The sequence below is a fragment of the Lampris incognitus genome, chromosome 16, assembly GCF_029633865.1.
Source record: "Lampris incognitus isolate fLamInc1 chromosome 16, fLamInc1.hap2, whole genome shotgun sequence".
NCBI classification, from domain to species: domain Eukaryota; kingdom Metazoa; phylum Chordata; class Actinopteri; order Lampriformes; family Lampridae; genus Lampris; species Lampris incognitus.
Window position 1 is genome coordinate 38,869,608 of NC_079226.1, and position 237,849 is coordinate 39,107,456.

The 237,849-nt window shown below is 48.0% G+C and overlaps 10 protein-coding genes across 16 annotated transcripts in view; 2 read left to right on the forward strand and 8 right to left on the reverse strand.

Moving 5' to 3' along the window:
- actn1 (actinin, alpha 1) overlaps positions 1 to 18,118 on the reverse strand; it is a 75,652-nt gene extending 57,534 nt beyond the window's left edge. Inside the window, 1 exon segment of the mRNA XM_056295456.1 lies at positions 17,730 to 18,118. Coding sequence (XP_056151431.1) covers positions 17,730 to 17,831 — 102 coding nt within the window. The 5' untranslated portion in view covers positions 17,832 to 18,118.
- Positions 18,119 to 23,520: 5,402 nt separating this feature from the next.
- On the reverse strand, positions 23,521 to 52,373 carry dcaf5 (ddb1 and cul4 associated factor 5). The gene is made up of 9 exons (XM_056295340.1): positions 51,957 to 52,373; positions 48,625 to 48,768; positions 45,933 to 45,969; positions 41,382 to 41,521; positions 38,923 to 39,052; positions 34,334 to 34,547; positions 31,821 to 31,887; positions 29,556 to 29,683; positions 23,521 to 27,068 (listed from the first exon to the last, which is right to left on the reverse strand). Exons 1-9 carry the CDS (start codon positions 52,162 to 52,164, stop codon positions 25,635 to 25,637), a joined length of 2,502 nt encoding a protein of 833 aa, XP_056151315.1. The 5' UTR covers positions 52,165 to 52,373; the 3' UTR covers positions 23,521 to 25,634.
- A 731-nt stretch (positions 52,374 to 53,104) lies between these two features.
- Positions 53,105 to 150,352, reverse strand: pacs2 (phosphofurin acidic cluster sorting protein 2). 2 transcript variants are annotated; one of them, XM_056295339.1, is made up of 24 exons: positions 150,150 to 150,352; positions 94,797 to 94,884; positions 94,255 to 94,344; positions 93,286 to 93,411; positions 87,964 to 88,126; positions 87,503 to 87,576; positions 85,334 to 85,414; positions 82,690 to 82,746; positions 80,122 to 80,273; positions 79,505 to 79,595; positions 72,045 to 72,116; positions 70,864 to 70,988; positions 70,497 to 70,629; positions 69,277 to 69,381; positions 68,161 to 68,267; positions 66,894 to 67,048; positions 66,242 to 66,352; positions 64,775 to 64,883; positions 60,556 to 60,598; positions 60,402 to 60,444; positions 58,878 to 59,013; positions 58,041 to 58,261; positions 56,717 to 56,830; positions 53,105 to 55,704 (listed from the first exon to the last, which is right to left on the reverse strand). In XM_056295339.1, exons 1-24 carry the CDS (start codon positions 150,266 to 150,268, stop codon positions 55,586 to 55,588), a joined length of 2,634 nt encoding a protein of 877 aa, XP_056151314.1. In that variant the 5' UTR covers positions 150,269 to 150,352; the 3' UTR covers positions 53,105 to 55,585. The 2 variants fall into 2 exon arrangements, with proteins under 2 accessions (XP_056151314.1, XP_056151313.1); XM_056295338.1 differs by having other exon boundaries at positions 82,690 to 82,749.
- A 1,088-nt stretch (positions 150,353 to 151,440) lies between these two features.
- On the reverse strand, positions 151,441 to 159,697 carry srsf5a (serine and arginine rich splicing factor 5a). Of its 2 annotated transcripts, XM_056295341.1 has the most exons (8): positions 159,643 to 159,697; positions 159,202 to 159,333; positions 159,015 to 159,085; positions 157,134 to 157,244; positions 155,365 to 155,434; positions 153,750 to 153,823; positions 153,455 to 153,562; positions 151,441 to 152,657 (listed from the first exon to the last, which is right to left on the reverse strand). In XM_056295341.1, exons 2-8 carry the CDS (start codon positions 159,325 to 159,327, stop codon positions 152,426 to 152,428), a joined length of 792 nt encoding a protein of 263 aa, XP_056151316.1. In that variant the 5' UTR covers positions 159,328 to 159,333; positions 159,643 to 159,697; the 3' UTR covers positions 151,441 to 152,425. The 2 variants fall into 2 exon arrangements, with proteins under 2 accessions (XP_056151316.1, XP_056151317.1); XM_056295342.1 differs by lacking the exons at positions 151,441 to 152,657; positions 153,455 to 153,562; positions 153,750 to 153,823 and adding an exon at positions 154,560 to 154,925.
- A 2,712-nt stretch (positions 159,698 to 162,409) lies between these two features.
- Positions 162,410 to 176,435, reverse strand: LOC130125970 (deubiquitinase DESI2). Its single transcript, XM_056295345.1, has 5 exons — positions 176,394 to 176,435; positions 169,005 to 169,077; positions 163,827 to 163,920; positions 163,595 to 163,736; positions 162,410 to 162,678 (listed from the first exon to the last, which is right to left on the reverse strand). Exons 1-5 carry the CDS (start codon positions 176,430 to 176,432, stop codon positions 162,427 to 162,429), a joined length of 600 nt encoding a protein of 199 aa, XP_056151320.1. The 5' UTR covers positions 176,433 to 176,435; the 3' UTR covers positions 162,410 to 162,426.
- A 3,578-nt stretch (positions 176,436 to 180,013) lies between these two features.
- On the reverse strand, positions 180,014 to 184,966 carry synj2bp (synaptojanin 2 binding protein). Its single transcript, XM_056295343.1, has 4 exons — positions 184,818 to 184,966; positions 183,911 to 184,047; positions 181,977 to 182,072; positions 180,014 to 180,232 (listed from the first exon to the last, which is right to left on the reverse strand). Exons 1-4 carry the CDS (start codon positions 184,879 to 184,881, stop codon positions 180,077 to 180,079), a joined length of 453 nt encoding a protein of 150 aa, XP_056151318.1. The 5' UTR covers positions 184,882 to 184,966; the 3' UTR covers positions 180,014 to 180,076.
- A 245-nt stretch (positions 184,967 to 185,211) lies between these two features.
- lgals3a (lectin, galactoside binding soluble 3a) lies at positions 185,212 to 193,388 on the reverse strand. 2 transcript variants are annotated; one of them, XM_056295872.1, is made up of 6 exons: positions 193,194 to 193,388; positions 192,772 to 192,789; positions 191,877 to 192,611; positions 190,387 to 190,475; positions 189,903 to 190,059; positions 185,212 to 186,202 (listed from the first exon to the last, which is right to left on the reverse strand). In XM_056295872.1, the coding sequence occupies exons 2-6, from the start codon at positions 192,784 to 192,786 to the stop codon at positions 186,047 to 186,049; spliced, it is 1,152 nt and encodes a 383-aa protein (XP_056151847.1). In that variant the 5' UTR covers positions 192,787 to 192,789; positions 193,194 to 193,388; the 3' UTR covers positions 185,212 to 186,046. The 2 variants fall into 2 exon arrangements, with proteins under 2 accessions (XP_056151847.1, XP_056151848.1); XM_056295873.1 differs by lacking the exons at positions 185,212 to 186,202; positions 189,903 to 190,059; positions 190,387 to 190,475 and adding an exon at positions 190,952 to 191,361.
- A 1,371-nt stretch (positions 193,389 to 194,759) lies between these two features.
- Positions 194,760 to 211,572, forward strand: gmfb (glia maturation factor, beta). Of its 2 annotated transcripts, XM_056295735.1 has the most exons (8): positions 194,760 to 194,853; positions 199,800 to 199,896; positions 200,593 to 200,642; positions 201,132 to 201,181; positions 202,004 to 202,086; positions 202,382 to 202,455; positions 206,196 to 206,286; positions 206,441 to 211,572. In XM_056295735.1, exons 1-7 carry the CDS (start codon positions 194,851 to 194,853, stop codon positions 206,265 to 206,267), a joined length of 429 nt encoding a protein of 142 aa, XP_056151710.1. In that variant the 5' UTR covers positions 194,760 to 194,850; the 3' UTR covers positions 206,268 to 206,286; positions 206,441 to 211,572. The 2 variants fall into 2 exon arrangements, with proteins under 2 accessions (XP_056151710.1, XP_056151709.1); XM_056295734.1 differs by having other exon boundaries at positions 206,196 to 211,572.
- Positions 211,573 to 212,648: 1,076 nt separating this feature from the next.
- On the forward strand, positions 212,649 to 222,258 carry cnih1 (cornichon family AMPA receptor auxiliary protein 1). The gene is made up of 5 exons (XM_056295662.1): positions 212,649 to 212,890; positions 213,964 to 214,032; positions 217,890 to 218,002; positions 218,395 to 218,538; positions 220,693 to 222,258. Exons 1-5 carry the CDS (start codon positions 212,810 to 212,812, stop codon positions 220,718 to 220,720), a joined length of 435 nt encoding a protein of 144 aa, XP_056151637.1. The 5' UTR covers positions 212,649 to 212,809; the 3' UTR covers positions 220,721 to 222,258.
- A 2,515-nt stretch (positions 222,259 to 224,773) lies between these two features.
- On the reverse strand, positions 224,774 to 232,312 carry cdkn3 (cyclin dependent kinase inhibitor 3). 3 transcript variants are annotated; one of them, XM_056296290.1, is made up of 8 exons: positions 232,223 to 232,312; positions 231,008 to 231,106; positions 229,952 to 230,007; positions 229,769 to 229,813; positions 229,032 to 229,254; positions 228,659 to 228,690; positions 227,875 to 227,978; positions 224,774 to 225,081 (listed from the first exon to the last, which is right to left on the reverse strand). In XM_056296290.1, the coding sequence occupies exons 2-8, from the start codon at positions 231,082 to 231,084 to the stop codon at positions 224,992 to 224,994; spliced, it is 627 nt and encodes a 208-aa protein (XP_056152265.1). In that variant the 5' UTR covers positions 231,085 to 231,106; positions 232,223 to 232,312; the 3' UTR covers positions 224,774 to 224,991. The 3 variants fall into 3 exon arrangements, with proteins under 3 accessions (XP_056152265.1, XP_056152264.1, XP_056152266.1); XM_056296289.1 differs by having other exon boundaries at positions 231,008 to 231,109; positions 232,223 to 232,302; XM_056296291.1 differs by lacking the exon at positions 228,659 to 228,690 and having other exon boundaries at positions 225,049 to 225,081; positions 231,008 to 231,109; positions 232,223 to 232,302.
- Between the last annotated feature and the right edge of the window lie 5,537 nt (positions 232,313 to 237,849).

The following is a 237,849-nucleotide window of genomic DNA, read 5'->3' on the forward strand; positions in this document are numbered from 1 at the left end:
GCAATTTGCATATGAAACCAATCATTGGTCATGGTCGGTTGCGGTCAGTTGAGACTGAAGAGGTCACTTAGATGAGTGATGAAACGTCTCTTTCAATAAATATTATGTCCAGATGAACTGATTCAACTTTCTGTGACAACAATGTAAGATGCATATGGGTACATCAGCTGTTAAGCAGCCTGACTGCCTGTGGAAAGAAGCTATTACTGAGCGGGTGGTGTGTGATTTGATGCTCCAGTAACACTTTTTAGATGGAAGGAGCGAGAACAGAACATGAGCTGAGTGGCTGGTGTCCTTAATGATGTTTTGGGCTTTCTTTTCGCAGTGAGTTATGTAAATATTATGAAATTGTGGTTGTTCCATGCCAATGATTTTTGCTGCTGCCTTTACAGTCATTTGCAGCAGTCTGCAGTCCTGAGCAGTCAGGTTGCCAAACCACACTGTGACACAGCCTGTCAACATACTCTCCATGGTACTGCCATCAAAGTTCAAAAGAGTTTTGGTACTCATACCAAAACTCTTGAGATGCCTCAGAAAATTGTCTCTCCTGTGCCTTCTTCAGATGAAGTTGGTGTTGAGAGACCACCTGAGGGTGTCTGTGATGTGTAAACCAAAAAATCTAAAACTGTCCACAATTTCAACAGATGATGGAAATAGGAATGTGATTTTCTCTGAGCGTTATAAAGTCAATGATGATAACTTTTGTCTTATTGAAATTTAGAGAGAAGTTGTTATTATGGCACCATATGGTTAAATCTTCCACTTCCCTCCTATAGGCCCTCTCCTCCCTATTGCTTATTAGTACAATCATTGTGGTGCCATCTGTGAATTTAATGATGCTGTTGTTGTCATATTTGGCAACACAGTCATGTGTAAACAGACTGCACAGTAGGGGGCTGAGATAGCAGCCCTGAGGCACGCCAGTCCTAAGAACTAATGTGGATGAATAGGTTTTGCCTATTCTCACAGTCTGGGGTCTGCCTGTCAGGAAATCCAATAGCCAATTACAGATAGAGTTACCCAGACCAAGACCTCTGAGTTTCAACACCAGTTTGGATGGTACAATTGTATTAAAAGTAGAGCTGTAACCAATAAACAACATTCTGACAGAGATATTGTTCTTTTCAAACTGTACTAAAGTAGTATGCAGAGCAAGTGAGATAGCATCATCTACAGATCTGTTGGCACAACAGGCAAACTGTAATGGGTCAAGGGTTGCAGCAATGTTACACTTTATGCATGATACAAACAATCTTTCCAGGCACTTCATCATAACAGAGGTCAAAGCAATGGGTCGGTTGCCTACATCAGAGTGCTGATGTAGGCACTGCTTAGAGTTTTCCAGGAAGTAGAGCATGTTTGCAGCAGCCTAGTGGTTAGCTGTTGCCACAAGAGGTGCGATGTATCGGTGTTGTTTTGTGTGGCGAGTAAATGGAATTGACTCGACCTCTCCGTCTCCTCATTCCTGCACTCCCACGTTGAGGTAATCATTAGGACAAGAGAAATGTGTTTTCTTTTGGCATTTTTTCCCCCATTAGATACTGATAGTCGGGGGAGAGAGGGGATGACTTGCAGCAAAGGGCCTGGGCCGGATTTGAACCCAGGCCACTGCGGTAAGGACTCAGCCTTACGTGGTACATGCTCTACCAGGCGAGCCACTGGGGCGCCCCCGAGACATGTGTTTTCTTAGGTCTGGGCACAGTGGTGGTTTCTTAAAACACAGTGGAACCGCACACAACAGCAGGGACAGGTTGAAAATGTCAGTAAAAACCCGAGATAGCTGAGTGTGACATGCCTTGAGGACACGGGAAAGGATGCCGTCTGGGCCAGCAGCTTTATGAAGCTTAACCCTTTTAAAAGTTTTACTCACATTAGCCTCGGTCACCCGCAGATCTACTGTATTGGATGGACACTGTGCTGCCGTCGCTGGGTCCAAGCTGTGAGCTTCAAAGCGGGCATCAAAGTTGTTTAAGTCATCCGGGGGAGAGGCAGAGGTGTTGATAGCCAAGCTGGGTTTAGATTTATAGTCCCTAATCGCCTGCAGCCCCCTCCACATGTGCCACGACTCACAGCCACTGTAGTAATTTTCCAACTTGTCCCTATATGGTCTTTTAGCAGCTTTGATGGCTCTCCTTAAGTCATACCTGGGTTTTTTTTGTAGCATTCCTTATCCCCTGATTTAAAAGCATTGGCATGCTCCCTCAACCTCAGGTGAATGTCACTGTTAATCCAGAGCTTCTGGTTGTGGTAGGAGCAAATAAACTGTACTGGGATACAGTTATCCACACAGAATCTAACATAGCCCGTAACCAATTCAGCATACTCATCCAAACTCGAGGCCGAATCTTTGAAGATTGACCATTCTGCTGATTCAAAACGTCCATGAAATTTGGATTTCTGTTCTGTAGTCCAGCACGGTGCTGTCCTCAAAGTGGGCCGCACGCACGTCATTTTCTGCTTGTAGGCAGGAAGCAAGAGCACAGACAGGTGGTCAGACTTCCCAAAGTGAGGTCGTGGGATAGACCTGTAAACTGCCTTGAGCGTGGAGTAACAGTAGTCAAAGGTATTGGTGCCTCCGGTGGGCCAGGTGACATGTTGGTAAAATTTTGGTAGCAAAGATTTCAGGTACAGTGGTTAAAGTCCCCCCGCTACAGTTGAAATGACCTCAGGGTGCAAGTTCTTCTGCCTGCTAATGGCTCCATACAGTTCGTCCAGCGCCGCTTCAGCAGTAGCTATGTATATAGACCTGTATGTACGTACATACAGGTATGTATGTAGACATGTGGCTATGTATATACGTATGTAGACAGCAGTTAACGACACACAGGGGCGTTCCCTTGGGAGATAGAATGGTCTGCACCTTATTGTTAACGTTCCAACACTGGCGAACAGGACTGAGAGACTATTTCCACACCAGTGCACCATGAATTGTTAAAGAAGCATACACCACCTCCCTTTATCTTGCCAGCAGTCATCATGGAACGGTCCATGCAGTGCACAGAAAAACCCTCCGGTTGTACAGCCCTATCAGGTGTATTAGGGCCCACCCACAACAGGCCTTCAATGCCCTTGGGTGCTTATTCAGCAATGAAGTTCGTTGTCCAGATTGTTGTCGAGGGACTGGACATTAGAAAACTGTATGCTGGCAATCGGGGGCCGGGTAGGACACCATCGTAACCTCACCAGGGCGTCACCTGGCCTCTGGCAGCGCTGTCTGCTGCCATTACCCCGTCGTGGTAACTGTTGTAGGTAAACTCTCTCAGAAAGTCCAGCGGCTTCCAGCTGTCAGGAACTTTTAATCTTGTGTCCAGTAAAGTCTGGCAATCATAGCCAGTTGTGCAAGTGGCGCTTCGTGCAACAAAAGTGACATGTAACACAAAAACGAGCAACAAAGCGAGAGTAGCGCTTAGCGACTCGCCATAGTACGGCGCCATCTTAGATCTCGTCACGTGATTCCAGGCATGCACGCCATACATGCGTATATTATGTGCACATGAAAGCACGCTCGGATTGATTAATAGCATTAGCCTACCGGCTACACCCTTCCCATGTGGTGCTTGAAAATCCCTTGGAGAGATGCAGGCGGACAGGATCCCCTACAAAACCCACCGTCTGTGCAACAGGGGGTCATCCAGTATCCAGACATGTGACTTTAGCCTTCGTAGTTGATTCAAGACTTAGTCTTTAAGAGGGTTTTTTTTTTTTTTTTTGCTGTGTGCTCTCTGCTCCACAGGAAGTGCACCCTGACCCCAAATCCCACGGTGGATGCGGAATTCCCAGAGCTACCTTACTGCGATCTTAACTCCAACAGCCACCATGCTGCAAATATAACCCATTAGCAGCGGCCTACGCAGGATGGATTGACATTCATTGCAGCCGGGAGACTCGAGTGGCGAAAACCAGTCGAACATTCCCTTGTCTCCCAAAATAAATTAACATTCTTTGCACAACCGGCCTCGGAAGACTTTCAAATCAGTGATAACCGAGCGCTTGGTACCCGTCTCTAAACATGTGCCTAAATTTGGAAAACGAGTCTGAGAAAATAAGCGGTGCCAGAATTTGCATCGCGGCCCTGACATTTGGGAGCCTTTAAGATAAGCGGTTGGTAATTACATACATTTGACTTCTCAAACAGCACATAAAAAAAAACACACACACACAAAAAAAACAGCCACAGTACACTGTTTGATGAAGAGGAATAAGCTCTGAAGTCCCTAATACAATACAGAATGCACGGTTTAATGGGGAAACTACAAACATATCGCTCTACGCTAATAACGCAGCACAGAAATCCCTTCCAGGTGAACCAATGAAAGACGAAAAGTTTGGTTGTTGTTGAAACTTCTACCTCTATTTTGCAGGAGAGAGCTGAGGTGACTCTGCAAGTCGACGCTAAACTGCTCCCTTTCTTCCTTTTCAGCTGGCGGAAAGAGACGTCGACCACCGGTAGGAAGCGGGGGCCAAAACTGCAGAGTTATGTAACAAAATCATGCCGGAATGGAAGAATCGAGTGTGAAAGCAGCCGGTTTAAAAACGGTGGACAGACAAGAATCACGTGATTAATATCTGGGCGGAAAATTGGGGACAATCGTGCTGGTAAATTGGTTTTCCAGTTTCTGGGTTGTTATGCGCCGCGGTAGGTAGCCAGTATTGCAGGGGGATCCCCTTCTTTTCTGATAAACCGGTCGTGTTTGAAAAACACACGTCGGCGAGGCCGGTTACAAAGGAAGCTCTACTGCCCCCTTGTCAGTCTGCTCTTGTGGATGCCGTGTGTGCTGTAGCACGCGTACACAGTGTGCACATGGAAACTATTTGTGTCTTTCTCCGTTTTCTCCAAATGTGAGGAATAACAAGTCCAGCCACACAGAATCTGAGAAGGATTCACCTTCCCGGGATGGTGTCAGGTTGTCCAGATAGCAACTGCTAGCGGTGGGTCAGTCGGAGGAAGAACTTCGGGGTGTAAATGTAGTTTCATACCCTCAGAGATGCTGTCCTGATATCATCAATATATGATGAGGTGTTTCATCTACTCATGAAGCTCCGTCCAACTCCCACAACTCCGTCTCACTACTCCCACTACTCTGTCTCACTACTCCCACTACTCCGTCTCACTACTCCCACTACTCCGTCTCACTACTCCGTCTCACTACTCTGTCTCACTACTCTGTCTCACTACTCTGTCCCACTACTCCGTCCCACTACTCTGTCTCACTACTCCCACTACTCCATCTCACTACTCCCACTACTCTGTCCCACTACTCCGTCTCACTACTCCCACTACTCTGTCTCACTACTCCCACTACTCTGTCCCACTACTCTGTCTCACTACTCTGTCTCAGTCGTACTCAACCCCGAGTGACCGCCGAGGATGATGATGACTGTCTACAGCATCGGCTTTAGACAGACACACACACACACAGACAGACGGGCAGGCAGACAGGTGAGCAGACAGACATGCAGGTGGGCATACAGACAGACAGGCAGACAGGCAGGCAGGCAGAAAGACAGACAGGCGGGCAGACAGGCACACAGGCAGAAAGCCAGGCAAACATAGGCAGACACACAAACAGGCCAGCGGGCAGACAGACACACAGACAGACAGGCAGGCAGACACACAGACAGGCAGGCAGGCAGACAGAGAAAATTCCCTCACCACTTGGGTAGCAGACAGGTGTAGCGATGATAGCTCGACTGTCCTGTAGCCAGATATAAGGGCCTGTGAAGCCCATTTTGTTTTTCCCCTTTTCGGTTTAGTTTTAGTTTTATTCAGACTTTTGTCTTTTTACCCATTTCTAATATAGGGACGTTTGTTTGAGCAAAATGGCACGTGGAGTTCTTTCAGTCCGAGCCCACACATAAGAGATGTACAGTAGAACTGACGGAGCATGCCTTCGTAGTGTCTTTTGTGTAAAACAGCCCCTGTACTGACTCATTTGCATATTGTTCTGCCACCTTTTTTCCTTTTTTCCTCCATCCCATACAACAAACCCATAGGTACGCTGTGACATGCACGCCGATGTGCCACAGAGACCTGGAGGAGAGCCTGGCAGAGAGACGGCTGGCCCAGCGACCCATCACATTAAATTCCTAATATGTTCAAAAAACGGAGAAAATTCCCCCAAATCTCCAAATGTTGTGCACTTCCACAACTGAAATCCAGTTTTACATCTTTAATTCCGTTAATTCCGTCCGTGTGTTCTGCATCGCCCTGAAATCAGAGGGCTCTACATGTATTCACGGGTTCAGGTTGCCACTAAAGCGGATGTTCCCGCCTTGTCAAAGCAGCTTTGAGCAAGGCACCAGACCCTTATGCCAAGTTGATAACATCAAATGCAGGAGTCAGGAAAGGGAGGGTGAGGTAGGACAGAGAACTGAGGAATAAATCAACTGGATTATCATTTCTTCACCGGCAGATTCACGCTTCGAGAATGATCGGACACCGGCCAACTGCCTCTCTAACTGCCATGCCGCATAAAACGCCCTGCATAAGGCCAGGAGGATGCTACCCAGGGGCCTTTGGAGGTGGTGGGGGGTGGGGTGTCAGAGGCTGACCCCATCCATCAAGGCGAACGAGGCAGACCCACGACAGCGTGACGGGGGGAGGGGAGCCCTTTAAGATTTATGGTTTAGCTGTAATAACCATGACTGTGACCACACACACAGGGGATATCAGCGCACGTGAGAGTTTGAACTTCAATTAGGGCTCCCCCCCTCCCGTCATGTTACATGGACAGCAGACGTTGCCCTGTGAAATGACTGAGTGACTGACAGATGGAGACAAAACTCAGTTTTTGTCTGACAGGGGACATCACACTGTCAGTTGTTTACTTCCCAAGAGATCTACCGTGGAGTCCGGAATAAAAAATCATCCCAGTTCGGCACGTTATACTTCCTGTTCTCTCAAAGTCCCGCCATAGCAACGACCCATGCGGTGATTGGAAGGGCGTCAGCCTTCCAACTGTTTTTCCCCACCAGCTGCAAGTTTTTCTGGGGGAACGGGACGCATGAGCAGGCTGGTGTTATTTCCCCCAGGTTCATCCACCGCTCTACAGATACCTCACCACCTGTAGAGTCACGAGTTGCAGTGGCGGTACATATTACCCCTATTGGCACCCTGGAGGCAACAGCGGGGTTCAGACCATGAACTGCACCACGGGATGCTAGCATTTTAATCTGCTGCATCAACAAAAGGCCCCCTGAGTGCGCTGGTCACTGAGCAGCATCACCAGTTGGAAGGTCACTGGTTTTGCCCAAGGCCTTTTCAGTGTTCATTGCTTTCCTTGGCTGGTCTGGATAATTCTAACCTGTGACCTGCAGGTCAGAAGATGACTCTAACCCCCAATCTCAGCAACCACATTCATGGACCCACAGACTTAGGCGAGTGTTCCCGATATGTCTGAGGACTCAGGGCCATCCCAGAGTAAAACAAGTTAGTGCACGAGGGCTCACTCGTGGAGTTTTTGAGCCTTAATGAGCATTTACCACAAGCATGCAGTCCTGCAGGATTTGGCTGATGGAATAACCCACAATCCATTGCATTGTCGTGTTTAAAACAGGGACAACAGGGGATACCTCAAAAACATAAACAAATGTAAACTGATGGGGCAAGGAAAGAGCCGGCAAGAAGAAATTGATGTAAATATTCTGAAACACACAATATACATCTCATCATCAGCCGCTTCTCCGGGGTCAGGTTGCGGTGGCAGCAAGCTAAGTAGGGCACTACAGATGTCCCTCTCCCCAGCAATGCCCTCCAGCTCCTCCTAGGGGATCCCAAGGCATTCCCAGGCCAGATTGGACATGTAGTCCCTCCAGCGAGTTCTGGGTCTACCCCAGGGTCTCCTCCCTGTTGGACGTGCCCAGGAGGCGTCCTAATCAGATGCCTAAACCACCTCAACTGGCTCTTTTTGACGCGAAGGAGCAGCAGCTCTACTCCAAGTTCCCTCCGGATGTCTGAGCTCCTCACCCTATCTCTAAGGCTGAGCCCAGATACCCTATGGAGGAAACTAATTTCAACCGCTTGTATCTGCGATCTCACCATTTCGGTCACTACCCAAAGCTCATGACCATAGGTGAGGGCTGGATGAAGATTGACTGGTAAGGGCACTGTAAGGGTAAAGAGTTGGTCCATTGTTCCACAGCCAGGCTGGAATCTGCATTGTTCCTCCTGGATCTGAGGTTTGACAAATGGTCGGAGCCTCCTTTCCAGCACCCTAGAGTATACTTTCCCTGGGAGGCTGAGCAGTGTGATGCCCCGATAATTGGAGCACACCCTATGGTCCCCTTTTTTAAATATGGGAACCACCACCCTAGTCTGCCACTCCATAAGTACTGTCCCGGACCGCCACGCAACACTGAAGAGGCATGTCAGCCAAGACAGCCCAACAATGTCCAGAGCCTTCAGCATCTCAGGGCAAATCTCATCCACACCTGGCGCCTTGCTACCGAGAAGCTCCTTAACTACCTCAGAGACCTCTCCCGGAGATATGGGTGGGGCTTCCCCCAAGTCTCCAGACTCTACCTCCTCCACCACTGAGGACATGTTAGCCAGGTTCAGGAGCTCCTCAAAGTGTTTTTTTCCACCTCCCAACAACATCCCCAGTCCGGGTCAGCAGTTCCCCTCCCCGGCTGAACACAGCTCAAGTCAAGCCCTGCCTCCCCTTCCTGAGTCACCGGATGGTTTGCCAGAACTTCCTTGAGGCCAACTGAAAGTCCTCCTTCATAACCTCGCTGAACTCCTCCCACCTTCAGGTACCTGTCTGCTGCTTAGAGACTGGAAGCTGCAATTATTCAAACGGTAAAGTCAGGCTGTCGGTCACTCATTCACCTCGGGTGTGAAGAATGCAAAATAATACAAAATAAATGCTCTTAATTAAAGCTATGACTGTTGGAAACATTGTAGCTCCCGGCAGCAACAACCCCTTTCTCTTGCTTATACCATTTAGAGCCTTTGCAATGTGCACACTCATGCATTTACACCGGCCACGCAGGTGACATCAATTAAAGCGCATGAGGGTTTAGTACTGAGGGTTTAGGGTGCAGATTGAGATTGAGACTAATTTTGGGGCTTCTGCTCCAGTCCTGGATGCAATGCAAAAGCAAAGAATTAAAATACTCCTTATTCATATGATAAGGATATTGTTAGATATATGTGCTAACCACTGTGTCGCCTCACAGCAAGAAGGTCCTGGGTTCAAGCCCCGGGGTTGTCCAGCCTTCGGGGACCCGGGTCGTCCTCTGTGTGGAGTTTGCATGTTCTCCCCGTGTCTGTGTGGGTTTCCTCCGGGTGCTCCGGTTTCCTCCCGCCGTCCAAAGACGTGCAGGTCAGGTGTATCAGCCGCACTAAATTGTCCCTAGGTGTTAATGTGTGTGTCGGCCCGTGTCGGCCCTGTGATGGACTGGAGGCCTGTCCAGGGTGTCTCCCCGCCTGCCGCCCAATGACTACAGGGGTAGGCTCCAGCATTCCCGCCACCCTGAGAGCAGGATAAGCGGTTTGGATAATGGATGGATGGACGGATATATGCGTGTATGATACCAATGACTCAAACATCGGTGAAGGATGTTGCCCACTTAATAACCCCAGTGACCCACACTTACACCCCGAATCCCTGTAACAACTAGTTTAGGTAGTTTGACCAGAGATGCTGCATAGGAGATGGGCTGACAGATTCGTTAGTGCATCCCGACGCCCTGCAGTAGCTAGCTAGGTTGGTATGTTGTGTCTGAACATGGGGTTTGTGCCTCAGCTTGTCATCTTGACTCAGCTTCTTCCCGGGCGAGGGGGGGTGGGGCCGGCTCTAGGCGACGGACAGCAGTGTGAACCGAAAGGGTTTTGGACCCAAAGCCAGGCAGCAGGGTGGTGGGGCAGCAGCAGGACACGGCCCGGCTGAATATGGCGGAAAGGGACGGTGACACACTTGTGTTTTCATGTGGGGAAGAGAACGGACGCCTCAGCCCGCCGCGTCTTCGCCGGGCCGGAGAAGAGAGGGAGCAGCTGGCCGGAGGGCGGAGGGCGGTGTTGTGTGTATGTGTGTGTGTGTCGGTGCGTGTGGGAGAGTTACACTTTTGACATTCCTAGCTTTGTCAACGCTGCAGCCTGTGACTGTCCTCCTTTTGTTCGGCGAGAGCTGACCATAGACCGAGCAAGGTGCATCATGGGTACAGAGGAATCTGATGACAGGAAGCATTCTGCCAGGTGGCAAGGTGCCTCGTACGCTGTAACCGACATGCTCTCCACCCACCTGCACACCCCCAGCAGAACCCCCCCACCCCACCCCACCCCCTCCATTTTCATTATGCAGTCTAGCAATCCTCTATTCTGGCTAAAAACAAAATGCAACTGCAATTCCCCCGCCCCCCCACCCATTTTTGGGGGATTTTTGGGGTTTTGTTCTCCGTTGGACCTGAATGGTTTACAGTTATACGACCAAGTGCGCTTCACGACCGAGCTCTCGCGCTACGCTCCAACATCCAGGCACGCCAAAGACAACACAGAAACCCTTTTCTTTGTAAGTTCTTGTATCTTAATATATATATATCTCATGGGGGGGGGAGAGGAGGGTCGTCCGGCCTCAGTGAGACAGCAGAGAGGTGTGTGTCGGGGTGTGTCTCTGGACCGTTACCGCCAGTCGCAGCCCCACCTAGCGAAGTGCTGATGAGTCAGAGGTAAGTGATGACAAGTCTGACGACTGATTGGTTTAGTTAGCGCGGCACGTAGATCTGTCCCACACAGGATGGGGCTCCTGCTCGGCTTTAGGAGCCGGGAGGGGTGGGTGGGGTGGGTGGGGTGGGGCTCCGCATCATGATTCACGAGCAGATGTTGACTGGCACGTTGCTGGTGAGCCTCGGACATCTAGATTTATCACGCCGCAAAAAAAAAAAACAGAAATATGCACGGCATGTGTGGGAATGGCGGCGGTCCAAAGACAGAAAGGGGAAAAAAAAATAAAAGCTCTTAATATTTGCTTGTTTATTCGTTTATTTTTAACCTGCTGCAAAGATTTAAACCCTCCCCACCACCCCACCACCCCCCGTTGTGATTGCAGCTTACGGTTAACCGTGCGGAGTTCTGCACGAACGGGAAGACCGGCTGCTTCTCTCTTCCCTGAATCGCCGTTCCTTTCACCGGCGGCGCGAGTCACAAACTTTTACCAACTCCAAACAAAAAAAAAGAGAATAAACGTTTGCAGGGATCTGGTGGCATCAACTCACACCCCGGGGCCCCCCGGCAACGCACAACACGAAAGAATGCTAATGGAAAAAGTAAATGGATCATGAGGCCGGGGGTGGGGGTGGGGGTGGGGGTGTTGTGTGTGTATGTGTGTCAGTCGGTATGATGGAGGCTGAGGTGTGGAGGTTTTGGTGGGGGTGCGGTTTACGGGCAGGGCCCATGGAAGGTACAGTTCATGCCCTTATAAGGACAAGCCGGGGCCGAGTGGCCTCGGCAGTACCTGCAGTCTGCCCGGCGGCTATGGAAACTCAGAGAAGGCTGCCGTGTCTGAAATGTGATGACACGGACGAGCGTGAGATATGGGACAGTAGGACAGTGTGCTTACGTGTGTCAAAGGGACGGACACGAATACCGAGAATAAAAAGGGGGGGTGGGGGGGTCAGGGTTCATCGATAAGGCCTCGACTTTCCTCAGACGATGTGTTTTTGAGCGGCACATCTGGCTCCGTGTGCGGGAGCCACCGGGGTTTCTGGAGAGAGACGCGAAGATCTCCAGATAGGAGGACGCCAGCGCCTTTACACTTCGGGGGGTGGGGGTGGGGTCAGGTTAAGACTTGCACGGGACTGGAAATATTTCAGGCGCTCCTGGACGAGCTGGATTCAGGTGCGTCGCGGAGAGAGAGACCTGCGGAGAAGGAGCTCAACACGGAGTCCTCTGCTCCGTGTTGAGCACCTCCGGGTCTCCCGCGACTGGCTGTGCAGATATGGACACACACTTAACGGGGCTTATGGGGAGGATCTTCCCACTCGTTTGTATGGTGGGTTGTGTGTCTGTTTGTGTAGGTAGAGTCAGGTAGAGGCAGAAGAAGACGTCAGGTAGGAGAAGAAGAGGAGTCGGTGTGCTCTACCTGACTGAGACCTGAGAGTGCACGACTGTTCTCATCCCCCTGAACCCGTCATCCGACCATCGGTTCCCCCCCCCCCCCCCCGAGAGCAGAAGCCCTGATCACTCATGGATACAAGCGAATCAAATATGGCTCCCGCAGGACCTTTAGCTGCGGAAGAGAAAAGCTGCCATGGAGACGGAGACGGAGACGGATGGGTTATCAGTGCTGCGATGTGATCCGCACAACATGGGCTGTATGAACACACAGGGTGGTCTATTCCCCCCCACACTCTTTTCTACCCAACTGTAGCCAGCCATTCGCCCCACTCTCACGAGCCGTCCCCATCTCTGCTCCTCTGCCGATCCGGGGAGGGCTGCACACTACCACACGCCTCCTCCCATACATGTGGAGTCGCCAGCCGCCTCTTTTCACCTGACAGTGAGGAGTTTCACCGGGGGGGACGTAGCGCGTGGGAGAATCACACTATTCCCCCCCAGTTCTTGGGTGGGGGGATGCAAGAAGGGGGTGCCAACCCCCCCCCCTGTCAAACAAAGTGACAAAACAAACACCTCTTTCTAAAAGTGGCCTCCATCCTTCCCCATCTAGTACTGATGTTTAAACGATGTCCGTATCAGAGATCTGCACACCGGCCGCCTGGCTTCCGTCTCCCCCGGGCCACTGAATCCAGACGCTGCGACAGGTTTTTAAACACACGGGGTGGAAGAACGTCTTTCATGGCCGACTGTCCGCCCGCCTACAGGGCAGGGCACCAACCCAACACGATCCTTCATCGTCCTTCACCGATGTTGTATCGGGAGGAAAGCCGAATATCGCGACGCAAAAACGTGTCGTCTACATGAACGACGGTGAGAATCTGTCTCCTAAAATGAGGCCGGGAACAGTTCAGGGAGCTTTAGAGTGAAAGCTGGTGTTGGTTTGGTATCATACGTTACATTTCCCGAACAGCTGAGTGGGCTGAAGCTCAGGTGGGTTGTATTTTTGTGGATGTCAGCTGACATGGTGGGTGTGTATATCGATGCCGTGTAAAGTCTCATGTGATTATCATGATAATACCATGTAAAGTCCCATGTGATTATCATGATAATACCGTGTAAAGTCTCATGTGATTATCATGATAATACCGTGTGAAGTCCCATGTGATTATCATGATAATACCATGTAAAGTCCCATGTGATTATCATGATAATACCGTGTAAAGTTTCATGTGATTATCATGATAATACCGTGTGAAGTCCCATGTGATTATCATGATAATACCATGTAAAGTCCCATGTGATTATCATGATAATACCGTGTAAAGTTTCATGTGATTATCATGATAATACCGTGTGAAGTCCCATGTGATTATCATGATAATACCATGTAAAGTCCCATGTGATTATCATGATAATACCGTGTAAAGTCTCATATGATTATCATGATAATACCGTGTAAAGTCTCATGTGATTATCATGATAATACCGTGTAAAGTCCCATGTGATTGTCATGATAATACCGTGTAAAGTTTCATGTGATTATCATGATAATACCGTGTAAAGTCCCATGTGATTATCAGGATAATACCGTGTAAAGTCCCATGTGATTATCAGGATAATACCGTGTAAAGTCTCATGTGATTATCATGATAATACCGTGTGAAGTCCCATGTGATTGTCATGATAATACCGTGTAAAGTTTCATGTGATTATCATGATAATACCGTGTAAAGTCCCATGTGATTATCAGGATAATACCGTGTAAAGTCCCATGTGAGTATCATGATAATACCGTGTAAAGTCTCATGTGATTATCATGATAATACCGTGTAAAGTCTCATGTGAGTATCATGATAATACCGTGTAAAGTCTCATGTGATTATCATGATAATACCGTGTAAAGTCCCATGTGAGTATCATGAAAATACTGTGTAAAGTCTCATGTGAGTATCATGATAATACCGTGTGAAGTCCCATGTGATTATCATGATAATACCGTGTAAAGTCCCATGTGATTATCATGATAATACCGTGTAAAGGCCCATGTGAGTATCATGATAATACCATGTAAAGTCCCATGTGAGTATCATGATAATACCGTGTAAAGTATCATGTGATCATCATGATAATACCGTGTGAAGTATCATGTGAGTATCATGATAATACCGTGTGAAGTATCATGTGAGTATCATGATAATACCGTGTAAAGGCCCATGTGAGTATCATGATAATACCGTGTAAAGTCTCATGTGATTATCATGATAATACCGTGTGAAGTATCATGTGAGTATCATGATAATACCGTGTAAAGTCTCATGTGATTATCATGACAATACCGTGTGAAGTCCCATGTGATTATCATGATAATACCGTGTGAAGTCCCATGTGATTATCATGATAATACCGTGTAAAGTCTCATGTGAGTATCATGATAACGTGTAAAGTCCCATGTGAGTATCATGATAATACGTGTGAAGTCCCATGTGATTATCATAATACCGTGTAAAGTCCCATGTGATTATCATGATAATACCGTGTAAAGTCCCATGTGATTATCATGATAATACCGTGTAAAGTCTCATGTGATTATCATGATAATACCGTGTAAAGTCTCATGTGATTATCATGATAATACCGTGTAAAGTCCCATGTGATTATCATGATAATACCGTGTAAAGTCCCATGTGATTATCATGATAATACCGTGTGAAGTCCCATGTGATTATCATGATAATACCGTGTAAAGTCCCATGTGATTATCATGATAATACCGTGTAAAGTCTCATGTGATTATCATGATAATACCGTGTAAAGTCTCATGTGATTATCATGATAATACCGTGTAAAGTCCCATGTGATTATCATGATAATACCGTGTAAAGTCCCATGTGATTATCATGATAATACCGTGTAAAGTCCCATGTGAGTATCATGATAATACCGTCTAAAATCTCATGTGATTATCATGATAATACCGTGTAAAGTCTCATGTGATTATCATGATAATACCGTGTGAAGTCCCATGTGATTATCTTGATAATACCGTGTAAAGTCCCATGTGATTATCATGATAATACCGTGTAAAGTCTCATGTGATTATCATGATAATACCGTGTAAAGTCTCATGTGATTATCATGATAATACCGTGTAAAGTCTCATGTGATTATCATGATAATACCGTGTAAAGTCCCATGTGATTATCATGATAATACCGTGTAAAGTCCCATGTGATTATCATGATAATACCGTGTAAAGTTCCATGTGAGTATCATGATAATACCGTGTAAAGTCCCATGTGATTATCATGATAATACCGTGTAAAGTCTCATGTGAGTATCATGATAATACCGTGTAAAGTCTCATGTGATTATCATGATAATACCGTGTAAAGTCTCATGTGATTATCATGATAATACCGTGTAAAGTCCCATGTGAGTATCATGATAATACCGTGTAAAGTCTCATGTGATTATCATCATAATACCGTGTAAAGTCTCATGTGATTATCATGATAATACCGTGTAAAGTCCCATGTGAGTATCATGATAATACCGTGTAAAGTCCCATGTGATTATCATGATAATACCGTGTAAAGTCCCATGTGAGTATCATGATAATACCGTCTAAAATCTCATGTGATTATCATGATAATACCGTGTAAAGTCTCATGTGATTATCATGATAATACCGTGTGAAGTCCCATGTGATTATCTTGATAATACCGTGTAAAGTCCCATGTGATTATCATGATAATACCGTGTAAAGTCCCATGTGATTATCATGATAATACCGTGTAAAGTCTCATGTGATTATCATGATAATACCGTGTAAAGTCTCATGTGATTATCATGATAATACCGTGTAAAGTCCCATGTGATTATCATGATAATACCGTGTAAAGTCCCATGTGATTATCATGATAATACCGTGTAAAGTCCCATGTGATTATCATGATAATACCGTGTAAAGTCTCATGTGATTATCATGATAATACCGTGTAAAGTTCCATGTGAGTATCATGATAATACCGTGTAAAGTCCCATGTGATTATCATGATAATACCGTGTAAAGTCTCATGTGAGTATCATGATAATACCGTGTAAAGTCTCATGTGATTATCATGATAACACGTTCCACATCTCTCAGCACAATGGGCCTGCGGCTAGAGACAAGGTGATGGGGATGTTGAGCAGCACCACACCCCACCATCCTTCTTGAGAAGCTCTACATTCCTACCACCTGATGCGTGTTGTTAGCGCTTACAGACGACGGGCCCGTAGAACCTTCCTCTCCTCTTCCTCTTCCTCTTTCTAACCTACATCAGTGCTGGAGCCCATTCACAGGACCCGGTGTCAGACAGCCTGCTAGGCGGCAGGTAAGGGCCGGAGGCCGGAGATGTGGACTGGGGGGTGTCTCAGCATCTGCTGCTGACCGAGCACCTCGGAGGGTGCGCGCCTTCTAACCCTTCACCCCCCCTCCCTGCCTCCCTCCTCTCTTTTCAACCGGTAGCAATGCAGCCTCGGTGATGACATAATTCAGGAAACTAGCACCCGAGGCTTTCAAAGTAGAATCTACCAAAAAAAAAAAAGAAAAGAAAAAAAAAACTAGGGGAAAAAAACTTTTTCCAACAGCAGCGAGAGGGGCCGAATATTACCATTTTTGGGCAAGCTCGCTCCCATACAAGCCCAGCCCAAACCACAATGCTTACTCAGATTCCAGAGTTTAGTCCCCCCCCTCCTCCCTCCCTCCCTGCCTCCCTCCCTCCCTCCCGCACACACGCACACTTCTCCAAGCAAAGTGTATGAGAGGCAAACGCGGGCAAAAAAGTGCCCCCCACCCCCACCCTCAACCCTACCCCCCCCCTGCCTAAAAATCAACCATTCATTCCCCGGCGCAGACAGACAGCATCTGCCCTAACGCGGGCGTCTGGATGCGCCGGACAGCACCGACGCGCCACGTTAGCGCCCCCGCAGACGGGCAGGTACGGCGCGGTAGGCGACCATCTAATCCCCCGGGGGGACGAGCTGAGCGGCCGCTACGGAGGCTGACATGTCACCCAAGTAGTAGTACGGCCTAATCCACGTCGCAATGTAAAAAAAAAAAAAAAAACCGGAATGACAGGAGGAGGAGGAGGAGGAGGAGGAAGAGGGGGGGAGGGAGGAGGAGGATTTGCAGTGAAGCGCATGGCTGACATCTGTTGCGCTGTAAAAGGTGGGCGTACTGTCGCATTTCAGTTCTCTCTTCCCTTCTCCCTTCCCCTTCCCTTCCTTTCCCCCCCCCCCCCCTGGAAATGACAGGAGGGCCCGCACGCGAGCCGGATGTTTCGCGAGACGTTTGGAAACGGCCGTTTCTCGCCGCTGCCGACGTCTTTTCCCCACACCGCCAAAAGTTACGGGAGGGTCCTGCGAGGCGGACGCGGGCTGCTGGCATCCCGACTCGGCAAACGAAACCTGAACAATAGTCCTGCAACTTGCTGGGAGTGGATGCTAACGGGGGGTGGGGGTGGGGGGTGGGGGGGGGTTTGCCCCCAGCTGCCGTAAAAGAAGTGGGGTGTTATGAAGGACCCGCTGCAGCAGCAGCAGCGGCAGGGGGGGGGCAGCGCCGCAACACGAGCACCTTTACACGCCGGGGAGAGGAGGAAGAGGAGGAAGAGGAGAAGACCGGTCCGGATCTTACCTTCCTTTGCTGCTTCTCCCACGCGGGATCCAACAGGAGGTCCCGGTCCCAGTCATCTTCCTGCTGCATGTAGTCGGTGTCGTCTCCGTCATATTGTTCCATGTTAAGTGTGAGGCGGTGCAGGCGAAGCGCGTCCTCTCGTATTCCCCTCGGGCCCGGCTGAGGTGACGTTCCGGCGATTCGCTACGTTTTTACTCCCCCACGCATGCAAGACGGTATGTAAATGAAACGAACGGTCCACCCCCAGCTTCACCGTGTCTCTCTCTCTCTCTCTCCCTCGCTCTACCTCTCTCTCTCTCTCCCTCGCTCTCTACCTCTCTCCCTCGCTCTCTGACCCTCGCTCTCCACAGCTCTCAGTCGTGCTTCTGTCGGTTTCCGCGGGTCTATTTTCTGTGCCGGGCTACAACTCGGCAGGCTGGAGGAGGAGGAGGAGGAGGAGGAGGAGGAGGAGGAGGCAGGTCTAATGAGCGACGACGGACGCAAAAAAAAAAACCCAAAAAAAACTTTGCTTCAAAAGAATTTAAACCCATAGCAGGCGGAAGAATGTGATTGGACGGATCGGCGTCCCAAGCCCCGCCCCCTCCCCGAGCGCGGATTGGCCCCCTTCGCCGTCAGCCTCCCCCCCCCCCGGCTTAGTGTAGGTTGACTCGCGTACGTCGACCGATCCAAACATCCCCCCCCCCCCCGGAGTTCGACGCTCGGGCGGGTTCGCCCGGCCGCTTGTATCGTCCGCAAGTCTGCGTTTATTCCACCTCTCCGCGGGCCGTTTAGTTTGGGGGGGGGGGGGGCCGAGGCGAACTGAAAGCGAGACTCTTTCTGACAAGTCACCCAAAGAGGATTACGCACTCAGACAGGAGAGACGCGTCTCGGGGGGGGGGGAGGAGGGAGGGAGGGGGGGTGCACGGTTTCCGTCTTCGCCGATCGCAGGTCGTCCCACTCTGCAAACTCCGTGCACGCGAAGGGGTCAGCACGAGGAAGAATGCAATGTGTCTCATTATGAAACCGATTTGGATCTTTCCTGTCCCCCCCCCTCCCTCCCTCCCTCCCCCCCTTCTGGGCACGGCGGAGGAGCGCTTCCTTCCTAGTGTGACCTGACGCACGCCTGCTCCGTACAATAACGCCTATGCGCCACTGCCATTAAAACCCGTCTCCTTTACAAACCGGGCGGGCCGTGACACCCGTCATCCTGCTGCAAAGCGCGGCAGGGTTCATGTCGCTCCCCGGGCGGGAGGGGGCGGGCTGGGGGGCGGGGGGGGTCCGGACTCGTCCCAGGTCGGCTAACTGGGTTATACCGTCTAGCGGTAGCCAGGTCTCTCAGCCTTGTAAGGTAAACTTCTGTCTCTCTCTTTCTTCCCATTCTCTCTCTCTCTCTCTCTCTGTCTCCCACGCACGCACGCGCACGCACGTGTATACGTACGTGCCTGCGCATTATTAGAGAGACACGCCGACACGGGATAGCCCCGAAAGTCAGACTGGAGCGCTCTTCCATATATGGACAAACTTCCAAGGGTGAATGTTTGGGAGAGTGACGTCAGGCGCACGGGGCGGCCTGCCAGCTCGCCGACTGTCCGCCCCCCCCCCCTGTTTCAAGGAGCAGGGGCGCTCGCGCGTTACGCGGAGCGACGGGAAGTCAGCGGTGAGACTTGGACGAGATTTGAATATTAAATAGAGCAGGGCCGGATAGTGTACACCACCCTAACACCGCCCGGCACAGCCCCGGGATACCTTGAGGGAGACGTTGTGAGAACCGTAAGCCCGCTGAGCGGAGCGCAGGTCATGTGGGGGGAGCCAGGTCTCTGGCTTGCTGCCAACTATTCCAGTCACGCCGGGACGGGAATTTCGAGGTGGTGACCGGTTGTTCTTAAAGCTTTAACCAGGTCGCCTTTGGGGTATTGAAGGACTAGCCGTGACAATCCCATTTAGTTGCACTGCGTTCTTGCAGGAGGAAAAGCAGTTCGTGCTCTGTGTAATGTGACATGTAATATACATATATATATATATATATATATATATATACACCACATGGCAGATGGAGAGCCACTAAATTCAATTTGCAGTTGAAAAAAACATTTAAAGTAAGCCTTATTTGTAGAAATATACATAGTAGTGAATTTGGGAGGCAACCACAGGAACTGCCGCGGCCGGGACGCGAACCCGTATCGCGGGAAACATCGCTATCCGCTTGACTAAACGGTAAGAGTCGTTACCGAGCGGCCAACGTATCTACTTACTCATACACGTTACACCACCCCCCCTTCGGGAAAGCGCGTCCGCGCTGACACCAATGTAGCGAATTAGGGGGGCAGCCCGGGAACCGCCACAGCCGGGACGCGAACCCATATTTCCTGCACCGCAAGCGAGAACGTTAACCAGTCGACTAAAGGGTCCGACCTTTTAGTCTAGCGGTTAGCGATGTTTCCCGCGGTGCGGGCGATACGCGTTCGCGTCCCGGCCGCGGCAGTTCCTGTGGTTGCCTCCCGATATATACATATAGATATAGAAAATATATATAGATATAATATAATATATATAGACATAAATATAAATATATATATATATATATATATGGTGAAGATGGGGCCGAGAGCTCGACAGGGGGCGGTCAGGGTATTCTACCAGCAGACATGTAAAGTCAACAGTTTGCTTAAGAGAGCTACGACACCTGAGTGGCAGGTCCTTTCTCATGACAACTGTGGGTTTGCCCCTGCGAGCAGCTTTTACATCTTACTTTGGAGTCGAGTTTCGGGGAGATGAAACGTAATGCTTAGGAGAGTAAACATGAATCCTGCCCAAACACAGTCAATCTAGTTGCAGCCGTACGGCAAGAGGCTAAATTCCGTGTCAACTTAATTTCTGTGAAAAATAACAAAAATAAGAAACGGCGACACAGGGGAAAGGACGGACACCCAGCAAACCAAGACTTCTGTATGGAAGCAGGAATCCATGTTCGCCCTAATTGGATACAAACACAAGCTGCCGAGTTACGCTGCAACTTGTGAAGAGCCAAACCACAAGCACAGCTGACAAAGACAAAAGCCCCTAAGTAACATTTTTGACAAGAAGTGCGTGTGGGCCCTGTGATGGCCTGGCGGCCTGTCCAGGGTATCTCCCCAGCCACCGCTGGGATGGGCTCCAGCATCCCCGTGACCCTGACAGCAGGATAAGCGGTTTGGATAACGGACGGGTGGATATACGAGACAAGTTTCGTACGTTTATCACTCCGTCTGATTTAATATTGATCGCAGAAATTGCAAATTGCTCCTCCGCGGCCAGAGTAGACCGCTTGAAGACGGGGGGCCTACTGTGTAGAGAGATATATATATATCCATCCATTATCCACACCGCTTATCCTGCTCTCAGGGTCGCGGGGATTGCTGGAGCCTTTCCCAGCAGTCATTGGGCAGCAGGCGGGGAGACACCCTGGACAGGCCGCCAGGCCCCATCACAGGGCCCCAACACACACCTAGGGACAATCTAATATGGCCGATTCACCTGACCTACAGGTCTTTGGACTGTGGGAGGAAACCCAAACAGACACGGGGAGAACATGCAAACTCCACACAGAGGACGACCCGGGACGACCCCCAAGGTTGGACTATATATATATATATATATATATATATATATATATATATATATAAAATAGATAAGCTACTTGGACAGGTAAACATTATATACATAGAAAGTCTGTTGGAAGTTGTGTCATGCAGCAGCTTTTGCGACGTCAGCCTTTATGATTAAAGACGTCCGTGACTGCTAAGCTTCTTGCGGCCTGCGTGGTTCCAGCCAGGACCGTCCATTTTCAGTCCGTTACATCTGCGATTAGGGAAAACTATTCAAAGAGAAGCAGCCGATGTGCACCGGTCTGAGGTTTAAGCCTGCGCCGTGTGTACCCGGCCCGGTCAAAACGTCAACAGCGGCCTCGCTGATCCTCCTATTTGAATAGCTGTGCCGGGGGAAGCTGCAGGGTGAAATGAAGGGTGTCCACTTCCTGCAGATAAGTTGCCGCCTCGCGGAGAGCTCACCCAGAACCACAGCAAGTCGGAGATTGTTTTGACACGAGAGCAGCAGAAACGGCTCGATAAACCCAGTAACTACGTGTCTGTTTGCCCTCAGATTACCGCCTCAGCATCAAGCTACTGACATGCTTCTCCCCCCCCCCTCCCCTTGGTTCTTTTTATACATCTACCCGAAAACCACTGGTATGCCAATTGGCAGCATGTGCCCTCATCTAGAAGAGAGGAGCTGTCATACTGGGTGTGGATGGGGAGTAGTAACGTAGACGCCGGTGACGTCATGTGCCCCGTGACGTCATTAGCCTCTTTAACAATCATGCCCCACTGTTGGGGAATGCGAGATCCGCCTTGGGCGAGCGCGGCATCGTTATCGCACGTTAGTTTGAGATCCTTTGCCCATTTGTGGACATATCTCACGAGAGGTTTGTTCTTCTTCTGGGAGACTAAAGAGAGCTAAGGTCTAGTGGATGCCCAGGTAGGGCATTACAAAAGCACTTCCTGTGTACCTGAAATCTTGTGTAAACTCCGGGGAGCGCTCTACCATCTGGGGGGGAGGGGGGGGGAACTGAACACCCACCAAATGACTGTCGAGGTCAAAGTGCAACATCAGTGAATGGGAATTGCAGTAACTAGCTATGCAGGTCTGCACAACACAGAAAGCTAGCCTGAGAGTGTGAGACCGGAGTGAGAATTAGTGCTCGCAGGGGGCGCTGTGGCTTTGTGCTCATCTGTTGCCGGGCAGCTACAGGGTCCTGGATTCAGTTTCGGCCCTTCTGAATGGAGTTCGCATGTTCCAAAAGACTCCCATTCAATGTTCAAAACTGACCACAGGAATAAAAAGGTGTGGGGCGTTCGGGTGGCGTAGCGGTCTATTCCGTTGCCTACCAACACGGGGGTGGCCGGTTCGAATCCCCGTGTTGCCTCCGGCTTGGTCGGGCATCCCTGCTGACACAATTGGCCGTCTCTGTGGGTGGGAAGCTGGATGTGGGTGTGTTCTGGTCGCTGCACTAGCGCCTCCTCTGGTCAGTCAGAGCGCCTGTTTGGGGGGGGAATAGCGTGATCCTCCCACGCGCTACGTCCCCCTGGTGAAACTCCTCACTGTCAGGGGAAAAGAAGCGGCTGGTGACTCACATGTATGGGAGGAGGCATGTGGTAGTCTGCAGCCCTCCCCGGATCGGCAGAGGGGGTGGAGCAGCGACCGGGACGGCTCGGAAGAGTGGGGTAACTGACCAAGTACAACTGGGGAGAGGACCCTGCAATGAACTGGGATCTTGTCCAGGGTGCTACATTATTCTCCGGCCCCGGGTCCATGTCTCTGCACCAGGACGCAGTCCCCCCCAAGGGGAAAGAGGGGGCTCAGTAAGAAGAAACAGGTGGTAGGGCAGGACAGACTTTAAAGTTGGAACACAGCAGATTTCCAAAGGTTCTTCTTGATCCCTGATGTCATGGCATAACTAAGACAGTAGCTACCCATGACTATGAACACAACGGATGCTTTTGCAGTTGATCATTTGTCGAGTTTACGTCAGGCAGGACTTTCCCTGGAAAATCATCGCCTCTAACCCTCCAGCGAAGCAGCCACAAGTGCTAGAAGAGGGCAGACGGGGGCAAGTTTGGACAATAAACCAAGTTGTTGCAGCTAACAAGTACAGAAGGCAGAACAAGATGCTGACTTTCAGCGGAGGAGGGTGAGCTCACCGGGATGTCGCCCGACTCCGGAGCTAAAATACGGAACACTGACGTCACGTCAAAACCCAACTCTTGTTTAGGTTTTTTTTCACTTTTCGACCTTTACTGAACATGTACACACTTATCTCTGGGCTTAGCAAGTTACACAAACCACAGAGCAACAAAACTATTGTGTAATCCAAAGTACACAGGTGTCAATGTGTCAAACCAGGGATATGTTTCTTCGTTCAGTTTTGACAAGTCAACATTTTGGACAGTGATGTTTTTATACAACTCCAGTGATGCAATAGTGCTTTAAAGACACTAATTACACCATTCACATGCTTAATAACTTACCCCCCCCCTTTTCTCCCCAATTGTACCTGGCCAATTACCCCACACTTCCAAGCCGACCCGGTGGCTGCTCCGCCCCCTCTGCCGATCCGGGGAGGGCTGCAGACTACCACATGCCTCCTCCCGTACATGTGGAGTCACCAGCTGCTTCTTTTCCCCTGACAGTGAGGAGTTTCACCAGGGGGGACGTGGCGCATGGGAGGATCACGCTATTCCCCCCCCGAACAGGCGCCCCGACTGACCAGAGGAGGCGCTAGTGCAGCGACCAGGACACATACCCACATCTGACCTCTCACCCGCAGACACGGCCAATTGTGTCTGTAGGGACGCCGGACCAAGCTTGAGGTAACCCGGGGATTCAAACCGATAATCCCCGTGTTGGTAGGCAGCAGAATAGACCGCTACGCCACCCGGATGCCCGATAACTTACATTTTGACAGGCCCGGCAGCTGTTTGTTTATCAAATCTTTTCAGAATGAAAGCACTGAAGTCATGGGGGTTTTATATCTTTGGCTGGGAACGGCTGTTCAGGATCACGGAGAGCCGAATCTACTTCAGTTTCCTTTCACAGGAGAGCTGAAGCTGTGTTGCCGTGGCAACCGTGCATGCGCGGGCATAACAATTTGTGGTGTGGAGGACCACAGTCCTCATTAACAATTATTTCAAGATCCGTGGCTTCAAAAACAAGAATGCATGTCCTAAATAAGCATCGGTCTATATATACCCTGTGCAAATCAGAGCTAATTAGGAAGGAGCGCCGAGGCCCAGCAATAAACAGTAGTTTTTCTATGCTGCTTTAATTGCAAAAGAAAAAACCCAAAGGGGGCACTGGCTTGTAACGGTACCCAGAATCTGGACAAAGACACACAAAATACAACTGTAAAGACAATGAAAACAGAACACCGATGCACATTTTAAACAGATGGCGCTTCCAAGAATCACAATGGAGACAACCGATTCTTCAGGCACACTGAAGCAGTGTCAACTGTGAAAGAAAATAATAAATGAAACAAAAATGAGTCAAATCAGATACTCTACACTCCAACGTTGAGGAAACTAAACCCTGCCAGTCTCACGTCCTCCATTAACACTTTTTCCCTTGGTTTTCGGCTAGAGTGACTCCAAATCCCGTGTAGGAATTTCTGCACCACCCACAGCCTCCGAGCCAAGAATTTACGCATTATGAAAATGAATGACGAGCCAATATACTTTGCCTGCACCAAAGCTAGCTTATTTACCTTTTTTCGCAGACCCCACCAAAAGAAATTATTGTTATCCGTGGCTTGACCTCGATTGATGACAATATCCAATCAATTTGTTCTAAAATAAAAAGTCTCACACGCTGCTCGGATATGTAACTTCCTCTGCAGCTCCGCATTTGAGTGTTTGTGTGTCCAACTGTCTGAAACCCCTTTTTAACCAAGACCCCAAACCAAAAAAAAGCAAAACTGCCAAAGTAATAGAGAACTAACATTCTAAAGCAGAGGTTCACAACAGCTTTGTTGTCTTGGGGGATGAGACACAAAATAAGGAATGGACAACCACTTGATACAAATTAGTACTTTTTTGTTGGTTTAGTATTATGACAATCTAGATAGTAGGTAAGGAGACAACAGTTGAGAGAGAAGCCTCTCAACTGCATTTCTTATCCATTATTAACATCCAAGAACTGCATTTCTTATCCATTTTTTAATTGCTATAAATTTAGTAAATTACAGTCAAACCATTCCCCAAATTTCGTGGGAAACCCCTATAGACATCTCAAAGATCCCCTGGAGACTTCCGAGCCCACTTTTAGAAAACCTGTCCTAACGCAAGTCTCTGAAGAAACAGAAAAACCAAATCGCCAAGTAACACAGAAGTGTCCTCATGTTTTAAACTTCTTCTCTGTGGGTAAGGACACCACTTCCCCCTCTCCCGACCCCATGTGAGTCCGTTTCAGAGCCCCGTGGGCAGGGACCTGCGGAAGCGGTGTCCCCTCCCTCAGGGGCCTGGTGTCTGCCGGTGTGACAGCCGTTTCTCTGATGTACTCTTCGGAGCCATGGTGCTTCTGACTGGCATGCCCACTGTGTGGTGCCACAGTCTGGTGCTGCCCGTTCACTCCTTGGCCAAGCTGGCTCAGGGAGGCACAGTTACTGTCTGGGTCCAGCGAGCTTCTGCCATCCTCTCTGCTGTCGGAGCTCTCTGCTGCAGCAGCCCTAGCTAAAACCCTCTCCCCGGCCCGGGACTCTGTCCTTGGGGTATCAGCTGATGCGGGAGAGGCCGTGGAGTCTCCCCCCTGCTCTACTCTTTCGCTGCCCTCCTCATTCTCCTGGCTCTCCGGGGACATGACTGGGCTGTGACACACAAAATAAGAGGGGCTTAGGCATTTGTCCTCGTCTTTCGGGTTGCTGCCACGGGGTCCGGATTGGACTACATCCTGACCTGATGAGGATGAGGATGAGGAGGGAGAGGAGGGGTCTTCAATGGAGATCTCAGGGTAGCTGCAGGAGTCGACAGCGGAGAACAGTGCCTGCACGGACTCGGGCCGTTCTCCCGCCCGGGAGACCACGTGCATGCGGCGCCTTCTCGCTGTGCCGCGCTTGCCCCCCTGTTGCCCATTATCCTCTGCATCGCTGCTGGAGCTGGAGGTGGATGAGGAGGATGAACTGGAGGCACCGGCGGGGAGTGATGGTGAAGAGGTGGGGCTGGACAGGGTGGAGTTGTCCCTGGGGCTGGGAGAGTGTGGCCGGGGCATGGGGTCAAGCCAGAACTCACTCGAGTCCGAGTCCTCGTTCACCAGGTCCAGCAGGAAGCCCGACTGGTGCCGCAGTTGCTGGGCCCGCCTCCTTGGCCGGCCCTGGCCCTCCCCCCCCACCCCAGCTTGCTCCTCGACTCCTGAGGTGTCAGGTCCAGCCAATGATGAGGAGGACGATGAGTGATCAGAGTCGCTGTTGTGACCAGTGGCTGACGAGGCTCTGCCTCTAGCCCCCCCTTCTCCTCCTCCAGCAGTCGGCGGTATTGGAGCGGTGCGGTTGGAACGCCGCCCTCTGGCATGCAGCTGCAGGATGGCGCCCTCGCTCAGGTCACTGTCAGAATCGGAGCTCCAGCCTTCGATCTCCCGGCGGACCAGTGAGTCGAAGAAGGCCATCATTCGCGGGTCTTCCTGGATGGACTGGCTTACATAGTCGTGGGACAGGCCGCTGCCGCTGTTCAACACTAGGCTGATGTACTCCTCATGGGTGTACAGGCTCCGAGACCTGTCCTCCACCCGGCCCTCCAGGTCTCCCAGGCTGTCAGGCTGCTGGTACGGACTCCATACCTGAGGTGGATGGATGGATGAAGAGAAAAGGGGTACAGAAAAAATGAAGGAGGGGGTAGAAGGGTGTGTAGACAGACAGAAAGGCAAAGTGGTGAGTAACAAATCACTTTCAGAGAAAAACACTCTCTTCTATTACTGGCCCAGAGCACCTGGGCCTGTATCAGCTTTCATTCCATACACCATAACACACAAAAACAAGAGAGAACACTGTTGCTGCGCAGACAAAAAGGAAGGCCAGCTTTTCATGACACCACAGACAATGCTTTTGTCGTTTTTTTAAACTGAAAAAATACACATCTTTTCTCATTCTATTGAGCTGCTGTCATTATTAGTAACTAGCATGAAGCTGTTCTGTGAACTTGGGATTTTCCTGTTTGGAAAATTCAATATTATGTTGCCTCAAATGCATGATGGGACAACTCAAAAATACTTCATTCCTGAAACACATCCTTTTAGAGAAAGAATTTCCAAACAGCTGCAAAACGACTTCAAAACCCTGATGTAAAAAGTCTTTTCAATTGTGGAGGCTTGTTGCCCAGTGGCATTACACTGATTATTCCCTCTGGAACTCAAGAGTATGCCGACTATTTCTAGAATCAACCCTCCGAACCTCCGAACCTCATCTCCGCAGTGTATCCTGGTCGGATTTCTTACTTTATAAATAAGGAAGAAAAGTTAAAAGATGACGGGATATGACTCAACATTTTACTCATCTCTGCATGCTGAGACTGTCCGGTGACGCGTGACCGAGGAAGTCAGAAAGGCGTCGAGACAGCGAGCTGAGCTCTGCTGCGGTCAGGCATACTCATGGGTTCAGCACCCGGGATAAAATGGGAGGGAGTTATCATCAGGCAAGAGGAGGGCGTGTGCTTGGGTGGGATTTCTCTAGCTGCTCAGCGCTGCCTTTGTGCTGCTGACAACACAAACACTGAATGGTATGATCGGGCAAGGTAAGTTCCAGTCTCTCTCTCTCTCTCTCTCTCTCTCTCTCGGGCTTAAGAAAACATTCTGTTTTCTAAGAAACTGAGAGGAATCGACACGTACGGTAAAGAGCTGCAGCAGGACAGGAGGAGAGAGGTCAGTATGATGTAATCCAATTTGCTTTATCAACTTGAATTTTTTGGGACAAATTAACTTTATCATTTATTGAAAACGTTTCCTTTGCCAGTTGGCTTGAACCAACATGATAAAATTTAACCGAGTTTCTTCTGGCAACCCAAAACTCAAAATATCACAACCTAGAAAACTGGGCAGCACAGTGGCCCAGTGGTTAGCGCTGTTGCCTCACAGCAAGAAGGTCCTGGGTTCCAGCCCCGGAGTTGTCCAACTTACGGGGTCGTCCCAGGTCGTCCTCTGTGTGCGAGTTTGCATGTTCTCCCCGGGTGCTCCGGTTTCCCCCACCATCAAAAAGACATGCATGTTAGGGTTAACACTCCTGTCTGTGCCCCTGACTGAGGTATGGCAAGACGAACTGCAGTTGGTCCCCGGGTTCACCGGGTTCACACTGTGTCTGCCATCTTGCCTTCTTCCCATAGTGCATCCTGGTGCCATCTCTTCCCCAGGTAAACGACGCACACGCAACCCGCCGTCCACATGATGTAAAAGAAAATTTGATTCATTGGACCAGGTAGGCCATCTTGTTCCACTGCTCTACGGTCTAGTTCTAACACTCACATGCCCATTGTAGGCACTCTCGGCAGTGGACAGGGGTCAACATGGGCACGCTGCGGCTACGCAGCCCCATACACCGCAAGCTGTGATGCACTGTGTGTTCTGACACCTGTCTACCACAGCCAGCATTAAGTTTTTCAGCAATTTGAGCTACAGTAGCTCTTCTGTGGGATGTACCAAGATAATCCATGTGATTCACTTCACCTGTCAGAGGTTTTAATGTTTCGGCCTATTGGTGTATACCATTATTTTGGAGCATTAACTTTGATGCCTGCTACATTTTATTCAATGCAAAGACTATGTAAGTACCCTATGGACGGTAACTTCAGATACTAATACTTTCTAGGCTTCTATGGAACCATTTTATCCTTTTTGCAGCTAGTGATTACAAAAGAATATCATCTGATCCATGAAGGGAATCTATTAATTTCGAATCATTTTTGTGTCTGCCCCCCTCCAAGAGGAAAAAGGCAGCGTGTTGAGTCACGTATGGCGCGGTTTCCTCGCAGCTGGTCGCTATTCTGCATCTTGCTCGTGGACATGTGGGCAAATGCGGGGGAGACCTTTAAGGTCGGGCCAGTCTGACTCTGATATCCCAGTTTCAAGAAAGTCTCTCAGGACTCTCAACACCTCCCAACCCTACATCACACATTTGTTTTACTCCCCACATAACTCAGACTAGTCTAAATCTCATTTTGGGTTAAAAAAAAAAATAATCTGATCATATTTGGCCCGCATCTAGGTTTACAAAAACCTTGATGTAGTCCAAAATAACAAGGTATGACATTCAGTTGGCAGTGATTATTTATTACTGACCTTGATGACCTTCTCCACGCCGGACGAACAGATCATGTAGGTGTGAGGGTTGAAGCGGACCTGGTTGACGATAGAGCGGTGACCCTTCAGAACCATGAATGCCCCATTCACCACACGACCCGGGCCTCCTGAGGGAACCACAAAACATGGAGGGAAACTAAGATGTCTGACAGGTAGGAAGGACCCTTATGATGGGTTTTCTGCAGATGTTGCCGTTTTCACTTATGGTTTATATGTCCTTGGGGTTACTGCTGCAAAGTCCAGGACAAAATGTCCCTGTGAGGACAATAAAATGCATCTTACATTTGATCCACAATAATACTGGTAAACTTTTGACATAAATTCACTGTGTGTCTGTGATGGGGAGTGTGAGTTCTCCTCCTCTCTACACCTTAACAGAGGAATTTGTTGTTTCACGTTAAACTGTTCCATTCCATCATCCAAACCGCTTAGTCTGCTCTCAGGGTGGCGGGGATGCTGGAGCCTATCCCAGCAGTCATTGTAGGGCAGGCGGGGAGACACCCTGGACAGGCCGTCAGGCCATCACAGGGCCGACACACACACATTCACACCTGTCTTTGGACTGTGGGAGGAAACCGGAGCCCCCGGAGGAAACCCACGCAGACACGGGGAGAACATGCAAACTCCACACAGAGGACGACCCCCGAGGTTGGACTACCCCGGGGCTCGAACCCAGGACCTTCTTGCTGTGAGGCGACTGTGCTAACCAACGTGTCACCGACCGTGCCGCCTACGTTAAACTATGAGAAGATAAAATACACCTCAACTGTTTAATCCCCATAGGGAAAATAAATATTGTGTATTGTGTAACTGTTAAATGTATTTGTGCCTTTTCATCTGAAAACGAGAACGATACCACTCAGAAAGACTGACAAAAATAATTTTACCAAGTGTTTTAAAACACAAAATCTGTGACGGTGACAAAGTTGGTAGTTTTCTTTAATAGGACCAGCAGGTCTTGCTTCTGTATTAGAGGATTTCTTTCTCCATAGAACAACCAAGGACGCCTTTACAAAGGCTGCTTATTGTTTCCTGCACAATGTGCATGAGATTGTAACGGAAAAGTGTGAGCCATCGAAGAATGTACAGCATTTATTTGTGTTAGCCAAACTGTGCCAACATCCATTCCATCCATCCATTATCCAAACCGCTTATCCTGCTCTCAGGGTCGCGGGGATGCTGGAGCCTATCCCAGCAGTCATTGGGCAGCAGGCGGGGAGACACCCTGGACAGACCGCCAGGCCATCACATGGCCAACCTATATAGGGCTGATATATATATATATATATATATATATAAAACTCGACTTGAAAATACATCCTAGGATGCATTGGGACTGGGACACATCATAAGTGATGTTATTATGTTATTATTATTATTTTATGTGTAGAGAAAATTTGTGCCAAAATGCTGATGCTAATGACCAGTGACTACATTAGTATTAATTACTACTACTATATATAAATAACCGTTTGTGCTCCTAAAAACATAATGAGAATGCTTTAGTTATATTTCTGGTAAGAATCAAACCTCTAACCCTCGTAGAGTTTTTACCTAGTTCCACTTGTCCCACTGCAGTTTGTTTTCGTGTGTTGGGGGTAGGGTGGGGAGCAGGGGTGGTAATTTTCAACTCAAAATGAGTAAATTAAGTTTGAAACTCATTAATTTTTTCACACAGGGACTCACCCGGAAATGGGTCTGTAACCCGTAGTTGGCAAAACGCTGATTTACTTTAATCCCCACCCCCTTTCCCCCCAATTGCATCCAGCCAATTACCCCACTCCTCCAAGCCGTCCCAGATGCTGCTCCACCCCCTCTGCAGATCCGCGGACAGCTGCAAACTACCATGTCTCCTCCGATAAATGTGGAGTTGCCGGCCGCTTCTTTTCACCTGACAGTGAGGAGTTTCACCAGGGGGACGTAGCGCGTGGGAGGATCACGCTATTCCCCCCAGTCTCCCCCCCCGAACAGGCGCCCCGACCGACCAGAGGAAGCGCTAGTGCAGCGACCAGGACACATACCCACATCCGGTTTCCCACCCGCAAACGCAGCCAATTGTGTCTGTAGGGACGCCCGACCAAGCCGGGGATTCGAACCGGCAATCCCTGTGTTGGTAGGCAACGGAATAGACCACCACCCTACCCCGACGCCCCCTTGATTTACTTATAAGCATGACGTGCACGTGAACATATGATGACTTCAAGATACTGCTGGTGACAAAGGGGCCGGCTGGATGCAACTTACCCGCCTCTGGATCTTTGGGGATTTTCCACATGTACAGGTTAAAATCGTCCGATCCAGACAAGATGTACTGCAGAGAGGAAGAGAGAGGGAGAGAAAGGGAAGAAGGTGAGAGGAATTCAAACCAAGCTCCACAAATTACACATTTACCCAACTTATCTCTTCACATAAAACACTGGGGGCTTTACTGTTCCCTCAGTACATACAGGAAGAAGGAAAGACAAACCCCAAACCTCACTATTATGGTTCTGAAGCTGAATGAGAAGCGAATCTCCACAGCCATGTTCCAACATCTAGTGGAAAGCCTTGCCAGAAGAGTGGAGGCTGTTATAGCAGCAAGAACTCCCATGTGCTTCAGCCCCACTGCAAGAGGACGCATCGAGTGAAGAACGAGACACCCATGACCTTTCAATGACTAGTCATTCTCCTTAAAATATTTGATAATCTTTTTTCTTTTTTGGTAAGCTACTGTGGTGTACTTCTGGCCTCACACTGCCCAGGGAAAATCCTCCCTCTGCTGTGACTCTTTGAGTTTGTGATAAAACATCCCGGCGCTGAAGCGTGGGTTCAGGTGATGTCATCTATATGTCCAAAACAACCAGTTCAAACCCAGCTAATGACCTTTAAACCTTTTCGTCTCCTCTCTTTTATCTTTCCATCTTTTCAGTTCATCCCGGCTGTGCAGTGAGTTCAGTTCAGGTCAGTGAAAGTAAAATGCCTTGACAACACTGGAAAAAAAAAAAAAACCCACTTCAGATCCCAGTCTAACAGGGGGTGAGAACACAGCAATTGCTGTTTTTTGCAAATGGGGTGAGATGCCTTACATAAGGGCCCTCTTACTGAAGGCAGATACTTTGGGGATTTGAACCAATGACTTTCCGTCTACTAGTCTACCACTTCCACCGTTGTCTGGGGAATATTCATTTCTTCTGAAGCGTTTATGCATTCCACCGACCCCAAGGATAGGGTTCACATAAATAAGCATGTCTGCGCAGTGATGTCACGTCTGAGGAGGACCCGAGAGAGTGCTCTTGGCCTAGTGTGTGTGTGTGTGTGTGTGTGTGTGTGTGTGTGTGCGGGCTGACAGGAAGTCCTAATTCCTCAGCAAGAATCCATATATTCTATTATAATCAAGCTTATTATGTCAATGTTAGTCGAGACGTCTCTGCTTACATTAACAAAGTCAGCCAGAGACTTGGTTGCAGGGTGAAAAGAAAAATCCTTCTTAGCTGCTACCAGAAGATCGTCAAACCTTTGGAATAACTTTTTGCTTTTGGACTGATTCGCGTGAGGCCCCAAAGCTGGCAGACTCCTCGTCTTCTTTCAGATCTCGGTGATATTGCACAACGCATTTAGCTTGGAGAGACGCTCGATCAGCTTAACGCCGGTGCCGGGATGTTTTTATGGCTTCAGAGAGCAAAACTCAAAGCATCGGCACGAGAAGACGGGGTTGACGTGTCGCTGGCAATCCCGGCAACTGACCGTTTGAGCCCATGACAAGCAATCCAAACATCCTACTGTGAACCCATAATGCATTGCACATGTCACGATCGTCTCATTTTGGGACTGACTTCAACCGAAAGGTATTGCTTGGTACAGGAGAATGTGAAGCAAGCCGGACCTAATGCTATGCAACGACTTTTTAGATTTCGGTCTACACTTTTACAGAGTTACATATGTGAAAACAAAGATGTTTTCTAGGACCTGCAGACACTGTTTTCATTATTTCTTCTTCTTAAAAGTAAACCTGTAATCCATAAATGTGTATGCCGTTGACATCTCCTGGCAGCGAGAGGTAATCAAAGCATAAATTCAGACTTGACAATGGGTGTTATTTAATGAACTGATGAAATTATGTAGTTATAACAGTAACTATTATATGTACTGTTAGTGCTAGATATTTCACTCAGGTTGTCCACACATTATTTCCTTGCAGATAGTTAGATAAAACTGCAACACCAAAGATTTTGCATTTTCTATCCATTTAAAACGTGATGATTATGTGGCAGTTCTGTTGGACAACCAATCTATTAAAGTCGAACAGCGCTGCAACATAGCTGGATGCGGGAGGCAGAGAGAAACAGGCCTGTTGACACAGACTTTCATGGACAAGGTGTGGCAGGCACTGTGGCTCATATATGTAGTCAGCTCACCAGTAAATAGTCCGCACCCTGATTTTGGACCAGCGCTAACGCAGGCAGTCTAAACTTCATCAAACTACACTACGACATTGTTCTACAGTTACATTAATCGCCTGATGACAGAAGCATCACCACATCAGCATTATGTTGCAATCATTTTTACTGCTGGTTTTTCCAAAAACGTATGTGTTTGTTGCGGACCGCACCAGCGGACATGGCCAACAGTGTTACACGGAGGCTGGTATTACGTACCCTGACTCCATGGTCCACATGGATAAAATAATATTAACGGAGAAATGTTGTGGTTTTCAGCTTTAATATCAATACTGGCAGTCTTAAATGTATTAGTTATTATTAAGAAATCTGAAGGCCAACCTGGTCCTTGTCCCCAGCGAAGCAGCAACTCTTCATGGTGCAGGAGTTGAAGTAGCCCTGGTTGTCGAACTGGAAACTGGGGAGGCGGGAGTGGAGCTCATACAGGACAGGGGGCAGCCGGCGACGCAAGGCCAGCAGCTGTGTGCCTGTGCTGTTAAACCGGACGCTCATGGCACTCTGCAGGGACATGCTGCCGCCGTAACGCAGCAGGGCGCTGGAGGGACAGGGACACGACCACAAATTAACAAGAACATACCGTAACATGACTCAAACATAGTGTTTTCAAGAGAACGGGTGTATCATACCTAAGCGCTAATGTAAAAAATAAAATTAAAAAAAACAGAAAATATCAACAAATTATCACAAAATTGACAACCCCTTAGACAAAGAACAACAATTATAACATGAGTAACTAGAGCAGTACACTCAGGAGAGTGCAGCGCTCAGCCAGGCGTATGTATCCCCGTACATGCACACAGATAAACAGACACACGGAAAGAAAAACCAGTGCTTTTCCTGCCATTATGAGACTTTTGTGCAGCACCCAAGTTGACTGAAAGGGAAACATGGGGAAAAGAAGTTGTGAATATGCAACTCTCAAGCTAAAAAAAAAAATCTACCAAATAAAAATATTTTGCCTGTCAGTCTGAGGATCCACAGCCTCCTTGGCGGACCCTCGCATGAAAGCAACCAAATCTAATATGAAATGACGGCGATCAGGCTATCATCGTTTCACAGCCCTAAGCAAAAGACTTTACATGTGTTTTCCCATCGTGGTTTTCGTGATATAATATGAATGTAGGCGAATGGCTGCTCTGCTGGTTGACTTTCATTCATAAAACAACGGTAAGAAAACATAGCTCAGCCGTGGGAAATGTTTTATTGTAACTGCGGAGATGATTTCCAGCTGTGACTGTGATCCTATTCCTGAAATTGTATTTTTACAGCTGAGTTTTAACACTAGAGACCATGGCACCTCCGCGTGGTGGCGAGGTGAATAAGGTGAATTATTTCTGGTTCATCCACCACCACCAACCACCGCCATTGGTGCTGTGTCTTCTCAGGGTACCGATGGGAGCTGTAAAATCCACTGCGGTGACCCCTGAGAAACAGGGAATAAGCCGAAAGAAGAAGAAGAAGATGTTTGGTTCATCCGGTGTTGCTCCAGCTCTGCTGTGCTGACATCAGTGAATGATCTGCTGGCTCGCAAAATACGATCGACTTCTCATTTAATTTCGAGACTCCCACCCAAATACGTAACGCTTCGATTTTGACACTTTCACTGCCCAATCGGACTCAACCGTAGACGTGAGTCGCGCATGTACGGGGTTGACTCAGATCAGGCAGCAAAGGAAAGGAGTGTTGGTTGAGCAAGCTGGAGAGTGAATGAGGAGAGGGAGTGGCGATAGTGAGAACAAACGTTCTTCAAAGGTGTTTAATCACCACAACTATGACGGGTTCTTCATCATACAGTCACAACTGTGCATAATAAAAGATTTTGGCTGACTGGTCCAGTAGTTTGTGGGATTAGCTACTGACACACGCACAATTCCCTCCAGGCTACTGCCTGGCAGAGATAACAATCTTGATATTCAAAAGCAGACAAAATACACAAGGCTCATCAGAAAATTGCACAGCGGTGAGTAAAAACTCACATTACATGTTACCATACTTTATAATATTACCTGATATTTAAAAGAATTTAATTTGTCAAAAAACTGAGGGAGACTAGTTGGGTAGGAGTAGCTGGGAAGTAAAGAAAAAAATGTTGGGAGGAACAGTGAAGGTTATTACATGCATGAGGAAATAAACTAAACTAAAAAGAATGCATGTCAAACTTTTACAAAACCGATTATATTGACACAAACTGTACAGAAAGTCACTGTTCAAGCTGTCTAATTGAACAATTACCCTGGGGTTAATGTAGCTGTGGCTGTGGTAGAAAGAACTAAGACAGTCGATTGGTAAAACAAGACATGACCACACCGCCCTCTGGTGGTCATCTCAATAAGTGTCTTGTGTCCATCAAAAAAGCCCATGAGCAGAATAGAATAGAAAAGAATAGAATCTTTATCAATCAGCAGTCATTGGGCGGCAGGTGGGGAGACACTCTGGACAGGCTGCCAGTCCATCACAGGGCCCGCCCACCCACACACACACACACACACACACACACACACACACACCTAGGGACAATTTAGTATAGCCGATTCACCTGACCTACATGTCTTTGGACTGTGGGAGGAAACCGGAGCACCTGGAGAAAACCCACACAGACACAGGGAGAACATGCAAACTCCACACAGAGGACGACCCGGGACGACCCCCAAGGTTGGACTACCCCGGGGCTCGAACCCATGACCTTCTTGCTGTGAGGCGACTGCGCTAACCACTGCACCACCGTGCTGCCTCTTTATCACTGTGAGGAAATTCATTCTTTGTATTTGAGCCATCCTCCTACAATGAGGAGCATTGGGCAGCGCCGGTGCAGCGCCCGGGGACCAACTCCCACAATCTGAGGCCAGAGGTCAGAGGCACTGGCAGGACTACCTGATAGCTAACACCCAACAATGAAAGTCTTTGGATGGATGAGGAAACCGGAATAACTGGAAGAAAGCTGCACGCATACGGGGCAGAATATGTTAACATGAAATGTGCCCAATTCTGAGCAACTCAGGATACTTACAGAACTCCAGCTACCTCAACATTCCCGTTTCAGATCGGTCTGAAAATGAAACATCTATCCATCCATCCATCCATTGTCTTAACTGCTTACCCTGCTCTCAGGGTCGCAGGGATGCTGGAGCCTATTCCAGCAGTCATTGGGCAGCAGGCGAGGAGACACCCTGGACAGGCCGCCAGGCCATCACAGGGCCGACACACACACACATTCATACCTAGGGACAATTTAGTACCGCCAATTCACCTGACCCGTCGGGTGAATCGGCCGTGCTAAATTGTCCCTGTCTTTGGACTGTGGGAGGAAACTGGAGCCCCCGGAGGAAACCCATGCAGACACGGGGAGAACATGCAAACTCCACACAGAGGACGACCCCCAAGGTTGGACTACCTCGGGGCTCGAACCCAGGACCTTCTTGCTGTGAGGCAGCCATGCTAACCACTGTGCCACCATGCAGCCATGACAATGAAACATCCACTCTTATAAAATCATTGATAGCACAAAATTCAAGCCAACTATGGAACTTTTAATAGGAAGACAATTTAAGACGAGTTGGGAATCAATTTAGCATCAGTTATCCAAATAACACCAACATCCCACACTGGATTAATCTACTGACATGCAGGACTGATATTCAAGCAACATTTTGAGACAAGTTCAGTCTCTTAAAGCAGCATTGGGTTGGTTAACTTGATATCTCACAAGTTTTTTGACTCAAAGGTTACGCAGCAAAAACAAAACTGAAACATAAATTGTGGGGCGGCACTGTGGCCCAGAGATTAGCACTGTGGCCTCACAGCAAGAAGACCCTGGGTTCAAACCCCAGGCCGTCCCAGGTCCTTTCTGTATGGAGTTTGCATGTTTGCATGTCTGTCTAGGCCTGTCAGCACAGTAGTATGCGAGATTAGCAGCCAAGAGATACACACACATACGGACAGAAAAATCAGTGTTTTTCCTGCCATTGTAAGACTTGTGCAGGGCCGAAGACACTTGAACGGGAAATATGGAGAGGAAAAAAAAAAACTTTTTAAGATGCAGCACTCGAGCTAAAAAAATCTACCTAATAAAAACTTTTTGCCTGTCAGTCTGTGGATGTGCAGCCTCCTAGGCAGACCCTCGCACGACTGTGACCAAGGCTAATATGAACTGGCACTTTCCAAAAAGAAAAGGTTTGCTATGCGACCATTTTTTTTGGGGGGGGGGGGTTTCCCACCCCCTTTTCTCCCCAATTGTACCCATCCAATTACCCCACTCTTCTGAGCCGTCCCGGTCGCTGCTCCACCCCCTATGCTGATCCAGGGAGGGCTGCAGACTACCACATGCCTCCTCCGACACATGTGGAGTCGCCAGCCGCTTCTTTTCACCTGACAGTGAGGAGTTTCGCCAGGGGGACGTAGCGCGTGGGAGGATCATGCTATTCCCCCCAGTTCCCTCTCCCCCCCCCCGAACAGGCACCCCGACTGACCAGAGGAGGCGCTAGTGCAGCGACCAAGACACATACCCACATCCAGCTTCCCATCTGCAGACACGGCCAATTGTGTCTGTAGGGATGCCCGACCAGGCCGTAGGTAACACGGGGATTCGAACCGGCGATCCTCATGTTGGTAGGCAATGGAATAGACCACTACGCTACCCGGACACCCTCACTATGCGACCATTTTGGTTGCATAGCAAACACTAATGTCCCGGAAAACCAAAATCACGTCAGCTCTGGCTTCAGATGGGGGGGGGGGGTAAAGAGAGGGAGCGGTGCCACGTCAAAGGTGTTGATGTCATTCGGATGTACCAGATTCACGTGGGTATGAAGAGATCCACCCAGCTCATAACAATGCCCATACACCCCCATACACCCATAATCCCCTCCCGGCTACCGCCTGGTGGAGATGTGTGACAGGTGGAGATGTCTTACCTGCGCGGCTTGCGGATGTCCCACAAACCCACACCCTCCTTGGAGTTGGCGGTGGCCAGCAGCCTGGGCTCCACTGGGTTAAACATGACGCTGTGGAAGGCTGAGGGATAGATGGCCAGGCAGAACGGCTCTGAATGAAAAGAGGAGAGGAGGAAATTCAGAATCGGACCGTTACAAAGCTCAGAAAGTTCAGTCACTGATAGGTGAGTTTCTGACCCAGGGCCCCAGCAACATCTTTCTGAGAGTGTCCAAAACGTAAAATCCGTTATGGCATGCACCGCCAAGGCTACGTGGAGTCCTGCGACAACACAAGTGCTCTGCTGAAAACAACAAACATGGCAAGTGTTGGTATCGCTCAATGTTGTGAATTTGTTGGGGAAATGGAGACAACTGAAAGCCTCTAAAGGAACTGAAAGCGATGCGGCACTGGCCGGTTTTCGCATTCATAAGATTCATAAGAAGCCTGACCAAAACAATGGCAGAAGTGGGACAGCCACTTCGTGCATCAATTGCAGATTGCACCTTTAGCACTAGAATGAGCGGCCTTTCACTCCTACCTGAAACGGAAGTGTAGTTGATTAGCAAGGAAGAGGTGAAAGCAACTATTAAGAGGACGAAAAGTGGAAAGGCGATAGGAGCCGTATAGGAGAGATGGCAGTGAAGTTTTTAACTAGATTGTTCAACACAATTTTGGAAAGTGAGAGGATGCCTGAGGAGTGTACAAGACGTGTACTGGTACCAATTTTCAAGAACAAGGGTGATGTGCAGAACTGTAGCCACTACAGAGGTATAAAGACTATCAGTCACAGCAAAAAGATATGGGAAAGAGTAATAGAAGCTAGGTTAAGAGGAGAGGTGATGATTAGCGAGCAGCAGTATGGTTTCATGCCATGAAAGAGCACCACAGATGCGATGTTTGCTTTGAGAATGTTGATGGAGAAGTATAGAGAAGGCCAGAAGGAGGTACATTGCATCTTTGTGGATTTAGAGAAAGCATATGACAGGATGCCGAGAGAGGAGGTGTGGTATTGTATGAGGAATTCGGAGGTGGCAGAGAAGTATGTAGGAGTGGTGCAGGATATGTATGAAGGCAGTGTGACTGTGGTGAGGTGTGTGGTTGAAGTGATGGACGGGTTCAAGGTGGAGGCGGGATTACATCAAGGATCGGCTCTGAGCCCTTTCTTGTTTGCAATGGTGATGGACAGGTTAATGGACGAGATCAGGCAGGAGTCTCCGTGGACTATGATGTTCGCGAATGACAATTTGATCCGTAGTAAGAGTAGGGAGCAGATTGAGCAGAGCCTTGAGAGGGGGAAGTATGCACTGGAGAAAAGAATGAAAGTCAGTGAGAGCAAGATGGAATACATATGCATGAACACGAGGGAGGGCAGCGGAATGGTGAGGATGAAAGGAGTAGAAGTGGCGAAGGTGGATGAGTTTAAATACCTGGGGTCGACTGTCCAAAGTAACAGGGAGTGCAGAAGAGAGGTGAAGAAGAGAGTGCAGGCAGGGTGGAGTGGGTGGAGAAGAGTGTTAGGAGTGATTTGTGACACACACAAGGGTACCAGCAAGAGTTAAAGGGGAGGTTTACAAGATGGTTGTGAGACCAGCTATGTTATATGGTTTGGAGACAGTGGCACTGATGAAAAGACAGGGGGTGGAGCTGGAGGTGGCAGAGTTGAAGATGCTAAGATTTTCGTTGGGAGTGACGAAGATGGACAGTATTAAGAATGAGTATATTAGAGGGACAGCTCAGTTTGGCAGTTTGGGGACAAAGCAAGGGAGGCGAGACTGAGATGGTTTGGACATGGGCAGAGGAGAGATGCTGGGTATATTGGGAGAAGGTTGATGAAGATAGAGCCGCCAGGCAAGAGGAAAAGAAGAAGGCCAAAGAGGAGGTTTATGGATGTGGTGAGGGAGGACATGCAGGTGGTTGGCATGACAGAGGAAGATCCAGAAGACAGGAAGAGATGAAAATGGGTGATCCGCTGTGGCGACCCCTAACGCGAACAGCCAAAAGAAGAATCAAATTGGAAAGACTTCAGCTAAACGAAATGAGATTTTTCTTCACTTTTACTGCACAATACTCAGCAAATACTGGAGAAATGGGATTATAGTCAGAGGACTATGTTTCCATAAACCACCAACAGTACTCTGACAAGTCAAAGTTCTACATAAGCATTGACTTGAGGCTAGACGCTGCTGGTGTGGGTTTATATTGAAATGAATAGGAGCGTCCTTCTTGATGGACAACGTTGGGCAACAATGGAGAAGATTCCTGAACAAGTGCTCCTTCAATTTGATGTTGCCAGCTATTGACCAGGAATAAAGTAGCCTATGCTATATGCAAGAGCGTAGTGTGCAAGGGTCTCTCTCTTTACAAGGGCCTCACACCTGCATCGCAGCCCCATCCACCTCCCCTTTCGAGGTAGACGGGGCTGCACTGTAGCCCAGCTTACCTCCGTGTGGTGGCTCGCGGGTGTCCCAGATGAGCACGCGTCCATCGTCAGATGAGCTGGCGAACACATTGTCATTCACAGGGCTGACAGACAGGCTGTAGACGGCATCAATGTGCAGGAACACGTTCAGGGTTTCTCCTCTGTGGGAAACATCAGTCATCAAAATGTTAAAACAGTGTTGTCAACAGCATTTCGGCTTTCAAATCTTGAGCGATTTTGTAAGCGAATTTTTGTATTGTGTGTGTTCCCATTGACAGGTCTTAAGCCACGTACAAACTCTCTGTACATAGGACTACCTCACCAAAAAAACTGAGGAGGAAGCTGGAGAAAGTTCGATATGAATTACTTGCTATTGGAAATTTTTCAAATTCTGTTTTCATTGGTCTATACTGAATTATCTCTTCATCAACGCATCCAACTCTTCCACCATCCAGTTTTCTAAGTACTCCCGCATTTGCATTCAACTGTTCTTGGTCTCAACTTTAAAATTTGCTGTTGTTATTGCAATGTTGGGACACAGTAGACATAAACATCTACACACCCTTGTTAAAAATGGCAGGTTTGTGTGCTGTAAATCAAGATAAATCATGTCAGAACTTTTTCCACCTTTAATGTGAAATTGCAACTTATAAAATTCAAGTGAAAAACAAACAAATCTTTTAAGGAAAAAAAAAACGCAACCTGGCTGCACGAGTGTGCAAACTAATACTTCGTTAAAGCTTCTTTTGATTTTATCACAGCACTCAGTCTTTTTTGCAGGAGTCTATCAGCTTGGCACATCTTGCCTTGGCAATATTTTCCTAGTATTCCTTGCCAAAACATTCTAGATCCATCAAATTGAAGGGCATCTTCTGTGCACAGCTCCTCCTCAGGTCACCCTTAAGATTTCCTGTTAGATTCAGGTCAGGGCTCTGGCTGGACCACTCCAAAATACTGATCTTCTTTTAGTGAACCCATTCCTTTGTTGATTTAAATGCGTGCTTTGCTTTGGCTCATTGTCGTGCTGAAAGGGGAAACTTCTCTTCTTCTTCAGCTTTCTAGCAGACGCCTTAAGGTTTTGCGCCTAAATCGACTGGTATTTGGAGCTATTCATGATTCCCTCCACCTTGTAAAGCCCCAGCCCCAAAGTATCATGCTGCACTGTGGGTACTGTGTTCTTTTGGTGATGTACCATGTTGTTTTTGCACCAAACATAGTACCACATAATCAGAATCGGTATCAGAAATTATTTTACTGCCATGTGCATTACATGCAGTAGGACTTAAGCTGGGTGTTGTTGGCACAATTAAGCGTGTAAGAAAAGTGCTGTCTCAAATGAAATAAAGGGAAGAAACTATTCTTGGGGCATGAGGTTTAGGCCCTGATGGACTTCAGCCTTTTGCCAGAAGGCAGTCTCAAAAAGGTGGTGCCCAGGGTGGGAGGGGTCGGCAACAAGCTTTCCTGCCCGCCTCAAGGTCCTGGAGGCATGCAGGTCCTGGAGACATGGGTGGCAACAGCCATCATCTTCTCCACCGAGCGAACGATGCCCTGCAGCCTGCTCTGGTCCCTTGCAGTGGCAGCGGCATACCAGACGGTGATGGAGGTTAGGATGGACTCGATGATGGAGCTGTAGAAATTCACCATCATTGTCTGTGGCAGGTTGAATTTCTTCAGCTGCCATAGCAAGGACATCCTCTGCAGTGCTTTATTGATGAGGGAGCTGATGTTTAGCTCCCATTTGAGGTCCTGAGCGATGGTGGTGCCCAGGAAACAGAATGACTCCACAGTCCTAACTGGGGAGTTAGGGTTGGGCTTCTTCTGAAGTCCACCACAGTGGAGATGGCATCTCCGCTGTCTTCAGGGGGTTTAGCTCCAGGTTATTTTGGCTGCACCAGGAAAACAGGCGGTAAACCTCCTATCTGCAAGCAGACTCATCCCCCTCAGATACGAGTCCGATGACAGTCGTGTCATCGGCAAACTTCAGGAGCTTGACAGATTGATGTCTGGAGGTGCAGCCGTTGGTGTAAAGCCAGAAGAGCAGCGGGGACAGGTAGCAGCATGAACGCGCTATAACAGCGGTCATTAAACGTGGTATCATGTCCAACATATTTTGATGTCCTATATGTGACAGTGCTTTAGATTTAATCGGAGATCGACCTGTTTTGGGTGCATGGTTCATTGCTTGATTGGTAATGCCTGGGACTGCCACAGAGGGGAGCATGCGCCGACTTTTCCTCATTCGACACATTGAAGTGAAGGAAAAGCAACTTGTCCGTCTCTTTTTTGTGTTAAGCTTTGTTTTCTCTGGTTAGTCACTCAGCCCCCATGCACCATTTTATTCTGCTCAGTAGGTGTCACTGTTGCTAACCATAAATACTGTTTTTCATGGTTATGACAAGAAATTAGATGTTCTTCTGCTAATTTTGTATGGCTCTAAATACGGTTGTATACACTTTGATTTAAAACATATTGAAATGTCAAGTTAATTAAAGAAATGCATGTATTTTAGAAAACTGTAATAAGACAGTGCCGTGTTACACTGATGAGGAGCAGAGGTGCAGAAGAGAGACCAGAAATGTGTTGTCGTCGTCTTCTGCAGAGCCAATAAATGCTGAAAACAGTGCTTGAGAGTTGCCTCCTTCTATGCCCTAACCACATCCACTACACTGGTGCTGACACCTGTTTGAAACCGTTACATTGGTTACACTTTCTTCATACAACACACCTAAAAATTGCTCTAAACTGTTCTAAAATTTGTTTTATGTATTTTTGTATTTATGTATTTTTACTGGGGGGGGGAAAAAAAAAAAACTAAAAAATTTGTTCTAAAGAATTCCACTCAGATTGTTACATTAGATTGTTGTCAGATAGTCCCTTGAACATCACGCGCTTCATTTTTTATCTTTTTCAAATATTTTCTATCAAACATGTGTTCTTTTAAAGGCAGCGTTGTGTTGGGGTTTGTGTTGCTGTAAATTTTTGCACAACATTTTTGACATTTACCGCAACAGAATATCGGCCCCGAATATCGGCTATCGGCCTCCGTAACATTAACTCGATAACTACATTCAACCGCAGAACATACATCCGGTTCTGCTGGGGTGCGGCATAATAACGTGCACTGCATAGGTGCACTTGTGTGAAGGAATACGGACATTCTGCGGTTGAGAGAATGTAGTTCCACATGGGAGGGTTTTGTCCGTGTCCCGTTCCTCAACTTCCGTGCCGGCTACTCCTGCTGACTCTCCAAACTGGGAGGGCACAGACTCCCATCTGCTGCAGGTAATACACCAACTACTGATAAGTACCTCATGCAACCCCACTTCAAAAACCCCGAACTATCCCTTTAAAGAAGAGCGAAAGGGAACATAATGACACTAATGTACACTTTTCCATTCAGTTCAGCAAAAGACTGCTGGGAACACTAATTAATTAATGTGGAGTTATTTTAATATTGTAATTATTATAATTATTCGGTTTGATCAAAGTTTACTTCCTGCTGTCCATGCTGTTTAATTCATCCCATTTTCATGTTTTGAAAGTTATTTATTTTTAATTTTAAAAAAATTCCACTCCGATTGTTATCTAGTGCCTTGAACATCATGCACTATATTTTTTTCAAATATCTTGTTTTACACAAATTTCTATCAAACATATGCTCATTTAAATGCAGCCTTGTGTTGGGGTTTGTGTTGCTGTAAATTTTGGCATAATTTTTACATTTATTGCAACAGAATATCAGCCCCAAATATCGGTTATCGGCCACCATAACTTACCGATAATCGATATCGGACCTGAAAAATCATGTCGGTCGACCCCTACTTAAAAGTACCGAGTTCGGTACCCAACCCTAGTCTGAATGTGATTGGTTAATTCTAAACACAACCACATCCCCAAGTATAAAAGGTTGTGCACCTTTGTGCAGCCAGGTTACTGTACGTTTTCTATTTTTCTTCCTTAAATGTTTTATTGTTTTTCACTTTTTTTAAAGTTTGCAATTTCACATTAAGGGTGGAAAACGTTCTGACATGATTTATAGTGGTGTCATTTTTTTCACATCACAAAAACCTGCCATTTTAACAGGGGTGTGCAGACTTTTCATATCCACTGTACATTTACTGTAAGTTATCTCACATGACCCAGAGAGCTTTTAATTATAGTCTCAATATGTTCTCAACTTCTTAACTCTACCACCTGTCATGAGCCTCTGCTCACAGACCCCATGCTGCTCAACTGAAGCCTCTCGTCTTCTCATCCATGTGAGACAAGAAAATGATAAAGGGATAATCAATAGCATATGATTCTTATGGATACACAACTGCCCTACACACCACCTTATGGACACTCAGGGTACACTACATGCTGTCTTATGATTAGAATGTATGCTAAAGTTAAAGATTTTGAAAATATGGGGCAGTTTGGACTAAATGTGCATCTCAAAAGTAAGGGGGGGAACAAGTACAGTACAGCTAGATCCCTTGGCAAACAGGTATGACTTTTGTACTAGACACGAGATCATTAAAACATCCCGATCCTACGGTATGAGCTGTACATTTGTGCTACTGTACCCACCTCTCAACATCATGGAGAATCACCTGTTCATCATTACCTAAAAAACAACAGCACAGATTGTCAGTGACAAGACAAAAGAAAAGCGATTCAGAGTATGATTTATAATCATGATTGTTACTATCATTATCCATGCATTATCCAAGCCGCTTATCCGAACCCGGGTCGCAGGGGTGCTGGAGCCTATCCCAGCAGCCATCTGGCGGCAGGCGGGAGACACCCTGGACAGGCCGTCAGGCCATCACAGGGCCGACACATTCATACCTGCATGTCTTTGGACTGTGGGAGGAAACCGGAGCCCCCGGAGGAAACCCACGCAGACACGGGGAGAACATGCAAACTCCACACAGAGGACGACCCGGGACGACCCCCAAGGTTGGACTACCCCGGGGCTCGAACCCAGGACCTTCTTGCTCTGAGGCGACCACGCTAACCACTGCGCCACCGTGCCGCCATTTATAATCATGACTGTTACTATCATTATCATTAATTAGCATAGCAATTTTCAAAAATAAAATTACCAACAGAATAAAATGAACCCTGAAAGAATAAATAAAGCAAACCTTGAATAAGAAAGAATCCAACAGTGACAACAATATTCCTTCAGAGGACAGCACAAACAGGCTCTAACCAGAGGAGAAAAAGAAGTGGGAGGCCGCGTTGCACAACTGAGCAAGAAGATAAGTACATTAGAGTCTCTAGTTTGAGAAACAGACGCCTCACAGGTCCCCAACTGGCATCTTCATTAAATAGTACCTGTTAGAGCCTGTTTGTGCTGTCCTCTGAAGGGAGTAGTACACACCGGTGTAGGAAATCTTCAATTTCTTAGCAATTTCTCGCATGGAATAGCCTTCATTTCTAAGAACAAGAATAGACTGTCGAGTTTCAGATGAAAGTTCTCTTTTTCTGGCCATTTTGAGCGTTTAATTGACCCCACAAATGTGATGCTCCAGAAACTCAATCTGCTCAAAGAAGTGCCCATCCAACCAATCCAACTTGTGGGAGCTGCTTCTGGAAGCGTGGGGTGCAATTTCTCCAGATTACCTCAACAAATTAACAGCTAGAATGCCAAAGGTCTGCAATGCTGTAATTGCTGCAAATGGAGGATTCTTTGACGAAAGCAAAGTTTGATGTAAAAAAAATCTTATTTCAAATACAAATCATTATTTCTAACCTTGTCAATGTCTTGACTCTATTTTCTATTCATTTCACAACATATGGTGGTGAATAAGTGTGACTTTTCATGGAAAACACGAAATTGTTTGGGTGATCCCAAACTTTTGAACGGTAGTGTACCTCCAATAACTAAGGACACGGCAAATCCACTATCATGGAATTCCGACTTTCCCGTCCGTAACGGATGCTTTGTTGGGCATGTGACTGAATAGTAATTACAATATTTCCGTTTCAACTTGCACCTTTTAAAGTTCACATAAAAATAGCTTGACCGCCTTGGGGCGTCTGGGTAGCGTGGCAGTCTATTCCATTGCCTACCAACACGGGGATCGCCAGTTTGAATCCCCGTGTTACCTACGGCTTGGTCGGGCGTCCCTACAGACACAACTGGCCGTGTCTGTGGGTGGGAAGCCGGATGTGGGTATGTGTCCTGGTCGCTGCACTAGCGCCTTCTCTGGCTGGTCGGGGCGCCTGTTCAGGGGGGAGGGGGAACAGCATGATCCTCCCACATGCTACGTCCCCCTGGTGAAACTCCTCACTGTCAGGTGAAAAGAAGCGGCTGGCGACTCCACATCTATCAGAGGAGACATGTGGTAGTCTGTAGCCCTCCCTGGATCGGCAGAGGGGGTGCAGCAGTGACCGGGATGGCTCGGAGGAGTGGGGTAATTGGCCAAGTACAACTGGGGAGAAAAAGGGGGGATCCACAAAAAAACAAAATAGCTTGGCCAAACCATAGCCACATTTAATTCCTAAAGATGTACAAAATAACTTCCCTCTTTTACCATTGGCCGATTAAGAACCGGTGCGGCAGTTTCAGCTTTAAATGCCTTGCTCAGTGGCACCTTGACACTGGTGAAGTTGAGGAGGGCATTATATATTCACTTTATCCGGCTAACATTTTCCTGGTAGTCTGGATACTTAATCAATAGCCTTTCAAGACATGGTTCTGGCTCTGCATTTTAAACCAGCCCCCCCCCCCAACGTTCACGCTCTGCACTGGAAACCTATACAATGAAACGCAACCATCAATCATCTCATACTGCAATGTCTCCCATGTGGTGCTGCGAGAGTCAAAATTGTGTATTCGAGCTGATATACACTGATCACGCACGAGGACAAGGGTAGACCTATGAAGTGAGGTTGTTCCACTTAACTCGAGGGGGCAAGTTCAACCGCCCTTAAGGCCATACTTGTCATAAGCATCAAAACACACTTGCTGGCTGACCCTTCTCCCAAACCAGGAGAGAGGGGGAAAAACTCAATCAAGCACAGCAAAAAATAAAAAAAAATCTTGAACCGCCTCAGTTGGGATGCTGACGTTTTGTGTTCTCGTCTCCTTGTCTTTTGTAGCCTTGATGTTTAACCAACACGTTTTGACAAAGGACTTACGCTGGGGCTGACTTGAGGTCACAAACTGGGACCACCCTCAGTGAACTAGGAATAGGAATACGCCTTTCCCTCAGGTCTGCCCCACTGAAGCACAGAAATGGAGATCAGACATAGTGTTATCTGCTCTTACCACCAGAGAAGACCTTCTTGTTGGTACTGTCAAAGGCAAGGCAGAAGATGTTGGACAGATGCTCCCCCTTCAGCTTCACAGGCTTGGAGCGAGCATGGATGGCTTTTTCCATGTGCCAAAGAAGCACCCTGCGGTCATCTCCTCCTGTATGGGGGCATTAAGAAATACATTATCACCAAAGACTTGAACACAATTACATAGTACACACACACATATACAATAAAGTTGTGAACTGCCTGCATGATCAAAGAAAGTTGAATCAGTTCATCTGGACATGTTTATTCAGTCTAAACTGACTGCAGGTATCCCCACCCTTATTGACAATACAGTGGCATGACAACCGAAACCAATGACCAGCTTCATATGCAAATATGGGCGTGATCATTAACTACACTTTCAATGGCCATGTGTACTGTTCACAGAGGATTTGGACATTTTTGCAATTGCAGAATTGTAAGATGGTGACTGATGTACTTTTAGGCCCCCCTCTCGGTTCAGGGATGGTCGTTCCCTCTTAACACAGGTGGCCTCTTTGACGCCCTGTTCAAACCAGCGTTCCTCCCCATCAAGGATGTGCACATCCTCATCCTTGAAAGAGTGGCCACTGGCCTGTGCGTAGATGGTGTAGAGACTGTGGAGTCCTGGCCTGATGTGTTAGCTCTCCATCCTCTTGACCATCGTCCGTTTAGTACAAGTCACGGCAATTCTCCCGGCACTTAACAGTGTACACTTTATTGCTCCGTTTGTCCCGGGGGGCCTGATCCTTGGGGTGGACCAACTTCTGGTGCAGTGTTTTGGGGTTTGAAAGCAACGGAGACGCAGTGTTTGGAAAATACGCGTCTCAACTTTTCCGACACTCCCGCCGCATACGGAATCACCACTGGTTTACACTTAGGCAGCTGTTGTCCTCCTCTCTTCGATTGGCTGGTGCACTGTTTGGGCATCTTCCTGGCTTGGACAAACCCCCAGTTAGGATAACCACACTTAACCAGGGCCTGTTTAATGTGGGATTTCCTCCCTCCCCCGGCCGCTGTGTCTGTGGGGACGATGATGTGTACTATGTAGATGAGTGATTAAACGTATCTGTCAATAAACGTTCTATCCAGATGAACTGATTCAACATTCTTTGATTCTCTTACCTGGATTATTGAGCATGCATAAAGACACCATCTGCACGACGTCATAGAAACATCATTGCAGGTACAGTGCAACTTTAACATTAAGAAATAGGGATGGGACAATATAGGATTTTATCGTGGATTGTGATAATTAAAAAAAAACCATTCACACATAGTTGATCATGGTGAATTTCCATTATCGGGGTAATCTAAAATGGGGATAAACATGAATATTCTCTCTGTCTCTCTCATGGTGGGAGCTGTCCCTGCCTGATCTCAGCGGTAGATGAGAGTCGCGCATGCGCAAGCGTAAACGGTTTATGGCACATAAGGTTGGACTCTGTTTCTAACTTAAGGGATTTTTCCCTCCTTTTTTCCCATCTGTTTTTTCTGCCTGATCGGGTGTTTCTTCTGTTTGTTGGCTGATTGGTGATTGTCCTGGCGTTTTTTTTTTGCTGGTTGCCCCCCCCCCCCAAGATGCCACCTCTGTCCATCTGTCACGGGATCCGGATAGTCCCGCCGGAGTCCAGTGTGACGAGTGTGATGATGGAGGTGGTGGTGGGGGGGGGGTAGTTGGTTGTAGGAGAGCAAGTTGTCCTAGCGATTACCTGCCGGGATGTTGGCGAGTTGGATGCCTTGTCCACAATATTACGGATGTTTTGAACATTTTCCTCAACATTTCTTCTACGCAAACATTGTTTTAGGTCACTAAAAACGGAGGGGGGGGGGTATCAGTTTAGAAAAACATTCGTATACGTGTGGTCAAGGCCCGAGTATGTCTGTCCCTTTTCACTAAAAAGGGCGTTCACTAAATAAAGCTGTGCCCTATCCGTGATGCAGTACAAATATTGGCTTCTTAACAAAATGTAAAGTGGTTCCAGCATGTTCCACTGCCATTTTAAGCATATTTTGATGATTTCCGGGATAATATCGTGAATCGCAGTTATTTTGGCTGAGACGCCGGTGACATGAAACGTTCATATCGTCCCACCCAGTGGCGCCCCCAGAAATGTTTCACAGGGGGGGGGCCAAATAGGGCCACTGAAAATCTTGGGGTGGCACACCAAAACCAAAAGCCGTGACTGAATTTCAGGAATCATATTGTGCTGTTGTAGTGTACTGTATAGGCTAGCTGAAAACTGTCAGTATGAGAGTTAAGGAAGCGCGTACTGAAATACTTTTGGTTTCTTATTTTTTTGACAGTTAATGTTACTAAATAGCTGATGTGCACAGACTCATACCTGCTTTAATGTGTTATGTATCTGTATATATTGTGACGTGTTAAACGATTCATTGTTACATTGTAAATGTCCAGAAATTAAAAATGTAAAATATCAGATAGAAGCATATTATGCATAATCAGAAGCATATTCTGCATATGCGACTCGTGGCTGGGGGGGGCCAGCGGGGGGGCCTGGGATAGTATCAGGGGCCACCCCTTGGGGGCGCCACTGCCCCCCCCCCTCCGGTCAAGAACCCGTTCCCAGTCTGTACTTACTCCATCGCGTCCGCACAGGCAAATCCGCTTCATGTTGCGTGTTTACGGAGGAAACGTGCTGTGCAGAATAAAGCTTTTCACTGCTCGGCTCAGTCAACACCGTCGGGTCCCCAATCCCCCATTTCGACCAGCGCGTTCGCCGAGCGGGACGCGCGTCAAACGCGGAGGGGCCGGCGGTCACCTAGGGTCAACGGTGACGGACCGGGAGACGCTTCACCCGAGTAGCCGCCCTCGAAGACCAACGGTCGAAACGTCGCGTCTGGTGATTTTAAACGTGTGGTCAGCTGCCGCGGTTACCGCCAGAAAATACAAAAAATGTGATCACTTCGTCGGCTGGCACACGGGACGGGTCCGGAAATGTCGACCCGTTAAGCGGCTCGCCGCTTTGACGTTGGCGGCTAGCCCGGGCTAGCAAGCCCTCCGTAGCTAGCTAGCTGGCGGCTAACCCGGGCTAGCGCTAGCTACGTTGAATTTCAACGTGGCTAGCGCTAACCCGGGCTAGCGCGGCGCTAGCTACGGAGGGCTTGCTAGCGCTAGCCCGGGTTAGCGCTAGCTACGTTGAATTTCAACGTGGCTAGCGTTAGCGTGCTAATCTTTCGGAATAGCGAGGGATCCTTCGACCCAGCGTCCCCCCCCTCCCCTCCCCGAGCTTGGAGGCAGGGGAAGGGTAACGGCGGGGGGGGGGGGGTGTGGGGGTGTGGAGGTAGGCAACTTACCAGACACAAGCCATTCCCCCCCGTTGTTGGAGAACTCGATGGCGTTGACACAGCCGAAATGCCCGAGCATGTCCCTCTTGTAAAGGCTGGCGCAGCCGGCCAGCCTGCGCCTCTGGAATTCCTCCTTCATGAGCGGCTGTCCGGTGAGCCTTCGCCGGGACAGAAAGCCCACGGCGGAGCGCATACCGCAGCCCTTCAACTCCTTCATGTCTCTCCCCCTTCTTCCAAACCAAAGGCGGCGGGGGGGGGAGGAGAATCTAAAAAGACGATCAATGCACCTTCCGCATGGGCTCGTTTCGTTAAGAGCGCACGACAGCTCGCCGTGACGTTGGTCTACATGATGGTGGACTGTCCCTACCCCGCCGCTCTGCTTGATGTCGACGTTGTTTTTGTGGCTCCTCTCTCCGTCCCGGCAGCTTCCTGCTCCGGTGCACGAGCCCCCCCCGCTCCCCTCCCCGCCCGTCACTCACAACCGCCCCGGCGGCACGCGCAGGGCGCAGCCACGCCCCCCCCGCTCACTTTTTCCACCTCTGCAAAATAATGTATTTTTATTTACTCTTATCCGAGCTCACTCTCATTATTTGCCTGGTCTGGCTTCCTCTTCTTTTTTTTTGTGTGAAGCACTTCGCTACATTGTATTAGAAAAGTACTACTACTACTACTTTCGGCTGCTGCCGTTAGGGGGCGCCACAGCGGATCATCCGTTTCCATTTCTTCTTGTCCTCTGCATCTTCCTCTGTCACACCAGCCACCTGCATGTCCTCCCTCACCACATCCATAAACCTCCTCTTTGGCCTTCCTCTTCTCCTCTTCCCTGGCAGCTCCATATTCAGCATCCTTCTCCCAATATACCCAGCATCTCTCCTCCACACATGTCCAAGCCATCTCCATCTTGCCTCTCTTGCTTTGTCTCCAAACCGTCCAACCTGAGCTGTCCCTCTAATATACTCCTTCCTAATCCTGTCCTTCTTCATCACTCCCAGTGAAAATCTTATCATCTTCATCTCTGCCACCTCCAGCTCCACCTCCTGTCTTTTCATCAGTGCCACTGTCTCCAAACCATACAACATGTTTTAGAAAAGTACATGTAAATAAAATTACTACCATCATCAAGAAGACAAGGGCAACGACACGTGTTAGTAGTGTGTATAGTACTTTTATTACCCCCGTCTTGGGGGTTACAGTGGTAGTCTGTAAGGGGAACTCTCGAGCTCAACAATCCTTTCCAAGAACACAGTGACAAAAAAGAAATCGCATAAAATGTCTTCTTTATATAAAAAAAATTTACATGTTTAAAATAATGGGGCGTTAGTGTTCTCTAAAAACTGATTTATTACCCATCGTTGGGGGCTTTCACAAGGAGGGATGCTATTCCCCCCCCCTCCCCTCCCTGTTGTGCGGGGCTCTTTGAGCAGGGCATGAATGAGTAGGCCTGACTGTAGATGTTTCTTTCTGTTGGTGGACCCCCCCCCCCCGGAGAACAGTTGACAGCTGTCCTACAGTGCTTTTAGACCGGACTCAGCACCATACACGTAAGGGACAGTTAATTTTGATTAAGTGGAAACTGGGCAATTTAGGCACTTATCAAGAAATCAGTGATGACGGTAATGAAAATGGCCGCTGAAAGACATCTCGGGGGTCTTCCAGGAAAACGCACTGTCAGTTAAGCTTTCTGCTAAAGAGTCAACTAGATATGGAACATATAAATACAACATGACAGTCATTTTCTTTTTAAAAGTTAACATCACATCGCTTAACATTTCTACGCTTTACCTCTCGGAAACATCAAGATAAAATTGGAGGAGTCCAACTGGGCCTGTGACATAGCTTACAAACGCATGGTTCTGGCTGCATACGAACGACGCCTTGTTGAAAAACAGTTTTTTGCGGCAAAACATCCCGAGTGCACTGTTATGGCAGATAACAGTGTAATGTCTATGTGCCTCTGAAAACCACAGCTACTGGAATCGGGTTCCTGGGACGAGTTCAAAAGACTAATCTATGATGGACAAACATTTAAAAAGTGCTTTTTATATTACGGTAACTTCAATACATTCACCGCTACATGATGAAGTCAACTAGAATACCAGGCAGGTAATGAGCGAGCTGCAGTTGAGGAATATTCCTTTGGCAAAAAAATAAAATAAAATAAAAATGTACTATTTGCTGGAGTTTGTTGGCAGGAGTGCAGGACGTGAAGAGCTTTGATCCAAAATACCCATTTTAGGAAAACAACAACAAAAAAGAAAATACCTGAAGTTCATTATCTAATACAGAGGACAAGCTTTGTAAAACTAGTACCGTTCTATCAGTGATTAGCTGGCTTACTATCCTTTCCAAAGAACTAAGTTTAGTTTTCATCTTGTGCTGTTAATGATTCTGTAAAAGTAGGTATCATTTGTTTTGCTTTTTGCAAATCATGTATCTCTCATTTTGACAAGAAATCTCTCGGTTATTGAGAAAGGATGCGACTTGAGAGAGGTGGCGAGAGCTTAGTTAGCAGGAAGCAGGAGAGAAAGAGGAGGGGGGGGGGAGAGAATGGAGGGTAGGGTGACCAGATTTTCAAAATCCCAAACTGGGACCCTCAAAAGTGTACCGCACATTCGTGCACGCGCATATGCACGCGCTCGCAAGCTTGTCTGTCTCGCTGGACATGATGGGGGATGGATGTCGAAACCCGGGACATTTTACTATTTTACAGATATTTGTCGGGACTCGGGACACCCAGCTTGAAACCGGGACGATCCCGGACAAACCGGGACGTCTGGTCACCCTAATGGAGGGGGGCGTCGAGCGACGACGCAAAATGAAGAGCGATATGTGACCTGCCAACAGTGACGGGCTGTTCAGTGATTCGGTCCCGAGTTGCGCTCATGCCGCATACAGTCTATTGCACATTTCAGACTTCTTTCGTTGAGTGCAGAGGGTCAAATGGTGGTTGGGGGAGGTGGGGGTACTTTATTTTTCCCCTTGAGGACGGACAGTCAAGGAAGAGTATGGAGTTCGGAAACAGTCAATGATGTTGAGAATCGAAACCCGCTGCTCTCAAAGAGCTCCTGAAGAAGATGACGACCATCTTGTCCCCATTGCCCATCATTCCAAAAGCAACAGTCTGAGCTTCTTTTCTCTCCCCCATTTCCCTCATGGATTGTGCTGGCGAAGTGTTTAAACCAGTCGCATCAAACCGAAAGCATCGGCGCAGGTAGCGGGAGAAAGCCTGGGCACTCGTGTTATGAGTTAATTCAAATTCTTCTAATTATTATTTGATTAGGGTTTCAGTTTGTATTTTCCCCACCCGCCCCAAAAAAGTCTATAAAACATCAGCAGGGTTTTCCTTTTTAAAAAGCAGGGTAAAGAAAGCTTCCCTTGGCAAAGAAACCGAGACGTTTTCAATTTTCTTCTTGTTTTTTTTTTAAATAGAAAATTAAAAAAAAAAACACGCAAAAAAACCCCTGACGAAAATCATCATTGGACAAACACAGGAGGTGAAAGTAAGGAGTTTAAATTAAGACGGCAGAGTGGTAGTGGGCTGTGCAGGTTAGGAGCAGTTGGCACGAGGGAGGGATGGACGGAGGAGAGGGTCTCGGAGAGAGAGGTCCTCTGCGTTTCAGTCTCTTTTTGGCACACCGTTAGTAGGGGCCCTTCGTGTGTCCAAAGATCCCGATGGGAAAGTGTTTGACGTGCGAGGACCACTGTGCCGCCAGCTGGAAAAACTTCACATCGTTCCACTCGACGCCGTCGATCAACACTGCCGGGGAGACGACAGGAGAACAGACAGCGTTACATTGACTCAATACAACAACAACAACAACAGGTTTCCGGGAGTGTTTATGATTTACCACTGAATAAGTCTCAATTAATGCACTGCCAGTATTGCGAGAGCAAATTAAGACTTCAGTTGGGACGGTGGGGACATGTCTCCGCTAACTTGTACGGCCTGTAGGATCTACTCGCCAATATTTTCGATGAAACCTCAAAAAACTGTAATACTTATATCATGTCTGTGTTAGACCAAAAGAATTACTGCGTATATTATCTAACCATTTTGGAGTTGACAAGAGCATTACCTTCCCTGACACTCAAAACACATGGAGTATCATGAAATGGAGGACTGGTGAGGAAGTTCTACCTCTCCAACGCCCCACACCAACTACCTGTCTGACTAGACAACCAAAGCCGTTTTGCATAGTGAGGTATGAGAGAAGAGGATACACATAGTTTGTGCCCTAAACAACAGAAATGACCGAGCACACTATAAATATTGCGTGAATACGTCACTTACAACAAAAGAAAGAAAGGAGCCTGCACCATTACTGTTAAAACCATTTTCTCATAAAACTGCAGGAATATATGTTCACAGAAAAGGTGACCGTCTCTGCATCTGCATGTCCCAGTATGTGTGAACTCATTTTACATACACACTGTACACAGAATGACAGTTGCAGTTGGATGTGAATTCCCCAGCCGAGCCTCCATCCATGGTAATTAGCAACTGTCTCGAACAATTACCTCTGATGTCTTGTCCTTGCCAGGTGCAAGTGGGCAAAATAACCCAGCAGACATGAGCAAACAAACCATTTCCTGAAAGTGCCTCTGTCTCACTTGAAAGCGACTGATTAAATGATAGAGGCAGGTGTTCAGGTAGCAACGACACGCTGCACCTCTAAAGCGCTATAGAAATAAAGTTGACTTGGCATCACTCTGAGGGTGGCTGCCGCCGGGGTGGGGGTGTCTATGGGGCAGGTCTATGACAGCTTTACCTCTCAGCATGGTCTGCTGGTGCTTGGCAGTGCAGATGAGCCGGCTGATCCCCTCAATCAGTTGACTCTTGGACTCCACTTCTTTGTCCTTGCTCTTTTTGGGCAGGAACATGACTGGTGGGAAGGAAAGGAGCGGGGAGATGACAGAGAAACCAGCTCCATGTAAGAAATGGACTGAGACTGGAACCCTGTGATTGGGACTTTATTATGACAATGACCCAGACAGACACAGAAAAAAGCTTGACAGACAGATATATAGATCGATAGAACAGAACATTTCAGCTTCCTGCTAAAGAATCTGCCTCCTCACTTCTGCCTAAGAGCCTCGTGAAGACAGAAACTGAATTACGGCAAGTAGGGATGAATGGAGACACCGGGTAGCAAAGAGCTCTTCTGATTGGCTGATAAGGAGAGAGTCTACTACTACTACTACTACTTTTGACTGCTCCCGTTAGGGGTCGCCACAGCGGTTCATCTGTTCCCATCTGTTCCTAACCTGCTGCACATTCTCCCCTGCTCAGTTCCTCTGTCTAGCCAATCGGTACAAGTCCTTTTCTCCTTCCTTACGGTCTAATCTGTCATACAACTCACCATACGCCTTTTCCTTTGCCACCTCTCGCTTCGCTTTACGCCGCATCTCCGTGTACTCCTGTCTAATTTCTTCATCTCTCTTACTATCTCACTTCTTCTTTGCCAACCTCTTCCTCTGTATACTTTGCTGTACTTCCTCATTACACCACCAAGTCTCCTTGTCTTCCTTCCTCTGTCCTGATGACACACCAAGTACCTTCCTAGCTGTCTGTCACTATTTCTGCAGTGGTTGTCCAGCCATCCGGCAACTCTTCACTACCACCCAGTGCCTGTCTTAACTCCTGCCTGAACCCCACACAACAGTCTTCCTTCTTCAACTTCCACCATTTAATCCTTGGCTCTGCCTTCACTCTCTTCCTCTTCTTGGTCTCCAAAGTCATCCTACATACCACCACCTAGCTACGTTCTCCCCTGTCACCACCTTGCGGTCTCCAATCCCTAAGGATAAGGAGCGAGTACGAAGAATTTTTCCTGTCTCTGTTTAGTGGCCACGGATGCCAGATTTTTTTCTCAGTGCATCTACTTACTAGACATCTGTCGGGATGTGGGAAGAGTTTGACCAAATATTATAAAAAGCGTTCTAAATTAAAATCCCTGACGGCCACTTTAAGAGTCCTGATCTCGACAACAGCTAATGAGGGAAGAGAGGGTGTTTCTAACAGACTTTCCCATTTCAACCAGCAACCTTCCGCTGCACCAGGGAGCGGTCTACATCACATACATCACATCTCACCTTTCTTGTTCTTCTCCTTCGTCACCACCGTCATAGACATGGTGGGCTGGAGTCCTAACTCTGCGCCCCCTAGCGGCAGCCGGCTGACCTGCAGCGAGCGGAAGGTGCACTTCAGAGTGTTCTTGGAAGAGGAGTCCCGCTTTTCCACGTCTTTCTTCCTTTCCGTTGGAGCAACCCAGTAGTCCACCTGCAGTCCCATCAGCTCCCCCTGGCCACCGCAGCTAGAGCAAGACAAACAGTAAGAAGGGTGTGGTTTTTGTTTGCCAATGTATTATCTAAACTGGTAGTCTCAAACTTTTTCATATGGTTAAACAATGAGTCAGCTCATTCTCAGTTCCTGAAAGCCTTTGTTTCTGAAAGCTTTATAAAACGGTGTTGGTCCGACACTTCCCATGAAAAGAATCTCAAACTGTGCATATGAACCATGACAGGAGGTGACGCATTCCCGTCAGTGAGGAGTGACTGGTCTACCAGAGAGAACAAGGCGGAACGTCCTCTCTGGTGGACCAACCAGAGAGAAAGATAGTCAACTACGGAAGATAGTAATCGAACAGACAATGAAGTTCTTCAAGATTGTCGCTTTACTTTTTTTTTTTTTTTGCTTTATTAAATAGAGATACAGAACATATACAGTGGTGAGAGGGGAAGACACGCAGCAAAGATCCTGAGTTGAATTCAGGACTTTAAGATCAACTAGACTCTAGACTACCAGCACCGCCAGAGGGATGAAGTTGAGGTACCCGTTGCTTATAATTGCCCCCACTACCACCACGCCACACAAGAAAATACCATGAAAAAAAATGCTTGGATCCCCCTTTGTGGGATGTCAATGCCTACCTGTAAGCACTGAACCCGGTGTTAACCGAGGGGGAGGAGGGAGGTGTAGGGGACACCTCCTTGAGTGAGGGGGACACTTGTGGAGGAGTGGAGGAGAGCAGCGCTGAGCCCACCGGAGCTGCGTCATCAGAATCTCCTGAAGCAGAACACAGTTCAAATCCCATTAGATTTGTTTACACGACAACTTTGACATCCTCAAAAATGATCTCTGTCATTTAAAACAGAAGCTGGTTGATATACAGCTTTAACCATCTAAAGCTACAATTCCTACCAGAGCTACAGTTTTTTTTCCTTTTTGATTTCCTAACGCTAAGGGTGATACTGTTAACTGTATTGGTATTAGACCACTCTGAATCCCAGAGATCTGTTTGAAATGAAATTGAGGGCGTCCGGGTTAGCGTAGCGGTCTATTCCGTTGCCTACCAACACGGGGATCGGCGATTCAAATCCCCGTGTTGGGCGTCCCTACAGACACAACTGGCCACGTCTGTGGGTGGGAAGCTGGTTGTGGGTATGTGTCCTGGCCACTGCACTAGTGCCTCCTCTGGTCGGTCGGGGTCCCTGTTCGGGGGGGGGGGGGGACTTAGGGGAATAGTGTGATCCTCGAATGCGCTACGGCCCCCTGGGGAAACTCCTCACTGTCAGGTGAAAAGAAGCGGCTGGCAACTCCACATGTATCGAAGGAGGCATGTGGTAGTCTGCAGGCCTCCCCGGATCGGCAGAGGGGGTGGAGCTTCCTCTCCGACCGGGATGGCTCGGAAGAGTGGGGTAAGTGGCCGGATTAAATTGGGGAGAAATAAGGGGGGGGAAATGTAAAAAAAATAAAAAAAATAAATGAAATTGAGTTGCCACAGCGTTGTTGTGTCAGCATCTTTCCGCCAAATGAGAAACAATGGTTGAACCCAAGTTTTAACTGTTGATGTATCAGTTGTATGAGTTTATTCTACTATATGTACTTGCTAGCCACAATGGCTTTGCCTCTTCTTCACACAGATAATGGCCTGATAGACAACGGACACCTAGCTGACCCTACCATCGGTTATTACTGTTACCCTGTGACACACTCTGTCTCTAGTGTGGCCCTGCATGGACAACAGCCACGCCAGTCATCTCTCCTCGTTGTGTTGTGCTTCATCTTGCATGTGTCATAAGACTAATCACATGCAACAGAGTGAATGGACTGAAACTTGGTCTGACCTCAGTTAGTTTATATTTACACCACAATAAAATATTCTAAGTGGAAAAATGCACCTTCTAAAATGTAATCATAGTTATGATGAAGCATAGTTGGCAAGACAAACACAACCGAGACAGAAAGCAGGAATGGGGTAATCTCTGTCCAAAAAAAACCTCAAATATAATAACATCCCAAAGAAAGCAACCCCAGACAAATCCATCCCTGTTGGGCTGATTAAAATTCAGGGATGGCGATTGATTCAATAATTATGAAAGAACATCAATTTTAAAAAAAAAGATTTCCCACTCATAAAATCCATCCATATACAATCCACATGTGAGCCTTGCCTGATGTTGTAGATGTCTGCTCCACCATGCCGACTTTCACCATCTGTCGGATTAAAGCAGAGGGTAAGGATCCTCATAAACCAGAACTGGGCCAAGTAAGACTGTCATTCACAATGTATACGCGGGATCGAAACAAATGATCGTGGTTCTTTACCCCGATGAAAGGGATGAATTTCTGACACGAGTCCTCGTCCGGGCTGTGGAACGGCAGACGGGCACGAGGGGCAGATGCAGGCGGAAAGAAAGGAGAAGAAAAAAATCTTGACAAGGAGGACAGAAATGGCGGAGAGAGCAGTATGTAGGTACACCTTGAACGTCTAAATTGAGACTACAAGGAGCTACCTAACAGCAGCGGCATCAGAAACTCCTCTTTTTGTGGAGAAAAGTTTGCAGTGGAAACTTTTCTGCGAGTGCGGCTGGAGACTTTGCCATCTAAAACATTAGTGCCACTAAGATCTAGCGTTAGCTCGTCTCCGCTACTTAGTCCACACGTGTGACAACTGGAAGTCGATTGTTTGGTGCACAATCAGTTCGAAGTTATCACACTTAAAACATCACCAGGATCGCATGCTGTATTTGTTGCCAGGCTTTGCTTGAAACCCAAAGCTAAAGACAATTGTCCCCCGACCGCAGGTCCCCGGATTCGCCTCTAAAAGCGACAGAAGCAGATAGCAAGGCATGCAAGCCGCCGCTGGCCCATTCCCAGCCTCCACTACAGCTAGCCCACCAACGCCACCCGCCGAAAGAAGTAGAACTTAACAGCATTCAGGGGAAGGGTCCATCAGACGTCGAACGGCTACGGATAAGCTGCTGTTCGGCCAAGGAGGAAATGATGAGCGGTGGGGAAGGAAGAGCAGCAACCTACATGTAAAATATAAGTCCCATGCACTTCCTGTGAATGGCAGCGCATTCGTTTCCCCCGTTGCACTTTCTGAACTATTTTCCTGACGTTGAGCAGAAAAATAGCATGAATTAAACTATTTCTGTTTTTTTTTCTTAATGTGTAACCACTTAAACAACAGAGCGCAACTCCTCCTATAAGCATTTCCCGACCTATTTTTCTGATACTGAGCAGAAAAATAGCCTGAATGGAGCTACATCCAGCTTGTCTAATGTATGAACGCTTGATGACGTAAAAGGTTGTTGCTCTTGCCTTGAAGAAACCTGCCATCGCCCCCCCAGGGAAGAGACAGAGAGACTAGAATGAGGAAGGGAGAGAGAGAGAGAGAGAGAGAGAGAGAGAGAGAGAAGAGAGCGAGAGAGGGGGAAAGAGGAAGAGACAGAGGAGAGAGAAAGAGGAAGAGACAGAGAGAGAACAGTCTCCTCAGTAGATCACATAAGGTCAGGTATGCAGTCAAGGTCAACCCCTTAACCCCCCCCCACCACAACCCACCCAACTCAACCCCAAAACCCCCGCCAAAAATCACTTTCAGCGCAGCCAGCGAGCCAAATGTCTGCCTGGTATGTACATGTGATGGATGTACATCTCGCCTTGCAAGGACGCATCATGGCAAAACACATGACTTCCGTGGTAAAAGAAAAAAAAGAAGAAAGAAATGGGAAACGACATATTTGCTCAAATATGTGATGCACTCAGGTTGCACATCTACATGCAGACCAGTCCATGTGAATGGAAATTACAGTTATGGACGTATAGTCATGCACTTTTGAGACACAGTACAAAATGAGAGTTCTGGAATGAGTATTACTATATCTATATATGCTGCTAGTGGCTATTGTTTAATACAATATATAGGATAGTATTACTACTGAGTAAATGTGTGCATTTCTGTTCAGGAGCAAGTACACAGTCTTACCAATGCTAAATGATCTGTATGGGCTTACTATCATTTCATCATATATCGCTTTGTAATTTTATGCAAATTGCAGTAGAAATATTGTTATCGTCATTGTTTAAAAGGGTAGAAATAAGACTGTAAATACATAGAATACTCATTTATGATTGGTTTGCTTTTGACAACAGCACATACCAAGTATTTTGAGATGACCTTTGCCCCCAACATGACCTGTGGTGTGTATTCCTGGTGTGGGTGCATTGAAAATGGTGCTAATGCTTCAAATTACAGGCCGTTCATTACACAGTAGTAACCAAGTAATATATGAGTAAAATATGAGTGGTAAGTGAGTACAATAGGACTTTTCTATATTTCTAGTCTGCTTCCTTGTCATTGTGACGTGCTGTGAAACATACTGTACATTAAACACTGTATGGGATGAATTATTCATAAATTAAACTTGATTATAAGTCATTCACCTTATATTCAAGTTTCACAGCTAATTACTAGTTATCCCTGTGACACAAAGGATTCAAAATACTTGTGTTTGGTCCAATCTGATGCGTGAATTTATGCTATCCATCCATCCATTATCCAAACCGCTTATCCTGCTCTCAGGGTGGCAGGGATACTGGAGCCTATCCCAGCAGTCATTGGGCGGCAGGCGGGGAGAATTCATGCCACATCCCATACATTTGATGCGGATTATATTTAACAGCACAATATAATGACAGGGAAGCAAGCAAGAGATGTAGAAAAGCCCCTATTTTCTGAGAAGTGACCTCTCATCATCGTCCAATTACATCTGTTTTACTTGCAAGTTATTCGGTTACTTTTGCGTGATGGAAAGCGTTACCACGACAACCACTGGGCCGAGTTAACGGCATTACTGACACGGTGGGCTTTGGAAATGAACGGCGCTATTCTGCATGTCCTTCTCGTCACTCGACAATAGCAGACAGACATGGACGGCCCAAAGCACGAGGAAATCACAGACAGAAAGAAGACGGCATGAGGAGGGCTGGGGGCCAAAGGAAAGGCAGACCTTCATCCACTTTAACAGCCGGCCCTTCTGTCCTCTTACCCATGCAGCAATAAAACCCGCAGCAGTTTGTCGTGCTTTAACGGAGACCTGCTGGAAACACGATGCCAAGATTCGACTAGGTCAGCTTCATTTAATCATTTTGCCCAGCATAGATGAAGTAAATGTGTGTGTAAAAAAAAAAAAATCTCCTATCAGCATACTGATGTTGAAGACTTGGCTGGGATTGCAGCTTTGGTGCTTTACTAAATTAAAGAACTCTCGCGGTGTGTTCCAGGTCTGACAGAGGAAATATGTCTGCAGGGAGTTTGAGCTCATCTAGAATTTGCATGGCAATAAAGAAACATCGCCCCCTGGTGTTAGGAGGCTAGACTGTAACGTAAACTACAGGCGGCTGTTAAAGTGGCTCCGGCACAGAGGAAGGGGGGGAAAAGGGAGAACAGGTTGGACAAACAGTAGAATGCATATGAATCACTGGCAGACTCAGGCAGACCACAATACCTTACTGCAAAATCAAAATGAAAGCTCTTTTTCCTTCAAAGAAAGAAAAGGAAAAAATAAAAAGGAAAAGAACATGTTATTCACACACAGTTGATGGAGACAGTGATGTTTTGAACAGAGACCCCCCCCTCCACATAAACACACACACACACACACACACGCACACACAAAATTAGCATTCATTAGTGAGATGTTAAACATTGAAATAATCTTTCAAAGTGACATTTCAGTTTTACGCTCGCCTTACTGTGTTTTCTGATATTCAAACTGTCTAGTATTACTGTTACAAACTGTCTAGTATTGTGGTTACAAACTGTCTAGTATTATTGTTACGAACTGTCTAGTATTATTGTTACAAACTGTCTGGTATTATTGTTACAAACTGTCTAGTATTATTGTTACAAACTGTCTAGTATTGTGGTTACAAACTGTCTAGTATTATTGTTACAAACTGTCTAGTATTATTGTTACAAACTGTCTAGTATTATTGTTACAAACTGTCTAGTATTATTGTTACGAACTGTCTGGTATTATGGTTACAAACTGTCTAGTATTACTGTTACAAAATTGACACAAACTTGCGTTCAACTGGCTATCACTTTGAAAAAGGACACTTCCAACACACACACAGCGTGACAGCGAGTGAGACAACCGGGATATAGTTTTGACAAGACATAAGTTTTCATCTTTTAACCGTTGCTTTTAAGAGGTACAGTTGCTCTATGGCAGTACAACATTTACCCGTGAAAATGTGAGAAATGTAAATTGCGAGGACAGCTTATGTGTGCTGCTCATGCTTCATGGAATCACTTTAATGGAAACGTAGCATCATTTCAAACTTTTTAAAGTATGAAATCGTTTCGGGTTCACTGAACACATTCAATCCCTTGTGGAGAAACAGCCGTATGCTCTGCATGAGGAGCAGGTATGCTAAATAGGTGTGGATGCAAACATGTGCTCCTGTGCAACAGGAAACATCTCTATCACGACTACAACTCTAATATCTGCCATGTGCGCTGGTAAAATACACTTACCTCTTCTGTTTATAGGTGAGCATGGCCTCTGCGATGGGGAGCTGGTGTGCTCCATTGGCCCCAACCATGTACTGTGTTATCCTGGACACCACGTCTAGGTTCTCCTGTGCTGTAGACACACAACATGTACTGTGTTACCCTGGACACCACATCTGGGTTCTCCTGTGCTGTAGACACACAACAATCACCACCCTTTCCTCTACTTCTCTAACGTTTGTCTGCACGACTGCACACGTCTCACACACACTGCATGGCCAACAGTATGCAGACACTCAGTGGCATGGTGACGGTTCGGGAAATGGATGGATGCAGACACTCCTTCTAGCGGGTTCAGCTGTTTCAGACACATCCATTGCTGGTAGATGCATAAAACCAAGCACACATCCATGCGGCTCCATAGACAAACACTGGCAATAGAATGGGTTGTACTGAAGAGCTTGGTGACATTCATCGTGTCATAGGATGCCACCTTCAAACAAGTCAGCTGGTCCGATTCCTGCCCTGCTAGATCTGCCCCAGTTGACTGTGAATTTGTTACTGTGAAGTGGAAACATCTCAGAGCAACAACAGTTCAGCATGAAGCGGTAGGACAGAATGGGACCACCGAGTGATGAAGAGCGTAGCATGTAAGAATCGTCTGTCCTCGGTTCAACACACACTACCGAGTTACAAACTGCATCTGGAAGCAACATCAGCACAAGAGCTGTTTGTCTGGCGCTTCATGAAATGGGTTTCCATGGCCAAGCAGCCGCACACAAGCCTAAGATCACCATGCACAATGCCAAGTGTTGGCTGGAGTGGTGTAAAACACACCACCACTGGACTCTGGTGCAGTGGAAACATCTTTGGAGTGATGAATCACACTACTATCTGACAGTCTGAACTGCTTATCCTGCTCTCAGGGTCGCGGGGATGCTGGAGTCTATCCCAGCAGTCATTGGGCGGCAGGCAGGGAGACACCCTGGACAAGCCGCCAAGCCATCACAGGGCCGACACAAACACACACACATTCACACCTAGGGACAATTTAGTACGGTCGATTCACCTGACCTACTTGTCTTTGGACTGTGGGAGGAAACCGGAGCCCCCGGAGGAAACCCACGAAGACATGGGGAGAACATGCAAACTCCACACAGAGGACGACCCAAGACGACCCCCCCAAGGTTGAACTATCCCGGGACTTGAACCCAGGACCTTCTTACTGTGAGGCGACTGCGCTAACCACTGTGCCGCCTCACATTAATCTTTTAATATTAAATCTAAATTTTATCAGCCTACAGCAAAAAAAAAAAAAAACAATAACAAAAGATCAACTTTTCTTTAACTGTCAGGTGGTTTTAGCCTCTTGGTGTCATACTATTGGTAAAGTGTCTGTTCTAAACAACCAACACATTTTTCAACCAGTAAGTGTATTAACACAAGTCACAAATCTAAACGACACCGCCCAGCATCAGAGAGCTGCCCTACCCACAACAGGAGCCTCCGGCTTGTGGAAAAGGTCCCTCCATGCAGCGTCTTGAAATAAACTGTTGTATCTGTAGTCGATGGTGCCGAGGTATTTGGAGACTGGGTGGACTCCTAAATGTAATCAAAGACAAAGACTAAAGATCTTGGAAAGAGGAAATTTGAAAAGGATTTAAAAAGACATGGGGTGGCATGGAGGCTCATAGCAAGAGGTTTTTTTTGGGGGGGGGGTTCCCCTTTTTTCCCCCAGTTGTACCTTGCCAGTTACCCCACTCTTCCAAGCCATCTCAGGCGCAGAGGAGGTGCTAGTGCAGCAACCAGGACACACACCACCCACATCCAGCTTCCCATCGGCAGACACGGCCAATTGTGTCTGTTGGGATGCCCGACCAAGCCGGAGGTAACACAGGGAATCGAATCGCTGATCCCTGTGTTGGTAGGCAACGGAATAGGCTGCCATGCCACCCGGACGCCTGACTATAAATTGTCAGTATATATGAAGGTTGTGTGAGAGATCGTGTGCATGGGCTCACTGATGGTCAGGCAACCCGGACTCCAGCCCCTCGCCGATGCCGAATTTGATTAAATCAATATTGCAGTTGAAAGAAAAAAATGAATCAGGTAAAGGGACATTCAACTCATTGGGCCAGCTGACCTAGAGGGATGATAAGGAACCTCATGTAACCGAGCCAGTCGGGGGTCTTATGGGAGAGGTGGTCCACGAAAAGCCTCAGGACCGCGCTGAGGTAGTGCTGGGCCCCAGCCACCGCTATCTTTATAGGAATGGGCGTCTGTGAGTTGCAGTTACAGCTAGACAGAGAAAAAAAAAAGAAGGATAAAGTGAGATACAATACAAAATCTCAACAGCACATATCTTTTTTTCCCCACTTATTCCTCAAAAAATTAATCAAGGGCATAGGGCATAGGTCAAATCAGACGACAGTGTCTGGTGTTGTTCAAAGTCCAGTTTTTTTTTCTGGATTCCCCCCCCCCCTTTTTTTTCCCCAATTGTACCTGGCCAATTACCCCACTCTTCCGAGCCATCCTGGTCACTGCTCCACCCCCTCTGCCAATCCGGGGAGGGCTGCAGTCTACCACATGCCTCCTCCCATACATGTGGAGTTGTCAGCCGCTTCTCACCTGACAGTGAGGCGTTTCGCCAGAGGGAGGTAACGCGTGGGAGAATCACGCAATTCCCCCCAGTCCCCCCCCCCCAAAACAAGTGCCTCGACTGACCAGAGGAGGCACTAGTGCAGTGACCAGGACACATACCCACATCCGGCTTCTCACCCGCAGACACAGCCAATTGTGTCTGTAGGTACACCCAACCAATCTGGAGGTAACATGGGGATTCGAACCGGCGATCCCCGTGTCGGTAGGCAACAGAATAGACCACTATGCTACCCGGACGCCCATGAGATCCAATTTTACTCTGATATTTAAACCAACACTAATGCAAATAGTTTTACAGCACATTTCCTAAAGGTCGAATGAGCTGCAGAATGAAACAGCAGCCACATGACACACCTTTTGTGTTTCATTGTTTGTTAAGACAGTGGAAAGGCAGAGAAGAGCGACAGATAATCATGTGGTTCTTTCAGCCGACAAATACATACATACATAAAGACAGACACATAGACAGACAGACAGACAGACAGACAGACAGAAATGGGATTAACAAATCTGGATTATTTCTGGGAACCACCAATACATTTCTGAACACATGTATTTTGGGTGATAAAGCATCAGGCATGGTTTTGTTGCAAAGTCTTGGGAAGGCTAACCCAACAGATCTACCCCGCAATGAGCTACAGCGGCAGCAGCGAGAAGGTGGAGGCTCTCCCTGTAGCTGTGACGAGTCTCACAACATTTTGCTTTCACTTGACGACGCGACGTGCGACACGTTTAACGGGCAGACTTACAATCTCTGGATGCGGGAGACGATGGTGTTGAAGGCAGCCTGGATGTCGGCCGTGGTGCAGGTGCAGACCACCGGGAGCTGGCGGTTCTGCAAAATGTCTGAGAGGTACTGAGTAGAGAAGCAGAAGAAGAGGCACTGAACACACCGGGAAAAGACAGCTGAGCACAAATAGACACACAAAAACAAACAAACGATGAGTCCTGCTAAAAAAACACTGGATATCTGCTCTGAAAAATAACAATTTATTGCAGGTTTATGTGGACAACCTCTTTTTCCCCCAAAATGCGCGCCACTGTTTTAGAAATTACAGCAATTATTCCATATTTTCTCAAAACCTTATTGGTTAATGGGTCTCCAGTTTTATTGCATGTTGCACTGTCTAAGTGCCCTTTGCTCTATTTCTCTATACATTCCTATCTATCTGCTACCTTCCCATCCCTTTTTTTGGGGGGGGGGGTTTCCCCCTTTTTCTCACCAATTGTACCTGGTCAATTACCCCACTCTTCCGAGCCGTCCCGGTCGCTGCTCCGCCCCCTCTGCCGATCCGGGGAGGGCTGCAGACTACCACATGCCTCCTCCAATACATGTGGAGTCACCAGCCACTTCTTTTCACCTGACAGTGAGGCGTTTCGCCAGGGGGATGTAGCATGTGGGAGGATCACACTATTCCCCCCAGTTACCCTCCCCCAACCCCCCCAAACAGGCGCCCTGACCGACCAGAGGAGGCGCTAGTGCAACAACCAGGACACATTCCCACATCCGGCTTCCCACCCGCAGACACGGCCAATTGTGTCTGTAGGGACGCCCGACCAAGCCGGAGGTAACACAGGGATTCGAACCGGTGATCCCCATGTTGGTAGGCAATGGAATAGACCACTACGCTACCCGGACACCCCCTCCTATCCCATTTTATCTTACCTATATCTTATTTAATGCTGCCATCAAAACTTGCCAGAGGATCATAACGTTCATCCAAAATAATCAAATTTAATTTTGAAACAAGACACCACGACCATTTTGAGTTGTGTCTCCCTGTAGAGGGCCATATAGGGAGGTGTTGAGATGCTACAGACTGGAGACTGGGAAATACTACAGGGGGAGCGCTGGGTTTACTCACCTGGCCCTGCCAGTCGGAGGTGTTGATGAGGATGATGCTGTCAGGCAAATGGTCGTCAGACACCAGGATGTGGTTCAGCTGGTCATACACGGTTTTCCTCGGGATCTAGTGTGGTTTAAAACAAACACACAAACAAATTCTTAAGGAACACGGTCTCCAATAGTGAAACCGGGGATTTGATTTTGCATGTATTTTTAAAGAGCCAGCTGATAACTTGATCTGCATGGCTTGTTGGTTAATACCAGGGTTAGGTTTTTTGATTTCCTGCTAAGGCCGCCACTTTAAAGATGAACGGGCACACATAATTGAAGAAGTTTGAGTTGTTGATGGAAAATAAGCATTTTGAGTCTTTTTCAAATTGATGTTTAGTGAAAATATGTTTTGCTCCACTGTCTACAACCATTACCGATGTAAACATACAAAAACATTAGAAACTCAGATCTAGTTGTTGTTTAGTGGCTGTCCTTGCATACCGAGACCTGTAAATCCATTTGAGAGTGAAATCATGTTTCTAGCTTGTAATTTGTCATTCTGAAGTGGGGGTGGGCACTAACGTTTTGGGTAACTTTAAATGCTAGACATCTTTTTTTTTTTTTTTTACATATTCTATTCATTCATTTTTTTTATCCTGTAGAGTTGTTTTTTACATAACAATACAATGTCAGAGTTTCAGTACAGGGGAGCGTCAAAACATGAAAAGTAATAATTATAGTCTACATATAATACAATGCAAAAAAGAGAAAATAAAAGGAATAGAATAAATTAAATAAATAAACAAGGAAAGGTTGACACAAAATAAACTTATGAGGTTGATGGCCAGATGACGATAATAAGAGCCACTACGTTCGGAGTCTTTCAGGGAAACAAAAAACCCAATGTAAAACTAAGCTGTTCCTTTATCTACTACTACTACTACTACTTTCGGCTGCTCCCGTTAGGGGTCGCCACAGCGGATCATCCGACAAGCTGTTCCTTTATCTAACGTGTAATATTTTTTCCAAGATGAGCGATGTTTGCCTTTTTGTCACAAGTTATTTTGGTAAGGGACTTGAAAAAATATCAGATCAATGTAAAATAAGAGAACACTGGGCTTGGAGCTCATCACCTTGGATTTGTGAATGTGAAATTTACCAAACAAACACAGAATTTTGAGACTTTAAATGCTGGACATCTATTTGGATTGAATTGTAAGGCTTTGGCCAGCAGGTACGTCATCCTACCTGTAGGTGGCAGCGTGTGTCCAGAGAGCGCTCGTTGTCCAGGCTGTTGGCCCTCTCGTTCTGCGGCCTGCTGGGCTGACGCTCCTTCAGCGACGTGCTCCGGCCTCGCCTTCCCGCCAGCTTTGGTTCCTGTCTGGAATGACACGCATGGGGGGGTGGGGGGGGTGGAGCAGTGGAATTATTAGTAATAACATTAGCATCGAGATTCTGACGTTAGCATCCACAGACAACGGAGGGGATGGGTGAGACTGAGGACGAGGACGGAGGCAGGACCTGCTAAAGGAGAGAGGTTGACAAAGCACCTTATTAAAATATATATATATATATATATATATATGTTGCTTCTGTTATTGTTGTTTTTTTGTACCTATTGGATGAAATGATTAGGGACTCTGTTTTGGTCATCTTGCCACTCGGGGGAAGTCTCTCTAAAAAGGTGTCCATGTTGTCCATCTCCAGCTCTGTGGTGGGAGTCACCGCCTCCGGCTGCTCCTGAACCAAACATCACCACTGATGTGACAACGCATCTCAATATAACAACAATATTAACAACAACAGCAATACACTAGCATGTTAATACAATTCACAAAGTTGGTAAGCATCTTTCAAAGCTGTATTACAATGCATTTTACAAGAAATTGAAAAAAAAACCCACCCTGAATAATGTGAAAACAAACTTAGATGAGTGAAACACTTAGCAAAACTAGAAACGGTAGTGAGTAAATAAAAAACGACCTATATTTTAACATTTCTTTCTTTTTGGGGGGGGATCCCCCGTCCCCCTTCTCCCCAACTGTATCCGGCCAATTACCCCACTCTTCCGAGCCGTCCCGGTCTCTGCTCCACCCCCTCTGCCGATCCGGGGAGGGCTGCAGACTACCGCATGCCTCCTCCCATACATGTGGAGTCACCAGCCGCTTCTTTTCACCTGACAGTGAGGAGTTTCACCAGGGGGACGTAGCGCATGGGAGGATCACGCTATTCCCCCCAGTTCCCCCTCCACCCTGACCAGGCGCCCCGACCGACCAGAAGAGGCGCTAGTGCAGTGACCAGGACACACACCCACATCTGGCTCCCCACCCGCAGACACGGCCGACTGTGTCTGTAGGGACGCCCGACCAAGCCGGAGGTAACACGGGGATTCGAACTAGCAATCCCTGTGTTGGTAGACAATGGAATAGACCACCACGCCACCCCGACATCCTAAAATTTCCTTCTTTTTGCCGACCTCAATAATTTGACTGGCATCAAGAGCTTGGCAGGCGTTTCGTATTGGCTATATAACTGTTAAGCTAACTGTGCTGAAGCAACGTGTGACAATGTGAAATGACAGCGGGTCCACACGTACAAAAAAAATCTTTACTCAGGCATATGAGGAATGACCTATGTGATGATTTATTGTTGTTTTTAATAATTCTGGCCCAAACTTTTCCCTTTCTTTCCAAGAGCTGGGAGAGATAAGATATTCCTTTCCGGCATCTTTCCGACTCTCTGCAGACCCGTGTCAGCGGCCTGTTTACTCAGAGCGTCGAGGGAGTTGATACTCACGAAAGTGACGTTATCGGAGACAGCGTCCTCCTGGAACTTGGTCCCAGAACACTTGGTTTTATCCGGATCGATCTGGGAACAGAGTTGTGGGAGGATTAACAAAATGTCACACGGCTTCTGACAGAGTCCAAGACCTTCCATTTCACGAGAAAGAAGTTTTTAGAAAACACCGGGCCAGACACAAGCATCTGTTTTAAAGAGTGTACAGATTACACTTGCATCTGTATTTTACAATGTCAGTGTCAAGTGTCCATTCAGGATATGATGTAAATAATATGTAAGGTTGGCTGCTCAGGTGCAAGTGTCCAGACGATATGAGGCCTACTCCCAATTACACACTTAAAACAACAATCCGGTATCGTTCTGTTCACAACAAAGTCACACAACCACTGTTTAGGATTGTTTCAGGTTTGGGTATGTGTGTTTGTGTGTACATGTATGAGAAAACAGGTGGCGGATGAATTACTCTCAAAATCTACACCTCTTTGTAAGAAGAGTTGTGCTTCACATCTATGATGCTGTGTTCTTGTTTTGGATTCATTGATCGTTAAGAGCTTTTCTCATTCACAACTTCTAAATTCACACAGGCTTTTAGTAATGTGACGCGAACGCAGCTCTGTACTCATGCAGCTGTGTTCTAATGCAGCTGTTCTAATGCAGCTGTTCTAATGCAGCTGTGTTCTAATGCAGCTGTTCTAATGCAGCTGTGTTCTAATGCAGCTCTGTTCTAATGCAGCTGTTCTAATGCAGCTCTGTTCTAATGCAGCTGTTCTAATGCAGCTCTGTTCTAATGCAGCTGTGTTCTAATGCAGCTGTTCTAATGCAGCTCTGTTCTAATGCAGCTGTTCTAATGCAGCTCTGTTCTAATGCAGCTGTGTTCTAATGCAGCTGTTCTAATGCAGCTCTGTTCTAATGCAGCTGTTCTAATGCAGCTGTGTTCTAATGCAGCTGTTCTAATGCAGCTCTGTTCTAATGCAGCTGTGTTCTAATGCAGCTGTTCTAATGCAGCTGTGTTCTAATGCGGCTGTGTTCTAATGCAGCTCTGTTCTAATGCAGCTGTGTTCTCATGCAGCTGTGTTCTAATGCAGCTGTGTTCTAATGCGGCTGTGTTCTAATGCGGCTGTGTTCTAATGCAGCTGTGTTCTAATGCGGCTGTGTTCTAATGCGGCTGTGTTCTAATGCGGCTGTGTTCTAATGCAGCTGTGTTCTAATGCAGCTGTTCTAATGCAGCTGTGTTCTCATGCAGCTGTGTTCTAATGCAGCCGTGTTCTAATGCAGCTGTTCTAATGCAGCTGTGTTCTAATGCAGCTGTGTTCTAATGCGACTTCTAATGCAGCTGTGTTCTAATGCGACTTCTAATGCAGCTGTGTTCTAATGCGGCTCTGTTCTAATGCAACTCTGTTCTAATGCAGCTGTTCTAATGCGGCTGTGTTCTAATGCGACTGTTCTAATGCAGCTGTGTTCTAATGCGGCTGTGTTCTAATGCAGCTGTGTTCTAATGCGGCTGTGTTCTAATGCAGCTGTGTTCTAATGCAACTCTGTTCTAATGCAGCTGTTCTAATGCAGCTGTGTTCTAATGCGACTCTGTTCTAATGCAGCTGTGTTCTAATGCGGCTGTGTTCTAATGCGGCTGTGTTCTAATGCAGCTCTGTTCTAATGCAGCTGTGTTCTCATGCAGCTGTGTTCTAATGCGACTCTGTTCTAATGCAGCTCTGTACTCATGCAGCTGTGTTCTAATGCGGCTGTGTTCTAATGCAGCTCTGTTCTAATGCAGCTGTGTTCTCATGCAGCTGTGTTCTAATGCAGCTGTGTTCTAATGCGGCTGTGTTCTAATGCGGCTGTGTTCTAATGCAGCTGTGTTCTCATGCAGCTGTGTTCTAATGCAGCCGTGTTCTAATGCAGCTGTTCTAATGCGGCTGTGTTCTAATGCAGCTGTGTTCTAATGCGACTTCTAATGCAGCTGTGTTCTAATGCTACTTCTAATGCAGCTGTGTTCTAATGCGGCTCTGTTCTAATGCAACTCTGTTCTAATGCAGCTGTTCTAATGCGGCTGTGTTCTAATGCGACTGTTCTAATGCAGCTGTGTTCTAATGCGGCTGTGTTCTAATGCAGCTGTGTTCTAATGCGGCTGTGTTCTAATGCAGCTGTGTTCTAATGCAACTCTGTTCTAATGCAGCTGTTCTAATGCAGCTGTGTTCTAATGCGACTCTGTTCTAATGCAGCTGTGTTCTAATGCGGCTGTGTTCTAATGCGGCTGTGTTCTAATGCAGCTCTGTTCTAATGCAGCTGTGTTCTCATGCAGCTGTGTTCTAATGCGACTCTGTTCTAATGCAGCTCTGTACTCATGCAGCTGTGTTCTAATGCGGCTGTGTTCTAATGCAGCTCTGTTCTAATGCAGCTGTGTTCTCATGCAGCTGTGTTCTAATGCAGCTGTGTTCTAATGCGGCTGTGTTCTAATGCGGCTGTGTTCTAATGCAGCTGTGTTCTAATGCGGCTGTGTTCTAATGCGGCTGTGTTCTAATGCAGCTGTGTTCTAATGCGGCTGTGTTCTAATGCGGCTGTGTTCTAATGCAGCTCTGTTCTAATGCAGCTGTGTTCTCATGCAGCTGTGTTCTAATGCGACTCTGTTCTAATGCAGCTCTGTACTCATGCAGCTGTGTTCTAATGCGGCTGTGTTCTAATGCAGCTCTGTTCTAATGCAGCTGTGTTCTCATGCAGCTGTGTTCTAATGCAGCTGTGTTCTAATGCGGCTGTGTTCTAATGCGGCTGTGTTCTAATGCAGCTGTGTTCTAATGCGGCTGTGTTCTAATGCGGCTGTGTTCTAATGCGGCTGTGTTCTAATGCGGCTGTGTTCTAATGCAGCTGTGTTCTAATGCAGCTGTTCTAATGCAGCTGTGTTCTCATGCAGCTGTGTTCTAATGCAGCCGTGTTCTAATGCAGCTGTTCTAATGCAGCTGTGTTCTAATGCAGCTGTGTTCTAATGCGACTTCTAATGCAGCTGTGTTCTAATGCGACTTCTAATGCAGCTGTGTTCTAATGCGGCTCTGTTCTAATGCAACTCTGTTCTAATGCAGCTGTTCTAATGCGGCTGTGTTCTAATGCGACTGTTCTAATGCAGCTGTGTTCTAATGCGGCTGTGTTCTAATGCAGCTGTGTTCTAATGCGGCTGTGTTCTAATGCAGCTGTGTTCTAATGCAACTCTGTTCTAATGCAGCTGTTCTAATGCAGCTGTGTTCTAATGCGACTCTGTTCTAATGCAGCTGTGTTCTAATGCGGCTGTGTTCTAATGCGGCTGTGTTCTAATGCAGCTGTGTTCTAATGCAGCTGTTCTAATGCGGCTGTGTTCTAATGCGACTGTTCTAATGCAGCTGTGTTCTAATGCGACTCTGTTCTAATGCAGCTGTGTTCTAATGCGGCTGTGTTCTAATGCGGCTGTGTTCTAATGCAGCTGTTCTAATGCAGCTGTGTTCTAATGCAGCTCTGTTCTAATGCAGCTGTTCTAATGCAGCTCTGTTCTAATGCAGCTGTTCTAATGCAGCTCTGTTCTAATGCAGCTGTGTTCTAATGCAGCTGTTCTAATGCAGCTCTGTTCTAATGCAGCTGTGTTCTAATGCAGCTGTTCTAATGCAGCTCTGTTCTAATGCAGCTGTTCTAATGCAGCTCTGTTCTAATGCAGCTGTGTTCTAATGCAGCTGTTCTAATGCAGCTCTGTTCTAATGCAGCTGTTCTAATGCAGCTGTGTTCTAATGCAGCTGTTCTAATGCAGCTCTGTTCTAATGCAGCTGTGTTCTAATGCAGCTGTTCTAATGCAGCTGTGTTCTAATGCGGCTGTGTTCTAATGCAGCTCTGTTCTAATGCAGCTGTGTTCTCATGCAGCTGTGTTCTAATGCAGCTGTGTTCTAATGCGGCTGTGTTCTAATGCGGCTGTGTTCTAATGCGGCTGTGTTCTAATGCGGCTGTGTTCTAATGCGGCTGTGTTCTAATGCGGCTGTGTTCTAATGCAGCTGTGTTCTAATGCAGCTGTTCTAATGCAGCTGTGTTCTCATGCAGCTGTGTTCTAATGCAGCCGTGTTCTAATGCAGCTGTTCTAATGCAGCTGTGTTCTAATGCAGCTGTGTTCTAATGCGACTTCTAATGCAGCTGTGTTCTAATGCGACTTCTAATGCAGCTGTGTTCTAATGCGGCTCTGTTCTAATGCAACTCTGTTCTAATGCAGCTGTTCTAATGCGGCTGTGTTCTAATGCGACTGTTCTAATGCAGCTGTGTTCTAATGCGGCTGTGTTCTAATGCAGCTGTGTTCTAATGCGGCTGTGTTCTAATGCAGCTGTGTTCTAATGCAACTCTGTTCTAATGCAGCTGTTCTAATGCAGCTGTGTTCTAATGCGACTCTGTTCTAATGCAGCTGTGTTCTAATGCGGCTGTGTTCTAATGCGGCTGTGTTCTAATGCAGCTCTGTTCTAATGCAGCTGTGTTCTCATGCAGCTGTGTTCTAATGCGACTCTGTTCTAATGCAGCTCTGTACTCATGCAGCTGTGTTCTAATGCGGCTGTGTTCTAATGCAGCTCTGTTCTAATGCAGCTGTGTTCTCATGCAGCTGTGTTCTAATGCAGCTGTGTTCTAATGCGGCTGTGTTCTAATGCGGCTGTGTTCTAATGCAGCTGTGTTCTCATGCAGCTGTGTTCTAATGCAGCCGTGTTCTAATGCAGCTGTTCTAATGCGGCTGTGTTCTAATGCAGCTGTGTTCTAATGCGACTTCTAATGCAGCTGTGTTCTAATGCTACTTCTAATGCAGCTGTGTTCTAATGCGGCTCTGTTCTAATGCAACTCTGTTCTAATGCAGCTGTTCTAATGCGGCTGTGTTCTAATGCGACTGTTCTAATGCAGCTGTGTTCTAATGCGGCTGTGTTCTAATGCAGCTGTGTTCTAATGCGGCTGTGTTCTAATGCAGCTGTGTTCTAATGCAACTCTGTTCTAATGCAGCTGTTCTAATGCAGCTGTGTTCTAATGCGACTCTGTTCTAATGCAGCTGTGTTCTAATGCGGCTGTGTTCTAATGCGGCTGTGTTCTAATGCAGCTCTGTTCTAATGCAGCTGTGTTCTCATGCAGCTGTGTTCTAATGCGACTCTGTTCTAATGCAGCTCTGTACTCATGCAGCTGTGTTCTAATGCGGCTGTGTTCTAATGCAGCTCTGTTCTAATGCAGCTGTGTTCTCATGCAGCTGTGTTCTAATGCAGCTGTGTTCTAATGCGGCTGTGTTCTAATGCGGCTGTGTTCTAATGCAGCTGTGTTCTAATGCGGCTGTGTTCTAATGCGGCTGTGTTCTAATGCAGCTGTGTTCTAATGCGGCTGTGTTCTAATGCGGCTGTGTTCTAATGCAGCTCTGTTCTAATGCAGCTGTGTTCTCATGCAGCTGTGTTCTAATGCGACTCTGTTCTAATGCAGCTCTGTACTCATGCAGCTGTGTTCTAATGCGGCTGTGTTCTAATGCAGCTCTGTTCTAATGCAGCTGTGTTCTCATGCAGCTGTGTTCTAATGCAGCTGTGTTCTAATGCGGCTGTGTTCTAATGCGGCTGTGTTCTAATGCAGCTGTGTTCTAATGCGGCTGTGTTCTAATGCGGCTGTGTTCTAATGCGGCTGTGTTCTAATGCGGCTGTGTTCTAATGCAGCTGTGTTCTAATGCAGCTGTTCTAATGCAGCTGTGTTCTCATGCAGCTGTGTTCTAATGCAGCCGTGTTCTAATGCAGCTGTTCTAATGCAGCTGTGTTCTAATGCAGCTGTGTTCTAATGCGACTTCTAATGCAGCTGTGTTCTAATGCGACTTCTAATGCAGCTGTGTTCTAATGCGGCTCTGTTCTAATGCAACTCTGTTCTAATGCAGCTGTTCTAATGCGGCTGTGTTCTAATGCGACTGTTCTAATGCAGCTGTGTTCTAATGCGGCTGTGTTCTAATGCAGCTGTGTTCTAATGCGGCTGTGTTCTAATGCAGCTGTGTTCTAATGCAACTCTGTTCTAATGCAGCTGTTCTAATGCAGCTGTGTTCTAATGCGACTCTGTTCTAATGCAGCTGTGTTCTAATGCGGCTGTGTTCTAATGCGGCTGTGTTCTAATGCAGCTGTGTTCTAATGCAGCTGTTCTAATGCGGCTGTGTTCTAATGCGACTGTTCTAATGCAGCTGTGTTCTAATGCGACTCTGTTCTAATGCAGCTGTGTTCTAATGCGGCTGTGTTCTAATGCGGCTGTGTTCTAATGCAACTCTGTTCTAATGCAGCTGTTCTAATGCAGCTGTGTTCTAATGCGACTCTGTTCTAATGCAGCTGTGTTCTAATGCGGCTGTGTTCTAATGCAGCTGTGTTCTAATGCGGCTGTGTTCTAATGCGGCTGATTTCTAATGCGGCTGTGTTCTAATGCGACTCTGTTCTAATGCAGCTGTGTTCTAATGCGGCTCTGTTCTAATGCGGCGGTGTTCTAACGCGGCTCTGTTCTAATGCGGCTCTGTTCTAATGCAGCTGTGTTCTAATGTGGCTCTGTTCTAATGCGGCTCTGTTCTAATGTGGCTGTGTTCTAATGCGGCTATGTTCTAACGCAGCTCTGTTCTAATGCTGCTCTGTTCTAATGTAGCTCTGTTCTCAGTGAATTTACTTGCTTGAGTATCGGTAAAACAGACATATTCTTTTTTTCTTGATCCCCCCCAACCCCCATTTTCTCCCCAATTGTATCCAGCCAATTACCCCACTCTTCTGAGTCATCCTGGTCGTTGCTCCTGCCCCTCTGCTGATCCGGGTAGGGCCGCAGACCACCACATGCCTCCTCCGATACATGTGGAGTCGCCAGCTGCTTCTTTTCACCTGACAGTGAGGAGTTTCACCAGGGGGACGTAGCGTGTGGGAGGATCAGACTATTCCCCCCCGAACAGGCACCTCGACTGACCAGGGGAGGTGCTAGTGCAACAACCAGGACACATACCCACATTCCACCCGCAGACAAATCCAATTGTGTCTGTAGGGACGCCTGACAAAGCTGGAGATAATACGAGATTCGAACCGGTGAGCCCTGTTTTGGTAAGCAGCAGTATAGACCGCTACGCTACCTGGATGCCCCTAAAAAAACAGACATATTCTGATCCAGGGATGTAATCAACAGCACAAAAAGTCGAGCAGCAGAGCAGGTAGGGAAACCACTATTCAGCTGGATGACAGCAGCTGAACAATATCTGCCTATATAAAAGAAGACAGTATCTGCCAACAATCTGCACATTTCAAAATGTTGAAATAACAAGATAGCAGTCACTCTTTCATCCCTTATTTCATTTACCACTCCGCCTAAGGCAAAAACAAATTAATCGAGAAAACAGAAATTACTGATCATTTGTGGTTCTGTGACCTACCTATTCAGCAGGTAGTAGTACAGTAGGCTTGTTACGGTTTATATCATGATATTATGAAAGTTGAGGTTGGTCTTACCGGACTAGGAGGCTCCCGATGACTCCGGCTGCTGTGGATGCTACCGATCTCTGTTTGAGAGCTGGAAAGGGACAGGCCCTCAAAATATGGCCTGAAGATTTGGACAGAACCAAGAGTCCAGATAAGTCAACTTGATTTATAAAGCGCTTTCAAAGATGAACCCACTGTGTGTGCGCGTGTGCTTTAAAAAACAGAGATTAAAAAGAAGAGAAATTAGAACAGGATTGAGACAGCAACAATTTCAATAATCAACGTAACTCGATTTTATGACTCTGACTGATACAGAGGCAGATATTAATCCAAATGAATTTACGGTTGTTTCTATTTGCCCCAGCTTTGCCTGTCACATCGTTTGGCACACATAACAGAGATGTGAAGGTCTAAATATGGTTAAGGTGGGGTTTTTTTAAACCATTTTCGAAGTCAGCCACTCGTCAATCTGTGAACTCTATCTTGAAAGACTGCAGCGTTATCTATCAAAGAAAGTTCTATTATATTTTGAAACTGGAAAAAAAAGTTTTTTGTTCATTTCTGTGCACAAATATGATTCATGCACACTCACATGTAAGACACACACAAATACACAGACATACATATAGCTGAAGGGGTCAACTTACTTGAGTTTGGGTTTTGGGGTGCTGAGGACACTGTCGTCATCGTCCAGTTCTGGTCCGCTGTCGCTCGGGTTCTCAAAGTCCAGACTCTCCAGGTCCAGGTCCTCCTCCACCTCAGGTGGAGGTTCTGCCGGGTCCTGTTCAGAGTCCAGCACCTTCATATTTACATGTGTGTGCATTATAATACACACACACACACACACACACACACACACACACACACACACAGAGCATTGTCATTTGGAGGCTATACACATAAAAGGCATTAGTCAAGTCAAATTTATTTATAGAGCACATTTAAAAACAACCCATGTTGACCGAAGTGCTGTACAGACCAACACAGGTAGCAAAAACATAAATACAAGAAACACCGACACAGACAACAAGGTACATAGCTCGTAGGCACAAATAAACAACATATGGACATAGGCACAAGCCAGAAATCAGCCATATCAGGAGGATTCAAATGCTAGAGAATAAAAGTACGTTTTGAGCTGGAACTTAATAGAGTTGATGGAGGGGACAGATCTTATAGGGAGGGGAAAGCTGTTCCACAGTCTAGGGGCTACAACAGCAAAGGCATGGTCACCCCTGAGCTTAAGTTTCGATCACGGGACAGCCAGGAGTCCCAAGTCAGCCGACCTGAGGGAGCTGGAGGAGGAATAGAGGGTTAAAAGGTCTGTGATATAGGAAGGACACAGCCTATTTAGGGCTTTATAAAGAAACAGGAGAACCTTAAAATCAATTCTGAACCACACAGGCAGCCAGTGGAAAGAGGCCAGTGTAGGGGTAATATGGTCTCTCTTCCGGGTACCTGTCAGGAGCCTGGCTGTGGCATTCTGGACCAGTTGCAGGCGAAACAGGGATGACTGACTAATCCCAGTATACATGGGGCTGCAGTAGTCCATGCGGGAGGAAGTGTGGATGACTTCCTCCAGATCTTTAAAAGAGAGAAACGGCTTGATTTTGGCAATAGTACAAAGCTGGAAAAAATGGCTTTCACTGCTGCATTAACTTGTTTGTCAAACTTGAAGGTGGAGTCAAATATCACACCAAGGTTTATGACGAGATGTTTGATAAGGGTGGACAGGTTGCCAAGACTGTTGGTAAATACTTTAAACAGAGTCAGGGGTGCCCATTTTGGACAACTTCAGATTTGCCTTCATTCACCTTTAGGAAATTTTGTGACATCCAGCACTTTATGTCCTCAAGGCAGTTCAACAGGCTGACTAGATTGGACTGATCGTTTGGTTTCAGGGGGAGATAAAGCTGAGTGTCATCAGCATAACAGTGGAAACATATGTCGTATTTTTGAATGATTTGACTGAGGGGAAGCATGTATATAGAGAAAAAAAAGGGACCTAGGGATAGAGCCTTGTGGGACCCCGCAGGAGAGACTACATGGGGGAGAGCTAAAATTGCTTATGTTAATGGAGAAGCTTCTATTTTTGAGGTAGGATGTGCACCATTTTGAGGCAGAGCCATCAACACCAACCCCGAACTGGAGACGGTCTATTAAAATGTCATGATCCACAGTATCAAACGCCGTGCTGAGGTTAAGAAGAATTAGAATGGCACAGTCACCGGAGTCGGTAGAAAGGAGCAGGTCATTGTACACTTTCAGCAAGACAGACTCTGTGCTATGATAAGCCTTAAAACCTTACTGAAATCTTTCCATGATGTTGTTTTGGTGTAGGTAGGACAGCAATTGACTGAGAATAACCTTTTCTGGAACCTTTGACAGGAAAGGAAGTTTAGAAGTAGGTCTGTAGTAACTAGGTAATGTAGGATCTTCTCCTGGATAGCCACCTTGCCATGGTGGAGAAGCTTGCATGTACCAATGATCACAAGAGCTATGCTGTCCACAGCTTGGCTCCTAGTAGGGTCACCCAAGGCGGACTGGTCAAAGGGAAGGCTCCAGACGAAGCGCGTTCCAACAAAGACCTCAACGGTGGAACTGCTGGAAGATGTCTCCAGGTCACAATGGCAGTGAAGGCGGATGAAGGCTGCAACAGAGGGTGGTCCCCAATCACCATGCCATTGGACTCTAGCCACCCTCTACCAAGGACCGTGTGGTGGCTGCAGGCACATCAGCCACTCCAAGTAAAAATCTGTCACGCGCAGGCGTCCTCCCATTATGCGGCTCCAGATTCAGGCCTCTTCACCCACCTGAGCACCCAGACGGACCCAGAGGGAGGACGGTCATCCTCAACCTCGAGTGAACGCCGATGATGATGAAGGTAGGGTCTAAGTTGGATTTTTTCAGGAGGGGCTGGACCACATTGCATTCGCTTACAAATAAAAATGAAAAACATTGTAATTTAATGGACACATTAATACATGCAACATAGCACGGCATAGCATGCAAAACACACACACAAACAAACCATAAGCATAAAAAAATAACCAGACACACAAACTGAAACATATCAATGTGTACTTGCAAGCACACCATGAATTACACACACACATCAATACAGGATGCCCACATGCATGTCTGTAGAATCACGGGAGCATGGGAAAAACAAGCTGCCAGACCTCACTCCCCAATACACACACACAGGTACCCACCTCTTCTGACACCCTGAACCGCTTTAACAGGGCCACCACTCGCTGCTTAAAGTTCTGCTGCTAAAAGAGAGAAAACACACACACACATACACACACACACACACACACACACACACACACACACACACACACACACACACACACACACACACACGCCAGGCAGACCAGAATTCATTTTATTCCCTACTCAAGTTTTTCAACATGAAACGAATTGGACTTGCAGGGATGCTCAGACTGAAACCAATAAGATGTAATCCAACATCATCAAGTAGGATAGTTGAGCATTTAATTTAACACGGTGTAAACAAGTCAGTCTTTGGTCTGATTATGATTTTCCCCGGTCCTGGTCAGCCATTCAGTACAAGGAAAAACAACTACACCCTTTGTTGAGATGGGGCCGCCTCTATTTCAGTCATTTTACAGGCGGTGGTTGCGTTCTGCTGTGTTGGCTGACTATCGACTCGCCTTGTGTGCTCATGTAGATCAATAAACTCAGGAAACATCATGCATCATCTGCTTTCCGGTACATTCATCTCTGGTCACGGCTCACTCAACGCCATAATAAACCCAACCAGCCTCAGGCAAGAAAGCATATCAAGAAATCACCTCATCTGAGCTTCTTGAAGAGTAAATTAGTTTTTGAATCAGGCTTCTGACCATTAATAAGAAACTAGCAGGAAGGAAAACTAAGAAGGAACACGTCTCTTTATTACGTTATTTTTTATATGACATTCACAAGTTTCCTGTTTCGCTGTGTTACGTTGATCGATTTAAACGTTGACTTTAAATTGAAATACTGTGAGAGAAATACACCCAGAGCCCATTTTATTAGGAGATTTTGTCCTTTTACACAGCATTGCTCCTCTTGACATCGAACCATATGAGCATGCAGCTGGGGCGGAGGGGTCCGGTTACTGTTGGACTATGGTAATTTGGTTTTGTTTTTTGTTTTTTTGAGATTTTGAGATACTTTATTAAGCCCTGTGGGGAAATTACGTGCTGCATTTAAACCATCCTAGCTATGTAGTAGCTAGGAGCAGTGGGCAGCTGCCGTGCAACACCCGGGGACCAACTCCAGTTCGTTTTGCCATGCCTTGCTCAGGGGCACAGACAGGAGTATTAACCCTAACATGCATGTCTTTTTGATGGTGGGGGAAACTGGAGCACCCGGAGAAACCCCACCGTAGACACGGGGAGAACATGCAAACTCCACACAGACGATAACCTGGGATGACCCCCCAAGGTTGGACAACCCCGGGGTTCAAACCCAGGACTTTCTTGCTGTGAGGCGACAGCGCTAACCAGTTGCTCAGTAAGGGCAAAAAAAAAGCAAGGGTAAGGGCAAATATGTACGATTTAAGCTACTTTAAACGTGGTGTGAACGTTGGCGTTAGGCATGGTGGTCCCGGCATCTCAGAAACAGCCTTTGTGGGATTTTCACTTTTGACCATGTCTACAGTTTACCAGGAATGGGTCAATAAAAACAAAAACTAACTAACTAACATCCAGGCGGTGACAGTTCTGTGGGTGAAAACGTCTTGCCAATGAGCTATGTCAGAAGAAAATGTAATGAATTGTTCATGCTAACATGGAGGCCACACGTGTACAAATGACAGCCGAATGTAATGACAGATGTGTGTACAGTTCATTGAAGCTTGACTCGGGTGAGCCGCAGAAACACAGCCCATGCCAGGGTCCACTGCTGTAAGCCAAGAGCAAGAAAATGAAGCTACAATAAAGCACATGATCCCCAAAACTAGACAAGAGAATTGGTATATATCAACATCCATACATTATAATTCTATCTTATTTCTGCAGTGTGCACAGAGGAGACCTCCATCCACCCATTATCCAAACTGCTTATCCTGTTCTCAGGGTCGCGGGATGCTGTAGCCTATCCCAAGCAGTCATTGGGCGGCAGGTGGGGAGACACCCTAGACAGACCGCCAGGCCCCCCCACACACATATACACACACACACACACACACACACACACACACACACACACACACTAAGGACAATTTGGTATGGCTGATTCACCTGACCTACATATCTTTGGACTGTGGGAAGAAACCAGAGCCTCCGGAGGAAACCCACGCAGACACGGGGAGAACATGCAAACTCTACACAGAGGACGACCCCCCAAGGTTGGACCACCCCGGGGCTCGAACCCAGGACCTTCTTGCTGTGAGGAGACCATGCTAACCACTGCGCCACCGTGCCACCCCAGAGACCTATTTATTCCCATATATTTCTAAATTTTTCTCATGCCTACTCATTGTAAAATATTCCATTTGATAATGTGACATGACATGCTATGTGTTTCAGGTGGGCATCTGAAGAACTCAGTTCCTTGAATGTGCAAAAATTTTTTGTCGGTACAACCGAATCTGATTGAGATTCTAAAACGAGGTAATCAGGAAATTGAGAAAGTTTTGTGTTGGCAACATAAAAGCATAGCACGCCTATCTCAAACTGAATATAGAATCTCAGGGTCAAAAACCCAATCAATACTGGACAACTGAAATAGAAAACTCTCACAAGTAATATTGCAAGTATTTGTGAAATAATGTGTGAAAACCAAAGAACTCCTTCTCCACTGTTAAGAAAGCTGTGCAATGAACCTGGTCGAGTTGTAACTTACTCTGGTGATGGACGCGGTCCTTACAATGGACCTCCTCTGCTTCTTTGGCTTTCTCACGTCGTATTCGTCGTCCTCAAGATCCTGAATGCAGACAGGAATGAAGAACAACTCATGTTAACGGAAGATTTAGGGGGGAAAAAAGTAGATAAACAGTAGATAAACCACTGCCTCTATCTCATGGTTTTGCACCCTCCCTGCATGAACCCACAGGGAAGCTTCTGATTTCTGTGTGATTTGGAGTTTTAATTCCCAAAATATGATTCTCAAGCAAGCTTAATGGTTAGCACTTGCAAAAACCTGGGGGTCCTGGTTTCTACCCCGTGGGTAGTTTGAATGTTTTCTCCATGCTTGTGATTCCGCTCTTGAAAAGACATGCATGCAATGTGGAGATTCAAAATGTCCCATAGGAGTGAATGGTGTGTGAGAATTTGTGTGTATGTGGGTCATGTGAAGGACTAGGAATCTGTCCGGAGACAGACTTCAGCTCCATGTAACCCTGAATCGGATTAACCAAGTATAGAGAATGAGAGATCCCAAAAATCGGATTTCTTTTTACATCCAGGGGGTCAGTGTGGACACCGTGGAATACTGTAAGTATCTGGGGGAGTATATAGACAATAAACCGGACTGGGCTAAGAACACTGATGCCCTCTACAAGAAGGGACAGAGCCGTCTCTACTTTTTGAGGAGGCTGAGGTCCTTCAACATCTGCCAGACAGTGCTCAGGATGTGCTATGAGTCTGTGGTGACCAGTGCTCTCCTGTTTGCTGTTGTGTGTTGCGGCAGCAGGTTGAGGGTAGCGGATGCAAACGGGCTCAATAAACTGATCCGCAAGGCCGGTGACATTGTGGGGGTGGAAGAGGATTCTCTGGCGGCAGTTTCTGAGAGGAGGACGCTGTTGCAATTATGTGCCATCATGGACAATGTCTCCCACCCACTCCATGACGTGCTGGTTGGGCACAGGAGTGCTTTTAATGGTAGACTCATTCTGCCGAAATGCACCACAGAGTGCCACAGGAGGCCACTCCTGTCTGTGGACATCAAACTTTACAACTCCTCCCTCCTCAAGAGTGTCACACACTCGCAGTTAATGGTCACTGGACTGGCCCTTCCAGGGTTTTGTTTGTGCTGTTGTTTTGTGTTGCGGTAGTGCAGTATAGATAGGGTGTTATGTGCACCATGCTTGTTGATATATTTTGTTCTTATTTCTATTTCTATTTCATCTTTTATTTCTATTTGTTTCTGTTTTTCTTGTTTCTATTTGTTTCTATTTTCTTGTTATCTTGTTAGTTTTTTGTTCTTACTAGAGCGTGAGTGTCTGTAATAGAACCCAATTTCCCCTCAGGGATGAATAAAGTGTTCTGATTCTGATTCTGATATAACATTGCTGGGTTATCCACAACACCCACTGGTTTCTACCCTTTCGTCGTCGATACAGAGAGGTAAATATGTGTCTGTATTACTTTTTCCCCCCCATCTCCATCTCCCTACATTGCTTAAAGCTCATTATAGAGGAGTTGGGTTGTATTCGCGTCAGTTTGGTGGACCACCCACTAATGGCTGAGATGGGGGGGGGTGCACATTTAAAACATGTATTAAGCCAGGGTTAATAAAGCAATTCATTTTTTTTTTGGGGGGGGGGGGGTTTCTCCTTTTTCTCCCCAATTGTATTTGGCCAATTTCCTCACTCTTCCAAGCCGTCCCAGTCGCTGCTTCAACCCCTCTGCCGATCCGGGGAGGGCTGCAGACTACCACATGCCTCCTCCGATACATGTGGTCACCAGCCACTTCTTTTCACCTGACAGTGAGGAGTTTTGCCAGGGGGACGTAGCACGTGGGAGGATCACGCTATTCCCCCGAGTTCCCCCTCCCCCCCAAACAGGCGCCCCAACTGACCAGAGAAGGCACCAGTGCAGCAACCAGGGCACATACCCACATCTGGCTTCCTACCTGCAGACACAGCCAATTGTGTCTGTAGGGATGCCCGACCAAGCCGGAAGTAACGCGGGGATTCGAACCGGCGATCCCCATGTTGGTAGGCAATGGAATAGACCGCCATGCCACCTGGACACCCACGATTCAGTTTTCATAATGTTCATGCAGACCAACATTGCACTGGCTGCATTTCCATGAAGCTTTTTCTCTGAATGGCTTTAAATCTGAGCTCACCTGACCCTGAACAGCGTCATCGCTGGCCTCCGGCTCCGAGGAGAAGCTCTCGTACTCCTCCTCCGAGTAGTTATCTGGAACAAAACACAGAAATTAACCTCCTGGTAGGAAGATGACAGCCAGAGGTGTAGAGGCTGTTTTTATGCATATTTCATTTTCACTTTTAGATTCTGGTATGCAGCCATAATCATATATTATGTACATGTATATGTAAAATATAAATGAGAGCGAGGGAGAAGAGAGAGAGAGAGATTCATAGTGCCCTATGTCACTATGCAACCTGATTCTGATTATGTTCCCGCACACTTAGCAGGATTCAACCGTTTTCTTGCCCTCCGTTTTTTTCTTTTCTCTTCATTCCATCAATTCATCGACCCGCTCGTCTACTACGTCGCCCGATTACGAAGGCTTCAAGCTGCCGTAAAAACTGAAAAGTCAGACGGACGGCCACACCAGCGTACCCGAGCATTTGATCTTCTGGCCGTCCTGCAGGGCCGCTTCTTCGTGGTCGATGGGCTGACTGGACAGGGAGAAGATCCAGATCTCGGCCACCTTGCCCAGCATGTCCTTCTGGTTGCTGCACAGCGGCAGAATCTGGCCCCCTTCTGTGGGATGCTGCATCACCTTGGGAAGGACAAAGGAGAAGGGGAGGGGGGATGGAAAAACAGAGGCAAACGGTTGAAGGGAGGAGTATGAATGAGAGTGAATACAGAAGGGAAAATGTCAAAGGGTAAACTGTCCCATCAGCTTGCAGTTGGTTATATCAGGAGAATACGGGCACTCATGCTGGTACTCTCACTGGCTGTTACAGTTTGGGAGCCAGCCAAGCCATGTGGATCCAGTTTATATGGAGATTTATGACGGCGCTGCTTGGTGTTCTCTGTGAGAATGCAGGGATGTGTGTAAAGTTGGTTGATTTTTCGCTTTTTGGGGGGGGGGGGGGGGGTTTGTCTTGGTTTGTCGAATTTTTTTTGTGTGTGTGTGTAGCCCCCTAAATATCAGCACAAGAGATTTAACATCGGATCCCTGGGTAGTATTAGTGCAAGAGTGCAGTCATTTGGTTCATTTCTTCTTCTTCTTTTTTTCTTTTTTGGACCCCCCCCCCTTTTTTTCTCCCCAATTGTATCTGGCCAATTACTCCACTCTTCCAAGCTGTCCTGGTCGCTGCTCCACCCCCTCTGCCAATCCAGGGAGGGCTGCAGACTACCACACGCCTCCTCCGATACATGTGGAGTCGCCGGCCGCTTCTTTTACCTGATAGTGAGGACTTTTGCCAGCCAGGGGGACGTAGCGCGTGGGAGGATCACGCTATTCCCCCCAGTTCCCCCTCACCCCGAACAGGTGCCCCGACCGGCCAGAGGAGGCGCCAGTGCAGCGACCAGGACACATACCCACATCTGGCTTCCCACCCACAGACACAGCCAAATGTGTCTGTACGGACGCCCGACCAAGCTGGAGGTAACACGGGGATTCGAACCACCGATCCCCGTGTTGGTAGGCAACGGAATAGACCGCTATGCTAGCCAGACACATTTGGTTCATTTCTATGCTAGCCAACTAGAAAATGTATTTCTTGGGATCAAATATGACCAGATATCACATCACGCCGTCCTTCATTTCTTTGGAAATTAATTAAGCACATCAGTTATGATAGTATCTTAAAAAGTATGCATCAAAAACCTTGAACAAAAAGTCTGCAAATGTCTAAAGGTGGCTGAGAATAATACCTGAACATGTAAGTTGGTACCGAGTCTTTCCTTTAAAGTATTTCCCTGCCAGTCGACTACATTGTTCTGTAGCTGACTACGAATGGGCTTCCAGCCAGACAGCTACTTACCAGCCGCTACGCCAGAATAATGCCGCTGTCAATACAGTCACTCCTCCCCCGGCTCAGACCACGCCCCGCTCTGACTAATGTCAAGTTTCATGCCTTTCTCTGGGACTGTAAAAGCATTTCCCTAACCTAGTTTCCCATTTTTCCACCTCTTACGTTTGATGAAATTGTACGCAGTGACATATATTCACTGGGGATGCACCAATATCCATACTAGTATCGATACTGGGCCACTGCCAGGCTAACATGGAGTTTCACAGTTGGAGATTCCCATTCAATACTTAAATCCAATACCAAAAACTATGAGTAACATCCATCCATCCATTATCCTAACCGCTTATCCTGCTCTCAGGGTCGCGAGGATGCTGGAGCCTATCCCAGCAGTCATTGGGCGGCAGGCGGGGGGGCACCCTGGACAGGCCGCCAAGCCATCACAGGGCCGACACAAACACACACACACATTCACACCTAGGGACAATTTAGTGCGGCCGATTCACCTGACCTACATGTCTTTGGACTGTGGGAGGAAACCGGAGCACCCAGAAGAAACCCACACAGACACAGGGAGAACATGCAAACTCCACACAGAGGACGACCCCCAAGGTTGGACTACCTCAGGGCTCGAACCCAGGACCTTCTTGCTGTGCGGAGACCATGCTAACCACTGCGCCACCCTTTGAGTAACATGTAAATAAAAGCGAACTAATTTGATTTGCTGCATTTTTGCACATGGAAGCTTGTATATTAATGGTGGATTCGAGCTCTATTTTGCCCACTGCCCCCAAACGAAGGCCGAAGTCTGCACGGTTCAGCACAAGTAATGGATCGGCTCAGTGCTCAGTATCAGCTAATACTTACAGATTCACACTTGGAATGGTTATTGGCAGTAAAAAATAGATATTGGTGCATAGCTGATATCCACAGTGACAGTAGGTGATTTACTTATAACCACCATGTGGATACTTGTAGGCTACTTGTAGGCCATCCAGTCTTCTGCTATCAGTCTTAATTAAGCAGTTGGGAACTAAGTGCCTTGCCCAAAGGGAAGCGGTAGTTGTTACAGGTGGGGGAGGGTGTTCTCCATTAGTTTTCCTCACCCACAGTTTCCAAGCTGTTTCAGGGATTCGAGCGGCTTCAGGAAGACTGTGCCCTAAGTCGGGGCCGGTGTCGTTCACAGTGGGGAGCAGCGTGATCTGTCTTGCTATGATTAACTCAAACACATCTAGTGTGGAAAAGCCATTTCAAAGACCTTCATCGCCGTGACCATGTGGGGAAAGTGACATGTGCATCCGCTGGTGGGGTGAGAACAGCTCTGGGTTTCTGATTTATTTTAAATCTCAGCTCCTGAAACAGATTTGCTTGGCTCTCGGCCACTGAGACGTGTCGCTGATGAGGCCCAGAGAGGTTTGGGACTCAGCGTGCACTCAGAGCATCTGGACCTTCGCTACTTCAGAGTCTTAGAACACTTAACGAAAGAAGTCACTTTATTTCAGTGCATTTCAAGAATTTTCCTCAAAATGGAGGACCGCATCTTGACAAAAGGCACATCTCTCTGCTAGTCGGTTAAATCAAGAACCCTCTTAGAAACCAGTAGGATCACTTCTGGGATTTGTATGTTTCATTTTTTTTTGTTTTTACATCTTTTACAAAAACTAATACTTTAAGCCTGACTACAAGATTAAATGTTTTGTCAAGATGGACGTTTGTCGCTCTGTGTGGTTCCCAGGAAGCCAGGAGGAACTGTAAGTTGGACAGACTGACAGCTCACCGGGAATGATGGGAGAAGACAAACACTCATGATGGATGTCAGCCTGTGGCTCTGGTGTTTTCAGTTTCTTTCTTTTTTTGTGGCTTTCGTCCCCTCTTTTTTCTCCAGTTGTACTTGGCCAATTACCCCACTCTTCCAAGCCGTGCCGGTCCCTGCTCCACCCCCTCTGCCGATCCGGGGAGGGGCTGCAGACTACCACATGCCTCCTCCCATACATGTGGAGTCGCCAGCCGCTTCTTTTCACCTGACAGTGAGGAGTTTCACCAGGGAGCCGTAGTGCGTGGGAGGATCATGCTCTTCCCCCCAGTTCCCCTGCCCCCAAACAGGCGCCCCAACGACCAGAGGAGGCGCTAGTGCAGCGACCAGGATACATACCCACATCCAGCTTCCCACCCGCAGACATGGCCAATTGTGTCTGTAGGGATGCCCGACCAAGCCAGAGGTAACACGGGTTACGTTACTTACAAGGGAACCGGCGATCCCCATGGGGGTAGGCAATGGAATAAAACCGCTATGCTACCCGGACACCCTGGCTCTGGGATTTTCTCATGGTTTTATACCGACTGGTCCTGTTACCAACTAGCTGTTGAAGCAGAGACTCCTGTCCCTGGCCTGAATTAAGATTTCAAACCAATCCTCAATAATGAGGTGGTTTTTGTCCAACACACTTGTCAGCTCCAACAGCCCCAATGAATACACCGATACAGGAAGAGAAAAGGAAGGAGGCAACATTACCACAGGGTGAGTGGTGCAAATTCAGAGTTAGCCATAGTATGGTTTTGTGTACTGGTACACAAATATAGATATATGGAGCCTTACTGGGGCTTCTTGGCGGGGTCCCATTTGGAGGCCAGGAGACCAGTGCCACATCTCCTAAGATCCTGAACAAGGTCTGAAAGGCTGAAGCAACGTTTCAAACGGCTGAAACTCACCGAGTGTTTGAACTGGGTTTTGAAGAGCAGAAGCCCCCCTCCCCTTTTTCTCCCCGATTGTACCCGGCCAATTACCCCACTCTTCCAAGCCACTCCTGGTCGCTGCTCCCCCCCCTCTGCCGATCCGGGGAGGGCTGCAGACTACCACATGTTTCCTCCAATACATGTGGAGTCACCAGCTGCTTCACCTGACAGTGAGGAGTTTCACCAGGGGATGTAGCGCGTGGGAGGATCATGCTGTTCCCCCCAGTTCCCCCTCCTCCCTGAACGGGCGCCCCGACCGACCAGAGGAGGCGCTAGTGCAGTGACCAGGACACATACTCACATCCGGCTTACCACCTGCAGACACAGACAATAGCGTCTCTACAGACGCCCGAGCAAGTCGGAGGTAACACGGGGATTCAAACCAGTGATCCCCATGTTTGTAGGCAATGGAATAGACCGCTACACTACCCGGAGTAAAGTTTTGAATATTTCTAACGAGTAATTTGTTCCTTTGTTTTGAATTCTTTGTTCAAAATAAAGTTTCGTGTCAATGCGTAGAAAAAAGGATCTGTTGGATTTTTGAATGTTGACTTTATCGTTATAAACACTGTAGTACCCAGGACGCCATCACCATCGCCATCCCACCCAGGACACCATCTGTTTGAACTGCTGCCCTCGGGCAGATGTTACAGGACAATAAGAGCTCAGACAAACAGACTAAAGAACAGCCTTTATCCCCGAGCCATAACCGCACCAAATGCTGCTACGTCTTGATTCCTGACTTTTTGTGCAAAATGTTGGTGTCCAGTAGAACGTAGAAATGAATCTGTGTTTTATGTTTTTAATTCTTTTTATACTGATCTTTGCACTGATAAGAACTGCACTTTCAAATTTCGTTGTACTTGTACAATGACAGATAAAGTTCTATTCTAGTCTATTCTAGTAATAAAGCATTCAAACCAAAAATACATTTTTTCCATAAAGTGACGCAAAACTGTATATATAAAAAAAAGTATTAAAAAAAAGAACTGAATGCGTATAAATTACGATCTACATACATTCAGAAGGAAACCTCAATCTTCCAAAACCCTCTTCAAACATTCACATGTGATTCGTAACCATTCCAAGCTTGCTTCCAGCCTGGAGTAGGACGTAGTGAGACGCAGCACCAACCCGCTCCCCCAGCACCGCCAGCAGGAACAATTCACTGCACACACAAACCATGCCGTCACTGAGGAGACGTCTCCATCTGAACCGGTCCTACCTCAGCCATGTCAATGGAGCCAACAGCCAGCGTCTTGTAGCCCAGAATGGTCCTGTTCTTGTATCTCTTCCGCCTTTGCAGCATGATCTGCAGCTTGTTCCCTTCTCGCTTTAAGAAGTGCGGGTACTGCAGATAGAAAGAAAAGAAAGAAGAAGAGTAGAATTTACTCACATGTCAAGTTTCCTATCCTGGGGTAAAGGTTAGCTACACATTGCGGATTCATCTCCAACCAGAAAGACTTTTAGGAGTTAAAAGCATAACAAAGGGGGTGTCCGGGTAGCATAGCGGTCTATTCTGTTGCCTACCAACACGGGGGTCACCAGTTCGAATCCCCGTGTTACCTCCAGCTTGGTCAGGTGTCCCTACAGACACAACTGGTTGTGTCTGTGGCTGGGAAGCCGGATGTGGGTTTGTGTCCTGGTCGCTGCACTAGCGCCTCCTCTGGTCAGAGGGGCGCTGTTCGGGGGGGACTGGGGGGAATAGCGTGATCCTCCCACACGCACTACGTCCTCCTGGTGAAACTCCTCACTGTCAGGTGAAAAGAAGCGGCTGGCGACTCCACATGTATCAGAGGAGGCATGTGGTAGTCTGCAGCCCTCCCCGGATCAGCAGAGGGGGTGGAGCAGCGACCGGGACAGCTCGGAAGAGTCGGGTAATTGCCGGGTACAATTGGGGAGAAAAAAAAAGGGGGGGGCATAATGAAGAGTGCTGAAATTCAGTCAGTCACACAACAGTTTTTAAGGTTTTTAAGGTGAGGTATGAGACTATATAGTACGTTTTAACTATCAACTACTACCATGTGGAACACCTGTCACACATGCGCCTTAGAAATATATCAAAATGTTATAAAAAGACATAAAAATATGAATCAGACCCATGTCCAGTTTTCACCTGCCAGTAGTGATAGCCACCATTTTCTGACATTGTCTCTGCACAACTGTGAGTAGTTTTTATTAAACGTTTTTAAACCTGCAGTGAAAAGGTGAGTGCCAGGTCGGTCTCAACAGATCCACTGGGTGGCAGCACGATCTCATGGGACCTCAGGATCCTCTTGGAGCCCTGCAGGAACGACATGTCGTTTCAGTTGGAGGTCTTTAACATCCACCGCCAGCAGGCAGCAGTGGAAAGGTAATGCATCAGGAGGAACACTTTGGAAAGGTCCCTTTCGGAAGTGAGATACAGTTGAAGTGCAAGTTGTGAAATGTTCTGCATGCCTCTGTGTGTGTGTGTGTGTGTGTGTGTGTGTTTGTGTGTGTGTGTGTGTGTGTGTGTGTGTGTGTGTGTGTGTGTGTGTGGAGTTAGACAGAGAAAATGTGTGTGTGAAGGAGTTAGAGAAAATGTGTGTGTGTGAGGGAGTTTGACAGAAAGTGTGTGTGTGTGTGTGTGTGTGTGTGTGTGTATGCACACGTGTGTGTGTGTGTGAAGGAGTTAGAGAAAATGTGTGTGTGTGAAGGAGCTACACAGAGCATATGCATGTGTGTGTGTGGTGTGTGCATGTGGCAGGGGCATACCTGGATTTTCACTGCGATGACCACGGAGATGAGCTCCTTATCAAGCTCTCTCATCACAACCAGCTTCTTCAAAGTCAGACTGCACAACCTGCAGACACACAGGCAGAGAGACCGACAGGGAAAAAAGGAAAAAGAGAAAGTGATGCAGACATACGGAGACTTAAAACTGCTTTTAGACATACATTCTGTAACGCTGTCAGAATTACTTGTCCAGCGCCGCCAGTGGTTTACCACGTTCACTCATACAGTGTCTATCCAGTGGCGCCCCCAGAAATTTTTCATAGGGGGGGGGGGTGGCCAAATGGGGCCACTGAAAATCTTGGGGTGGCACACCAAAACCAAAAGCCATGACTGAATTTCGGGAATTCTATGATGCTGTTGTAGTGTACTGTATAGGTTAGTGGAAAACTGTCAATATGAGAGTTAAGAAAAATATACATTATTGATTTAAATGAACAGCACCTAATGCAAAATATCAGATAGAAGCATATTATGCATATGCGACTCGTGGCTGGGGGGGGGGGGCAGGGATAGTATCAGGGTGCGCCACCCTGATACTATCTGATTTAACATCTGTTCACACATGACAGAGCCTCCTGAACACGTTGTCTTTTATTTATTATCTTCATTTATTTCGTTTGATACGAAATGTATCGTACTGACTGTAAAGCCCTTTGCGGTTTTGGGCTACACAAATAAACGACTTGCCTTTCCCCCCCCAGCCCGCAGCAGTGCAACACGAAAGACAAAAACACTTACCCAGTTCACATACTAAATAACACAAATATCTAAACTTAACACATATATCCAAAATGAATAAATAACTAAATAAAATTCACTGTCCAAGGGAACGAACACCAGCCAGGATGACCGTCGGAACCGCGGGTCTGCGTGGGCTAGCAGTTAGCTTAGCCTGCCCCGCTTCCGCGTCCCGTCAGACCGCCCTTGGTGTTTCCTCCTCGGGTCGCGGCTCCAGGCGAGGCCGTGGTCCCCGGGCCCACAAGACGCAGCTGACGCGCTCTCCCAGCCATCAAACGAAGACCAAACTTAAACGCAAACGCGGTCAAAGACACTGCATGGACGGCACTGGGTGGTGAGCCCGTCGCAAACGTCAATTCGCGCCGCCATCTTCCCACACCGGAAGCGGAAATGACTATTTCAGCGTTCTTGACTTTTCCGGTAGTACTAACACAGCTGCCTGTCGCGTTCATCTTCTGAACGGACTTTATAAGAAGCTCTCTTGTTTCTTGGTCGGTCCAGTTTCCATCATTTTTTTTTTAAAATTTGATCTTACTTTTGCTGTTTAACCAACACATCTCTCTCGTCAGACACACGCCGGCTGTAAAGACGCTGGTGTAAACTACTAATAAGACACGTTAGCCCCCTAGCTAACGGGTCTGACCCTTTAGCCAAGCGGTTAGTGACGTCACCTTGTACTGCACCACAAGGCGACATCACTAACCGCTCGGCTAAAGGGTCAGACCCGTTAGCTAGGGGCTAACGTGTCTTATTAGTAGTTTACATTACTAATTACAAATTTGCCTCGGGGGGGCTTTACATCAACGCAACACAATGTAGGAGAGCGAGACAGAGTACAGGATAAAGAGAACGGAGGGGAGAGCAGAAAGACAGGAAAACAGACTAGCAGGTTGAGACAGACGGGGAGAGCGGTGCATGTTTGTTAGCGTGACAAACGGACGATCCTTCCCCGGTAAACAAAATCCATCTATAGCCATGCAGACTGGTTAAGAAGTACACAAAACCCATATGGCCGATGAGTCAACAGGGATGAGACGCAAACACCGCCAACTGTCTGCACTGAACTCTACAGGACACGACCGCTCTGCAAAACCCTTTCAGGGATGGCTAACATAATCCAGAAAGGGCCGGTGTGGGTGCAGGTCTTCGTTCCAACCAGTAGTGGATCTAGAGATTTTTTTCCTGGGGTGTCAAAGGGGTGGGAAGACTGTGTCACAGAGGTGGCAGCTGCCACCCCTTGCCACCCTGTAGATCCGGGCCTGTGAGGGGGAGGGGGGATTCTAAATCGGCGACTTCTGTTTGAGATGAGTTTGGTGCGGGTCTCGTTGACCTTCACCATGCATGTACATAAAATATACTTTAAAAACATATTATCTGATCTATAAATGGGGTGGCAACAGGGGTGGCAAGACTGTGTCCCAGAGGTGGCAGCTGCCACCCCTTGCCACCCTGTAGATCCGCCCCTGGTTCCAACCAAGCACTCACACACTGAGTCTATTAGTCAACCAATAGTCTGCTAAGGACCTCGATTTGTAGACTCGGGTGTGTAAGTGCTTGGTTGAAACAAAGACCTGTACCCACACCGGCCCTTTCTGGGTCATGTTGCCCCATCCCTGCTCCTGTAGAAACAATCCTACGATTTTCTCAACATGGACAATCAGATCGCTAATTGCATAGACCAGGTAAGGGGTTTTATGATGATAAGGTAACGTGGCGGTTGTTGGGCTTGAATTTGATCTCGTGCTGTCATTAAGACCGTTTCTCCGACTACTGACCCACCCGGCCTACCAAGGCTGATCCGGCACGCGGCCAGAAGCAGCAAGTCGCCGAGGTGTCGGAGGAAGCGAATTGGCGACAGAACACAGAAACTTTTCAAAACTCCGGCGCTTGTTATTCTAGCTTGATGCAAACCGAGGGCGTCGTGGCAGGCCGGGTTAAATCCGCTTTCACTTGCCTCCACTTTGGGCCTTCCCGCTGCCAGCGCCGGGGACAACAGCAGCGCTGAGGCGGGTGGCAGCGGGGGCGGGGGGGAGGAGGCGGAGCTTTTTCGGGGCTGGCATTGTTAAGGCAAGGGGGGGTCTTTAATAAGCCTGTGGCGATTTTTTGAGACGCTTCCTAAGGAAGAAAAAAAAGAGTGAGAGGAAAAAAAGGGGGCATTCTTCTGAGGTCTGGTTCTTTTTCACGAAAGCACCAGAATAGCCTGGCTGCTTGCATTTTCAGGGCCTATTTTAGCCTCCCATTCGTCATCTGGCATCCTTCTTTTAAGCAGTTGCATCACACAGCACTGCTGTGTTGATCATTAGAGTGACATCCTGGGCCATGTGGACCCCCCACATGTACGGAGCGATACCCCTCGTTCCCCTGTCCCCTATAGGTACTCGCCAAATACAATATTCCAGGTAAACAGACACGCTTATGGGTATTCTCAGATAGTCTGGGGTTTTCCCTGCTTTATAACATTGTGATTAAGTGGGGGTTTTGGGGGTTTTTTTGTCCCCCCCCCCTTCTCCCCACTTGTATCCGGCCAATTACCCCACTTTTCCGAGCCATCCCGGTCACTGCTCCACCCCCTCTGCCAATCTGGGGAGGGCTGCAGACTGCCAAATGTCTCCTCTGATACATGTGGCGTCACCAGCTGCTCCTTTTCACCTGACAGTGAGGAGTTTCGCCAGGGGGACGTAGCGCATGGGAGGATCACGCTATTCCCCCCAGTTCCCCCTTCCCCCTGAACAGGTGCCCCGAGCAACCAGAGGAGGCGCTAGTGCAGCAACCAGGACACATATTCACATCTGGCTTCCCACCCGCAGACACGGCCAATTGTGTCTGTAGGGACGCCCGGCCAAGCCGGAGGTAACAGGGGGATTCGAACCGGCGATCTCTGTGTTGGTGGGCAATGGAATAACCCCCATGCCACCCGGACGCCCGATTAAGTGGTTCTTTGAGCAACCCATCAAGCATGTCAACAGCAGAGATCATTAGTTTATCTCCAGGCAGGGTAGAAGATGTGGGGTGAGGTGGTTCGGGGGAATCTGGATTTAAGAGGACGAACGCACAAGAATGAAGACGCCCCAAAGCGGACGACACAGGACTCCAGAATTGGCATCTTCTGTCATTTCGCCGGCGTTGAGAGTCAAGACTTCGGTTGAGGTCAACCTCAGATGAAACCAGACCAAGATGGGTGAGAACAGAAGCGAGACGCCGGTGGACATTTGAGACGCCAAACTGCGGTTGGCCACGATTTGAAGCTTCTCATACCACGCTAAGGTTTGTTTAGCGACATAACTATAAGGCGTGTGTTCCAGAGGCCGTCACCAGGGGCTATAATCCGGTCAGCGGGCGAAGGAAAACGCTGGAAGAGAGCAATGACAATGGCAGGCTTGAAGGACCCGCCGGGGGTTGAACGAAGACCTTTCTCCTGGCCAGAGCACTACTCCGAGGGACCTCGGGGGAACAATGGGAACGACCCGATGAAGGGCGGCATTGTCCTTCGCCCTGCCCCCGAACGCACAATACCCAGCATTCTTTTGGGCGCACGCATCGGCCCCGATCCTACAGCGACGTCTATTTCGGTTACGTAAGGTGCCGCCGGATGGTCCCGTAGGCCGATGCCAATAATATCTATCAGATAAATGTCTCTCCTTCCACCGCTTTGCTAAAAGCCACATTAGACCACAGCTTTTTTAGATATGATATGCTGCTTTTAATCCCCCACAATGGGTTTACAGTGCACCGTGTACACAGGCCGGCTAATCTGCCCAGAGGAATGACGCCGCTCCAAATAAAACACTACTTATTTTGGTAAGAGGATCTGGGCTGACCCGTTTCTCCTTCAATGCCCTTACCAGCACACACGCCATTCCCATGACTGCACGGTTGCAGCATGGGCGTCCTGCTAGCATGTTAGCGGTGGTTGGTCAGAATGTCTAGAATTCAACGTGTTGGCCAACAGAGGACAATGGCGGAGTACAGAGTACAGGCCCGGGTCCTGCCCACAGTTCCCACTGCTCCCACTTTGATACACAAAGAATTATTATGGTCGGAACAATGTGACCCGAGTCCTGGGCTTCGCTCAGCAGCTGCCGCCCATCTCACTGTGTCCTCGAACCGGAGAGCAGCCTCATCGCCACCAGCCAGTGCATGTATGTGTGTGTGGACTGCATTTGCATAGGCCTTTTCTAGTCTACCGGCCACTCGAAGCGCTTTACAGTGTGCGCCTCACATGCACCCATTCCCACGCTGATGGTGGAGGCTGCCATACAAGGCACCAACCTGCTCAGCAGGAGCAGTTAGGGGGTTCGGTGTCTTGCTCAAGGACACGCTCTCTGGAGGAGCCGGGGATCGAACCAGGAACCGTCCGCTTACTAGACGACCCGCTCTAGTGTGCATAGTGTGCATGAGTGTTTGCATGTGTGCATGCATTTGTGTGTGTGTGTGTTTGTGCCATACATGTATATATACACATACACATATATGACTGTGGATGGGTGTGTGCGCATGCACTTGTGTTTGTGTCTGCGGGTCAGTGCACTTATGCATGTTGTGGGCTCCCGGTCTGGGAAGAACGCTAGGCGGGGACAAGCTAGTGTTGCAGGACTCAAATACATGTCATTAATTAAACGGTGGTGCAGGGAGTGGGGCTGAATCCAACCGAGCCTTTTCCCGGCTGGGGTCCTTCCTTACGGCGCGGTGGGAGACTTCATGGATGACTCTGGGAGACAAAGGAGAGTGACCCCCGTCGTCTGTTTGCCGGGGGTCACTCTTCCTCAAATGCCTCTGTCACAGGATATGGTCAAAAACCCACGCCTCCGTTTTCACCAAGCTGTACTCATGTTTCTCCCCCCCCTCCCCCTCTACTCCCTCTCTCCCCACAGTCTTGGTCTTCCTGGCTTGTGTAAAGGGGTTGCGGACTAGCTGCAGCTGGTGGTTAATTGGGCATGGGCGTCAGCTGCTCTCTGTCCAGGTCTGCCAGAGGTAGGGCGTGGTAGTGTTGGGAGATCAAGACTACTTCCCAATGGCTCCCTTCCAGGTGAGCCCTCACAATGTATGCGTGCGTATGTGTCCCCACAAAAAAAAATGCACGGATAAACTCAAGATATAAAAACAAACATATGCACACATGCATTCAATCTCTGTCTCTCTCTCACATACACACAAACACGCACACACAGTAGTGCACAGCTGATGTTTTGGCACAGCGGCAAAGCACTATTTCCCAGTTCTTCCACTGTGGTCCCCATGGGACTCTGGTCTCCATCATGTGTCTGCTGATGCAGGCTGTTGGCTGTGTGCAGAGTGGCCTGCCCAGCTCCTGCAGCCCAGCACAGCTGCCAAGCTCCTGCAGCCCAGTTCCTGCAGCCCAGCACAACTGCCCAGCTCCTGCAGCCCAGCTCCTGCAGCCCAGCTCCTGCAGCCCAGCACAGCTGCCCAGCTCCTGCAGCCCAGCACAGCTGCCCAGCTCCTACGGCCCAGCTCCTATGGCTCAGCTCCTACAGCCAAGCTCCTACAGCCTAGCTTCTATAGCTCAACACAGCTGCCCAGATCCTATAGCCCAGCACAGCTGCCCAGCTCCTACAGCCCAGCACAGGTGCCCAGCTCCTACAGCCCAGCTCGTGCAGCCCATCTCCTACAGCCCAGCTCGTGCAGCCCATCTCCTACAGCCCAGCTCGTGCAGTCCATCTCCTACAGCCCAGCACAACTGCTCTGGCACACAGCAGACTGGAAGGCAGGCAGAATGGAGAGCTGCTGTTACTACTGGGAGAGGATCCCAGGCACCGAGCTACATCCCTATTACTATTCACTCAGCACCATACAAGAGGAATATTTTCTTGTTTCTCTGGTGTGGACACGTACCCAAACCCCCCCCCCCGTACATACTATCTAAGGCTTCTGCAGCATTTGTGTTTGTTGTATTACTTTTGTCTCGTGCACCACTGCAGTGTTTTGGGTTCTGCTGTTCTTGCGTAGCCAGACGCTGAACCCATTATCATTCTGGTATAGGGGAAAAACACTCTGGCTCTTTTGTATTTCCTTAAACCAATCACAATTTGTCTTTGGGCGGCGCTAAACCGAGGATGCAGCGACGGTGCCCTTGCAAAATAATGTCCCGGGGGGGGGGGGGCTTGTTTTGGTGGAACATTTCCATGTGCTGAGGCGAGCCCTGGCATTACAATGGCTAAATCCCCACAAAAGAAAACATCATAATAAAAGACGTGTGTCGACGATGTGATATGACTTTTACTGATAAAAGACAAACACAGGTGCCACAGAGGCGAAGCCTGCGTATACGTTAGCTGTGGAGAAGCTCACTGGACTCGTTAAAACCACAGCCGACTTAATAGCGGTATGTAGCTCTGCAGAACGTTATTAAACCCATATCACGAGCGCTCGCGTGAAGAGGAACAGATCGGTACGTTGGTCGAGTCAATGTCGGTGGTGGATGCTGCTGACAGAGATAAAGGATGTGCCAAATCAACTCCGGCTGACGATGGCCGCGTCAGAAAATGGACAAACATCAGGCATGAGAGTCTTACGAGACGGGTGCATTCACAAGTTGGTGTGGTCCTGCAAGTGTAGTCAAATCAAATTCAATACACAGAGATGGATATATACATACTTAAGAGGCTAAATCTAAGATTCACAGTCCTGTCGTTGATGACTGATGGATGACCTGCCATTTTCAGTGTGTAGGTTGCTAGCTCAGAGGTTGTTTTTTTCACGCAGCGACGGGGACTTTGAAAACGGTAGCACGTAGATAGTGGAAGGTGTACTGAAGCCTAGAGTCATACCTATATATCATACCTAGCTGATAGAAATATAGGTATGACTCTAGGCTTCAGTACACCTTCCACTATCTATGTGTTACCGTTGTCAAAGTCCCCGTCGCTATGCGAAAAAAACAACCTCTGAGCTAGCAACCTGCACACTGAAAATGGCAAGTCGTCAATCAAACCTATATTTCTATCAACTAAATCAACTGAGGAAATATAGGCATGACTCTAGGCTTCAGTACAGAAGGAGAGGATAATTCTGGCTGAAACAGTCGGCCAATGGCAGGTTTTGGAGTCCCGTCTGGGCTACTTAGCAAAGCCCTAGAGAGGCTTCAACGTGCAGAATTCAGCTGCCAGGGCGCTCACCCGCCCCAAGCCCTGCCGACACATCACTCCCACCCTTGCCCACCTTCACCGGCTCCCGGTCAAATCCCGCATTTCCTATAAAATCCTCCTCCTCACCTATAAATCCCTCCATGCCCTGCCCCCCCCCCAGTACCTATCAGACCTCCTCAACCCCTACATCCCGTCCCGGAATCTGCGGTCTACAGACACGGGCCTGCTTTCCGTCCCAGACACCAACCTGTGGACTTTTGGGGATAGAGCCTTTGGTCTGGCAGTCCCTTTGGAACTCTATTGCAGCAGAGATCCGCAATGCCGCTTCTTTGGACAATTTTAAAAGACTACTGAAAACCTACCTTTTTACTAAGGCCTATGGTCTGTAGTGTTTTGATCTTTGTTTTAATCGGGGGGGGGGGGTTCTTATCTAGTGTAAAGCATCCTTGAGTTCCTTGGAAGGCGCTACACAAAACTAAGTTGTTGTTGATACCCACAGGCTACTTCCTGTGAGTCAGATGAGAGGTCTGCTTGCTGCTGCACAATAGTTTCTCAACAGGGATTAATCAAGCACATATTACTTATTCTTATCTTGCATAGTGAGTCAGTTCATAAGTTTATATACACACACACACACACACGGTAGCAGGCCTGAAAATACAGCATGAGGAAATGTGGGGTTGGATACTGGACACTGGGAGTAGCCCTGCTGAGCACAAGCTGCATACTTAATGAGATTTCCATACTTGACATGACCACTTCCTCCCTCTCCTCCACCTCGCAGGCGTATAAACACACACAACTTAAAATAGATCTCGGGCCTTGAGACAGCTGTGTTGATGGCATATCAGATATCTAAAAGATTTACATGGATTCACAACTGGGCACTATGTCTTCTATCACCACATAGAAGAAAGATGAATCTGTGTAACTGGATCCTAGCTGTGCATGTGGGGTGAAAGCGGTCCCTTTTGCAGGAGAGGAGAGAATACTGCCCTGTCTGATGTTTATATTGTAAAGACCTGCTATCTGCATGTTTTATCTATTTGCAATTAACTTTGCATTCTGTAGATAGATAGGCATTGTTCACCAAATCCATACTTAATTGCCATTTTCGGTATGTACGTATCCTTGGGTACAAAGACAGATCATCTCATCATCAGCCGCTTCTCCGGGGTCGGGTCACGGTTGTAGCAAGCTAAGTAGGGTCTCTTCCCCAGCAACACCCTCCAGCCCCTCCTGGGGGATCCCAAGGCGTTCCCAGGCCAGATTGGACATGTAGTCCCTCCAGTGAGTTCTGGGTCTACCCCGGGGTCTCCTCCCAGTTGGATGTGCCCAGAAAACCTCCAAAGGAAGGCACCCAGGAGGCATCCTGATCAGATGCCCGAACCACCTCGACTGGCTCCTTTCGACACAAAGGAGCAGCGGCTCTACTCCGAGCTCCCTCCAGATGTCCGAGCTCCTCACCCTATCTCTAAGGCTGAGCCCAGACACCCTACGGAGGAAACTCATTTCAGCCACTTGTATCCACCATCTCACCCTTTCGGTCACTACCCAAAGCTCATGACCATAGGTGAGGGTTGGAACGAAGACTGACTGGTAAATTGAGAGCTTTGCCTTCCGGCTCAGCTCCCTCTTCACCACAACGGTCCGGTACAACGTCCACATTACTGCTGATGCTGCACCAATCCGCCTGTCAATCTCCCGCTCCATCCTACCCTCACTCGTGAACAAGACCCCGAGATACTTGAACTCCTTCACTTGAGGTAACAACTCGTCCCCAACCCGGAGGGAGCAAGCCACCATTTTCCGGTAGAGAACCATGGCCTCAGACGTGGAGGTGCTGACTCTCATCCCGGCCATTTCACACTCAGCTGCAAACCTGCCCAGTGCGTGCTGGAGGTCACGTTCTGATGGAGTCAACAAAACCACATCATCTGCGAAGAGAGGAGATGCAATTATGAGGTTCCCGAAACGGACACACTCCTCACCTTGGCTGCCCCTTGAGATCCTGTCCGGGAACATCACAAACATAATTGGAGACAAGGGACAACCTTGGCGGAGTCCGACACCCACCGAAAATGTGTTTGACTTTGTGCCGAGAATACGGACACAGCTCTCACATTGGTTACACAAGGACCGGATGGATGGCTTGCAGCAACTGCCCCAGTACCCAATACCCCCTCAGTACCCCCCACAGAGTGCACCGGGGTACCCGGTTGTAAGATAGATATTGTTAGGTTTTGTTTTTGTTTTTTTAACACTGAACATTGTGTTTTTCTGCTGAGCCTCCAACCAAAACAAACTCATAGCATGTACAAAGGTACATTGCTTTCAGCGATATGCGATGAGATGCCTTGCTCAAAAGCACCCTGGTAGAAGTTGTGGGGGGGGGCGGGGTACAAACCTGCTATTGTAACACAAAGACTCCTGTCCTGAGCACTGCAAGTAGATTAATCTAGCACATTTAGCGTTGGATGTCTCTGCTCTCCTATCGATTATGTGACCCGACTAGGCCTGCAGTCCCATGCCGGCTCCCATATCCGGGACATCAATTATTATTTGATAAAACCAAGAGACAGCGACCTGATGAAAACATCCACAAATGTAATCACATCTCAATTTTCCCAGCTGATGAGAGTTGTGGTCAATTCAGTCTCGGCTCGGCTCGGCTCAAAATGTCAAAGGGAAACTGCAGCTCAGGATTCCCTTGCTGAGTTTGGCAAACCGAGCGTTCTCACCAGAAACCTGCACAGATCGCTGCTCGTATTCAGTTTGACATCATTCACAGTGGAACTTATTACTGTTTGAGAAAAGATTTGGATTTTACAGAAAATGCAACTGGGAAATCTCTCAAACCGGTTTGCGCATTGATCTCAAAACTTAACACTGAATTCCATTTCCACAAACCTCCTGCCGTCCGATCTGAACGCAGTCTGAGTTGGTCAGTGTTTCTCCAGAGGAGACGAGAGAGAGCGAGAGAGAGAGAGAGAGAGAGAGAGAGAGAGAGAGAGAGAGAGAGAGAGAGAGAGAGAGAGAGAGAGAGAGAGAGAGAGAGAGAGAGAGAGAGAGAGAGATGTGACATTTGGGTCATCTTGTTCAGACATGCTGGTCACCGTCAGTCAGAATGACAGACCAAGTAGCAGAAGTCAAGTCAGTTCAGTCACAGGTATAATGAATAATACAGAGAGCCATTCAGTGTGCAGTGGTGCAGACAAACTGGCAAGAGTCTCACCATGCACACAGACACATACAAGGTGCACACAGACACACACAAAGTGCACACAGACACACACAAAGTGCACACAGACACACACAAAGTGCACACTGACACACGCATGGTGCACACAGACACACACGGTGCACACAGACACACACATGGTGCATGCTAATACACACAAAGTGCACACAGACACACACAAAGTGCACACAGACACACACGGTGCACACTGACGCAAACAGACACACACGGTGCACACTGACACACGCACGGTGCACACAGACACACACGGTGCACACAGAGACACACACATGGTGCATGCTAATACACACAAAGTGCACACACACACACACAAAGTGCACACAGACACACACAAAGTGCACACAGACACACGCATGGTGCACACAGACACGCACATGGTGCATGCTAATACACACAAAGTGCACACAGACACACACAAAGTGCACACAGACACACACGGTGCACCCTGACACACACACGGTGCACACAGACACACACATGGTGCATGCTAATACACACATGGTGCACACAGACACACACATACACAGTGCACAGACACACATGGTGCACACAGACACACACGGTGCACACAGACACACACACAGAACCGCCAGGATGAACCGTTACTGACAGCTGAGGAAGTGTGCACATGCCAGGCAACTGTCTGGCTCTAAAAATAAAGGACATAAAACATCGTAAAGTAGTAAATATCAGTCAGAATATCAGCGTATCTACAGGACAGTATGTCCGTGTCTATGAATTTGATAACACGTAAATCTCTCTAGTAGCGTCCACTCATTCATAAGCTCTACCTGGAAGTAGGTAAGGACATGGGGAGTACTGGGTATTTTTATGTACAGAGTACAAAAAGCAGGAATGAACAGTGAAACAGGTACAAGCTCCATGTAGCGGGTCTCCACTATATAGCTACATGTCACAATCTAACACACACTGCAGATCTAAGTCCTAAGATGTCCTATAAGACGTGTGTGTGTTCAGATCGGAGTGTGTGTTGGGGACAGGTAGTGGTACTGGGTGAACATGTGTTTTCCTGTCTGTCATTGTGGATGTCCCAGGTCTGGACCAGCCAGCCCTGCTGACTCTACTCATCCTTATTTCACCAACCTGTGGACTGACAACACGTTGGAGTTCATAGTAATGTGCAAAAGCAGAACTGGCAGATGGGGGAGGACAGGAAAATTAGAAACACTTAAATCAAGTGTTGGGCTTGTTCTCTATAAAAGTAATGAACCATACATTCATTCATCTTCAGCCGCTTCTCCGGGGTGGGGTCGCGGTGGCAGCTAGCTAAGTAGGACACTCCACACATCCACTCCAGCTCCTCCTGGGGGATCCCAAGGCGTTCCCAGGCCAGATTTGACATGTAGTCCCTCCAGCAAGTTCTGGGTCTACCCCGGGGTCTCCTCCCAGTTGGCTGTGCCAGATAAACCTCCAAAGGAAGGCGCCCAGGAGGCGTCCTGATCAGATGCCCAAACCACCTCAACTGGCTCCTTTCGACGCGAAGGAGTGGCGGCTCTACTCCGAGCTCCCTCCGGATGTCTGAGCTCCTCACCCTATCTCTAAGGCTGAGCCCAGACACCCTACGGAGGAAACTCATTTCAACCCCTTCTATCCACGATCTCACCCTTTCAGTCACTACCCAAAGCTCATGACCATAGGTGAGGGTTGGAACAAAGACTGACTGGTAAATTGAGAGCTTTGACTTCCGGCTCAGCTCCCTCTTCACCACAACGGTCCGGTACAACGTCCACATTACTGCTGATGCTGCACCAATCCACCTGTCAATCTCCCGCTACGTCCTACCCTCACTCATGAACAAGACCCCGAGATACCTGAACTCCTTCTCTTGAGGCAACAACTCATCCCCAACCCAGAGGAAGCAATCCACCATTTTCTGATAGAGAACCACGGCCTCAGACTTGGAGGTGCTGACTCTCATCCCGGCTATTTCACGCCCCAGTGCGCACTGGATATATGTAATGAAGTATATAAACTCACATTAGTCCACTAACTTTGTGCATCCAGAAGAAACGACAGAATCACCTTTGCATCAAATTTCAGCACGGCTCGAATGTACCTCTGCACTCGTCTGAGGGATGACGGTGACAAACACACATGCATGTCCAGCACTCCTCATCACTTTCTGGTTAACATTCAGAAATAGCTTCATATACTTCCATGCAGAGTTCATGCAGAGAGGTCGGCCTAGCGGACACTGTGCCTGTACCAAACACAGCGGTAGTAACACCACACATGGATTTGGGACTCCTGCATGCATGATGACAAGCATGTGGATGAAAATGTTTTGTAACAAGCTGATCTTAAACTGTAATATCATTGCTAATGATCAACCTGGCTGTTTGCTACCACGTGGCAGGAAGTGGCCGACGGACTCAGGAATCAGCGACACTTTCTTTGTCAATTTGTAAAATTATTTTTCTGTTAAAAAGACAATCAGGATTTAAAAAGTGGCATGTTGACACGTCCGCCTTGATTGACAGGTCTGTCGAGCTGTTTGCCACTGAGCTCCACCTGAGCTCCACCCTGTTGCCTAAATTTGGATTTTTTTTTTGGCTGTATAAATTGACAAGATGGTGGTGAGCGTAAAGCCAAACTCAAAACGCCCCTTTATCAGGAAACCAAAGGGGAACTTCACAGGTGCTACACCCATCTTTCTATGCCGTCTGTGTTTGCGACCCATCTCCACACCGTAAAGCATCACTCACTCGTTCTGCTCACACTTAAAGATCAGACCAGTACGACCGAACCAGTGTGACCAGACCAATATGACCAGACCAGTATGACCACACCAGTACGACCACACTAGTATGACCACACCAGTATGACCAGACTAGTATGACCACACCAGTATGAACAGACTAGTATGACCACACCAGTATGAACAGACTAGTATAACCAGACCAGTATGACCACACCAGTATGACCAGACTAGTATGACCACACCAGTATGAACAGACTAGTGTCCAGTCATACTGGTCTGGTCATATTGGTCTGGTCATACTAGTCTGTTCTGGACAAGTATGACCAGACTAGTATGACCACACCAGTATGACCAGACTAGTATGACCACACCAGTATGAACAGACTAGTATGACCACACCAGTATGAACAGACTAGTATAACCAGACCAGTATGACCACACCAGTATGACCAGACTAGTATGACCACACCAGTATGAACAGACTAGTGTCCAGTCATACTGGTCTGGTCATATTGGTCTGGTCATACTAGTCTGTTCTGGACAAGTGTGACCAGACTAGTATGACCACACCAGTATGACCAGACTAGTATGACCACACCAGTATGAACAGACTAGTATGACCACACCAGTATGAACAGACTAGTATAACCAGACCAGTATGACCACACCAGTATGACCAGACTAGTATGACCACACCAGTATGAACAGACTAGTATGACCAGACCAATATGACCAGACCAGTATGACTGGACAAGTATGACCAGACTAGTATGACCACACCAGTATGAACAGACTAGTATGACCAGACCAATATGACCAGACCAGTATGACTGGACAAGTATGACCAGACTAGTATGACCACACCAGTATGACCAGACTAGTATGACCACACCAGTATGAACAGACTAGTATGACCACACCAGTATGAACAGACTAGTATGACCACACCAGTATGACCAGACTAGTATAACCAGACCAGTATGACCACACCAGTATGACCAGACTAGTATGACCACACCAGTATGAACAGACTAGTGTCCAGTCATACTGGTCTGGTCATATTGGTCTGGTCATACTAGTCTGTTCTGGACAAGTATGACCAGACTAGTATGACCACACCAGTATGAACAGACTAGTATGACCACACCAGTATGAACAGACTAGTATAAACAGACCAGTATGACCACACCAGTATGACCAGACTAGTATGACCACACCAGTATGAACAGACTAGTATGACCAGACCAATATGACCAGACCAGTATGACTGGACAAGTATGACCAGACTAGTATGACCACACCAGTATGACCAGACTAGTATGACCACACCAGTATGAACAGACTAGTATGACCACACCAGTATGAACAGACTAGTATAACCAGACCATTATGACCGGACTAGTATGACCGGACCAGTATTACCGGACCAGTATGGCCAGACCAGTATGACCAGACCAGTATGGCCGGACCAGCATGACCACAGTGACTGAATGACTGACTGACTGACTCTGCCAGTCAGCAGCTTCACTGGTCCCACTGCTGTTCTTCCCTGTCTTTGACAAGTTCGGTTGTAGGTTTTTACAGCCGGAGCTGGAAGGAGATTTACCCACGGCTTTGGTTAACCTGCTCATTCCAGGGACACACACCCTGTGACCTTTAGCAGTCGAGGCTCTCCTCTTTAAACCGTGGCCACCACCCCGCCCGTCCCCCGGGCCGCCTCAGTCACCGGAGACGATCTCATTACCCCTCATATTTGAAACACGAGCGCAGCTTCAAACTGACGGTGCGCACAAAGCACTCTCAAACACACACACACAGACACACACGGCGCATATGTGTGTGTCTGTGTGTGTGTGTTCCTGTGTGTCCATGCATATGACAGCATGCAGGGGGTGGGTCTCTTCGTACCCACTTGAACCTGGTCCATCTGAATAACATCTACACACTGTCACCATGCGAGCTACGTCTCTGACCCCGCACCACCCCGCCTAACGCGGCCCACATTTCCTCACGGTGCGTGAACGCGCTTGGCGGAGAGCTGAGGTGACCTAGTTTCTCGCCTCTCCAGGGACTCTTGGAAATCCCACATCTGTCAGTCTGTCCTTCTCTGCCGCTGCTGAAAAATCAGCATCTCTCCCCCGTCGAGTCTCTCGCCCTCGAGTTTCTTTTTTTTCCCCGCTCGGGGTAAATGCACAGAAGTAGGAGAAAGCAGCCGGACAACTGATGGCGGAGAGGTGAATATGGTTCGTGGGCTGCCGGTGCAGGGTAGCTGTGCCACATTGGACTAGAAATACAATCTCGTGGGGCGTCCACGTGATTGGTAACTTACAGTGGTGGCACCAGTGTCTCATAGACTTTCACCCATTCTAAATGGGTCTGGAAAACAATGCAAGCCAAAAAAGTACAAATTTAAAATGAAGAAACTTAATGTACCATCAGAGATATCTGACAAGTTGAATTCTAGGGGTGTGACAGAAAGCCTATCTGTTCCTATCTCCTCCTGGATCTCCACCTTGCTGTGGTGGAGAAGCTTGCATGATGATCCCAAGAGCTTTGATCCCAAGAGCTATGCCGTCTGGAGCTTGGCTCCTGGTAGGGTCACCAAAGGCGGGTAGGTCAAGGGGGATGTTCCAGACAGGACGCGATCCAACAAAGACCTGGTGGAAGATGTCTCCGGGTCACAATGGCAGTGAAGGTGGATGAAGGCTGCAACAGAGGCTGGTCCCCAATCGTCTCGGTTCTCCATGCCATCGGACTCTGGACACCCCCTGTCAAGGAGCACGTGGTGGCTGCAGGCACATCAGCCACTCCACGTAAAAAGCTGTCGCGCACAGGCGTCCTCCCATTATGTGGCTGCAGGATCGGCTTCTACACCCACGTGAGGACCCAGAGGCAAGACAGTGAGACTCGACCCCCGGGGGACCGCTGACGATGATCCGTTCTGCGGAGGAGAAGTGGCCATCAGCAATGAAAAAGGCACACCGTCAGCTGTGTGGGCCGGAGAAGTTTGTGTTTTTTTTATCCAGGTTTTGTTTATTTAGCAATTAATTTGAATACATCTGCTCCAACATGGAATGTCACGAGTGTCAAGCGTTTTATCTCAATTTTCAGCATGTTTTGGGGGTAAGATTTGGTAACAGAAGTCAGGGACACTTGGCTAGATACAGGGTACCTGCAACCTTCTCGGTCTTTTCTCCGGTGAGGATGGTCCTGTGGACTGCGTAAAGCAAATCTGCCATTGTACTATGTGGGAGGCTGAAAGGGTGAAGCATCCCTTTAAACCACACGTAGACAACCATGTGGGCAGCCAAGAGTATGCAGGCTTTCCTTCCCCTCCAGTGCAGCCCCCTGGTGAAAGAGAGGTGGGGGGGATACCTTTTTTTCCAGTCAAACATTCTCTTGTCTGTATTTCAGTTATTTCCCACCTCTTTTACTGATGACGCAATGATAAAAGTGACTTAATACACAAAATGTGAAATTTCAACGTCCCATTCATAAAGGGCACTTGGGGCTGACAGCCCATCCACACCAACCACATGTTTCTGTCACAGCAACCCCACCGGCACTCATTCCCTGTAAAGGCTGTAAAAACTGCTGCGTATAGGAGAGAGAGTCTGCCAAAATGCCCTACACTGTGAATATCATTTATCTCCGAAGAGAACAACCCAGTCCTCTGCTGTGTAAGTACTTGGCACTGTATGTGCTGATTTGTTCCACTGCTCTAAGGGCCTGGATATAGGTTGATGCTGGATCCAACGGGGGCCTTGACTGGCTTTTGCGTCGGCCAATAGGCAGTGCGGCACCTCGAAGCGCACTGACTGCCAGACCGACAGACGGAGCAATGGTTGGGGCGAATCAAGTTAGCGTTAGTTAGCTAGTGATAGCAATAGCGGTAAGGTTAGGGTTAGGGTTAGGGTTAGGGTTAGAGTATGATCTGGCAACGTTCAGGTCTGTTGTAAGCTAGCTAGCTCAATGTTTCAGAGCGCATCGTTTGTTTCAAGTCCGTGCGCTTCGAGGTTTCCGCGCTGTCTATTGGCCGACGCAACAGCCAATCACGGCTACTTTCGCGCCCACACCCCGTTGGATCTAGCGTCAACCCTGGATACGTCTCCAAAGCGAACGCGTACGCGGACAGCTAGTTATCGCCTCTGATGAGCAGAGACGAGCCCTTCATCACAGCCTTTTGCTTAAATGAGGTTTGCTGAGAAAGCACCTTACACCTGTCACACATCGAGAACAGCCGAGGGCTAATAGGAGGCTCGCCGTCTCCATGGCAACAGGGATGCCCTGCAGCCAGCCACAGTGTACATACTGTATTCATAGATAGTGGAAGGCCGTCATAAAGCACACTCAGACATCCAAAAGGGACAGTGACAGATGCGACAACCAAACACTGGATTCAAGTTATTTAAATCTGCACCACCACCACCACCACCACCACTTCCATCCACCTCCCTAACCGGGAGAGAAAGGGGAGGGGGCCGGTTCATGGCAGCTAGCTGCACGTCGCTCCGTCATTCCACACATGCCGGGGTGTCGCACACGGCCCAGAATGACAGGCATGCAATTCCAAAACGATACTATATATTTCAGCAAAGATGCCGCCCCCACCGCAGCCCCCCCTCCCCCCCCCCCCCGCTTTCTGTGCTGCGGTACTTAGTACACAGCACGTCTGACTGCTGTTTATCTTGAGAGGTATTTCTGGTTTATTAGACGGTACACGAGAGAGAGAGAGAGAGAGAGAGAGAGAGAGAGAGAGAGAGAGAGAGAGAGAGAGAGAGAGAGAGAGAGAGAGAGAGAGAGAGAGAGAGAGAGAGAGAGAGGTTTGTGTAGACTCATGGCCTGAACCCATGTAGTCAGTACAAAACCAGATTGTAGACAGCGAGGCTGTCTTTGTGACTTTCAAGCACCGACTCCTGCTGCTCACCTACACCGCCCAGATACACCACATTACTGGAGAGACGCTCACAGCATCAGTGCAGAATTACATTTCTGTTACTGGGCAGCTACACAGTATCATTTACCCTTCTCCCGGATCTCCACCTTGTCGTGGTGGAGAAGCTCGCATGTACAAATGATCCCAAGAGCTACGCCGTCCGGAGCTTGGCTCCTCGTAGGGTCGCCCAAGGCCAGATGAAGCGTGATCCAACAAAGACCTCAACGGTGGAACTGGTGGAAGATGTCTCCAGGTCACAACGGCAGTGAAGGTGGATAAAGACTGCAACAGAGGGTGGTCCCGGATCATCTTGGTTCTCCATGCCATTGGACTCTGGACACCCCACTGCCAAGGATCATGTGGCGGCTGCAGGCGCATCAGCCTCACGTAAAAAGCTGCCATGCACAGGCGTCCTCCTGCAAGGACACCCACAAAGACCTAGAAGGTGGACAGTCGTCCTCAACCCCTCTTCTTTTTTATATTTCCCTCCCTTTTTTCTCCCCAGCCGTATCCGGCCAACAACCCCACTCTTCTGAGCCTTCCCGGTCGCTGCTCCACCCCCTCTGCCGACCCGTGGAGGGCTGCAGACCACCACATGCCTCCTCTGATACATGTGGAGTCGCCAGCCGCTTCTTTTCACCTGACAGTGAGGGGTTTCACCAGGGGGACGTAGCACGTGGGAGGATCACGTTATTCCCTCCAGTTCCCCCTCCCCCCTGAACAGGCGCCCCGACCGACCAGAGGAGGCGCTAGTGCAGCGACCAGGACACTTAGCCACATCCGGCTTCCCACCCGCACACACGGCCAATCGTGTCTGTAGGGACCAAGCTGGAGGTAACACGGGGATTCAAACCGGCGATCCCCGTGTCGGTGGGCAACAGAGTAGACCTATGCTACCCGGACGCCCCTCGAGTTTACCCAAAAATCTGTCTTAAGGTTTTGCATTGACAATAAGGAAATCAACACGTGTTGCTGTGGCGTAAATCGTTCTCCGAGGCTCCGTAGGTCACGCATGCAAAGGACTTCACGGTGGACATCTTGACTACTGTTGGTGTGCTAGCGCCGTACTAGCAACTGCACAGTGGTCTCGGTGTCGCTCCATACGAATGTCAAAGTGGAGCTGCAGGTCAAACCGAAAGGGGCTGGGGGGTCAAACTATTTTCTTTTGTTAATACCATTGTTCACTGGGATTTTGCACACATTGTTTGACAACAATGAAAGAACAACAGCTCGCATTGGCACGGGGCATTTGGCACGGGGCATTTGGCACGGGGCATTTGGCTAACAGTGGAGGAATATCCATCCATTCATTATCCAAGCCGCTTATCCCAATTGGGGTCGTGGGGATGCTGGAGCCTATCCAAGCAGTCATTGGGCGGCAGGCGGGGAGACACCCTGGACAGGCCGCCAGGCCATCACAGGGCTGACACACATACACACACACACACACACACACATTCACACCTAGGGGCAATTCAGTACAGCCGATTCACCTGACCTACATGCTACATGTCTTTGGACTGTGGGAGGAAACCGGAGCCCCCGGAGGAAACCCACACAGACACGGGGAGAACATGCAAACTCCACACAGAGGACGACCCGGGACGACCCCCAAGGTTCAACCACCCCGGGGTTCGAACCCCGGACCTTCTCGCTGTGAGGCGACCGCGCTAACCACTGCGCCACCGTGCTGCCAGTGTAGGAATGTGACCTAACATATACCCGGAGCGGTTTAATTATGGGTTGAATCCATCCTATACCAGTGCCACCCAGACATACGTTTAATATGTTCAAAGACAGAGATGGAGGAAGAGAGAGAGAGAATGGGGGAGGTAAAGAGGCAGCGAGCGTCAGATGGAAAGAAAGCGAAAAATGTGAGGAGCAGATACGTCAGGAAAAAAAGAGAGAGACCGACAGACAGCCATCACCCGTCCACCAGATGGTTGGTTAAACGCTAGCGTCAGAGGGACGAGAGGCTAACGAGTCATGTCAAAGCTGATATGGTGAGCGAGAGACAGACAGACAGAGAGAGAGACAGAGTGAGCGAGAGAGCAAGAGAGAGAGAGCGAGTGAGACAGAGAGAGAGAGAGAGAGTGAGACAGAGAGAGAGAGAGAGTGAGACAGAGAGAGCGAGAGAGAGTGAGACAGAGAGAGAGAGAGAGTGAGACAGAGAGAGAGAGAGAGTGAGACAGAGAGAGCGAGAGAGAGTGAGACAGAGAGAGAGAGAGTGAGACAGAGAGAGAGAGTGAGACAGAGAGAGCGAGAGAGAGTGAGAGAGAGAGAGAGAGAGAGAGAGAGAGAGAGAGAGAGAGAGAGAGAGAGAGAGAGAGAGAGAGAGAGAGAGAAAGAGAGAGAGAGAGTGAGACAGAGAGAGAGAGAGTGAGACAGAGAGAGCGAGAGAGAGTGAGACAGAGAGAGCGAGAGAGAGAGAGACAGAGACAGAGAGAGAGCGAGAGAGAGAGAGAGCGAGTGAGACGGAGAGAGCGAGAGAGAGTGAGACAGACAGAGAGACAGAGAGTGAGAGAGAGAGCAAGAAAGAGAGCGAGTGAGAAAGAGAGCGAGTGAGACAGAGAGAGCGAGAGAGAGTGAGACAGAGAGAGAGAGAGAGAGCGAGAGCGAGACAGACAGACAGAGAGAGAGAGAGAGAGCGAGAGCGAGACAGACAGACAGAGAGAGGGAGAGCGGTAGAGAGAGAGAGCGAGCCCCCACAGCCGGCTAGCTCATCACATCCCACAGACAAGCGGTCCATCCCAGTTGACCCCGGGCCGTGTGAGACGTGAACCACGTCACCTGGGTGGTGCCGTTACGCGAAGCGCGTGTCGCCGGTCCTTGTCAGCACCTCCAGCGGACCTGCACCTGGCAGGGCTACTGCAACACTCTGTTGCGGCGCCGCTAGAAACACAACATGCGCACACAACACATTTAAGGCGGTGGTGACACATCCACTCACATGCGCCGACCCACTTTTACCACAGGAAAAAATGAGACGAAGAAGTCAAACGTCTCTCGCTCGTTCGATTCCCGCTTTTCGGCTGAGTCACACCAACCAGTGTGTGCGTTTGTGTGCACGCGAGCACATGCGTGTGTGTGTGTGTGCGTGCGTGCACGTGCAGGCAGACAGACACACACACACCAGACACAAACTACCTGATGTGGTCCCTCCTCGTTATTCTGCCCTGCGCCCGCAGCCCTGCGGCGCTCAGCTGCTCATGCAATATTCAGCCGCGGGATTCACCAGCTGGCTCGGAGGGGGGAGGGGGGGACAGTGATGGGACGGTACACTGCACACTCAGTCCCGGGTGCGACGGGTAGCGGCGGTGGCGGTGGCGGTGGCGGGGGGGGGGAGGGGGGTTGCTGCTCGTCACCAAGCCCAGGATACCCAGGGCCCCGAAATAGACTGCAGACTGGCGGGAAGAGGATGGTTCTGACAATACATCATGAAGACATATAACACACACACACACACACACACACACACACACACACACACACACACACACACAGTGGAAGTTTAGGCAGACACTTACATGCTTGCTTTAGGTTGTCCGTCGTGTCCGATGATGACAATCCTGCCTCTGTCACTTGTGAGTCTTCTTATGGCTGTAAAGCCCAATCCGCGATCCACAATGTCTGCCACAGACAGAACAGGTGAAATCACTGACTGGGGGTGTAGGTGTGGTACTGGCTTCATGTCTCTTCAGACGTCTTCTGGTCCGTCGATCACCGCGGTCCTTCTCGAGGTTTTGCACCCCTTGTTGACAGAGCTGCCGCCAGATGGAGCGTTGGGCGGCAGTGTCTTCCAGCTGGCTCGGGTTCAGGCCGCACTTCTTTATGATGGTCTTCAGCTGGTCTTTGTACCGTTTTTCTGGCCCCCTGCCAAGCGGCGGCCAAGATGTAGCTGGCCAAAAAAAATATTTCATTTGCCTTCGATATCCACCACTCATTCTGCAGGGCACGCAATTTTGACTGCACCTCTCTCCTGGATGCTTGCCATTGTTGCCGGAGTGTAGCTGATGTGGGATTGTTGAGGACAGCACTGTGTGCTTTATGCATGCCTTTGAGTATGGAAGTTATTGTGCCTGTGTTGTCATTGAACCAGTCTTGGTGTTTTCTGCTCTTGTAACCGATGGATTGGGATGCTGCCTTGTAGAGTCTGGAGCTCACGGAAGACCATTTCCTGTCAATGGAATCATCCGTGCTCAAGAGAAGCTCAATGTCTTCCAGGTTTTCAGCCAGAGAGAGGCGGAGATTGTTCTGGACCTCAGCCTTTTCTAGCTGAGTACAGTCAAGCCTCTTCTTTCCTGACCTTTGGAGACGAACAGCAGGGCGTACCTCCACCTGGAGCCTGGTCATGATGAGCCGGTGATCTGTCCAGCACTCAGCACCTCTCATTGCACGAGTGAGTAAGACGTCTTTTGTATCAGCACGTCTCACAATGATGTAGTCCAATAGGTGCCAATGTTTGGAGCGTGGGTGCATCCAGGATGTTTTGTGCTTGCTTTTTAATTGGAAGAGGGTGTTTGTGATGGTCAAGCCATGCTCAGCACAGAGGCTTAGGAGGCGCAGTCCATTTGCATTGACTTTCCCAATGCCATGCCCACCAATGACACCACTCCACACCTTGTTGTCTTTCCCCACTCTGGCATTGAAATCGCCCAGCAAAAAGATCTTGTCCTCCTTGGGTATATGACGGAGAGCCTCATCTAGTGACTGATAGAAGCGGTCCTTTACGTCATCCTCTGATGGCAGTGTTGGTGCATAGGCACCTAGGAGGGTGGCATAACGTTTCTTGGCCAGAGGGATCCTGAGCGACATGAGTCTTTCACTTATGCCAATCGGTGTTTCAGTGAGTCTTGGTAGGAGGCTGTTTTTTATTGCAAATCCCACACCATGCTGATGTTGTCCTCCTGCAGGGTATCCCTTCCAGAAGAAGGTGTAGGTGTCCTCCTTCAGGGAGCCTTCATCCAGGAACCTGGTTTCACTGAGTGCAGCAATGTCAATATTGTAGCGATTGAGTTCCGCTGCAATTAGTGCAGTCCTTCGCTGAGGTCTTTCGGCATTAACGTCCAGCAGAGTTCTTATGTTCCATGTTGCCAGTTTAAAGGGAATTATTTTCTTTTTTTTATTTCGACCGCAGAGTGGAATGTCCCGACAGGTGCGGTAGCCTATCCAGGATGTTTTGAGTGGGCAATGTTTAGGCCACTTTTTCTAGGCCCCTCCCCAGTTGGGGTGAGCAGTGTGGCTCCTAAATAGGGCTGCTCAGGCACACAGGGGTCTGCCGAGAGCAGCTGCCACTCAAACCCAGCTGCTGGCGACCATGAATAGCCCTGTGCCGCTGGCGTGCAGGGGTCTGATTAGGAGCTTCCAGTGCATTCATACCTGCTCCCGTCACCAGACACCCCATCGCCGCCAGACTTTGATCCATATTCCGGTTGCTGGTCTCACCGAGGCAGAGGTGGATACCTGCGCAAAGAGATTATTTACAGTGCCGCTGGGGGTGCGCATGTCCCAGCAGCACTTCTTCACTGTGGGTGGGATCCGGTGGCAAGGGGGGCCCAAGACGACCAGCACTCTTCCACAGCTGCAGGAGGCTGCCGGAGCTCCAGTCTGTCAGAGGACCGCCTATCGTGCGCCGCCATGCACATTGCTTTTCTCTCAGGGTGTGCTCCTCTAGCCTTTGTCGTCCTACACTTACCCACAAGGCAGTGGGACAGTGGTTGGTCAATGCCAGGGCGTATCCACTTCACATGGGCCTGCACATTAGACCTCTGGGGACCACTGTAGCTCCGAGATCCCCTACAGTTTAGCCAGGGACCGCAAGGTACCCAGTTACCGTGTGTGGCCACGAGGAGGCACTGCAGGAGTCTTGGCGGTAGAGAGGCTATGTACCGGCAGGGGAGACTTACGCACTCGGCTCCTCTTTTCACCCCCACAAAGAGGGCTAGCCGGCGGCAGTAGCTGAGAGCAGAGAGTAGCAAGCAGAAGCAGCATGTAGCATGCACTAACTACAAGCACTACTACCCCAGTATTACTGCACTGACGCATCACACACGCCCTGTGCATCACACACACACACACACACACACACACAAGGCACAAATACACAAGCGACTGTGCACGACGAAAGACAAGAGCACAAACGTGCAACTGCAGCTACACAAGTAGGAACACAGATGTGTAGGTAGAGTCTTACATGCAGGGAAGGGGCATTTAAGCACACACGTGCACACACATGCACACACACACATGCACACACATGCACACACATGCACACACACATACACACACACACATTTCCTTCACAGGGAGTTATGGAGAAGCGGTCTTTGCAGCGCTCATGAATAATAAACAGAGAACTGGAGGCAAAGTCTGAAGCGTGTGCTGACGGTGCGTGTGTGTGTGTGCGTGTGTGTGTGTGTGCGTGTGTGTGTGTGTGTGTGTTTTTTTTTCCTATCAACACAACGTTCATATTTGTTCAGACAACAGAGTGTCAGTAGATCATTAAGCTGCTGAGGCTTGGTGAGCAACCAGGGGACCTTAGTGGTCCACAGTACGGCACCGCTTCACACCCCCGGGGGGGGGGGGGGGAGAGAGAAAGCAAGAGGGGGGGGGCAGAAGGAGAGGGGGGGAGGGAAGACAGGAAAGAGAGACAGGGAGGACAGGATGACAGAGAGAGAGCGAGACAGACAGACAGAGGGAGGAGAGAGAGAGAGGGGGGACAGAAGGAGAGGGGGGAAAGACAGGACAGAGAGACAGGGAGGAGAGAGAGAGGAGACAGACAGAGAGAGAGACACACACACACACACACAGGCAGAGAGGGAGGGAGAGGGAGGAGACAGTTGAAGCAGTGGAAGGAGACAGGAGGCAGGCTGTATCCGGCATGTCTTCGTTGGCAGCAGAGGACAGAAAAGCTCTGCAGGGAAGAATGTGTGTGGACGGGCGCCTACATGAACGATGATGGACGACGAGACGGAGACGGAGACGGAGACGTGTGCGTCTTCAGACTCAGGCGCACATAAGTGACGATACAACTCCCCGAAACACAGGGCGGAGGAGGCGGAGGAGGAGGAGGAGGAGGAGGAGGAGGAGGAGACCCCAGGGGGCTTTGCAGCACCACACCGCGGAATAACCACAACATAACAAAATGAGCTGCACCACAGGGCAGCTCAACAACACACACACACACACACACACGCACAACTGCATATGGCAACACAAATTACAGAGGCCGGGATAACAAACTGTGCGAGTGAAAAGTAAGAGCAGGAGGAGTAACGAGACATTTCGGATGTGCTGAACTACCTTCCAGTGTTATCTGCCCAGAGGAGGGGAGGGAAGTATAAGGGACCCTTATAACGTGCCGTCCATTAATTGGCTAGGTCAAAATAACCTTTCGGTGTGTGTACGTGTGTGTGTGTGTGTGTGTGGTGGTGGGGGGGGGTCTGCTATTATCTGCTTGTTAGCCACATAAAAACCTTCATCCCACCGCTACACGCCATGGTCTTCCTGATTAGGCCGCTGAGGGCGTGCGATGCTATGCACCGAATCGTTTTCCCCGGGTGGGTCCTCCTGACTCCCGGCGACTGTTCGACTGAGCGACAACAGAAGGCACTCGAGATTTGGGTGGACTCTACTCGTTTACGAGTAAATACAACAGCAATAGGGTGTTTGCATATGACGTCACAGACTACAGCTGGAGGGCAGGAAGTGGTTTTCTACATAGGAATCACAAACTTTCCAAATGCCTATGTTTGGCGTCATTAACCGAGAAACCACAAGGAGTTTTTATAGAGTACCAAAAGTTGTTGTTCGTGGGTGGGGGGGGGCGCAAGGATGCGGTCGGGAGGAGTCGGATACCGCGCATGTGTGCAGCGACCGCTTCGTCCAAAAAAAACCCTCTTCATAACATAAGGACCAACATGTCTTACTTCCTGTTTACACCTTACTCTCATAACATCGTCCAGACTAGCACAGTTCGGGCTAAACTAGCTAACAAGGGATCCTTCAGCATAACCCAGGCGAGGAAGTACCAGCAAGGCCGAACCAGTTCAGCTGGACACCACGATTATTGACAGATGTTTCATCACTCATGGCGACCTCTTCGGTCTCGCCTGACTGCAGGTATCCCCGCCCTTATAAACACCACAGTGGCGTAACGACCCAAACCAACGATTGCCTTCAAAAGCAAATATGGGCGCGACCATTAACTAGAGCCCACATCTGCGGCTATCCTACGGCCCACGTTTGGCCTCGAATGACGGCGTTGACTCCAGGGTGAGTGTGGCTGCCTCAACTCAGCCACATCTGGCCCACATCTGGCCCACATAGCATGTGCTGGAACCCAAGCCAAGCCCGGTTCATTTGGGCCATGTCCGGCCCACACAACAGCTGCCAGTGCCGTAACTCGAGCCGTAAGTACCAAAAGTTCCCCAGATTAGGCCTAAATGTGTCTGCTATCTGGGTGACCAAGGCAGGGCAAGAAAAACTGGAGTTGGTCCCCGGTTGTTTGCACGACGGCTGCCCACTGCTCCTCGCTCCACAGCGAGGATGAGTGACAGATGTACTCTGAGCCCCCCCCCCCCGGTTCAGGGATGGTCGTTCCCTCTTCATATAGATGACCTCCTTGACTCCCCGTTCGAACCAGCGTCCCTCCCTATCAAGGATGTGCACATCTGACCGGCTTCACCTTCGTGTGATCTTCAGCATCGCGGCTTTAAAGGGTTTACTATGCACGCCCACGTCTCCCAGCATCCCCCCCCCCCCCGCTGTGCACATGCAGCCTCGCCGTTAAGCACCGGGTATCATGTTCGTAACATTACAGAAACACAGGAGCCTGAAGGAAAAGGTAAAAGTACGTTTGATTTACAGCCAGTGGGACACACGGGGCAGCAGCAGCCGGGGGGGTGGGGTGGGGTGATGGTGTACTGTGTCCATCATGGCCATTTCAGTTTATCACTCCGCCATATCTTCCTACCTACTGAGGTGCGAAAATAACACGTTGTCGAATTTTAATTTAGGGGACGCGTGTAAATTGATTAGAAAGGCACAAGTGAGATAACGGTGGCTAAAGGCAAACAAATCCCAGCCAGGTGGGAAGCCTGGCCGGCCAGAGCGTAAGGGAAATAAATCACGTGTCGAGATAAAGGCACGAGGACTCAGGATCCAGTTTCACTGAGGCGTTTCCTACATGGCGGGCTGAGAAGAATGAAGATGCACAAACAGAATGTAGCCCCAAGGGAGGGAGAGGGAGGGAGGGAGGGAGAGAGACAGAGAGAGGGGGGGGGGAGACAGGGGGGGGGGGGGCGAGGAGAAGCAAAGAGGTTATCAATGTATAAAGCATTGATCACTGCCACCCTGACCCCCCCCCTCTCTCTCTCTCTCTCTATATATATATATATATAGTCTCTATATGGAGAGAAAGTCTCTCCCTCTCTCTCTATATATTTTGGGGGTCGTCCCGGGTCGTCCTCTGTGTGGAGTTTGCATGTTCTCCCCGTGTCTGGGTGGGTTTCCTCCGGGGGCTCCGGTTTCCTCCCACAGTCCAAAGACCTGTAGGTCAGGTGAACCGGCCGTACTAAATTGTCCCTAGTCCCTAGGTCCTGCCCAATGACTGCTGGGATAGGCTCCAGCATCCCGCGACCTGAATTCGGATAAGCGGCTTGACTATATATATATATATATATATATATATATATATATATATATATATATATATATATATCCATTTTATTGACAGCTGATGATTGCTTATGGCATGAAACAGGCTTGTACTGTCTCAGAAAGAATTTATTTGACTAACTGGATTATTTGTGCTCCTTATTTGTTGAGCACTTTCTCTACCGTTGAGTGTTTCTTTTCACGATGTAATTTATATGTGTGTAAGTATATATATGTAGCACAAAAAGTAAGGAAACGTGTGTTTGGTAGATGATTTCTTTGTTGTAACAATGCTTCTTGGCAATGAATCTTATACCGTTGGAAAGCCTGTTTATTCGCCTTTTAAATGGCGCCACATGTGTAAGGAACATGCACTTGTGGGATGAGCAGCAGAGCTGAGTGTGTGGGTTGCGCCCATGAAACATTTGCCAAATCTTCTCTGCCCAATGCCAAACAGCTTATTCTGCTGTTGCTATTGACTCTTGTTTTGAGCTTCTGGTACCCCAGCTGCTGACAATCAGCTGCCTGATATAAGATTTATTACCAAGAAGTATTGTTACAACAAAGAGATAATCTACCAAACATACATTTCCTTACTTTTTGTGCTAAGTTTATATATATATATATATATATATCTCCATCCATTATCTGAACTGCTTATCCTGCTCTGAGGGTCGTGGGATGCTGGACCCTATCCCAGCAGTCATTGGGTGGCAGACGGGGAAGAAACCCCGGACAGGCCGCCAGGCCTTTTCTCCCCAATTGTACTTGGCCAGTTACCCCATTCTCTGAGCCGTCCCGGTTGCTGCTCCACCCCCTCTACCGATCCGGGGAGGGCTGCCGACTACCACATGCCTCCTCCCATACATGTGGAGTCACCAGCCACTTCTTTTCACCTGACAGTGAGGAGTTTCACCAGGGGGACGTAGCGCGTGGGAGGATCACGCTATTCCTCCAAGTCCCCAACCCCCCCGGACAGGCGCCCCAACCGACCAGAGGAGGCGCCAGTGCAGTGACCAGGACACATACCCACAACTGGCTTCCCACCCGCAGACACGGACAACTGTGTCTGTAGGGACGCCCGACCAAGCCGAAGGTAACACGGGGATTCGAACTGGCGATCCCCGCGTTGGTAGGCAACGGAATGGACCGCCACGCCACCCAGATGCCAATGTTATTTATCCACATAATATACAGCAGAAACGACACGACTGCTATGTAACCGTCCACATCAGCTCCGTTTGTCCTCTGTTTTTCACGTCTTTTCTCAAGCCGCCCTTCTACTGCCCCCCCCCCTCCCCCACTAACTCCAGGATATAACAACGTTGGTATTCTCAGAATATCGTTTATCTATTTTTGGTTGATGTGAGCTGCTATGTTACAGAACGAGCGATATAGCCCATGTGACTTAAATGAGAACGAGTGCAAAACAGAGAGGGAGAGAGAAAATGGGGGCACAAGACAGACAACGGCAGAAAGAACGGAAGGGACAGAAAAAAGCAGAGACAGAGAGCGAGACACACACAGAGGTACAGTCATTTGTACATGATCCACCTTATTAAGAACAGAAACCATCCCTCATCCAGCAAAACTCACACACACACACACACATGGCACACGCCTTCTGCTCTTCAGCAGCCTCCACCCAACGCTGTTTTGACGGCTCAATACTTGACTTCTTATCTTTTATTAATAGAAGAGCCATTAGGGCATCAGAACAGTCTCAGCTGTGTCTGCATTGTGCCCATGCCCTCCCTGTCTGTCTGTGTCTGTCTGACTGGCTGGCTGTCTGACTGTCTATCTGTCTGACTGTCTGTCTATCTTTCTGTGTCTGTCTGTCTGACTGTCTGTCTGTGTGTGTGTGTGTGTCGTTCTGACTGTGTTAAAAATGGAAAAAAAGAAATGAAAACTGACCAGAGTATTACCTAACATGAATAGGCCAGCTTCTCTTATCTATCTATCTATCTATCTATCTATCTATCTATCTATCTATCTATCTATCTATCTATCTATCTATCTATCTATCTATCTATCTATCTATCTATCTATCTATCTATCTATCTATCTATCTATCTATCTATCTATCTATCTATCTATCTATCGATCTATCTATACCCATATACATACAGGCCATGTTATTTTCTTCACGTCAGGAGAAGCTGGCCTGTTTATAATACTGCTATTCATGTTCGCTAATACTCTTGTCAATATTTATTTCCTTTTTTCATTTTAAACTGGTCAGCGCGGAGAATAGTCAGCATGGCCCTGGTTCAAAGAGCTTTGTGCTATTTTATTTGGCATAGGTGTTTCCTGCTCTTTATGAGGAACACATTTGTTTTATCACAGACAGTTTTGAGACACCTTTGTTCTGTATGAGGCGAATTAACTGCCCACGGTTACTTTGTGGCATTCAACAGATGCCAAATTATGAGTCGGAGTAGACTCATAAATCAGCAAAGCTGAAAGGCACACGAGTCAATACATGAGTGAAACTCAGAAAGGAATTGGGAACAACACCAGAGGGTCAAAGCGTTAGCTACTGGTTGATAGAGCAGTCGCCAAAACCAGACAGACCAACCTGAGCACAGCCTGGATGGACTACAAGAAAGCCTATGATGCAATGCCTCATGCCTGGTTACTGGAGTGCACTATGCAAAACCAACAAAACACTAATAGCCTTCACCAAGAACTCAATGTGGCAGTGGAAAACAACACTAGAGCCCAACTCAAAAGACAATCACACAGGTAACCATCAAATATGGCATATATGAACCCCCTCAGTCAGATCATCAAAAAGAGTGGCTATGGACACAGGCTCAGAAGTGGAGTTACCATCAGCCCCCTCCTATACATTGAAGACATCAAGCTGTATGCCAGGAATGAGCGAGACATTTACTCGCTGATCCAGCTTCTCAGGATCTACAACAACGACATCAGGATGTCATTCGGACTGGACAAGAGTGGTTGAATGGTGGCAAAAAGAGGAAAGATGGTGAAGACTGAAGTGGTTAAATTACCAGATGGCAGGATAAATGACATACAGGACAGATACAAGTATCTGGGTATTCCACAGTCAAATGTAAACCATGAGGAGGCAGCAAGGAGGTCAGCTTCCACCCAGTTGGAATAATAAGCTAGCCAAAGGAAGGGGTAAAGGCCACAGTTATCAGGACACAGGAACTCCTCACAATGCATGGAGGGTTCCATCCCAAGTCCAACAGTCTGAGACTGTATGATAAGCAAAAAGATGGGGTCCGAAGGTTAGTGAGTATCAGAGCCACTATCGAAGATAAAACAAGGAACATCTACAACAACATCAGAAAGAGACCCCCCAGGACATATTGCTGAGTGAGCACCTCAGGCAGCAGAAGACAGCGAGTGGGGAGGAAGAAGATAACGAGGCATCATGGAAGACCTAGCCCCTCCATGGGATGTACAATCGACAGACAGAAGATGTGGCTAATAGAGAAATCCTACCAGTAGCTAGAAAAGGCTGGACTGAAGGACAGCACAGAGGCTCTGATCATAGCAGCACAAGAACAGGCACTCAGCACATGATCGATTGAGGCAGGGATCTATCAGACCCAAGATGCTGGCTGTGCAAAGACGCCCCTAAGACAGTCCAGTACTTAGTAGCAGGGCGTAAAATGCTAGCTGGGAAAGCGCACACTGAAAGGCATAACCAAGTGGCTGGGATAGTGTTCAAGAATATCTGTACTGAATACAGACTGGAAGTCCCCAAGTCCAAATGGGAGACACTGCCAAAGGTGGTTGAGAAGGGCAGAGCTAAGCTCCTATGGGACTTCAAGTTCCAGACTGACAAGCAGGTGCTGTCCTAACCAACCAGACATCATGGTGGTCGACAGCTGTCTTCTGTCGATGTAGCAATCCTGAGCGACGGCAACATCAGGAAGAAAGAGCATGAGAAGCTAGAGAAAAACCAAGGGCTTAAGGAAGAAATAGATCGGATGTGGAAGGTGAAATCCACAATAGTCCCAGTGGTAATAGCAGCACTAGGGGCTGTGACGCCCCAAACTGGGAGAGTGGCTCCAGCAGATTCCAGTAACAAATCTGAGCTCTCTGCCCCTGACTGTAGATTGGCATGGAGAGGTGTTAAATATAGTGGAAAATATTGGGGCCAATTGTGCTGCACAATGGCTCAACAAAGCAAGACTGATGCTGTCTGGCCCCCGCTTTCCTAATGTTCAGCTTCTTGAATGTAGCTCTCACCTCATCCTCCTGGATGCAGAAGGGTGGCGTTGGAGTGGGAGTAGGGGGATGGCTGGTGGAATAGGGTTTTCAAACCTTGCATAAAACTCATTTAATTTATCTGGGAGGTTATGGTGATTATCTGGAGCGGAGCAGGGGTGTTTTTTGTAATTTGCCATTTCCTTAAGATTTTTCCATATTCATCTGGAGTTAGAAACAGGGGTCAATACAGAGCAGCCAAGTATAAGTTGTGTGCGGCAATAAGAAAAGCAAAGTCTAGCTACGTAACAAAATTGGAACAACAATTCTCTTTCACCGTTTTTGTATGCCCAGTTCTTTTCTTTATGTAGGAGGTGTATTCTTTGGAGAACCAGGGTTTCTTATTGCCTGACAAAGACACTGTTTTGTTAGGGATGCACATTTCCTTGCAGAAGTTGATGTATGATGTCACTGTGTCAGTGAGTTAATCGAGGGAGTCGCAAGCTGCACGAAATATATTCCAATTAGTGCATTCAAAGCACCATCGAAGCGTTTCGATGGCATCCATGGACCAGGACCTGAAAGATTTGGATGTTTTCTTGATGGATTTAAGCTTTTGTCTGTATTTTGAGATGAGGAGTAACACAGCGTGGTTGGACTTCCCCAGTGGAGCCCTCAGGAATGCATGGTAAGCATTTGAGATTGACCATTACCGCTTGATCCATGTCTCAGAAGTTTTGATAGTCTCTGTCAGTCTGTGTTAAAGACAGACGTTCATCCATTTTATTTTTGAGGGATCGCACGCTGGATGAGATCAGTGCCGGTAGTGGGGGCCAATAGGGCAGTCTCCTGAACCTGAAGAGCACACCTGTTCTCCGTCTCCATGTGCTAGGTGTATTTCCCCAGAGAGGCGATCCAGTGTTGTTTACAACTAATATTATCCTCTGGAATGTTGGCAGAAATGTTGGCAGATAGTCCCAAATCACCAAATGAAGTCCTCCTGATGTACAGCAACTCCTCAAGGTTGTATTTCCATAGACATGATGCTTTTCTGACATAAAGCAGGGACAAAAGTGCAAGACACCAAGACACAGCATAAGGGCATGTACCAGGGCAAGCCTCACGGCGGCCATCTTCAGAACCCACTTCCTTATCTAATACCACCTGCTTTTTTTCATTCTGAATAGTCTACCTTGGCTTAATGACACCACCAAAGCCCTGAGGAGGGAGTGTAAAATATCTGAACTAAAGTGGAAGAATAATAAGCTTCAAATTTCCTTTGAAATTTTGAGAAACAATCTTCACAGATATCAAGAAGCATTTAAGGCCGTGAGAGCAAAATACTTTTTGACCTAATTTCCAACAACTCTCATAATCCCAAGGTTTTATTAAATAAAACTGACTTGAATTGATGACTTATTCAGTACCATAAATTCTGTCATCTGCCCTGCCCCCAGTACCAGCTTAGATATGTCTCCTGCTAAGTGCAAAGGATTCTTTTCAATTTTTCATTAGCAAAGTTGAGGATATAAGAATGAACACCCCCCCCCCCGTGATTTAGCTGTCTCACTGGTCAGTTCTTCTAAATTGGACTGCTTCCAACTTATCATGCTACCCACTCTTGAAACCTACATCCTGGCCCCATGACATTGTCCCTACTGCCTTCCTGAAGGATGTCTTTGACATAGCCGGTCCCAGCATCCCCTCCATTAACAATAGCTTCCTGGCCACTAGTATCGTTTCAACCTGTTTCAAGCACCCAGTGGTCAAACCACTTTTGAAAAAATCCCAGTTTAGACCCTACCTTACCTCCAGTGACTATACCATTCTAATTCTTCTTGATCTCAGTGCAACGTTCGATACTGTGGCTCATGACAGTTTAATAGACCGCCTCCAGTATAGGGTTGATGTAGACGGCTCTGCCTTGAAATGGTTCACATCCTACCTCAAAAATTGAAGCTTCTCCATTAACATAGGCAATATTTCCTCTCATCCAGCAAGTATCTCCTGCGGGGTCCCACAAGGCTATATCCTAGGTCCAATTTTTTCTCTATATACATGCTTCCCCTCGGTCAAATCATTCAAAAATAGGACATTTCTTTCCACTGTTATGCTGATGACACCCAGCTTTATCTCCCCCTGAAACCAAATGATCAGTCCAACCGAGTTGGCCTTTTGAACTACCTTGAGGACATAAAGTGCTGGATGGCACAAAGCTTCCTAAAGCTGAATGAAGGCAATTCTGAAGTTGTCCAATTGGGCACCCCTGACTCTGTTAAAGTGTTTACCAACAGTCTTGGCAACCTGCCCACCCTTGTCAAACATCATGTCAAAAACCTTGGTGTGATATTTGACTCCACCTTCAAGTTTGACATGCAAGTTAATGCAACAGCGAAAGCCAGTTTTTTTCCAGCTTTGTACTACTACCAAAATCAAGCCATTTCTCTCTTTTAAAGATCTCAAGAAAGTCATCCACACTTTGATGTCCTCCCGCTTGGACTACTGCAGCTCCATGTATATTGGGATTAGTCAGTCGTCCCTGTCCCACCTGCAACTGGTGCAGAACACTGCAGCCAGGCTTCTGACAGATACCCAGAAGAGAGACCATATTACCCCTATATTTCCCTCTCTCCACTGGTTGCCCGTGCAGTTCAGAAGTTAATTTAAGGTTCTCCTGTTTGTCTATAAAGTCCTAAATGGGCTAGCCCCCTCCTATATCGCAAACCTTTTGTCGCTCTATTCCACCTCCAGTTCCCTCAGGTCGGTGACTTGGGACTCCTGGCTGTCCCGCAATCTAAACTTAAGCTCAGGGGTGACCGTGCCTTCGCAGCTGCAGCCCTTAGACTGTGGGACAGCTTTCCCCCTCCCTATAAGATCTGTCCCCTCTGTCAACTCTTTTAAGTCCCAGCTCAAAACTTACTTTTAGTCTCTAGCTTTTGAATCCTCCTGATGTGGCTGATTTCTGGCTTGTGCCTATGTCCATGCGTTGTTTATTCATGCCTACGAACTATGTACCTTGTTGTCCGTGTCAGTGTTTCTTGTATTTAGTATGTGGGTTTTATATTCCGGGGTACCTGCGGGCACAAAAGGCAGTGAATCAAATTCTACTAAAGCACCGCAGGAAAGCTCATAATCTAATAAAAGCCCTGCGGGACCAGAGATAATAGTTAGTGAAGGTGCAGTTGAGCAAATGCACGACTTCAACAGAAACGTGTCCACATCTGTTTGTGCTGCAGAGACAGAGACAGAAAGGCTTTATCAAGCGATAGACATGACCCATATGTCTTTCAGTGGGGATTATGACCTGCAAATGGAAGAAGATAATTGTACATGACAAAGTGAGTTTCACTCCAAAATGCTGTAAATATAGTTTGAGGGGGAAAAAATCCCACTTTATATAATTTTAATTTTGTGTTATGCCTAATCTACCATACTAAATACTCTCCTAAGTAAAGAACTACTCACTGCATAAAAAAAGACTAATTCCGGCTTTTCCAAAATAGATGTGGTTAAATCATCCCACTGTCATTTTATGACCAAATGGTCCTCCGTGACCGACTTCGTTAATAATCCGTACTGAGTTCTTATCGTCTCTGATCTCCTCAGCTGTTGTTCTGTTGTGTCTGTTTCCTTCTGTTGCACTCCTCTTCCTTCCTTTTCTCTCACATCATCTGGACTCCTCGATTCACCTGCCACCCCTTATGATTTTGTAAGTAGCTAGATAACAAAACGATGGATCTCTTATTAAAGAAGGAGACTTCTTGTGGGAAGAAAATAATGGATTCTCCCATGTTATTGTCCCATTTGTTTGTCTGTATTGCCTAATTATATGACCCATGTACTTCCCCACTTTGATAATTTGAGATTCCCTCCTTTCTTATGCTGAGCCGAACCTACAGCCGAGAGAAAGGCGTGTTCCCTGCATATGCACTCACTGAATACCGAGCAGCCATATGCAGAAACAGAGAGAGAGAGCGCTCCATAATCAAATCTGGCCACTTCTACCCTGTGCCAAATATCCTTGGCTGCACAGTTGATGGGCATGAGAGAGGAGAGCAAAGAAAGAGAGAAACACTCGAGAGACACTAGCACAAGGGCTATTACTCAATAAACCAGAGAAAGACCGAGACCTCTCTTATTTATAATAAATGTAAGCCATTAAAAATGCAGGACACAGAGAAATGAATTCCATCTATTCCATCAGCGCTGGGTAATAGTGGCCTGGAAGGCAATTAAAAACAGCCGTGGCTGCTGAAACCGATTTCATCTCCCAAGGATATTTTTGTGCACGCGTGTTTGCATTTGCATGTCCCATGTATATGGATGTGTGTGTGTACGTCTGTGTGCGTGAAGCGTTTGTTTGTCTGCGCGTGAACACACGATTCCGTGTGAGCGAGTGCATGTGTTTTCGCACAAGGAAGAGAGCACATGGCATGAAATTATTCATGTCTAGAGACCCGGGTGACGAGAGGGAGAGGGAGGGAGGGAGAGAGAGACAAAAACAACAACAACAACAACAACAACAGTTAAGTGGGTTGGTTATGAATCAACACTTCAGTCTGTAGTTAAACTGCCCGACGTGAAGCAGAGGCTCTCTGCAAACACCCAGACAAGCCTGCCAAGTCATGTGTGTGTGTGTGTGTGTGTGTGTGTGCATGTGTGTGTGTGTGTGTGTGTGTGTGTGTGTGTGTGTGTGTGTGTGTGTGTGTGTGTGTGTGTGTGTGAGATCTAATTCATGGAAGGAAACACAAAATAATCCATGCCCTCTGTGAGGGGGATGCTGTGGCCAAAACAGGAATACAAATGAGAGCTTTATGCAGAGCTCAGAGCTCTGCAGTATGGCACTCCACTCCTACTCCACCCATGATGTCAGACTGCTGGATACCCCTCTCAATAATCACTAGGCACTCAACTCGGGTAAAACACACACACAAACACACACACACACACACACACACATACACACACACATAATTCAGCCTTGTGCTGATTGTCGGTATGGCATATTCAATCCAGCGCCACTAAATGATTACTGACCTGATTCTAAATAAAACAGGCTCCTTTTTGGGCACATTATCCAAATTGCCAGACAAAACATTTCACTGTCAGATTAAAATACAGACGGAGAGGGATTTGCATAGCTTTGTTCCCGGCACAGAAGTTCATTTGGTTACATCTGAGAGCAAAAAACCGGTCAGCTCGCCAGCAGCATGGCGTGCAAGTCTTTGACAGCACTGTAAAACTCACACAGATTGTGTAGTCACGGTCCCATCTGACGTCTAATAAACATCACCAAAAAAACAAAACCCATACATAATAGGAATCAATGCATTATTATGAGATGTGAATGTCTCCAAAAACCAATTTTCCATCTTTGGGTCACATCATTCAGTTGTCTGCAACTGAAATGAAAAACGTCCTCGCTCTTTTTGTCCCGCCAGTCACACCACAGCCGGCCATTTTATATAATATAACACGTCTGGCTTCATTTACATGTCGCCCGGACGAGGAAACCTGAGCACTGGAACGACCGGGATTTCACTCCTACCCCAAACGACCATGGGCGGTCAAAACGACCGCCGGTTTTTAAACTCCATATTCTGTCAAGAGAAATACCCAGCTGAGATATTAATGCATTGCATATGTCAGTGTGTCTGTTGGGAAACTAAGTGACACCAAAATTAAAATTTCCACAACTATAATTACTATTTTTAAAGAATTTAAACTTGAGAGAGACACGGTCGAACTTGAATAGCAACACTGAAAAAGTGAAAATATTACCTGAAAAGCAGAACGGAAAACATATATTGCTAATCTAACAAATGGCAAATTACGGGCCGTCTTCTTGACCGCTCGTGGTCGTTTTCGGTAGAACTTATCGTAACTTTTTTCTTTTTTTGCAATTGACCTGAAGCTCGTTTTAATGCAAATATATACATTCTCAGGAGAATTCAGGGAGCAGCAGGTCTGTAGCCCCCCCCCCCACAAAGTTATTAAACTTTGAAAACTCAAAACCGTCCAAATGACGGCGTGGGCCGAGGCAGGACTTCATCTCCTGTCCCAACGCCACGAGCGACCGTCGACGGTTTCCACGTTGCGGAGCAACTGGAGATGGAGATGCTCTGCACTCCATTAATGCCGGGTGACTCTGGGGCAGGAGAACGGTCCCAATCCGGCCCCGCAGAGCCCCAGCTCGTGAAAACTGCTGCACTGAAGGTCATGCTGACTTACGATGTGACCCTTTGCACCTCAGCAGCAAATTAATATTATAAATGTAGAGGGAGTAACATTTCTCCATCTTAAGCTTCTTTTTTATCATGGGAATTTTTTTTTTTTATCTTATCATCTGTCAGGCAGCAGGGAGGCAGAAAGGGATTGCGTAAAAAAACAGAAAAAAAGATTCAAGTAGGATTTGAACCCTGGCCAGCTGGATTAAACGTGAATGCCGGAGACAGGGCTCGCAACCCCTCCACCATCTCTGGGCATTCCAGTCCGTGTTCCAAACCGTTTCGAGACATTAGAGCAGGTCATTTCTTTTTCCTTGTCCAACCTTGAAGTCAGACTGCTCCCACGGTTATGTGCAAGTGGAGCTCGTCGGGGTTTGTGTGTTCAGGCAGCGCGGCATTTGTTTACAGACACATCTGGATGTGCTGCTATAGTGACAACATATGACATACGTAAACTTACGAGTGATTTGTTTTCCAACAACTCTGGTGTCCAACAAGCTCTCAGTGTGGAGAGTCTCCGTTCTGTCTATGCTTGCTACGGTAATGTCTAGCCAGAGTCAAGACCGGCCCATGAGATAGTGGCAGCAGTCTGCCCTGTTATTCTGCAACTGCTGTCACCGCTGGCACCATTGCAGCGAGGCCTGTGGATGCAACGGAGAACCAATGACTCGTGGAGAAGAAATTGTTTTTTTTCTTTTCTGATTTTCCCCCTATTTAGTGGGCAATCAATCCCTATTTTAGTTCAAACACCCACCCTCGTACTACATGCGTTCGCAAACTGCAACTCTCCAGCCGGCAGTCTCGAAGGAGACGCCTCGCCGCTTTCGTGACAAGGCGAATCCAGGCCGAACCACTGCTTTTTCCCAACACACAGAGACGCATTCATGGGACGAACACAAGCCGACTCCGCCCCCCCCCCCCCAAGACAGCGTTGCCAATTATTGCTGCTTCATCAAGTCCGGCCACAGTCGGATCTGATGAGGTTTTTTTGTTTTTTTTTAATTTGGATTTTTCCCCCTTTTCTCCCCAGTTGTGTCCAGCCAATTACCCCCCCTCTACCGATCCGGAGAGGGCTGCAGACTACCACATGCCTCCTCCCATACATGTGGAGTCGCCAGCTGCTTCTTTTCACCTGACAGTGAGGAGTTTCACCAGGGGGACGGGACGTAGCACGTGGGAGGATCACGGTATTCCCTCCTGTTACCCCCCCCCCCGGACAGGCGCCCTGACCGACCAGAGGAGGCACTAGTGCAGCGACCAGGACACACACCCACATCCGGCTTCCCACCCGCAGACACGGCCTATTGTGTCTGTAGGGACGCCCGACCAAGCCGGAGGGAACACGGGGATTCGAACCGGTGATCCCCGTGTTGGTAGGAAACGGAATAGACTACCATGCCACCCGGATGCCTGATAAATTGCTTTATTCCTGTAGGTGGCTTTGAGTTTGGCCTGCGCTGACACCTCAACCCACAGTGAAAGCAGACACGCAATCTCTGCATTGGCCCTATCCCCATATGTGACCCCATGTCTTCATAATGTTCTGTTACTCTGAAATGGGGCCACACAAGCTTATCATAGACAGATATGAGGAATAAGTCAAACGGTCACCCCCCCCCCTTGTTTTCAATCAAGACTTTGTTGCAGTGGGTTCTCTGGAGTTATGAATCACAGTTCACTATCAGTTCAGCGAACTGGTTCTCAAACAATTGGCTTCAAATTCAACAACAGATAAATCAATTAAAAAAAGGCAACAATGGAAATAGGGATTGTCTTTAGATTTATGGCAACAGTTGGGGGGAGGCCTTTTCCTGTATCAGTATGACGATGCCTCTGTGCACAAAGCGAGGTCTGTAAAGACATGGTTTGGTTTGCTGAGTTTGGTAAGGAAGAACTGGACTGGCCTGCATAGAGCCCTGGCCTCAACCCCATCAAATGCCTTTGGGATGAACTGGAATGCCGACTGTGAGCCAGACCTTCTCCAACATCAGACCCTGACCTCACTGATGAGAGTGAATCCCCACATCTAGTGGAAAGCCTTCCCAGAAGACTGTAGGCTGTTCTAGCAGCAAAGGAGGACCAACTCCATATTAATGCCATGATTTGGAATGAGATGTTCAACCAGCACATATGGGTGTGATGTTCTGGCGTCCATATAGTTTTGGCCATGTAGTGTATGTGACCCCATCCCAGAGTAACAGTGTACAAAGAGATGGGGTCACAATACGGGGATAGGAGAACAACTGAATGAGATTTGAATCTGATGATCTTTTTGGCCACACAGACTAGATAATAGAAGCCAGATTCAAATGAGATATGCAAAAAAACCCTCTGAGATTTGGACTGTAAGTACGAACAACGCCCACCAATATAAATTCTCAGCGTAAACTTGTACCATCTCCGAGTTGTAAGCAAAGCTTTTAATATCCGTTGTCCGCTAAAGCAAATATGGATTAGAGACAGAACACAGCTCTGTGTAGAGACGGGTCGAAAACAAACCATCCCTCCTTCACCAGATCAAAAAGATCTGACGTGGATAAACCAAACCCTCGCTCTCTGCTGAATGTCAAGCTTCACGTCGTGTGAAAGACATTATGGGAATGGCTCACTGTTCAGATCTTTAAACAACTTGAGTTGATGTTTGGATTCCAGGAGATTAGCCTGATGGCACACGGGTAGCTTGCCCAGCATCTGGGAGGCTGTTAAAGGTTGTGTCTACTGGATTGTAAAGTGATGCTTACTTCTGACCGCCGGTGATAACGAACGCTCTTTTCTGCAGCCGTCCGGAGGGGAGAAGATGAAAGGTTTTAGCCGAGCTGGATTTCATCAGCGTCCATCTGACCAGGCGGGGAAATCTATTGGGTGGGGGCCCGGTGAATAAAAAATGTTTAAAAAAAAAACCATGGGAGGAAGGGGTCGCGTGACTCATCCACCAGTGAACGGGATGACAAGAGGCGGCAACTTTCCTAATTACTGCAACATGTTCAACCTTAAACTTTCTCCTCTGCAGCCACAAGTTCTAAAAAGGAACTTGACCTACATTCTCCTCAACACTCTGAATTCAGGGGATTTAAAGACGAAAAAAGGGCCTAACAACTCCCTTCTTAACAAGCTGTCGGCTATAAAAAAAAAAGGCCAGGGCGTAATATCGCCTTCAGCATCCTGCTGTGGTGTCGCCATCTCTTCCATGGCCAACGCTGAAAGAGTCCATTCATGACAAATGAGACAAAACGTTTTATGCCTAACCAGCTGTTTAAGAGGACAAACCAAGCCAAGGCCTTGGCGTTGTCGGGCCCAGATGACTGTGACGTCCCGTGAGATTTAAACAGGCGAAACGGCAGCCCGGCCTTCGCTCAGGCCCTGCATATGCGTCAGAAGTGGTGATGCTGTGGTAGGTATGAGACAACGTTATGAAACCAACAAAGAAAAACCCCTAAGTGAGGATACGTAGACGGGGGATAGACAGCTAAAGCCTTCCCGAAGCCCGAAAACAGTAACCCAGGTTTGCCTCTCCCTGGTTTTCCACGTGATGGTCAAAGTTCTGAAAGAATTAAAAAACAACACAGTCACGTTTCATTAAAGGGTAATTCCACCTAACTTTAAAAGACGTGTTATTTCTAAAAAGGCCAGGACAACCAATACCGCCAAACAGAGGTAGAGGTGGGGGCATTGTTTCCTAAGTCACAAGTAAGTCTCAGATCCTGGCACAGTCCCAAGTCCTAAACTTTTGAGTTTCAAATCCTAAACAAGTCATTACGCGCTCGTCATCAAATTTTGTGCCACTTCAAAAATTCAACAAGAGTAACATACAGGCAGTCCCCGGGTTACGAACCAGCTCCGTTTTGGAGTCCGTCCGTAAGTCGAATGTAAGTCGGAACAGTCACGTACAGTTCACATCTAGCATCAATTAGTCAAGCGTTTGTCTTGGTATATTGTAACGTGCATGGATAAGTAGACACGTTGGTCCTTGACTAACGGGTCGGACCCTTTATTCGACTGGTTAACGTTGTCACTTGCGGAGTGGAAGACACGGGTTCGCGTCCCGGCTGCGGCGACGGTCTCCCGGACAGCCCCCCGAATTCACTGCAATATATTTAACCTAAAACATCCATCAGTCCATTATCTGAACCACTTATCCTGCTCTCAGGGTCGCTGGAGCCTATCCCAGCAGTCACTGGGCGGCAGGCGGGAGACACCCTGGACAGGCCGCCAGGCCAACACACAGGGCCGACCAACACACACATATACACACATAGGGGCAATTTAGTACGGCCGATTCGCCTGACCTACATGTCTTTGGACTGTGGGAGGAAACCGGAGCACCCGGAGGAAAGACACGGAGAGAACATGCAAACTCCACGCTGAGGACGACCCGGGACGACCCCTAAGGTTGGACAAACCCGGGGCTCGAACCCAGGACCTTCTTGCTGTGAGGCGCCCGTGCTAACCGCTGTGCCACCCGACCTAAAGCATCAGAAATATAATAATGCAGTAATAATAACAAATGTAACTACAGTACAGCATGTATAATTGAGAGAGATAATGTGTGTATAGGTATAAAAACCTTTAAGGAAACATTTCAAACTCCCCACCTGCCACCGTCCCGGAGCGGGTCGTGACCGGCGGAGGCCCGCCATTTGACGCCGGAAACGAGAGCCGGCTCGCGGCTCGCCTCCCCGCCTCGCCGGGTAAGCGAAAGGCGGGAAGAGCGGTTCGCCTCTCTCTGGACGCTTTACTGTTTCCACTTCCGTTTCGATCCCGGTCGTTTTCCTTTTCTTCGATGCATCGCCGTCACTCGCATCAGATTTACGTTTTGAAGCCATGATTACGAGGGCAAACGCACGAAAAATTCAGGTCAGGACACAACGCACACCACAACGCTACGGCGGCCGTGGCGTTGTTCTCCCTCCCGCCAAAAACGCGCAGCGTTTTGAGCGTCGCGCAAAGGAGTGCGGCCGTTCATTAGCGCGAACCATTGTGTGTGACTCGGTTTTTTTTTTTTTAAATAACAGGCTTTACCGAGGTCGGTTTATGTAACCCAGGGACTTCCTGACTGTGTACTACCAAGTGGATCTGTAATTGTGAAAATTAAGAGTCGACTGGCTGCACATTTTTTAAAGGTGTAAACTACTAATAACACACATTAGCCCCCTAGCTAACGGGTCTGACTCTTTAGCCGAGCGGTTAGTGATGTCGCCTTGTGGTGCAGTACACCCCGTATCGAATCCCGCACCGGGCAAGAAAATAACCGGTTCCAAAAGCATTTTATTTTTGGACTTAGAGAAGCTGTCAAGTCTTTCAAGTCAAGCTTAGGGAGTTGAGTTCCTTATCCGCTGAGAGGCTCTAAGGACAGGATGTTGTGTTGCTGTTAAGCCCACTGAGGCAAATTTGTAATTTGTGATATTGGGCTACACAAATAAAACTGATTTGATTTGATTTGATTTGATTTGATTTGTGTTCAAGCGGGGCCGCATGGTGGCTCAGTGGTTATCACTGTTTCCTCACAGCAAGAAGGTCCCGGGTTCGAACCCCAGGCCGTCCCAGGTCCTTTCTGTGTGGAGTTTGCACATTTCCTCCCACCATCAAAAAGACATGCGTGTTAGGGTTAATACTCCTGCCTGTGCCCCTGAGCAAAGCAATAGAAAGAAGAACTGGACTTGGTCCCCGGGCGCTGTGCTACGACTGCCCACCGATCATAGTGTGTGTATAGAGGATGGGTTAAATGTATGTATGTATGTAGAGTCAATAAAGTATCTTCTTCTTTAAGAATTTGAAAAAAGCCACGCCGAGTGTTCCAATCTTTTTCAGTTTTGTCAAGTCTAAAGTCATCAAGTCTGAGACTTCAGGCTGACTCGACTCAAGTCATGTGACTAGAGTCTACAACTCTGCTGCCAAGCCAAGACCAAATGTCAACAAGCTTTGTGAGACTGTTTGTTGTCTGGAGTCCCTCCATGTGATAAAGAATGGAAAAACTGACCAGATTATTTTTTTTGTGGCTGTGTTCACAATGTCTAAACTGCAGCTTCTGTGAATTTGTTTCATTCATGCTCCACAGCTTTGAGCCTGCTGTGGTTGTGCCTGATGTTGACCATGACGGAAGGTTGTTCTGTTGATGAGCTCGCTGTAAATGGCCCAGAAAAAGACACATGGCCAAATATCTAAAATAGAAAATGTTCTTATTAAATGTGCCTGAGTAACTGAACCCAGCCGAAAGAAGAAAGTAGCTTTACCCGTGGAGACTCGCGCAGGGACGCTGCAGCACAGTGCAGCAGGTAACAGTGCTCGTCAGTAAGTCCCTGGGCTTTTGGCATCATGTGGGTGAGCAGAGTCTGCTCTCTTGGTTCTGGTTACGGCAGACATTAGAAAACCTCCACTCAATAGAAACTTAATGAAACAATAAAAAATAGAATTAACAGAAAATTAGCCTAAGCCAACTGCTAGCCCATGTAGACCTGCAGCTCCGATAACACCGAGAGCAGCCTCACCTAGCCTTGACTGTGTTTTGGTGTCGTCATGTGGAGTGCAGGGAGGTGTGTTGAGGGTGTCTGGCTGGGAGAGCTGGCGTTGGATCGGCTGGGGGAGCCTGGTCTGCTGCATCCTGTGGGCCCGAGGACCACGGCCCTGCCGGAGCTGTGCCCGAGGAGGAAACACCGAGGGTGGTTTGACAGGACGAGGAAGCGGGGCAGGCTAAGCTAACTGCTGGCCCATGCAGACCGGCAGTTCCGACAGTCACCCTGGCTGGTGTTCGTTCTCCTGGACACAGTGGCGCCCCCAAGGGGTGGCCAGGGGTGGCCACGACCACCCTGATACTATCCCTGGCCCCCCCTGGCCCCCCCAGCCACGAGTCGCATATGCAGAATATGCTTCTGATTATGCATAATATGCTTCTATCTGATATTTTACATTAGGTGCTGTTCATTTAAATCAATAATGTATATTTTTCTTAACTCTCATATTGACAGTTTTCCACTAGCCTATACAGTACACTACAACAGCAGCATAGAATTTCCGAAATTCAGTCATGGCTTTTGGCTTTGGTGTGCCACCCCAAGATTTTCAGTGGCCCCATTTGGCCCCCCCCCCTATGAAACATTTCTGGGGGCGCCACTGCTGGACAGTGGAGTTTTTTGGACTGTGTTGTTGTTGTTGTTTTGTTTTGTTTTTTTTGCTCTGTTCTCTCTGTTTTTGTAAGTTTTTGGCGGTGTCGTTTTAGGGAAATTTGGAATGTGTGTTTTCGTCTTTCGTGTCGCACTGCTGTGGGGCTGGGGGAAACGGAATTTAGTTTCTTTTGTGTACACAAGTACATGAAAGAAATGACAATAAATTGCTCCTGATCCTGATCCAGAGCTATCCAACAGTGAGACGAGAGCTCACAGTAAATTTAGGGATACAATTCAGATTAGGGAGGCAGACATTCCGCAGTAGTTCCCTTCATGTTTTCCCTGGACGGGAACAAAAAAAAAACATGAATTAAAGGAAAGAAACCTTGGATGAGCTCAACATGGGGATTCGGATGATTCAGAGAAGTTCGGGGCTGACCATCCACAGACATCGAGAAATGTCCCAGTTCCTGTGGAGCAGTCCAGGCCCGGACGCTTTGCTAGCCGTCTCGGTATGTAATCTCCTCCACGTCTGGCGGGCAGACTTCACATGTCTCTCGGCCATTTCAGGCCGCTAACCTCATTTTCTGCATTAGCCGGAAAGTGCTGGAGGTTTAACACAAAGCAAAATAGACAGGCCTCACAGTGTTCATAATCACCGAGCTATTTGGATAATACGGACCACATTTGGAAATAAGGTCGCCCATCCTGTCGACAGTCATAAAAGGCCCGGTTTTACATGATTGAGTTGCTGACCATGCAAGGCATCTATTAGTGGAACTGAGATGAAATCGAGATTAGTGGACGAGCTGCACAAATGACAGTGATGACAATGCCAATTGTTATTCATGGACGAAAGAATCAGTACATTGTGTGTGTGTATGTGTGTGTGTAATTGGTGGGGGTCTTGGGCAGAGGTTGCCCCCCCTTTTTTCTCCCCGATTGTATCCGTCCAATTGCCCCGCTCTTCCGAGCCGTCCCGGTCGCCGCTCCACCCCCTCTGCTGATCCGGGGAGGGCTGCAGACTACCACATGCCTCCTCCCATACATGTGGAGTCGCCAGCCGCTTCTTTCACCTGACAGTGAGGAGTTTCCCCAGGGGGATGTAGCGCATGGGAGGATCACGCTATTCCCCCCCAGTTCCCGCTCCACCCCGAACAGGCGCCCTGATCTACCAGAGGAGGCACTAGTGCAGCGACCAGGACACGGCCAATTGTGTCTGTAGGGACGCCCGACCAAGCCGGGGGTAACACGGGGATTCGAACCGCCGATCTCCGTGTTGGTAGGCAACGGAATAGATCACTACGCCACCCAGACGCCCTGTAATAAGTCACGGTCAATGCTGCACAGCAGGTCTTCTGCAGACTCGAGTCCCCGTTGAAGAAGACGCCACAGATTTAACCTGTCGCTTTGTTTTCGTGTGCATTTCACGTTCGTGGATAACTCTCCAGGTTCATTTATGACACCAGCAGGGGAAATCCCGAATCACTCGATGTCACCGTTATTCCCGAGGGCGCGAGAGCCTAAACCTGTTCCATCGAGGGCCAGCTGGACTGAAGTATCAAACAGGAGCCGGGCCCGCTGGCTCATTAAGCTGAATTACCTCTGCTCGCCTGGTCGTCAAATTAGCCCCCCCCCCCCCGTCAGACGAAACCACCGAAAGAGGATTTTCACGGCATATCAAGTTCGCCGTCTCTCCAAGCGAGCCGTAAACATGTCATAAAAGACCCAGAGCCGTGGCAGGAGGTCTTGTTAAAACTCGTGGCGGCTCATAAATCAAACCCCCGCCGCCCGCTATCTGCTTAAAGAAGCTGCTCTTATCACGGGGTCTGTTTCAGCCGGGACCTGTTTAGTCTGCTCGCCAGCTCCCGGAGGTCTATTTAGACTGCTAAGCCTGCTGAACAGGACGTTATGCCCCTGGCTTCATATTTATAGTGTCACGGAGATTGTCCGAGGCTTAGCTCAGCATCTGAACAGCAGCGCCGGGAAAACAAAACCGGAGAAAAGCCCTCAAGAGGAGGTCGGGACACCTCCGCTCCCTCCGCAGCCGCATTATGAGCAAGACTATTGCGGCATGGACACACACTGTGGACACAGAGGACGGCGTTTAACCAGGTCACATAATCTGCTGTTTACGTCTCCACGCTATCAGCGATACAAAAACTCTACCGGATGTTGGACTTGAGACATCAGCCTTGACTTTGGACTGGACTTCCTGTCACGGGCGTATTCCCTCTATACCGGTGCCGCTGAATCCTGCGCACACACTTCCCTCCAATACGCATCTCAGCTTTTCCTTTCCAGTATTAAAGAGTCCCGCCCCTCTCCAGGAATGTGGTACCAGAGCCCACGCTAAGTGTGGAGGCGAGCCCAGCTATATCTAGTTGGTACCGCTCCACCTCCTGCACCAGCTCAGGCTCCTTCCCTGCCAGAGAGGCGACATTCCACGTCCCGAGGACCAGTCTGCGATGCTGGGAGTCGGCACGCCCCGGTCCCCGCCTTCGCCTGCCGGGGTGGTGGCTCCATGTTGCTCTGTTGGGCTGGGCCCAACCGGGCCCCATGAGCCAAGGCCGAGCCACCAGACGCTCACTGGTGAGCTCCCTTCCCAGGTTTGGCTCCAGGAGGGGGCCCCGGTTTCCCTTTTCCGGGCGAGGTGCTGTAGCTCCGCCGGTCTAAATTCACTGGGTTTGCAGCCTTACAGGTTTACGTGTGCTTAAAGTTACACTCCAGATGATTCCCATGCAAACGAACATCCTCTCCGATACCTTCTGTTGTTGGTGCAGTCAAAACAACAGCTAACCCACTCCCTGAACACCGTCCGCAGCAGAGGAACCATGGTGCCCGGTGTTCCATGTCCTCACCACAGCAGGCGCTGCACTGCTGACACAACAACACCGGGGACTACTTCTCATTTTGGATGGATCTCTGGGACTTGAAGTGCTCCGCAAAACGCACTGACTCAGTATCCCCGTAAGGCGTCAAGAGCCAAAATGGCGACCGTCAGGGTCGTGCCCGTCGCCTATCTTAACGTCACCGTCACCGCTCTGCTTTTATCTTTTCACTCTTCCAGACCTCATTAGCTGCCTGGGAGCTGCTAGATGGACATAAAGTCAGGGCGAGGGTGACTTTGGGAGAAATGACACGCCAGAATACGTTCCGAGGGGGCATTAAAGGAGTGAAGGAGGAGGTCAATGAGTCGGGCGTGGTGCCATGTGCGGTGAGGCGTCGGGGGAAAGAAAATCAGCTGCAAAACTGATCGACCCACAGGGACCACAAAGGGCCTGTGGTAGGGTGGGGTGGGGTGGGGTGGGGTGTGTGTGTTATTGCCCTTTCACATCCTGCCCCCTCTGTCCTCCAGGACGCTGCAGCAGCAGCAGCGTGGGTGGCTGGTGATGTCTTACATAACGCTTTCTAACTTAACAGTCACCCAACATTACTTATTCATAACAGCTATGAAAAATGATAACAGGAAATACCTCGCCGAGTTTTGTTTCATTTTTCTTTTTTTTTGGGGGGGGGGGTATAGAAATATTTACATATACTTTCATGAACCGGCACCGTGGTGGGTGTAGTTTGTCAGGTGGGAGTCCCGCTATCCCCCCGGTTCTGTTTCTCTGTTGGGGACCACTGTAAACTACTTAAGTGCAGAATGGAGGGACATGCTTTATAGTGCCATCTTGCAGCCTTGGCCCAGGATGCAGCGAGAAAAGAGCAGCGAACAGTGAGCTATCCACACCCCACCCCACCCCTCCGTCCTACTCGACATTCCCGCAGCGTGAGCATCCCGAGCGAGGCGGAGGAACAAAGGGCCGAGTGTGCCGCCACCACTCAAAGCGACGTCTCGGCGTTCTCAGCCCCCAACCGGTCCAAATATGACGGCCTACTGGGTCCAGATGCCGCTCCTCTGCAGCCGGCTCAATCCCGGCTCTGTCTCCGCAGACCCCGCGTGCTCGCCCTGCCGCCGGGCTCTGGCCCGCGGCCCCGCATCCCTGCGCTGCTTCCAGAGGAACGCCCTACTTCCAGAGTAGCGGGACGAGGAGCTGAAACTGTAGGGCGGCAGGTTAACCGTCCTGGGCGACCAGAAAAGGCACAGTCAGAACTCGTTCAACTCCTTCTAGGAGGACAAGCTACAAACTGTGTGGTGCATTTTGGACACGTTCGCTCGGGGAGGTCAGACAAACGCATTACGGCAGACAGTCCCGAGAGGCTGATGCTTACCCTGGACCTCACCTAAACCAAACTGGTAGGCAGCAGTAGACCAGATGCACAGAAAGACTCCATACTGCCATGTCACCCTGCACAGAATACAGTATCATATATATTCATCCATCCATCCATTATCCAAACTGCTTATCCTTACTCAGGGTCGCGGGGATGCTGGAGCCTATCCAAGCAGTCACTGGGCAGCAGGTGGGGAGACACCCTGGACAGGCCGCCAGGCCATCACAGGGGCCACACCTACACATACACACCTAGGGATAATTTAGTACGGCTGAGTCACCTGACCTCCATGTCTTTGGACTGTGGGAGGGAACCGGAGCCCCCGGAGGAAACCCACGCAGACACGGGGAGAACATGCAAACCCCACACAGAGGACGACCCGGGACGACCCCCAAGGCTGGACTACCCCGGGGTTCGAACCCAGGACACCGTGCCACATATGTATATATATATCCATCCATCCACTATCTGAACTGCTTATTCTGCTCTCAGGGTCATGGGGATGCTGGAGCCTATCCCAGCAGTCATTGGGTGGCAGGCGGGGAGGCCGCCACGCCATATATATATATATATGGTGTATATTCGTTAAAAGAAACACTCAACAGCAGGGCGGTAGGGAAAGTGCTCAACAAATAAGCAAAATAATCCAGTGATTCAAGTACATTCTTTAATAGACAGTACAAGCCTCATGCCAAGTTTCATGCCATAAGCAATACTGTCTATTAAAGAATTTACTTGAATCACTGGATTATATATATATATATATAGAGAGAGAGAGAGAGAGAGAGAGAGAGAGAGAGAGAGAGAGAGAGAGAGAGAGAGAGAGAGAGAGAGAGAGAGAGAGAGAGAGAGAGAGAGAGAGAGAGTGGCCCTAGTGCTATTAGCATATCCTGTAGCGACGGGCATGGGTGCAAGTCCATGAATACTGGGATGGCATCCAGCGCTTCACCGGTGCCCCTGTCCATAGGGTTCGTGTTGTGTCAGGAAGGAAGGACACCCAATGTAAAATTCTGCCAAATTAGTATGTGGACTGACAAAACCATACTTGATCGGCCAAGGCCCGGATTAACAACAACTGCCATTGGTGCTGTGCCCTCACAGGGTACCGATGGAAACTATACAATCCGCTGTGGTGACCCCTGAGAAACAGGGAAGAAGTAGAAGAAGAAGAAGAAGAAGAAGTTTTATGACCATGTTCTACCCATGTGGGCACGGCGACGCCCGTGTGCATCTGGAAGTCCAGCCCCGCTGGCCGTCACAGCCCCGCCACCGCTGCAGACCGGTGGCTAACGTTCTCTGACCCGTGACAGGGGATTATTAAGCGGAGCCGCCGGTGTCTTTGCAGAGACTCCGGGAGTTAGGAGATCAATGCTCCTGCAGAGGCAGCGCTTCTGTACGCCTGCCAGCCTAATGGCCTCCGCGGCTCCACGGCGGTAAGCGAAGGGATGTAAAAACAACCCCCCCTCCCAAACAAAACCCCCCGATAAGATAAACAGATAAAAATAGAAGAACGGGAAAGGCAAAACAGGCCTCCCAAAGCAAACGAATAAAAAGGGAGACGTTTTAAACCTTTCCTCTGGGTCTGCAAAGATCCGGCTAGCCCACGTGCAGCAGCCGGCCCGTCTGGCAGTGCCGGGACTTGAGATGACCGGGGGGACAGATTGGGGAAGATGAGCAGTGTTTATCGTGCACACGACACGGCTGACCTCTGACCTTTATTTCTGGCGGGGCATCTGGGTGGCGTGGCAGTCTATTGCGTTGTCTATTAATAAGGGGATCACCGGGTTGAATCCCCGTGGTTACCGCCGGCTTGGTCGGGCGTCCCTACAGACACAACTGGCCGTATCTGCGGGTGGGAAGCCGACCGAATGCGGGTCCTGGTCACTGCGCTAGCGCCTCCTCTGGTCGGTCGGGGGCAGCGTGATCCTCCCACGCGCTACGTCTGCCCGGCGAAACTCCTCACTGTCAGGTGAAAGGAAGCGGCTGGCGACTCCACATGTATGGGAGGAGGCATGTGGTAGTCTGCAGCCTTCCCCGGACCGGCAGAGGGGGCGGAGCAGCCACCGGGACGGCTCGGAAGAGCGGGGTAATTGGCCGGGTACAATTGGGGAGAAAAAGAGATGGGAAACATGGACTCATAGGAAATATGCCCACCCCCCCCCCCCACCAACACACACACACCTGTGAACAAATCATGCCGACAGATGGAGAAGGTGGGCAAGACCCCATCCTGTACATGTTTCCCAAACCCCCTCGTCTCCTGTGTCTCCCGGCCACCCCGCTGTTTCGACAAAGGAGCGAGGGAGAAAAGGAAAGAAAAACCCCCCAAATGGAAGCAAGTTAGACCCCGTCCCCCTTTTGAAAAATACAAACTCGACAGACGAGCGGCCGCGGCACCTCTCCGCCGGCTGATCCCATCAGACCCGACAGGTGACCGACGTCTGGTTTCGCAGAGCGAGTTCATCTTGTCTCTATTCTGAGGGACACCGGTCGATAAAAGCGCCGCTTCACCAGCGGAGCTGGACTCGCAGTCCAGTTCACACTGGAGGAGGGGAGTTTGTTCGCTCGAACGCGTCCGGGGCCGGGTTTCCCGGTTCAGAGCAGCGGGGGGGGGGGGGGGGGAGAAGTAGAATTCATCTGTAATCCAGTCGTGACGTCACCGACCCGCCGAGCGCCCGGGTCACTTCGGAGCCGAACAGGGGCAGGCCGGGTATCGAGCGAGGGGGAAGGAGGTTCTGCAGGCCCGCGGCATGACTTCTCCAGCCCTGTCATGTTGTCTGCCTCTTCAGGGGGGGGGGCCGGGGACCGCCTGTATTGACGCAGGGGCTCCACCTATACTCTTTTTATCGAGCAGGGGCGAAAGCTTCACGGTCTCTGGTGATGCGGCCGTTCTGGCAACACGAATTATTGCCACTGGGGCCCCGTCTACAGCAGGACTAGACACAGCCTAGCCACTAGATAAATTAAGGTTTGCCTGTGATAAAACACAGAAAGCCAGGAGGTAAAACCTATTTTGGGGGTTTAAAACGTTCGAACCACAACGAAAAAAGGAGCAAAGAGAGCTACTTTCTAAGCCGGGGCCTAGCTATGATAAGCAATATGGCCGTTAAAGCGACAGGCGTTACGTGTCATATTGACGATAGCAAGTGGGAATTGGGGGTCAGAGCACCCAGACAGCATCCGGATGTGGGCCCACTTCGGGCAGTGATGCGGCACTGATGGCCTCCTTCTGGCCCTGACAAAACGGATGTGAGCCTGAAGTGGCCCACATGTATAACAGCAAATATGGCCCAAATATGCCAAATGACATGTGGGCCTTTTCTGGCAAAGGTCCAGTGCTCTCGCCCACATGTGATCTGGATGTGACCCTGAAGTGGCCCGTGTGTTAAATGGTGAATATGGCCCAAGTATCACAAAACAAATATGGGTCACCCCGGGCAAATATGTGGCACGTGCAGCATTGCTATGGCTTGGTTCTGACCCAGATCTGGCAACCAGGGGCGGACCACCCAAGTGCCGTCATTCCAAGTGGCATGCGGGCCGGATGAAAGTGTCGGGTCTGGGACGGGTCCGGGCCACAATTTTGCTATCTGGGCAAAGAGCCGTTAGGATGGGACGTCCTCCCTCACTGTGCAGCTCTGCAGCCCTGCTGAACCACAGGTGAACTGGTCTGCTGCATGCTTCTTACTTCAGACAGGCAGTGTTATACCCGCCAAGGACGTCAGCACTGAGGACTAGAGACAAGTGTAGGACAGAGGGTTGGCAGGATAAATTAAAAAAAATACCCAACACTCCAAAACTCCCAAATTAATCCACAAGGCAAACCACTGAGCAGATGCCAACAGCAGCATTAGTCACGGAGGCTCCACTACCAAGTCTCAATAGACGCGTTTCGCTCGTCTGACCAAAGCGAGATCTGGGGGGGGGGGGGGGGACGCTCATTTCGATGAGACGCGGATCTCACCCGTCCTCCTCTGAATACACACACACACGCAAGCCGGTCGCGCTGTCGTCCTTTAATTCTGACCGCTTGTGCCAAGTGTTTGATGGAGATTTCCATGCCGGTGCACTCTCCAGGGCCAGCAGCCATGGCCACCAACTCTCCAGGGCCAGCAGCCATGGCCACTCACTCTCCAGGGCCAGCAGCCATGGCTACTCACTCTCCGGGGCCAGCAGCCATGGCCACTCACTCTCCAGGGCCAGCAGCCATGGCTACTCACTCTCCAGGGCCAGCAGACATGGCCACTCACTCTCCAGGCCAGCAGCCGTGGCCACTCACTCTCCAGGCCAGCAGCCGTGGCCACTCACTCTCCAGGCCAGCAGCCATGGCCACTCACTCTCCAGGGCCAGCAGCCATGGCCAGGCTAGCAGCCATGGCCACTCGCTCTCCACGGCCAGCAGCCATGGCCACTCACTCTCCAGGCCAGCAGCCGTGGCCACTCACTCTCCAGGCCAGCAGCCATGGCCACTCACTCTCCAGGGCCAGCAGCCATGGCCACTCACTCTCCAGACCAGCAGCCATGGCCACTCACTCTACAGGGCCAGCAGCCATGGCCACTCACTCCCCAGGGCCAGCAGCCATGGCCAGGCTAGCAGCCATGGCCACTCGCTCTCCACGGCCAGCAGCCATGGCCACTCACTCTCCGGCTCACTCTCCAGGCTAGCAGCCATGGCCACTCACTCTCCAGGCTAGCAGCCATGGCCACTCACTCTCCGGGGCCAGCAGCCGTGGCCACTCACTCTCCAGGGCCAGCAGCCGTGGCCACTCACTCTCCAGGGCCAGCAGCCGTGGCCACTCACTCTCCAGGCTAGCAGCCATGGCCACTCACTCTCCAGGGCCAGCAGCCGTGGCCACTCAGTGATGTCAGGTTGCGCCATGATATAGCAAAAAAAGAAGAACCGGCACTGTCAAGTGTGCGGGGATCCCTGCACGGTGCAGAAGGGTGCAGACGGCTGGGTCAGCAGTCACCATGAGGCAGGGCCCGGGGTAAACCCGAGTACCTGCCGGTCATAGTGACAGGGAGCTGGGAGAGGAGGAGGGGGGGGGGGGGTAACGCCGCGGCGCAGCTGGATGTGACAAACGGCAAGTCCACGTCCGGGGAGGGGGGGGTCGGTGGTCCACCGGTCTAGCGGTGGTTCTCTTTAAAGTTTAAAGGGACCCCCCGACGCGCGTCTTACCTCGGAATGCAGCTCGGCGACGACCCGTCTATCTCCCACGTAGCGAACAGGTTCATGGGGACGGGTCTGTTGAGAGCCCCGCTCCCCGGGAAGCTCAGCCGGCCGCTTCTCTCCGCCATGGTCCCGGCCCGACGATGCCCGCCTCGCGCCGCTGTCGCGCGTAAACACCGGAGCTTCGCTGGCTCGGGCGAGTCTCGCACCCGCACCCGCACCCGCCCCCGCCGGCCGCGCGTCGACAGGTCTGCCTGCCCGGCTCGCCCCTTTTTGCGCGTGCACACGAGGAGCGCAGCGCTCGAAGGGCGGGGGGGGGGGGCGCGCTCGTTTCCGCGGCTGCTAGAGTTCGGAGAGTCCCGCGGTGGAGGAGGGGGAGGAGGAGGAGATGGGGAGAGGGGAGGAGGAGGAGATGGGGAGGGGTAAAAAAGCTGCAGTGTGAAAAGGAGCGAGTGGAGCGTCGCTGTTGCTCGTTGTGCCGGGCATGCACCCCCCCCCGACCCCGGCCCCCCCCGCCCGGAAACTACGTCACGTCCACTGTCGTCGCAGTCCTGCACTTTCTCCCCTTTCGGGAGCAAACGCGGCTGCAGGGTTTCGGCCAAATTATACCGCAGGGACGGAATCAATGTTGCGCGGCTGCGCTTGCTGAGGCTGCTCGGCTGTGTGCAAAAAACTGGATGTCACTTAATGGATCCCTGCTTATAAATTCGGATAAGACCGAGAGGACGCTACAGTCACTCCACCCTCCCCCCCCCCCCATGGCTGCTGGGATAGGCTCCGGCATCTCTACTTTTGTGCAGAGGTGTAAAAACCCGGTCCAGAAAGTACAAAACCCTAACCGTGTCTTTGCTCCATCCATGTATTAAACGGCTGATTTGGGAAACCAGTCAGTGCAATCTGACGGTTTAGTACATGGGTGGAGTAAAGACACGGTTAGGGTTTTTACATTCTGGACCGGGTTTTTACACCTCTTCTTTGCGTGAACCAGCGTTGATTTAGCGACGCGCGGTCTTCTTACTCGCCTTTCTATTTTAGCGAGTTAGATCAACCGCCCTACGGCCGACACTGCCACCGTGTGGCAGACCAGAGACTAGCGTCGACGAGCGGCCGTACGGTACCGCGGCACGCCCCGTTTAGTGACGCGGCACGCCCCCCGCGGGCGCGCTCGCCCCTTCAGAGACGGCACTTCATCCGTGGGTCGTTTTTATGGTTTGTTTTGTGTGTGTGTGTGTGTGTGGGGTGTCTAACAGTGCGGTGGGTCGCCGGTATTTTGAGAAACTTTATTTTGAACTCACACCCATCCAGAAACACCACCTTGTTTTATTGTATATGCACAAAATTCAGGGGGGGGGGGGGGTTGGAACATCAACGTTATTGCAAGGGAAAAGAGCATTTCGCCTGCAGAAACCTCTTCAGCTTCATGTGGAGCATCTTCAACCTGGATCAGCGTTCACCTCCAAACAAGCCTCGGTCCAAAGAGCTGACAAGCGGTTACAATCTGGGAAATCAAATCATTAGCAACGGAAGGTGCTGATACTTTTAGCTTCTAAAACTAGCCACTTGAAACTTGTCCCGGACAAGGGCGACGTATCATTTCAACTAACCAACAAGCCCAACTAAACACAAACTGCTTTTCATGTATGCATTGAGATGGTCACACGACAGGATTGACGCGCTCGTGTAGAAGCAATCGTGGTACCTTGCAAGAGGCGAAATCACAGTATTACAGCAGCGCCGTCAAATTGGCAATAAAAACAAAAAGATAAGAGAGGAGAACTCAAGTGAAATCAAGCCCCCCTCATCTACAATCGACACTGAAGACTAGCAAAGCGTACGGGTGCGGATGGAATCACGTGGCTCTTGTTATACTATACCCCACATTGTGCAGCTCTTTTACGTCACCTGCAATCTCGTCACACTGGAAACATGAAGCTCATTCACAGGAGGTGTTACCTATGACATAACAGACAACGCTAACCTATCGAAAGTGTTTCTGACCAATCTCTGCATTTCAACAAAATTATGGAAGGTTTCCAGGAGGCATTCATAAATCATGAAGTAGCAAAAAAAAAAAAAAGTATCAAAAACTCATTACGTTGGAAGCACATCCAGGAGCATCTAGGAATTAGAATATAAACTGTGACCAACAATCTATTTGAAAACAGAACCAATCATAAAGGAGACCCCCTCTCCTTCCATTAGAAATGACCTGGCCATCACACAGGCTTGTGACCAAAGGACATGGTCTCGTATAGTGTCAGTCCTATAAACGGCGTAGATGGGGCTCAGTGCTGACTTTCCACCGAAGCGGATCGAGATCTGGACCTGGACTGTTTCTTGTAAGCAGGGGCTGGTGAGCGGGACTTGGAGCGAGATGGAGAGCGGGACGGGGATCTTGCCGTCTTGCCCCCGCCTGGAGCTTTCTTCTCCGGGGTGCGGCTGCCAGACTTGGAGCGGCTCCTGGAGCGGCTCCTGGAGCGGGAGGAGCTGCGAGACCGAGATCTGCTCTTGCTTTGGCTGTTTGGGAGGAGAGAGGAAGGACTTCGTATTTAAAACAAAAAACAAAATCTGAACCTTTCTTTGAGCAAAAGAAATAACTAAATATGGTTTACATAAGTACATTTCAAAGGGATCTTAACTGGCTGACTTGAAAAAGTGTGTGTGTGTGTGTGTGTGTGTGTGGGCGGGGGGGTGAACGAGGCTGTCGGTGTCTTATTCTAAAGGTGAAACATTACATTAAGCACCAGCATCTCAGACCAAAACAAAAACAAACGTACCCCCCCCTTTCTTGGCTATTTTGTTTGTTTGAATTTTTTTTTTTTTACAGTAGTTATTTTATTAACATTATTAACGTATTCAGCTTGGTAAGGAGCTATTTCTTCTATCTGCTGAGTGACCTAAATCCATATAATGTAATTATTAGCTTCTAACTATCCTGCTAATGCTAGCTACCCCACATGCACTCACATGCACACGCTCACCGTCGCTGCTCAGGATGCCATTACTCCACTATCTCTTTACATAGCAAGTAGGTGTCTGTTGCTACAGTAATGTAGTAAAGCTCACACATGCAGCACCTTTACGGCTGCCCTTCCCCGCCATGTATTACAACATACCTTATGTGTTTGTCAAATGGGCCAAAAAGGATGTGTTGCCCAAACTCAACTCTACCCCACACAGGGTTAATGATTTATAACAGAAATAAAATGCTTACCCATGTTGCAGGAAGTTCGCTCTTACTATAACACAAAGCCATAACAAAAACCCCAAAAAACCAACGGGAGTAATGTTTAAGAGTGACAAAAACAGCTAACCTCCTCCCGTGATCCTCGAAGATCTTCAACTTGCGTCCGTTCAAGTCTGTTCCATCAAGTTTGGATATGGCGTTCTTCATATCACTGCGAGATGAAAACTCAACCACCCTGTTGGTACACAGAATACATTTCAACCAAACATCCAACCTAACAAAAACAAACTCAAAAAAAGATGAGTTTGCAAGTCTTGTCGTGCTTCATTGTGGGGACCCAAGAAACCCCGAGGAAAGATAAGAGGGCAACAGCAATGGACAAGAGAAGGAGACAAAGTTCCGGATGAACAACGAGAACTCACCCTTCATTTTTGTTGGTTCTATGAGCATCCACAAAGGTGACATCTCCAACTTTTCTCATCAGGTCTTTTAGGTCCTGTGTCGAAGCACGAGTGGAATTAGTGATGGTGAACACAAAGCAGCAAGCCGGTGAGAGCCTTTTTTTTTTTTTTTCTTCAGACTTGGAGCGAGAGATCTGAATAGGCAACATGAAACCAACACTCCCTACCCGTTTGTTGGCTCATCTAACGCCATCTTTTCACAGCATGACAATGTCTACCATAAACCTTTATTTCAAGGGAGGTGTGTGTTAACAGGATTCCTCACTCAAAAGGGTTTGGGGAAACGTGGACAACCATTTCCTGTGACCCAAGAGAACAATGGCTAATGAGCTCATTAACTGGTTCCTTGAAGTCGCACGTTTTGAAAAAAAAAAGAAAAAAGAAAAAAAGGGGAGCCTTATGGGCACAGAATATTCTCTATAGTTGCCACTGACAAAACTACCTTACTAGTGAAGTATTAGGCCTATACTTGCAATTACAGACTGAGTAATGTACAACAAATGTTTATATACATCTACTGGGAGGGGCTGTAAAAAAAAAAAAAGGCTAAATTTAGAGGAACAATAGAATTCAACATAGCTGAGACTTTTATTTGGTTCATGTGGCCTATCAAAACTGACTGTTGCTCAATATGGGCTCACAGCAACTACAATGACTACAAAATGTGACCACCCCCTTTTTTCTGCCCATATGAGAATGTAAAATCTCCTCCCACTTACCACCCAACCCCTTACAAACCAAATCACATGAGTTTTATGCTACTTACCATTCCAAACCCAGGGAGATATTAGATTAGAGCCACTTGTCCAAATACCAAATCGGAACCAATGTAGTGTTAAGCCCTTGAGAAACGACCTCGGCCTTGACTCCGAATCCGGCCTCCACAAGTAAGGAACCACCCGTGAGAGAGAGCAAGTGGTAGGGAGGGGGTGTGTACGCCCAACTCAACACCCCAGAGCTCCATCAGCAACAGAAAAAGACCCAAACCCGAGGGAGCGTAGGGGGGATTACAGCAGTCGGAGATGCCAGACCACAGAACCTCCAGACTGTGGCTACGGACCTCCTAAGGCTACTGTATCCTGCGCTAGACCACTTTCACCCGCTACGGGGCCCAGCCAAGACTTAGACCAGCGGCAACTGCGTGTGAGGAGAGGCACCAAAATGGACACTATTCAGAACAGCAACCAGCAGAGGGTGCTATGCACTCCAGACCCCTCCAAAGAGGGTGTGCATGCAACTCCGTTTAAAGGAAACCATATCAGAGCAGCTGTTAAATTCTTTTTTTTTTTTTTGAAAAGTCAAATGTTCTTGGTTAGAATATCCATCTGTGTTAACACAGCCTTCTCTACTAATTAGTCAATGGAGGTTAAATTAAAACAAAGATTGGGCTTGCTATTCTATATTAACCAATTAACTAGGTAAGGAGAACAATTTTTTCTGATAAATTGACTATAGACTAGGGGTCGCTCAAATGAAAACTGTTTCAACAACAAAAAAAATCCATTTCAGAAATGGTTGGTATATCAACAGTATAATCTTCCACTATATGAGCAAACAAAGGGAGCGCATCTCTCACCTGCCAGCTGATACGTGAGGAGAGGTTTTCTACAATCAGTCTGTGTTCTGTCCGTACAGGAGGGCCGTACCTGTGTTAAGGGGTCAAAGTAAGACAATTAAGCACAACACTTCCAGGTTAATAGATACAAGGAAGATCTCGACCGCGCCTTAAGGGGACAGATGGATCTGTGCACCGCAGTTTGTAAAACTGTAGTCAAGCTAGAAAGCAGGCGGTTTACCATAATCTGTCGTAACCTGCATCTTCACAACAAAGTCATTGATAGTGTGGCCAGTTTCCTGTTTCTAATTTTGCATTTATTTTTCTAGGCCGCTCCTCATTCGCCTGAGAGCTGTGTCAGTATCCGACTTCAAGAGGTGAACGGAACAGCTCTCATCTAGAAAATGCTACAGGCATTGACTTGGCTTACCTCCGCTTTCAAATTCGGTCACATTTCAGACTAAAGCTGCGCAAGGAAGTTTCTTAATTGCAAGAAAAATCGAGGATCTTCCTACTTCCTCATTGGGTTCAAGGTAATTATTACTTTTGAGCAAACAGGTTGACCCATTCTTCCTGTGCTGTTGGGTGGAACGCATGGTGTAATGGTCACAGTAAAGTGTCTTCGAATCAATGCCTTCAGATAACCGGCGTCCCCCCGCCCAACAAAAACAAAATGATCACCAATGACGACAAGAAGATGAGTTTTTATGACAGGTCTCTGTTCGCTGGAGATTAAGATAAGGCAACCCTATATCAGTGTTGTGAGGTAGTATGCAAAGCTGGTTTATCTAATCCTGTTTTAGCATTTCAAAAATAAAACAAAGCAATCAATCTGAAACGGTTGTGTCAAGATAATTATTCACAACAGTAAGTGATCTAAGACAACTGAGCTGAGACTGAGTAAAAATATTTTGTGACTAATAGATGGGAAATTACAGATACATAACATATGGATTAGAGTACACAGAAATGAATATATGAACGACCAGACACCCAACCAAATAACACTAGTTGTGCTAATGATCAGGATTTTTTCGGAAAGGGGCACTTACTTATTTTCTTAAGCATCTTTAACACTAGAACGACGGGGATTTCACTCCTACCTAAAACGACCATGGGTGGTCAAAATGACCGCCAGTTTTTAAACTCTATATTCTGTCAAGATAGATACCCAATTGAGATATCAATGCATTACATGTGTTAGTATGTCTGTTAAGAAACAGACACCAAAATTACAATTTTAATAACTTTAATACTATTTTTAAACAATTTAAAATGGCCGCTGTCCAACACCTGTAAATACTGCAATGCCTTGGTGGTAGTCATGGTGCGTCTGTAACGGCGTCTGTAACCAGACATGTTGGCAATAATCAAAAATCAAGTTTAGACTATTACTTTTCACTGGAGAACGCTAGCGTGTTTCTAGGACAGAGCAACGAACTTCATGAAGGAAATGACGCGACCAACACACGTCATTCATAGTGACATGACGTGCACGATCACACGCAAATTACGAGCGGTTGCTCATGGCCATTTTAGGTAGATCTTATCACAGCTTTTTTTGTGTAATTGATCTAAAACTAATTTTAAATGCTAATATATGCAATTTTAGGAGAATTCAGGGAGCGGCAGGTCTGTGTCTTTTTTCCCTCCACAAAGTTATGAAACTTTGAAAATCCAAAACTGTCATAATGATCGTCTTGGTCGTTCTAGTGTTAACTGTACTGAAACATCTGCAGAGGGTTTATATATTAAATGTGCGTGGCCAAACCTAAGGTGAGGCTCAGTACCTGGATGAACTGCTGCGAGACTGGCGATGACTGCTGAATCGTGGTGAAAAACGCCCCATACCAGGACCACCACCTCTTCCTCTCCTGGAGCGAGCATGCTCAATGGTTACCCTGGAGAAAATAAAAAGCGGGAATAACTACGTTAATTGTTAAAAGAAGGACTTGGTGTAATAGATCCAATCTAGAAGATTACGTACAGGATTAGTATTGTCCTTGTTGGGAAACCTCTTTTCTAACTTAGATAATAATCATACGGCTTGGCCGTGTCGTGTATGCCACCACAAAATAAATAAAATTCACCATTTTATATCCTAAGGTAGACATTTAACCTGTTGCTCTAACTGTTGTCCTAGGCTGCTGAATTCAACCACTCTTGTTACATGAGCTCAATAGTGGGGCCCGATGACCTACATCACAGAGGTGGGGGACTAGTGTAACATGACTTGAGCCAGAGTTCAATCCTGAATCTAATGACTTGACAAAAACACATGATTTGTCTTGACTTGGCATTCATTACTTGAGACTTGATGTGGATTTCAGACAGACGCCTCAAAAGGACTTGACTCTCTCTAAAACGTTTGCATTTTACTTTTTTCATCTATCAGCATTTGTGATGGCCAGCTTTAAGGTTACATTGCACGTAGAGAGCCTAGCTATCCATGTCTATTTAGGGAGCTTGAACTAACCCCCCCTCCCCCCATTTTGCACAAATAAAGAAAATCAAACATCGGGATTTTACAAAATAAAGCACTTTTTATTGAAAGTAACCACTGGTTTTAATGGTAAAAATAAAACAACATGCAATGACCGCTGTCTTTGATTGCATTTGATGGGGAAATTATTAGATCACAGGGATTCCCAAAGTGGGGTGCTCAAGCTGCCTCTAGTGCAGGGATATGCAACATGATCCAGAAAGGGCCGGTGTGGGTGCAGGTTCCAACCAAGCAGTTACAATTCTATTAGTCAACCAATAGTCTTGTTCCAACTAAGCAGTTACACAGCTGAATTTATTATTAATAATAATAATGGATTACATTAGTCAACCAATAGTCTTGTTCCAATCAAGCAGTTACACACCTGATTCTATTAGTCAACCAATGGTCTTTGCTAAGGACCTTGATTTGTGGACTCAGGTGTGTAACTGCTTGGTCGGAACAAAGACCTGCACCCACACTGGCCCTTCCTGGATCATATTCCCCATCCCTGCTCTAGGAGGTACATGAGAGGAAAAATGTGTGCAACTTTATTGCAATTTGATTCAAACTAATGGTGTTCTAATTCCCATAACCGTTATATTAGGTATCGTTAATTATAATTTAAACATAATTAATTTTTCTTTAATACAGCTGAAAATAAGAGCATTTTCCTCCATCTTCTCATGATGGGCCTATCTACCTCTGAGCCTGTGCGTGTGTCCTTGCCTTGTAACCATCCTCTTTGCTCTTTAAAAGTGACTGCTTGTGCACAACTTTGCTGCAATTCATTGAAACTTTGTTGCGGTGAAGTTTGTTCCATTCGAATGTGAATGGCTGCAATCTCGACTTGTACATGATTAAACTTGATACCTTTAATGCAGCTACGAATAAAGGATTCTGATTCTGAAATAGGCCTGTTTTTTGGGTTTTTTTTTAAAAGGTATGGGGGATTGGGGGTGCATCCGCCTCGTCTGGACGTAGAGAGGGGTATGTTGCCTACAAATTTGGGGCCCACTGAGATGATTCAAATTTTAGATGATTTGAGTTTTTTTTGCTTCACTTTTGGCAGGGGACTCTACAGTTTGTTCTGAACACCGACTCGTGACTTGATTTGAAGGTTTATACTTGAGCCTTGCTTGTGACTTACCCATACCTCTGCCACACATCACGCCAAACTGATCCATACCTTTCACTGCACAGCTCTTTCCCGTTCAGCTCATACACCGCATCATCTGCATCTCTGTGGTCGTCAAATTCCTAGCAAAAGCAAGGGATTTGGTCAAGGCAAAAAGCAAGGAAACAAGGGGGCTGGTAGTTTAACCCTGAAGGGGGCCAACAGCCCGTATCAGTGGCATTTCGGTAGCAGAACCCACCACAAAGCCAAAGCCGTTTTTCAGGTTTATCTCCCGGATTCGCCCGTAGCCCTTGAAGAACTTCTCCACGTCCCTCTCTCTGGCGTGGGGGCTCAGACGGCCGATGAAAACACGACACCCGCTCATTGTTAGCTGCAAAGACAACAAAACGGTTTAGTAAACCCAAGCTGGTGCGTTAGCTAACACGCCGGCTGTGCTTGTGAGACTTTAGCCAATACGGAATAACGCCTAGCTAGCACTCCCGTTTGCTGTAAGAGAGAAGGTAGCGTTAGCTAGCTAGCTAGCGTTAGCTTGATTCTTCCGACTTTTGCTCACGAACAAAATCATTTCCCTGTTAATGGCCCCCAAAACCATATTATGTGTATATATGTATATATATATCAACTATCTCGACGTTTGACCAGTAAAACGGTGTAATCTCGAGTATATCAAGGATCCCACCTCAATTTTTCCGACCGTGTGCGCTCGCAAAGTGTCCCTGCCTCGATCAAAATGGCGAGATGGGGCAAAGTGCACGAGACGTCACGTCAGCGCGTGGAAAACGGAAGCGGAAATGCCGGGCGGCGCGTTGCCAGTTCGGTGGCAAACCCCCACGGGTCCGCTGTCCGAGTTGCAGTTACTCGTTGGTAAATTGGCTGGACTACGTGATGCGTTGGGCCCCAATAAGCGTATTAAAAATGTGTGGTATTCATTATAAATTAATTGGTGTTTTCTGAAAATGAAAGGACCGTTAAAAACGGCGTCCCCCCCCCCGGGGGCTCTGAGCTCCTCTAAAAAGGGGGTGCAGCGCATATCTGGCAACTCATAGAAACGCGCGTTGAAACCGGTGCGACTGGAAATGTTGTTCGACGTACAACAAATATATATATAGAAAACATACCGAAGCTTTATAACGAAGCAGTTTTATCGTATCAATCATTAAAATGTTGCTGTTTTTTACCTTCCATTTTGTTGACTTGTGTTATTCTTCCCATATGTGTTTATAATCATGCTTATAATACTGGCATTAGCAAGGGTATTGAAATCCTATTTTCCCCCCCCTCAGCCATGTAATGACATTCAAAAGGAGCAAAGACGTGTATGAATACCTTGTCTCTTTATTCTAATACGGTGACAGTCTTAAAACTGGCTTAGATTAGGAAATGACTTGCAAGGTTAAGGTTGACTCAATACAATAGAAAAAGAATCTGTCTGGTCTGTTCTGCACAACAAACCAGCACTGATTTACTGGTCACTGCACAGCCCATTGCAACTCAAAATAGAAATACAGAATAATGCAACAATTAAACAATCTAAACAAAGCACGCACAGTGAAATGTAACACTGTGCAATCTGTGTAGAAAATAAATACGTACAATTTGTTTAGAAATATAAACATGAAGTCAAATCAGATTAATTTGCACTTTTGACTCTTGTCAAGGTGGTAAATTGGACTTCGACGACAGTTGATGTCTTCAGGTCATGATCTCCTTCCTGAGAGAGGGCTGGGCTGGGTGACCCTCCATAAAAAACATTACAGTAAGAAAACACCTTGAGAAATAGGAGGTGCCATGAGATCAAAATGAGGCATGAGCTCTTAAAGGGAGCTGTATGCGTTTGCTTTTAAGTGAAAGCAACACGTTGACTTGTATTGAGGTCAGTGAAACTACAGGTCGCCCGCTCTTATCTTCAGCACTGTCATAATCATCATCATCATCTGTTCAGCAGGAAAGCAAATGCAGTGTTTCACAACCTCGAATGATAAATGTGCTAAAATAACCCACAGTAACAACATTATCCTGGTACTCCCAATTTCTTATTTACCACGCCTGTTCATGAGATCTGATTCAAACCCAAGGTCACACTAGTTGGGAAAGATACACTTTTTTTTTTATCAAGTCTGTTCATGTTCATGTATCATTTGCTTAAGAAGGTTATGTGTCCCTAAACATGAAACGGTTCCATTTACAACTGAGTTGATTCATACTTGGAGGGGTGAACTCAGTGACTGATGGAAAGTTATGAGTTGCAGTGCCAATTTTGATTTTAACTATTTCTGGCAGCTCGGTCTGTATTGAGGAACACTCAACATGTCTCCATGACAAGAGACAGCAGAGAAGATCTGATGCTGCACCAACACAAACGCTCCACAGAGAAGGTTAACAGGGCACGTACGCTATTCTGTAGAGGGTATATTTCCTAGTTTAAAAGTCAGTAGCACTGTCATAATAAAAAGATCATTTATATACAAAAGTTTAGAGAAACATTACATTAGTTATCAAAGCATTCATTGTCAATGGAGCAGTTTGGTTCTCTGTCACAAGCTTAGAAATAAAGTTAGCATTTTTCACAAGTAGGGACTAGTCTGGCAGAGGTCATATAGGGCAATAGTATTTTCCTTTAACATAATCTGATTACAATTATTGATAGAGTGAGCTAAATATTACACGGGTAACTAATTTCAAGTTTACAGTCCAGGAATAAGTCAAAATATAAATAAATTGACTCAAAAATGGAATACCTCACAGTTATATAATAGATGTGGGGTCTCAACTTGGTTTGGAAGTTCTTTTTTTTGTTTTTGTTTTTGTGGTTAAATTCTACCAACTTGTCAAGTTTTATGAGTGCAGAATTGACTCAAGGAAATAAAACAAACAAACCCCTAACGTACCTAAAATGGCCAAAGCAAACAACTAAAGCTCCACACAGAGAAAGCAAATGTGCCAACATCAACCAAAGGCCACAGAGAGGTTGTTGAACTATGTCTTGAAATCTAACAGGAGAAGAAAAAAAAACACTCCACTAGCAGTCATCTCAGGTATCTATTCTACAAAAGCAGCTCTGCAGTTCAGGGCAGGGAAGAAGGCTGGCAGAGGTTTTTTTCAGAGTTCGTGGAAAAAGACTAGTGCTGCTGTACTACAAACCCTCCGACTACCAGTCACTGTTGTGTAGTCTGAGCTGCACGTCACTGCTGCCCTCTCAGACTGAGGCTTTTGTTTTCTGTGGCCTCTCAGTGTATGTGTGTGTGTGTGTGTGTGTGTGTCAAGACCCCAAGTCTCCAACAGGAAGAAGACTTTTTTTCCCCCCTTCCTCTTTACGAAGAGGACAAACATCATGAGGTCAGGTGGTTGTTTAAGCCTAAAAACGCCACAGTAACCACTGCGGCGGTGGCCGACGGGTCCAGAGTTTGGAGGTTGTTGCGTTTCAGAGGGGCCGTTTGGGCCTTTTTCGTCCGGGGGCTCGAGCTCAGACCCGCGTGTGGCGACAGCTGTGCGAGGAGCAGTGGCCCGCGGCGGCGGCGGCCCCCGACGGAGAGGAGGGCTCCTCGTCGCTGCCGGATTCGTGTGGCTCGTCTTTGTGGAGCCCGAGACTGATGTGGCTCTGGAGGGCGGCGGGGGTCAGCCACTCCTTGGGGAGGCAGCTCTGCAGGAAAGGAATGCAGGAACTGAAGTACGCCAGCCGGTTGACCCAGCGAGGGATTTCGCGTCCGCACAGCAGCTGAAACGAAAGCCGGGGTACAACGGTAACGACGTCGTCAGGGGAGGAAAAGGTTTCGGATCATATATAGGCCTCACGCAGTCACTAAAACTGCTGTCATTCTGTAACTCTCGCAGGTGGCGCCACACATTTCTGCAGATTCCCACAGTCATCACAGGAAGCTTGGAAAAACGGTGTTAACAGGAGGTATGACAGAATTATCAGACGACTTATTTGCAAGAATAAAAGGACATTATACCTGCAGATATGCAGATGTATGAAAGTGTAGGTTTAGGCCTTGTTACACAACCCCCCCCCCCTGATTTTTCCCCTCTTTTTGTTCCCAATTGTATCCGGCCAATTACCCCGCTCTCCCCCCCCGGCTGATCCGGGGAGGGCTGCAGACTACCACATGCCTCCTCTGATACATGTGGAGTCGCCAGCCGCTTCTTCTCACCTGACAGTGAGGAGTTTCGCCAGGGGGACGTAGCACGTGGGAGGATCACGCCATCTCCCCAGTTCCCCCTCCCCACCGAACAGGCGACCAGAGGCGGCGCTAGTGCAGCGACCAACACATACCCACATCCGGCTTCCCACCCACAGACACAGCCAATCGCTTCTGTAGGGACGCCTGACCAAGCCGGCGGTAGCACGGGGACTCGAACCGGCGGGTGGCAGGCAACGGAATAGACCGCCACGCTACCCGGACGCCCCTCATTACACACTTTTAATGGTAAGTGTGAATGTAGGCATAATACTTTCCCTCGTGGCCGTATTAGGACCCTTGTCAAATACAAATGATCTTGTTGTTTATCGTCTGGATTGTTTCCTTCCATCTGAATCTTATTTTTGTACATTTCAGGAGGGGGGGGGGGGGAACATAACAACACCAAGAAAACCTTGATCCCACAGATACCGGCTTTCTCCCCAGACTGACCTCAGACAGCGAGGAGGAGAAATGGTTGCAGTTTTTGTGCATTAGATGGTAGGCGTTCCCCTTGAACTCTCTGCCTAATTCCTCCATGATCTTGTCTATGTCCTCCTCCGTAAAGTCCGTCGTGCCCAAAGCTATGGCCTCCCTGTTGGAAGACCGACAAAATTCACACGCCACTCATCCCGTTTCTCGCCCCACGTCAGAACATACCGTTTCGCGAGCGGCGCTCACTCACTTGAATTTGAAGGTCTCTCCTAGTTCGGCCGCACTCCCGGGGTTTATTTCAAAGATGCCGCTGAAGGGGTAGGGATGCCCCCCGTATGCAAATTCTAGATGGGAGGAGGGCAAAGATGCAAAAACACAGGCTGGTAATGATTTAAATGAGGGCCTTCTATAGCTCAACTGGATCCTGGAATGAACGGCTGGCCCACTGTGTGCATGTCACTAACCGTGACAGGCCCTGTATGGACCGCGGCATTACAGACCGTGGCAAAGGGCACTATGGACACACAGCGCGGGACAGAGTTCCTATGGCAGGCAGTGTTTGATTCAAAGCAGTTAAACCAAGTTTATTTTCCCTGAAAAATGTCATAAACAGCTTTTTCTACTTCAGACTTCATACTCATAACTGGTATTTGAGAAGTTGGCGACGGATGAGAACTCCTCAGAGGGCCTGTGCTGTGCTACACAACTGATGACGTCTCACTCATGGCCTATCACATGCATGCTCAATAATCCAGGTAAGAAACTGAAAGAAAGACCAACACGGGGGGGCCCCGGTTCGAATTCCCGTGTGTTACCTCCGGCTTGGTCGGGTGTCCCTACAGACACACTGGCCATGTCTGAGGGTGGGAAGCCGGATGTGGGTATGTGTCCCGGTCGCTGCACTAGCACCTCCTCTGCTCGGTCGGGGCGCCTGTTCAGTGGGGAGGGGGAACTGGGGGGAATAGCGTGATCCTCCCACGTGCTGCGTCCCCCTGGTGAAACTCCTCACTGTCAGGTGAAAAGAAGCGGCTGGCGACTCCACATGTATCGGAGGAGGCGTGTGGTAGTCTGCAGCCCTCCCGGGATCGGCAGAGGGGGTGGAGCAGAGACCGGGACGGCTCGGAAGGAGGAGTGGGGTAATTGGCCGGGTACCATTGGGGAGACAAAGGGGGGGGGGGGGATAGAAAATCACAGAAAGTTGAATCAGTTCATCTGGACACAACGTTGACAGAAATGTTTCGCCATCATCTAAGCGAGCTCTTCAGTCTCACCTGACTGCAGGTGTCCCCACCCTTACAAACAATACAGTGGCATAACGACCCAAGCCAACGATCGGTTTCATATGCAAATTGCCGTGAGCATTAACTAGAGTTACGATGGCCATGTGTGCTATTCACAGAGGATTTGGTAATCACAGCATTGTAAGATGGCGACAGATGTACTTTTAGCCCCCCCCCCTCGATTAGGGGGTGGTCGTTCCCTCTTCACATAGATGGGCTCTTTGACTCCCCGTTCAAACCAGCGTTCCTCCCTGTCAAGGATGTGCACATACTCATCATTGAAAGAGTGGCCACTGGCCTGTAGACGGTGTAGACGGTGTAGACGGTGTAGACTGTGTAGATGGTGTAGACTGTGGAGTCTTGGTCTGTGGAGTCCTGGTCTGACGTGTTAGCTCTCCTGTGTTGTGCCATCCTCTTGGCCAGCGTCTGTTTGGTTTCCCCGATGTATGACTCAAAGCAATCCGCCTGGCATTGTGCAAATCCATGATAGGGGGAACGCTGGTCCGAACGCTGAGAGTCAAAGAGGCCATCTATGTTAAGGGGGAACGACCATCCCTGAACTGGGGGTGGGGGAGTAAGACTACATCTGTCACCATCTTACAATGCTGTGATTGCAAACATTCCCAAATCCTCTGTGAATAGTACACATGGCCATTGATACTCTAGTTCAGCGTTTCCCAACCCAGTCCTCAAGGAACCCCTATCCTGCAGATTTTCGTTGTAACCCTGCATAGGTAGCCCTGCTTGTACTTACTCAACCAATCATCTCACAGTACTTAATTATGCAAGGTGTGCAAATCTGACATAATTCATTGCTGATTGGTTGAATAACTACAAACAGGTACCTATTCAGGGTTGCAAAGAAAATCTGCAGGATAGGGGTTCCTTGAGGACCGGGTTGGGAAACACTGCTCTAGTTAATGGTCAGGGTAATTTGCATATGAAACTGATCATTGTTGTGGGTCGTTATACCACTGTGTTGTTTATGAGGTTGGGGATACCTGCAGATACCTGAGATAGCTGGTCCCGGGTACGATGTTAAACTGCAACCGTCGGGTTGTCGGCGACTAAACTGGCACCCCCTACTTCAACCCTTGGGTTGTTTAGAGGAGGGTGTGTGGACACCCAGCAGGACTAAAAACAAAACCCGTCAAAGGGCGGATGAGTTCCTCTGTGAACCGATGGCCATCCATACCTGGAGAGGAGATAGGGACCACCAGGTACTCCCCCTACTGGAACACAATGAGGACTCAACCAGACTCCGTCACCATAAACGTTGGTAGAGACTCGCTGAGGCATCAGCTGTGCTCCTGTGACCTCCATAGATTACGGAACTGACGATGATGATGATGATGATGATACCTGCCATCAGCTGAGACTGAAGAGGTCACTTAGATGAGCGATGAAACGTATCTGTCAATAAACGTTGTGTCCAGATGAACTGATTCAACTTCCTGTGATTGTTTTACCTGGACTATTGAGCATGCATGAATACACTCCTCTACATCAGTGTTTCTCAACCCAGTCCTCAAGGACCCCCTGTCCTGCAGATTTTCTTTGCAACCCTGAATAGGTACCTGTTTGTAGTTATTCAACCAATCAGCAATGAATGTCAGAGTTTGCACACCTTGCATAATTAAGTGCTATGAGGTCATTGGTTGAGTAAGTACAAGCAGGGCCACCTACGCAGGGTTACATTGAAAATCTGCAGGATAGGGGCTCCTTGAGGACTGGTTTGAGAAACACTGCTCTACGTGACCTCTTCAGTCTCAGCTGACTGCAGGTGTCCCCACCCTTACAACAATACAGTGGCATAATGACCCAAAACAACAATCAGTTTCATATGTAAATAGGCACGACAAGTTAAACTCTAGTTAATGGTCAGGGTAATTTGCATATGAAACTGATTACTGTTTTGGGTCGTTATGCCACTGTATTGTTTATAAGGGTAGGGACACCTAACCTGGAGACACAACAGTCACCGCCGCAGCAGCTCCTCAACGGCGGCAGGACCACGGCCTGTGTTTCTACCACGCAAAGTTTGGACCCGAGGCCAAGGGGTGCCGACCTCCGTGCAGTTTCAGCGTGGCGGGAAACGCTGGGGCCGGCGCTCAGTATGTGCGTCGGCCAAACTGGCAGGCTGCTCTTCATCCATTTCTGGGCAGCGGTTCCTGTGCGACACGGGTGCACAGAGGAGTGCCCTGCCCGCCTCGAGAGTAGACATCCTGTCCTACGGATACCCCCCCCCCCCGCCATTGAAGCCACTAACGGCAGCCCCATCCGCACTTACAGCACTAGGTACGTGGAGCCCTCGGTACGGATTTCCTATGCGCCTGTTGGCTGCTGGTGGATGTTAAAAACCAAAAAAAAAGTTGAGACTGAAGAGGTCACTTAGATGGGTGACGAAACGTTTCTCTCAATCAATGTGGTGTCCAGACGAACTGATTCAACCTTCTTTGACCGATCACATGTATTTTATCACTTGAACTGATAAAAAATGGGCTTTGATATACTGAATTTAGGTTGCTTTTGCTTTTATAAAAGAAAGGTACAAATCCCTGCCTCACTAAAGGTGGTATTTTCAAGACCATGGCTTATTAGTATTTGATACTCGCAGAACTGATATTTCTGTTGGCTAGAAGCGTCTGACAGCCTGGGACCTATGACCCATGGTGTCTTCATGTGTACACACGATCACATCACACTAAGTGTAGCATGCTGAGGCCAGCATATCTGCACGAGTCCACACGTGACTGACACACGGCGAACTCTGTCCTTTGTCACAGGCATTATTAGGATCTGACCATGTTAAGACTTTCAGAAACTGGACTACATCCCTTCATAACAAAGGCCACTACTCCCTATTATTCAAATGACTCTGTCTGTCCCTGTAATGCGTGCAACACCTCCCCGAACCAAGAAAATGAAATTGGCAAAACAAGTCAACATATTATGCTGGGAGGCTAAACTCATGTTCTGAATGGTTAGACGTGTCAGTCATTCTCGAGTCGAGAGTGAACACATCATAATCCACTGCTGTCCAATTAACTATTCAAACCATCCACTGAGTTACCTGCGGTAATTGTTATACTTCGCAGACAACATAGTCACTGTGATTCTACATTAATTTTAAAAATCTATGTCTATATGAGTGTTGTGTCACACCTCCCCCCCCCACCCTTTTCTCTCCACCTGTATCCGGCCAATTACCCCACTCTTCTGAGCCGTCCCGGTCGCTGCTCCACCTCCTCTGCCGATCCGGGGAGGTCTGCAGAGCTGCCTCTTTTCACCCGACAGTGAGGCGATTCACCAGGGGGGACGTAGCGCGTGGGAGGATCACGCTATTCCCGCCAGTTCACCCTCCCCCCTCCGAAGAGGCACCCCGACCACCCAGTGCAGCGACCAGGACCCATACCCACATCCGGCTCCCCAACCGTGCATAACTGTAGTCCATCGACTTCCGGTTTCTACTGGAGCGGTCATACCAGTTTCCTATTTGTGGGCGTGTGCAATGCCTGCAAGATTTACCACGGATAAATGTCAATGACACGCACAGAATTGTCGACCAACTTTCACCTGCCCCCACCAGCAAACGGGTGAAAAGTGGACGTAACTTGAAACTTTCCACCCTTTTGCTGGTACAAACAGGAAACCGGTATGACCGCTGCAGTAGAAGCCAGACGTTAGCGGACTAGAGTGATGCACAGAGCCTGTAGGGACACCCAACCAAGCCAGGGTAACACGGGGACTCGAACCGCCGATCCCCGTGTTGGTAGGCAACGGAATAGACCGCTTCACCACTGGACGTCCCCGTGTGTTATTTTCTTCTTCTTCTTCTTCTTTTTGTTTTGTGAAGCACTGCTTCACCTGTTGTCTTTAAGGAATCTCCTTTGCTTTACTTCTATATTGCTCTCAAAACGCGCACGCACACACAGAAGCATGACAATGAAACACAACACACTATAACTAAGTTATGACTCAACACACACACACTAGAAACAGAAACATCGTAAGAAAAATAACAGAAGAGTTTCTTCCATCCTGCGGCCCTGACTTTACCTGAGGTGACCCTAGGCCGGCTTGCCTCCTGCGAATTCACTTTGTTAAACAGCTTCAACGTCACAGACATGGAGACCCCTCCATCTTACCTCTGCCATAGATCTCAATGCCTGAGTGGAAGACCCCGATGCCCAAAGTGGAGGTATATTCGTTTATCCAGTACTAGATGGAAGAGAGAAAGAGAGACATTGAGGAGGGAACACGGTAACAGTTATTTGGTCCAGAAAGAGTCCGTACTTGCTGACTGCCTCAGCCATGACACACCTGCAGTAGGGATTTTTAATCTCAGCAAGGTTTTTCCTAGTCGAAATAAAGTTTAGAAAATATCAAACGAAGAATCTACTCATATATTTTCGAAATGAGTGCGTGTGTGGTGTTAGTGTGTGTGTGTGTGGTGTTAGTGTGTGTGTGTGTGGTGTTAGTGTAGATAGCGGGACCGAAAACTGAAGCACTTATGATCCTAATTCTTTTTTGGAGGTGGTAGGTATTGTTCCAGAGAGTAAGGGGAAAATCCCAGAAAATTAAAATTATGCATAATTATGCATAATATGCAAAATATGCATTTTTCTAAAAATGGCTAAAAAAACACTTTTCTCGGCATTTCAGATGATTCTGAGCATCTTTGATTTTTTTTTTCACCTATATAGAAAAAAATTTCTGGGACTTAGAAATGTTTTGGCATTATGCAAAATATATGCATTTTTGCAAAAATGCACTTATTATCCTCATTTTGTTTGGGAGGTGGTAGGTATTGTTCCAGAGAGGACCAGAAAAATAGCAGAAAATTAAAATAATAAAATTATGCATAACTATGCAAAATATGCATTTTCTAAAAATGGCTAAAACCCCACTTTTATCGGCATTTCAGATGATTCTGAGCATCTTTGATTTTTTTTTTCCACCTATATAGAAAAAAATTTCTGGGACTTAGAAATGTTTTGGCATTATGCAAAATATATGCATTTTTGCAAAAATGCACTTATTATCCTCATTTTGTTTGGGAGGTGGTAGGTATTGTTCCAGAGAGGACCAGAAAAATAGCAGAAAAGTAAAATAATTATGCATAATTATGCAAAATGTGCATTTTCTAAAAATGGCTAAAAACCACTTTTCTCGGCATTTCGGATGATTCTGAGCATTTGGGGGGGGGGTTAGGGGCAGGGGGAAGGCGGTTGGCTGGCAGGATGAAGAGGAGGGAGATTTAGACGGGTGGATAACCAAACCGCCACATTGTAGCGGGGTTCTTCTAGTAAATGTATATAGTATGTATACATTATTTGCATTCACATATAGGGTGATACGTGCACCGAGTATTAAATCCGCCCCAGAAAACGGCTGTAAAACGACCAATGCAAGAAAGGGAACAAAACGAGTATTGTGACTTCCGGGTTTGTACATTTGCAACCGGTTATTTTCTTGCCCGGTGCGGGTTTCGATACGGGGCGTACTTCACCACAAGGCGACATCACTAACCGCTCGGCTAACGGACCCGTTAGCTAGGGGCTAACGTGTCTAATTAGTAGTTTATACATTCATAACTAAAATTAAAGTCCTAGCCCTTTTCCGAGATACTGTGATCAGGATGTATCAATAACAATATTCAACACAGCGATTTGAATAAATAACGTTTCATTTCACTTTTGGCATCATACATCGACGGTCGACCGTTTTAGACAAGAGGATGTGCTACATCAAATCAGCGTTTAAATTATGCCACTGTAAACTACTAAGACACGTTAGCCCCTAGCTAACGGGTCCGTTAGCCGAGCGGTTAGTGCCGTCAACTTGTGGTGCAGTACACCTCGTATCGAATCCCGCACCGGGCAAGAAAATAACCTGTTACACCAGTTGTTTAAATATTAATGCTGAAGACTGAAACTTTAATGTACTTCCAACTGTTAACGAAGCCAAAACAAACTCCCGCAGACAGGTTACTCTTACCTTTAGCGGACAGCAACCAGCTTGTTTAAGTGAGTATCTCAAACTTTGTCATACCAATATCCGTTTCATTGCCATCTATCCCTGACTACGGTACATTAGCAATGAATCCCTTTACTATCGGTTCATGAAGTGTTTACTTCTTTCTGGAAGCGTTTACATTTTTAAAAAAGAGTGTACAACACTGCTAGCCAAAAAAAAAGTCTAGCTTCGCGTATGACCATGACAGGAAGTGACGTATATAACGTCAGTCAGCACTGGTTGGTCCACCAGAGAAGATAAGGCGGAACTTCCTGTCTGGTGGCCCAACCAGAGAGGAAGACAGTCAATAGCGAAAGATCGTAATCTAACAAAAAAGGGGTCCAAGTCTTCGAGATCGCCTAATAACCTCTTTGATAATAAACCCTTTGGTGCAACACTTTCTTTTCCATCTCCATACTGAGCAACTGCACACATTTGGACCGACCATGCCATCGGAGCGTATATATTCTGGAGACTGGGGTTTCATGGTAGGAACACAAGACCCCCGACCCAACCCCCACAGCCCCATCTCCAACAACACCCATCCCCCCACCGAGGCTCCCTTGGCCTTCCGGACACCCCTGAGGAAAAGTGTTAAAAGCTACTCCACACACACCCTGCAGCTGTCTCCTATTAATAATAGAACAACCTGGCTGGCTGGGGGCGACACAATGAAAGTGCAATGAAATTAAATATCTCCCTCTTTTTACCAACAAAGCTCAGTCAGTATAACTGCGATGACCTCCACTTGTAACTGGCTGACTCCCGTGCATTCACATCTTAAATGCTACTGAACGTGTGGTACCCTTCATCCATACCTCAGTAGAAAACAAAAAAAATAGCACGGGGACAAACTTGCAGTTTTGTGCCTCTTGATAAAACGATTTCCCTTTGTGAGGCTTGGAGCGCCGAGTCCAAATCACGTTCTCGAATCCCTTTTCACGCATTGTTTGGCCTGTCTGTATCAAACTTCTGTAATATTGTCCCCTCCATTCTTCACTTTGAGAAATCATGTTGCATGCCAGCACCGCTTATAATGAGCCGCGGCCTCTCCAGCATTCATCTGGCTGCGTGGTTGTGCCAAGCCTCACTGCACACATCTAAACAGACAAACGGACGGCACGCTGAAGATGATCGACCTGTCACTGTTCTCCACGTTAGTCAGTTTTGCTCAGATCCAGACTGACTTCCTACGCTGGTCTCTGGAGATGGAGCGGGAAGAGCTCCCTGTCTCTGCAGAGAGACGAGTCCTCTCTCAGCGGCCCCAGGGTGACCTGCTAAGTCCCGGCATAGCCAGAACTCACACTGGAATTTAATCAGACTTTTCAGCAGCTGTCACATTCGGCTCCACTTGGGTTCTCATCTGTGAGATGGATTGGAGATACCCGGGGATGATAGCAGGGTGTCCAGAATTGAACCTGGCGTGCACGCGCTTGTGCACGTGCGTGTTTTCCATGAGTTCATATGTGTTTTGATTCTCCCCAACCAAATTATAATATCAGCGGAGGTTTTTACAGACTGCCCCATTTTCGAAAGTCATGTCTACATCAGTATGTGGTTTGGTCCCTATATACGTCCATACATACCACTTACGTTATTTAACACAAGTTTTGCCCTTCTTAAAACTGTGCATTGCAATTGTTTGATCTTTGCATGTTATTGCAGAACACCACAACACGAGAGCATGAGCGTTCCCATTCACCACCCCGTCTGAGAGAGGAGAGGGGGTCAGCCCTGTGTTCCCTCAACCTTGAGGGTTAGCTATCGAATGGGTTAGCTATCGGTTAAGGTTAGGTTAAGGTAAGCTTTGGGTTAAGGTTAGGGTTACGTAGAGGTTAAGGTTAAGGTAGGCTAGGTTAAGTTTAGGTAAGTTCAATGACATGGAGTTGAGGGAACATAGACACGCTCCCTCCGAGAGTTAGCTGCTAGCAAGCTAGCTAGCTGACTAATAGCTGTTTTGCATTTGTCCCGTATTGGCGTATGGTTCACCACGTTTGGTGACCTTTCACCTGGCCAGATTCATAAAGCGGATGGAAACCAGATGAGGAGGTACGCGTGTGACACAAATCAAAAGCAAGAGAAAACTTCTACATGCTACGCTCCAATGTTACTCCAATGTTGACAGTAACCTGATAAAGACAATCACATAAAGGCATTAAAATGGCTGTTAGCGTCGGAGGAATGCCATTATCAGTGTGAGCTGGTGCAGCGACGAGGAGCGGAAAACAAGCGCAGACTCAGAAAGGAGCGAGTCATCAGAAAGGCCCAAACCACATCCTCAACCACTCCTTTACACCGTTGCCCACATTGCCCCAAAATATGCGGCTCCAGGATGGGCCACCTGAAGCCCTAGAAGGACCCGGAAGGACCCAGAAGGAGGACAGTCATACTTGACCCCGATGATGACGCTGGTATTATTAGGCGGCCATGCCAATACGCTCACTGTCTCTTTCATGTCATTAGTTTGCATTAATGAAGTTTTTGCAAGTATGAAGCAAGTGGTTGCGGTTGTGTTAACTAAAGTGTCATGATTCCTCCAAGCCGAAAGACTCACACACTTAGAAACATTCTTGAAGCATTTAACCCAGATCCAAAAGTTTAAGGAACAAGTCCACATTTGGGGAATTAACTTTCAAAACAATTCATTTTTTGTGTGTGTGTATGTGGGGTTGGGGGGGGATTATTCACACAGCTTTATCATTTAATAAGTAATTAAAAATGGAGAACAAAGGTTGTATAAATGATGCCTGTTTTGTTATTTTGTCCACCACGTGATCCTTTTCAAAGCCTTTTTTTAAAAAAAATTTTTACTTTACTTGGAGCCGGTCTTACGGCGCTATTACGCAACAAAGTACCAGGAAATATCTTAAAATGTTATCGTTGTCTGAATTTAAAGGGTTGTGTAATATTCACATGGGATGCTCACCGACAGTACCTTCTTATGTAAAGGCCGGGCAGTGGGCACACATCTGAACGAGAGCCCTTATCAGTTGCTAGTGTGTGTGTATGTGTACGTGAATCATGTGAGACAAGCTGTGGGCAAGGTGTCAGAGGTCAGGCGGCTGAAGCAACCCCCTGTGCAGCAGAAACGTGGCCTTTATGGTCCATAAGTACAAGCTCTACACGTTTAGCTGGCGACGTGTGCTCATTCCCGCTACGCCGTGTGGGACACAGCACAAAGCGGAGACCCAGGCAACCGAAACAGGAGCATGTGATGTTCAAACTCATTCCTCGAAACCTGTGGGCGGCCCGTGACATTGCATAATAGATGGGAATCGAAATCAGTTAACCTCTATTTCACTTTTCCCTGCACCAGAACGTCTCCTCTGCTCGGAGATTTGGGTCGCTGGCTAAAAGTGATACACTCGGTATACAGCATAGCACAACAGTGTCTTATTGTGGTGCAGCTGGGCTCTACAAAGCTGTGAGGGCCACAATATGAATCGGCTGACTTGTGGGCTTTCTTTTTCTACTTTCCTTCGTTCAACTGAGGGGTTGCCATACTGCTGACGTAACCCTACGATGTGGACGTCGTTACATGTCAAGCACGTGTGTATGTAGTGTAACGAGCACGGGCGACTAGACTCGCTAGCCCTCGGCGGGTTGGTATGCTGACGCGCGGGGATGGGCTCCCCGAAGGAGGGGGGTAGTGTAACGACCACGGATGACTAGACTCGCTAGCCCTTGGCTAATGGGTCGGACCCTTTAGTCGACTGGCTAGCGCAGTCGCCCGTGGTGTGGCCGACCCAGGTTTGCAACAAATTAAAGGGAAAACCAACATTAAAGTGTGTTAGTAAGGTGTTGGTCCACCAAGAGTCTCCAGAACGGCTTCAGCGCTCCTTGTCCTTGTCATAGATTCTACAAGTGTCTGAACTCTACTGGAGGGATGGACGCCATTCTTCCACAAGAGAGTCCCTCATTTGGTGTTTTGATGGTGGTGGTGGAGAGCGCCGTCTCACACGTCAGTCCAAAATCTCCCATAGGTGTTCAGCTGGGTTGAGATCTGGTGACTGTGAAGGCCATAGCTTATGATTCATCGTTTTTATCCTCATCAAACCATCCAGTGACCCCTCGTGCCCGGTGGATGGGGGCAGTGTCATCCTGGGAGAGACCACTCCCATCAGGACAGAAATGTCTCATCATAGGATAAAGGCGGTCCCTCAGAATAACTTGGTATTGATCTGCAATGACCCTTCCCTCTAAGGGGACAAGTGGACCCAAACCATGCCAAGAAAATGTCCCCCACTGCATAACAGAGCCCCCGGACCCCCTCACCGTAGAGGTCAAGTATTCGGGGTTTTCCTTTCATTTGTCACCTGTCTGTGTGCCAGGTCATTCAAAACCACGATGTCCTTTACCATTTTTTTTTGCAGACGACACTCAATTATACATGCCACTAAAACCCACAGATCCCAGCGCCCTAGCACATCTCACAACTCTTGACATTAAATCCTGGCTGTCAGAAAATGTTCCCAAACTTAATGGTGCCACGTCTGAGGTCATTCTGTTCGATCCCGAAAATTCCATCAGCCCAATTGCTACGAATCTTGGCGGTCTGTCAGGCAGTCTTAAGCAGGCTGCTAGGAATCTTGGGGTAATATTCGGTTTTGATAATCAAATCAAACAATGTCGTTCAGCCATGCCTTCTTCCAGCTCAAGCTAATCTCCAAAATTCATCGCCGATCTGCAAAAAGTCGCTTTCATCTACTCTCGGCCTGACTACTGTAATGCACTTTACTCGGGTATCAGCAAGGGACTCCCTGCTACTGCCTCCCTCACACTTACCCAATTCCCCCTCGGGGACGAGTAAAGGATTCTGGTTCTGATTCTGGTTCCGTCATCCGCAGTTGGTACAAAATGCTGCTGCTCGGCTCATTACCCGGGACAAGGAGGCATGACCGTCCGTATCACTCCTGCGCTCGCCTCCCTACACTGGCTCCCTGTCACATCTCACATTGATTTTAAATTTTACTGCTCACTTTGAAGGCCTTAAATGGCGGTCTTGCTCCTCCACACATGTGTGAGTTATTGACCTGGTATACACCCTCTCCACCATTAAGGTCTGCAGATGGACCCTGCTGGTTACTCCCAGGTCTGGCTTTGTCACAAAGGGTGATGGGGCTTCTGCTGTTAGAGTCCCACACTATGGACCTCTCTTCCTGTCGACCTGAGACTAACCAAGCCCCTATAGCTTCTTTTAGATCTGGTGTTAAAACCTGTCTTTTTATGACAGCTTTTGATATTTTTATTCATTTATACCGTTTCTATTTTATACTCTTACTTATTTGGTCTTACTCTTGCTTCTGGTTGTATTTCTTTGCAAAGCTCTTCATGAATAAAGTCCCTAAGCTGTGCAAGTATGGGGAGGTGTCCGGAGGGGAACTTTTCGACGACTGTTGCAACAAATTTCCACAGGATAACAGAGAATTAAAACAACAACAACAACAACAACAACTATCTGTCTGTAAAGGTTTGGTTTGGCCCCAGCAGGATAACCGCCCGAGAGGCAAAGGTCTTACCATGTCATACACGTTAAGGATGACGGGCTCACTGGCCATGATTCAGACCCGAGACCGGGAGGCGGACGTCCCACCCTCGACGCCAAGGACCGTCAGCACCTCTGAAACCCGCCGAGCCGCGACTCCATCACGATCCAGCAGAGTCCGTCACGCGCTGGCGGAGTCCATCACGCGCTTAGCGGAGTCCATCGGTCTAGCAGAGTCCATCGGAGTCCGGCTGAGTCTAGCAGAGTCCAAAGCTGCGCGTTCCCGCGTTCGGATCTGGGGAGGGGGAGGGGGGGATGTACTGAAAACTGGAGGTAGGATGAAGCAACGAAGACCAGAAACGCCGGGTCAGCGAGACGTCAGAAAATCATCTTCCGTCCGAGGTTCGGGATCATCCCGATGAGTAGAAAACTCAAACCCCAGCGGAGGCCAGAGAGTTGCTGTGGTGAACGCAGCCCATCTTCCCACCCCCCGAACATACGCGCGCGCACGCACGCACGCGCACACACGCACGCACGCACCGGGATATCTGTTGCAGAGGAAAATGATGCAAATGCACGAAGCGATAAAAAAAAACAAATAAATAAAATAAAAAGGATAATTTAATCCAGAGCTGACGTCATAGGCCCAGAGAGAGAGAGAGAGTGAATGGAGCTGAGGCGGAGAAGGACACTCGCCGATATCGCTTTCCTGTCAATGGGCGGCCGCTCCAGGGGAAAAGGCGGTAGTGATGCTGCCACGGGCCCTTTTCACCAGGGGGGAGGGGGGTCAGAGCCGCCGCGGCAGCTCTACGGAAGACGGAACAGCTGATCCGAGTCCAGACCACGAGCATCCCCCCCTCTCTCTCTCTCCCCCCGGTGATGATGATGATGATGATGATGTAGTCATTCGTTAGGAGACCCTCAGCAGACTCCCCGTCACATGGTCTCCATCTCCTGCTGGGCTAAATCCACTCGGCGCGTCCTCAAGCCGACCGAGCTCCGTCCGCATCGCACCGGGCTCAGCAGCGCGGCCGGTGTGCCGTCCGATTTGGTATCCCCACGACAACACGTCTCCCCGCTGTGCCACGGACGGGCTGCCGGCGGTGGGCGGCAGATAACCCATTTATTTTAGATGTGTCAGCACGGTTTTACACAGTAACGTACCGAAAGACGAGCTGTGCCCGGAATATTTTGTCCCCCCCCCTCCCTCTCTCGGTACGTTTGTTAAACGGTTGGTTAAAATAAATGAATCGATCAGCGTACGTGTGGCCGTTTCCCTTTCGGCCGCTTGGGAGGGAAACGCAACAAGCGAAGTCCACGTCGCGTGGACGCGCCGCGATGGACGTCTGGGATACACGTTACTTAGGGGATACATCATTTGCCCGCACACCCGCCCCCCCCCCCTCTCTCTCTCTCTCTGAGTGAAGCGTTTGATTACGTCATAGCAGCGGCCTCTGAGGCAGCATCCCCCCCGCCCTCGGCCTCGGCTGATGGGGGAGATAGGGGATGGGAGCCACAGGTGGTACCATTTCAGCACGGTTCGGTGTCATGCGACATTTCAGCTACATTTAGACCCCCCCTTTTTTTGGGGGGGTTAAAATGATTTGTAAAACAAGAAAGACCAACTGGGCGGCCACCCGGTGGTTAGCGCTGTCGCCTCGCAGCGAGAAGGTCCTGGGTTCGAACCCCAGCCCGTCCCAGGTCCTGTGTGTGTGTGTGTGTGGAGTTTGCATCTTCTCCCGCCATCAAAAAGACATGCAAGTTAGGGTTAATACTCCTGCCTGTGCCGCTGAGCAAGGCGACGGAAAGAAGAAGCGGGGTTGGTCCCCGGGCGCTGCAGCCGCCCCGCTGCTCCTCCTACACGACAGGACGGGTTAAATGCAGAAGACAAAGACAACAATAAAGCGGCTTCCCTCTGCAGGCGACACATTATTCCAGTATCCATAGAAAGGTTTTATTCGTAACATTTCGAAAACACAAGTGGGCGAATTCAACATGAATTTAATTGGTGCTTGGACATCAAACACATAGTATTTGCATAATTTAGTCTGATCAGTCTTGCTGGCGTCGAGGACCGCGGACCGCTCCCACAGATGGCCGCACAACGTTGACACGCGACACACACGCCGCAGATCGCTCAGAACCAGCACATCCAGCACATCCAGCACGTCCTCCTTCCTCTCGTCCTCTTCTATGGCAATTACTGAACAAGTGACGTGACCGCAGTTAGTGCAAAACACACTTGAGCTATGGACAGCAACACACATCGTTCATCGACTCAGCTCGCCCCCCTTCCCAGCGAAGTGCCTTAAAGCTACTCTTCGGTACGACGCTGCGGATGTCTGCGAATGGGGGTGGACGACTTCTGGGGACTCCGGAAGTCGCCTCTTGTCTCGCCTGGGCGAGTCAGTCCCTGTGTATATATATATATATATATATATATATATATATATATATATGGAGATTGTTGTGTTGTTATTCTATGTGAAGTACGCCGAGAGAGCCACCAAACCGCGGTCCAAGTCCACGCACGTGCGAAACCTACGCGGCCAATCAACACGATTCTGATTCTGGAATGTTCCGATAAACGCACACGCGATCCCTTTAACTTAGGACAAGAGTCGTCCCGGAGGACCGGAGACTTGGCAGAAACTGAACCGGCCTCCGCGCGGAAGCGGACGACGACGGGGCGAGGGGTGGGGTGGGGGGGGTGGGGGGTGGGCTGTGTAACAAATAAAAACGGCGGCGTCATTTCGGCGCCGGCCCGAGAGCGTGACATGGGCGCCCGGAAGTGAATGGTGCTCGTTAAAACCTGTCAAAAAGGGACACGCTTTACTCACAGTGTCGATTAAGAAGGTTTAAGGTCTACGGCGGTCACGTGGCCGCCCCGGCGTTTCGGAGGAATCCCGCGGATTCGCGGCGTCAGCTCGACCGGACCCGGGCCCGTGCCAGCCAGGACAGACGGGGGACGGGGGGGGGGGGACAGGACGACGGAGAAGAAAAACACACAGAAAGGCACTCAAAAGTCGACGGCACGCGAGTCGTTACGCTTAGTAAGGGGCAACTTAAAAGTTGGAGGCCCCCCAACCAGCTGCACCCAGCGCCAACCACACGTATGTAGTGTAGACCACGACAACACCTCCCCCCCCCCACCACCCCCCCTCGACTACAACACAAAACAACAACAACAGATGGTTCTCGGCAAAGGCCTCACACGCCGCCTCTCGGACCGACCTGCCATTTAGGACTGACGGTCGAGACGGGCCTGCGAGTGACCGGAAACGATGCCGCCTTTCCGTTTGCCGCCAAATTCGCCCCGAGTGGGACACGGAAGCTGGCGCCACAGGCGCACGTTTCTGCGTCACGTCTTTACAATATCGACGGACAGGGTAAGAGGTCCGGCGCTGGCCGAGGAGCTCAGCTCTGCGGCGGCGATGCGATGTGTGTATACCCCTCCCTGCACGGTCACGAGGTTAGGGGTCAAGCTAAACCTGGCGGCGTGGGGGTGCGAAAGGGACGGGGGTCAAGGAGCTATGATTATCCGATAATGCACGTGCACATGGAGAAAGTCAAGTGACATCAACACCTACTGTTCTGAAAATACAGCGTTTCACCCTCCTCCGTTATTTGGCCTCTCGGTCGAGTTTTTTTGTGTTTGTTTTTTTGTTTTTTGTTTTTTTTGGTCTTGAAATGTGAACAGAGACAGAGTCAGTGTGATTAAAAGTGCTTCCTAAAGTATGGCTGAATCCGCATGTACAGGAAGGCCACGGCCGCGGCCGCTCCCACCGCGGCGACCAGCACTCCCAGGGAGACGTGAGAGTCGGACTTGGGCTGTGAGCTGCCGCCGCTGGGTCCGTTCATGTGTGACGAGGACTGAAAGACAGAGACGCAAAAAAGCAACCACATAAAATCTTTTGTAATCAAAACTACGTTTACAATGATTAAAAAAAAAGTTCATCAATGAAATACTCTTATGCACAAATTTGCTCTTACACACCCAGGTAATATTTTACCCTTTTAGTTTGTCTCACAAAAGGTGGTGGGGCCTGGGTAACCCCTGGACTTTTAGTTTGTCTCACAAAAGGTGGTGGGGCCTGGGTAACCCCTGAACTTTTAGTTTATCTCACAGAGAAGTGGTGGGGCCTGGCTAACCCCTGAACTTTCAGTTTGTCTCACAGAGAAGTGGTGGGGCCTGGGTAACCCCTGGACTTTTAGTTTGTCTCACAAAAGGTGGTGGGGCCTGGGTAACCCCTGAACTTTTAGTTTATCTCACAGAGAAGTGGTGGGGCCTGGCTAACCCCTGAACTTTCAGTTTGTCTCACAGAGAAGTGGTGGGGCCTGGGTAACCCCTGGACTTTTAGTTTGTCTCACAGAGAAGTGGTGGGGCCTGGGTAACCCCTGAACTTTTAAGTTTGTCTCACAGAGAAGTGGTGGGGCCTGGGTAACCCCTGAACTTTTAGTTTGTCTCACAGAGAAGTGGTGGGGCCTGGGTAACCCCTGGACTTTTAGTTTGTCTCACAGAGAAGTAGTGGGGCCTGGGTAACCCCTGAACTTTTAGTTTGTCTCACAGAGGGTGGTGGGGCCTGGGTAACCCCTGAACTTTCAGTTTGTCTCACAGAGAAGTGGTGGGGCCTGGGTAACCCCTGGACTTTTAGTTTGTATCACAGAGAAGTGGTGGGGCCTGGGTAACCCCTGGACTTTTAGTTTGTCTCACAGAGAAGTGGTGGGGCCTGGGTAACCCCTGAACTTTTAAGTTTGTCTCACAGAGAAGTGGTGGGGCCTGGGTAACCCCTGGACTTTTAGTTTGTCTCAGAGAAGTGGTGGGGCCTGGGTAACCCCTGGACTTTTACTTTGTCTCACACAGAAGTGGTGGGGCCTGGGTAACCCCTGAACTTTTAGTTTGTCTCACAGAGAAGTGGTGGGGCCTGGGTAACCCCTGAACTTTTAGTTTGTCTCACAGAGAAGTGGTGGGGCCTGGGTAACCCCTGAACTTTTAGTTTGTCTCACACAGAAGTGGTGGGGCCTGGGTAACCCCTGAACTTTCAGTTTGTCTCACAGAGAAGTAGTGGGGCCTGGGTAACCCCTGGACTTTTAAGTTTGTCTCACAGAGAAGTGGTGGGGCCTGGGTAACCCCTGGACTTTTAGTTTGTCTCACAGAGAAGTGGTGGGGCCTGGGTAACCCCTGAACTTTTAGTTTGTCTCACAGAGAAGTGGTGGGGCCTGGGTAACCCCTGAACTTTTAGTTTGTCTCACAGAGAAGTGGTGGGGCCTGGGTAACCCCTGAACTTTCAGTTTGTCTCACAGAGAAGTGGTGGGGCCTGGGTAACCCCTGAACTTAGACACACGCTAGCTAACGTTAACGTCTTTGCAAGCCTGGGTGACTGCTAGTTGCAAGAGGTGGACGACAGATGTCAGCTGGGAGGCGCTATGAATAACCATCAGGCATTGCTGCCGTCTGGAAGGCAAATTTGAGGGTTAAAGAAAACCCATGAGCATGTAAGGCCAAATTTGTGCTTAAGAACATTTCATGAATGAGGCCCATTGATTTGTCATGGGGTGGAGGGTGGGGGGGCTTACTGAAAGGACCCAGAATCCCACGTGGAATCATAGTACCTACCTTCTGCTGTACGTGGAGCTCCACGTCCTCCCCTGCGGTGCGGAATAACTCCACGGCTGCGTTATGCGTGAGACCCTCGAGCTTGATTCCGTTTATCTGCACAAACCACACGAGAGAAAACACTTCCTGAAATGTGAAATTCTGATTTCCTCACCTCATTCATTTTTCTGTCAGTCAGTCACATACGGTACCAATCTTCATCCCAGTTGGCAAAATTTGGGTAAAATCGTTGTCCGAATTATATTTTCTGTTTGATCATCCATCCATTATCCAAGCCGCTTATCTGAATTCGGCTCGCGGGGATGCTGGAGCCTATCCCAGCAGTCATTGGGCAGCAGGCGAGGAGACACCCTGGACAGGCCGCCAGTCCATCACAGGGCCAACACACACACACACACCAAGGGACAATCTCATTATTATTATTATGTCATATTCTTCATATATTTTATAATTTCATTATAATTCTGGTGTCCTCTTTCTATGTTGTATTGTGTAAATTGTGTACACACAACCTCCACTGCACGTTGTCTGTCTTGGGAGAGAGACCCCTCCTCTGTTGCTCTCCCTGAGGGTTTCTCCCCGTTTTTTCTCCCTGTTAAAGTTGTTTTTTTTTTTTTTTTTTTAGAGAGAATTGTTCCTCATCTGATGTGAGGGTCTAAAGACAGGATGGTGTGTTGCTGTAAAGCCCACTGAGGCAAATTTGTAACTTTTGATAATGGGCTATACAAATAAAATTGACTCGACTTGACTTTTTGATTTTGACTTGTTCGGTCGATATCTATCAAATTGTGAATTGTTTGAATGTTTACTCTCGTTTATATAGAAAACTGGTGTTTCCTAACCTAAGCCCTGTTTTCTTTTCACGGGGAGTTTAGCTGAGTGATGTGCGGCAGAATCTTTTAAAATGATTCAGTATTGAGCAAGCTTGCGTCAGCCGACTGCTGCACACCAAGCTGCAACATAATCCTTTTTCACTCAGAGAGCTCCTTCTTGGCACAGGCACAGCATGTCATAAGAGGTGTCTGTAGAGCCACGATATCAATCATGCAGTTATATACGAGTTGTACCGGAGTCAAATTCCTTGTGCGTGTGCACACTTGGCTAATAAAGCCGATTCTGATCACTCCATTTGCTACCAGGAGCAGAAGCTCCATAATCTGGCAAGGAGTGAGCTGCTGCAGCAAGACAACAGCGGAGGTATGAGATACTTGGCGAGACGTGCAGAAAAGAAAGCTGGACCGTACTGGGATGGTCCTCTCATAATACAAAGCGTTTTCAGACACTTTTCGAAACATCGCGAGCCTGTTAGTGCCACAAAATGCTCTTTTAGAGGACGTTATTTGGCCAAGGATGATATTGCAGCTTGGTGCTCTATCAACTTGAACCATTCTGCCACCCATCACTTGGGTTGACTCCCAACGACGGGGAAATGGGGTTTAGATTAAAAAAAAAAACACCGGGGTTTTCCTTTAACCCTCGTGTTCTGTCGAGGCAAAACTCGCCCATTTTATACGACAACCCTTAACCATACATATTGTTCACATTATTGTTGATGAAATGAAGATTGGGGATTTTCAAATGAATATATGCGGGCCCTGTGATGGGTCTGGCGGCCTGTCCAGGGTGTCTCCTCACCCGCCGCCCAATGGCTGCTGGGATAGGCTCCACAGCATCCCCTGAGAGCAGGATAAGCGGTTTGGATAATGGATGGATGGATGTTATAAAGCACGAGTCAACCATACCGGCCCACAAATAAAACACATTTTGTGGAACAATTTCTTTGGGTCGTCCCGGTTGTCCCCCAGTAGATAAGAGGGATGGACTCGCAAGTACATCAGGAACTCTTAAACCTGAATGGCACCGTGTGCAACACCCGAGAAGGCAGACGTAGCCAGTGGTAGTGGGTCATCCGTTCATATGGGGTGGGTATTTACCGCTACTATCTTGTCCCCTTCTCTCAGGCGTCCGTCCAGCGCTGCCGCCCCGTCCTCTTTGATTTTGGACACATAGATGCCGCTGTCATTCAGAACATACTGCTGGTCCAACCCGCCCACAATGTTGAAGCCCAGGCCTGTAAGAGTCCACAGAGAGACAGTCAAACCAGGGGGGGGGGAGGGGGGAAGGGAGAGAGACATGAAACGGGACTTCCTTGTTCACCGGAAGGCTCCCACGACGCGTTGATGTGAATGGACCAAAGTGCATGCGGGATCTGTGCAACACCAGAGTCCACCACACACCTTTGACCCCCCCCATCACCACGTCACGAATAACCACAAAACGTTACATAACGCGCGTGCAGGGACAATCAGCCTCGAGCCACCCCGGTTGTGACAGCACCCCAACTAATAACGGACGTTATTAATCCCCCCTCTCTCTCTCTAGTCTGGTGCTTTTGGGGAACTGGCGTGGAGCGCACAACGCCATTGATCCAGCGACCGGCTGGTGGCTGGCAGTCCCCGCAGGCCTCGCAAGACTCTCCCCGGCTTTAAACGCTATGTACACCAGCACGTCTCCTCTACTCAGAACCCGGGCCATGGGGACACCCCTGGCCATGGGGACACCCGGGCCATGGGGACACTCTGGCCACGGGGACACCCTGACCATGGGGACACCCTGGCCCTGGGGAGAGAGTAGGGTTACATCAGCTTGGTCCCGCTACCGGGCTCAGCAGTCCGCCCTGGTCGGGCAGGCAGGCAGTCCGGGCTGGCCAGCGCTGGCAGCGGGCATTCTAACCCGCTGCCCGGTCACCGTGCTCCTAGTTAGCCGGCTAGCCTTACGCGCAAAGTTGCTAGCCGTCCGCGCCTCCCCCCCCCTCCCCCCTCAAACGCGTCCGCCACTTACCTGCCGGTCCCCTCTTGAGTTTGATGTCCACGACGTTGCTCGTAGAATACATTGAGCCATTCATCTCGTCCGGAGGGCGGCCGAATTCCGCTTTTGTGTTTTGAGGAGGAGGAGGAGGAAGGGGGGGGCGCAAAACTTATTTTGTCCGAAGGCGCACTCATTCGGCACTTTCGATTCCGCTGCGCCCGCCTCCTCCGGCGCACTGGAGTTGCGTGCTTCCCCCTGACGGAGAGAGGCGGTATTGCACCCCCCCCATTCTCGCTGCTGCTGCACTTGGAACCAGACGTTCCCTGAGAAACGCGGCTGGGAGACCCCTCTAACATCACCTATCCCCATGCTGCCCTCAAGAGAAGCACACAATAATCTTATTTAAACGCTAGGCTGTTGTTTGTTTTTTCTTTCCTTTATTCATAAGCATATATTCTCAAAATACTGTACCACTGTTATGTCTTTGGCAACAACTTATAAGTCCTCTACTCTCCCCGTTCCAGCATGGACATTTCAGTCCTAATCGTGTAATTTAGGTTTAGATGTGATTTCATCATTAAATCGTATTTAGTAAAACATGACTTGAGCCTCCGGTCAAAAGACTGAGGCAAAGGAATAATACTGAAGAAAGTTAAGATTCAAACTTGATACATAAATAATTGTACAAATGAACCGGACCTAAAAAAAAATAAAATAGTGTATATTGGAAGGTCAGCAAAGCGATGGTTCAAATTCCAGGGGTCGTCAAGCAATGAGATAGAATATACAATGATTTTCAGCATCATACTCCCATGCATCGACACCGTAAATGTGTATCGCATACAAAAACAAAATAAAGTAAATGCAGCATTCAATTAGAAAAAGAAAATCTTTGCGATACAACACTTTCCTTCTTGGCCTGCAGTCTTTCCACTGGGTATAAATTAGTATTGCCGTAAAACATTTGAAATAACGGCTTAAGGTACATTTCAACTCAGTGGCTACTTTACAGATATCATTGTCATAAAATACACTGCGCTTTTTAGTAGCTACAAATGACTTTGCCTGGTATAATGTATCAAACCTGGGTCAATTTGTGCTTCGATCAACAAGTGCCAGGTGGACAGATTGGTATGACTCGGCTGGTTATGTGCCTCACAAGTTCCTCCAAATTGCGTCACAGTATTTGAAAGGATTTCAAATACGGTGGGTCAAGTTTGACCCAGGCTTCCCATCACACCATGTGACATGGGTCAGAAGGTTTAGATCATGCTTGGGGCGGCGCTGTAGAGGGTGAGGTCTCCAACCACGCGGACCAGGTTGACCTGCTCCAGCCCACCGACTCTGTGCTCGTATTCCAGCAGGTGGGTGCCATCCACAGCAACCTTAAACATATCCTCCTCCACCAGGATCTTGAGCTGTACAGAGATAAACAGAAGAGGAAAAAAAAACTACAGCTATGTCCGTCACTTCTGGAGGCACCGCATTTGGCCCTGCTGCACTTAGGATTTAATCGGGGACGGTCAAGGGTCAACTTTATAGGTCTCACAAGAGAAATTTGTGTTGGGCAATCGAGGATACTACAGCATACAGCCCAGTGTGTGTATATATGTATACAAACATATATACATACTATATCTTGTACCGATTGGCTAGACAGAGGGACCGAGCTGGGAAGGATGTGCAGCAGGTGAGGGTGATGAAGGATAGAGATGGAAATGTGCTGACAAGTGAGGAGAGTGTGCTGAGAAGGTGGAAGGAGTACTTCGAGGGGCTGATGAATGAAGAACACGAGAGAGAGAGAAGGTGGGCCGATGTGGGGATAGTGAATCAGGAAGTAAGATGGACTAACAAGGCTGCAGTGAGGGCAGCTATGAAGAAGATGAAGAGTGGAAAGGTGGTTGGTCCAGATAACATACCTGTGGAGGCATGGAGATGTTTAGGAGAAATGGCAGTGGAGTCCCCACCCCCCCTTTTCTCCCCAGTTGTGTCCGGCCAATTATCCCACTCTTCCGAGCCACCCCGATCTCTGCACCACCCCCTCTGCCAATCCAGGGAGGGCTGCAGACTATCACATGCCTCCTCCGATACATGTGGAGTCGCCAGCTGCTTCTTTTCACCCGACAGTGAGTTTTGCCAGGGGGAAGTAGCGTGTGGGAGGATCATGCTATTCCCCCCCAGTTCCCCCCCCCCCCCCAAAAGGTGCCCCGACTGACCAGAGGAGGTGCCAGTGCAGCAACCAGGACACATATCCACATCTGGTTTCCCACCCGCAGACACGGCCAATTGTGTCAGTAGGGACGCTTGACCAAGCCAAGAGGTACACAGGGATTCGAACCGGCAATCCCCGTGTTGGTAGGCAACGGAATAGACCACCACGCCACCTGGACACCACGCAGTGGAGTTTTAAACTAGATTATTAAACACAATCTTGAAAAGCAGAGGATGCCCGAGGAGTGGAGAAGAACCAAACTGGTACCGATTTTCAAGAATAAGGGTGATGTGCAGAACTGTAGCAACTACAGAGGTATAAAGTTGATCAGCCACAGCATGAAGATATGGGAAAGAGAAATAGAAGCTAGGTTAAGAGGAGAGGTGATGATCAGCGAGCAGCAGTATGGTTTCATGCCACGAAAGAGCACCACAGATGTGATGTTTGCTTTGGAGAAGTATATAGAGAAGGTCAGAAGGAGGTACATTGTGTCTTTGTGGATTTACAGAAAGCACATGACAGAGTGCTGACAGAGGAGGTGTGGTATTGTATGAGGAAGTCGGGAGTGGCAGAGAAGTATGTAGGAGTGGTGCAGGATACGTAAGAGGGAAGTGTGACAGTGGTGAGGTGTGTGGTTGGAATGACAGATGGGTTCAAGGTGGAGGTGGGATTACATCAAGGATCGGCTCTGAGCCCTTTCTTATTTGCAATGGTGATGCACAGGTTGACGGACGAGATCAGGCAGGAGTCTCCGTGGACTATGATGTTTGCAGATGACATTATGATCTGTAGTGAGAGTAGGGAGCAGGTTGAGGAGGACCTGGAGAGGTGGAGGTATGCACTGGAGAGAAGAGGAATGAAAGTCAGTAGGAGCAAGACGGAATACATATGTGTGAATGAGAGGGAGGACAGTGGAATGGTGAGGATGCAAGGAGTAGAGGTGATGAAGGTGGATGAGTTTAAATACTTGGGGTCGACTGTCCAAAGTAACGGGGAGTGCAGTAGAGAGGTCAAGAAGAGAGTACAGACAGGGTGGAGTGGGTGGAGAAGAGTGTCAGGAGTGATTTGTGACAGAAGGGTACCAGCAAGAGTTAAAGGGAAGGTTTACAAGATGGTAGTGAGACCAGCTATGTTATATGGTTTAGGGACAGTGGCACTGATGAAAAGACAAGAGGCGGAGCTGGAGGTGGCAGAGTTGAAGATGCTAAGATTTTCATTGGGAGTGATGAAGAAGGACAGGATTAGGAACAATTATATTAGAGGGACAGCTCAGGTTGGACGGTTTGGAGACAAAGCAAGAGAGGCAAGCTTGAGATTGTTTGGACATGTGTGGAGGAGAGATGCTGGGTATATTGGGAGAAAGATGCTGAATATGGAGCTGCCAGGGAAGAGGAGAAGAGGAAGGCCAAAGAGGAGGTTTATGGATGTGGTGAGGGTGGACATGCAGGTGGCTGACGTGACAGTGGAAGATGCAGAAGACAGGACGAGATGGAAATGGATGATCCGCTGTGGCGACCCCTAATGGGACCAGCTGAAAGTAGTAGTATAGTAGATATATATCTATATATACACACACACACAATCATCCATCCACCTTAAAATATAGCACATAACACCCCATTACATCCACACAACATCCCTGCATGATACTCCTAATGGCTGAAATGGGGGAATAATAAATATCACTGGCGCACAGTAGACATTAAAGATAATATAAATAAGACAGTAACAGCTTTAAAGAGATAGCTAATATAATACAATACCACCAGAAAAGATTTCTAGCTTGTTTTTCCCCTACTCTGTCTTCATCTAAGCAAGCAATTGTTGATTGCAAAAAAATCTCTCAATTTGAGAAAAGACTAGCTGGCTGGGTCATGTCAGCCAATTAGGAAGTTAGGATGATGTTTTTGGTATTTTTGTTTTTACTTAGAATTTCTGCTTCTCTAGACAAAGTGAAGAGTGAAGACACAAACTCTCTTCCAGTAGCACCCTGATTCAAATTCACACACATCGCCACATGGGTAAACCAGTCATCAAGTGCTGGCCACTGAGCAGGCTCTGCAAGAGCAGGTAGAAGCAAGTGCTTTGCTCAAAGCATCTTTTTTTTCTTCTCTTTCTCTTTTGGATTTTTCCCCCTTTTTCTCCCCAGTTGTATCTGGCCAATTACCCCACTCTTCTGAGCCGTCCCGGTCGCTGCTCCACCCCCTCTGCTGATCCGGGGAGGGCTGCAGACTACCACATGCCTCCTCCGATACATGTGGAGTCACCAGCCTCTTCTTTTCACCTGACAGTGAGGAGTTTCACCAGGGGGACGTAGTGCGTGGGAGGCTCACGCTATTTCCCGAGTCCCCCCCCCCCCGAACAGGCGCCCTGACTGACCAGAGGAGGCGCTAGTGCAGCAATCAGGACACATACCCAAATCCGGCTTCCCACCCGCAGACATGACCAATTGTGTCTGTAGGGACGCCCGACTAAGCTGGAGATAACATGGGGATTCAAACCAGCGATCCCCATGTCGGTAGGCATGGAATAGACCGCGACGCTACCCAGATGCCCTAGCATCTGTATTTAGGGAAATTAAATCAGTCCCCTGCTGGTAACAAACCCTTCTCTCAAACCCTGAGAACTTAATCTTCAGGGCTCATACCTTAAGACTCATGAACGTATTGGAATATCAACAAAAGATTTAAGAAAAACCACTACGCAAAACACGCAAAAATAAATGTCTTTTACAGAATAACAGCCTGAAAGTCAATATCAGTGGAATTTCCAGTTAAATGTCACATTATTCCATTATAGATTAAGAGAAATGAGGTCAAAATGGATGTTACTTGTAAGTGCCAGATGTTAAAGCATGTTAAGTTTTACATGGTTGGGGGATGATTCCTGCTGCTCTAACACCGTACCTCGAAACGACGACCCTGAACGAAGGGGAACCCTCCTTCCCGTTCCTCTGGTCCCCAGTGTCCGCCCAAATTGGAATTTCGGACAATGGTTTGCTCGTGAAACCGCGGGTTGAAGTGAAAGACGACGTCTGTGCCTTTGATGAAGTCAACGTTGAACCTACAAGCAGGAGGCAATTTAGATCGTTGTGCATTAATCTCACACCCTTCTTCATTATCACAGCTCTGATAAAGTGTAAGTACAGTACTAACAAAAGAGAAAAAAGCATAACAATACCATTAATTCAGAGGAACATTTTCATTTTTAAAGAGACACAGTGCTGCAAAAGGTCAAAGATTTTCACTTTCAATGAAAGCAACAACCATGTCTATTTACCCCACCTTCCCATCAGTCAACACTGATGGGAAGGTGGGGTCATGAAGCCTACAGTTATGCCTTTGCAACACATCTTATCAGATATCTTTGTGCAAAAAATTCTGTTCATACCTGTCACTCCCGGGGACAGGCTCCCCAACTATAGTGATCAGAAGCCGGGGCATGATTCCAGCATGGAGTGGCAGATCGTAGGGCACCATCTGGAAGAAATAGTTCGATTCCAAATCAGTAAAATATGTCTCCTCCTGCAGCCTCTCTAAAAATAGAGTTCATTTCTCATCTTGTATCTTTTTAGTAAAACTTGATTGGAAAAAATGAAAACACTGCAAAAAATTGTTTACCCTGTTGATAATGTCCGAGGGCGTGTAGAAATGTAATAGTAGAAAAGTTCAAATTTATTCATTAATAGACTGAAATAAGGAGCCTTAAGGTTGTAGGCATCACGTCAGCAAAAATATAAAAATTTAAGTTGAACATTATTCAATGTCGGACCTCACCCACATTCCATACTAAGTCCAACAACAACACAATGAGTCATCATCTCCCCAGTAGCATCGACACTCTTCTGCAAGCTAACTGTGATTCATCAAATATAACGCCAAGCTCACAAACCTAACAAAAAAAATCCAATTTCTTTTATTTGTAGAACTACAAAGTTATGAAAAATGTATCAGTGTTTTCATTTCTAAGGACAAAGATGGAAACAAATAAACAAGACATTTGTTTGATGTTAATTGGGTACATCGGTGTCAAGGTAGTCAGGACAGTTAGCCTACACAGAATATGGTTTTATTAGAGAGAAGTATCAATTACAAAAATGCATCAAGATTTATACAGTAAACTAAAATTGGCAAAAGTCATATTGCACTTGATTAATACAGTCGTGGACCTCCAAGGCAGTTTAAAACTTCTAGCTGGATGACTTCTGTCTTCATACATTTTATAAGGCCTATTTAGCTGTATGAATTCGGTCTTGAAACATTTCAAAAGCCTAATCAAACCACAAGTTGATTCTGGAGATGATGTCCTGGTCCGACTGAAAAGCTGAGTTCATTGTTTTCAATAATATGGTGGGTTATATCTCGGCTGAAAGACAAGAATACAGTTTTCATAACTAAGTAATTTCAGCTCTTGTTTTAACTTGTGTTTTTTTCTGCTTTAAAAAGTGATCGGAATACAGCGCTCACCGAAGCCTCCACAACCCAGCAGTGAATCACAACAGTACACACTTCCTCTACCAGCCACAGTTAAATATGAAAAACCATTACTTCAGTTCACTTATTTCTGGCCAACTAGTTGTTTTAGACAGGAATAGGACATATTTACAGTGATTGGTGACCCGCAGAAGTGGCTGGCAGTGTAGGCAAACCTGTCAGAGAATTTACCACCCACAGCCAAAGATTTGCCAGCATTTAGCTTGTGACTAAATTCTTTAGACTTTTAATTCCAGAGGGACCCACACCAAGTGAAAAGATGCTTCACTGCAAACCACAGCTGGCTCGCAATACATCTAGTTAGTATGCAGCAATCGTCACAAGATTATGTGTGAAAGAAAAGGGCGCAAAATGCATTACTTCCTCATAAACAGTACTGATACTTACCAGCATGCCTCCTGGAGCCGAAGGTCCACCATATGGTCCCATGGGCCCAGGGCCAAAGGGTCCAGGGGCAGGTGCAGGGGCAGGAGGAAAACCTCCACCCCCAGGTGGGCCCCATGATCCAGCGGGAACTGGAGGGAAGGCTCCACCAGCAAATCCAGGGAATGAGCCTGGACCAGCTTCATGGGGAAAGGTGCCTGGGCCACCAGGTCCATACATCCCATTCCCTCCAGGTGGACCCCCTGGGAAAGGCACATTAGGGTAGGGCCCAGGGGGTGCTCCAGGACAAGACGGAAAAGGTCCAGAAGGGTAGGGAACAGGAGCTCCAGGTAGCTGTCCCGGAGCTCCTTCAGGTGGGTACTGCCCCGGGAACTGCCTGGGAGCTCCCGGGCCAGATGGGAACTGCCCTGGAGCCCCTGGTCCAGATGGATATTGTCCTGGTATCCCAGGACCTGGTGGGAAACCACTAGGTGCTGAAGGAGGTCCGGGGTATTGCCCTGGAGCTCCGGGACTGGAAGGAAACGGACCCTGCCCTCCAGGGAACTGCCCTGGTGCTCCCGGGCCAGATGATCCCCCAGGAAAGTCACCCGGAGCCGAGGGCTGGGCCGGGGCGCCAGGGGCCGAGCCAGGCCATCCTGGGTTTGTAGCAGGAGGGGGGTTGTTTGCAGGGGCAGATGGGTTAGTGGTCCCTATTTTGCTTGCCTGGCCTGGGACGTCATCTAATATGGCATCTGCCAGCTACAGTTAAAAAAAAAAGAGGGATGAGAGCACCGTTGTCCTCATAAGCAAAAGATAATGAAACCAAAATAGTCCATTCAACATGGTAACATCCGTTCATTACAATATGTTTTCATAAGCATCATAAAAGATGGATAATCATGTAAGGATTTTAACTCACCGAGAAATCCGCCATGATCTATGAGAAAAAAAAAACAAAAACATTGTAGGACACAACTTTCGTTAATTCCTAGATAGTTACTGCGGGCTAATAACAGCTGTCAAACCAAATCTGACGTCATGGCTAACACAGGCTCTGTGAGCAATGGTAGTTCCCAAGGCTTGTGAGCCACAACGTCCATGTTAGGAGGGCCGAACTGGCCGAGCAGAAACACACACAAAGGGCCGATATGCCGGCGCCACATTAGCTTCGACGACACACCCGACAACGCGCCGGCTACTTACCGACACACAGTTACACGGCCCAAAGCAAGCTAACGCTACATCGCTGGCTAGCTAACTTTAGCCGCTAATCGACGCCAGCTCGACCCAAACGTTAGCAACAAAGGGGGGGCTGAAAAGTACAGTGAGTTGAATTATTACCTCTCCAGACGACGGCCTCCCTTCGAAACGGCGGCGGGCAACAACGACGGTTTCTCCCAATTTTTGGGGTTTTTTTTTGGGTCGGGTGAGGCGGCCAGCGGGAAACGGTAGCCGCTAATCTGGCTGCCGGAGCATTCGGCGACGGGCCGGGATCGCGCAACCGAGGCTGGCCGGAGACCGAACCCCTCGCGAGGAGGAGGCGTGTCGGCGGTGACGTCACGCCGAGCGAAGGGCGTGTGCGTTCGGGAGCGACGGAAAAACAGACGCATTGTACACGGTCCAACCACACACTAGTTGTCACGCTATTTACAATGCTGCTTCGCTAATATATATATATATATATATATATATAGTAGCGAATTCAGGGGACAACGCAACCACAGAAAGTGCCGCGGCCGGAAAGCGAACCCGTATCGCCCGCACCGCAGGAGGCATAGCTAACCGCTGGACTAAAGGGTCTGTAGCGCCGCATTTATGTAATAACGCCGCATTATGTAATAATGTAATACATTTTCACATCATTATGTAATAACGCCACGTTTTTTTCAAATCAAGACATACATTTCGGTGGTTTATTACATAACGCACCAAATTATTACATTTTCTTCATAAAAAAGGGTAAAAAATGCGGATGTTACACTTTTTTATGAAGAAAATGTAATAATTTGTAAAATTAACTGTAAAAAAAACCCCTATTCATTCCCTAAGTCAGTGGTTCTCAACCTTTTTGGGGTCCTGGACCCCCTGCGTATTTTTGATCTACCCTGAGGACCCCTCCACCTGATCTTGGGGGAGGGGGGTTGCAATTTGATAGAAACAGTAGAAACTGCATTTTAAATTGCATTATAGCATTTATTCACTCTTTGGGGAAAAAATAAGAGCTTTCAGTTGTAACTTAGATATAGTTAACAACAGAATTTTTATGCAGTAACTTTTAACAATGCAAACGGGAGCGAGATCTCTTATTAAAATACAATAAATTACACTTGTGAAACAGATGTAATTAGAGAAAAAAAGTCATGTTACCCTTTATAGTTTAGGTAGATAAAGGTCTCAGTCACATTTGAGTAAAATAATCCTATTTCTATAAATGTCATAGGATCTTTTTTTTTAAAGATATTTTATTTTCACGGACCCCTTGTAATTACACCACGGACCACTAGGGGTCCGCGGACCCCCGGTTGAGAAACACTGCCCTAAGTAATGTCATGCTGGGCTGAGCGTTTATTTATTCACTGTAATCAGTTTTTGCATCCATCGATCTTCTAATGCGACAGTGTTTTTCTTTAACTTCGAGTGTAAAATTGCTGCTTTCTCAAAAATAATGATTTTTTTTCATAGTTCAAAAACCTGACGCGAGAGGCAAAAAACTAATGCCGGATTTGGCTTCAGCACCCAAAAGTGAGCAAGAATCCGTTGAAAACCCCCATGCAAGAAACATTGGTCTTGACCAGTGTTGTACTTGCCATCGGTGCGTTTGAGCCAATTCTTTTATTTTTTTTGGAAGGGGGCGGGGCTTGTGCGAGATTGGATTGGTCGATCCAGTCACATGACGCGTGAGAGACGCCCCGCCCCTCCCCAAAAAAAACAACAGTGGAAGCGTCCATACCCTCCGGAGCAGCAGCTGTAGGTCCGGGCGGAATCTCAGCCTACAACAATGGTGAGTTGGAGGGGGGGGGGCTCTCTCTCGGCCGGTGGGTTTGCTCGGTAGCTGCCCCGGTCGTCCGAAATGGAGACGTTTAAATGAAGACGAGCGGCTCGCCTTGTAACCCAGCTAGCCTAGCTCCGGTTCCGCCCTCCGTCCATTCATCGCGACGTGCCGCAACACGTCTCCGGCGCGGGGCGAGCTAGCTAAACAAGCTAACGCGCTTGTCGAGATTGGCCTTTTCCAGGTGGGCTATTAGCAGCCTAGCTTAAGTCAGCCGACTCTCATTTCCTTTAAAAAAAACAAAACTTCCACGTGGTCGAGGGATCTGACGCGTTGCACACAGTTGGGAGAAGAATGCGTTGGATTTTTTATTGATAAAACCAACTTGTTCTAAGGAGAATAGGTGCGCACTTAAGGGGTTAGGGGGACGCGTTTTTCTCCACCTGGGGTCCGATTTTTTGACACATCTAAGCAAACTAAAAACTCTGCCTGATGACCTAATAATAATTAGTCATGCGGACTACCTATTATATTCTTGCCCGGTGCGGGATTCGATACGAGGTGTTCTGCACCACAAGGCGACGTCGCTAACCGCTCGACTAAAGGGTCAGGCACGTCGCCCCACTAGTAGTTCACAGTCATATAGAACAGTGTTTCTCAACCGGGGGTCCGCGGACCCCTAGTGGTCCGTGGTGTAATTGCAAGGGGTCCGTGAAAATAAAATATCTTTAAAAAAAGATCCTATGACATTTATAGAAATAGGATTATTTTACTCAAATGTGACTGAGACCTTTATCTACCTAAACTATAAAGGGTAACAGTAACAGGACTTTTTTCTCTAATTACATCTGTTTCACAAGTGTCATTTATTGTATTTTAATAAGAGATCTCGCTCCCGTTTGCATTGTTAAAAGTTACTGCATAAAAATTCTGTGTTGTTACATATATCTGAAAGTTACTGAATACATATTCTGTTTTGTTACATATATCTGAAAGTTACTGAATACATATTCTGTTTTGTTACATATATCTGAAAGTTACTGCATAAGAATTCTGTTTTGTTACATATATCTGAAAGTTACTGAATACATATTCTGTTTTGTTACATATATCTGAAAGTTACTGCATAAGAACTCTGTTTTGTTAACTATATCTAAGTTACAACTGAAAGCTCTTATTTTTGCCCCAAAGAGTGAATAAATGCTATAATGCAATTTAAAATGCAGTTTCTACTGTTTCTACAAATTGCAACCCCCCTCCCCCAAGATCAGGTGGAGGGGTCCTCAGGGTAGATCAAAAATACGCAGGGGGTCCAGGACCCCAAAAAGGTTGAGAACCACTGATGTAAACTACCAATTATATTCTTGCCCGGTGCGGGATTCGATACGGGGTGTTCTGCACCACAAGGCGAGATCGCTAACCGCTCAGCTAAAGGGTCAGATTCGTCGCCCTATTAGTAGTTTACAGTCATATAGACCACAGTAGGCCTATATAACGTTTCACAAATATGTTCATTTATTTTTCCTTTCCCATATATCTTATTTTTTCTTTATTATGTGCCAATTACTAGGGATTGTATATTCTGGGGATATACATAATGTGGATATTTAAATTGTATTGAAGTTGTTCCCACCTTGGACTGATGCCAGGCATGTGTGACTGCAATCGTGAATATGTATGTACACAGAGACATTGAACATGGTTGAATGTGATCTCTTTCACATGCAAATTTATGTATTATTATTATTATTATGTGTTATTATGTTATTTTCTTTCTCTGCTTCTCTAGGCAGGTGCACTCCATGTTTGGGTGGGTGGTTGAGGTGTTTGTTTAAAAGAAAAAGAAAAATGGAAATAGTCTTAAGTACATGCCTGTTATATTTTGTGCTTGTTAACATTTCCAGATAAAAAGATTATTAAAAAAAAAAAAAGAGGACAAAACTGGCTAGCTAGCTGTTCAGGTAGCCAGAGCAGCAAGACGCCACGATGATCAGGCTGTTAACACCTCCATCGTGTGTGTCTATGTTTTGGCACCTTTACATGACGTTTGGCTATGATTGTAAAAAAAAAAGAAAAACCCTCCAGTACAGTGTTTCTCAAGCCAGTCCTCAAGGAACCCCTATCCTGCATATTTTCTTTGCAACCCTGAATAGGTACCTGTTTGTAGTTATTCAACCAATCAGCAATGAATTTTGTCAGACGTTGCACACCTTGCATAATTAAGTGCTGCGAGACGATTGGTCGAGTAAGTACAAGCAGGGCTACCTATGTGGGGTTACAATGAAAATCTGCAGGACAGGGGTTCCTTGAGGACAGGGTTGAGAAACACTGCTCCAGTATATACTCTAATCTGTGAAGCTCTTCTGAGCTCAGAGAGAAACCCCGACTCCCACCGGCCATCTGTTCAGGAAGGCGTCGTTGTGGGATTGTTGGTTTGAGCCCCTCTGCCCGCCGTGCAGGTCTCCACACAGAAAACCTCTGCAGGGATTCTGTTGACATGTAAGCCTCTCTGACAGGCTTTTGTGGCTGGCTGACTCACGGAAGTCGGGTTCAGTCAACGTTGTAGTCAGTTTTTTTGCCCTTCCTTGTCCGTGTATGTCCTGAGGGATTTGCTATTAATATCATGTAGTGTTCAAAGACTCGCAGGATCACATTTGTTTTTATGTTTGACACAAAGTACTTCATAGAGCAAAACAAGAGGACGCAAACGGTTTAGAGGAGGAGGGAAAGTAAACGGATGGCGGGTAATAAACCGGAGGGCCATGCGTGCGGGTACATGCCTCTACAAGGGTGTGAAGTTGTGAGAGTTCTGGAAGTGACATGAATTCCTGCAGAGCATGCGGGAGCATTTCCTGTGGGAACTGGCCCGTTGTTGTCTTTGCTGGATATAGGCCTGGTGCAGTCTCTTGCTGGAGTCCCGTAAGACAAAAAAGACGAGTCTAACCCTGGTTCAAATCCCCGTGTTACCTCCGGCTTGGTCGGGCATCCCTACAGACACAATTGGCCGTGTCTGTGGGTGGGAAGCTGGATGTGGGTATATGTCCTGGTCGCTGCACTAGCGCCTCCTCTGGCCCCCCCCCCAAAAAAAGAGCAGAGGCTAGCTTGAAAAAATAACCTTCTATTCAAAAACTGGCTCTCCGTGATGCTAAAAACAAAGTTATATGCCGTTATGTTGATGCGAAATCCCACAATATATCTCATCAAACACGTTGAAAAATCTTCCCAACTCGGAATAATGACTTCAAGGCCTGTTCCGTCGCATTTTTCCTCGTTGGAAATCAGAGCTTCCAAGTTCCCACTTTGAATGGAATGTGACACTAGACCCAGTGTACAATGGTTGTCACAAAGGCAGGAAGTTGAAGGAAACAAAGGACATCACTTGTGGCCAAGGATGCTAAAGAGCACGAAATCTGACCGCCAGCTGAAACGGGGAGAAACTCACGCTGTTGACATAAACAGTTTATTGGCATCATTTTCGACTTCCCTCTCGAAGAACGGAAAAGACATGACTGGAGGGAAGTGTGGACTTCCCTTGATAGCTTTCATAAGAAGATCACAAGCTTGACAAAAATGTTAGACAATTTAGCGAGACGTCCCATTATACGTGGGCAGTTCACACAAAAGAATCACCTCGTCACATTGCTTATGGAAAGATCCGCGTCTTATTGATGTGCCTTTCTCCGTTTGTTTCCTTTTACCTTCTGGGTTTGTGATGAAAGAGACCGGCAGTGCGAATGACCTGGCATGCTTCACTGGAGAATGTCAGTGCCCGGTCGTGGCAGTAACAACAGGAGGTATTGGATGAAGCGACACACCATTGGCTGATTATTATAAAGAAATAAGGGGCATCCGGGTGGCGTGGCGGTCTATTCCGCTGCCTACCAACACTGGGATCGCCGGTTCGAATCCCCGTGTTACCTCCGGCTTGGTCGGGCGTCCCTACAGACACAATTGGGTGGGAAGCCAGCTGTGGGTGTGTGTCCTGGTTGCTGAACTAGCGCCTGCTCTGGTCGGTCGGGGCAACTGGGGGGAATAGCGTGATCCTCCCACGCGCTACATCCCCCTGGTGAAACTCTTCAATGTCAGGTGAAAAGAAACGGCTGGTGACTCCGCATATATGGGAGGAGGCATGTGGTAGTCTGCAGCCCTCCCCGGATCGGCAGAGGGGGTGGAGCAGAGACCGGTACAGCTCTGAAGAGTGGGGTAATTGGCCGGTTACAATTTGGGAGAGAAAAGGGGAAAATTCCAAATGAATAAATAAATCTATGTACTGTCCCTAGAAGCCCCCCCCCCTCTTTTTCGTCCCAAACCTATCCGGCCAATTACCCCACTCTTCCGAGCAGTCCCGGTTGCTGTTCCACCCCCTCCGGGGAGGGCTGCAGACTACCACATACCACATACATGTGGAGTCACCAGCCGCTTGTTTTCACCTGACAGTGAGGAGTTTCACCAAGGGGACGTAGCGCATGGGAGGATCACGCTATTCCCCCCCGAACATGCACCCCGACCGACCAGAGGAGGCGCTAGTGAAGCGACCAGGACACATACCCACATCCGGCTTCCCACCCGCAGAAACGGCCAATTGTGTCTGTAGGGACACCCTACCAAGCCGGAGGTAACACGGGGATTCGAACTGGCGATCCCTGTGTTGGTGGTGAACCGAATAGACCACCACCCGGACCCCCTGTCCCTAAGAAGCTTTACGTGGAACCTCACTGCTAGCCACAGAAATGACCAACCCACTTGAATTGGTTCCGGGTTTGAGTATTGGATAGAAATGTGAAGATGGACAGGAAATGGGGTTGAAAGGAAGGTGGAGACGTGCATTAAAGGTCCTCAGTTGTATGTGCTTATCAGGTTGAGTTCCTGGGAAGACACCCCTGATTCTGGACTTCAGGTGGACCAGCAGAATATTTCAACACGTTGTCGTCTTCTTCTTGTGTTTCTCCTGTCCTCAGAGCGAGTCACTGGTAGTATGTGATGTGGACGAAGATCTGGTTCAAAAGCTGAGGGAGTTCCGGTTCCGGAAGCAGACCAACAACGCTGCCGTCATCAGTAAGTATCGGCTCGACGTCGCCTTGTTTTTCCTGGTTGCCTTGCATCTTTACAGGTCATACAGTCCAGACCACGATTCGGCACGAGCGCCGACACCCTCGACGTTAACGCTTGTGTCATTTAAGCCCATCTTCCCCCCCATTCATCTGCAAGAGAAATAAGTTGATAACTGTCGGGTCGCTGGTTCAATTCCCTGCTCGGCTGGTTGAGGTGTACACACCCTTCATTTGATGTTCCTTATTTAGAAAGGTACTTCGCTTTAGCATGAATCTGTCAGTCCGAGGCCAATACCTGAAGTACAGCTACCAGTGTAGCATCAGTTTCAGAACTCCAATCTAGCCCGGGTCTCATTTTGCAGTCTTTTTTTTCCTGGACCAAAATATAATTGACGGTAATTTGCATTATGGGTGTGTTCGCACGGCACTCAGTCAGCCTTAAAGGTACACGCCTCCTTTTACCCAGGGGCGTGTGCTGGGAAAACCTGAACTTCCAGATCTAAAATGGATGACACATTTCATACACTTGTGTTTGCCTCTTGGCATGAAATAAGTGTTTTGTCCAGCAACCCACTTCAGGTCTGTCATTTTTGACTCGGCGAACCACTGGCGGTCCGATAAGACTGTCGCGGTGGTAATTGTCTGTTCTGAAGACTTTGAAAGAAAGCTGCTAACACGTTTCCCCTGTGCTCTCCCTCAGTGAAGATCGATAAAGACAAGCAGCTTGTCATTCTGGACGAGGAACATGAGGCAAGTCATTTTGTTGATCTTATAAATAATTGTCATAGTGGATCCTGCTGACCTACACTTAATGCTAAACTTCATACAGTATGTATAGGTAGGGGGCGCCCCGATGGCTCACCTGGTAGAGGGGTACCACATAAGACTTGAGTCCTTTACCGCAGCGGCCTGGGTTCGAATGCGGCCCGGGGCCCTTTTGCTGCATGTCATCCCCTCTCTCTCCCTTGTCTTTACTGTCTCTCTACTATCACTATACAATAAAAGTTTAAAAGGAAATGTATAGGATAGGCACCAAAATACCCGTTTTGACAAATTTGAAGGAACTGCAGATGTCTGCTATGAAACGTTGTTCCATTAACCTTAATAGTTTGCTGACTGTTCGGCTGTTAGGCACTAACAGATGGAGTGTTCTGGGTAAAGTGTAACTTCAGATACTGCATGGCGTGGAGGGAACATCATCTAAGTGTCGTTGTTAATGACATGTTTGTCCTGTTTTAGGATATTTCTCCTGATGAACTTAAGGATGAACTGCCTGAAAGACAGCCAAGATATCCTTTTGACAGAAAAAAATACAGACGTGACTTCATTTACCATTATCAGAATATCAGGCATGCGGGCGGCGTGGTGGTCTATTCCGTTGCCTAGCAACATGAGGATCGGCGGTTCGAACCCCCGTGTTGCCTCGGGCTTGGTCGGGCGTCCCTACAGACACAACTGGCCGTGTCTGCAGGTGGGAAGCTGGATGTGGGTATGTGTCCTGGTCGCTGCACTAGCGCCTCTTCTGGTCAGTCAGAGCGCCTGTTCAGGGGGGAGGGGAAACTGGGGGGGGAATAGCGTGATCCTCCCGCACGTGCAACGTCCCCCTGGTGAAACTCCTCACTGTCAGGTGAAAAGAAGCGGCCGGCGACTCCACATGTATCGGAGGAGGCATGTGGTAGTCTGCAGCCGTCCTCCGGGTCGGCAGAGGAGGTGGAGCAGCGACCGGGATGACTCAGAAGAGTCATTGGGGAACAGTTGGGGAGAAAAGGGGGGGGGGGATTTAGTTAGCCTTTTTTATCTTTAAAATGCTCGTTTACTCTAAGTGCCACTAAAATGGGGGAGAGTGGACTACTGTTAGTGTAGCATCCCTGATACCATTGCTGTTCTATATTTCGATACATCCTTTGAATAAGCAGATAAAGTTACACACTTAACCCTTCGAAGTACTGACATAAGATATCCAAGCTGACCCATTTGTCTTGTAAAAGTTAGCTCTGCTCTGTTAATGCCAGTAAAACGAGCGGCGAGGTGGATGGCGTTGCGTTGCCGTTACCTTTGCCTCGCTATGCTGCAGTTCCCCATGTGTGCGAACAGTCCTTAGCCCCAGCCACATTTGTCGTCTACAGCTACAAGTACCAGCATGATGATGGACGCGTCTCCTATCCCCTCTGCTTCATTTTCTCAAGTCCAGTGGGTAAGAACATTTCTGGAACCTTATTCGCACGCTAGAGAACAGTTTTTAAAACAACGTGGAAACAAATTGCCGCTGTTTTGAATTTCAACTTTTTATTGACAACTCAGTCAGTGTGCGCGTGCACGCCATTTGTCTTGGTGAGATGGTTAATGCGGTCGCCTCACAGCAAGAGGGTCCTGGGTTCGAGCCCCGGGGTAGCCCAACCTTGGGGGTCGTCCTCCGTGTGGAGTTTGCATGTTCTCCCCGTGTCTGTGTGGGTTTCTGTTTTTACGTTTTCCCTATGTTTCTTTTTCAGGATGCAAACCAGAGCAGCAGATGATGTATGCAGGAAGCAAAAACAAACTGGTGCAAACTGTGGAACTGACCAAGGTAGAGTCAGGGCTACCTGTCACATTAGTACAGTCTTTTGACGCTATATTGTATTACACTGGGATTATACATAAGGAGCATGATGATGTGTACAGAACATGTTACACTGGACTTAATCCCAGAGTGTTTTTCATTTTTATTTGTTTGAATTAAGTTACTTTTATTGATCGCCAAGTTTGCACATACAAGTAATACAATTTTGTTCAATGCTCACGTGAAAGCTACAAGGGGTGTAACGCAACAATTTAAGCTAAAAGCGACTAAGACTAAAGAGTTTACTACTACTTTTGGCTGCCTCACACACTCACACGGAAGCACCTATTTTCTTGAATGAAGTGCATATATCTTAGCTACTACAACTACTTTCGGCTGCTCCCGTTAGGGGTCGCCACAGCGGACCATCCATTTCCATCTCTTCTTGTCCTCTGCATCTTCCTCTATCACACCAACCACCTGCATGTCCTCCCTCACCACATCCATTAACCTCCTCTTTGGCCCTCCTCTTCTCCTCTTCCCTGGCAGCTCCATATTCAGCATCCTTCTCCCAATATACCCAGCATCTCTCCTCCACACATGTCCAAACCGTCTCAATCTTGCCTCTCTTGCTTTGTCTCCAAACCGTCCAACCTGACCTGTCCCTCTAATGGACTCGTTCCTAATCCTGTCCTTCTTCATCACTCCCAAAGAAAATCTTATCATCTTCAACTCTGCCACCTCCAGTTCCGCCTCCTGTCTTTTCATCAGTGCCACCATCTCCAAACCATACAACATAGCTGGTCTCTACCATCTTGTAAACCTTCCCTTTAACTCTTGCTGGTACCCTTCTGACACTCTTCTCCACCCACTCCACCCTGCCTGCACTCTCTTCTTCACTCCCCCTTACTTTGGACAGTTGACCCCAAGTATTTAAACTCGTACACCTTCATCACCTCTACTCCTTGCATCCTCACCATTCCGCCATCCTCCCTCTCGTTCACGCATATGTATTCCGTCTTGCTCCTACTGACTTTCATTCCTCTTCTCTCCAGTGCATACCTCCACCTCTGCAGGCTCTCCTCAACCTGCTCCCTACTCCCACTACAGATCACAATGTCATCTGCAAACATCGTAGTCCATGTACACTCCTGCCTGATCTCGTCCATCAACCTGTCCATCACCATTATCCAAAGGAGTTGAATCAAGTGCAACTGGACTTGGTATATATCCATGAAGACGTTTCGCCTCTCATCTAAGAGGCTTCCTCAGTTCGTGCCTTTCTGTCTAGACCAAGCTAGTCTTCACAGATATATACCAAGTTCAGTTGCACTTGATTCAACTCCTGTGGATAACCATGACCTGGATGAATGAGAACATTCACAGACAAGTCCATCACCATTGCAAACAAGAAAGGGCTCAGAGCCGATCCTTGCTGTTATCCCACCTCCACCTTGAACCCATCCGTCATTCCTACCGCACACCTCACCACTGTCACACTTCCCTCATATATATCCTACACCACTCCTACATACTTCTCTGCAACTCCTGACTTCCTCATACAATACCACACCTCCTCTGTCAGCACCCTGTCATACGCTTTCTCTAAACCTACAAAGACACAATGTAACTCCTTCTGGCCTTCTCTATACTTCTCCATCAACATTCTCAAAGCAGACATCACATCTGTGGTGCTCTTTCATGGCATGAAACCATACTGCTGCTCGCTGATCATCACCTCTCCTCTTAACCTAGCTTCTATTTCTCTTTCCCATATCTTCATGCTGTGGCTGATCAACTTTATACCTCTGTAGTTGCTACAGTTCTGCACATCACCCTTATTCTTGAAAGTCAGTACCAGTATGCTTCTTCTCCACTCCTCAGGCATCCTCTCACTTTCCAAGATTGTGTTAAACAATCTAGTTAAAAAACCCACTGTCATCTCTCGTAAACATCTCCATGCCACCACAGGTATGTCATCTGGACCAATAGCCTTTCTACTCTTCATTCTCTTCATAGTTGCCCTCACTTCCTCCTTGCTAATCCACCGTACTTCCTAATTCACTATCCCCACATCATCCAACCAACCTTCTCTCTTTTTCTTCATTCATCAGCCCCTCAAAGTACTCCTTCCACCTTCTCAACACACTCTACTTGCTTGTCAGCACATTTCCATCTTTATTCTTAATCACCCTAACCTGCTGCACATCCTTCCCAGCTCGGTCCCTCATCTAGTCAATCAGTACAAGTTCTTTGCTCCTTCATTAGCGTCCAACCTCTCATACAACTCAACACACACCTTTTCCTCTGCCTTCCTCACCTCTTTCTTCACTTTACGCTGCATCTCCTTGTACTCCTGTCTACTTTCTTCATCTCTATGACTATCCCACTTTTTCTTTGCTAACCTCTTCTTCTGTATACTTTGCTGTACTTCCTCATTCCACCACCAAGTCTCTTTGTCTTTCTTCCTTTGTCCAGATGACACACCAGATAACTTCCTAGCTGTCTCCCTTACTATTTCTGCAGTGGTTGCCCAGCCATCCGGCAACTCTTCACTACCACCCAGTGCCTGTCTTAATTCCTCCCTGAACTCTACACAGCAGTCGTCCTTCTTCAACTTCCACCATTTGATCCTTGGCTCTGCCTTCACTCTCTTCCTCTTCTTGATCTCCAAAGTCATCCTACAGACCACCATCCGATGCTGCCTAGCTATGTTCTCCCGTCACCACCTCTCAGTTTCCAGTGCTTTTCAGATCACGCCTCTTGCATAGGATATATTCCACCTGTGTGCACCTTCCTCCACTGTCACCCTGTGTTCCTCCCTCTTATTGAAATATGTATTCACCACAGCCATTTCCATCCTTTTGCAAAATTCACCAACATCTGTCCTTCCACATTCCTCTCCTTGAAACCATACCTACCCATCACCTCCTCATTTCACCTCTGTTCTCTTCACCAAAATGCCCATTGAAGTCTGCTCCAATCACCACTCTCTCCCTCTTGGGTACCCTCTCCACCACTTCATCCAGCTCACTCCAGAATTCTTCTTTCTCTTCCATCTCAAACCCAGCTTGCAGGTCATATGCACTGTTAACATTCATCATCACACCTTCGATTTCCAGCTTCATACTCATCACTCTGTCTGACACTCTCTTCACCTCCAGCACACTCTTGACATACTCTTCCTTCAGAATTACCCTACCCCATTTCTCCTCCCATCCGCACCATGGTAGAAGAGTTTGAACCCACCTCTGATGGTCCTGGCCTTAATCCCCTTCCACTGGTCTCTTGCACCCACAGTATATCTACTCTCCTTCTCTCCATCATCTCAGGCAGCTCTCTCCCTTTACCAGTCATAGTGCCAACATTCAAAGTTCCGACTCTCACCTCCATGCTCCTACCCTTCCTCCTCTCCTGCTGCCTCTGGACATGCCTTCCCCCTCTCCTTCTCCTTCACCCAACAGTATCATAGTTTCCACCGGCACCCTGCTGCCCAACAGTACTGGCGGCGGTCATTGGTCACCTAGGCCTCAACCGATCTTGTAGGAAAATTTGATTTATGATCTGCCCATTTGATTTTGGCAAAGTTTTTATGCCTGATGCCCTCCAAATTTATCCAGGCTTGGGACCGGCACTAACAATGCCCTGGCTTGTGCATCCTCAGTGGCTGGGTATCTTGTAAACTAAAGGGTATCTACGTCATATTAGGGATATTGATTGGGTAACCAAGAGTTATCCCGTCAAATCATCTGCCTTTTTTTTTCCAGGTGTTTGAGATTAGAAACACCGAGGACCTAACGGAGGAATGGCTGAGGGAGAAACTAGGCTTTTTCCGCTAAAGACATCTCACCGTGCCGGGTAAGATGTCCGGAGGGAGGATGAAGATTGCACAGCCTGTGCGGTCTGTTGGGGCGAACCCCCACCACAGTTCATGTTTTCCTCCTCCTTTTACCAGACCTGCATCAAATAGTGTTTAGAAATACTTAATTATGGTTTGTTTTGGGTTACTTAGGTGCCTGATGGGTGAAGTATGCCCCACATGACAGTTCAATATTGGGAACATTTTTAACCACAAACGCAGAACAAAACGTAATAGCTGCTGTGAAAACCAGCAAGTTTTGGCTGAAAAGAAAACCCAGGTGTTCACGTTTACAGCATATATGAAAGATACGGTGGAAATCCATTTCGTCAACCCAAAGTTGGCCACATCAGTTCAATCTGATGATTATGATGATGACGATGATGAGAGAGAAGTGCCGGACAATCACAGAAATGTATTTGAAACTAACTTGGCACACTTTTCTTTGGTGTGCAGCACAATTACCTAAAACCATATTGTACCGATTAGGTAAAACGCCACCCATGTGATACACCTAGCAAGTTAAAACAACCGCTAAGAATTATTTGGTCGATACTAATTCATGCAAGTCTGCTCTGTACCTCCCATACAATCTCTCCATGTGCCAGTTTTGTGTCTGTACTGAACTAATATTCCTATAACTATCGAAGTGGAACAAAAATTTTTTTTTAAAACGTGTCCACCCTCATGTAATGCGTTAAGGAGAAATCAAAAAGGCATTGTAACATCGGCTTCTGTTAATATTTCCTCCAGTAATTTACACAGTTTGTTTTGCGCTACGATAAAACTCTGCATTCCATTTTTTATTTTTTTCTTTCAAAATTAAACTCAAACCTCGTTTAGCTGATTATTTAACGAGGGAGCAGTACTTTTAGGAATTTATATTTTTTAGGAATCAAAGTTTAGTGTCTAGGGTTATGGAGAAATATATATATAAATATACTGTAGCATCTATCTAATTGTGTTCTTAACAATTACCGAACAATCATAAGCTCAACTCAAAGACCAGTGTACATTTCTGTCACACAAGTCTCTTAACTCAGTATTCCTACATGGGGCCATTTTATTCGGGTCACAAACATGTGATCACTACAGAGATGCTAGCGCTAAACTGACAACTGGCATTCCGGATTAGGATGTCGTATTGCAGCGCGTCGTGCAGACGTACACACAGTAAACGCATGCTGGAGCTGGTAGAACCCGGCGGTGTGTTAGATAACCGCGCAGCTCCTTCCAGGCGGACGGTGCTCTCTACTCGCATCCTGCTGAGAGGTCCCTTGTTAGACGGCTAGCCGGTGACACCGAGTCCCAGTTTCGTCTTTGGATTCGAGGTTGAAATGGCAGTGAGGTAAAACTGTGCTGTATCTGTACCTTTTTTTTTTAGAGTGGGTTTTTTTTATATTCCTGGATTTATAATAATAATACCCCTGGTGATGATTTTACCACTGAAACGTTTCTGAAAGATTCCCCCCCCCCCCCAAAGCAACAACTGACAAACAACCTCCGCCTTGCAAACGTGACAGTTTTTGAAGTAACTCCACACAGGGTGGCGTCACCAGCCCACCTTTTACTTTACTAAAGCGGTGACTGACTGTACCATATGAGAGATTGTTGGCTATTATAGTGCATTATTGCTATTCATATCTGTGAATGTCGTGCTGATTTTTATGTATGCGGTTTGATTGCGGTAGTGGTTGTTTTTACCCTTCGGGCACGTGGTTTTTCATGACGGTACACATGACGTCTCATAATGCCAGTTGTGCTTAAATTTTAGACTTGGTGACAAAAGAGAACCCAGTTCTCCAGTTCTATGTACCCAGTGTACCTTCTCCAACCAGGCCAGTCTCTTGAGCTGATCACATTGGTCAAGGTTGGTGACGGGGTCTCCGTATCAGTTGATGCGATTTGAAAAAGGCGGGCCCGAGCAAAGACCGGATGGTCTGATCACAGCTTCAGAGATTGCTCTCAATGGACTAGGTGAGAAGGTGATGGGGGGGAGGGGGTAGAATCGGGTTCGCTGAATTAGGTATCTCAGGAATCGGGGACAATTTATCGTCATTTCTTTCATGTACTTGCGTTATACAGAAGAAACGAAATTCCGTATCCCCCGGCCCGCAGCAGTGCGACACAAAAGACAAAAACACATACCCAAAATTCCCCAAAACGACACCACCAAAAACATACAAAATCAGAGAGAACAAAGCACACAAAAAAACACGAACAGTTAACAACACAGTCCACTCAGTGCAACACAGTCCAAAAATTCCACGGTCCAGGAGAACGAACGCCAGCCAGGATGACTGTCAGAACTGCCAGTCTGCATGGGCTAGCAGTTAGCTTAGCCTGCCCCGCTTCCGCGTCCTGTCAGACCGCCCTCGGTGTTTCCTCCTTGGCCGCAGGTCCGGCAGGGCTGTGGTCCTTGGGCCACCAGATTCAGCAGACCAGCCTCCCCCAGCCGAACCAATGCCAGCTCTCCCAAAATATCTTAAAATATCTGAAAATGTCTTCTCTTAGGAGGGAAGTCTTACTGTGAGCTGCAAGCTATCTGTTAGCTCGGAGATTGCGCTACTTATCTTGGTGCCAGGTCTGCCAGATAGTCCCGTAAACCTGCAAATTGGACCATCCACTTCTTGGCTAGACTCGTCTTTCTGAAATCGTTCTCAGTAAGAGGGAAACTAGACCCCCGTCTTTGACATAATTTCAAACACATTCAATGTTTTTGACCTGTGAGATTGCTCGGGCTCTCAAGGCTGGATTTCACCTGTAACGATGACACAATTTCAAGACCCCCCCACCTGTTGCCCAGCGTGATCAGTGTTGTGTCATCTGGAGACGACACCTACATAAGAACAGATAAGTGAGGGTTAATTGTGGCAGATTTGAGGCCAGTAGGGAGGGAAAAGCCACGTTAAGCATAATGTTCTGTTGTTAAGTCTGTTTTACCGATGCCTTTTCTTAAATGTTTTTGTCATATTTTGTCTCATTTGAAAAATCGTTAGCCAAAATGGACAAAAGGAATTGTGTATCTCAGTTTATCTCCTCTAACGACATACCGGTGAGCAGAGGATGCCTGAAACAGCTTTTGATGGTCAAAACTATTTTTTTGATGTGAAGCAACTCATGGACATGGTAAAGAAACCAGTCACTCATTCTCACACGTTCATAGTCACACACAGCCAGTCCATGTCTGCAGGGGGGAGGAAAAATCAATCGACAGCAAAGTTAAGATGTGTCTAGAGAGGCTTGAGAGATGTCAATGAAAACAATTTTGAGTAGAACATAAAAATGAACAGCTTGGTTGTTCAGCCACCCGTGGCTCCCCCTCTGATGGATCGTACCATTCTTCCTTTCATTTAGTGCTGCTTGCAGCTTTTTGTCAGTTTCATGCCCGTTGACACAGAAAAAGACTGTCTGTCCACTGGAGACCTCTTTCAAAGAAACGTCGTAACGCTGGACCTGAGCACTTGCATAGCACTTTGTGTGGAAAGCAGGTGCCGAGTTCTGGGACGAGATGCTCGGTAGTTGCCGCACAATAAGTTTGGCTGTAAACCTTCCTTCAGCTTCCTTTTATGATAACACGCAAGTAAAATGTCGCATAAATGGGGATTTTTCTGGTGTCGACGCTACAAATTTGAACCCTTTTCACCAGAAAGAGAACCAGAAGTGGCATTGATAAGCTAGCTAGGCGAAGGAGATGTGGCGGTGCGCTCAAGGCTAGAGGCTCAAAAAAGAGGTCAGGTCCTTCCAGTCGGATCAAGAGCATTCAAATTGCGACCTTTCTGTTGAAAACAACACAAAAATACTTTTTTTTTTTTTACAGCTCCAGTGGATACGTGACTTAAATCTACTGAACCTAAATTCACCAAGTCCTCTGGACTCTTAACAGTAGTGCTTCACATCTATGACTGTGCCCTTGTTTGTCGAGAGGCTCCTTTTGTATAGGCCACAGACAAAACATGGAAAAAGGACTTTTGATCTGTCATGTCAGAGCAGGTTCGCCTTCTTTTGTCCTGTATTTTTCAAAATCTGAATATAATTCAAGGTATGGGGAGATAACCGAAGCAGTTTGACTGAAATAAGTCACTGAAGATGTACGCACAACACTAGCTTTTCATGTAAACCATGCACTGGTATCAAACTTTGTGCTTAAGATGTTGATATTGTGTGTTTTACATGTAAGTATAAGGCTTTGCTCATCAAGAATTGATGGGATGTAACTGTTAATCCCCTGTCTGGTATCTACTGATGGAATAAAGGCGTTGGTTTCTAGCCACGCCAACTTCTCATTACCTATTGCTGTTCCCACACAGGGAGGTGGGAGTGTGTACCTCCAGCCTGAGTGACTTTTCTTGTTCGAGATTCTCACGTGTTTACTTGAACCGAAGGTTGACTCAATCCTTCACTGATGGAGCAAGTTTTAGGAGCTATGAAACATTTTTTAAAACCCCAGTAAACTCGTCAAAATATTTGGGATTTAGTCCATAAATGAGGCTAGGCCCCCCGCCTCCCTAAAATTATTTTTTTTACAAGTTTACTTGTAAAAGATACAATTTGATCCGACCGAAGAGATGTAGCCTAACTTTCTCAACAGTCTTTGCATGTAATTTGAATGAACTGCAATGTAGTGGTCTCAGTGCGAATACAAAATTACTTAAGATGTTCTGTTTTTTTTTTCACGAGGAAATTCTAAGTGCATGTTGTGTGTTTGTGTCTGAACAGTCTGCATAAACCTTAAAAGGTATCCCAGCAATGATTTCAGCATTTTGTGATTAGGAGCCATGCATGTTCTCTTCCCACTGAGGTGAAGATATTGGATATTATCGGTGTGATTTGACTGCTTGGGTGCAAGCAGCAGCTGCAGACAGTTTATTTGCACATACTTTCCTCTATTATGATTCCTTAATAAACAAACTTGACAAATATTCCCCACGTAGATCTAAGAGGTGCGTTTTAAATATCTTGTTCCTTTGTGGTTGTGAGCCATGGGGGGTTATTGTCCTGTGGATCTGTTGACTTTTCCTTACAAAATAACTTTTCCTACGTGGTGAACTTGTATATTTGGCCTCTCTCGATCTTATTTCATTCGTAACGTATTTGTCAACTCGCCTCATGTTCTCTTTAGTTAAATGCCTGTTCTTTTTCCTTTTCTTTTTAATAAAACTGCACCTGAAGTATGCAACATAACCAGCTGTCTCATGGCATCAATGAAACGTGAGATATTTGTATTTTTCCATACTTTATACAACGTCTAATAATGTCCCAATAAAATGACAGTGATGTTTAAAGCCTCTGTTTTGTTTTTGTGAGGGTTACTATTTTTCATCCATCCATCCATTATCTGAACCCCTTATCCTGCTCTCAGGGTCGCTGGAGTCTATCCCAGCAGTCATTGGGCGGAGGGACACCCTGGACAGGCCACCACACAGGGCCGAGTCTCTCTCTCTCTCTCTCTCTCTCTCTCTCTCTCTCTCTCTCTCTCTCTCTCTCTCTCTCTCTCTCTCTCTCTCTCTCTCTCTCTCTCTCTCTCTCTCTCTCTCTCACACACACACACACACACACACACACACACACACACACACACACACCTAGGGGTAGTTTAGTACGGCCGATTCACCTGACCTCCATGTCTTTGGACTGTGGGCCCACGCAGAGAACGCGCAAACGCCACACAGAGGACGACCTCCAAGGTTGGACTACCCCGGCGTTCGAACCCACGACCATCTTGCTGTGAGGCGACTGCACTAACCACTGCACCGCCCACTATTTTTCATATTGATAATAAATGATGCAATTCCACGTACTCACATTCCATTAAAACTGATCACACTAATCAAATCAGCGATAAATTACCCCCCCCCAAAAAAGTGGAAACGATCAAATGGAAGGTGTATTTTTGAAATAGTTTGAAATAGTATCACACGTGGCAACTTTATTGCGCTACTAGATTTAATCAGAATACCGTGGCGTAAAAAAAGAAAAGCTTACGGTCCGTATCCGGTGCTCACGGTCCGTATCCGGTGACGTGCGCAGGCTTGGTTACTTGACCTTTCACCTTTCTGCCACACAGAGGACGACCTCGGCGACTGCGCCACCGCGCCGCCCACTATTTTACATATTGATAATAAATGACGCAATTCCACGTACTCACATTCCATTAAAACTGATCACACTAATCAAATCACCGATAAATTACCCCCAAAAAAGTGGAAATGATCAAATGGAAGGTGGATTTTTGAAACAGTATCACACGTGGCAACTTTATTGCGCTGCTAGATTTAATCAGAATATCGTGGCGTAAAAAAAAAAGAAAAAGCTTACGGTCCGTATCCGGTGCTCACGGTCCGTATCCGGTGACGTGCGCAGGCTTGGCGACTTGACCTTTCACCTTTCCGGTCGCTTCTCTCGCGGTGTCTGGCGTCGCGCTGGTCTCGGCGTGACGACGACAGGCGGGCGACGAGAGCTCCGATCCGGTGCCATCCGAGCCAGCAGCGATCCAGCTTGGAGGGGGGGGAGAAAGAAAACATGGCGTTCACATTCGCGGCCTTTTGTTACATGCTCGCTCTGCTGCTGACGGCGGCTCTCATCTTCTTCGCCATTTGGCACGTAAGTACAGCGGCTGAACGTTGACGTCCGCCGCTAAACACGACCGGCCGGACGCCCCCCGCTAACCGGACCCGCTGCGTGTGCCGGTAGCGAGCGGGCTGGGCCGGCCTTCGAGATAGCTTAGCCGGCTAACGGGGGGGGGGGGTGTTTGAAGTCGTGCGTCGTGGAATGAATGGCACACACCCTCACGTCTCGCTAGCTCCGGAGCTAACGCCGCGTTAGCACGCTAGCTGCTAGCGTTAGCACGCTAGCTGGCTAGCGCCGCGGCTTCACAAACGTCGTTTAGTTTTATTTTGCCGTTTCTTTTTTTTCTTCTTCTTCTTCTATCATACGCGTCTCTTCGCGTGGGCTGGTTAGCAAGTCGGCTAGTAGGCCGACGAGCTAACCAGCTAGCGGCGATCGGAAGGCAACTTCAGCTTTGTTCGTCATCGCTCCGCTGTTGTGACGGCTACTGGTCACGTTGAATCACCTTTTGTTTGACACACGAATGCCATTAGCGTTTGATCTTATTCAGAATGTCACATTGTAACCGGTTACTTTCTTGCCCGGTGCGGGATTCGATACGGGGGTGTACCGCGCCACAAGGCGGCGTCGCTAACCGCTCGGCTAAAGGGTCAGACCCGTTAGCTAGGGGGCTAACGTGTCGTATTAGTAGTTTACAGCCATAATGGGGGGGGGGGGCTCCTTCATCGCAAGCCTTCCCAATCGGATCGCCTGTTGATTTTATGGTCATACGCACTGGTACGTCACCATGTTTCGAAACGCCCCCCCCCCCGCTGTGTTTACGAGTCACTTGTGAGACGTACTTAAGGCCAGAGGTGTAAAAACCCGGTCCAGAAAGTACAAAATCCTAACCGTGTCTTTACTCCATCCACGTATTAAACGGCTGATTTGGGAAACTAGTCAGTGCAATCTGACGGTTTAGTACATGGCTGGAGTAAAGACACGGTTAGGGTTTTGTACTTTCTGGACCGGGTTTTTACACCTCTGACTTAAGCCATTATACAGCCCCCCCCCCCAACGAGCTGCTCGGCGGTTGTGTTCACGGTTAACCTCTCTCACTGTCCCCCCAGATAATCGCTTTCGACGAGCTGAAGACCGACTACAAGAATCCCATTGACCAGTGTAACACTTTAAATCCGGTAAGTGGCGCCACCGCCAGCGGCGTGACTTCCTCGCCTCTCTGGCCAAGCATGCGGAGGGTGCTCGTGTAAGGATGCGGCCAGGCCGCCTGTAACTCTTCTTCTAAGCTGTATCTCTGCACCGTCACGCTGAATAACATGCCTGTTGTGAATCAAGAGTGATCTTGTCAGCTGTCAAACTCTAACGCTTTCCCTCCCTCCCCCTCCCCCCAATCTGCTTTTTTTACATTTTGTTAACGGCCCAAAAGACAGTTGAAAAGGTCAAAAAGATAAAAAGAGTCAAAATTGCATTAAAGGTTTGTACCAATCTTCCATTCAAAGTGCCCGCTCGGTTCAGTTCAGTCTGCAGTCTGTCATTTCGCACGGGGGAGTGTTTGCAAACGTCTTTTCAGTTAACTAATCTGGGATGAGAGGCTGCGGTGCAGAGCAGGGTCAGGTTGAAGCGAGGCTTGCGTCTCGGGGGTTTGGCAGCTCGTGGCGTGTTAAGGTTTCTGACTGGACGCCCTTATTCTAGTGGAGACGTCATTTTTGACTCCCCTCTGTTCAAACATCCAGTATTGGAAAGGCTCCTGTATTGGATATGAGCCAATGCACTTGGCTGATTTTTTTTTTACACATTAATTATAGACTAGATTACCACAGGAATATTTGTTTTGTTTTAGGGTGTATTGATTTGTAATTATTGCCAATATTGTATCAGGGCGTTATTGCTCATTAAACACTTGGAAATAGTAGGGACACAGTAGTATGATAAATTATCCAGATTTGCTGACGCTACAACGTGCAGGTGTTAACTGAAAAGACTTGCAAATGCTCAAAACATGCATGATCTCTTTTACAACCTCCCCTTTGTTTGCATATAGTCTTGTATTTCAAGTTACTGGTAACTCCCCAACAAACTAACTGTGATTCAAGTGGGACTACAATCTTTTGTATCAAACTTTTTAAACCTGATTTTTGGCATTTTTTTTTTCTCTTAAATTGTAATGCCGACGTTCACATGGAGCCATCCTTTCATTTATTTTGTTTGGTTTTGTTATAGCGTTAATAAAGTCTGTGTTTTTAGAAGTACTTGAATTGTGTTGCTATTATTTGGCTGAGCAATTTGTAAAACATAGAAATCATTTCCAAAATTTTGGCTGTAAACCTGAATCACCCGGAGTTTGAAACAGATGGCTTCAGAGTCCGCACATTCTAGCTCAGCAACATTTGTGGTCTCCGATTGGTTTGCAACTTCATTGGTAGGCGGGATTATTTTAGTTAAGGGCACCGATTTTTCCGTCTTTATCTTATTTCTACCCAAAATGTAGTCCCCACAACCATGTACAGTTTTGAACATGGCAAGTGGAAATCTGTAAACTCATTTGCCATATTTTTTTCATGTGCGGCGATCGATTATTTTGCATCTGGCAACACAGTGCAGGGCTTAATAACGTCAGCTTCACTCCCTGCACCTTCTTCCTCCCACACATGCCCCTCACCTCTCCATCTGTGGGCTGCTGGCCCCCTTCTTACCCCAGCCCCGCCCTTGAATGTATTGGAATGCATGGCTTCCATGTGGTGATTCCATCTGCCCCCCTCGTCTTCCGCTCAACATTGTCACACTAGCTCTTACCTCCGTTGCCCAGAAACAGGCTGCCATATTGAGACTGCTAGCCAAAATCATTGAATGCACCCCTTCCCCCGACTCGGTGGTGTGTTGCCCCTGCCCCTGTTCATAAGAAAGTGGGATGGTCTGTAGTTGTTTACTCACTGCTAAGCTGAGCAAGCCCTTTCCAGGCCCATGTGCTGGTTATGGCCCCTCCCCATCATCTGTGGTCAGACCCAGTGATGCATATTACTACCAATTGGTGTTAGTAGACAGTGCAAGATACAGTACACTGTAACCAAGCATAATATATCATCTATGGTTCAATTCCAATCCTTTAGACCAGGGGTCGGCAACCTATGACATGTGTGCCCATGGGTGCACGCGAGGTCATTAACACGGGCACGAGGAGCAATTCAATAAAAAAATATTTTTTTAATATACTTTTTTTAATAAAGAACATTTTAGTATAAAATATAGCCGAATGGTGAACTAAACGAACAATTCAGTTTAAAATAATGCTGAAATAATTGGTCTCAAAATACACCATTGTTTTTGACAGCAAGAGTGCACACAAGTGACTGGTCTTAACATGCCCCTCTGCCCCCTCTCTCTGATCTGCCCATGAGCGCAGCATTACAGCGGTAGGGACAACGTAGTATAGCTACCTAGCTAGCGTTCTGTATTGCTTCATGACAAAAACAACTGACAATGGCAGAAACAAAGCAAAATAGGTTGTCTAATATTCGCACCTTTCGGCCATCTTGGACAAACGAATTCGGATTTATTTCACGAAAGGACCGAACTGTGTGCACTTTCTGCTGGGAAAATGTTGTGTGTCGAGCTTCAAGTGTAAAACATAATTGTCGAACAGGGTGTGAGAAAAACGTCAAAAATGAGGCTGATAAAGCTGAATCAGTCCAGAGGGTAGCAGCCCAGTACGGGAAGCAAGGCAGCATCATTACAACCCGATGTGCCGCCTAAAACCAGGCTCCAGAGGGCAGCTGTAAAGTCGTACCGTACATTGCTTAACATGAGAAGCCATTCTCCGATGGAGAGACCATAAAGCAGGCTTTCAGCAGGTCACAGGTCATATTTGATGGGTTACCCAGCAAAGACACGGTCATCAACAGGACCAAAGAAAGCACTGCACTGAAAGATGCGTCGGTACTCAGCCTAGCTCGTGACGAGAGCGGGGGCGTAAACGACACTACGTCTAGCGGTGGTTACCAGATATTGCAACAAACAAGGGTTGCGGTAAATCGGTAATACTCAATTTTGTGCGTGCATGTGTATGTGTGTAGAGCACAGATCTTTCAGTGTGCAGAATCTTGAGTGCAGAAAGATGGGAAGAGTCGCTGCCCATCTTTTGGAGCAGGTTGAAAACTCACCTCTTCAAGAACTTCTACCCTGTTACTTGCCCTTAGCACTTATTGTATTCACTCATTTAAAAAAACAAAATCTCTTTCTTGCGCTTTTACTTTAGCACAGGTTTTGCTCGTAGATGCTTGTTTAGAGAGAAGATGCACTTATGACCTCTGATGACTAGTACTTCTCATTTCCTACGTTAAATGCACTTATTGTAAGCCGCTTTGGATAAAAGCGTCGGCTAAATGACTGTAATGTAATGTAATCTAGATGGGGAGGCGAGCAGCAGCAGTAAATAAATAATGAAACGCTTGTTTTTTAAACTTTGTAAAGTGGCACGGGACGTCCAAAAGGTTGCCGACCCCTGCTTTAGACTATAGCGAACGTCACGCCAAGGTAGACACGATGTTGTCAATCCAGCCTGCTCTGCCAAAAAAAAGTGCAAAGCAGCAACATTTTTATGTAAATTGGACTAATCTGACCGCTAGTACAAGTTTCCCATTCGCCCTTTCTCATTCTCTTGGAATCATTCTTTTGACTTTCACCCAGCCATTTATAGATGCCTGCCTATTTTTGATAGCTCAGTTTGGTTCTTATTAGGGGGCTATATTTCCTTTTTTTTTTCTCCAGGTTTGTTTGTGGCCGATCGATGTATTTTCCGTGCCCTGTTCGTAAATTGCTCTGCATTCCTAAAATCTGATCTCACGTGTCATGTTAGATGAAAACAGCATCTTCTCTCCAAGACAGTTTGGCATTTCCTTAGGTTTTATGATATCAGTAAGTGCGTCTACAGCTATCTGCAGATAGGGCAGGGTAAATTGTAGCAGGGTAGCTATCGGTCGCCCTTCAGTTTGTTCCTTATATGTGGCCTCTGATGTTTGCTGCTCTCTGTTCTCTCCAGCTGGTGCTCCCGGAGTATCTCATCCATGTTTTCTTCTGTGTCATGTTTTTCTGCGCCGCGGAGTGGCTCACCCTCGGTCTCAACATGCCACTGCTGGCTTACCACGTCTGGAGGTAGGGACTACTTACCAAATAAAGAGTACCATCTTTTCTGAATGAGCTCTCTGATCGACTCACTGTTTTGCTAAGATGGGTAGCAGATTTTGCCTCTTCTTGTCATTTAGTATTTAGAGCACAGATGTGATCTAGCAAGCTTGTATGGTTGACCAAACGTGCACAGCATGCTAAACTGTTAGCATTCACTATGCCAGATTTAATCATTAGTTAGATTGAAGCTGTTACCAGTCTTCTCATTGCACACTGCTAATTTGAACGAAGAGCTTATTAAGGGGAAATAGCGGTATCCTTTTCACACTCAGATCACACATTAAGACACGTTCTCAAAAAAAAAACAACGCATGTATCCCATCTTAGACCCTTTTTGTTTTTTTAAATCTGCAATCTAGGTATATGAGTCGTCCAGTGATGAGCACTCCAGGACTTTACGACCCAACAACCATCATGAACGCTGACATCCTCGCCTACTGTCAAAAGGAGGGCTGGTGCAAATTGGCTTTCTACCTCCTGTCCTTCTTCTACTATCTCTATGGGTACCCAGATGTCTTTTTTTTCTCTCCCCTGTTTTTTACACTTGAACCCTTTTTTGTAAAACCGTTTAAAGCTACAATCCCGAAGACTTTAAGAGTAACTAAACCCGACAATTTTAGTGAATTTGCTGGTTAAAAACCATGTAAAGGTTAAAAACGTGGGAGGCTGGTCTTGGGTGCTATGCGATGTTGGCGTAACAGGATAAACACAGCTGCAGATAATAACATTAATAATGTCTCTATTGGGTGTAGGTGTATATCGGCACATCTATCAGCATTGACAGACAGAGCCAGCACGATTGATCGTCAATAGTACTGTCAGTGCTGGTTCTTCAGCACATCTACATCCAACGGATCCATTATTATTAATGTTATTAGCTGCAGCTGTGTTTATCCTACGCTAACATCTGCTGCCACCAGTATCACCATAGCTGTCAGTAAGTTAAGCAAAGCCAGCAACCTTCAGGATTGAAGTTTTAAGTTAGGCGTGCTGTTGACAGCACGAGCAACTCAACCGCAATCTGGTTGTCAGCTGAAACGGAAATCAGCGCCGACATATTTCCCAAAGTGATAAACGTTATCAGTTAGGTAGCACAGAGTTGTAAGAAACGTGATGACAATGTGTGCGATTAGCGTGAATGCAGTTTAACAGGTCTCCAGTTATTCCATTGTCTTACCAACTTGAAGGCCTGTCCCTGAGGTTTTTGCTGCCATAGGCAAGATAAAATGAAAAGATTCACTGCTAATTTGTAATAATCATTGCTGTCAGCTATATCATAAATGCTAGTGCAACCCACCGCCACACACACATAAGCAGTGAAAAGAACAAGAAATGCAAAGAAATCATGGTTTATTTAATATGGCTTACAGCTGCAATTTTAGAAGGCCACCTAGTCGGCACACAATGAGCTAAAGAAATCTGGTAGTGGCCCTTACTGAACCTTTAACACTCAGCAGCCTTCTACTTTATAAAGATAACGATGAAAATAGGCTTATTTTTTTTACCTTATTATTTCCCTCGTCATATTATGCACCAATTCAACAATGCATGGCAAAAAAAATCTCAAAACTTCTGCTCTTTATTTTGAATCAAAATCTAATCATCTTAACTTCCCCTAAAACAGCCGAGATTTTGTGACATGTGACTCACCAAGTCCGAGCAGGCAGGCGAGCAACATTACGTCCAATAATGTCATAAAATATTTTGCGCCATCCAGTCATATTCTGAAGGATCAAATTGCATCCATCCCATCCCAATATCCTGTTTTATATGGAAGTAAGTCACATTACAGAAGCAGGATGTGCTCTGAATGCAGTTTCACCTAGTCCTTAAACGCCATGGCGAGCCCTGTCTGTTGGTGATATGCATTCTTCTGGGCTGGGAAATGGCATGAATAGAGGTAAAGGTAAGAAGAGAGTGAGTGCTAAAATTCTGAACACAATAATTCAGTTACAAGGAAAGAAATAACGGCATGATCTAGGTCTAGACTAGGTGTTAGTTTCAGGAGGACAGATTACCTTAATTTCAGGATGGTTTCCCAGGCTTTTTTGGCGGCACGGTGGTGCAGTGGTTAGCGCGGTCGCCTCATAGCAAGAAGGTCCTGGGTTTGAACCCCAGGATAGGCCAACCTTGGCATTCGTCCCGGGTCGTCCTCTGTGTGGAGTTTGCATGTTCTCCCCGTGTCTGCGTGGGTTTCCTCCAGGTGCTCCGGTTTCCTCCCACAGTCCAAAGACATGTAGGTCAGGTGAATTGGCCGTATTAAATTGCCCCTAGGTGTAAATGTGTTGGCCCTGTGATGGCCTGGCGGCCTGTCCAGGGTGTCTCCCCGGCTGCCGCCCAGTGACTGCTGGGATAGGCTCCAGCATCCCTGCAACCCTGAGAGCAGGATAAGCAGTTCGGATAACGGATGGATGGATGGATTTCCAGGCTTTCCTTGTGTGGTAAAGAAGTGAATGGCGTGGCACAGGAAAAGTAAAATATTACCTGTGGCGGGGTGTTATGCGTGCCACCACCAACTGCAGACGGTTGCTGCTGCGCCTTGTTCGGTGCCACCCAAGTAAGTCGCCTATTTTGTAATGGAACAGCAGGCCCTGCCTACAACTTGTGTTCTCTCTCTCTCTCTCTCTCTCTCTCTCTCTCTGTCTCTGTCTTAATAGGATGATCTACGTGTTGGTGAGCTCTTAAAACCAGGAGAGGACTGAGAAGGACGGGCGCGTGTACAGTAGACGACCAAACACTATGATCCTAGTGGTTGGTGCTGGAAACTGGACCTGCTGAAAACCACCTTTCGGCAACATTACAACACCCATTTCAAGAGGACGAACTCTTGACTTCCCCTACACCACCCCCCACAGTGCAGCGTTTCATTTTTGGAAACATTAGGCCCTTTCTAAAAAAAAGAAAAGAAAAACCCAGTATCTCAGTCACAGCCTTCATGTAATAAATAGTTCGGCAGTTTGAATTCAAAAGAAGAGCAAGAAGCCTTGGGACTGACTACTTTTTATTATTTTGTTTTTTTTTGTTTTGTTTTGTTTTTTATTATTTTTTTTAGGGTGCAGTGATTTCATGCTTAGAATTTACAATAAAGGTTTTCATGTTGTATCCCGGTTTTTGATTGTTTACAGTTAGCATAGACATTGACTTAAGAGTGTGCGTCACAAACGAGATTCCAAGCTGTGTGCTCGGCGGTGGCGGCGTCTTCTGCGAATCAGATTCCAGGCTTTCAGAATAAGCTTCTACATGTGACTTCATCCTAAGTAAAGTCGTTGTAAAGCAAAATTTTGACTTGACACCCCCCCCCCCCATAACACTCACAGATGAACTAGTTGGTCTGAAGTGAACGTAGTTTTGGGACTCAGAAGTGTGTACATGTGGGTCATTATCACTCGATAAAACTTGCACATAGACAATCATATGGTTGTCACAAAATCAACTTTCAGACCAATTACATCGATTTCATACTTTGTGCTACAACATCCTCGTGCGTCTCTTGAGAGACTGGCGTGTAGATGACCCGTCAATCTCCCTGTGAGGACCCGCAACTATTAAAACGTTGTCTAGAAGACTCGACAGCACTATAACCAAGGCTCAGCGTTTTCGGTTTTCACCGAAAAATGCCCAGATTTTAAACCGATTTTACGCTTCCACGGATCCAGAAGTTGTTCCTGTTCGTGCGAGGTTGTGTAACAGTGCCCTCTTGTGGCCAAATTCGGCATGCCGGATGGCTTTGAAAAATAAAAACCGAGAAGGCCGAGCCTTGCCTATAACGAATATTGGCAGCCAGGGGCGCGTTCGTTCTGTTCTTTTGACGCCTCAGTAGAAAACGGCTACTGTGCCATTCCGTTGACTGTTCTGTCTGTATTCCACGACTGTTGTGGACATTCTGTCAGTTTGTTTTGTTGGTTTGAAAGGAAAAAATGTCCTGGGACATTTCCCGGGACATTTTTCTTTCCGACTCCCGAGATATTGTACACTCCTTGTTGTGTTAACTGTTCTACATCAGACCTTGGGAGTGTTGACATTTCAATTTCTTCAGAGTTGACAGGGAACAGAAGTTTCCGGTCTGTTTATTTATTGCCATTTCCATACTTGTAAATTAATCAGGGAAAGGGATGACCATTCGTCACGCTTACTTTTTTTCCTTCTCGGTGTGTTGCTTAGTCATCTCTAGGGAGTGACAACATATGAGTTGATATGAGATTGAATAAATGTATCCCACTGAACGATGCTGTTGACATGTCATTTCAGCTCTGCAGACAGCCGTGTGCCGTTTGAGTGTTGTCGGAGGAAACGCTGAGGAGTGAGACGGCCCTGCTGTGTTGTGTTTGTAACGCGGTGGAGGTCAGACAGGTTAAAAATGGCACTGCTGACACCACAGTGATCTCCAGCGGTACTTCCTCTGGCCCAAACATTCCCCCCCGACCAGGGGCGGATCTACGGGGTGGCAACAGGGGTGGCAGCTGCCACCTCTGGGACACAGTCTTGCCACCCCTGTTGCCACCCCATTTATAAATCAGATAATATGTTTTTAAAGTATATTTTAAGTACATGCATGGTGAAGGTCAACGAGACCCGCACCAAACTCATCTCAAACAGATTTAGAACCCCCCCTCCCCCTCACAGGCGCGGATCTACAGGGTGGCAAAGGGGTGGCAGCTGCAGTCTTGCCACCCCAGGAAAAAATCTCTAGATCCACTACTGCACCCGACCCACTGAGATGCAGCTCCTCGCAAAACGCACCACAGCCCCACTTGTGCAGAGCTGGCATTGTAAATGAGTTTTTCTTGCAGTTCAGGCTGAACTGCAAAAAAAAAATCAAAAAGAAATCTCAACAGATCTGTGTTTTAGCCAAGTTCTGTTTAGATCCAGAGTAGAAGCCAAACATCCCAAGTTGGTTGAGAAATATAGGAAGATGTGTGTCAGGGTCCTCTAAATAACACTCCGTCATCAGCATAAATTCCCAACGTTGATCCCTTTAAGGTCTTGATTCTGTCCGATCGCTTGTGCCAGTGGCTCTATAAACGCTGTGAACAGGGTTGGTGAAAGACAACATCCCTGCCTGGTACACCGTTCTAATGTTACACTATCAGTCAGGATACCATTTATTTTTATCCTTTGCAGTTGGTTTTGGATAGTGTTTTAACACATTGTATGGCCTTGTCATTTAATCCAAATTTCTCGAGTACCTGATACAGAAATGTCCAGTTTACACTATACTATCAGCATCAAGCCTGCACCAAGGCTTATTAAGGCTGCACTGATATTTTTGTGCTTAACATGTTCAATGATGTGTAGAGTTCTCCTTGTGTTGGCACTTTGAGTGGCTGTTGCAGCTAGAAAAGCGTAGCTCTCTTGTGTGTCATGCCTTTTTTTCCGGGTAAATTGAATTGTGGCTCACGTGACTTGTCACGTGAATCCTGTCTCAGACCAATTGTTGTTCAACTTTTCTACCTTTAATTAATGTAACTACCTAGTTTGTGCGTTTCCTACTGTGGTTGCTCTCCAAACCTTCTGAGAAGAATCTCCTACACCTCAAATGGAGTAGATGGCACGGTGCATTACCTTCTGACAAGGCACGCGTTGCCTTACACATGCTGCATGACATCAGCCTCAACAACAAAATCTGAAGAGGGTCAGCGACATATTTTCCTCAAATATTTTCCTCTCATCTTCAGCTGCTTTTCCGGGGTCGGGTCGCGGTGGCAGCTAGCTAAGTAGGGCACTCCAGACGTTCCTCTCCCCAGCAATGCCCTCTAGCTCCTGGGCAGTGGCGCCCCCAGAAATTTTTCATAGGGGTGGCACACCAAAACCAAAAGCCATGACTGAATTTCGGGAATTCTATGCTGCTGTTGTAGTATACTGTATAGCCTAGTGGAAAACTGTCAATATGAGAGTTAAGAAAAATATACATTATTGATTTAAACGATCAGCACCTAATGCAAACTATCAGATAGAAGCATATTATGCATAATCAGAAGCATATTCTGCATATGCGCCTCGTGGCTGGGGGGGCCAGCGGGGGGGCCAGGGATAGTATCAGGGTGGCCGTGGCCACCCCTGGCCACCCCTTGGGGGTGCCACTGCTCCTGGGGGATCCCAAGCGTTCCCCGGCCAGAATGGACATGTAGTCCCTCCAGCGAGTTCTGGGTCTACCCCGGGGTCTCCTCCCAGTTGGACGTGCCCGGTAAACCTCCAAAGGAAGGCACCCAGGAGGCATCCTAATCAGATGGCTGAACCACCTCAACTGGCTCCTTTCGATGCGAAGGAGCAGCGGCTCTACTCCAAGCTCCCTCCAGATGTCTGAGCTCCTCACCCTATCTCTAAGGCTGAGCCCAGACACCCCACGGAGGAAACTAATTTCAGCTACTTGTATCCATGATCTCACCCTTTCGGTCACCACCCAAAGCTCATGACCATAGGTGAGGGTTGGAACGAAGATTGACTGGTAAATTGAGAGCTTTGCCTTCCGGCTCAGCTCCCTCTTCACCACAACGGTCCGGTACAACGTCCGCATTACTGCTGATGCTGCACCAATCCGCCTGTCAACCTCCCGCTCCATCCTGCCCTCACTCGTGAGGAAGACCCCGAGATACTCGAACTCTTCACTTGAGGCAACAACTCATCCCCAACCCGGAGGGAGCAATCCACCATTTTCCAGTAGAGAACCACGGCCTCAGACTTGGAGGTGCTGACTCTCATCCCGGCCATTTCACACCAAACACCTGGAGAGTGGCTGGACTCAAATATTTTTATTTGGTTATAATTTAGATGAACAAAAAGCAGTTCTGCACATGTTGGGAAAAGCAAAGCATGTCGCAACAGTAATATATTATTCTTTTAAAGAGCAATTACCAGAGAATGTAATCACACAGGAAAACAGATGCTGATACATTGATTTTCGCCTGCTTATGCTGCACCTGTCACGTAAGATGGACTGCCCGGCGAGAGGTCGGGGCTCATCGGGAGATGGCGCGCTCTATCTCAATGTCCATACTCTCTTGGTAGGCTGCGTACCTTTCCCGAAACTCCTGGAGGAAGTTATATTGCTGCAGGAAAGGGAAATGACAAATAAGAGACCCGTAAAACAGAGCCGTATACTAACTGGCTAATCGTTCATTCCTTCGCTATTCTCAGTCAATCAAATACAGTGCTACAGGGCGGACTGGAGCCAATCCGAGCACAGAGTGGGCACCAGGCGAGATACTTCACCCGTTCATTGCAGGGTGCCAGAGGTGGGACAAAGTCATTGTTTTCTACGTCACAAGTAAGCCTAAAGTTTTAGCACTCGAGTCCCAAGTCAAGACCCCCCAAGTCCCTAAACTTTCCCTAAACTTGGACTTTAGGGACTTGCAATGACATGTAATGCCATTTCAAAAGTTTTAACAACAGATTAATAGTTAATATTAAATTTACACTAATCACGAATGCTTTTTAAAATGCGTTTTTATTACAGATTGATTCAAAGTGGATCTGTAATTACGGAAACGAAGACCTGACTGGCTGCACACTTTTTAAAAGCATCTTATCTTTTGTGGGCTTGGAGAAGGTATCCAGTCTGACAAGTCAAAAGGCTCGAGTCCATATGAAGCCATGAATCACTTAAAGTGAAGTTAGAAATCTTTTTCGTATTTGCCAAGTCTAAAGTCATCAAATTTCTGGTGGGAATCTGACTGGAGCCCAGGTCATATGACTGGAGCCCAGGTCCCGTGACTGGAGTCCGCACCTCTGCAAGACACACAGACCAATTCACTCCTACGGCTGTGGGTGCAGTTTAGATTCTCCACTTCACCTCTTCCACATGTCTTTGAATTGTAGGATCAGAGACAACTTGCAGACCCCACACAGAAGAGCAGGGATTTGAACCCAACACCCTCTTGCTGCTCTGACCGTTGTACAAACCCCAATTCCAATGAAGTTGGGACGTCGTGTAAAACGTAAATAAAGACAGAATACAATGACTTTCAAATCCTTTTCGACCTATATTCAATTGAATACACTACAAAGACAAGATATTTAATGTTCAAACTGATAAACTTTATTGTTTTTTTTCTTGTAAATATTCACTCATTTTGAATTTGATGCCTGCAACATGTTCCAAAGAAGCTGGGACAGGGGCATGTTCACCACTGTGTTACACCACCTTTCCTTTTAACAACACTCAATAAGCCTTTGGGAACTGAGGACACTAATTGTTGAAGCTTCGTAGGTGGAATTCTTCCCCATTCTTGCTTGATGTGCGACTTCAGTTGCTCAGCAGTCCGGGGTCTCCGTTGTCGTATTTCGTGCTTCATAATGCGCCACACATGTTCAATGGGAGACAGGTCTGGACTGCAGGCCAGTCCAGTACCCGCACTCTTTTACTACGAAGCCCCGCTGGTGGACCACGTGCAGAATGTGGCTTGGCATTGTCTTGCTGAAATAAGCAGGGACGTCCCTGAAAAAGACGTCGCTTGGATGGCAGCACATGTTGCTCCAAAACCTGTATGTACCTTCAGCATTAATGGCGCCTTCACAGATGTGCAAGCTACCCATGATGCCATGGGGCACTAACACACCTCCATACCGTCACAGATGCTGGCCTCTGGACTTTGTGCTGATAACAATCTGGACGGTCCTTTTCCTCTTTAGCCCGGAGGACACAACATCCATGATTTCCAAAAACAATGTGAAATGTGGACTCGTCAGACCACAGCACACTTGTCCACTTTGCGTCAGTCCATCTCAGATGAGCTCAGCCCAGAGAAGCCGGTGGTGTTTCTGGGTGGTGTTGATATATGGCTTTGGCTTTGCATGGGAGAGTTTTAACTTGCACTTGTAGATGTAGCGACCAACTGTGTTAACTGACGATGGTTTTCCCAAGTGTTCCTGAGCCCACGTGGTAATATCCTTTACAGAATGATGTCGGTTTTTAATGCAGTGCCGCCTGAGGGGTCAAAGGTCACGGGCATTCAATGTTGGTTTTCGGCCTTGCCACTTACGTGCAGAGAGTTCTCCGGATTCTCTGAATCTTGTGATGGAGATGATGAAATCCCTAAATTCCTTGCAATTGTACGTTGAGAAACATTGTTCTTCAACTGTTGGACTATTTGCTCACGCAGTTGTTCACAAAGTGGTGAACCTCGCCCCATCCTTGCTTGTGAACGACTGAGCCTTTCGGGGATGCTCCTTTTATACCCAGTCATGACACTCACCTGTTTCCAGTTAACCTGTTCGCCTGAGGAATGTCCCCAACAGGTGTTTTTTGAGCATTCCTCAACTTTCCCAGTCTTTTGTTGCCCCTGTCCCAGCTTCTTTGGAACGTGTTGCAGGCATCAAATTCAAAATGAGTGAATATTTGCAAGAAAACAATAAAGTTTATCAGTTTGAACATTAAATATCTTGTCTTTGTAGTGTATTCAATTGGAAAAGGATTTGCAAATCATTGTATTCTGTTTCTATTCACGTCTTACACAACGTCCCAACTTCACTGGAATTGGGGTTTGTAAATATGAAACTTACTGAACCCAAAAAGAATCCCTTGATTTCGCTCGCCTCCACTCCACAAGGAGGTCAGACTGCTGGTTCACCTACTGAACAGTGCAGTTGGAGCTGGCAGGCCTTTGGGATCTCGCTCAATGACACACAGTCTCCTTACTTATCGTCAAGCCTACGGCCATTCATTTTTCCCAGCCAGTTCAGGGTTTCACACTACTGAATTTTCTGTCACAAGCCTTTTATCCACGCTAAACTCTACGATACAGCCGCCTCCCACCAAAGCACGGGTAATAGATTTGAGGGCTAGGGAAAAGTAAACAGCGGCGACGGAGAAATGCCCAAAAAACAGAGGATGAACCGCTCACTTTAACAGTCTGTATGGCTCCACTTCCTCTGTGCTCCCGGAGGATCTCGATGGCTTTGTTTGCAGTCATGGTCACAGACAGCTGGAGCAGCAGACAGGCAGCAACTGAACAACAAAACAGCAGCATTTAACAAAAAAAGCTATTAAGAAATCCATCCGTTATCCGAACCGCTTATCTCGCTCTCAGGGATGCTGGAGCCTATCCCAGCAGTCATTGAGCGGCAGGCGGGGAGACACCCTGGACAGGCCGCCAGGCCATCACACAGGGCCAACACACACACATTCACACCTAGGGGCAATTTAGTACGGCCGATTCACCTGACCTGCATGTCTTTGGACTGCGGGAGGAAACCCACACAGACACGAGGAGAACATACAAACTCCACACAGACGACGACCCCCAAGGTTGGACTACCCCGGGGCTCGAACCCAGGACCTTCTCGCTGTGAGACGACCGCGCTAACCACTGCGCCAGCGTGCCGCCTCCCAGTAGGAAATATAAGATTTCTATGTCATCTTTAGGTTAAACGTAACTGAATATAATCACTCAATGAGTCAAGCTGTACATGCAATGCAAGGCCTTTTACGTTAAGTGAGCAAAAGATGAGAACAAGTGTGCAGAGACAGGAAATGCAATGCAATCTCATGCACGTGTGCACACACACTACATTTAAAAAGAAGCTTCTTCTGAAGCATTGAGGGAGGGGGGGGGAAGACATGCACGGATGATAGGGTTGGCAAGACACAAAGAGGAAAATAAAAAAAGCAGAGTAGCTTGTTCTTACTTAATCCAGAGCGCCCCAGACCTCCAAAGCAGCTGAGGAGGGAAGCAGAAAATCCTGTCAGCTTGCAGCAACAACACATGTGAGAGTACAGCTCGAGAGTCTCGAGTTAGGATATTTTCAGGAAAGATGTCTTTTTTGAAGGATACCACACTTGCGCACGTCAAAATAAGCCGAGATAAGTTGTGACTTTTTATTAATAAATTAAAAAGTAAAACGCAGGGCTTGCATAAGCACTCAACCCCCTCGTGCTCCGACAGCTCCCAAGTTTACACGAATGACAACAATTTATTTGAAAAGGTCAATGTAAGTGGCCCACTCGTCCCCTCTATATGATCTTAAAAAACAAAGCTGAATCGAATATAGACCCACGTACTGGATTACCGTCCTCTTGTTGTTCTCCAGGTTGGTCTGAAGCTCCTGTAGGATCTGGCAGCACTGGTCCAGTTGAGGAGTTTCCCCGTCGGGGAAAGGCATGTGATGGACCTTGAAGCCCCACTGCTGGTAAGTCCCCAGCAGGGAGGGGACCCGGTACTTGTGAAGCTCACCTCTGGTGCAGAAAACAAACACGTCCTGCACACCCTGGTTTTTGAGTTCCTCTGTCACACCGACCAGACGTCATGTTGAGAAGGAACAAAGTGTTTAGTTAACACTAGTTAAAACTAGAGTCCGCCAGGCCACAGGTTTTTCACACTGCAGCAAAATTATTAATGAAATTCAAATATAAGGATTTCTTTTGAAAGCGTGTCCAGTAGTCAAGAAGAAAATTCAAAACGTGATGCTTAACTGGTCAAATAGGGAATATTTAGACCCGGCTATGCAAATGTTTCATGGCATTTGTTTGGATTTCCCTGACGTGCTCGACAGATGAGAGGGCTTCATCACATCAGCACAACGGCAATAGTGTTGGATAAGATGCTGTTTGCATATTCATCCATATCTGATTCAGCTGTACTGACTGAAATATCATGCGTAAATCCGCCCAAATATATATATAAAAAAAACAAAAAACAAAAGCTGAGCTTTGCTTTGCTTGCAAATACTATTTTATCCAGGTCTTGTCATTTCAAACGTAATAAAAATAAACTGTTGTCACCAACTGGGTTATCTTACCAACGTCTCTTTGCAGATTTCTCCGGATATCTTTGTATTTGCACCCTGAAGTCAGAACCCAACAAATACATCTTATCAGGGATCACTTAATCTATGGGTGTACAGAAAGTAAAAAAGAAGAAAAAGAAGCAAACAAACAGTTGAAACAAGCCTACAGCTTTTCTTTTTTTTTTTACATTTTACCTGGTAATGGACATATACCCAGAAACTGGGAGCACTCAGCCACAGCCAGCGGCAACCTTAAAGCCAGTAAAAAATACAAGTTAGTACACCAGCAATTAGATATACTTCTAGACCAGTGGTTCTCAACCTTTCTGGGGTCCTGGACCCCCTGCGTATTTTTGATCTACCCTGAGGACCCCTCCACGTGACCTTGGGGGAGGGGGGTTGCAATTTGATAGAAACAGTAGAAACTGCATTTTAAATTGCATTATAGCATTTATTCACTCTTTGGGGCAAAAATAAGAGCTTTCAGTTGTAACTTAGATATAGTTAACAAAACAGAATTCTTATGCAGTAACTTTCAGATATATGTAACAAAACAGAATATGTATTCAGTAACTTTCAGATATATGTAACAAAACAGAATATGTATTCAGTAACTTTCAGATATAGTTAACAAAACAGAATATGTATTCAGTAACTTTCAGATATATGTAGCAAAACAGAATATGTATTCAGTAACTTTCAGATATATGTAACAAAACAGAATATGTATTCAGTAACTTTCAGATATATGTAACAAAACAGAATATGTATTCAGTAACTTTCAGATATATGTAACAAAACAGAATATGTATTCAGTAACTTTCAGATATATGCAACAACAGAATGTTTATGCAGTAACTTTTAACAATGCAAACGGGAGCGAGATCTCTTATTAAAATACAATAAATTACACTTGTGAAACAGATGTAATTAGAGAAAAACGCCGTTACCCTTTATAGTTGAGGTAGATAAAGGTCTCAGTCACATTTGAGTAAAATAATCCTATTTCTATAAATGTCATAGGATCTTTTTTTTAAAGATATTTTATTTTCACGGACCCCTTGCAATTACACCACGGACCACTAGGGGTCCGCGGACCCCCGGTTGAGAAACACTGCTCTAGAGGAGGTTTGAACACTAGTGCTCATCAAAACTGGCTGTTGGCCTCAGATCATCCTGATATGAACTGACACACAGAGACATAATTACACTTCCGTGGTCTGAACAAGACAGACAGCTGCTTAGACTTGCCAAGAGACGTGAAATGGTGTCAGTTGCTCTTCTCCAACCTCCTCGTCAGACGAGGAGTCGAACTCATTTGTCTTCATGACTTTCAGGCCACCAGACAGACTTCTGAGAAGTTTGTAAAGAAGTTGTGAATTAAATTCCAGTTAAGAGGGGGAACTGATCAGCTCGCAAAATCCCAGAAAGCCCCGACACGTTTTAACCCACTGTGGTCCATAATAAACAAGCTAATTAAAAAAAAGGGGTGGGGGCTTTGAATCAAGTTTGAAACCAAATGCGAAATATTGTAACGTGCATGGATAAGAAGCCACGCTGGCCGCTGGCTGGCGGGTCTGACCCTATAGTCCAGCGGTTAGCGATGCCTCCTGCGGTGCGGGCGACACGGGTTCGCGTCCCGGCCGCGGCAGTTCCCGTGGTTGCGTTGTCCCCCGAATTCGCTACATTGGTGTCAGAAGTGGGATGGAGCGACCGTAAGGCCATTGGAAGCGCATGCGCCCTGAGGCGTGAAGGAGCTGATATGCTTAATCGCGGGGACGCGCTTCCCGAAGGAGGGGGTAGTGTAACGTGCATGGATAACGTGCTGGCCGCTGAGTGGCGGGTCTGACCCTTTAGTCCTGCGGTGCGGGCGATACGGGTTCGCTTCCCGGCCGCGGCAGTTCCCGTGGTTGCGTTGTCCCCCCGAATTCGCTACAATATTATAAAAATTGTATAAAAATATAAAAGCAACAGCTAACACGTGCTATTACAGCCGTACACACGCCCAATGACAACCAGCGCACACCTATGATATTGTGAATTCGGCGGACGACGCAACCACAGGAAGTGCCGCGTCCGGGAGGCGAACCCGCATCGCCCGCACCGCGGGAGGCATCGCTAACCGCTCGACGACAGGGTCAGACTCGCCCGCGAGAGGCCAGCGGGTCTTCTTATCCATGCGCGTTCCACTATTAAACGGCGCATGCTAGCGCAGCTAAGCTACCCGCGCGGGGCTGAAGCCGCGCGCGCTCCTCATCGGCAGCGCAGGTTCGGCTGTAAAAACAAAACGACAAGCGGGTTCGTCCGCGGTCCGCACTCTTAACACGGCACGAAGGTAAAATCCACCCCCCAAAACGGTTATTCCGCGCCTCCGAATCCACCTTTTCGAGGAAAAGGTGCGTCTCTCTCGCGCCGTTAATTAGAACAGTCGCACCGTCTGTTAACGAACTAACTACAAATACGCACGTTCAAAACAGGCGTTATCCCGTCGCCGGTCCCGCGCCGAGCCCTCTTTTTGACAGCGTCGCTCGCTCGCTCCGTCCTCGACCCTCCGGTTTAAAAAAGGGCCGAGAATCTTACCAGCCAATCATAGCCAAGCGCCGCCTTTAAAGCCCCGCCCATTCAAAAAAAAGACGCGCTCGACATCGGGGACGCTCGACAAATTCCCCGGCGTGCCGCTACGGCGCGCTCACGTGAGCGGTGAACGCAGCGGACAACGCGCGCGCGCGCGCGCCGTATCCCGGTAGGGTCCGTTTGTGAAATCAAACAGCTGGAAGCGGTGCCCATAGGTTGATACGGCGCGGAGTTAAATCCGCCCGCTCCTCCGAATATGTTAACGTTTTTGTATGAAGACGAACTAACTACCTTTGTTTACCGAGGCTACTAAGTATCCACTGAACGGGGGGAAAAGGATACAATCTATCGCAAGACAGAACCGGGCCAGGATAAGGCTGCCTCTGGTCTCCCCCCCCCCCCCCGTGGGACCGCTGCCGTGCCCGCCCACCGGGGCGCTCCGCGGACCGCAAGCCCGCCGCTGGACCAGCGGGGCGGTTTTTGTCGGGAGGAAACTGGATTTGAAGTTTTTCCGGATTTTCATATAATGACCCTCACTTTATAGAGTAGTTGTTATATGGGGGTGAGTAACAATGTGCGTCAAGTGCAGGTTTTCCCTCTCTGTGTGTGTGTGTGTGTGTGTGTGTGCGCGCGCGCGCGCGCGTCTAATATGAAAAATAGCACTTCTTGGAGATTCTTGGCGCTGTGTATACATGCATATGCGATATTTGGATGATGATGATGATGATGATGGTGATGACATGTCTATAGGAAGCAGTGTTATAGAATTATTCCATGAACACGACGGGTTAAAGCTCAGGTTTTGAACAACTACACCCAGCATGCATGAAGTGATTGTGAACACTCTTGTCAAACGAGGTGAGTTGGGACTTGCTTCTAGGGGACAGGTGTGCGTCTCTGCAGAATTCGTCGTTGGCCCGTTTGGGTTCATTCCTCCAAGACGAGGCTGTTGCTCGTTGCTTTTTACTCGTTTTTTTTGCTGATCTACCGCTTCTCCTTCTGTCACCAGGCATAAGAGGAGGGATTTTGGCTCGCTCGGACGGTTCTCCTGCAGAGCTGAGAGCTCTTTGGCCGGCGTCTCACTTCCTAAACAGAGGGGCTGCTGGCAGGGGCCAACATCTGAGCAGGTACTGCACACAAGCAAGCATAAAAAGACACTGAAACAGGTTGTGCATGGACACGTTGGGGTATTTCAGAATATAGCTTATTAGTAAGCATGCTATAACATCCGGGAACAATTTGTAATTCGTTTCAATCAGCCAATGCAATCATGTCATAGCTGCTAGTGAGCATAGCTGAGATGCACTGATCCAACGTTGAGGGCTGATAGACAGGGAGGAAATACTTTTCTCTGAGATTTTTTTTTTAAAAATTCAGTCAACCAGAGAAACGACATGCAGTCTAATGAGTGTTTGTGTACATGGACGACAGCTTGTTTGCAGACTGCCTTGTTTTGCGTGCTTGCTGTGTAGGTCATGAAGCCTCAAGAGGGAGAGCTTGTGACCGAGATCTCCAAGGTAATCCATTCCCCGTCCTACACCGGCTGTCATAACAGCCGCAAAACTCATCTTAAACACACCCTTTATAACCCGTATACAAATTCAGCCTTCACTGATCTGTCTGGTGTTCACTCTCAGCATGTGGTTTCCACAGAAACTGTTGGAAATGCCTGAGATCATCTGAATTGCTTCTAATGCAGCCTCAGATGTTTTACCAGCGGGCGCCATCTTGAAACATGGCAGATAGCTGCACGAGCGTTGAGAAAATGATAGTGAGTCCGGAAACATTTGGAAGATTTTATTGTAAATCAAGGGAAGGATCTCAACCAGTTAAAGTTCCCTCATCCTCTTAGGGGGGGGGGGGGGAAGAGATTTTAGGACTCAATAGACTAATCATATATTGTTAAAGATATAATTCAAATCAGTCTGGCGGCACGGTGGCCCAGTGGTCAGCACTGTTGCCTCACAGCGAGAAGGTCCTGGGTTCGAACGCCAGGCCGTCCCGGGTCCTTTCTGTGTGGAGTTTGCATGTTCTCCCCGTGTCCGTGTGGGTTTCCACCCGCCGTCAAAAGCACGTGCATGTTAGGGTTAATACTCCTGCCTGACGGGACCCGTAACCAAGGTGTGGCTCTGCTGTCCCCCCCCCCCCCCCCCAGCTACAGTGCATGGTCGCCGAGCTGAAGACCGGCTTCACCGGCGCCTTGTCGGAGCTGAGCCAGATCCAGCATGGAGACACTCACCTGAGAGACGAGATGGAGGAGGACCGCCGCAGCTGCCAGAAGAAGGCCCTTCACCTGGAGGCCCTGGTGGAGTCACTGAGGGTGAAGTCGCTTTGTTAATGAACACGTCTTTCCTCGCATCATGTCACTGTCTGTACACGCGTCCTCCGGGTCACGGTTATGGTTAGCTGGAGCGTATCCCAGCAGGCCTTGTGGTAAGGCAGAGAGACACCCTGGACAGCTTTGCAGTACAGTCCATCACAGGACTGAACACGCACACACACACACACACACACACAAGAAGAAACATTTTTTTTCAACCCCCCCCCCCAATTACCCCACTCCTCCGAGCCGCCCCGGTTACTGCTCCACCCCCTCTGCCGATCCAGGGAGGGCTGCAGACTACCACATGCCTCCTCCCATACATGTGGAGTCGCCAGCCGCTTCTTTTCACCTGGCAGTGAGGGGTTTCACCAGGGGGGTGTAGCGCGTGGGAAGGTCATGGTATCCCCCCCCCGAACAGGCGGCCCGGCCGACGAGAGGAGGTGCTGGTGCAGCAACCAGGACACACACCCACATCCGGCTTCCCACCCACAGACACGACCAATTGTGTCTGTAGGGAGGCCCGACCAAGCCGGAGGTAACGCGGGGATTCGAACCGGCGATCCCCATGTTGGTAGGCAACAGAATAGACCGCGACGCCACTCAGACGCCCCTCACACAAACATTTTAAACTCTCCTATTCATCCAACACGCGTCTCTTTGGGCCGTGGGAGGAAACTGGAGTAACCACATGAAACCCATACAAACTCCACAGAGAGGTGGGGGTTGAACCTGGGAGGCCCCTTGCTGCTGGGCCACAGTACCGAGCACCAAGCCTGCAGCCACCTCCATCTTCAGTTTATCGCTATTTAGTTATTCAGGGCAGCATGGCGAGCAGTTAACGTGTCATGCCCTCGTGCAGGCCTGCAGTCCAAACAGAAAATCAACCGAAGCTTATGGAGCTCATGTAGCGCCGGTTGAGGTTTTCTGGATTTGGCACAAAGAAGTGAAGGTGGAGTTGAGGCAGGCTGAATGGCTGTTACGGCTGTTTGAAGCATGGGATGATCACCGTTTCAGCTTTTATCCCGTTTCGGGCGGTAAAACGGTAACGATAACGAGACGGCTCTTAGTTTCAGTCTGTCGCTTGCTGTGCAGGAGGAACTCGGGGTGATGCAGCGTCAGATCCTGCAGCTGTACGGCGCCAGCAGAGCCAGGCCACAGCAGGACGGGAGGGGCTGCGCGTCCAGACGGAAAGAGAGGTAGCAAAACAAACCCCCCGCACTACACATGGCCGCAACAAATACACGGAGTACACTTCTAGAGTAGAGCGCCTCCTGGAGGTGGAGGTGTTCTGTGTGTAGCTCCTATAAGGGACTGATGGGTAATATCGTAATGACCACGAGTGACCAGACTCGCGAGCCCTCGGCCGACGGGTCGCCCCCTTCAGGTTGGCCGGTTAGCGCTGTGGTGCGGGCGACCCGGGTTCGCATCCCGGCCACGGCGGTTCCCGGCTGCCTCCTGGTTTGGCTACACTATTCTGGACCAGCGGGGTTCGGCTGCTGGAGCACAGTGGAACGAGACTCAGTCGTACTGGCCCAATTACCCCACCCTTCCCAGCCGTCCTGGTCGCTGCCCCACCCCGTCTGCCGATCCGGGGAGGGCCAGACTACGCGTCTCCTCCCATACACGTGGAGTCGCCAGCCGCTTCTTTTCACCTGACAGTGAGGAGTTTCACCAGGACACACACGGCCTATTGTGTCTGTAGGGACACCCAACCATGGCGGCGGTGGCGCTGGGATTCAAACCGGCGATCCCCGTGGTGGTAGGCAACGGAATAGACCACCACGCTACCCGGACACCCCCCCCTCCCCCATTTATTATTTCTTGAGTAAAATTACTGGACTATAGCAGCTACATACTGTCTTTTTTGGTACGTAATCCATTATGTTACCTGGGTTACGGGTGTGCGTAAAGCGCCAGAGCAACATCTTGTTCTGTTCTGTTTCGCTACGCACCCCAGCGAGTCCCAGTCCCCGTGTGCAAATGCACCGCTACCGATAAAACCCGAGTATGACACGTGAAGGACTTGCCTCCTAATGCCGAGCTGCGTGGGGTAAACCTGATTCGTCCCCTTTGTTCTATCATGTTGTGGTGTAACTTGCATTGCAGAGCCCTCCCCCCCCCCCTCCAATCAGGCAGAACCACGTGTATTGACAATTACATGCATACGTGTTTTTTTTCGAATGCATATTTCACAAACCGGTGTGAATTTCAGCAGGGGCGCGTCTTCTCTGTCTGTTTCTCTGTAACTCCGCAGTGACCCGGGAGGCTCGGCCGGTGGGGGGAACCAGTGTGAACACTGCTCGCCCTCGTCCAGGGGCAAAGTCCTCCTCCACTGTTACCTCCAGGGTCTTAAAGCAGGACTGTGTGAAGGGACAGGTGGGTGCACACCGGTACTCGCCAATATGTTTCATCAAATCCTGATTCGCCCAGACCGGTGCACTACAAATACAGCGTTATTCGTGTGTGTGTGTGTGTGTGGGGGGGGGGGCCCTGTGCTGGCCTGGCGGCCTGTCCAGGGTGTCTCCCCGCCTGCCGCCCAATGACTGCTGGGATAGGCCCCAGCATCCCCGCCACCCTGACAGCAGGATAAGCGGTCTGGATAATGGACGGACGGCTATCCATCCATTATCCAAACCTGTCTCACTGTCTGCTACAGATGCCCAATGAGCTCAGTGCAAGCCACGGTTTGGTGTCTTGCTCAAGGGCACTTTGACACTAGCTGTTAAGAAGGAGGAAAGAGTTTCATATTCCAGTGGCTCTAATTTTCCCAGCTCATGTTGAGATTCAAATTAGCTCAACTCCTGTTCCCAAGCTGAAGTACAAGTCGGGCGGTCTGGCCAGCGGGTATTACAGTAGGTTCCCTGTTGGCACCTCTTTGAATGACGTACTTAACGCCTGCGTACTCCAGGGTTGCTGTGCTAGCTGTCTTCCTGTTACCTCACCCAGTGTACAGGGGCTTCAGTTGCCCTCTTTACACCGTCTCTCAATTGCTTAGACACCCAATTCCTGAAAAAAAAAAAACTCGTTATTTTCTCAGATCATCGCACACAATTTTGAAAACTCACCCTCAGCGGTACAAACGTCTAGCTTCTGGGTCCCAATTCACACTTGGTGGAGCAGCGACCGGGACTGCTTATGGTTATGGGAAGTGTGTGTGTGTGTTTGGGAATGACGTAATGGCACAGGAACCAGATTT

Bases quoted from the DNA above. Each gene is read 5' to 3' on its own strand.
- synj2bp (XM_056295343.1), bottom strand. From the start codon at position 184,881: ATGAATGGCTCAATGTATTCTACGAGCAACGTCGTGGACATCAAACTC. The intron at 182,073-183,910 runs GTAAATACCCAC...TGGTTTGTGCAG, and splicing joins AAGGGGACAAGATAGTAGCG to ATAAACGGAATCAAGCTCGA. The intron at 180,233-181,976 runs GTAGGTACTATG...TCTGTCTTTCAG, and splicing joins AGCTCCACGTACAGCAGAAG to TCCTCGTCACACATGAACGG.
- lgals3a (XM_056295872.1), bottom strand. The intron at 190,476-191,876 runs GTAAGTATCAGT...TATTTCTTCCAG, and splicing joins CGGCTCCAGGAGGCATGCTG to ATGGTGCCCTACGATCTGCC. The intron at 186,203-189,902 runs GTACGGTGTTAG...ATCTCTGTACAG, and splicing joins TTCAGGGTCGTCGTTTCGAG to CTCAAGATCCTGGTGGAGGA.
- cdkn3 (XM_056296290.1), bottom strand. From the start codon at position 231,084: ATGAAGACAAATGAGTTCGACTCCTCGTCTGACGAGGAGGTTGGAGAA. The intron at 228,691-229,031 runs GTACGTGGGTCT...TTCCCTCCTCAG, and splicing joins AACAAGAGGACGGTAATCCA to CTGCTTTGGAGGTCTGGGGC. The intron at 225,082-227,874 runs GTGAGCGGTTCA...CCTTTCCTGCAG, and splicing joins GAGCCATACAGACTGTTAAA to CAATATAACTTCCTCCAGGA.
- gmfb (XM_056295734.1), top strand. The intron at 199,897-200,592 runs GTAAGTATCGGC...GCTCTCCCTCAG, and splicing joins CAACAACGCTGCCGTCATCA to TGAAGATCGATAAAGACAAG. The intron at 202,087-202,381 runs GTAAGAACATTT...TTTCTTTTTCAG, and splicing joins CATTTTCTCAAGTCCAGTGG to GATGCAAACCAGAGCAGCAG.
- dcaf5 (XM_056295340.1), bottom strand. From the start codon at position 52,164: ATGAAGGAGTTGAAGGGCTGCGGTATGCGCTCCGCCGTGGGCTTTCTG. The intron at 39,053-41,381 runs GTAAGCTGGGCT...CTTTTCATTCAG, and splicing joins CCGCGAGCCACCACACGGAG to AGCCGTTCTGCCTGGCCATC. The intron at 34,548-38,922 runs GTAAGACATCTC...CTGTCCCTCCAG, and splicing joins GACATCCGCAAGCCGCGCAG to CGCCCTGCTGCGTTACGGCG.
- cnih1 (XM_056295662.1), top strand. From the start codon at position 212,810: ATGGCGTTCACATTCGCGGCCTTTTGTTACATGCTCGCTCTGCTGCTG. The intron at 214,033-217,889 runs GTAAGTGGCGCC...TGTTCTCTCCAG, and splicing joins AGTGTAACACTTTAAATCCG to CTGGTGCTCCCGGAGTATCT. The intron at 218,003-218,394 runs GTAGGGACTACT...TCTGCAATCTAG, and splicing joins CTGGCTTACCACGTCTGGAG to GTATATGAGTCGTCCAGTGA.
- LOC130125970 (XM_056295345.1), bottom strand. From the start codon at position 176,432: ATGGCCAGTGAGCCCGTCATCCTTAACGTGTATGACATG. The intron at 163,921-169,004 runs GTAAGATGGAGG...CCTCCCATCTAG, and splicing joins CATTGAGATCTATGGCAGAG to AATTTGCATACGGGGGGCAT. The intron at 163,737-163,826 runs GTGAGTGAGCGC...GTCTTCCAACAG, and splicing joins GGAGAGACCTTCAAATTCAA to GGAGGCCATAGCTTTGGGCA.
- pacs2 (XM_056295338.1), bottom strand. From the start codon at position 150,268: ATGGCGGAGAGAAGCGGCCGGCTGAGCTTCCCGGGGAGCGGGGCTCTC. The intron at 93,412-94,254 runs GTTTAAAAACGT...TTCTATCTGCAG, and splicing joins CACTCACCTTTTCACTGCAG to TACCCGCACTTCTTAAAGCG. The intron at 55,705-56,716 runs GTAAAGCTGTCA...TCTCCCCGGCAG, and splicing joins CCAGCAGACCATGCTGAGAG to TGTTGATCGACGGCGTCGAG.
- srsf5a (XM_056295341.1), bottom strand. From the start codon at position 159,327: ATGAGCGGGTGTCGTGTTTTCATCGGCCGTCTGAGCCCCCACGCCAGA. The intron at 157,245-159,014 runs GTATGGATCAGT...TATTTTCTCCAG, and splicing joins AAAGAGCTGTGCAGTGAAAG to GGTAACCATTGAGCATGCTC. The intron at 152,658-153,454 runs GTTAGCTGTTTT...CCTCCCAAACAG, and splicing joins TTCGAGGATCACGGGAGGAG to CCAAAGCAAGAGCAGATCTC.